Source organism: Meleagris gallopavo, chromosome Z, assembly GCF_905368555.1.
Source record: "Meleagris gallopavo chromosome Z, MGAL_WU_HG_1.1, whole genome shotgun sequence".
Lineage (NCBI taxonomy): Eukaryota > Metazoa > Chordata > Aves > Galliformes > Phasianidae > Meleagris > Meleagris gallopavo.
The window spans coordinates 75,783,934-76,068,836 of record NC_139435.1 but is presented as its reverse complement, the minus strand read 5'-3'; the positions used below and the strand labels follow the sequence as shown (position 1 = coordinate 76,068,836).

Here is a 284,903-nt window from a genome sequence, read left to right as displayed (position 1 = left end):
AGGAAGATCTCCCTTACCATCGCGACCAGAGTGGAGAAGATGCTCTCCCAGGTCACAGCCAAACACCCTTTCCTTCTCCGTCTCCCGCTCCTTTGGTTTCTTTGGGCGGGCCTTCACCAAGGAACGAAGGAAGGTGACGAGCTTGCCGCGTTTCTTTGGCACTGCGCAACAAAAAGAAGAAACCAGGTCATTCCAGTCATTCCAGGTTTGGCTCAGTTGGACAAGGCTGAGCACAACACATTCTACAGAGCACATCAAAACGGGAAGAACATTACCAACAAGTACCTACAGAAATGGATTTTCCCCCTCCCTGGAGGAGTCCAAGGCCAGGTTGGATAGGGCCCTGGTCCCCGTGGTATGCATGAAGGATCATCAGCACAGAGGATAACATGGGATGGATAAGGGAGCTATTAAACACGGAACACACCCCAAAAAAGACTCCACTCTGCTTCCCTGCACCATCAAATGTAACATCCGTACCTGGCTTTGGCACTGAGTTAATGAGAGACTCCGGCAGTTTTTCATTAATCAGCTCCACACACTCCCCAGGGAAAAATCCAACCTGTAACAAGAACAAAAAGAGAGGTGCAATACTGAATGCAGCATTTCTCAGGCCTGAACAGGGAAACCAAAACCACGTAACGTTTTCCTCGGAACGTTCTTGCCGGACGCTCCGTAAGGCTATCCAGCACAAAATGGCCTGCTTAAAAGTAATCATTATTCAACATTTGCAGCCTAAAGATCCAGAAAACTGTGTACGGAGCAGGGAGAGGACAAGTATGCTACGTACCCCTAAATCCCAAGCGTACCTGGACAGAAAGACTTCATCTAGAAGTTATATATGATGATAGATTGATGCAGCTATCTCTGAGTTAGCACAGCCTATGAAATTTCTGCTTGCTGACTGAGATGCAGCTGTGATCCCCGGCTCTAAGCTACCCAGCGTTCTGCAGCCAGCAGCAGCAACAAGCACGCGGAGGGTCTGTTACCCTACCTCGGCTGACAGGCAGTGACTTCCTAAAAGACACTAGCTTCGTGTTCCGCATGCATGCAAACACGATTCTCTGAGACACTGGAACACGTGTCTTAGCAGCTGTATTTCCAAAGGTGCGGTTCAGTGGCCGCAACCTGATGCATGTTGTGAAGGCTCTTGCTTCTAAGTTAATGGAGGAGGCAGTTCCCTACAAAGACCAACTTTCAGCGCTGGCCCAAGCCCACAGCAAAAGGGAAAGTCCTCTGACACCGACACAGGGAAACGGTTCCCGTGCAGAAGCCGTCCTGCGCAGGCAGAGCAGCTCTAAGCTGAGATTCCTGCCTTTACTGAAGTTGCGCTCTCAAGTCTGAAGCTTGTGCCTACCTGAAAGCCATGCTTGCCTCTCCACCAGGGGCTCAGCTCCTTTGCTGGCATAGCAATAACGCACACGATGTCTCCCACCTGCAAGAGATTGCAACGTCAATCCCAGCTTCAGCATGGCTGGGAGGAAAGCACAGCTCAAATGACTGCATTCTTCTGCATTGCCAAATACTGTCGAGCTGGAGAGCAATTGCACCAGTGCAGCTCTTAAGGCATTTGCCGTTGTACAACTGAATTTGGAGGTAGAAGAGTCACTGTGTTACACAGCAGCAGGCTCTCTGCCAAAGGGGATGGAAGAGCTCCAATTATCTACAGACATAAGTCAGCAGAACAGATCCTGAACAGATCTACACACTCCATACACTGGTCTGCTGTAGCGCAAAGACCAGGCTACCACACTGGGCAGTATCTGTTTGATCAGAAGATTCAAATGCCAAATAAAGCCATATTTTAGAGCTGGCTGAACTCCTCCCTGCATCCAACCCAGTGCAAGTCTGATCTGGAACTGAATCTTCTGGGCTTCACCTCACCAAACATTCTGAAGGTGTCTGAGAATATCCCTGATGTGTTCACACCTGATGCTCTTCTCACATGACAACAAGGAACGCCTTGAACTGCTTACCTCAAAGGAGAGTTCATCCGGTGCCTGGGCAACGTATCTCTTAATAACGTGAGCAGCAGCAATAGCTGGAGTATTAAGAGATGTCTCCTTATGGACCAGCAGAGGCTTCCCCTTGGTCTCAGTCTGAAACAGAGAGCACAGGCCACGGTGAGGAGCTGAGGACAAACGAGGAGGATGTCAGGCTGAGGAGCACATCAGCAGAGAAAGCTGCAGGAAATGCACTCGGTCCTGATCATGGGCACATAAAAAGGAGCGGCAAGTCTAAGAACAGCTGTTTCTCTGCCTGGGGTGCAGCAGGCGCTCGCCAGGCAATGCCAAGACGCATCTCTCTCTACCCAGACTAATCAGCAATGGCACTGACTTGGCAGACAGGTGGCCTTGCCCATTTTGCCCCATCCTTTCCTGCGCTCTTTGTCCAGGAAGGTCGATTGTTTAAGATGCCAAGAGACCGTTCAGAGGGAAACCAAAGCTACGGCTGCTGTTCACAAGGTGCAAACAGTGCCACTGCAAGCACAAAGCAAGCTCTCTTGAGCAGTTCAACCAACAGTGAGGCCAAACACTGGGGAACAGACAACGTTTGTTGTTTCTGCAGCTATTTCAAGGGAAAAATCAGCAGAGGACAAACACCACAACCGAGACGGCTCCGGCAGTTTTATAAACTTGCCACACTTGCACTATTGTCTTGCCAAAGAGGAACAAAATAATCTGCTCACTTCCTGTAACCTATTGCCTGGAGACCTCAGCCGTGGACTGGACACAGGAGCTGGTCCACTGACCCAATCCTTGGCTCACTAGCAGTGCCACCTTCCTTTAACTTGGTGAAGACGAGAACACCACTTTGTCTTTGGGTGACAAAATCCAGGCAGATGGGGAAACAATGCTCCTGCATGTTTGTGACGCCAGATCGGATTCTGTCGCTACTATGACTTTCACGGCCACCTCGATGCCCGTACCAAGAAAAGAAAGCTTTTAGGGCAGCTTTTCAGTGACACCAATAGAGTCGCAAGGATTCTCTCTCTCTTGAAAAGCAGGAGAGCTCATCTGCAGCTCACTCTGCTGGCTCAAGTCAGGGAACAAAGACCAATCAGAGCTTCATACTCTACCTCCATCCGTGCCGGGTCAGGCCCACGGCTGATCTCACTGCACGCGATGCCCATCACAGCAGGCACAACCAGCTGGAACTGAAAAGAAACACACTTATATTTTCTCTGTTCACACACCACAGCACTGAGGGACTTCTTCAGAACTACCCTTGGCTACCCTCTGGCATAGGCAGGTGTTCTAGAAGCAACCAGTTTGTTCAGTCAGTTCAAATGTGACAGCCTATTAGGCAGCATTTTACCAAGTGCTGTCCCTCTGCTAGCAGATGGGGACTCTGGCACAAAGCAGCATTGCTGGAGGTGGATCTGCTCCCCAGCCCCGGCTGCCAGCAGCCTCACCACCAGCACCCACTGCAGCCCTGCACGTGGATTTCCTCTGCTTGCGTCTCTGCTGTGCTCCCTACTGCTGTCGGGCACACTCACAGCCGAAGCACGCTTGCTTGTGGCCCTGGATCACGTTGTGCAGCTCTGCACAAGCTGGGGCTAGGACTCTTTGCCTAAGGGATTGGTTTCCCTAAGGCTGGCTGGTCACAGCACCACAGACAGCATCCTTCTGAGGGCTGAGCTGGAGGACAAGTGCAAAAAACCCACTCGGGACCGGTGTCCCATCAAAGCTGGATGAGGCTGTGTTACTAAACACGGTGCGACAATGGCTGCTAAAGCATGTGGGGGACAAAGCGTGGCACGTACCTGGCAAGAGATCAGAACGAGGTAGACAAGTTCCTTGAACCCGCAGCCGTTCCTTGTCACTTTGCTCTGATCTTCCACAAGCAAAAGCTGCACCAGGCCAGCAGGCAGAGGAGAGAGAAAGAGCCGGTCAGTGAGTTTGCACAATTTAGCAAAGACGAGGGAAAAGCCATGGGACAAATGCCACCTTTATGGATTGTTTTAGAATGCATGGACTGGGTAAAAATTACGTGTGATGGTCAAGAGTAATCAGTATCACAGAATCAGCTCCGCCAGCCAGCAGTTCTCAACACCTCACTGCCCACCCGTCTCTCCCACGCTGTCTCAAGCTTACCTACAAGATGCTGCGCAAGAGGATGTGAAAACAAAGGTACTCAGACGATGCACAAGTGCAACAAGCGAGCTACTCAGGCAGAGCTCAAGCGCTCCAATGAAGGGACGCAGCACGCACTGCTCCTCCCCTCATTCGAGCTGCTTATGACATCATAAGGGCCACCAGGCTGCTCCACCATGACGGACAGGGTGGGGAGGCAAGACCAACTCACAAGACCAGAAGATTCCATCGCGGCACCCCAACATTCTAGAACCAGTGGGCGCTTGGAATTCTACCTCAGCCGAATCCTGGAGAAGCTGACACGGGGTTGTCGTGACCAAAGTGCTTGCTCTTGTTGAGCCTCGTACAACTGGCCTCGGCCATCCCTCTGGAGGGCCTTCCTCCCCTCAGGCAGCTGGACATTTCCTCTCAACAGCACACCTTGCAGTGCAGGGCCTATGTAAAATCCACACTAGAGTCCTTTTTTTTAATTCAAGGGCAGGGTACAGCACATATCTATTTCACCTGTAAGGAAATACAGGAGGAGATGGGAAAAAAACAGAAATACTACCAGGCTGCTTTCTAAATTTCTTACCCCGAGTTCCCTTGCCTCATCCCCTACACCAATTCCTGGATGATGCCCACAGGCTGAGAGTTGGATCTGAAATCCACAGGACTCCTTTCACAGGACTCTGTCAAAAAGGATGTCACACTTGTTCCAGACACTCAAACTGACCGAGCAGTGGGATTACAGTCGCTTGGAACAGACAGAAGTACCCAAACCCCAAGCACGCACATGTGTGGGAATACAAAAGAAACTGCTCAGAGCGGCAGCTGTGGAGCAAGATAAGCAGCATGAGAACCAAGGGCAGCTCATGAAGAAATAAGAACGTCTCACGGCTCTGATGGGATAAGCATCTGCATGAACGGTTGAAGAGTGTTTTGTAGAATGCTCTGCTGGCACGTCAAGCTGGATGTGGAAGTTGGAGGGGTAGATAGGAATGCTAGAAAAAGAAAACTTGTGAAGGTCTGTAAGTGATGTGAGAACTTGTAATAAACAACTGGGATCGTTCACGTCTGAGTGCGTGCATCAGATGCTGCACACATCCTCTCCTGTGTTACGAGAGCCCACAGCTCACCTTCACACCTCCATGGATTTCTGGGTTTTACATGGATGCAGCCTTGCTACAGCTCTGTGGCTGTCACACAATGCCTGCAGGACCTCTTTCTCCACAAAGCCCATCTGCAGGCATTGGTTCATGAGGTTCACCACCTGCCCTCCTGAGCAACAACAATGCTGTGTGAGTTTCCTGGTAGCACTGAACATGAACAGATCTTCCCCTGAGCAACAGGTAGTGAGACAACAGCAGAAGACAACCAACCACAGAACTGGACCCCCAGAGATCATTCAGTAATCAAATGCTTATAATTACTGATTGAAATTATTCCATTCATTATCCCTATTTATTGTCCCAGAAGACATCTTTGCATATGAAATGTAAATAAAAACAAGAAATAAAAGAAATCTATTCCTGTTTTCTTCACCTGAAAACTTTTGGATTCCTCTTGATTCCTCTTTAGGCCTTAAGAGTTAAAAGGCTCCTAAATAAATTAAAATAAAACAGAAATTATATGAAGGATGAGTACGTTTCTCAGCATTATCTTTACAAAATAGTTTCATCTTGCCGAAGAAGCTCCTTTTGGCTTTGCAAGGGCAATGAAATCCATTGTATTTTTCATTGTTCTTTTAACCAGACAAGAATCCCAAATCAAGTACGTCAGCTTTCCAGCAGTCCAGAGCATCAACAGACAGAAGTCCGTTGTGACTGGACAGAGTTGATTGTCAGCTATTTGCAAGGGGATTATCCAAATTATGGATTCGGTGGGCTGTACTTTCTCTTTGCTCCCAAGCATTTTGTGTTTTCAGAGTCCTTAGCAAGGGACACATTTTCTGTTTAATGCAGCAGTGCCATGTGCGTTGGATGATTTCCTTACTCCTGAAGGCCAACTCAACACAAGTGAGACTATCCTCTGAACTGCTGATACGTGATCAAGGCCTGTCGATAGCCAGTATAGTTTTGTCTGAGCTAATATTTGTGCTTATTTACTGAAAGTTTTAGCATTAAGAGAAAAGAAGGAAATCAGGGAAAAAATATAAATCTGAATAGCCAAAAGAATCTACTCTTCTGGGCTGTTTTATTTCTCTTTCTCGTGTATACGTAACAGTTTACTGTCTTCCAGACTCTTTCTAGCTCTGATGCAAGGGGCCAACAGAGCTTCTGGGTCTTCTGTCTTTTTCAGTTTTATTTGCTGCATTGCTGCTCACTCTTATCCTTCTTAGCTCTTCATTACTTTGAAAAAGTAATGGAAGTCAATGGGGACACACAAACACCTCCCAGAGCTCCTGCTGTGATTTCCAGTGACCCTTATGAGTAGACGTTATCTCCATGTAAGGTCATGGCTGCAAACAGGTTGACATTAGCCTTTGGGATTATGCAAATGAAAATTTGCTTTGTTTCAAATATATAACCTGCATGCTACAAAATCATAAGGAAGGCTTAAGGGATAGATTTTAAACCATAGGGTAGATGTAAAGAAAAAAATACGTAGAAAACATTCTATTTAACAAATATGTTTTGTTTTTTGGATTTTTTATATATAACTTTGTTAAGCAGAGACTTTGAAAGATTTGAGAATCCTTATTAACATGAAGTACTTCTAATAACTTTGACTCGTTCAGTGAGAGGATGCCATTTCTGGACGCATTAATTATAAAACCAAAGCCAACTGTCTTTGCTGCATACCAAGGCAGATTGATATCCCATGCTGCCTGAAAAAGAATCAACACTGATCTGGCCTTCTGTTCTGTGCAGACGAGGAAGTGCTTGAAGAGATGCTTCAAATGGCCTCAAATGCTTCAAATTTGTAACTAGTTTTCCAGTGCTGCAAGCTGCCTTGGTTTGGACTGTGGCTTGGAAAACAGCATTGGAGAGGAACTCAGCCAACTCAGTGGGCACACAGCAGGTTCAACTTCAAACACAGTTCCAATCTGTAGAGCCCATTCCCACCCTGGATTGAAATCACACTTTTGCAACAGACTTTTTGTATATATGACTGAGATACGATCTACGTATGATCTACGATATGATCTACGTAGATCCAGCCCTATTCTTGTCTTTAACTTCAAGGCAGCCCATCAAAATGACAAATCCCTTTTGTGACCTGCTCAAAGAATCACTGGCCTCATAGTTGGTGGTGTTTCACTGGCCATGCAAGCGGTGTATCTGAGGCCTGTGCTCAATGTGCAAAGCGCTGCACTGCACATTTTGCTAGTAATCTTTGCCTCAGCAGGATTATCAGCAGAGCTTACTGGTATGTACTTGAATTTTGAGCTTCTATACTGCCTGGAGTATCTATTTTGTTAACCAAATCACTCCAGATGAGCTCAGACTCAGGACTAGCCAGCCAGGCTCGCTGTGCAAGCCAATCTGCACTGACAAGACTTGTGAGATTTGCAAATACAAATGAAAACAAACAAACTTTTTTTTTTTTAAATCACATGATTTCATGTTGTGAGCCAAGACTTTGAGCATATTTGATAGATATGATGAAGGTTTTAATACTGAGATCCTTTACAATTTTGAATTTTTCTTATGCTAAGAGATCAGAAGCTGCAGGAAAATGTTTGTGCCAAATGACAAAGGAAAGAATACTTCTTGTAAAATGTCTGTGAGAAAGCAGTTTGTTGTCAGCTAGAATCAGAAGTTATTTCAGCCCTCAAAGGGCTAATCTGGAGAAAGGCTATGCCAAGGTATTACAAATATCTTCTGATGTGTCTGAAGAATTTTTGGCTTGCAGAGTAGGGATAATTCTGCAGAGCTGGTGGATTGCTTGATTTATCTGAAATAGAAGAAAGATCAATAAATGACAAAAAAAAAAAAAAAGCAGATGCATTGACAGCTACATTATCTACTATATGATTCCTTTCAGCTATATATATATATATTTAAAATAAGAAAGTGTAGAGCTGCCAGTTCCCTTTTCCATTCTTTCTAGCTCCAGGTTAAATAAGAAATGCTATTCCTGTCAACTGGAAGATGTATCCTGGGAAGAATGGTTTTCAAACTATTTGTGTTTCTTTAAGACACTTAGTTACGAAAAAAAAAGAAAGAAAAAAAAAAAAACCAACAACTTCTACATTCTGAAAATGAAAACAAAACCCTCCTGACTTTCTCACTTAAAAGTAAAATGCATTAAATGCGAATTTTTAAGGAACACACAAAACACTGTCACAGAAAAGGAGGGAGTTGCTCTTTTACCTATCAAACCTTCCACATCTTTGAGTGTCTGCCAACAACTGGAATGTATGAAGGCACCTTCAATAAGTGGAGGGCAATGATGGCAGCATACTTACATGAATTCTTGATGAAATAGGTACAGTCCTGACAAAAACCTTCCAGCAGTATGTACTGATCTGAAATTCTTTGGCAACTCTTTGCAAAAGGCACTTCATACTTAGTATTTTTATTTCATTGCTTGCTTGCCGGTGTCACCTGTGGTAAGATAGCTGGATAAACCTAGATTCCAATTCCTCAGATGTGCTGCTGGCTAATTTCTCACTGATCATTAGAAACAGAAAGTTAATTCTGCTGGGAATTTAGCCATCTTCAGCATCTCCTTCTTCTCCTGATCTCTGTTCTACTTCCGTTTGACACAGATACACATTCCAACTCTAATACTTTGACTCACATGAAAAGGAGAGCAAAAAGAAGGGCAAAATGATTAAAACTGAGACACAAGTTACCCAGCTGTTACGTTGAAAAGGTCGAGTTTCCACCTTAGTGGCTCACCTGCTGCTGTTGTCACAACTGCATTGTCCACTTGAACTGCGGAGTTGGATGGGACCTTGTGAACAGCACTCTGTTGGCAGACTTGTGAGTGTTTTCTCATATCTAGTTATCTCTGGTCAGTAGAAGAACAGAATTAATACATGTATGCACATATAATAAATATATTAATTATATAATGATATAAATTAAATACATTATATATAATTATCTATTTTAAATACATGAAATAGACATGAATATATACAAAAAATTAAAAATCCATAAATATTTCTGTGTATATTTAAATATAGGAATGTGTTCTACTAGAGGCGTTGATAAGCAGGCATTTAAGTGCACCTTGCTTTGGCTGTTTGAGCAGGTCTGCATCAGAATCCTGACTGTAAGTGACATCTGTGAGTGTCTTGAGAAGGATAGCTCAAATTTATGTCATCCACGAGCATGGAGAAGCTGATTTCCTCTTGATTCATTCTTGATTTTTCAGTGCATAGTAGTCAGATGGAAGACAAAATTGAGTCCAAATGTCCTGATTTGAGAGCACAGCTGTTCTGGGTACTAGAAAACGGAGAGAAAATGGAGAAATAGACACTCCCAGAACTCTTCTGTGAGCACTTGTCTCGAGAAGGATGTATTATAACAAGCCCAAAACTAAAGGAAGAAGATACAGGCTTTCTAGCTGTGTCTTCATCCTTGGCATAACTAATTCTGTCTTTAGGCATGTTTTTGAAACACTGACACATTTTACAACAGATAAGTAGATAAGTGACCAAAATGTTGAGTGTACAAGAAAAAAATTCATTAAAAAAAGAAAAAAGAAGAAGAAGAATAAAAATGTTTCAAAAGGTTAAAGATGTGGATTGAAGAAGTCTCAGCAAAAAAATATTTCTGAGGAATTTTGAAATTTATTTATATATTTCTTTTACCTATCAAGAAAGCATGATCTCACTTCTCTAGCAAAATTGATGTGTCCTTATCTTACTAGAAAAAGGGCCTCTTACCACGGCACAAAGCTGCTAGAACTTCCCAGGATACATGTACAAGATTTTCTCCACTTTTCCACTCTTTCCACTTTAGCACTTCGGAGTTAATGCCTTGGGGGTTTGGCAGAACTCATGGCTTACCCTAATGTAGGATACTGGCTTCTATGTTGTCAAGATATCTCATGGTAATTCTGGTCACCCAGATCTTAGCTAGTTGAGGATGAAAAAAAGAGGCTTAATTTGCCATTGACAGTCCCACAAATTTCTTCTCTCCAATCTGAAATGTCTGGGACATTATTGAGAAAAACACTGCAATGTTTTGTTCAGTAGTTGGCAAAGACAATGCTCCTTGCATTCCTTGCATGGTGCTTTTTCCATGAATTTTTCATTGCTGTACACATGTGCATGCAGATACTTAGACAGACAGACAGACAGACACACACACACAGTGCTCCAAAAGTAATGCCTGCTATTGATTTTGATGGAAACTGCAGCTCTGCTGCCATCTGCTGGCCTGCCAACAAAATGCAATGGAATATTTGTAGGAAGGTTCAGCCTCTGCTGCCATATTACCAGCAGTCACCTCTGATAGCATGGGCCTACATCATAAAACAGGAGGAGTTACTTTTGGAGCAACCCTCCTAGATTATATATATGTGTAGCTGAGTAGCAGCAGCTCTCAAAACCAATATTTTGATGGTCATTTTGTTGTGCAAACACACAAAGACAGTCAACTTTCATTAACACTTGACTTAAGCAGTGTGTGTTCAGTGCAAAGTGCATTTAAGAGACAAAGTGCATTTTGTGACACAGTCTGCAGATCTCTATTTAGGACTGGATCTGTAGAACTATTCCTAGAGCTGCTTTTATAGAAAGCTCTGGGGATGGAACAACAGGACTTGATAACTTAATCACATAAGAAAAGATTAGCAAGGTAGTGAGAATGACACAACTGTAGAAACTAATAATGATATTAGAACATGGACAAAAATGTTATGCTAGGGAAAAAAAATGAATTCATTACCATACTGTGGAGTATTTACCAGAGGTGACTTATTGAAGTGTCACCTTTTGAGAGATGGTAAACTTCCAGGGTGGAATACAGTGAATAATCTATTGTGTGAAAGTTCCCTACGAAACGCGACCTGCGACCTCAGCTGTCAGTAAACAACAGGGAGCTTGGTGTGCTGACTCTGAGTAAAAAACAGCATAGAGGGTGGAATGGAGAGGGGGCTCTGTGGCCAGGGTCTGTGATAATGCCAGAGGGCTGTGGCTTGGTGATGTTATGGCACTGATCATCTGCCTTGCTGTTGCCCTGGGCCAGCTGTTTTCCACCTTGCTGTCGAGAACATGCTCTCTGACTAACTTTACAAAGCCAAGTATGTTTGACTAGAGTGCTGGGATTCTACCTAGCAGTAAGAAAATAGTTACAAATGGCCTCAGGGAGGAGGAACGGCAGGGAGGACATTGCTGTTAACTTCTGGGACCAGTCAGCAGGCTGACCCTCTCCTTCCCCCCAGCGGCTTTCCTGGGAAACTCAGAACTCTCTGTAGAGCTGTTGCATGACTTGATGCAGTTGTGTCAGCCCTATTATTCATGTTCTTGGTTAGCCTCACGGGCTTTGCAGACAGTGCATTTTTTACCAGCCATCCCAAATGTTCTGTATTCCTGTTGCTTTAGTTTTGTAACCATTGATTAACGGAGCTGTGAGAGCTCTCAGTGGCTGCAGCCAAATTCCTTAAGGGCAGTTGTGAAAGCTCAATCAAACACAGCTAGATGAATACAGGGCATTACTTGTGAATCCGTTATCACAGCATTTCATATATTGAATGTGACTGGGCTGATAACCTCGAACTGGGCATCGTTCAGAGTCTGCACTCAGCTGCTTGCAGTCCCTCTGGTATCCAAGGACAAGCCTGAATGCAAAGGGATTTATTTCCTGACAAACTTCTCCATCCTTTTCATGTGATAAATATATACTGCTTGATTCCATTTTAGCTACTAAAAATACCTGTAACAAAATCACCTGCACTTTCAACTTTTACACCTCCAACTTAAATTTTTGAAATGCGTGCTTAACAACGTGCAGTGAGATAGTGAAGATTTCTCAGGTAGCTTTAAATAACTGAACTTTTTTTTGTGAGGGACAAGCATTGCCAAAATCCCTAGTTGTTTTTTTTTTTTTTTTTTTTTTCTGTATAAACAGTGACTTTACATTTAGTTTTCTCGATAATGTGACAGGAGAAAAGAGTTAGTCAACAGCAGTTTTCAGTTACTATTACTCATTTACTTGTTGACATTAAAACCTATCATTAATTAAAAGGAACAAAACCATTCAATCAACAATTTATCATTTCCCCAAAGATTATGCATTAGATACATGTCAAAAATACACATACAAAAAAAGAAATCCCAATAAACGGAGTAGAATACGATACATTTTCTCTTATGTAGCTCTACTTATTTCTCCCTATAGATAGAATAGAGAGAGCATAGGCATAGTAATGCAGTCATGTTATAACATGCATTTTTCAGCCTTATTGACAATTTTGACATCAGTTATTCTTGAATACATGTGAGTTCAAGTGACAGGAAATGTCACGAGCTTGCTTTAAAGCTTCCTGGAAATTAAGTATTGACTGTCGCACTCCAGATCTCCTCTTCAGCTTCTGCAGGCAATTGTACTTTTGTAAGAAAATTCATCTTAAGGAGGAATATTTTGTAGGTTTCAGGTAGGCAAAGAGAAATCATTACTAAAGATTCTCAAAGTTCTAGATTGCATCTAACAATAAATTACTGTACTCAATGCAGTCTATTAAAAATTATAGCAATGGAGAAAGATTGTTTCTTCACTGAATTGAAAGGTGCTTGTTTTATAGTGATCAGTAATCATGATTACTTTGTATTCAGGAAAAGAAAATAACTGTACAGATACATATAGGAAAAATGCATGAGATAAAGCAGGAATTAGTTTTAAAAGAACTGATACAATTACTTAAAATTCTGAGCAGGATTTTTCAGTCAAGGAAAATATATTTTTCTGACAAGGAAAATGGAAATCCAAATTAGAAGTAGATGTTAAGGATGACACAGTAACACACCATGCAAGACGTCTCCATACATTTTCCAGAAGGCACTGGCATAAATTGGAATGTAATGCATGCTTTTCTCACAGGCAATAGAAAGGATTTGTCTCGTTTCCTCAGTTATGGCTGCCTGAAAGATTACAACTGGCTGACAGTGTTAGCACACCATCTTGTGGCTAACTGTGTAACTGGGAGTGCTCTGTTATGCCTCGCACAGTGCCCAGCTGCGACTGCGTCCTGTTCAGACAGTGCTTAGAGCCTCTTTATTTCATCACCATCAGGACTCCAGGCACACTTGTGAGGAACAAAATAAAATAGAATTTGTATGCATACAAAGAATTAAACTGATATTTAAGTCTAAATTACTGCTAATTACTTCGCTGAGGATACACTTGCAATATTAGGAAGAAACAAAACCGTGAGGTATTTAACCAGAGTGATCAAACTAGGCATGGTAATTAATTAATTAATTAATCTACTTTAACTGTGATCTCACTGTTAGCACTGGGCTCATCTTGGGTGCAGATCATTCATGGAAAGGTGACACTTAGTAAGAAAGCAAAGATGTTAACTAGCCTTCCTTGTTAATTAGATATTAAATCCAAGTGTTTCCCATGAACTGTAGTGTTTACAAAATGGTATTCCTACAAATTTCAGTGTCATTTCAGATCACTGAATATGGCTGATTCATTCATTCATTCATTCATTCATTCATTCATTCGTTCGTTCGTTCGTTCATTCATTCATTCATTCATTCATTCATTCATGTATTTATGTAGGTGTAGGTGTCTTTTCATTATTTTTCTACACCTGTGATTAGTGATCTCTCCCTTTTTTTTTTTTTTTTTAATTTATTTTACAGCGTAAGGAGCAGCAAATGATTTCCCTTGATTTGATTTCCTAGCCAAGATAATGCAGGCATATTAGTGTACATCAAACTGGAGCTCTCTAGCTTTTTCAGTTATGTGTATTGTGGCTTTCTGGTCCTATTTTACTCTGCAGTAACCTACAAAGAATTTGGACAGGTGTTTCCAAATCCCTGTGCTGTGATTACCTTCCATGAGCAATGACACAGCTACCATGTTGAAAATAATTCTTCTCAGAAACAGTGTAGAAGATAGCTTAGCTCACATGATGCATATTGAAATTTGTGTATGGCAAAACCTTCTGAGCTCAGGATTCTTCTGTACACCCCTCTAATATCCTTCTATTGCCCCTACTCTAGAGAGCTGCCTCCTTCTCTTGGGACTGTTTTCTGGTTGATACACCTGTAGAAGCCTTTCTTGTTCTTCTATGCATCCCTCTACAGAGAATGCTCTTAATTTTCTTTAACATTTAAGTAACATTTTTTTTTCTGATATTTGCCAGGGCTGTTAGTAGTACTATCAGACTTGCAGACTGCTACTTACTCCAGCATGAAAGTAGCTTTACACAAAGAAAAATCATTCATTTTCCTATCTACATTAATTATGCTGAATCCCAAGGGACAATGATTCCCCCTGACAGTATGGCACCTTTCTTTTTTCCAGCTGTGAGTTATTACTATTTCATAATAAGAAGCAGTAAATCTGGAAACACTGGATTAGTGGATTAGACAGAGTTTGGTCCTTCTGAGCCATCCCTAATTTAATGTTAAAATGAGTATTCTTCTTCAATTACTTAAGTGAAGTTAATGGCATCATTAAACATTCTTAGAAAACTCAGGGAAATCCTTTTGTCTCACCATATGCACTTACCTTACAAAAATGGCAGGAAAGGTAGCCGCATTCTTTCAAACATTTTCATACAAATGAATGTTTATTTGTTCTACAAATTTCTGCTGCACACTGTATCAATGAAATATCTGTTTTCAGCCTTACCGACACACATAAAAATACATTCAAGATCTTCTTGGATCCCTTTGCACTCCCCAAGATTCCTGACCAAACCAGAGGGTAACTCCAGCAGAAGTCACCTAGAATTCTGTCACCTTCTAATTGTGTGCCATTACTTGACCAGAAAACGCCTCACTTGCCCCAAAAGCAGTGCCCTGTGTGTTTTTATGCACCCTGTGACCAGAAGTCAGGTTATTGAGAGGTTTATTATGGGAGAAATATAGATTCACTTGCATTAGAGGGAAGAACTGTTACTCCTTCTAGCCCTGTTCTAGATCTCACCAAAGAACAAAACAGCATTATTTATTATTTATCATCAATAAAAATAAAGATGATTACGCTCCTTTGTAAGCTGACTGGAGCTGACATCAATACAACACAGTAATGAAACACAGTACTGCCAATATTACATGCATATGTTTACTGTTTTCCAGCTCTCAAAATATTTGAAAATATAAGCTGAATATGCACCAGGTGAAGATATGCCACAAAGACACTAGGACTCGTTCTCATTTTAAACGTGTATCAAGAATAAGTGCAACATGAATGGAATTAAAGAGGCACAAGAGAGGAAGTCAGCACACAGGCACGTACAAATTACTGTATGCAAATCAATTAATGTAATCTTTCATACAGTTCATAGGTGCACCAATTCACCAGGGGAGCACGAACTTGACTGTGTTTGGCTGACGTGGCAGTGGGTGAGAATAGAATGCAGCTGTCAGCTGTACAGATGCTGGGCTCTCATTGCTTCTTCAGCACCATGAGGACTGTAGCTCAGTCTTGAATCAGTCATGAGTTACCCAAAAGGGGCAACTGATACCAAGCTCACATCAGAAAATGTCATGTAAAATATCACATAAAACGCATTAATCTTCACAGCCTTTGATATGGAGAGCTGTAAATTTTAAAACTGAACAAGAATTATGTAAATGCTATATAATTAACTGTATATGTCTGCATTCTTGCTGAACTGTCCCCACAAGACAGATCTGAAGAACATTTTGAATTTCAGATTGATGATGAGCATATTTTTTAAGCCCTCTTTTAAGCACTTCCTACGGCATTAAAAACAATAAACTTTCTAAGCACCGTTGTGTGTTGTGTCCTGGTCCCTATCCTTTATTGTGAAAGCTGTATGCACTGTACAGGGTCAGCAATTCAGTTCTACATTGAGTTCTTTCTTGTGGACATTGTTTTTAACCCCGTAAATTTGTTCATACAGTTGCTTCCAAAAAGAAACATGGAAGAATCGATGATGTACAGTATGATAATGCCTCCCCTTCACCAATATTAGCAATAATACAGACTTTGAAGAAGACTGGCTTGTCAGATGATTTATTTTTCCATAGTTTGAACCAAAAGCTGTGTATTTCTTACCAAACAGTGCTGAAGATGATGACCACATTAACAGCTCCCAAGATGTTTCACAGAATGGCAGAGTTAGAAGGAATCTCCTGAGGTCAACTTGTCCAAAGTCTCTGCTCAGGCAGAGCCTCCTACCTGCAGCAAGACACCCAGCATCGTGTTCATATGCCTTTTGGATGCCACCAAGGATGGAGCACCCAGAACCCCTCAGAGCAACCTGTGAATGTGCGCAGTCACTCTCGGTGAGAAAGTGTTTCTCGGTCTTCAGTCAGAACCTCCTGTGTTTTAATGTTGCCCATTGCTTCCAGCCCTCTTGCTGCACTGATAGGAGCCTGCGTCCATCTTCTGTGTGCTGTCCCTTGGGGTCTTTGCACACGCAGGTGGCTGAGCTGGCCCTAAGCCTTCCCTAAGCTGAACAGACCCAGCCTTTCTTTCTCTCAGGGAGTCCATAACTAGAGATATTAGTACCTCAGGTGCAGCCTCAGCAGTGCTGCTGTCATCAGTAGGCTGTTGCAGGTACAATGTAATCTCTGTCCCCTCCTCGAGTCCTTTGATTTCTTTCAAAACTAATTGCACTGCACCTCACCCCAACAGAGCAGGAGCAAAGTGCACTGAAAATATAAGTAATAAGAGATTACTCTGAAAGAATTTCTCCGCTGTTAATTGTTTTGGCAGTTGCTCTACATACAGTTAGGAATAAGAGTTAGTGCTATCATCTTGTTTATCTCTGAGTAAGAAGGCATTTGTTATCAGTGTACACGGGTATGACTTCAGTGACTTCAGTGACACGGGTATGACTTCATAAACTTGCTGATGTAGATCTTGGAAGTGTGCTAGATTGTTTTCTTGAGGACACAAAACAGGAGAGGGAATTAAATCAGCAGTATCACACTGACCTACTGAAGACTACTAGTGTTGGACAGTTTTCGTTGTCATCCTGTCTCATGTAGATTACTCAAAGAAACAACTGAGAATTAAAATATGACAGGATACGATTGGTGGGGTCCTGCTCCAGTAGGGAGAATGAGAAAATAAAGCTGAAGCTTTCTTCTGTATCTTAGTACCTAGGATAACAAGAAACAACACACTGAACTCCTTGAAAATATGTTTAATTTTATCCATTAGAAATATCCCCATAGGTCCACCTTTCCACAAAGGCTTGGATTTTAAAGGAACAGAGTTCACATTTTCTTTTGAATTAAGAAACAGCTAGATGATTAATTTCAGTATTAGATTCAGAATCTGGTCAGGTGAATAAGAAAGGAAGTCAATATCAGATAATCAGGAAGGAATAAAAATTAAATGTATGCTGTTAGTTAGTTTTTGGACCACTAAATATAACGCAGAGCTGAACTTAGCAGTCAAAGTAAATGGACCAAATACATAAAACCAGCATATGATCTTCAATAGTTCCAGAGATTCTGTCAGCATTTTAATGACTTGCACCATGTTCTAAGGTAAGTCAAGCCAACCACAGTTTTCAGTCGCCATTCAAAACTAATAAAAAGTTGTTTTCCTTAATGGGCAAAAGTGACAAGTTTCCTGATACGCAGAATCATTCAGCATGGTCAACAAGCCTTTCAAAAGGCTTATTCAAAAGAACAAAACAAATCCAAGAAGCCAGCGTTCACTTTATGGTTCGCTCTTCTAACTTCATTATTACTGATTACTTTTGTCGTGCTCACCAGAAGCAGGTCTGTGCCTGCGAGGCTGTGCTCAGTACTTTTGATTAAGATGCCATTTTACGAATCATGTAGTTCAGAATGCCTCCATTGTGGAAGTAAGTGAGTTCCACGTCCGTGTCAAACCTCATGATGGCACGAAAGGTCTTCCCGGTATCCAGCTGTTGAGGTCAAAGAGAGTCGTTCAAGCAGTATAACTTACCACATGATAGTAAAATACAGGCCATTATCATAGTTTTCTAATCTTAATAGCTCAAATGAACAGCAAGTAGACACCAGTGCTCTTTTTTTTAAGATGAGGGGCCACACCAGACCACAGCCAACATCTTCAGAGTAAGTTGGCTTGGAACAAGCCATAATAAGCAGAATATGGACACTCTTTGCACTGCACTTACTGTCTCTAACAGATTTAAGGTCAACAAAGGCTAGTGGCATGTAAGCTGACCACTCAATCAAGTGGTTTTAATAACTGTTAATGTTCTTCTGTGTAGTCATTCTCCTGGCTTAGGTACAACAGCAACACTAATTGCATTAGCATTCAGTGGAGCTCTGTATGGGAAGAAGAAAAGCAGAAAGACAGGAGCAGAAAGTGAATCAAACTACGTCAGTTTTGCTGAAAGCTGTTTTCATCAGTGACTTTGCAATGAACTGATGAATTCACTGGGACCTACGCTCTCCCAATTTCAGGACATTAATTGGGCATACGAAGACAACATTTGCAGGCTACTCCACAACACAGGACTGCTTTGTGCTGAATTGAGCTGTTTGGGAATGCTGCTTTTATCTCCCGTCACTGCTTTCAGAATTACTGCTTCCTTGGAATAACAGAATGTCAGGGATTGGAAGGGACATTAAAAGATCATCTAGTCCAATCCCCTGCCCTCAATTCTTTTGCCTTCCTGAAAAAAGAGATTACTGGAAAAGACATTGTTTGAAGAGACAGTTAATTCAAGTGAAACTGTGGCAGCCCTCAGGCATTTCATACCTTGATCTCGATATTCATCTGTGGTTTTAGATTTTCAGGAATTGTAATCGTGTAACGTTCTCTTCCAGTGAGTCCTAAAGTCCTTGCATCCTCCCCAGGTAAATACTGCAGAGGAATCACTCCCATCCCTACAAGGTTGCTCCGATGAATCCTCTCATAGCTTTCAGCAAGCACAGCCTTGACGCCCTGAGAAGTACACAATGGGTGTGCTTATCCAGATGGCTCAGATAGACCTTCTGCTCTCACAGGAATAAAACTGGTATGTTTGAGGTGCCCACCTCTCATTCACCGACTACTGCTAGTCAGCAGGTACTGCTACTCAGTGGATTGTCCACAATAACTTGATTATATGTCAACTTTCAAACATCTTAAGAAGAAAGACTGCCAAAAAAGTACACGCACTTTTCTGGGAATTCTGTGTAATTTTCCTGTGTGTTTTTGTAGACTTCTTTGTGTTACATGTAGAGTACCAGTAGTTATTTTTGTAATTTTTGCTATGTCAGTGTTCTCCTACCCTACATGTTCCAGGGTGCAGTGTTATTGATCTTTACATGTCTACGTGCAAATACAGTTTACACAAAATTCACTACTGCTACAGTAATTTTAAAAACTTAGGCAAATGTAATCCTAAACACTAACCCTCTCACCTCATTGTTTAAAAATGCATACAACTGTTCCATTCAAAAACTGCATACCAAGAAAACTTGAATCACCTTGAAAAGGCTGCTGAATAATGTAGGACAGGATAAAGAACAAGACAGATGTTCCACTGTACCTGGATTTACATCATGATCCAATAACAATACTGATAGGAATTCCTGAAACCTGCATGGTAAAGCAATGCTAAATTTCAAATTCACTAATTACTTCACTTATTACACTTCATATCTTCTCTGATAAGCAAGCTGAAGAAAGCAGCCTGAAGCAGACCCAAGGTTTATTGGGCTGTATGATGCAAGACTAAAGAAAATGTCCTTTCTTGTGTATGGAAAGCTAGCTGAAGTTCAGTCATGTTTTCCTGATGGGCTCTATATTTGAATATATTTGCAAATGTACTGTGGCTCTTGGATTCAGCCTGTACTTCAGAATAGCTTCTGGTATCCAGAATGAGAATAAGCTACCTAGGATAATGCTGTAAGCTACTCTTCCTGAAAAAACGAATGAACTTCTAAGTATCATCCGCCTCCTACTTTACTTGAGTTACTTACCAAGAGGAACGGCCCTTTGGCTGCCCAGTCTCTTGAGCTTCCTGCACCATATTCCTTCCCAGCCAGCACGATCAAAGGATGGCCAGCCTGCTTGTATCTTTCTGCAGCATCGAACACATCCAACTGCAATGAAAATACCAAACAATTTATACACCATTTTGGGTGGAAATACACTTCTGTGGAAATAAGAAAATCATGTTTCCACATTAAGAGCTGAAGCCCACACTTTATGCCAAGCTCCACGTTAAGTTACACGGCACTTTGTGATTCCTAGCCTGAACACATTTCTACCACAGCCCACGCTTTCCATTCTCACCACAATGGTTCTGCTCTCCATTGGTAAGCCTGAGAGCACCACCTTATGCAGCTATGTGTGACCTGCTGCTCTGAGTCAATGAATCTTCAGTCCCCTCTTTAGCTTTACTTAAAAGGTGCTGAAATAAATGATGTAAGCTGTAAGAAGGAAAGCTAGTGCAAATCCAACCTAATGCCAAGGAGCCTCATTTTAAAGCAGCGTGTATACTTACTGTTTCTCCTGAAGGGAAATGGACAGTCTGAGGTCCCTGCTTATCAATAAATTTGTTCACCAGACGAATGTTTGCAAATGTTCCTCTGGCCATGACAGCATCATTCCCTCTGCGAGAACCATAGGAATTGAACTCTCGAGGAGTCAAGCTATTAATGAAAAACAGGGCTGTTGGTTTAAATACAGTCATGAGCTAGTGTCCCTGAAGCAGCTATGGATCGCTCCTATCATGGCAGTAGCGCCCAGTTCTCTGGTGTTTCTACAGTTATTTAAAGAAGAACAGGAAAAAAGAAAAAGAAAAAAAAATAGAAGAAAATAGAAGTCTGCCTACTTAGCCTGGACCTAGAAAGCAGCTGTCCTGGTATTTTCACCCCGTGCCTTACAAAACATATCTGACAGTAATGCAGAGATACCGCTATGCTGGGTCAGAATAAACAATACAATCCTTCCTTACAAATCATGAAACAGCTTTTCTCAGCTTCACTTAGTAGCTGGCTACTGAAATTTGTCACGGTCATTTATATTACCACAGCACCTAGAACCAAGGTAGAGACACCACTGTGATAAATACCAACAGGGCAAAGAGAGAATCTTTGCTGGAAGTGAGAACAGGGTGAAAAATTACGTTTGAAAATATGGATGTGGGAATGAAAGGAGACTCCACCCCAATCAGTAATGGAAAAAAAAATCACAAGAATATGACACAGAATTGAACTGTTTACATTGGACTATATTCAGAAGGGAGCTATTTAGATTTCAAAGTGGGCCAAAGAAGCCAAAACAGTTAATCGTCAGTAGACCACACAGTTTTAATCAGTTTTCTCTCCAAATTTATTAAATCTAGTGAAAATACTTAATTTCTAAACTGTCAGTACTGTTCCTCAAAACTCCACAGAATTTGTAAGCAAAGCTAAACCAGTGAATAAACAACTTACCATATTACATGTGAAGAGTGAATAGGGAGACTCAGCAAGGCCTGGTTTTGTCTTGAATTGAACCCACAGCACTGAACTGACAGGCTGTCCATAGCAAAGGAGCAGTTTACAACAGCCTGTAGGCTGAAGGCAATAGCTGTGCCAGTCATTGCAGCTGCACTGAAACCTAAACTTCTGTAGTTCATGACATCCTAGCTATATGAAATTGCTGTACATGCTGTAAATGAATACAGAACCAGTTTATGGCCCCACAGACTGTGACTGTTCTGCTTCGATAGGGAAAAAAAGAACCTCATTCCTTTATTTATGAACTGACTTAGTAAAAAAAACTAGCCTGAACCATCATCTTCCATACAAACATCTTCAGTTCTCAAGTTGAGTACATCTGCATACCCTACACAAGCTTTTAGAACCAGTGTCAAATGCTGAAACAACACAGGAATGCTTTCCTTTCTTCTTTTACATATTCTCCAAGCATCATCCAAGGTACACAAGCGTCTATGAACAGACAGCTGATAGTGTGTCCATAACATGGCATAGTAACAGTGGCTTGTTTCCTCTTCCCAATCTGCAACAGGAACAAGAATGTACTGCTTACCCTCTGCTGGTCAAATAACGGGCTGCAGGACTATTCCTTGCTATATTCCCAGCTGGAGATATGTGGTCCGTTGTCACAGAATCTCCAAAGTTCAACAGGACATAAGCATCTTCTATAGTTTTGGGCGTCTGCAGAGCCAAAGTCTAAACCACCACAAGTACAAAGAACATGATTTTAAAATGATACACAATTCCCTTTCTCAAAAAGACAAAATATGTAGAAGAAATCTGCAAAATAGAGCCTCTCTTTTCATATAAGTTAGGATAAAGAAAAAAATGGTATGAAAGATAGTCATTCTTAAACCAAGTATGATGTCCTGGCTGCCTGTCAGCAAATTCATGTATGTATAAAATAGATGAGGCAAAAAAGCTAGCTGAGGACTTCAACAGCAAATGCATGAACACAGAGGAAAATCCATGATTCCTGGACATCTGCTTGCACTGAAATTTGCACTTTCCTTTAAACAGTACTGAAACTGCATCTGAGTGCTGAATTAATTAGTGCAAAATGCAGGCAAGAAGATATATGGGCTCCTCTCCTTTCCTTTCTTTTGTTTTGTTACTACTTAAAACTATCCCAGCTTAACAAGAAAGGGGAATTTTCAAAAATCTTGATGCAATAAAGAATCCTTGCAATTTTTAGATTTGCTTGTGCCTGTGTATTGAAATGAATACAACGAGTGTGATGATAACATCTCAGAAATGAAGTCTCAGCAGGCTATCATGGATGCTTCCAGGCCCCTTGATGTGCCCCTGCTATAGACTACTCATGGTTGCTATAGTGTCTGGCCTGATTCAAAGGGGAAGTGCACACTTACTAGACCATCAAAGAAAGGCGGAGACTTGATGTATGTTGACTTTGGATTCCAAGTATATAGCTTGTCTGAGGGAGCATCTAAGGCATTCCAAGATTCATTTACAGTCTGAAAAACACATAAACATTCCATCTCTAAGTTTTCAGAAGCAACAGATTTGATTTCTGCAAAAGCCTTGTATTTTTTCAGGCTTTTGGGAAGTTCTTGTGCCACTATGTTCTTTTTTGCTTTGTTTTTTGATGACTTTACCTATTAGAAGAAAGAGTAAGGAAATGCAAGCACACTCCCTTCACTGCAGAAGAAGAGCTACTCACCCAGTTTTCTAGCATTTATCTATGTTATGGAGGCAGGTAACATTTTGTAACTCCCAAGGAAACTATTCTACCATGTAAACCCCAATAACATTTTGTTTCAGTACCTGAGGAAGACTTACAGGAATACCTTACCAAGCACAAGTTCTTCTCTGCCATTAATGCTATCAAGTAATGCAGATGAATTTTATGTTCTGAAGAAAAATATCTGTGAGGCTGGAACATCTCACTTTCTAATATCAGCCTAAAATAACCGTCCATAATCTGCAATATTCAGAGCACGACCAGCCATAAGAACTAATTACATTGCTAGGAGTCATTTGAAATAATAAATAAAACATTGTCACAACCAGAGCAACAGCAACAGAAGGAAAAGGTTCTTTTCTCTGTTAAAACTTATTCACTTAACATCTTCAGAATAGCACAGCACATGAATAAAACCACTTCCCAAAGGATTAACTTACCTCTATTTTTTGGTAGACCTCCTTGAACATCCCAGGAATAACAAACTGACGCTCAACAGCCTGTATCTCATTTCTTGTTGGCCAGATGTCTTTCAGGAAAATCTTTTTCCCTGAAGCATTTATTCCTGTATAAATTGATAACGTTATACCTGCTGTATACATGTTCCATTAAGAAAAATGAATAAAAGGTATCTTGTGCCCTCCAGTTGTGCATTCCTTCTAACCCAAAAAAAACTCGCAAGAAATACCCTTTTTCAACTACAAGAATCTGACAGATGACAGCCTCATGAACTTGATGCCTGTACATATGATTACTTTTGTGATCTCTATTGGTCTTTCAGAATATTTGTACAATAATTTAGGTTAGAAGGGATCTATTAAGTTTGTTAAGTTGAATTAGCTACTCAAAGAAAGTCTATTAGATGAGGCTGCTCATGAAAAACCACCACCCACATATAATCAAAATGTCTCCCATGGAATTAGAACATAGGGTAAACATGGCTTTCCCCTTCCTCCAACACACAGACTCCATTTTTGCTCTGTTGCTTGACAACTGCATGCTTAGTATCCCAGACGTACTCACACATTTGAAGTATCTCCTTGGGACAAACGTTTCTTAAGAGCTCAATTCCAACTAGTCCCATCTACAAGGTATGAGAAGAAGCATCCCACAGTGTCTTACCCAAAGGCTCCTTCTCAAAATCAATCCGGACCGTTCCTGCAATTGCGTAGGCTATCACCAGTGGTGGAGAAGCCAGATAGTTAGCACGGGTGTTGGGATGCACACGCCCTTCAAAGTTCCTGTTGCCAGACAAAACACCCACTGCTACGAGGTCTCCCTGCAAGAGTTTGAGACAAAGAAGCTGGTGCAGGTTTGCAGAGCTGCATCATGCTGCAACGTCAGTAAGATGATGGACAAAGAACTGTCTCCTTCCAAATGATCCCCAAGTACCTCCCACAGAAAATGAACTGCATTTACTTCGTACACACCTGACAAGGTTAAGCTCAATACTGCACAGAGAATAACTTACCTACATAAAATGCACATGGAAATCTGACTGATGCATACCTGTAAGATGGCTTCAACAACGGAGTCTGGCAGGGGTCCACTATTGCCAATACAAGTCATACAGCCATAACCCACTACATCAAACCTAGACAGAGCATGAAAATAATCAAGGAATTAAAAAACTATTTTGGAGCTAGGTATTTAACTCCTTAGCAATTGGTAAGGCTTACTTTCAGAAGATGTACTGTTTTAACAAATCCACTACTGCTGAAAACAGCATTTTCAAGAATGATCACTTTTTATTACTGCAGTGACACTCCACGTATACAGAGCAAAGAGCTGGGAAACTTCTGCTATCTAGCAAGATGAACAACAATATATTGCCATTTATGCTATTTTAAAACAATTATTCTTGAAAAAGAATCCATTTTCCTGCATAGGAACATGAATCTTCAAGAAGGCAGCAAGCCCTTTCCCCATGGAACTAAGTCAGCCAGGACAACAGCAATGCATTAATTCATGCAGGAGCATGTTGTAGGGCATCTGCCATATCTTTTAATCTGTGCAGATCATGAGTTATTCCATTGCAATACTTGGCAATGCCTACAGTTAAGCACTGGATAACAGTGAGAAAAGCTCACTTACCCTAGTTGAGAAAGGTAACTCATGACTCCACTCTCTCTCAGATAGTAAGTGACAACACCACTTCCTGGGGACAGGCTAGTTTTAATGTAAGGCTTCACTGTCAAACCAGCTTCAACAGCTTTCTTGGCAAGCAATCCTGAAAAAGGCAAAGGATACTTGCGGTTTTTCCTGGAAGTGGAATAGTTTGGTGGATCAACAGGTTAACAGCAGTGTCATTAAATAACTGGAAAGCAGAAAAGGACTACAGCACTAATTACAGAGTAACCAGCTAGAGTACAAATGCATTGTTGAACTGTAAACTCAGTCTGCAATTTGTGTTTCATTAGAAAGTAACGGAAAATTACATTCAACAAAATGCACACAGGGGTGGCATGCAGACATTTAGAACTCCTACGGTTAAACAAACAATAGCCATAAGACAAACACCTCACCAAAAATGCAGTCAAGAATTGTTACCTTCCCACCTCTGGCAGTTTTGTGCTGAGATAACAACCAACCTATTGGTGCACTCATACAAACTGCTTCTGAGTGCAGCAACTGGTCCTCATCACAATTCATCATTAGAGTGCTATTTTAGCAGTCCTTATTTGCAATGTGCATAGAGATGATCTAGTGAAACAGATACGTTGCCAGAAACATATTGATTCTGACCTTCTGCTGTTTAAATGAGTAGTTCATATGTGCCAGGAATGCCCAACGGGTAATTTTTACCTTTTTTTAATTTTAAATGGTAAGTTTTTTCCAAAACACACCTACTTGGATGAGAAAGTATATGTGAGCTCTGCTTCGATCCAGCAGGAGCTCCAGCAGAAAGATAATCATCACTCTAGTTTGCTGTTTGCCAGCTGTTCGGCATTCTATTAGACATGCCCTGGAGAACTCCTCTTAGAGCATTTTGTGAGAAGGCCCAGACCGTTAGATTTGGAGGCCTAACAGTAGATCATATATCAAAAAAGTAGCCCCATTCTTGAAATGGCTGAGGCCACCTCGCTGTCAGAGACAGCTGTTGTAAACTGGAGTTCCTGGATACTCGGTAACCACGAACAGATGATCATACTAAGATCTGAGAGGCCGACAGCCCCTCTGAAAGCGCTGGCTTCTGCTTTCCTACAAGTATCAGCTCTGAAAGGAACTCAAAATCAAACTCTAAACCAGGCAAGGAAATGACAGAACTTCAGTTACTCTGAGAAATCTTAATCCAACTCTTTTACAAACTCAGATTCGGCTGTCAAGTCTACTACAGCACATGCACACTGTCCACACAAACATATAGCCCTCCCACACCACTTAGAGCACAGAATATACTTTTGTAGATTGAAAGAACTATCCACATTTTGGGTTTCTTTTAGCACTGTATGTTTTATTTAATTTCAAACGCCACTTTGAAAAAGAAATTATCGTCTCTCCTGTGGATGTCTCTGATGGTTCTCAACAAGGTTGTGTATAAACAGTTACCAGAGAATGAGAGAATTATTCTTTCCCTGCTTGACAAGGCCAAAGAGTAAGGCAGCAGAGGTTACAGCTGCTACTGAATCTGAGTGAACGTGCTGAGATCCTTGGCACTGCATTTTTCAGGCTGCCGTGTGTATTACACTGTAGTGAATGCACTCACAGTACTAACCTGATGGCATCTGCAGAGACTTCTGTGCATCAAACTCTTTGAGCTAGTAAGCTAATTAGGCCGAAAGACCAGAATCTCCATGCCACAGCAAAGAGAAGTAAGATGCACACCATTAGCCTGGAAGCCAAAGGTTTGCGGAAACTATACTACATTGGTGGAACAACTGAAGGATACACCCAGCTAGAATTAAAGGAAAAAAACTGAGTAAAGATAGTCTGCCTGAAGGAAAACCACTTCTTGGTCCTCAGAAGAAAGAAACACAGCTCAACATCTGTGATCATTACCAGGATGGACCTGATCCAGTTGTCCCGTTAAGGGCAAGTGAACTGCGAAACATTAATCTCGTTCCTCTCAAAGGTGCAGGAAACAGAGACGGCTTGTGATGCTGCTGGAGCATTGAAGATAGAAGAAAACAAATCACAAATTTTTACAGATGAAGAGGAAAACAAACGTTTACCTCATGTTTCTTCTGAGGAGAGCTCTGGCAAATGAAGTATCTTCTCAGCCATCAGCTTTCCACAGAATCTCTGGCTACTGGTTGAAAGTGAGCAATTTAAGACCATTGGATAGCCTTACTTATTTACTGTGCTGCAATCTTTGAATAAATGTTTAAGGTAGAAGTACTAGGTAGGAAAGGACCTTTGAGAGTTTTTCAGACTGAAACCAAGAAAAACTTGATTCATTGATTTAATCTGCACAGATTCAATAAAATAAAATGTGACTGCAAAAGGTCCTCCTCACTTCCTGAATTTCCGGCAGAGGAAGAAGCACTTGCTGCTCATAGGAGGTACATCAGTTGTTCCTAAATGAACCAACGCCCGCAGTATTCTGGTGAGAAGGATGGTGGGTCCAATAACGTAAGTCTTGGCAACACAGGAGATGAGGACAACAGAAAATATTCTGGTCTTTATTTCTTTCTGTCTGTTTTCAGGTATTTTAAGGTAGCGAGAGTTGCTGAGTATTTGAAATATGGATAAAATATATTTGAGTTGTATCAAATACATCAAAGATAGAAAAATCAGGATATGATTAGTCTGTTTATTTACGTATATTTGCAACATATCTTGTTTTAGTCAGCCTAAGGTGTAGCATTAAACTGACCAACAGACATTCTACTACCAACACGTGTCTTTAGAAATTTGCTTTAGTTCCTGCATCTTGCTGTCTTTCAACCTCAAAATGATAGCAACTCTTCTCGTTTGCATTTTTTAGTTACTCTTCTACTATAACCCATGCTTCAACAGAGATTATCCACAACCACTTGAACACTGCAAGCCAAGAGTTGCCCAGAAGAGAGATGCCCTGGCTGAGTCTACCTTGCAGAGAGACCTGAACACAAACCATCTGAGGAGCAGCCCAGGTACCCACCCCACATGGGGAGCAGCAGCAGAGCAAAAGAGGAGCCTGCTGGTGGCAGAAAAGGAAGGAGGCACAGAGACTGTGGTACACATTGGTCTCCTATCACTCAAGTGCTCCAAGAAAGCCACCACCTGAGCCCCAAACAGCACTGCTCCAACCCTGCCAGACCTTGCTACAGCAGCAGGGAGGGAAAAGTAAAGCCTTTGGCCCCCTTCCTGCTGACCTTGGGTACTATTTCTGCTCCTCCACCACACAGTGCTCTATCTTCCATGGCACACAGTTTTACAACTGGCCCACCACCTCTAGAGCTTCTCCAGCTCCCACAAGCACCAGAGCTGCAGGTTTCTTGGGCCACACTGTCTTTCCTTAATCAATTCTTTTGCAGTATGGGCAGCTGCCATTCTTGTGCCACCTGCCTGGCAGCCCTGGGCAACCCAGCACCTGCAGCTCCAACAGGGCAGATACAGGTAATGAGCCTGTGCATCAGTGAAGACAGTGGGGATAGCCACACTATTACAAGTTCCTAAGTTACTAATTCATAGTTCTGGAAATAAAGTGTGTGAGTAATAAACCTTCTCAGTGGTCATAGCCTTGTTTATTTATTTATTTATTTAATGGTTCTGGAAACGAAATGGCTTCAGCTGCAGTGTCCTTTTAGTTGTGCTTTCATTAATTTATTTGATGGTGAAATCTCAGGTAGAACTTGTGTTTCGCCTCTCAAGAGGAAGTAGAGGCAATGGTTCTAACATCAACTGAATGGCTTTCTGTAAGAGTCAAGTTCTAGATTCTTAGCAGTAGAGGTATATAAATAAATAACAACAACCAAATACAAATACTAACTATTAATTTCAACAGATAGCTTCCCTTATGAACTCCTTTAAGCAGTACTTCCTGATACAGCTATCAAACATGAGTTGTACTATGGCATGGCTGATCCCAATCAATGGGAATCTTTCCCATACATTCAATCATTTCAATACCTCTTTTCAATACATCTGAAAATCACCTTAGAGATACAGTACACTGCTGAAACACGAGCTGTATCTTACTGGCAGACAAATGTATAAGGCAGCTTGTTTGGTACAACTATCTTAGCTCAAATTTTATCTATTCATATTCATATCAATTGTATTATATTACAGTATTTAAATGTTGATAAGCAAGAGAGCGGGAGACAAAAGTCCACCTGGACCATTTCTTGGATACAGTTCAAATGAAAATGACAAGGCTCTGGGGGACAGAAATTCCAGAGAACACATTCTTCCTCATTTATTTGTCCTTACCTACCCTCAGACAATTGTTCAGACAGCTAAGCATACGCTTCATACTCTGCTGATAGATAAGAGCACCTGCAGATTTAAACCAACAGACCGTTCTTCACTGACCCTTTCCCTGTAGTGCTGACTTTCAGTAGTCCTTTCTCAGCTCCTATCACAGATCTACAAAGCTGTTTTTGTGCATCTAATCAAGTGTCAGAGGTACTGGTTAATTCAGCTCCAGTTTGACCTGGAGAGAATATAGCGCAGGAAAAATACACTTACATCAACCCACATTTCCAGTTACTACGTCCAGAATTTCTTCTGCTACTCCTTAAGGACTACTCTCAATTCTAGTATGCCAAATGACGAGAACAGAGTTATTGTTGTCACTATCTTCACAACACACAGCCAGAGCCATAGAAAGACTACTGCACACAAAACTGAGCAGACAACATACTTACCTGCTCCCAACATGACTGAGGGGTTACTGGTATTAGTACAGCTTGTAATGGCAGCAATCACTACCGAACCATGAGATAGCTCGAAGTCACAGCCCTCAAAGTTAAATTTGACTATGCTGTTGTGTCGATCTGGGGCAATCTGGAATCCCTTGAATCCTTGCTGTAAGAGGAAAAAGAAATAATCAAAAAGGATGCCTCTAATGTAAATATTTTGACTGGAAATCAGCTGCAAACTTCATGAATGAGAAGTGTCTGCAGTCACACCAGTGCTTGCACTGGTGCTGGAGGTTTGCATCTTTGGTCGAAGTGGTGGACAAAAATAATTTCCATGGCTCTATATCCCTTCTCTTTACTGGTAAAACAGCCTTCAAAGCAAAAGTATTTGGGTTTTCTTCCTGCATGAATGTATCCCCTCTTAGTTTGCTGAGACTTCTGACCTACTTGCTCTGGATTCCTGATCACATTGGAAAGCAAAGATTCCCCAGGATATCTTGCTATACGGCCTAGTTCTGAGATTTTAGCCATAATACGAAAGGCTTTTAAGCAGTGAACATCTAAAAAAACAAACATATGTTACAAGATGATTTGAGAGGCAAAAGTCTGACAGTTGGTAAAGAGCAAGAAGACACTGTTTGCAGCATAAAGCAGTAAGTTTAGAGATTTAGAAGGATAAAGTCCTTTAGTGCAATTAGAAACATGTAACAAATCACTGCAGTTAAAACTTCTTGATTTAAATCACTGAAGTTCTGCACTGCTGTCTAGCAGGTAGAGTATAAGGTTATCAGGGAGGGATATCATATCAAGTAAAGATTCAAACTGATTTTGTAAGTGTACAAGTTTGGGCATAACATTCTGAACTAAAATCTTGCTTTTCTTTCAATGACAGCTTTTCATTGGATGACGCAGAGAGAAGTATTTAATTCTCTAAATATCTTTTATTCTGTCACCAACATCAATGTGAAGAGTCACAGAGACAGAAGTGGCCTTGAATTGATGAATCTAGCTTGAGTAGAGAATGCAAAACTACCGTGCAGAGCTCAAGGCTTAACACACTTTGAAAGCCCTGATGTGGAGCTGGCCAGTCATTACACAGGTCAGTGCAACAGCTACTTTCTCCAAACTACAACAATACCCAACATAGCTTTTTTTAAGAGATCCCAATCACACACCGAACCTGCGTTAGGCCTAAGACTGATCTAAAATCAGAAGGAACTCTACTTCAGTAGGATAGCAACAGTTTCAGGCGAAAGAACATTCAAAAGGAACACCGACATCATTTTCTATACTGCATTCAAACACCAATCAAGCACTTTCATTCACTTTTCAACAGGAAAGCAAGGAACAAACTAGTCAATCCCAGAATGTAATTCCTAAACTATTTTAGAAGCACACAGTAGTTTGTAGACACATATGTTCCCAGTCACCTTTGCTCCCAGACAAGTCTCAAAATCCTTCTTCATATCTGACACAGCAACTTTGTCCTGGGGTCTCTTTGGTCCGCTGCAGCAAGGCACAACAGTATGAAGATCCAACTCAACAACCTATTCAGTAAGAACAGAAGAGAGGGATTCAGCACTTATGACAAGCTGAAGCCAGTTAAGTCACACACGAGCTTTGCTTCACTGCTGAATGAATGCTAAGTCTGCACATTTTTATGTTTGTAAAAATCATCAGAGACATATGAGAAGGGAAAGATCAGAAAAGAAGGAACAGTTCTACACTGAGAAGACCCTGCTAGCTCCCAGGTGTAGCTCCCAGAAGTAGCCCAATCATTGAAAGCTCAATGTGCAATAGAATCATCTGAACAATGTAGATGGTGTTGAGAATTACATCCTTTCACATACTAGTAACAGGATCCTTTTCAGAAAACAATGCTGTGGAGAAATTCTGATACTGGCATAAACCAGAACAGACTATTTATGTCCACCCTAGGGAGAATATTCAGAGCCTATTAGGAAAACAAGAAATTATCGTAGTTTCTTATTCCCCACCCACGTTTCAATTTTGCTTTTATAGTGTTTCTATTTTTTTTATTTTTATTTTTTAAATAAGCATGTAAAACTGAACATAAGTTACAAAATTGGAACTAATCTTGAGTTGCCTAGATACAGACCATGATCTTGATTTTGTTGCACAGAAAACAGCTTGTTTGGTATGCAGTTAGCAAACAAAGCTTCGAAGTCTCCTTACACGCAGTAAAATAAGTTGCTGAACATGCAAGAGAAAAACATGAGACAAGGCCTAGAGTGAACACATCTGCATTATCTTCAAGAGCTATGTTCATTTCTGGACCAGCGTTCTCAAAAATACGTGGAACCAGTCGTGCTATCTGCAGCAGCTAGAGTTCAGCTGATAGTTAGTCTATACTAATGACCAAATTTTCACATCTGGAGACTCAGCTAGATGGCTCAATTCAGAACTCAGTGGAATAAGACAGCTGTACAGATAAAGTCAAAGGAACAGGAGGAGTACCCTGATTAGTTTTAGTTTCTTTAAAAAAGAGACAACGGTCATATTAAAATAGAGCAGGGCATAAAAAAAAGGAACCAAAAGACAGTAATTTCTAACCTGTGTGAAGTCTGGATCCTGAGAGGAGTTCTTGAAATCTCTCAGCATTCCCACAGCCTCAAGGTACTTTCTGGTGCACAGAACTTTCTCTTTATCACGGCCTATGGCGAAAGATACAGTAAAAAGATACAGATACAGTAAAAAAAACAAAACACAAGTGGACCTGAGGAACTACTGCTTGACAGAAAGTAAAACAGGCTATTTCACACTGTTCACACTGCACCGTGTGGAAAAGGACTCTTTCAACACATGTACTAGGAACTCACTAGAAAGAGATTAATTGAGCAGACAGTGGCTTTTGCAGAACAAAAGCAGCTTAGGTTCCTGCTTCTGTAATCTGGACAGCCCATGTTCAAGGAGGGCTAAGCAGACAGTTACAAGGCAACCTAAAATTTTGCTCTTCCTAAATATAGCTACTAACACTAGAAGCAAGAAGCAAGCTGAATAAGCAAATACATGATAAAAATCTATGATAAAAGCTTCAAGCTTACAAGGCTTCACCATATACACGTTGGGCTTCTACGCCTTTAATTCATGTCTCTTCTTGTAACTAACCTGTTTGCACCAGGTATCCAATGCTGATATCATCCACTGGGAAATAGGCAGCTGTTGCTCCATACTCTGGACACATATTGGCAATGGTGGCTCGGTCAGCAATTGACAGCTGGGCTACACCAGGACCAAAAAACTCCACAAATTTACCCACGACTCCAACTTGGCGAAGGTGCTATTATAAAAATACAGTGAGTACATTATTGGTAGGTATCAAGAGACTTGTGTAAAAATTCTATATACATTTTAAAGCAGGAAACTATATATAGTAAACTACACTAGAAAAAAAAGGACAGAGAGCTGCAAATTCCCAAGAAGATAAAACAGGCACGTGGTGTTCCTTCTGAGCATACTCTTCCTCTCACTTAAATTAGTGTCTATCTTCGAATAACTGCATTTATCCTAACTTCACTCTCTAAGGAGAAAACAACGTGCACTCTTTTGCCAGTGAACTCTTGCAGAGGAACAAGAACAGCACAATATGTGGATGAACTCAAAAAAAATTAACTCTCCACAGCTGGAGGTTCTCTCCAGAGCCAGCAACCCATGATGAACATATCTACCAGACTGCTGAGCTTCAACTCAACATTACTGCTGACTCAGTTAATACTCTCAATTCAGTCACAAGCCACAGAGTGAATAAACATATTATGAGCACGTGAGCAAAATGCCCGTAAATCAAAGACCTCGGACTGCAGAACTTACTGTTTTCAGCTTCTACATTGCCTCATTCTAAGTGTGGCCTTCAAAAGAGAGCCATTCTGTTTATTTTGAGATGATAAAGAATTGAGAACTTTGTACAAATACTGCTGTTCCAAAATGGGCCTACACGTGAGGAATTAAACAGGCCTTTAGGTACCAGCACTCTGCTCTATTTTATCTACACTTTAGGAAACAGATTTTCATAGCAAATTTGGGTAGTTGATTCCAATCCACAGAGCAATAAGTCTGAAGGATCAAACAACTACATGGAAGTATACACAGGGATCCTAAGTATACAGCACAGTGGCTATTAGAGCGCAGGCAAGTTTTTCAGCAATAATGACCAAAAAAAAAGGCATGTTCATTACCTTGGTAATGGTGAGCACTATGTCAGTGGATGTTACCAGGGGCTGAGGGTTTCCTAGCAGCTTATAGCCAACCACTTCTGGAAGCACCATGCTAATCGGCTGGCCTAACATCACTGCTTCTGCTTCAATGCCACCAACACCTGGAAGCAACAGAACTAAACCATCAGACTATCCAAAAGACACAGAAGAGTCAAATAAACCTATGAGATAAGTATTTTATGTTGATTTAAATTGAGAGAAGGCACACAGTAAAACAGGGCTGAGACCTCTGTGAACAGACATTTATCTTCAGTTTTTGCAAGGCTGGTTTTTTTTGCAAGGTTAAGCTTTATTTCGTATTTCTAGCCTCGATTCTCAGTCATCAGTTGGGATATTAAATAAATTTAAGTAATTCAGAAGAGACTTGGATTCCACAGTGAGCATGCAGAAGTCTCATTTAAAGATTTAAACATGCCATGAATAAACAAAGAACAAAATCCCTGACAGGGAACAGAACATTGGTGTGCTGTTTGTGAAAGGTATTGTAACTACTGGTTATCAATCAAAAGCAGAAAAGTTGTTTTACAGTTGTTTCAAAGGTATGGGTTTTTCCCTGCCCATGGAATTGGGTAGGAACTAGCTTACCCTTAAGATCCATTCCTAACCCAAACTATTCTATGATTCCGTAATTTTGAAGCATACAGGCTGTTCTTCCACCAGACTATTCACCATGAGCTACTGCACATACCCCAGCCAAGTACTCCCAAGCCATCTACCATGGTGGTGTGCGAGTCAGTGCCCACCACGCTGTCGGGATAGTAGTAGCCATCCTGATCCATCACCACTCTTGCTAAGTATTCCAGGTTCACTTGGTGGATGATCCCAGAGCCTGGTGGAATAATCCTCATGTTTTTAAAAGCCTGAGAGCCCCACTGAAACAAAAAGTAAGAGTCAACACATGTGAGCACTGGAAGAATTTATGTCTGTTCCATCTTCGGTCATGCAAATAAGATTAACTACTTCAGTACCTTTAAGAACTCAAACCTCTCTTTGTTCCTTTCAAATTCCAAATCCTGATTCTTTTGCAAGCTGTCTGATCTGCAAGTGAAAATAATGATCTGTCACAATCAAAAGGATCCACATGATGTTTATGTGTGGTCAAATATGCCCAAATGGTGAAAGAAAAGTTATTAGCTAATTTTAATGCTAATCAATCTCAGCTTTTAATACCATCACAGCAGCAAAACAAAGGTAATCAATATTGCTTGTATTATTTAAGAAGTTTAGCTTAAATCTGCGCACTGGTCTGCATATCATACCGATGTTTGGCTTGAAACTTGTATTTGGGAAAAGATAGACTACTCATCAGAGCAATGTGAAGTTTTCAAAGCCTTGATAAATACAGGGAAATCAGAAAAGCAGAAAAGGAAACTGGAACACAACTACCTTGCAGTTTAAGTTAAGCAGTAGCTATCCCCGTGCTTTAAGACAGAAGGGGTTAACAAACTTTCCACTTATACTAGCTCCCTAACCTAGGGCTGAAGAATTTGAAAGAACTAAAGCCAGGACTGTCCAATATTCTCTCCACACCTACAAGGTCCTAGTAGAATCAGAACAAGGCTGGGACAAAAAGTAACTATTAGCAAAATTTCTAAGTAAAGTCCTGAATAGGATTGACAAAATGAAAGTTATTAAAATAGATAAGAAAAGTGATCAAAAGAGTAGGAAAGTGGGGGGAAAAAAAAAACTGTCCTACTTTCCAAAGGTCTCCATAAAACTGATGCAGATGTCATTTACAAGTTTTAAAACGTTAGGCTTCTAGTTTACTTAACTGCTGCTAAAGCACCCACTAACTCACTGAGAAGTCTTATTTTTAATTTTGTGACTGTTTCTAAATTCCTTAGTGTTAAGATTCACAACAACACCTCTACAAAAATTTAAAGGCAGCATATTTTTGACAGGATTGTATGTCAAAATTTTTTGGCCTTTTTTCTCCCATCAGTTATGAAACTGAGGCAATGAGCTTGTGCCTCTATAAGCCTTTAGCCAAAAAAATTACAAAAAAAAAAAAAAAAGGAAGGAATAGTTATATTTAAAACTTTCTGTCAACATTCTGCTCTGAAATAAGTTCTATGTTACATCTCTGCTCAGAAGTTCATTATTTTTATTTAGCAGAGCCCTTGAAATATTGGCATTGCTAAAATGTTCTCTGTTATCTTTAATTTCTACTTTTTATTCTTTTTCTTTTCTGTAATTTAAGAGGCCTGCTACAAAACTCTCTCTTACAGAGGCCAATAAATACAGAGTATTTTTGCAGGCAAGGTAACTGCAGACCAACAAACTTCAGAAGTTTGGTACACAGAAGGAAACCACAAAGAAACACGCAATGGCAAGATCTGTTTCAAAGAGTATTTTGGTAGACTCATGTTTACATATTAGGGTAAAAGGAACTCTCTGTAAAAGTCTTAGATTTAATTGTGAGTCTAGTGAGCATTTGTCTGCCTGTAGCACATTCAGGATTGGCTTCCTTTTAGCAGTCATATTAATCAATATCTTGTGCTCTGCCCTGTGGAGGCAGAGAACCAGCAAAGAGCTGGTCAGAGCAGCTCAGGTCTACTCTTACACAAATAAGGAAGAAAGGAGACAATCTTGCCTATCCTTTCCAGGAAGCCCCAAAGGTCAAAAAGTGCAAGTGGAAAAAAGCTATTTCTGAACAACTAATAATAATGCAGTATTATTATGGAAAACTGCGATCACCACAGGTCTGGACTGAGCCTGTTTCTACTGACATTCAGTCCAGGCTTGTGTGGCTGAGAAAGGCATTACAGAAAGAATGAAATTTCTATTTTGTTCACAGCAACTGATGCAACGCTTTAACTTATCATTTCTCAGGTTCGACAATGTTATAGTTCAAATGCTTAGAATATCACCGATTACATTACCGGCTTACTAACATTAAGAAGTAAGAGATGTTTTGAGATCCTTACCGCCTGTTAAAATCAACCTGGATGGAGTGATCTATCACTAGATCAGCAGGACAGATAGGATTGATTTTTTCAGGGTCCCCACCAAGTTTCTTCACAGCATCACGCATTGCAGCAAAGTCAACAACAGCAGGTACCCCACTATAATGGAAGATAATTAGGCAGTGTGAAAGGAGAAAAAAAAGGCAAAACAAATTCAGCCAAAGTCCTGAGACTCAGAACAGACACCTGAAGCCACACAGGAAGCAAATTATGGTCTCACCCTAAGTCTTGGGATCATTACTCTACTTCAGAGACAGTACTCTTAAGCAAATGAACTCAGAACTACAGGAGAGACTGAACTGTATCTACATTCAGAGTGCTGTAACAATGAAAAACCAAAAACAAAATTCATCAAAGTTCATCAAGGAGATTAACATGCTTGACTGGGACGCTAGAAAAAATAGTTCAATTCAGCGTTCCTTTGGGACCTTGAATTTGTTTCTCTTTTGCTCTGTTCTGCTCTCCTTTCCAGTATGCTTTGAAGAAAAACAAAAGCAAAACAAAAAGGTTTGGGGCAGGCAGAGCAAAAAAACAACAGTGTCTGTCTTTCCATTCTCTGCTATGTTTATCAGCTGATTTCAAGGGTAAAGACCCTCTCTTCCAAGGTTTGTAAAATGCAGGATACTCTTCTTCCTGATTTGAAAAGTGCCTTCCACACCTCTGCTAGTTTTACTGGTAGAGCAGGGTATTCAAGACTTGCTAAAGAACAAAGGACATGACTACAGAACACCTCTATTTTCAGAAGTGGATTTCATTCGGGAAACCCTCTTGCTTATCAACGAATCCCACTGTGCTACTTGCTGAGACAAAAACGCTGTCTGTGATGTGTCTGTAATGATTTAATACCGTTCAGTATCTCACAAAGAACAAGCTTCTGCAAGCCCCTAGTAGCAAGGATTTGTTCTGAACTCCTGATTATAAGAATGCTGTTAAAATTTTAAAATATAGCAGAAGCACTGCAGGAAGAATCATGGTTGAGGCGTCAGGAACATCTGGGGGTCCTCTGGTCCAACCACCCTTCTCAAGCAGGGCCATCTACAGCAGATTGCCCATGCTTATGCATATCTCCAACGACAGAACCTCTGCAATGTCTCCTGGCAATCTGTGCCAATGCTTCTCCTCCCTCAAAAGGGTAAGAAAGCACCTCCTCACATTCAGAGGGTACCTCCTGTTTCTCAGTTTGAACGCATTGCTTTTTGTCTGTCACTGGCACCACTGGAAGGAGCCTCACTTCATTCTCTTTCCACCCTCCATCCAAGGACTTACACAAACTGGTAAGAACTGCCACTCCCCACCCCCTGCCCCGAGCCTTCTTTTCTCCAAGCAAAAGGGGCTCCATATTATCTAGCATTCAACGCTACTAGCTGTTGATGTTCGGTAGCTTGAAGCAGGTTGCTGGGTTTTTTCCTCCAGAATATGCATACACCATGGAAAGAAGCCGATGCTGCATTACGGATGGATCTGAGGGAGGGCAGGGGTGGAAGAAGGTGAGAGGAAGATTCATTTACCAATTTACAAACCCCATGCAACTGAAAAGAAACAGAGATAATACTCATCTATATACTCAGAGGAACTCAGCATAACTGCAGAACAGTGAAATCTAGTAAATTCAATAATCCTAATCCATGACCTATGAATGTAATTGTTATGTGGCTTCTATAAGGCTACCATTTTCTAAAAGCTCCCACTCAGGAACATGTTTTTGAATACAGCTGTTCTGCAGACTTAAAGCAAAATTTTTATAACTCAGCTAGAGAGAAAGGAGTGAGAAAAGCTGTAGCAAAAGGAACAAAGCTTGCTTGTAAACTGGTTGCCTCCATAATCTTTAAGGTTTGCAACAGCCAACAGACAAAAATGAGTATCTAGGAAAACGTTTGTTTTTTTTTTTTTAATTGAAGCTCTGTTAGTTTTCCAAACATCTTCAAAAGTTGAGCTGTATTGGGCCCCCATCCAGAGGCCATCCTTTGGGGAAATCCAAACCAGGATGTACAACAGGCAAGACACATTACAGTCCTGAAGAATAAAATAAAGTGACAGCTTAACAGCACGGGGCTTACCACAGAAGAACTGAAATCTCTGCTTCTGTACAAAGGTACAGGACAAAGGTTCAAAGTAATGTGGACTTTCATGTCAAAAGCCCTATTAAAAACAGTTAGAAGTTACTGTTTCACCTGAAAATGTACTTTCTACACCTATCAGTGACTCACTAACATATGGGTATTACCACCACTGCAATAAAAGGGCCCAGTGTCAGAGTCCATCAGGTAGGAATCTCAACTGACATTTTTGGGGAAAAGTAGATATTCATTTTTTCAAAAGTCTTTAAAAATATACGCTTGGAATAATAGTGATTTAGAACAGAAAGCAATGATGGGACTAATAAATGAGGACTGAGAAGTGTAAAATACTAAAAGCAAGAGCCTCTCCAAAAATAAATTGAAAAAGAAAACAAGGAAGAAAAAAAGAAACCAGCAAAATCTCTTATTTCAAATTTCTCCATTTGATGCAAACATATCCATCTTACTTTCTCTCCTTTTTTGGGGAACGTCATGAAGATATTTATTTCTGCATCTCGGAGGTACTGCGCTTTTATTACAAGCATTTGCCTCCCCAAGAGCTGTCTGCATAATAATATCCAGGAAAGCTGAACATAGTCCCTCCTAGCATTTCATTGCTATTATTTCTTTCAGCTCATCCCCTCCATCCCAAGCTGAGTACTCCTGCAGTTTCAAAAACTCTCTTGCTAGCTGTGAAGAGCATCAGACTCACGTGAAATCTTGCAGAATAACTCGTGCAGGCTTAAATGGCACTTCAACATTCTTGTGTTGCATCACTTTCCAGTTGAGAATATTCTCAACATCTTGCTTCTTCACTAGGAACTCATCACAGTTTCGGATCGCTGCTTCCAAAAGGACTCGAATAGAAAATGGAAGGCGTGCTGCATGGGCGAGAGGTAATAAATAAGAGGTTTTTAAACGCAACGGAAAAATTCAATTTTCTACCTAGAATAATTGAAAACATAGTTTAGATGATCTAACCATTTTCTTCTTCTCAAGAGATGGAGAATGAAAGTAAACTGCAGTATTTGTGCATCTGCTAAACTTTTACTTCAAGAGAGAAACATGTAGACCACTCCAAAAGTAATGCCTCCTAATTATTTCCACAGAAACAGATACAAAGAGCAAAATAGCACTGTTGCAGGAGAAAGTTGTCTTCTCTCTGGCCTGACTGTAGAAACTTGAGCCTTCAGCTTATTCAGCATCACGACATGGACAGAGTTGATGGTATGTCCAGGCTCCAGGAAATCAGAAGGATCACACCCTTTCCTATTCCAAAAGCCAGCACACATCACTTTATCTGCCAAGGGCTGCATCTTGAACTTTTTCTTCCAGGGGCCATTCACACGCCACCCCTCTATGGATTGCCATTTTGACTATGGCTTATGAAGGTGACAAGACATCTTGTCACCAGTAATATTATCCAGGAAAGAGTTACTTTCATCTTCGGACTGGTTAAATAGGTCCTGACAGATTTACTTACAGTATTCTTTCCATTCCTGTCTGAGTAATCCTGGGACTTGCCTGCCACAAACTCTGTGATATTCCAACACTGCCACCATTATCTCCAATGCATCGGAGCAGACATTCAGCTCTGTACACAGTTCCCTGGTTGCAATCCACCGACTCACATGGATGACCTGATCGAGATGCTCTTCATTTCATAGTGTGACAGCTGTGCAAGACCATTCAGAACATAGCTTGTCTTTCACATCACTGCTGCAACAGCTGAAATACATCACTCACCACCTCGCATTTTGTGTCCATAACCATTCAAAAAGCATCAGTGAATGTCAGTGGATGCAGTGTTTTCCACAGGGAGGAATTCAATGACACACCTCTGCTTCATCTGCACTTCCATGCCAGACACCATTCTGTCAGAATACCCCTCTGCTGCCATTTGTTGCATGACAACAAAATGTAAGGGAAAATTGGTGGGAAGATTCAACCTCTACTGCCGTGTCACCAGCATCTGCCCCTGATATCATGAGTCAGTAACGTAGGAAGCATTATTTTTGGCTTAATCCTTGTACATGTGAGATGTTACCAAAGATTAGAATAGCCTTGACAGCCCTACCATAAGTAATAGGAAGAAAAAATAAAAGCTTATCTGCAATAATGGATGTTTGAGATCCTCTCTTTAGATATTTCAATTTAAAAAAGAAACTGAGAAGTCTGTTGTAACGTTCTATCCAGGGTCCCAGAGACACAGAAGTCATCTAATCACTCAGAATCACTTGCACTTGTGGTTTTTTTGTTGGTTGGTAATTCATCACCACCACCACAGTCAGTTGGTATGTTACTCCATCTCTCTGCTGGACTGTGAGAATTTCACCCTTTTTTTTTTTTTCTTTACAGAACACGGAACTTATTCCTCTTGGGATTTTGAAATAAGACAACTGCTAATAACAAACATGCATTTGCCTGTCTCTTAAGACTCATCTTTGCTTTCCAGAGACCAGGTCCACAGTTAATTCATTCCTCATTTTACACAGCATCTGAGCTTGCAATGGATATGCATTTAACATTCAAACAAAATATTCCTTCTCTTCTAAGCTTGTTTCCTGAATTCTTCCTAATCACTTGTTTTCTCTTTGAAGGAAGAAGAGCACTCCACACAGGCAGCTATAAGCTATAGGTACTGGCTTTCTAGGTCAGTGGCATGGGTTGTAAGGTTTTTAACAATGACACACAGAAGTTGGCTAAGAATATAAGTGTCAGTGAGAAAAAGCATCTTCAGAAAAAAGTCACACCTCTATTCATTGTTCCTTTTATATTTGAACAACTTTTCTGGATGATTTAGCTGTATCAGAGTCGGGTCATTTGTAGCCTTTCACAGTTGTGGAGTAAAAACTTAGATCTGGCTAGCCCTCCTTGTTTATTTTGGAAAAACAATTGCAACATGCAGTTTGCATGCACAACATGATGAAAAAAATAACACTATCAACCTGTTGGTACTTCTGTGATTCTGAGTTTCCAGAAATAAACTCTGCTTTTCTGTTTTCAAGAAATATCTTCTGAATTCATAATTCTCTCCGTGACTGTACAGTCACAGATTCATTATCACCCAGTGCTGCAGTGTCTCTGGTACAGTTCATCAAAGCTAATCAAATGCTTTCTCTGTGTTGTCAACGTACCATATCTCACGTCTTCCAATTTGCTCAGATTAAAGAACTTCTTCAGAGGCTGTGCAGCATCTAGTGGCTCCACAATCTGTACAAAAGGGTTGCTCATGGTTATTAAAGACACCTCGTGTCCCTAAAATACAAAAGAAAAAGAATTAGCATTGTCTTCACAATATCTGCCCCGTGTGCAAAAGACACACTCCGTAACCCCACAAAATGTCTCTTCCATATATGTGCAAAGCCTGTGCAAAAAGGCACAGCACAGCCTGTATTAGTAGTGCCCTTTCCTTACAATCCGCTTGTAATATGTCCTCAGAGATAAAAGGTGTGCAGGAAGATAAGAGCATTGTAAAAATTTAAGAGGCATCACATGACTTACAAAACAAGTTCAATGTCTGCACTGACACTGCTTGCACTGCTGTCTTCTTCAAGCTACTTCTGGACAACCTTTTGAGCCCCTGTGATGCAATAACTACAACAATGCAATCTTGTTCCTGAAGTGGCAGTAGTTGAAAGCTAAACAGAAAGTCATTTGCATTCAAAATTAAAAATTAGCATAATTCAACCAAACAGAAACATGACGATTTTATTTAAGCTAGAAAGAGTTACACAGTAAGATTACCAACCCTATCTGAATATTCGAGAAACAAGGAGTCCTCTTGCCATCAGCAAGATTTCAGTCCCCACAAAAAGAAAATTAAGGCTGACTTTACTGTAAACATCTTGAGATGGTTTTTGTGGCTATCCTAGCAGTTCAGTGGGCAGAATATTCCACCAGGATATAGGACTTTTAACACTCACTTACACAAGTCAAAGTGTCCATGAATATTTCCAACATCAAGGCACAAAATTGCCTGAATTCACACTGGAAACATCTTTCTACCTTCAAAAAAGTTTAGCTGCATGTGATCTGCCTGCCTACAGTTTCTAGGACACTAACACCTGAATTCTATCCAAGGCTCTTTTGGGAACACTTTAGGCTGACATATGCCTGGGAACAAGCCAATAATTTGAGAAAAAAAATACTGTTTCCCTCCTTTGCCAGGCAACATGATTATCTCTTTCTTTAAAAAAAAAAAAAAAAAAGAGAGAGATCAAACTCAGTTGCTGTTTCCAGGCATCACTGTTCCTGTCTTCTTTCAAGTAACATTATCTCCCTGTGTCTCAGTTTTTCAAAGAAGCAACAACAAAAAAAACAGAATGAAATGCACCACTTTGACAAGCCTCCAGGGCTGGTGCAAATGGCTGCACAAAGACCAGAACTTGTCAGTAGTGATGTGTTGCCTTAATGATTTGTGTTAATGTCAGGCCAAAGGCTGAATTAGTTTTTTTCACCCATCGGATCTCACTGACTCTTCAGGAAATACAAATACAGGGAGAATTATGGAATCATTTGAGTTGAAAGGGACCTTTAAAGGTCATCTAGTCCAACTCCTCTGCGGTGAGCATGGGCACCTACAGCTCCATCAGAGCCTGATCCAGCCTGACCCTGAGTGCTTCCAGGGATGGAGCAGCCATTAGGTCTCTGGGCAGCCTGTTCCAGTGCTTCACCACTCTTATCATAACAAACTTTTTCCTTATATCCAATGTAAATCTCCCCTCCTTTAGTTTGAAATCATTTCCCCTTGCCCTGTCACAGCAGACCGTGCTAAAGAGTCTGTCCCCTTCCTTTGTAGCCTCTCCATAGATACTGAGTGCCCACTCCATTTCCCCCCACATCCCTGCCTTCTCCAGGCTCTCAACCTGTCCTTGCAAGAGGTGTTCCATCTCTTGTGTAGGATTCTTAAAGCACTCCAGCACAAATCACATCTCACAAATTTTCAAGTTAACAACAGTTAAGGGTGAGATACATGGAGAGGAGAAATGGAAGATGGAAAAGAAAATGCCCAGTATTCTGCCACATAAAACAAGGGAAACTTCTAAAGAATGCTTACTCACAGACAATTTACTTTGATTTCTTTGTAATTTTTTTTTTTTTTTTTTGTCCTTGTATAAGGCCAAAGACCGTTTACTTTTTGCACTGGAGCCTGTATTGCCCTAAAATTCCAGCTGCTACTGAGGTGTCACCTCTCACATTCGCAACTGCAAGTCATTTTCTGAGATCCCTTTTCCCAGCTTTGCAGATACCAGTCCCTCACACATCTCACCAAATTTTGGTTGTCCTCTTCTTTGGTAAGCATGACTCACACAGGCATTCCCCTTCTAAAGCAACCTCAATGCTTCTTGTACTGAGCACTATTGAAATGAACTTCTTCCTTGCTCTGACTGCAAGCTACGATCCTAATGAGTTTTATTTTCTGCCTTCCAAGATGAGAATTTTATTTTATAGAATACTCACTTCTGGTGGAAAAGCCTAACAGATAAAAGCAAGTGAGATCATCACTTCAATATGACCATACGACTCCACCGTACTCAGCTGACATACTTTTATCTAAGTACAAATTGAACCAGGAACATTTCTCATTTAAGCCAATGTCTTGGCAACCCACAGAGGCAATTCAGTCACACATTATTGACTTTTACCATTTCTTTACCATCATCAGTTAGCTAAACAAAGGTGCCAAACTGTGAGGTCGCCAAGGCTCACATGCACGTTCTCTTATCTTGCCTGGTCAAAGTGACACAAACAAACCTCACAATCTTGTAAGCTCTACAGAGCCCCAAGCAAGAATTAAAGTACAGAGAATAAATACCAAATTCATAACAACATTCCTGCAAATTTCACAGCACAAATCCACAAACAGTCTATTGTTATTTCCAAATAAACTATAAACAAAATGGCCAAAGCACTGCATCGAGTTGCTGACCTGCCTAAAAGTCAGGAGGAAGCAATACTCCACAGGTTAAATCCACTAAAAAAGAAATACAGTCACAGAATGAATCCTAGAATGGCTTGACTTGGAAGGGACATTAAAGATCACGTACTTCCAACACCCTCCTGTGGGCAGGGCTGCAGGAACAGGGCACCACAGCTTCTCTGGGCAACTGCGCCAGGGCCTCACCAGTCCCTGAGCAAAGAGTTTCCTCCTAACATCTGATCTAAACCTCCTTTTTTAGTTTCCGGTTCCCTCTTGTCCTATCACTATCAGACCCTGTAAAAGAGTCAGTCTCTTTCCTGCCTACAAGCTCCCTTTAACACTGGAAGGCCACAGCAAGGTCTCCCCAAGCCTTTTCCAGGAAGAAAAAGCCCAGCTCCCTCAACCTTTCTTCACAGGTTATGTCATAAGCAACTTGCTGATGTTGTACTCGATCGCATTAACTGGGTCTCTGATGAAGGTACTGAAAACCATTGGGACCAAGACAGAACGCTGTGGAACACCGCTCATCACCAACATCCACCTGGACGTAGAGCCATTGACCACAGTCCTCTGCCTGCAACTATCCAGCCAATTCCTGCTCCATTGAACAGCTCACCCATGAAGTCCACATCTCTCCAATTTAGGGATAAGAATGTGGTGTGGGCCCATACTGAAGGCTTTGCGCAAGTAGCTGACATCCTTTGTCCACTCATTCCATCACAGAAGGCCACCAGACCGTCTGCAGTAATCACTGCAGTGGATACAGATTAACTTGAGATTGCAACACAGAGTATTTATTCATTTCTTGCCTGCACCCAAATGTAAATATGCAGTGAGGTTAGCCAGCGTCTGCTTGTCAAACACTGGCTCAGTATGCAGGGGTCACAATGCACGGTCACAGCAACAGCTGAACATACAGACTGAAGAAAGCGCTGGATCTGCTGCCTGATGGCCTCCAAACTGTTTGCACAGAGGTCACGTCTGAAATGGCGTTCTGCATGCACTCCCCCAGCAAGGCAGAAGTGCAAATGAAGAGCTTTCTCATGGTTACAGCCACAAGTCACCCACACAAGCCACACTCCTCCCGGCTCTGGAGGACAGCATTAATTGCTGCCTACACTCAGGTCTCTGATTAGCAAGACTCCCATTCCCCCACCCATTCCCCACCTCTGTACAATTCTGGACACTCTCTTGTGATTTCAGTGGTTTCACACGACTGATCTATCTGAGAAAATGGATCAGAAGGGAAGCAAAATAAGTTTCCTTCAGACTGCTTTGCAGAGCAAAAGAAAACTATTTTAAATTCAGTTTAGGATCTTTAAGGCAACATAAATGTATAGTGGATCAGAAAGCTAAGAAAACAGATGATTTTACAGAACCAGATTTCAGAGCACAAGCATGTTAAGATGGGGGGCAGATTTTCCATAAAAGTTATAGCAAAAATAATTTCAGGCAAACACAGAGAAAAAGAGAAAACTAGCAAGAGAAACTTTTGGTTAGAGAAAAAAGACAAAGGTTAACAGAAAGTATCATAATAGAGAAGACCACCACAAACCCAACGAATTGCATAAAAACTGCTAGGTCTTCAAAAAGCTTCCGTCTCACAAAATCCATGCCTTTGTGACTGCATACTTGAAGTTGGATCTGGAATAAGGATGTTTAGCTTTTAAGCATTACCTATACAAATCTGCCTTTTTGCAGTATGGTAAATTTCACTTTCTTCAATCATAACCTACTAAAGTAGCAACGTTCCTTCCTTTTTACAGTCCCTTTCAAATATCAGCAGCCAGGATACAAATCCTCCTTACTTTAGCCCTTTCAAAGGTTGTATGATTTGTATAAAGTGAACAAGATGAACTACAATTTTACTTCACTGCTTCCTGTGCCAACTAACAGAGATTGGCAAACACTGGTCTTGTTTATATTAATGCCGAACATCTTTAAATCTAAACTCCTTCATTATTAACAGTTACCCATTCAGAGTGCTATGCCAATGCAGTTGCTCAGCACTGTGTCACTCACCTTCACATCCCACTGGGGTATGTTTTGAATTTTCACACAGACTGCACATCAGCTCCTCACAAGAAGTGTTTTCAGGCTCTCTCGTATCCCAGCTCCAGAACACTCTCCCCCACAGAAGTAAAAGTGCAGAAAGATTCTAAGCACAGGCATGGAAACCATGAATACCAAGAGGGGGAGATTTATTTGGACTAGGCCATAACTTTCCAAATATAAAACAAGGAAGCTGTTTTTCATGCACATAACACTTGCCCTTCCAAGCAGAGAATGAACTCTTAGCTAAAACAGCTGTTCCTTAAACTACCACTCGAAATTATACAGGAGGGTTCATATCTCTCCAGCAACGAAACTTTGTAGCATTCACACTAGCAAAATACGCGTACATCATCCTCACTCTATCTGTATTGAGTCCATCAATAAACTCATATTCACCATGATAGATCAGACATGTCCTTGCAACAACAGACTAGCAGGAGAATGGGTTGTGACGTACATGCAGATCTCTGTGGTAGACCACACCACTGGATGACCATCTCAGCAGTACGCTGTCCTGCTTTCAGCAGGACTAGAGTTACTTTTCTTCACAGTGGTTGGTATGATGCTGTGCTTTGGATTTAGGAGAAAAACAACACTGATACCGTATTGGTGTTTTAGTTGTTGCTGAGTGGTGCTTGTGCTGAATGAAAGCCTTTTCTGCTTCTCATCTGCCTTGCCAGTGAGGAGCTGAACTGCATAAGGAGCTGGGAGGGCAACAGAATCAGTCCAGCTGATCCAAATGGGTCAAAGGCATGTTCCACACCATATGAATTCATGATGAACCATAAAAAACTGTGAGCAATTGGCTGAACAGGCAGCCATTTTGCAGGACTGAGCAGGCATTTGTCAGTAGGTGGTGAGAACCTGCATTGTGCACCACTTCTTCTATTGTATACAGCTATTATTACTATTACTTTCCCCTCCTTTTCTGTCTCATCAAATTGCCTTTATCTCAACCAAAGAGTTACTGCCCCCTCGATTTTCTCTCCCGTCCCAGTGCAAGAAAGAGAGAGAACAGCTTGCTGGTGCTCAGCTGCCTGCTGGAGTAAAGCCACAACAAACCACTGGCTCTTTTATTTCATCTTTGGTATCTCAGTTATTGCACAATGTGGCCAATAACTTTGGCCAACAGGCCAATGTGATTGGCAAACAACTCTCCATCAAATTCAAAAAGCCACGGATGTCAGGTGAAGTTCTCAGTGACTGGAAAAAGGAAAAAGTCCCTTGAAGTTTTGAGAGAGAAAGGAAAGCCGGGGAAATACAGGCTGGTAAGCCTCACCACTCTGCTTGAGAAAATCGTGGAAGCTACAATAAGACAATACAGGGATAATCTGGGACAACCAGCATGGCTTCACCAAGGTCAGATTGTGTCTCATCTACCTGGAGGCCTCCAATGATGGAGCGACAGCATCAGTGGACAAAGGAAGAGCAACTGATGTCACCTATCTAGACTTGTGCAAAGCCTTCAATACGATCCCACACCAAATTCTTATCTCTAAATTAGAAATGTATGGATTTGGATAGTTATTTAATGGGTAAAGGATTGGTTGGATACTTGCTGCCAGAGGGTTGTGGTGGATGGCTCTATGTCCAGGTAGATACAGGTGATGAGTGGTATCCCACTTGGGAATTTTCAACATCTTAGTCAATGGTATAGACAGAGGGATCAAGTGTACTCTCAGCAAGTTTTCTGATGACATCAAGATGAGTGCTGCATTTGACACAACAGATGGAAAGCATGCCATTCAAAGGGACCTAGACAAGGAAAGTGGATCCACAGGATCTTACTGAGATCCAACAAGGCAAAGTGCAAGGTGTTGCACTTGGGTCTGGGCAATCCCAAGTATGTGTACAGATCAGAAGAACTCACAGAGAGTAACCCTGGAAAAATGACCTGGGGGTTCTGATGAACGAAATCTATGGTTGGACTGCATGAGCTTGTAGGTCTTTTCCAACCTTGCTGTTTCTGTGATCCTGTGAAAAGCCTTAGAAGAGCCAACAGTTCACATTTGTAGCCCAAAAGGCCCACTGTATCATGGGCTGCATCAAAACAAGAGTGTCCAGTAGAGCAAGGGAGGTGACTGTCTGTGCTCTGCCCTTGTGAGGCCTTACCTGCAGTAATGCATACAAACCTAGGACCCGCAGCACAAGAAAGACATTGATCTCTTGGAATAGGTCCAGAGGAGGGCCACAATCATAACAGGAGGGCTAGAGCACCTGTCATCTAAGAAAGGTTGAGGGAGCTGGGTTTGTTCTGCCTGGAGAAGGCTCTAACAAGACCTTGTTGTGGCCTTCAGTACATCTTATAACCTGGAGGGAGAACAAGTTTTTACATGGTCTGACAATGACAGGACAAGGTAGAACAGTTTTAAACAGAAGGAGGGGAGATTTTGATTAGATATTAGGAGGAAATTCTTCATCCAGAGGGTGGTGAGATTCTGGGACAGGTTGATCACAGAAGCTGTGGATGCCCCAAACCTGTAGGTGTTCAAAGCCAGGCTGGATGGGACACTGGGAAGGCTGATCTGGTGGCTGGCAACTCTGCTGAGAGGAGGGCATTGGAACTACATGATCTAAGCTTCTTTCAGAGCTATGCTGTTCCAGGATTCTAAGATTTTAAACATCAACTCATAAAATTAAACACCTAATGGTTTGACTGACTAAAGTAGACATCAATTAGTAAAAGTTATTTTCCCTTGGCGCTAGTAAATTGACTGTTACCAGTGGGAGGAATGAGTTAGCATAGAATCACCAATTAGGCAATTTAAAGTGGGCACCTTACAGGACACTAGACGGGTTAAACCCACCAAATGCAATGGTGGAAGACTTAGACCTGCAAGGATTATGGGAATCCATGAAGAAACTTGCAACTGAAAACTGGGGAAAGGAGAGGTTAACTGGCAGGACCGCTCTTGGGAAAAGGCAAAAGACATATGGATCACTCACAGCTGCAGCAGCACATACCACCTATGCTGAACCTGATCACATCTGTCCCATGTGTACCAACAGCTGTGATAACTGTTCCTTCTCCAGCCAGTACAAGTTGTTTACCTTAGTTTTGCCTACTCAGCTGGTTGACATTTTGTGTGCGTATGTGGATGAAAAAATCTGAGAGGAGCTGCTACAGAGCAGCAGATTACGGAGTTGTAAATCCATCAAGACAATATTGAGCATGCCACTTCTGACATCAGTAAGAATTATGTATCGCTGAAGAGCACTTCTCAAACCTACGTTTACTGCTCTCCTCCCTAATAGAAAGTAAGTGTCTGCAATTTACACAGCTCTACTTACATTTTCATATTCTGCTCACCAATGGCCCTAATTGAAGGCATCGACAACTCAACTTTCAGTTTACCTAAGTTACAGATTTCTTACCCATGAATCAAGATCTGGAAAGTGGAAGAGCACGGAAAGCATTCTTGCCCGTGTTAGAACTGGATGATCTTCAAGGTCCCTTAATCCCACAACACCTCGTGGTTCTGTGATCAGGTCAAGTAGGCAAGAAACTTCAGTCATGTTGGAATTGCAACACGTTCTGTATGTACCTATCCTGCTTCAAAGAACATTTTAAGCACGTTGGCAGAAGTCTCCATGCTTGATATGGAAGGACAGCCTCTTCAGTATGAGTCAGGGATCCGCAGTAGTAACACTTCGGTAAGTAAATCCATTCACAATTCAAGTCAGTTTGGGTGTGAAGGGGGGGGGGGACACGACACAGATAGTTCTGTGATAGAAAAGAATCAGTTGAAAAATCCAAGTTGCTTAAGAAAAATGTTTTTGTTATCCTGGCATCTATTAAAAAAAAAAAAAATAGAACACCAAAAAAAAAAAGAACCCAGCATTTGGATAAAGTTCAACACCACCACTAGAACAAGCAGAGTCTTGTTTTGTACTGTATCTAGCTATAATTACATTTGTATGCACACAGAACAGATGAGTACAACTACAGCTGCAATAAATACACAGGTTTCTTGTTCTGATTAAAAAAGCTCTTACTGTTTAATACTTGCTCTACCTGTGACAGATAAGGCCACTGTATAAGAACCATGCAGTGCTGCCCTGCTGTAAACTACCAGCAGTGAGACTTGAGTACTCTTAGAGCCCTCAGAAAGAATATGTTTCTTCATTGCACAGTGAAGTCCATAGCTACACAGATCCTTAAAGATAAGTCCACTAACTTTTTGACAGCTGAGAAACTCTTCTGCTGGTATAAACCATGCCGTTATTGTGCCTTGGAAGAAAATACAGCAATCTGTAATGGAGTTTATTTAAAACACTTTGCACAACATTTCAGGGAGCCCATTTCAACTTAAAGGCTCTAAAGGAACTTTGTCCTGGAACACAAGTGAGACCCTGAACTGCTGACTTAATTGCTTCCTCTTGATATCTAAACCTTTGACTGCAACACGAAAGCGCATACATTTTCAAAGCCACAATGTGCAACACTTCAAGCACAGTGGGAAGTGTGTATTCCTATAAAAGATATACTTCACTGGCTATCATAAACATTCTGAGGATTTCACTTTGTTAGCAGTGCAGTAGTACACGCACAGGATCTGAAGATTTAGTTCAGAGACTGTGTTTGTGAAATCAAGCCTCCGTCTTTTTACAGAAACTCCAGCTCCAAGCAGGCTGGAAGTTTAGATATGTCCAGTTTCAAGATATTAAACTCCCTCAAGTCATCCTTCTGGAAAGCAACTTCTTCCTCCCTCACTTTAGAAAGCACACTTTTTGCTCGAGGGATCATTGAAACATTTCTCATGCACACATCTCACCAGCTTTTGATGATCCAGGCAACCAGGCAAGTACACATTATCTAGTATCTTCAGATGGCCTCCAGAACACAATCTAACCATGAAGTTAACAAAATCCAGATCCTAATTAAGCAGGCAAGAGTGTTAAGGGAATGCTGTGTCAGCAGACTCTCCGGTGAGTGCCCCAGTTAAAACTAGACTTCTTTTTTTTTTTTTCCTGTAGAAAAACAAGCACCATTACACTTAAGAATAAAGGAAATCTTATTTGAGGTCACAGTACGCTGAAAATTGAATCTTTCAATATTTTCTTTTCCCCTTAAAGGGCAACTTTAACCTTTTTCCTACTTCTGTACAAACTTGCTGCTCACTTCCCCTATCTTGGCAGTCCTAGACTATTCATTAATATAAATGCAGCATGGACTAGTTTTAACAAAGAATTAGCTTTCAGTGTTAGTACAAAATATATATATATCCAGGGGCACATGCAGAAGCATGTTCCTAACAATAAGTTAACATGGAAGCACTGCAAGAGAGTGGAAATACAGAGCTCAGTAAGCACCTGGAAAAGTTTAGCCTGAAATTCAGTTTCAGAATGGGGGATTAAAAAAGGCATTTTGTTATGGGGGATTAAAAAAACATTTTGTTACTGTTTTTGTTTTGTTTCAAAAGCCTCATGTGAAGGTTGGAAGGATGAGCATGAGGAAGGAAAACAAATTGGGGGTACTGTCAATTAGCCCTCTCCTCATTACAGAACCATCACTTGAGTTCTGTCAACTTCTGCCTCTGCACCCATTGGAGTCTTTCTGTGTGAACTTCCACTGTTTCAGAACAATCACAAAAGGGTAGGTGGAAGGATGAAGAACTGATGAAAGAATTATTAATGTTGTGAAACAAATCTGGCACCATCAGGTCCTAATTTTTCAGATCATGGCAAATTGCACTCTGGAAATACAGCAAGAGATTTCTCTTTAATACATCTCCAGCTTAGAATCTCAGCAACTATTTGACTGTTCATGCAGACAAATCCAACTTTCAAATCCCTTGGTTTCAGTATGCAAGCAGCAGAACAACTGAGTATCTGATAAAATTTCATCAATTCCAGCCAGCCATTACAAGAGCTTGCTAGCCACAATCCCAGAGGAACCAAATGAAGTTTCAACAACACATTTCTAATCAGCTTTCTCAGAACAGATTTCCACAGAAAAAAAACAGAAGAAAAAAAAAAAAAAAACCCACTAGAGAGTATTTTGCAAGTTTCTGGAGTCCCTGCCCTAAAATTATTCTGTGTCCCTGATGCCTATGACAACATCCCAAATATCTAGAGGAAATGTTCCTAGCTACAGCAGTAGCTACTCCACAGGCAACACTGAAGGCAATAACCATGAAAAATCCTTATCTTCTATCCATACAAACAGGGGAAACTGGAGAGAAAGACCATCTTTACCTTCTCACTGTTTCTATGAGGGAAAGAGACCACCCTTCCATTCTAAGCCTTTCAGGAATTTGACACAGATCATAATTGCAGGTAGGGAGAAAATTTCCAGCTGTTACACAGTAAAAGCCCACAGTGAGAATAGATGTTAAAGAACACTAGCAAAATAAATTTCCCACTATATTTACTACTAATATCAATAATATATCTCCTATGGTTTTCTGCAATTATTGCATCAGCTCTTCCATAATTACCAGAGACGCTTTATTTGAAATATCAGAGTGGGGGAGCATCATTCACTGGCTGACACTCAATTCAAAGGAACCAGAGAGGAGGCAGGGGTCCAATTAAAACGTTGTATGACTAGAAATGAAGTTCAAAAGACCTGAAGTCTTTGGTTCAGCATTCATCTGCAGCACATTCTCTGTAAGAAAGTGTTCGAACTCCTCCACATACTGAAACGCTCTATAATAGGAATCCTCTCTGTCTTACAAAGCCCGGGATTGGTAAAATACTGACAATTTTTCAAGTAACTCCTCACAGACATCAAAAACCCAGAGGGCATAAGAGTCAGCCGCGCTTCCTACTATGTGTGCATTAAATTCTCCCTCTGCCCTTTGAAGAGCCAACAATCCTCAGAAGTTTATTAGGACATTCTGACCAAGCACAATTGCTTTTAAGCCAAGCATTACAAAATAAACATCCCAGTGTTAATATTTGTCCCTAGGGTGGTCTTCCTCTACTACTGGTAACGAGCCGGTCTGCACAATGGCAGCAGCACCGCGGACAGACGGAACCCAAAAGCCGGAGCGGATCCGCCCGCAGGCAGCGAATGCAGCCTGAGCGCAGCCTTCCTCCTGCCCCCTCTCCTCCCAGCTAGCCCGCTAGCAGACGAGGCCGAACCCGCCTGGCTCGCAGCCTCCGCCGCCGTTAAGCGGCCGTGCCGCAGCGGCGAGCCGCCCTCAGCGCGGCCTGGGCCGCAGGATGGCCGCCCCGCGCCCGCTGGCCGCCAGGGCGGATCCGCGCCGCCACCGCCCGCAGCTGAGCCCGGCGCCGCACGGAGGAAGTGCGGGCGGCTCGCGGCGCCCCCCCCGGGCGAAGCGGGAGGGCGACGGGCGGGCACGGCGGCCCCACCGAGCGCCACACTCACCGGGGAGCTCGGAGGAACGCAGCGCCGCAGCTTCCCCGCCGCTGCCGACGGCCTCGGGAGGGATGGGGCGGGGGCAGGCCGGCTCCGCCCGCACCCTCAAAGGCTTCCCGCCTACCCCCCGCCCTCGCCGTGGCGGCCGGTGGATGAGGCGGGTGTGGATTTCCGCTGCCCCTCGACGCTGTGCTCTCGGGATCGCTGTCTACAGAAAACGCAGCCCTCGCGATGTGGGGAACGGTTCGCTGTCCCGGCTGTCGGTACTGACAGCGTCTGGCAAGCTGACCACCATGGTGATGGCAGGCCTGAAGGAGGTGCAGGAGTGCAGCGTCCTTCAGCTGAACGATGTGGGGCCCTTCTAAGTGTGCGGCATGCCTGTGATACAAGGGGGTGCATTTGGAGCTTGAATAAGACGTATTAAAATGCATCTAATTATAACAGAAGTGTTAGATAAAGAGGAAAGAGGGAAATAAAGGTCTGTAGGGGTTGCACTGTCGTGTCCTTCTAGCAGTGAGGGTGGCTGACCTAGATTCACAAATCCACTTGGTGTGGGTTAAGGTGAAATAACACTCTGGGTCCATAGATACACACAGAATCACAGAACTGCTTGAGTCCAAAGAGCCCTTAAAGCCCACCCAGTTCCAACCCCGTGCCGTCGGTAGGGCTGTCCCCCAGCAGCTCGGGGGACATCCGCTCTGGCCAGGAGTAGCTCCAGGGATGGGGCAACACAGCTGATATGGGCAGCTGCGCAAGGGCCTCACCGCCCTGAGCTTTATCATGATTTCCAAATAATATCTTGTCTAAATCTCCATTTTGTACATGCCCCTCCTTACTGGTCTCGGTTTCTGGATTTCTGGAACCTCCTCTCACTTCGGTTCCAGAATTGGTTGAGTGACACCAGCCCCCGCTGGGTGTTTCTCAGGCATCGTTCTGAATCCTTGTCTTGCTTCAGTTCCTGGAGTAGCTGAGACGCTAACTAAATCCAAGGAAGACCAGGCTATTCCCCGTGGTTTAACTGTATCTTGGAGCACTGTCCACGCTCACTGTTCAGTCACATGGGACTTGTGCCTTACATGGATAAAAAGAGCTTAGATGGACTCATCCCTTACATGTGTGAAAAGAGCTTGGATGTCTTACCTGTCTCTGGAGAGCATCTTGGAGAGTAGTGACAAGGAGACTTGCTGCCTAAACACCAGGAGAAACAGATGGCCAGCAGTGTTTTGTTGTTGTTGTTATTGTTGTTTTGTTTTATTTTTCCCTGAAAAAAGTTTGTGAAGTGAAGAAAAAGAGGACTACTTGCTGACATTGCAGGAGAGGAGCAGATCTAAGGTGCATGACGTGACGCAAGGAGTAAAAACAGAAGCACTGTTCTCTGCTGGGAAGGGCTGCTGGCACCTTGTGCAAGGCTAGAGATGGCTCTTCTGATTGTTTATGGGGTAGTTTCCTGCGTCCTGACCTGCACTGGCAGATCCTCCTGCCTACAGACTGTCAGGTTGGAACATGTAGGCCAGGGAAAATAAATATTAAGATCTCAGGGTCTAGCAAAGAAGATACGCTGATTCTTGTTTTTAACTAAATACTACAGTCCTCGCTTTGGCACACTTGATATTGATTTCAGTGGTGCACTTCTGTTTCTTAGGGTCTCTCTGTTCTTAAAATTGCTGTTGTACTGATGTCCCATCATCTACAAAATATAGTATTTTGAGTTATCTCTCAAAATCTTTTGCAGGCTGACTTGCTTTGTGTTTGGCATAAATATCTCATGGAATAATGTACATGCTCCCTCTTTTTTATAATGGAAAGACTTTTGAGAACATTTGATTGGCTTGGACATTTGGAGATGGACATTTATTCATAATCTTCTTTTCCAACCTTTTGCTGGAGAGATAGAATAAACTGAGTTTTTCAGAATGAAGACATAGTTGTAATTTGACAGTAGAAGGAGAAAGCCAATGTTTTTCTCAGGACACTACAAAATAGTGATGATTTTGGTAGTAGGAGAAGCTGGAGAACTTTTGAAACCTCATAGTGCCTTCCTTAGGATTTTAGATGATGCATTAATTGTTAGCATTCTTGATTTTTGTACATATTTAATTATATTAATGATATAATTTCCTTTTGTTGTGATAAACTCTGGAAATAACCCTTTGGCCACATCCTTTCAGAGAAAAGGACTGTGTTTTTTGTTGTTGTTTCCAAAAAAACAGAGTTATAAGACCTATGCTCGACACCAAGTTTTGAATGATTGATGAAATTCTTCATACCTAGAATGCCAGAGCAATTGCTGCAAAATCTAATTGGCCTAAGATCTCTTGGGTGGGGAAGAAAGCATAGTAAAATAGCGTAGTAAAATAGTAAAATAGGTCAGTAACAAAAATGAGTAATCTGTCAGCTCTAACTTCCCTCAGTCAAAATCTCCAAGGTTTGTAATGTTCCATGTGCAGGAGGCCCCAAGACGTGCTGTGGGAGGGAAGCCTTCTTAGTGCAGGCAGAGGCAGCACCTCTGCAACATTGCTGGTTGTGTGCAAGGACACAGAGACTGTGATGGGATTGAAAGATAGGCTGTTCCTTCAAGGGTTTATAGTAATGCTCTCTGAAGGTTATTGTAGGTTGGCTTTTGCAGTAGAGAGTGTTTGGACTGTTATTCCTCTTAGCAGAGTTGAGTTGGTGGTAATGTGGTTCAGACAGTTTAATGACTGTGGTTTTGTCTCTCTCCAAAGATTGCTAGGAAGTGAGTAGGTTAACTCCATTGTTTGTATGGAAGATATTCACTGGAATAGATTCTTGGTTTTATGAGCAGATTGCAAGGACCTCCAACAGTTTTCTTGGGTGGTTGTGCATTGTACTGAATCTGGGTTGAAGTTAAAAAAAAGTAAAAAAAAAAAAAAAAAAGCAACTTGACTTCCTTCAGTTGTTGCACCCAAGCTGGACACAAATAGGAGTGTCATGCTTTTCGTACTGCAATCCTGGGAGTCCCAGTGCTCGTGACTTCCTGTTTTTCAGAGTTTTTCATGAAATAATTTCCCAACAGATGAGGAACTGTGTGTCAGTACTTTGTCCTTTAATAATTTGTCACTACTGGGCAAATCAATTTACAAGAGGCTGTTCTAACTTCAAATTGCTTCTAGAAGAGCGTTCTCTGAAGGTATTCACCAAGTGATGTGCTAGGAGCTCAGGGAGTGTATCATATCTGTTCCATTTCAAGCTGATTTGGTGGATTGGTGGACAAAAACAGATGAGTTAGCGGTGTGCATTTCAGCCTAGGAAGCCAGTACACTGTGCTGCATGGAAGGATGAGGGGTTGGTTGGGCAAGGTGGGAAATTCTTCCGCTATACTCCATCCTCATGAGACCCAACACGTAGTCTAGTGCTGTGTTCAGCTCTGGGGCCTACATCATAAGACAGTCACGGACCTATTAGGGCAGGTCCAGAGGAGGAACACAAGGATGATCAGAGGGCTGAAACACCACTCCTGTAAGTATAGGCTGAAAGAGCTGTGACTGTGCAGCCTAGTGAAGAGAAGGCTCTGGATAGACATCATGGATGCCTTCTAGTATGGGCCTAGAGGAAAGATGGGGACACATTATCAGGGAATGTAGTGAAAGGACTATGTATAATGATTTTAAATTAAAAGAGGATAGATTTAGATTAGGACATTAGGAAGATGAGGTTGGATGGGGCTTTGAGCAAGCTGGTCTAGTCAGAGGTGGAACTATAGGATCCATAGGGTCGCTTTCAACCCAAATCACTGTATGGTCCTATGACTTCACTGTCACACCTGTAAACTTATCTCATTTGTTCTTATCCTGTCAAGAAGTTACAAATAAGTGGGGTTCTCACGGGGGAGCTTTCAGCTCATTACAGCTTGAAAGCCTTTGCATAAAGCATTTAGCGGATTTCTGTGTTGTGCTGATTCCACCCACAGCCTCAGCTGATCACTCAGGTTGCATCAATCCTCTGACTGCTGCCACCTGTTTCAAACTAGGCTAAGACTGGGATAAGGGAGACAGTAATTTAGAGCTTGTCAGCCTGGAGGATCCAGGAACTGTTGACCTTTCAGTGTAGTCATCTGAAAAAAGTGTCCATCAGTAGCGCTATAAAGGTGCATCCTCCAGCTTGTCTCAGCTTTCTGAAATGGACCAAATTGGTTTGTTCCAGAGTGCTGTGTTTCTCCCAGGCAGCATCTAAAGGTTTATCATATTACATACTACGTTCTGTGAGTTCTGAGTTGATATTGATATGAGTTAATATTTTCAAATATATCCAGCTCTCATTAGTACCCCAGGAAACCACGTGTGAGGCAGAGCTTGAGAGCTGCTGAGGTGGAAGTTTGCAGGTTATGGAGAATAGGATTTTTATAGCTGCTTGTGAAGGAAATCGCGCTCATATTTATGTAATACATCATTTTAAGCTGTCTGAATTGTTGCTGTGCAATGCTAGTACAACTCTGAAAAGTGAGAACCTAGAGTCTCTCAGAAATCCTGTTAGAAATACCAAAGGGAGTTCTGGGAATTTAAATAAGTGATGGCCTGCCAGCTGCTTCTCAGTCTTCAGTCAGATGACTGTGCATCCTCTAAAGGAAACTGTGTAGCCAGCATATTTTAATAAATGCATTATAATTTGTTTCTGATCATAGCAGTGATTTTCTTAAGTGCTTTACTTTAAATGATTCTCCATTTAACTGGTCAACGCTTATTGAACATCACTTTAGCTTCAGAACCAAAACAAAGATTTAACTTATGCCATCTGTCGGTTAAATGGTGTTTAGCAGGGGCTTTGTATCTCACTGACAGCTGGGGGGCAATAACACAGAGTTCAGATTGTGATTTTACTTCCCAGCTCAAGTTCATAGGTGGAATGTCAAAGAACTCCCTCAGCACTCTTGTGGAATACAAGCATTTGTTCCATCCTGACACTGGAACTGAAGAAAAAGGAGGTGAGAAAGGGACAACGTGACTGCCAGCATTATGCTGTTAAAACCAGACTCTGTGTATTACTTTTGCAGAATTCCTTCAGAAACGGATAACCTCTGATGAGATTGTAGTCACTGTACCGAGCATCAGAAAAAAAAAATCTGTGTACGTTATGTAAGCACAAGTCCTGTCTCTGTTAAGAGCAACGATACAATTTGCAGTAAATGCAGAACTATTTGCTGTCTTTCTCTGCATAGCTGGATTTTTACCTGGACTAGATTCTTGAGCACGCTCACTCTAAAACAAACCCTCCTCAAATATAAATTTATTATTTATATGTTAGTGTTCATGCAGTGTACACAGTTAGGCTGGATCTGTGCTGGTATTAGTTTGTATTGCAGTTGCACTGAAGTAACCTTGCTGAGGGACCCTGGCAAGAGATGTTATTTATCTTATAAAATGAAAGGGGATGAAGGAAGACTAGAATTAAAGTAATGCAGAATGTTGGTAAAGAATCTTTGGAGCACAGACCCCTGTGCCATACATTAAGTGTCCAATCTCAGCTGTTTTCAATTCACATATACAACATGTAAATGTTGATATTCTTGATTATTTGCAGTTAGCTCAGTATGAGTTTAATCTCTGACATCATGTATTCTGGTGAAGTTCAGCACTTTGGGCAGATCTTGTGAGGATGGGCTTTACTTCAGATGCTTAACTTCAGGATGTGTAAGCAGTGAGAATGATGCACGCCACATTAATCTTACCTCCATCCCATCAAAATATTAGATGCAGATTTTTTCAGAGATACTTTTTTTGAAACTTGCACATCGTTTCTAAAATGCCTTGCATTTGTGTAAAAACAACAATGTAGTCTTTTAAAACAGTGGGGAAATTATTCTGCCCAATGTCTGGGAAATAACTGAGTTTACCAGTAAGTGAGTAGAACTCTACTTATGAAAAGAGAAGACTCCCTGAGACTCCAGAGGAAGTGTAAAGCCTACCTATTCTGGATTAATGAATTTGTAATAGCTTCTCTGTATCCAAAACGGATTTTCCCAGGAAGGGCTCCAGTAATCCTGAGTTCTGGACAGAGGTGAGAGCCTCACCCCAAATCTGAGAATAACTTCTGCTTTGCAGAGAAACATTACTACAGAGTATAATACTGTTGGATTACTGCCGCATTGCTCTGATCAACTGGGATGGAAGCTCTGGTAGAAATTATGGAAAATTAGTTTGATACAGAGTGTGAAGCTTTTCTGTAGAGCACAAGGATGATTTCAGAATCATCTGCAATTGAATTAAGGTAATTGTGAAGTCAGTTGCTTTAAGATTGTATAAAAACTAAGCATTTTGAAATGGTCTTCCAAATGTAGAGTGTGAGAGCAATTCACGAGAAAATGCTTTGAGAATAAAAATATGTTAGAAAAGAAAGGAACCTAGGTCAAAAAGAAAATGTGCTGAAATTCATGGTGGTCACTGGTAGAAAAATGGGCCAGAAGCCATTCGTAAATAAATCACAGGGTTCTCAAAGAAAGAAGGATAAACTTCCCCATAGATTCCGCAAGCGTTAATATACTAGGAATAAATGCTGTAAAATGTTCAGAGAAATTAATTCCACAATCACTGAACTAGTTTTTCCCTGACTGGGAACTTGCAGCCTATGGTTGAGCCTGGTCAGATCCGCACTGCTGCAAATGTGCAGCTTCAAGTGGAGCTGTTGTCATTTCGGCCCGCTGAGGCACGCTGTCACTTTTCCCTTTTGCAGACTGTTCAAATGACACTTTTCTCCTGCGGTGAGACACTCACTTTGTAGACTTATGTGCAAAATTTGGGAAGTGAAGAGCACTTGAGGAACAAATGAGGAGGAAAAGAACTGTCTTTCCCAGTGTCTTGGCACACCAGCACCCCTGAAACAACTCAAGACTTTGGTGAGTGGACAGGACAGTGCTCTCCTTTGTGTATCCATGGTTGCTAATTTCTGAGGGGGAAGGAAAAAAAAACCATCTGCACATGTCTTGTAACCTTAGCAAAGGCTCTGCGTTAACATTTTTTCTTTGGGCTCACTGTGGATAATATTAAATGGAGCATTTACAGTCTTATTCTAATAACAAGTAAGGGCTACTGCATTATTAATGAAAGATACGAAGACAGCAGCAGAAAACGAATATTTCATTTTCCTTAAGAGTCACTAATCTGTGGGCGTATTTAGTCCACCAGCTGTCATTAATTTCAGTGCTCATACAGCACTTGTTTACAAAGTATAATTTTTACTATCAGACCAATTACTCAGTAGTAGCAGAAGGTACTAGAGGTTTTCTTCCAGAACAGGCAGAAGTAAAGCCAGGAAGTGCTAGGATCTTGCTATTATCTTCTGCAGAAGGAAGAGGAGGAGGAAAAGGGAGCATCCGGAAATAAATCTCACAAATCTCTCTGAAGTATGGAGGGTGATAGAAAAACAGATTTTCATCCTCTTTCTTAGTGCAACACGTAGGTGCCACCAGAGTGAATAATCCTCTGCTAATGCTCTGTGAACCTCCATTATTGTTTGCTTGTTCAGTGAACAGATTGCCTCATTTTCCACAGCTGTGGTCATGCAGAAAACAAACAACTCAATGGGACTTACTGTGAAATGTTAACTTGAATGCTACCAAGCACTGAAGGCTTCATTTCAAACAGGGAAATCCCATTCACTTCGATTTTTCGGGTGCAATATCTTCATTGACAAAACCATTGAAAATCTATTGTATTCTGATCACATTTCCTGCGCACAAGCAGCTTTAATTCCTTGGTGCTGTCAATATTTATCAATATAAGGCTGACCTTCTTTTAAATGCCCACTTCCTGAACGCAGTTCATACTGGAGAGTTTGTAAATGTGTTATTTGGAGAACGACTCAACCAGGCTATCCCAGACTAGAGTCCCATCTGGCTGATACTGCTCCACCCTAAAAATTACACTGGCAATATTTAGCTTGGTGCCTTTGCAAAAAAACTCTTTCAAGCTGCAGACCCTTAGTTCTGGATTAAGCATTCAGATGGAAGTTCACAAAGGAGTATTTGCTACGCCTTAATATAACACCCTCATTTCAGATTCTTTCTCCTATGGGTACACTCACAAACCAGCCACCCAAAAATCTCACTCTGAAGTCTGCCTTCTCAACCTAAACATAATGCTAACACAATGAAAGAGAAATATTGAAGGCTGTTTTTGTTTTTTGGTTTGTTTTTTTTTTTTTTTCATCTGAAACTAATTTAGAAATTGCCTAATTTCAGCAACAACTCAATGTGTATTTGATCTTTAAAGCACTTAGGATCATAGAATCACAGAATATCCCAAGTTGAAAGAGACTCACAGAGATCATTGAATCCAACCCCTGGATTCACACAGGACCACCCAGAATCCAAGCCCAGTATCTGTCTGACAGAATTGCCCAAATGCTTCTTAATTCAAGCGGCCTGGGGCTGTGCCCACTACACTGGGAGCCTGTTGATGCCTCTCTGGTGAGAGCTCTCCTATCCTAAATTAGTCAGTGAAATAATGTTCTTGCTAATGGTCAGTGTATGCATCTTACTCTAAGTCAAGTCTGGACTGCACTGTGCAGAACTCATTTTAGTGAGATTCATTGAGGAACCCAGAAGATATGCAAAAAGGACAAAAAAAAGGGGAGGGGGAGGGGAGGAAGAGAGCTTTGGTCTGCTAAAAAAATATCCTGTTTCAGTTATTGAGTGTGTAAATCTTTGGCTGAGAACTTTTAAGTTAAAGTAAGAAGTTATTTTACCAGCCAGCACAATGCACGCTCATGTTGGTCTGTCTAGAGTGTGTTTCAATTTAAGAAAGAAAGACCATTATCAGCTATGCAGATTCCTCACGATTCATCTCAGAAGAATCATGTTCCAAACAAAACATCTTTATTTTCCAATTCCAGTTGGATTCTCAAGTCTTACCAAGCAGAAATAGTAAGCTGCTATTCACGTGGGTATTTCTGCATACTTGGCAGCTCAAAATGCACGGTTAGCTATTCCATTCATAAGAATTACTTATGTTCCCTAGGTCCATAGACAAAACATGTTTAAATAAATTCAGTTAGCAATCCCTCACAGCAAATATATTAAATGCTAGGTTGTTTAGTTATCTTGTTTGGTTGGTTGTTGCTGTTGTTGTTTTTCCCTCGCTTAACTCTGTCAGGAAGTTACTTGTATCAGCAAGTATTCCAAACTTATTTCCAGAGCAGGAAATAAGATCTTAAATGTTAAAAAGTAGTCAATCTGTAGCACAAGTGCCTTGCTTGTCTCATCATCACATTGGCTAGAAGACTGGGAATAAAACTTTAATCTCCTGACTTTTCTATGCTGTTGCATGCTTTTTTCTGTGATATATCTTATCATTTAGGAATAGCCATTTTGTAAGAAGAACCAGAGATGTTTCTGAAAAAGCAAGAAACGTAAATGATAAAATATGGCATGAGTTCTGCAGTTCTGTCTGCTTGTGATGTGTGCCCCTTCATTTTTGGTAGATTCTTTAATCAGGCTGTATATAATGACTTTTTTTTTTTTTTTTAATTAAGCTGAATTATGTAGTCTCGGTAGGTTTTTCCCCACAGAAGGTGGGTGTGCATCAGCTGAAGCAAATAGCACTTCCTTCTGACTTAAGTCACTATATCTAAATGTGGAGTGCTGTATATGCGGTATATACTGAAAAATAATTCTGTGGCATACAAGAGGACAGACAAAATGTTTATTTTAACATATACCTGAAAAGCTGCAATCTCTTAATTTGCCTTTGTAATGAATACAATAAAAAAATGGATACCAACAGTCTTACCAGCATAAACTGAAACTGTTCCCAAAGTTACCACATCCGTGCTTTTGCTTCTCCTGCTCGTGGACAGTTATTTTATTTCTAGTGAGGTTAGTGTAATTGCCTTAAAAGCTTTCTTGTCTGGAAGAAAGCTACTACAAGCTACTACAAAGCAAAAAGAGAACTAATTAGATACTAGCTCTGTACTGGTAATCCTTTCAGTGTAGATCTGAGAGCTGCGTTTCCATTTTGCTCGCCACTGCAATCAGTAGAATGTATGAAGGAATATTTTCCTGATCTCTCCAGTTGTGAGGTTTGTTTGTTTTTTTTTTTGCTATTGGTGCCTGTGAAGTGTGTGGGGATAGAAAATGTCTGTCCTCAGTATTAAACTTGCTATCTCGTTTAAATGACCAGGATTTGCTTTTGTTTCAGACACCAACAACTGAAAGTATGGAGAGGTGAAGAAGCTACAAATCTGAAACTTCTCCTGCCTGGAAATCACATAACCATTTGAGCTGGAAAGCACCGTGAAAAGTCACCCAGTTCACTTCCCCTGCAATGAACAGGGACACGCGCAGCTCCATCAGGTGCTCTGAGCCTTGTCCAGCCTGACTCTGAATGCCTCCAGGAATGAGGCTTCCACCACCTTTCTGGGCAGCCTGTGCCAGTGTCTAGCCACCCTTATAAAAAGCTCCAGTCTTAATTTCTCTTCTAGTTTGAAATAATTTCCCCTTGTCCTGTCACAACAGACTCTGCTAAAGAATCTGCCTTCTTTCTTATATTCCACCCTCAGATACTGAAAGGCTGCTCTCAGGTCTCTGCAGAGACAGAACTTCCTATGTTTCAGTTTGTGCCTACTGACTCTTGTCCTATCACTGGACAATTCAGGGAAGAGTTTGTCTGTTTTCTTTGCACCCTCCCCCTTAGCAGCTCATATGTAAGTGATTATTACTGAATTATTCCTCAGATTCCAAATGTTGCCGTGCTCATTAATGTAAAGCCAAGCAAATCGGACCAAACCTAAAACCCCATAGCTCTTCCTTCCTCTTGGCTTGCCGGAGGAGAACAGATTCAAAGCTCTGTATTTAAAACTCTTTGTCTGACGAAGCTGCAGATTATTCTAAACATTACTGCTCCACCTGCACAGATACTTCATGTTATGCATTTCAGTGGCTAGGAAAGAAATTCAGAAAACAAAACTCTCAAAACTCTGCAATACAACAGATCCAGCTAAGCTCATGTGGCAGACCACCCAACAACCAACAATCCTTTTGGTGACCATTGATGGTTATGTGCACCCTTCTTTTCCCACCCCTAGCCCTCATGAACAAGTGGCATCTCTTCTTCATGGAGCCCCAGAGGAGAGGGAAGGTTCAGGTTGGGTATTTGGAAAAGAAGGTGGTCTGGCACTTGGAATAGGCTCCCCAGGGAAGTGGTTTTGGCACCCAGTCTGTCCAAGCTAGAGAATGCTCTCAGAGTTTGGACAATGCTCTCAGCCATAGTGTTTCAATATTGGTGGTCCTGTGCAGGGCCAGGAGTTGGACTCGATGACACTTGTGCGTCCCTTCCAACTCAGGCTGTTCTGTGACTCTATGATTAAGCTTAGAAGGACTTTTGCTCGCAAGTCCTCTGTGAGACAGCTGCACCAGTGGACATCACACCTCACCAATATGTAAATAAAACTTCATGGAGAAATAGCAATTTGATAAGCACACCCGACATTTGGGATGCTTACAGTCTCTACCTCTGTTCTGTGAGTGGAGGAAGGTGTTTGGATTTCTCCCAGTGAACAATGAAATGGGAAAGCCAAGAGAATTCATGTTTTTTCAAGAAGTTCTCTCTACCTCTTTTAGGTTGCTGCACTTGGTCCTGCTTCTTCATCGAAAGTTATAATCACAAGGACTGGCAATCTTGATTCTCTTTGATGTCAAATGCATTTATGCGATCTTCCCTGTGCCTGGCTCTACCCTGGTTATTTAGTGTCAGTTCTTTGAAGCTTGCTTACAGTTTTGCTTCATAAAACATGAACTTGTTTCATAAAAGTGTTGGGTAACTGGATTTCATTATTCTGCCTGTCAAGAAAGCACAGACACAATTTACTCTATTATTTAAAGAATAAAAATATGATTTCATGTTGACAGAACATCAGATTTATCTAATCCTACTCTTAAAATGGGAGTAACGTACCAGAACCTGCAATTCTGAGTTGTATTCAAAGGCCTTCTTCCTGTTGAAATGCTTCCTCTCACTAGATGTGAAGAGTTGAATGAGGTTACAGGAGTTCAGGAGGTCTAGCTGCAAAGCTGGAACGAGTTACAGAATACACCTCTACCAAGCCAAGAGTCTTAGAAAAATGAAGGATTTTTTTCTTGACCACACCTAGAGTTTTATCACTGGAGCTTTTTGGCATTATAGAATGCTAAGTGCTGCAAAATGCTTTCCTGAGTATTAAAGAAAGTGCAAGATATTTGCAGAAGAATTACATTTTGATCTTTTTTGCTAATCCTGTCAAAACATGGAAAATTGACACTTTTAGAACGTTGCTTCTTTTCATTTGTGTGTGGCACTTCTTTAATTTAAAAAAAAAAAAAAAGTACAACAGCTGCTGCTCCAAAAGTAATACCTCCTGTTTTGTTGGCCCATGACATCCGAAGGTGATGTTGGAGATGAGGCAGCAGAGACTGAACTTTCCCACCAACATCCCATTTCATGCTGTTGTTCTGTGAAGATGGCAGCAAAGGGGCAGTCGAACAGACTGTTGTCTGGCATGGAAGTGTGGACGGAGCAAAGTTGTGTCACTGCATTCCTTCATGCAGAAAAAATGGCACCCACTGACATTCATCAATGCTTGCTGAACATTTACGGAGCCCAAACAGTAAATGTGAGCACAGTGAGGGCTGGGTGGTGTGTTTCAGCAGTGGTGACAGCAGTGTGAAATACAAGCCGTGCTCCAGACAGCCATGTACAGCTGTCATACCACAAAACGAAGAGTGTCCTGATCAGTTCCTCCACATGATTCAGCTGATGCAGAAAAACAGTTTTCTGTAAAGCTGAGAATTTGCTCTATCAAATAGTATTATTGTGCTCTTTGTACCTGTTGTTGTTTCCATGGAAATAAATATAAATATGAAATGCACTGCTGCGTGAAACTGGTGATAATTCTGTTCTAGCAGAACTGCAGAAGATGAGCAGTACCACAACTGAAATTACAAGTGTGACCTTGACTGATAGCATCCGTTTTCCATGCTTTGCTATGATCCAGCGACCTCAGACAAACTGTTTCTGGCTGGGTTTTTGCTTTGACGCTTCTTTGACACTGCCTTCATTCTTTTAGCTGCATAGATCCCCACAGTCGTCCGAGCATGGACACTCGTGCTAGCTGCATACAGCACCATCTTCTCTGACCCTGGAAAACTGTGGTTTCTTCCTCTGAAAGAGTTTGGATACCAAACAGTTTTTATTTATTTATTTATCTATTTATTTATTTAATGAAGATCAGTATATGCCTTGCTTATAAAAGACACCCTGATAGAAAAAAAAAAAAAAAAAAGCTGTAATTGCTTCCATCTACTTCATTATTCTCTTTTTGGATGAGGACCCTAAGTGCAAATATAAAGGTGATAGAAATTTTGCAGTTAAACATTGCAGTTCAGAGGATCAAGCTCTGAGTCAGGAGCTGATAACAGATCCCTCTAGAGGGCTATCATGTTCATCAGTGTGACAGCTCTGGTAATAATTCCTTACCTTACTCTTCTCAGCTGTTGAGGACTGTGTCCTCGTTGTACATGTGAAAAGGAAAGAATGGCTGCCCTTCAAATGCTGCCAGGATCCATGGCTGCTGGCAGCAAAGGTGGAAACAGACGTGGCTGAGGACAATTAAATGCTTTAGGTTGTTTTGACTGGTTAGGCTGCCTTCTCAGGAAACAGAATGGAAGTTAAAACACGACAAATGTAAGCCATAAATACCTACGTGTTACAGCATTTAAATATGTGTCTGAGGAGTTTGACATGAAAAACTATCCAAAATCTTATTTGGTCATTTAAATATTTAGATAAAAACTAGCATTCTACAGGTGGCTTCTAGCACAGAAACTGAAAATCCTGCAATGGTAACATATTTGAATTGCTGTTCCCTAAATGGATTTCCACATTTCTATAAAAAGATGTGTTAATTACCTCCCCAAGCTTTTGAGTTGGGGCCAAGTTCTGATGCAGCTCAGTGTTATTTCCCTGATCACAGGAAAGAGTTGTTCACAGGAGCTTCAGCTTCCCAACTCCTGAGTCTCTGTCCTTTGATCAGTACAAAAGACTGTTAAAGTGCAAAATCCATGGGAAAGAGAAATGCAGGACAGGCTAGCGGAATGGGAGAGGCGGGATGCTCTGTAGACAAGGTCTTGAAAAAAAAAAAAGAAGAGGTGTCTGTATGTAGGTGGGTGTAAAATGACATGGGTTGAGCAAATAGGGAAAGGGTTTCCGCTCCTGAATGAGGAACAAAGTCCCAAAGAACAAACCTGGCAAACAGCACATCTAAATTCCATCTAAAAAATACTACTGCTACTTCTAATCTAAATGCAACTTTTTTTTCTTTTTTTCTTTTTCTTTTTTAATGAATGTTGGAATTGCTGTCAAAGATTAACTTTCTGATACAGTCATACTCAGCTTGTTTGAAAGCACAGAAATACAGTAAGAAGGGGTCAAGGCATGCAGATGTCAGGCTGCACAGACTCTGTTAGTCTTGGTTCCCCTTCTCCATGTTCAACTGGAATTTAATCATATCTGTGGTTTCTCTGAATTCAAGTGGCCTGTGTGAATGTCTGGTATACACAGAGTTAAAACCTGAGGAACTACATTAGCTGATAGCAAATGACAACATAGCCATACCCCTAAGAGATGGTGCTTGCATGTGTACTGAGCTCCATTCAGATTTCAAATGGCTGAGTGTAACATTCTGAAAAACAGGATCCCAGGATCATCGGAGCTCTCTCCTACTCTAATTCGTGACCTTGCAAATGAGGTCAAACCAGTTTGCCCATGTCTTGAAAAGTTCCAAAAACAGGGCATAAGCTCTGCAGATAACCCGCTCCTCTGATGGAATGTCTTCGCAGAGGGAAGGTTTGTTCTTATATCCAGACTGAGAGCCTTTTGTTTGAAATTAGCCCTATTTTCTCTTGTCCTCCCAGCACACATCACTGTAAAGAGCCTTGCTAAATCTCCTCAGAAGCCTCACTATCGATAGGGAACTTCCACGAGGACCCTTTGAAGGATGAGCAGTTCCTGTTCCTTCACCTTTCCTGCCAGGATAAGTGCTCCAGCCCCAAGCATCCTGGTAGTTCTCCACCGAACTTACTCCAGTTTATCAATGCTCTTCCCCTTCTCCATGCTGCACAGCCCCATCTCTCAGCCTGTCCTCGTAGGGGAGCTGTTCCACCCTGTGGATCGTTTCTGTGGCCTTCCTCTGGACACGCTCCAGCAGCCCCACGTCTCTCCTGTTCTGAGGACTCCCCATGCAATGCTCCAGGTGAGCTCTCACCAGCACAGAGTGGATGGGCAGGTTCTCCCTCGCCCTGCTGGCCACACTTCTTTTGATGCAGCCCAAGGTATGGTTGGCTTTCTGGGCTGCGAGGCACATGTCCAGCTGCCCCCCGTAACGCCAGGACTTTTTTTGGGAGGGCCAAGCTCCATCCTTACATCACCTGGCTGATATCGGTAGCAGGGATTGTTGCAACAACACCTTGCTCCTGGATATTTTGAACCTCATGACCTTCTCCGGAGCCCGCTCGAACCTGCTGTTTAACAGCAATATAAAAGGAAACGTTTCAGAGGCAGGGAAGAAGAGCAACGCGTGGATAAAACCCGCTGCTCGGCTTATCCAAAGTTTCCCGGCAGGTCCCGTCGCAGGCGCTGCCTGGCGGCCGGCAGGGGGCAGCACAGCTCCGCTCCGCGAGGCCCAGCGCGGCGACGCCTCCGCCCGCCACCCTCCGCCTCCCGCCCCCCCGCTGCCGCCGCCGCCGCCGCTCCGGGCGGAAGCGAGCCGAGCGGCGGCTGTTGCCGCGGCCGCTGCCGTGCGTCCAGGAGCGGGCATGGCGGACGGGGCTCGCTCGCTTCTTAGCGGCAGCCCGGCCTCTAGCCCAGTGATGAGCGGGCGGGGCCGCGTCTCGTCTTCGTCGTCGTCCTCCTCGTCGTCCGCCATCCCGCCGGGTCACAGCTTCCGCAGGGTGACCCTCACCAAGCCCACCTTCTGCCACTACTGCACCGATTTCATCTGGGGGCTGGCCGGTTACCAATGCGAGGGTAAGTGCGGGCGGGGCGGCCCTTCGGGAGGTCGGTTGGACGCGGAGGGGCATCGGCTGCGAGCCGCCGGCGGTGCCACGCGTGCCGGCACGGGGCGAGCGGGGCTCCGCGCCGCCGCTCCGCGTCCATCGCCACCCACCCGTTGTCCTTGCCCCCGTGTGTGTGTCCGTCTGTGCCTTAAAAATCCCCCGAATTCTTCTCGCTCTGGCTGCGATTTGGGGTGTTTTCATAGTTGGGAAAGCGCACCCAGCCGCTGGAAGCAGCCCCGGCTCCGCGCAGGGCCGCCCGCAATCAAACCCTGCTTCCCAATGCTCTCCGATGCTTCCCTTCCCTCTCGCGGGGCTCTGAGCGCTGCCCGGGCGGCCAAGCCAGCACCTGACCTCGCTCTGCTGTTCTGCCGGCCGTGCGATCAGCCCTCCCTTCTTTCCTTTTGCTGTTTTCAGACTTCTGCATCTGCTTCTGCGCTTCTCTGATAACGATAACAACAAAATGACAAACCTCGCAGCATCCCGATGTGCCGCTTGCTAACGCTGGCTGCGTTGTACAGCCGCGCGCCCGCCTTGGTGGCAGCTCGGGAGTTGTGAGCCGGTTACTGATGCGTTTTCCTGGGTGATATTAAAGAGAACTTGTTTACAGTGTTTACCTCCTTGCCACATTTGCACGACTGGTGGAATTTGATCACAGTTCTTTGGAAAGTAATAAAAGGGTGACCTCTAGGAGTGCCACGTTGGTTAAAAAAATAACCCACCCTGCTTTTACGGAAGGAATTGCTTTCAGCAGCTTGAAAAACATGGTGGGTTACAGCTATCTGCTCTTTCTTATCTGCAGAGGAACAAAGCTTACAGGTGTAATTGCAGCTGAGCTGATCTCTGCTTTATTTGGACTCCTTTTTGGAACTGTGTGAATGGCCGTTCTGCAGGTAAACTGGCTGCAGCTTGTCTTCCAAATCCTACATCTCCAAGTGCTCAGCCTGATAGGCTTCTGCATGATGCCCGTTGTATGGAATAACCCCCTTCTCTCACAGCTCATCACTGCAGCAGCTTTTCCCTGCTGAGCGTCCTGGCCTTGGGCACACTCCCATCACTCAACTACAACCAGAACATCGGTGTGCTCTTGACACTGTCTCAGCTGAAACCAAGACAGTGAATTACCTGGTCTGGGGAGTTTTTTAGTAAGCCTGCCCATTCCTGAGCACTGACTGGCATGTGCTCACATGGGTTATGTGGCTATTTAGCAACGTGCAGGAAAGCATAATGAATTCTTAACGTGTACACAGCCGTGCAGGCCACAATGAGTGGTTCTCTCGGGTTTTTTTATTGCACTGCCTGAACAATACGTAAGAGAGATGCTCTGATACTTTTCATATGTTACAGAATCAGTAAGGTTAGAGAAGACCTCTAAGATCATGAAGTCCAAGAGTCAGCTCATCAGAATCACAGATCGTAGAATAGCCTGGGTTGAAAAGGACCACAATGATCATCTGGTTTCAACCCCCCTGCCATGGGCAGGGTCGCCAACCAGCAGACCAGGCTGCCCAGAGCAACATCTCAGTTTAAAACCATTCCCCTTTGTCCGTCACTATCCACCCTTGTAAACAACCATTCTCCCTCCTGTTTATACGCTCCCTTCAGATATTGGAAGGACTAGCATCATGCCCACCCACAGATTGGTAAGAGTCACTAAAGTTGGAGAAGACCTCTAATACCATCAAGTCCAACCACCAAACCATCACCACCGCCCACTAAACCACTTCTGTTGCTGCTCTGGAGCATCCTGCACCTAATGCCTCTGATGTAGAGGAAAGCTCATTTCTGCAGTGAGGAGCCTATTGGGCTATTGCAGAGCTATACATGTGAAAGGAAGCAATCCTGCAGAGAACTGCAGCTCTTTTGCTAGAACAATGCAAGTATTTCTTTAAATGTGTTTTAGGTTGAAGATTCTCACATGGACCATGTCCATTTGGCTCTGAAAATGTCCCTGTATTATGTGCACAGACTTATTGTAATCTCAGTCAACTGGACTTTCTTTTTTTATTTTTTTCTTCAGATTTGTTTTCCATAAGTCCTTTCTAAACGACTCTTTATCTTTGTTGCCACTTTACTCTCTGTAGCTGTCACTTCCTTTGATAAATGTGTGTATGTGAAAGAATAAGTGATGTAACGTGATAAGTGGATTGTAATGTGAACAATGACTCTCTTATATTCCTCTCTCTTATATTGCTTTTGCTTTCCAGAGCCTGGTTATTTCACTTTTGAGTAGGTTTTAAATTTCCTCGGGCTCAGCAAGGAAGAAGCAGTGTGACTGGGTTTCTACGCGTGTGTGTGTGCACCCTGTAAGTTCTATGCATACATAGTTTGAGTGCATAGAATCATAGAATCATAGAATTGCTCAGGTTGGAGAAGACCTTAAAGATCATGGAGTCCAACCACAGCCCAACCATCCTACCCTAACTCTAACAGCCCTCTGCTAAATCATGTCCTGAGCACCACATCCAAACGGTTTTTAAACACATCCAAACGGTCGGTGACTCAACCACCTCCCTGTGCAGCCCATTGCAGTGCTCAACAACCCCTTCTGTAAAGAAGTGTCTCCTGATACCCAACCTAAACTTACCCTGGTGCAACTTGAGGCCATTTCCCCTCGTCCTGTCAGCTGTCAGCAATGAGAAGAGACCAGCCCTGCTCTGCTGTAAGCACCTTTCAGGTACTGGCAGAGAGCAGTAGGATCTCCCCTCAGCCTTCTCTTCCCCAGCTTGAACATCCCCAGTTCCTTCAGTCTCTCCTTGCAGGCCATATTCTCCAAGCCCTTCCCCAGCCTTGTTGTCCTTCTCCGGCCCCGCTGCAGCACCTCTGTGTCCTTTCTGTACTGAGGTGCCCAAAACTGAACGCAGCACTCGAGGTGAGGCCTCACTAGTGCCGAGTACAGGGGTAGGATGACTTCCCTGGTCCTGCTCGCCACTCCATTCCTGATACCAGCCAGGATGCCATTGGCCTTCTTGGCCACCTGGGCACAGTGCTGGCTCATATTCAGCCCATCAGAACACCAAGGTCCCTCTCCATCAGGCAGCTTTGCAGCCACTCCTCCCCAAGCCTGTAGGGTTGCCTGGGGTTGTTGTGAGCAAAATGCAGGACCTGACACTTGGCCCTATTGAAATCAAACAGTTTGCCTTGGCCATCGATCCAATCTGTCCAAGTTCCTCTGTAGTGCCTTTCTCCCCTCGGACAGATCAATTTTCCCTCCCATACTGGTGTCATCTGCAAACTTACTTGCACCCAATCCCCTCATCAAGATCGTTAATAAAGATGTTAAATAGAGGCAGCCCCAGCACTGAGCCCTGAGGAACACCGCTGGTGACCAGGAGCCAACTGGATTTAACTCCATTGGTCACAACTCTTTTGGCCCAGCATCCAGCCAGCAGAGCGTACGCCCATCCAAACCGTGGGCAGCCAGCTTCTCCATGAGGATGTTGTGGGGAACAGTGTCAAAAGGCTTTACTGAAGCCCAGGTAGACCACATCGACAGCCTTACCTTCATCCACTAAGCGGGTCTCCTTGTCATAGAACAAAATCAGGTTTGTCAAACAAGATCTACCATTCATAAACCCATGCTGATCCCCTGCTTGACCTTTAATTGTCCATGATGGCTCCTGAGATTATCCGTTCCATAACCTCCCCGGGCACCGAGGTAAAACTGAGAGGTGTGTGGTTACCAGGATCATCTTTCCGGCCCTTTTTGAAGATTGACGTCACATTTGCCAGTCTCCAATCCCCTGGGACATCCCCAGTTAGCCAGGACTGCTGAAGAATGATTGAGAGTGGCTTGGCAACCACATCCACCAACTCCCTCAGCACCCTAGAGTGCAATCCATCCGGCCCCATGGACTTGTGAGCATCCAGCTCTTGGAGCAGGTCCAAAACCATCTCATCATGGATTGTGCATGGCCTATTCTGTTCTTCATCCCTATCTACCAGTGCAGGGGGCTGTGTTCCCAGGGAGTAACAAGTCTTACTATTAAAGACTGAGAGAAAGAAGGCATTAAGCACCTCAGCCTTGTCCTGATCTTTGGTCACCAAGTTGCCCTCAGCATCCAGCAAGGGATGGAGATTCTCCCTAGCCTTCCTCTTACTGTTGATGTATTTACAGAAATATTTACTGTTTTCCTTTACTTTAGTGGCCAAGTTCAGTTTTAGCTGGGCTTTGGCTTTTCTAATTTTCTCCCTGCACAGCTTCACTGCATGCCTGTAATCATCATAAGTAGCTTGCCCACCCTTCCAGAGACCGTAAACTTTCCTTTTGTTCTTGAGTTCCAGCCAAATGTCTCTGTTCAGCCAGTCCAGCCTCCTGTCCGTTGCTCATCTTCTGTGATTTGAGGATGTTCAGCTCCTGCACCTTTAAAATACCCTCCTTAAAGTATTCCCAGCCTTCCTGGGCTCCCACACCCTCCAAAACTACTTCACAAGGGACCCTCTCAGCCATGATCCTAAAGAGGTTAAAGTCTGTCCTCCAGAAGTCCAAGCTGGCAGTTCTGCTGACTCCCCTCCATGGTTCAGCAAGGATCAAGAAATCCAGGATCTCATGACCGCTGTGCTGCAGACGGGCTCCAACCTTCACATCCCCCACAAGACCTTGTCTGTTAACACACAGCAGGTCCAGGATTGTGCCTACCCCTCACTGACTCCCTCACCAGCTGTGTCAGGAATTTATCTCCCACACACTCTAGGAACCTCCAGGACTGTTCCCAATCTGCTGTATTATAATTCCAGCAGATGTCTGGGAAGTTGCAGTCCCACGCAAGAACAAGGTTTATCATAAATAAAGTTTGGAACAAAGAGCTGAGTTCTTGCAAGCAGTGCCTAGTGGAACAAATGTCACACATTTGAAAAGAGTGGCTGAGTTATTTTGAGGAAGAACTCAGTTTGGAGCTTTGGAATGGTTTTCGGCCACCTGTAAATAACTTCACAATGGTTTTTCTTCCACTATAGAAGAGTTTTTAAAAAATGTGTGTAGGTAGAATTGTGAATATGCACATTTTGGACACTACAAATACTTCCAGTGCTAGGAATCTCTCTAATGTGCAGTCACTTTGTTTTAGTTTGCCTAAAGGTAACGTGTAAGGGGTTTGAGTTGGTTGGCAAGTGAAATGTGAGAATAACTTCAAAATGGATAAATAATTTTATGCTCATTAGAGCATTTAAGGGAAATTACTGTCAGGGTCTATTGTGTATGTTTTGTGCCTATTTCTACTGGGAAAATGTCACTTTTCTGGATGTAAAGGCATTAAGTCAGGTATTATTTCGGGAAGAGGCATCTTTGATTTCTGTTTGTTTGGGGCTTCTTTTGTGCTTTGTATTCTAAGCAGAACGTCCATGCTTTCTCCAAGGAGCAGTAATCCTCGTTTCTCCTAAGCTGTTCCTGATGTTGGGTGATAACACTTCAGCTTCTGCAGAATAAAATGTGAGTGGTGAATTGAGATTTATGTCATAAAAACTCACTTAAAAACAATAAAGGACTCTTGCAGGCAAAGCTGCTATCCTTTGGATATGCATGTCCCAGCTGCGGCCAAACCAGGCTGTGTCTTACTGCTGCTGAGGAAGGTGGGAGTTCAGACTGCAACTTCTCATCCAGCTGGAGATGCACACTCTGGATGTCTTTCGAATGCAGTCTCCTGAACTCAAGGACTGCTGCAACTAATTGCAGTCAGAGATGCTTGGGTGTGTAAGCACTCTGATCCTGGTTCAACCTGAGGCTGGGAGTTCCATCTGCAGGGAATTTCCCTCCTTGGGTATATGGAAATAGTAGCGGGGCAGAGAGTGGTCCCCTTGAGCTCTCGTCCCTTCTGGTTAGTTCTGTTGTCCTACTGGGAAGCTGGAACATCCTCGGCCCTGCCGGTTTCGTTCAGCTCCGTTCTGAGGAAGTGAATGAAAGATGAGATTTCCCAGAAAGTCTTAATGCTTGCCGTTCAAGAGAAAAACAAATTATTCTGTCTTCTGATGAGCTTGGCTTGCTTTTGGAGCTTCTTAAAATAAAAGCTGCAAGGAGGTAAAATCAGTCTGAATTTTCAGGACTTGCTTTCTTATTCTGTGGTGTATTCCTTTGTCAGTGGCGAGGCCTTTCAGAGCAACAGCAGATGAGCTTGGTGTTGAGTTTGTTGCTGAGATGTGGCTGAGTGGATGTGTCTCTGCTGTGTTTAAAACTTCACTTGAGTCGTGTTAGGCTGAATCCATCCGAGGAACAAACACAAACCACGTCCAAACAAAGACTTAGCTCTGCTCTTGTCAAGCTAGGACAGGTGTTGGGGAACAGGGTTTGCGACAGTGACCAGCATACTGAAAAGTGCAACTTATTTACTGTCTGGATTTGAGGAATAAGCTGTTTTGTACTCAGTAGAATTTATGCTTTTCCTCCACGTCCCCTGACTGTGATTCAGGGAAAAATCTCAAAGTCCCCATCTGGTGCAAAGGGATCTCTCTGGGGATGTGCAGTTTGTGTACTTGGAAGCCGTGTGTTGCGTTGAGTCCCACGTCTGAGTCCAAAAACTAAATTAGGTAGGAAATAATTGGCTGCAGAAGGTGTCAAAGCCAGTAATGCAATACTAGGGTTTGCACGGCACTTTTATATCTCATCTCTGTTAGTGCCTTGGTCTGGCTTGGTGATAAGGCAGCCAAGGGTGCTCAGCAATCCATCACGTTGTGGAGCAGCTGAGGGCTGCAGCTTGCTTTCCGCAGGCTTCCTTTCCAGACCTCTTTCATGTTTTGGTGCTCCTTGATCATCTTCTAGGCTTACACCCTCTGGTTCCTTTCCACTTGCAAGAAAATTTTTCAGCCTTCCTCTGTTGAGTTCCCAAGTTCTGAGTGAAGGCTCTGAAAAGCCCTTCGTTCTTGCAGTTACGTAGGAGATGAATGCTTGGCTAGTTTTTGTTGTGCTCTTTTTTTTTTTTTAATTCCTGATGAACAAACACACCAAACTCTGAGGTTTTCTCTGTAAAGCCTTTCCCAAGCACTGCATCTGAGTGCTTTAACAGCATTTAAAAAAAAAAAACAAAACAAACAAACAAAAAAACCCACTGGGATAGGCTGAAGCAGAAGCAGGGTCAGTGCTTCCTGACTACAAAAGCATCCTCTGCTCCTGCTCTCTGTGATGCTTATCAGCTGTGTACTGCATCCAAGGTCAGGTCTGGATTCTTTGCATTCTGCTAACAGCCTCCCTCTCTCTGGAGATGTGCATTCTCTGTTCTGGGATGTAGGAGTTTGTACTAAAGTGCAGCACTTCTCCCGCAGTGACGCACGTCTCTCTGTGCTCCTGTGGGTTTAGTCATCCAGTCGTTCTTTTAGCAGTGATTTTACCTTTATTACAACGTTTCCCTAAAATAAGCTGTGGTAGCATTAAGCACGGTGTCCCAGGGTTTCCTTTGTGAGATAACCTCATGAAGCAGCCATTTGCATTGGCAGTTGCCTTACTGCAAGGCACTTGCTGTCAGCAGTAGGCTCTTAGTACCTGAGCACAGATGCTGCTGTAAAGACCTCCGTCCCATAGAGGAAGACATGCAACTGCTTTAGTTTTCATTCTCCTCTCAGAAGCTTGCAATCAATATTTCTGATGTAGCTTTTTTTCCCCCCAGCACTTTTCTTGCTTATTCTGAATTCCAGGCCAAGGACAAGGGATTCACCTGCATTATTTTCAGTGGGCAGGCTTGTGTCATGTCTGTTCCCTCCTCTTTGATTATACAGGCTTTATAACTCATCCACAATGTTGTTTTTATGCTCACCATCCCACCAGAAACCTTTCTTTAATTTGGAATTCTTTGCTCAGATGCCAGCTTTTTTCCTGGCTTAGCTCTGGCTCGGGTTGAACCCGAGGACCTTTCTTTTTCCTTACGTTACTTGTCTCCCAGTGCTGTTTCTGATACTGCATTTTATTCCTTCACTTTGTTATCCCTCTGGACCACTTGTTGCCCAGCGGCTCCCATCCTGCACTGTCTCAAAGTCCCTGCCTGCTTATGGAAATCCCTTTGGAGAAACTGCATCTGCAACTCCTGTTGAAGCCAGACACATAAGTTACCAGAACGTATTGACTTCGACTTCGCTGCAGTGAATAAGCAGGACGTACGTCTAGCATATAGATTTTTCTGAATGATAAAATACTGTCTTTTGATCACCTCTCCTTTATTTTTTCCTCCAGACTTTTTGCTTAATGGCACCTTCCAGTTGCTGTAAAGAAGCACACCCAGGCAAAGAGCAGAACCTAATCTTTGCATATCACAACATGATAAGGAACTCGCTGGAAGCCCGCTTCTCTTTTTTAAATATGCCCAGAGTATTTTTCCCTTAAAACTGTATTTCTGCCCACTTGTGGAAGTCCCACTGAGTTACTCATTGCAGTAGTCAGCCTCTAATTTCATTTCCTGTTTTAAGTAATTTTATTGTCTTGAATCCCAGAGAATGTGGGTGCATGTTTGCATGTGTGCACTCATACATGTATGTTCACATATGTACATTCAGCTGTATATACGTGTTTATATGAATATACATTTAGAAGAACTTGTGTTTATGTTTTTGTATATGTTTTTATTCCTTTTTCCATGTTTGAGTCTGAGTGATCTGCTTGGAGGCAGGGTTAGGATTCTAAACACTGTGTGCTGGTGTGGTTTGCCTGCTTGGCTTCTTTTTGAATGCCACTTGTATGATATACAGGTCATGCCTCTTACTATATAAAAATAATATCATTTGAGATTTTAAAGCCAATGAAAATGAGGAAAAAGGCATGACTGCAGCAGACCATAATTTAATCCCTGGAGGTTTTACATACAGAAGAATGCTGAAGCCATTCTGAATACTTTGCTAAGCAGCTTTGCTTGGGAGAAGCTGGATGATTTGAGCTTCTGGAGTTACACTAGGAGCAGTGTGTTGTTCTGTGGGATGGTGCTAGATTACAGTGATAAGGAGATAGGACTTCCAGTTTAAGTGCAGCAACTGATAGCAAAATAATCTCTTTTCCTCACTGCGTTTTTACCTTGGCAGAATGTTTCATGCTTTAATGCCATGTTTTTTTCATGATGTAATTCAGGAAATGAGTGTTCCCTTTTTACAGTGCATTCTCTGTAGTGCCTGGAGATAAGAACTGGTACATCATGGTAAATGCTGAGTGTAGTTGCACCCTACTAACCAGTTCCTTTAGGGTTTTTAAGGAGAATGCTGCCCTGTGCTGAAGTCATTGCATGGTTGGAAGCTTCAAAAGAAGGCAGAAGAATACAAGGAAATTGCTAAGATTCCTCTGAGTATGAAGAGGGCATAAGGGAAGATCTGAAGGATAGAGCCGAAAATACTACTCCTGTCTGCACCCGTAGAGGATCCTCCAGGTTAAAAAAAAAATGCCTTTTCTGCAGTGAAAGATCTTCTTTGGAGCTTCCTGAGGGTGCCAGAGTAAGTCTAAGTCATCACAAATACCAGTTTGCGGGGGAAACTGGTTAGGGCAGGAAGTCTTGCACGGTTACCTGCTACAAAAACAGCCTCCAGTGCGAAACAGAGGTGTGTGTTGAGCAGTGTGACCTAGGAAACACAGCCTTTTCAGGTTGGCCTCAAAACAGCATTAATATGGAGGATTGGAAAAGGGGATTTCAGTCACTGTGGATATTCACAAGTATTTAGGGAATTTGAAGTTTCGCAGTGCTCTTGCAAGTTAATGCAGAAGTTTTTGATGGCCACAGAGGACACAGCATGGACTGATGACATGGTGCTGTGCTGGGACAGTTGTGCTGGGCTTGCACGCACACGAGTTGGGTGCAGCATGTCTGCATTTGCTGCTGGAGAGCTGCCACGGTGCCAGTGATAGCCCTTTGAAAAAATGATTACAACAGTTTAATGAAAAATGGCTTCAACAGCCCCCCTAGATGAGCTTGGGATTACAGCATGAGGAACATGCCAGATGTGTGCCTGGTGTCTGGACGGTGCAAAAAGTAGATCCTGCTTCTGCACTGTTGACTGACATAGCTACAGTTTCTCTTTTTAGTGGTGATGAAAATGAATTAACCCGTGCCTCCTATTCCCAGTGGCAGCTGAGCCGCTCAGACCTCCCCAGCCTAATCCTTGGCCAGAGCAGGCTAGAAAGTAGGAGGTGGAGGACTGTGATGTTAAAAATGCTCTTCAAAAGAGTGAGGTGTACTCATGTCTGTGCTAGTTAGGACCTGCCTTATTCCAATCCTTTTGACTTCTCCTTGTTCCAGAATATTTCCTCTTCCGGTGAGTGCCTTCAGATTTCTTGAAAGTACTGCATCTTTCATCCAAGCACTGTTGTTCAGGAGGAGCAAGAAGATTATTTAAAAAGTAAATCCTCCTCCTCTTCCTTCCCCTGGGTCTTGAAAGATAACAGCAGTACTTATTCATTGCTTATTCACTTATACTTGTTCAGTAATTTTGCTGAAGTATGCCTTTTTTTTTTTTTTTTAATAAGCTTTGTGGGTAGCTGCAAAAATCTTTCAGTATATTTTGGTAATATGTGTGTAGAAATTAACCACTGATTATGTTACATAATAAATTAAGAGCTAATGCCAAAGCGTGCTCAAGAACATGTCCTGCAAGGTCTGATTCAGTGAGAAGTGAATACAACAAAGCAGAAACAACAACAAAAACAGAATAAACAGAATCTTGAGATTACTCGGCCTCTCTTCAACAATGATTTTAATTTCTGAGGGGTAGATTTCTGATTTTATTTTTTTTTTTGGGAACTGAGCTGTGGCGCTCTGAAAGGTATGATGTACTTCTGGGTGGTGTATATAACATTTGACACTGCAGCTTTCTGTTTTCCACTTAGATGCAATGTTCTATGGCTTCCATGAATTACATGTGAACTTACTCATGTGAAGGAGACTGTTCCTTAAATTCGAGGTAAGCGTAGTCCCAGGTCTCATCAGTGACTCAAGAAGAAATGAAATGCACACTCTTTCTTAGCAGGAATCTGTTTAAAATACCTGAGATTTGTAATAACGTTAGGGATGGCAATTCAAAAAAAATGGCATTAGGTTTGGGAGCTTTTCTATAAATTGTGCCTCGTGAATGTTTTATTTTCCCCCTCTGGTCTGGCCTTACACAAATAAATCTATTTTCCAGCCCTTATCAATAACCACATTAAAGAAAGTATTGAGTGTACTTACCCAGCTGGCACAGGAACCTGCTTCTTTGCATATATACATAAAAATTGTTTCTAACTCCATTTTTTTGCTTGTATCTCATAGTTCTGTACACGTCTGTCTGTGATGCATTTTGGAAATGGAGCCCTATAAGAATGAGAGATGGGGTTGCCATGGCAACTGCTTTTCTTCTTTCCCCTCTCTTCATTATAAATTGTTGAGATGTGCTAGGTAATACTGAAATTACCCACATTAGAAGAGTAGGAGCACTTATGTTGGGTTGCAAATAATAGTTTCACCTGCATGTAAGATGTAATTGTTGCTTTTGCTAATATTAAAAGTGTGCAATGGAGGTGGATGGCTGCTGTTGTAGTTAAGATTACCAGTGGTTTTTATCCTACTCCTTTCATGTTGTTTTGTGGGTTTTTTTTAATTGCATCTTCATGTTCTGTTCTTGCTTTCTAAGGCATGGTTAACTGCACCTCCTTTGGACCACAGCCCTCCTGCATTCTGGCTATATTGCTGAGTGGATGAGGCTTGTTTCACATAATTATTTTTCTTTTCTTGCTTCTTTCAAAGACTTCAGTGTGTTGTGGAAGGAAATCTGGCTTTTTTTCCACTGAGAAAAACTCATTCGGGATTGTTGTGCATGCGATGCACATGCACATCAGTGCCCCTGGTGATGTGCCTTGTGGCTGCAGGCTGCACTGAGGCCCTTCTGCATATTGCAGCGTTCAGAACATCTCCACATCTTGGTGTTTTGTGAGGGATTCCAGACATTTGTTTTTCAGTACCGCAGTTTACTTCCAAGATGACAGCGTGGCAAACACAGCCCCACCATGCCTTAAATCCAGTTACTTTCAGCTCTGTTTGCTTAACTCAAATTCTTCTTTTCAAAACCTGCTTGTGTGATTCTGTTATTTTTCCATTCCTAGCAGGGAGATATTTTGGCTTGAATTATGCATAAAATGCATTAACATAGCATTAACAGGAGCGTTTTTTTTCTATTTCATAGGAGACCTCAGTGTTGTCTACCTGAGTTTTCAGCAAGTAGTTACTGGAGTGTGACACTGACACTGTGGAGTGTGAAAGTGATGCAGGGAACCATGCACTCTATATGAGTGCTCGAAACTAACAATATTTACACTGGTTCCGTAAGTGTGATGAAAATTTGGTTAAAAGGATGCTTACAGTATATGTCAGATTGTTCCAGTGGAGTTTCCTTAAAACTGACGCTGGGGTACAACTGCCTTGTGTTTCTTATGGTGTTGTTTTCCTCTATTCTCAATGCTATAGCTCTTTGTTTTGACCAGTAACTGTGAGTCAGCTGGAGAAGGATATTAAACAATTGACAGAGTTTCTCTTTGTAAAGCATCACCCTAAAATCCGAGAAGCTGTTGCAGATAACTGCTGTAGAGTGCCAAGAGCCGTGCTCTCAGTGTTTGTGACTCTGCTGTGCACATCATGCAGACTGGCTGAGTCTTCCTCATCACTCTCCTGTTCTTAACCATTACGTGTTTCTCTCCTCCTGACTTTCCACTTCGGTTACAGGTACTGCAGAGCTGCCACTTCCCTTCTTAGTTCACTTTTGCCTGTAGTTCAGTTGATAGCACATGCAGTCTGCAGCAGAAGACAGAAGAGGCTCTAATTTCAGTCAAAGTCAGAGGAAAATGCTTGTGATGAAGTTCTTGTCTAAACTGGCAGGTACTATTTGATTTTCTTCTTGCCCCTATGACACTTTGCTGAAATATTGACTTGAGTGCCATTGGAAGATGTCTGCCTTGCAAAGGTGTGAGGAGCTACACCAATTCCCTGCTGGTGCGGGCCTTCTGGGGTTCCTGGCAGATAGTGATCTGTAGGACCAGGACATGCTCTCTCAGAATTAAGTTTGTTCTCCATTCCACCAGACTGGGCTCAAGACCTTTGCAGCTTTAAGCTGGGAAAGCTGAGTGGGAAAAGCCATGCTGTTTTTGGAAAAACAGCCAGGGTTCTCAGAGAAGGTACTGCCACTGCATTTGAATGATGAACAGCTTAGATTGAATTGATCTTGTTGGTGCGACCAAGGGGTGTGGTTTTCAATCATCTTATTGCTATAACTAGTGAGATGAATACTGTTTCGTTGCAGGTGTCATCTGCCTGTCTGTCAGGTGCCAAAATAAATTGACCCTTTCTAGGTGCATAAAGGCTGCAGTCTGGAAGAGGTGCAAAAAGCCAGGGCTCAGTGGCACAGGCTGACATCAGTTGATTTGGGCAGGCTTCATCCTTCAGCCTGTATGGAAGAGCTCCTGGTATGGTCGATTGTTTGTCCTCAGATAGGCAGATTTCTGTGATTCACAGCTGCTTTTTGAGTGTGACTTTGGGAGACTGTGATTCTTCTTTGTTAGTCTAAGAGTCACAGTTACCCCAGTGGCCTTGCCATGTGCCGGAGCACGGAGTAAAATCGCATCCCTCCAGGCTCCCTGTGCAATTCCACGTTGTGAACAGGGTGCCTCTTCCTCTGGAGCACCTCTAGGGAAGCTGTCAGGAGGTAAGTTGCCAAGTTCTCTCCCAGTGCTATAGTCCTCTTGGAAATTTCTGGTTTCCCAGCGATGAGGCAGGATCTCATCCCGGGACACAGTGGACCTGTCTTTGGCCTGATGCTCAAGAGGCGAAGGCATTGGTGCATCCTGCCTGTGAGTTAAACACTAGCCGTCATCTGTCTGTCTGTAAAATCTCATAATGCCAGGGACTTCCTGTGCTGGAACCACGTGCCTTTGAAGTTGACCACCATAATTTCAGAGGTGGGTTGTCTGACCCAGCTTTCCGTTGAGAGGAAGAGAGTAAAGTTTGTGCAGAACTCACCTTTCTTGTTTCCTTGAAGCCAGCACTCAACCAGGCTGTGTGGTTACTGTACAAGTCTTAATGGTGTGAAATGAGAAAGGACTTCAGTGTGCTAGCTGAAGAGGAAAGACCTTTCTTGATACGAGTGCAGCTGGTGCGCTGCCTGGGATTTCTGCTGATTGTGTTTATGACTTGTGAAAGTCTCTTGACCAGACAGAAATGCCACTTTTGCCACCAGTGTAGCTTGCTGTGCTGGTGTTATTTGCTGTCCAGAGCATGCAGTCCTGATGGAGCAGAGCACACAGTACCATGTCTCTGTTACCTCTGCAGCTGTAGGTGCTCTGGCTCTGCCTGCACAGTGGGATGTCGGAGGCCTGCTTTGGTTGAAGTCAGGAAATGGAGAGCGGTGAGGATGAAGGATGCTTAACTGACAGGTGGAGGACTTTCAGTTCATCTATCAGTTCAGGCTTACTGTACCAAGCAAGATGGAGAAACAGAGTAGGGTTTGTTGTTAGATCCTGGAGTGTTTGCAGCTGACTGATGAGAGCCAAAGGTCCCTGATGTAGCACAGGGGCTTTGTGAGGCTGCCACAATGCAAGCAAGCCTGCTGTAACCAAATCAGTGTTGTTGTGATTGACAATTCAAGTATATCATTGAATTCATTTAACTGCTTTGTTATGCAATGGCTTGTCTTGTTTTCACTTGACTTGTTGCTGCTTTATTTCCTAGCAGCAGATCCGACATACAGATGAATAGGAATTCAAAAGCGCTGCCTTGAAATTGCAGACTTAGATGTTGCAAAAACATTTCTTTTGTATCTGTGCCTATTTATAGAGCTTGCTGTCATGTAGACAGTTTTGGAAACGTAAAATACCACAAGATTCCCACTGCGCAGGCAGAAAATGCATTTGATCAGATAGGCCATACACTTGTAGCTCTGTTTAAAGCAGAGTCAGGCATGACTGATTAGTTGGTAAGATAATCTTGGAAAGGACGTGGCTTGTGTGAGTGATGTGTAAGATGCTCATTACAAGCCGAGAAAACCCGAAGAGGTGTCTTGTTTTCTTGTAGGTTTTCAGAGGAACAGAATCCTGATGTGGTCTAACGGAGCTGTAAAACAAGCAAGGTCCCATAGCTCCTCGTGCTGTGGGAGAAGGGGATGCTTTTAAAGCCCGACTTCTTAAAGCTTTCAGAGATTTTTCTATTCCTGCCTTGCCATTATCTGAAGTGTCTGGGCTGGCCATAGCCTCTAGTTAGACAGCTTCTCTGGTGGCATTAACAAGCATTGCACACCAGCCTTCTGAACTTATCCTAGGTTGTGTTTTGCCTAAGAGCGCACCAGTACTGCATACAGGTCTTTGCATGTTCCTGCTGAATTGAGAAATAAGCTGGCAAGGCCAGTGGTTGCATCCAGCATTCCTTTCAGTGAATAGTCACAGTATTCAGATTGGCCTGTGGTCACAGTCCTAAACAAAAACGCTCAATGTGTCTGTGTGGGCAAGCTGTTACAATGAAAAAGGAGCTCATAGTTGTATAACAAATACAAAATTTAATTCTGCTAACTTCCTCTGGAAAGAGAATGATGCTTTCTAGTTCAGCCTCTCGTCCAGGAGCGTGTGCTCTTGTTTGTACAGGCTGTCTGATACCAATGTGTTTTTAAAGAATTTAAAATAAGATATATATACATTATTATTTTTTAATGACTTTAAAAAAAAAAAAAAATGTGTTTTTCTCCAGTCTAGGACTACTTGGCTTCTGGGCATTTCTCCAGAACTACTGTCTTCTTATTATCAGTGGATCTCTGGATCCTGCTGAGCAAAACAGCCAGTTTGCAGGACCCAGGACCACTGAAGGGGTGAGTGGAAAAGCCCCTAGGTGACCTGTGGTTTTGGCCTGTGTCATGCCAGGAACAAAATCTGGAAGAGCCAAAAGGGAGGAGGAAACAACCAACCTGATTCTGACCAAAATAAAACTTTGTTTTGATTGAGTTAGAGTGGCTTGGCCTCAGTTGTCTTGGTCCTCATATGTCCTTGAGGTCTCACCAATTCATTGTTCGGGAGACTTGGAGTTTGCTTGTGTTGTGTTTGAGTTGGCTTGCATAACAGCTTTGTAGCTCTAGTTTGCTCCATGGCTTTGCTAAATTTCTTGTTTGTCTTGTTCTGCCCATCCATAGGCAGCTGCCCTTCTTTCTTCCATCCTTTGAGTACACTGCAGCAGCTACACCTTCTGCACAGCACATTGTGTGCATGTGTACTTTTATTACGCTGACTTGAGCCAGCTGGCTTCCATCTTCAGCTGCTCCGGACCTGCCTTTCTTCCTAACTGCTCCTCAACAGCCTCTTTATGAACTACTGCTACTGTGCTGAGACCTGCAGCCCTGCAGAGCTGGATTGGAATCTATACAGTCCTTACAAACACAAATAAAATGGTAGTTTTGGAAAAACCTTTCTAGGTCCTGAATTGAAGTAGTTTGTTTTCTTTTATTCTAGCAGTGGTTGTTAAGTGCTCTTAAAAACAGTTTTTAAACTTGCTGAGCAGTCTTTTCTTCTGAAAGGAGAGGGGTAAGAATAACCATCTGAAAGACCAGGTAAGATTTCACACTGTGTATTTCCTGCTGTGCATTCTGTCAGAATGTGCCCACGGTAAGCCCCTTGGAACTGTTGAAATAACCACCATCTAGCCTCACTGACATCCCCGGCTGTACAAAAGCCAGGTCAGGAGAATAAGTGGTTCTTCAGGGCTCCAGTGTGTAGAAGAAGTGCTGCACATGTGTTGTAATAGGGAGACTGAAGCACCGGGCTCCTAACAGCAGCGTTTTGGAGGATGTGGAGTGAGCTGTGCACACAGGCTGTGTACAGTCTCTCCTAGGTGCACTTTTGTAGCAGGTTTTGCTGGCACTTGTCAGGAATGGAACATGGGCTGAGCCCCCGAGGTCACTTCCTGCCTCATTTTTCTGTGAAAAATTAATGTGTTACCTCCATTTCATTACTGTTAGCTTCAGAGCATACTGAGGTTCGTGCCAGAAATCGTACATACTTTGACAGAAGTGATTCTGACAATGTCATCAGGTAGTACAGAAGCAACACTCAGTCTCAGCCTAATCTGTGATTGAAGTCACTGAGACAGACCTGTTACAACTCTTCTTTCTACATGAATTGGCATCAGTCTGCAGCTCTGAGAACTTGAACCCTAATGCTTCTATCATTGATTGGGTTCGGGGACGTCTTCATCTCTTCCCTCCTGGGTGGACATCATCTCAGCAGTAAATAATGCGAGAACTCTCAACTGCCACAGCGATTTGTTTTGATAAATGCCAGGGTTTTTCTGTTCATTGTTGAGTAGCATCCTCAGGCTGGAGTTGGAGAATGTTTTACAATTCTGAAGAACTCTTAATAATTGCCTGCAGTTAGAGAATAGTTGCAGTATTGGCTTGAGGTAGCATAGGCCACTTCAAGTACTCCCTCTTGTTTTGGATTATTGGTGCCTTATTTAAGTTGCTGATGTCCAGAACAAGGGTTTGTAAGAATGATGTCTATTTAAAGGAAATATTTATATTGTTGGATGCCTCTTCAGTTTGTCCACCAGTGCAGGCTGCCATCAAGGTCCAGTGGCCTTGTGGTGTCTTTTTTCAGACAACAGCAAGTGCTTCTGAAGGTAGCTGCTGGGATCTGTTCGGGTGGGGAAAGAAAACTTAGAGTACAGATGAGTTTTGTCTGGTATGTAGTGTGCAACGATGACCTTAAGGAAGGAAGAGGAAGAATCTTGGGTTATGGTGTAGTATGATAAAGGTGGAAGGTGTACAACCTACATCTATTGCAGGTGTATATTTCTAAATGTGCTTAGTTTTTAAGACGAGTGCATCAGAATTCAAGTCTAAACCATGAGTGCAACGCATTCCAGTTCTGAGTAGAAAGAGTAAACTTGCACTTGAGTTAATGGCTGAGGACTTCCTCCATTTTCCCCCACCTACTGTTTCATCTTTTGCAGGAGGACGTGTGTTTAGGTAGGTATCGCCTGTAACACTTGCTGTTGGACAAAAGCTGTCCACAATTTAAACTACTAGAAGCATCTTTTTTTTGTTTTGTTTTGTCCTGCACATTTTCCATACATTCCGGAAAATGTAGGTGATGATTCTCAGTCCACCCAAAGGCTGTGGTACCTCACAGAGGTGGAACTGCAGGACCAGGCAAAGAGTGCTGTAATGCCAGAGTCAGTCTGAACATCTGGCCAGAAGATAGATGTAACCAGGGTAATACAGATGGGAAGGACCACTCTAGGGCCGAAAGCTGGCACTGGGAATGTGTGAAATGCTGAAATAAAGCAACATGAACTACAGGCCTGCTTTTGGGTGGTGAAGGCAAACAGTGAACTTGATCAGAGTGGGTTCCTGACACTAAGCAGTGCTGCTCAAGTTGCCCACCAACACCAGTAAAAGGACAGTAGTGAGCTGAGTTTAAAATGCTGAGTGTTGCAGGAGACCTTTTGAGTGAGTTAATTTTAATGTGAATATTATTCCCAGCCGCTGATAACTGTGGAGTACACGAAGGGGGAAGAACGTTCTTACAAGTGGGTGAGCCTTGAGCAAACCCGACAATACAGACCAGACAATAAATGAAGTTAAAGTTGTAGAAACAAGCCTGGCGAAACGAGCTCATTGTGTGGCTGTCCAAAAAAAGCCTAAGTGAAAGCAAGAAGTTATGAGGGAGAGCCAGCTCCGTGCCACTGCAGAAGCTCAGTTCACGTGCACTGTCTGTCTGCAGCAGCTGGGTGCTGGCAGGTTGCTAACAACTTCGTGCAACACCAGATTTTTAAGAAGGAAGGGCTTAGCTTCCCGCACCCTGAGCACACATGCGTTATGGAGCAGGCTTTATTTCACACAAAAATTATCTGTGTAATTCTTTTTTTGTAGGGGAATGCAGAGTTTTCGTTTGTGCTACACTCTTACAGATGTCAGGCAATACAATCCTGTAAACCCTCTGAAACGGATTTCTTCCAAGGCCTAAATTTAACAGGATGCCCCAGAGAATTATCTCTTTTCATTTAGTTTTATTTATATTCACAGTAATGAGTTGAGTAGTTTGGGCTTTAATGCTTTGCACTTAAATTTTTCTGGAAATGAAAAACTTGTGTGCTGATAGCTAGGAAAAACAATCCTGAGTTTCTAGTCCATTTGTGGCTAAGCTATTGTTTGTTTTAAGGACAAGAATAAGCCACAGAGTCAACCGGGTCATCCAGTATTCATCTGTAAGCATTGCTGAAAGTTTGGAAGAAGCTTTGGTGTAGAGCTGTGATTGCTCAGGTAAGCACAATGCAAGCTAGTGAGCTACGGCACTTGTGCAGAATGAAAGGAGTGCTTTCCCAAGTCAGCCAGCCAGCACTGAGGAGTTGTGTTGCCCTACACGATGGGAAACGAACCCTCCCCACGCTGCCCCTGTGACAGACAGCTGGCCAAAGCATCGTGGTATTTTTCAGGAATTATTGGCATTGCTGTGGGTCCCTTGTGTGTTCAGGGCAGTGTTGAGAGAGCTCCCTGCAGCAGGAAGGTGCTGCTGCCTTCAGATGCACGATGTCTCTCTGCTGGTACTCAGCCTGACCTGCCACATGCAGCAGGAAAGGTGATGGCTCCTAGGGGACCATGTGCTGCAAAACACATGGCTCAAACCAGGCAGGAGCACACGGCAAGAGGAAGCTGCTGAAAAAGAAGAGACCATTACCAATTACTGCTGCTTCTGACGTGAATTTGGAACATAAGTGGGCAGGAGCAGACTGCCCAGATGGGTCTAAACTGCAGTCTAGGAACTGTTAGGGTAAGCCCTGCTTCAAGAGGGTGTGCTTGGTAGGGGAACTGAAATTTACTTTGGTTGTGCTTTTATTAAGTGTGTGCCTGCTGAAATGAGAGGAATGCTCTTGGGAACAAACACACGTGTGAGTAGGTCCAGGGAGCCTGCTGTTAGACTTACAACACTTCCAGGAGAGGAGCCAATCCGTTTGGGTCTTTGTACTGACTTTCCTTGATCCTCTTTGGGGAGCAATTTGGAATCTCTACTTTTAGAGCTATAAGTGGTAAACATTTTCATATTTAGCAAATGCAAAATCAGATACTTATAAATAAAACTGTTACAGTTAAGAAGTGAAAGACTATTAACTTCATAATTTATACATTTTATTTTGAAAAGATCAGAGGACTTTGAGTTATGTTAAACATCTCCTCAAAGAAGAAACAAAAGTACCTGTTCGCAAGTGGGAGAAGATAGGTTGTTGAATTTGGCGTTCCATATGATTCTCACCTGGCCCTCACTTGATATGGCACACTGATACATTGCTGGAGTCTGTACAGGACAAAATAGACCTCTTTCCTCATCCCATTTTTGAAACCTGCTCTGAATTCTGACTGGAGGACAGGGAGGGGCAAAAAGGCTGTGTGACGAAGTGCAGCATGTCAAAGGTTTGCTGTTCTAGCTGGAGTTAAACCGCAGTGCTCAGCTCCTGTCTCCTGCCATCCAAGGCAGGGGAGAAGTGTTTTGTTTCCTTGCAAGTGTTTGCTGGAAAGCTGCAGGTCCCAGCTCGTTGCCATATGCTGCCCTTTTCTATGGTGCCCACTGGCCACCTGGCTTCTTGCTGTGGGTTGCAAACATGTAATATCTCATGTGGTTGAAATCGCCAATTTCTGGGCAGAAGAAAGTAAAGCAACAAGGACAAGCTGTCAAATGTGATGGCTGCTGTAGGCCTGAATGTAGTTAGGTGGTCAGAGCTCAAATACGCAAAGGAATGGAACAGACTACTTCTTCCTTTCCTTTTAAATGGTCTGTTTGTTTTTCCCTCAAAGTTTTGTGTCTTCTAGCTGATTTCCCTTACTAGCCTTTCATTTTTTAACTTCCCTAAGATCACCCCTTGGTCACCTCTTTGCTGATTCTTTCTGCTCCTTATCTGTACCATTGAGTCAGCAGTACCATCCACCGTAAAGACAGATGTGATGCTTCATAGCAGGTTTTATCTCCTCTCTTTCCACTCCCTTTTCATTGCTGTATAGATCACAGTCCTCAGCCACCAATAGTGAACGTCTGAGTGCAGCAGTGACTTGCAGTGCCCTTTTTTTTCCTGACTTGCAGACTTGTGAAAAGCAAATATCAGCCTACTGAGCACATTGGAACGTGAAAGGGGTCGTTTGGGTTTTTGTGCCATCAAAAGTAAAGGTTATTTGCATGGGCTGGCAGTAAGCCACATAAATAAGTGAACCTGCATTAAGATTACTGTCTTGGCACATGAGAAAAAGTGAAATCGGAAGGAAATGAGCTGCAGAAGGGAGAGGAGAAGGAAGTGGTCTGCTTTTGATGGCAAGAGCACATGCTGTAAGGAACAGCAATGTAAGTACAGCACATGGGGCTGCAGAAGGGTTGGATTTTCTGCTGTTACTCATGAAGCCTGAAGTGGTGTGGCACGCTTCTGAAAAGCAGGGACGTGAGAAAGCTTCCTGTGGATGCTGGCCTTTGCTGCTCAGAAGTGATCTTCTTTCAGAAGCAATGGGAAGGTACTTCCCCCTGAGCTGTGTGTATTTCTACTTGGACTGGAAGAGCTGGTCTGAAAGGTGGAGGACTCTAAAGCCATCTCTGCTTGACAAGACATTTAGTAAAGCTCCGGTGAAATTCGAGACCTGCTGCTGCAGAAGTAGTAATAGTAGTGGTAGTAGTAATAACTAATAAGAAGAAACTCTTGACTTTCAAAGCTATACAAAAAACTGGTGGCTTTTGTCTCTTTCATCTACTGCAGTCTGTGTGTGGCCAGAGCTGTGTTTCCTTCCATTTATTCCTGACACATGCACTTCTAGTGGAGTTTGCTTTCAAGCATGTCCATCTACTTTGGCTACTTCAAAGAGCTATTCTGGACTGTCAGCTGCTTAAAATCTCTCCTGAAAATTAAGAGGTCATTTTGGTGGTTATGGAGAGGAGAGGGTGGCAGAGAAGGGGCTGCTGCTGGCCTGTAGTGAATTTGTATGAGCTCTCTTGCTCATCACCAGCTCTCTATCACCAGCATCTTGGTAACAAAACTGGTTGAAATTCACGTGCTGCAAGAAATACGACAGTTGTGTAAGTACTCATAGCTGGTGGAGAGCAAATGTGATTGAGATGATACGTCCCCAGTTGTGTTTCACCAAATGTGAGCTTTTGTTTGATTTCCTGTTTGTTTGTGTTTCAGCACAAATATCCCTTCCTCTTGAGAGACTTACCCGCTGTTCTCCTTTGGTTTCCACAGTTTGCAACTTCATGTCCCACGAGAAGTGCCTCAAGAATGTCAACATACCTTGTTCGTGTATTGCTCCCAGCCTTGTAAGGGTGAGTAACCACACACTGTTATGTCTCTTTTTTGTCATAATGGCACAGATTTATCACTAAGTAATCTGTGTAGTACGGCTGTGGCTGGCTGATGTTGTAATGCTTAAATCAATTGTGTTAGTCATCACTGAAGCTTTTACTGCTGCTCAGAGGCAAACCCTGACATTTCCTTAAAAACTTCCCTGCTGCAGGCGGCTGTAGACAGTCTGTCTTTGAAGAGCAATTATTTGCATTCTTTAGCTATTACTAGACATTTTAAATTCTGTCATTACCTGGAAATCTCACAGTAATGGAGGGGGGGTGACTGGTGGATATCATTGCTCTCAGGAAACCATAGTGTATCAGACTTAAAGAACTCTGTATAACTCACTTTTTTTTTTTTTTTTTGAACAGTAGTTATATCTTACTGGGAAAATGCTGTTTCCCTGCCTAGTGAAGGGGCTACGTTTGGCTTCTGTTGATTATTGATGTTAAGAATTTGCTTGCTTACTGTGCCTAGAGAATAAAGTCCTTGCATTAAAAGCACACAATTTTAAAACAGCACATAACTAGAGTTGCAGGAAGTTAGCCAGTCATTTTTATTTAATGTGCTTTGTCCTAGATGTTAATGCAGTTCAGCCTTTGCTACACACTTCATCTTCCCCACACACTTTCATCTTGGGAAATGTAATTTAGATTGGCAAAAAAAAAGGAGTCTGATACACAGAACATTGCCAGTGGAATAATGAGAAATATTTAGAATCCACGGTAAAGGGATGTGCAGATAGTGAGAAACGCTGTGACTAAGAATGAGCATCTATTGCTGTTTCAGAATGCTGGCAGTCGTTATAGCATGGGAAAAGGAATGATGACTCAGACTGTGCAGGGATCTTTGGAGGAGTGGTACATAGCCAGCTGAGAAGCATTCATTTTTTTTCATAGGCATTTAAACACTTGTGATGTTTCTTTTATGAATTTACTGCAAATTTTAGATGTTGTTCAAAATAATATTTGCTACTTTGCTTTCGCATGGTGAAAATCCTACATTTAAACACTGCATCAGTCGAGGACATCAGCGTATGATTTTTTTCCTTGCCAATCCCCACTTTCTACCTGTCCTAACACATGGATTGTATTTAGTTGTGTGTTCTTTACAGGTAAAATCCAGGTGTTCTTGCTGCAGGAGTAGGACATCTGAGTGCTGTTGTCTGTCCTCGGAGCTGCTGGCAGTTTATCACTGCTGTATTTAGCTGTGAAAAGTCTTGTGCTGAAATCTGCCTTGAGCTGTAGTGATTGTGCCTCAGAAGCACCAGACGTCCAGACAGGATGGCACAGACTTGTCCTCCTCGCGATGCTCATCCAGGCTGCACTGGTCCTGGTCTGTTGTGTGGGTGAAGCCTCCCCGTGGGAGGTGCTGTTACACATGTGGGCTCAGCCGAAGTGAATATTAGCTCTCCACTTGCTTCAAAAACATAACAAAGCAAAAAACAAACGATGATGTTTATCAAATGTCTGGGGAGTTTGTTTTCTCCTATCAGATAACTTGAATCTGTCTTTTTATGGAAACATCTGATGGAGAAGGAAGCATGGATGGGATTTTTTTCCCTGATGCTTTCCTCTAGCAGGTTATTATTCTGTGTACCCCAAGATGAGGATATATTTTTTTTAGTCTCAGATTTCATCTAGAGAAAGGGGCGATTGTTGAAGCTCATCGTGCTGTGTGTCATTCCTTAATGCCAAACTGTGAGAGAATAGTTTTTCAGCAGACAGGCTATGGAAACTTGTAATTCCTGAGGCTGGGGCTTCCTTCCTGGGTCGGGTGAGTGCCCCCAGGGACAGAAACACGTCAGGTCTGCATGCAGCCTCAGATCATTCTTGGTGAGTTCACTCACTTAGCTGCCCTAAGGCTGCTTTTTTTCTGTGCTGTTGTTGATCTTTCTCACCTGCACATGCTGTTCCAGATTGGATCCAGATCATGATGTTTTGAAATGGAATGTCACGGATCACAGGCTTCTGAACCCACTTGTGTTCTTATGATTTCTGGTTTGTTTCACTGGTGAGATCTCTGCAAATGCTCCAGGTTCAGACTCTTCTCCTTATGTCCTCACAGGTATTTGCCTACTCTGAGGCATTTGTTAGAAAAGAAAAATCTGAACAAAGGACAAAATGACAATGAAAACAAAAGCTGAGTGGGTGTGAAATGTCAAGTTTCCTTTGTTAGGTTGGAATGAGTTACAAATTTGTTGCCTCTTAAATCTACCACATAAATGTGCGGGGGTGTTCTTTATATAACTATACTTTTAAATGGAAATGATAGTATAACAAAAGTAGTTCTAGTGAAATGAGGCATTTGTGATGGTTGTTTTTCCTGCAGTCCTTGCTGGGTTGATGCATTGCTGTAGTCCTTTCCAAGCACTTCCACTTCAGGAAGGGCAGGTAGACTTCAGGAAACTGCCTTCAGTGCTTTTCTTCTTACAGCCAGGTTGCCTGGAGTGGAAACATTCTGATTTAGGTCATCAGCTTCTTGTGAAGATTGTAATGCTGAAAATGAGATGTGGCTTGTGGTTCAGAGCTCGGGTGGCAGCTGCATCCTCAAGTTGTGGTACTGAACAAGAAGGTTTTGGAGCTCACAGAGGTCCGTGCTGGAAGAGCAGGCTTGCCGACCTGAGCTTCCCTCTGGGTGCTGTGTCCTGCAATTGGCTGCGTGGGTCAGTTCCTTTGTTTCTCATAATCTGCTAGAAAAGTTGAAAATAGCAGAGAATAAAGATTATTCTGGTTAGGGGAATGAGACCCAACAGTGGTAAGCCGTTCTGAATCGGGCGCTTCGTGCTCAGTAGTCCTACAACAGCAGCATCCGTTCCTTCTGCAGCTCAGGGGCTTTTATTCTGGGATGCAGCCTCTCCTTCTCTGATTTCTTTGTCTCCTTTCTGGAGTGGAGTTTTTGCCCCACTCATCTTGTTATACGTAAGTGCTTTTGGAAGAAGGGGGGGAGGAGTTAGATCTGCAACATGAAATTAAAGGCAAAAAAAATGAATGCTTAATATTTTTCTTACATTTTATGAAAAATAGTTGCATGGGGGAATTTTGTTTCTCTCTTTATTCTTCCCCTTTTGTTTTGCTGTAGTGGAAAGGCTTTGTTAGATATGTCTGTGCTTTTTCACCTGTGTGATCTGTTGTAGGAGAGCTGCTTTATTTAGCAGTTGGATGGAACTCAATGGTCTCTGCTCCTGTTCTGCAGTTCTGGGTTCTGTGTCTACTGTAGCAGTGGGTGGACTCCAGACTGATCAGATTTTGCCTGGGAGCTTCTTGGACAGCCCCGGCTACCTTCTGCAAGCAGGTCTGACCCCCAGCTCTTCAACACTTGGCCCTTAGCTGCACTGTGATTCAAATGCAGTTGCCTGGAGCATGCCAGCCACACGCCACAATTTAGCAAACAAGGGGTAAAATGGTTTATTGGTAATCCTTGCCTTAAGCTTTCCGCTTTTTCTTCTCCAAAGTGATAGCCAGCCACTGGGGTAAAAGAGGAGGGCTGGCACTGTAGTTCATGAACTCCAGGTTGCTCGCTGCAGTGTGCTGTGCTCCTGGTTCAACACTTCCAGAATAGCCCCATGGCTGTACCAGTGACCCTTCAGCTTCAGGAGGGGTGTGGAGTGTCACTGAGTTTGTTTCTGCTCATTCCCAGTGTTGATCTTGATAAAAGCTAGCTTCCACTGTAGCAATAAAAGCAAGGAGTGATGGTACTTGGCACGTCAGCTTCTCTTTCCAGTATAAGAAAAGCTAGTGCAAGCAACTCTTAATTACAGTGCAAAGGTCTTACACAGGTCTTCCTTCCGTAGAAGTACAACGGAAGTACAATAGAAGTACGACAGAAATACAGCAAATTCCTGATTTGAAATGGTATTTAGTTTGCTGCACAGTTCCCATCCTTTAGAGTCCTTGAGAGCTACTTTACATATGAGTAGCTAAGGTCTAATGTTCTATCATGGACATAGCATGTCCTGTAGCATGAAGAAATGGTTTCTGGATGTACTGAGGTTACATGTGGGTATGTCCCTTATTCCCTTGCATTAGCACCAATTATTGTTTTGGTGTTTAAGTTACTTTTCTCTCCTGATCTACAGTAAGTTATTGTTTCAGTTGGTATTCTTACTCAGTTTCAAAACTTCCACATGGAATTTGCACTTGAAGGAGCTTTGTAGCAGCAGCTGATGCATTAGAGTACAAAGGAGGAACCTCATTTTGAACACAAAGAGTAATTTACGTTCTTTGTATCTAAAAGGAAGAAGCAGAAATATAGTGCAAAATACTGAGTGTTTATGTTGCAGAAATAAAGAGATTTCACTGTTAAAGCAGAGACTTCAAGCGAGTGAAATAGCTGTCCATGGCTCCTGAGCAATAAGTAATTAGCTGGAAAGATTCTAACGCTGGGGAAAGCTGAATCACAAAGTTAGCTTCTCTCAGAGAGCGTGGTCTTTGTGTGGGTGTTGCAGGAGAGGACATGGGTTGCAGTCAGATCTGATACCGCTGTGGAGCAAAGGTGTGGGTACCATAATGAGCCCTGAGAGCTTTGGATGAGGAAACGTCAGCGTATGTTGTTGTGCTTGTTTCAGGAACACCTACACGTTTGGATTGTTACTGAGTTTTTTTGGCACTCTACAACAGTCCTATATTTTGACTCTAGAACAGTCCTTTGTAACTAGCCTTGGGAGCAAATTATGAAGTGATTTGCTTCCTAGCTAACTTTGCCTATCTTAAAAATGAGCTGAAAACTGATGACTTCAAGTTAGATTCTCTTTGCCCAGCCTTTGGAGGCACTCATGAAAGTGTCTGTGTCTTTGACTCTATCCATGAGCCGTACATTGTAGGTGGTAGCTGGGCTGCTCTCTATGCAGTGATTGCATTTCAGCGGAAGAAGGTGTTAAGCTGGTAACTTGGTGTTGCCCCATGCATTTCAAGATGAGGAGCAATTAAAAAAAAATTATTTCTCGTGCTTTTATTCTAAAGTTTGTAGTAGGTTGTTGCTGGAGATGCATTTGTTGCTGTTCTCTATGTATGATGCAGTTGTGTGGTTTTGTGCTCTGCTCTTGCACAAATTGCACTGAAGGGATAGGAGTCAGTAACCTTTAGATTTCTGTAGAATCAAATTTCATTGCTGGCTGATACAAACTGCTATAGAAATGCATAGCAGTAACGCTCTGGATTTCTTACCAGGTGGCAGCAAATAACATCAGGCCTAGGAACATCCTGTGCATCAGTACAAGGTCATCCTGGAGATTATGCTGGAGTGTTAGTATTAGATTTTCTCTTGATGGATTTCTGATCAATAGTGTGAAGGCACCTAGATGTCACTTAGTGGTATTGCGAGTCGAAATTTTCTGTATCTATCTGAGGGAGTTGATTTTAGTGGTTTGCATAAAGTAATTGAAGGAGCTGAATTGAAAAAGAAGTTTCGACTCTCATCAATTATTCACTCCCTTTCTGTGAGCCTCTGCCTTTGTCTGTAGTTTGCTGCACTTGTACAGGTGAATGTAAATTAGTGAATAACAGATAACATTTCGTGTGCTGACATGGAGCCTCGCTGGCTTTCCCTGTCTTAAGAGTTTGGTATTGTTTAGGTGTGGGATGCTTGGAACTTCTTTGACAATAAAAGTAATGCAGTGAGCTGCTAGGGAAAGCAGCGTGTGATCAATCAGCTGGCTCGTTGTGTTGCATTGGCTACTTTCCATGGGTTTTTTTTCATCATCCCTCTTCTTCTCCTGCAGGCTCTGCAGTAGTTTTTGTATGTAGAATTTCTAGAGCAAGTTAGAAGGAGCAGTCATAATAATAAAAAAAAAAGCTTGTTTGTCTTGTTTCTGAAAGCAAGAAGTTGAAGGAAACAATTCTTTTTGTCTTTTTTCCACCCCACGTTCCGATCAGTGTTTCTTTTCTTTCTGGCACTGACTCGAGTCTTTAGAAGGTCATCACCAGGGCTGAAATAGAATTTAGACTGCAGAATTTAGACTTGTCTTCTTCCCTGTAGCCTTCTAGGTAAGTGCCCAGGCCCTGGAGAAGTTTGTCCCTTGTCAAAGTACAGTTTTGCAGTCTTTTCCAAAATAAACGCTGCTTTGCACAAAACTGTTTTCTTCTTCTTTAGATAACTTTTCTTGCTTATTAAACACTGTGGCAGGAATGAAAATTCTGCCTTTCTGTGCCAACTGTAAGATAAAATAGCCGGACTCAAGACTGGGAATGTGAAGATTTGGATTTCAGACATGGTTGTTGAAAGGATTGCAAGTCCATGCCATGTGTCCAAAGCACATTATTGGGCTAACAAAGATCTCTCTTGATTTACCTCTTGATTAAACTTCCAGCAGTCTTCTTTCATGTTACATCTGGCAAAGTTTTATCTTGCTTATTTCACTGTTTGTGCTCAAAGTACAGGGTTGTTTAGCATAACTGTGCCTATGCTTTCAGGGGTGGAAGTACAGGAGGGAACCAGACTTTCGTAAGTGGACGGGACATTTAGGTCTCCAAACTCTGTTTCAGGATGTGGCAGATTTATTGCTAGTTTGTTCACAGGAAAACTCCATAAGGAGAATACTCAAATCCTTCTCAAAACTTTGTTTGCTTGTGCATCATGTAGGAAAAGGTGTCTGTGGCTATGTGTACCTTAAGTCACTATTTCTTACACTTTTTCTGGGAATGACAGATTTTGATTCATGCTTAAAGAAGCCACTTGTTAGCCCTCACAAGTCTTTTTTTTTCTTTTTCTGATGCAAGAGCCAGAAGATAGATCAGGTACGTTTGTCAGGAAGGGCTTGAGAGTTGCAAAATACAAGTTTAAAAATGTGAAAATTTGAATTCCGACATCTTAGAGATGCAGTTATGCTTCTCTCTTATAATGCACATGTCAGTTTTGACAAAGGTATGCATCTTGTAGGAACAGTGGTCCCTAGAACAAGCATAAAGCTCAGGTGTATTCCCTCATAGAATCATAGAGTGCTTTGTGGCCACATTCACCTTTTAGAAACTGTCTCGAATGTGTCTTTGGAATATTTTGTCTGAGGAGATGTGTATGTAAGCAGCTGTAATTGTTTCACAGTTACAATTCACAATTATCAAACTTTGATTCAGTTTGGATTGGAAGGGACCTTAAAGGTCATCTAGTTCCAATCCCAGCGTCACGAGCAGGGATGCTGTGTTAGTATTCATTTTTCTTCTTTTTTTTCATTATCCTTTTCTGCCTCCACCTGCTACTGTAACTTTCAGTCTTTGGTGTGGACTGTGCAGTACTGAGCTTTTGTAAACTGTCTTGAATGCGTCTTCAGGGTATTTTGTCTGAGAGCATCTGTGTGCAGCTATTACTGTTTAATGGTCTTTGATTCAATTAAGAATCCTTAAGAGGTCAGCTGAGGTTTCAGGTAAGTTGTTTGAGCACAAAGGAAGCCTTAGCATTCATGGCACTGTGAATCATCAGGACTGGCACCTAAAGCTATTTTCATTTATTTATATATTTAAATGTAGATTTATATAGATACAGATGTATGCATATAACATTGGTTCCCTCTCAGGTTTACTTAAGTACACATTACATATACTGCCCTGTTCTGCAGGACAGAACAGCTTCTGTCGGCCATGAATACTGTGGATGATGTTCCAGGTGTTCTTCTTTGACAGATTCCAGTTGCACACTGCTTCGGGCCGCCAGGACATTACAAAAGAAAGTTCTGCACGGTGTGCAGGAAGTCGCTGGAGTCACCTGCCTTTCGATGCGAAGGTAATTCAAAATGCTCGGTTTGTGTGGCCATCCAGTAATACGTGTGTCATCCAGTGATGTATGCTCTGCGTGCCCTGCTTGTCTGTATGCATACGCACGTGTATCTGCACACACGTGTGAACATACATACGTGTGTGTATCATAATGCCCTCACTGCGTTTTTGAGATTCTGTTGTCCATTCATTGGCAGTGGAAATGTGCACGTAAAATGCAAGGCACCACAAATCCGTAGTGTTGATGATGTGTTGTAAGTCCATGTGAGAGACATGCAAAGAATGAGAAATTATTATGGCTAAGTAAAGACTTCCTCTGTTGAAATAATTTCTTTTTCCAGTGGAAACCTTTGTTGCATGGAACTTCAGGTTTCTGTGTTTCTGAAACCTTCCTTTTTCTACAGAAGAATGGAATATAACTGTGTGTTACTTGTCTTGGATGTCTTTTGCATTCAAAGGGAGTGAAGTGCCTTTTGTGGAAAGTAACCTCATTATTTATCAAAGTAGTACTACTCTTTGCATTCTGCCATAAATTCTCTTAAAAAAATAATGTAAGAGATCATCTAAGCACTATGATTTCAGAATCCATTGATTGGAAACATATGTTGGCATGGGTACTGCTCTGATTTTGATGGGATGCAACTCCTTAATTCTCCCTTGACACTCTTGTCACAGACTTCTGTTGATCTTTATTGGGTTGATGTTGTGAGGTTCAGTGGAATGTAGTGTTTTAAATGAATACTAGCTATAAACTGTTCTTTTTTCTGGCTTTGTTTTGTTGTTTGTTTTATTTTTTAAAAGTTTAAAAGCCTCCTGAGATAGATTTGGGATGCTTTCAGGATGAGTCCTGTGCTGCAGATAATGTCTTACTTGATGCGGTCACTTAGGTGTACATGTAGGGAAAATTTTTCTCCTTGATCAAAGAATTTAGACTTTAAATTATGCAGTGGTTTGGTTTTTTTGTTTGTTTGTTTTTGGGGTTTTTCTGTGCTTCTGCTTTTATCTGGTGAGCTGCATAACAAATCCAAAGTTTGTTCTACTGACAATTGGAGTCTGTCACTCAAAATAGATAGCATGTGAGCTGGCTGCTTAGTGGGATGGTCAGCGAGCTACAGATAGCACAGAGTCTTTTCCTGTGACCTATTTTTATTAGCTTTCTAAACTGGAGTGAGACGTGAAATAAACCAAGAATTTGGAAAGGAAACTTTCTCTAGCTGAGTCTTCTTAACTCTTGGAAATAGCTTTAGCTTAGTGATCTGTCATAGTTCAAGCTTTATACATTCTGCCTTCATCAACCCTCACCTTCTTACAATCTTAATTATATTGTATTACTTTTGTACCTGTTGCAAGTGAATATGTTTTTCGTGTTCACATGTTTCCAAGAAGCATGTGAAATCACATTACAGTTAGGTAATACAAATGTGTAGGCATTTTTTCCTATTTCATGGAGGATTGTGAATTATGTTCCATGAATTGAACAGGTTGCTTTTGTTGTGCATGGTGTGACTTTGCTGTTCCGTGTTCTGAATACTAATTGCTCTACAACTTTTATTTCTTTGGCTTTTCAAAAATGTAACTCAGTTGAGATTAATAACATGTACGAGAAAGAAATAATCCTTTCTTTCCTCTCCAAAAGATATTCTAGAATTTGTTTTAGAAATCAGCTTTCAAGTACAAATGTAGATGTTAGACTTGCTTCCTTTTTTGCTGATTTGTGGTGACTGTGCTTAATAGTACAAGTCTGCTGTTGGTTATGATGTTCTCTTCTGATGCTAAGTTTGAAGAATTATTCTTGGAAAACTTGATGTACACCAACTAAAGCAGAAAGTGCTGCTAACATGAAATTACTTTTTCAAAGCAAATGGCTGACATAGCTGGATGCACTTCTAAAACAATTGGCATAGGTTGCTTTAGGCTCTCTGTGTCTTGCAATGTCTTCTTTTGGTTTTGTGTTTTTTTTTAAAGGAAAGTTAGCAGGCAAACACTGTTTGTGTGATAGGGCATCTGTTTTCAGAAACTAGCATCTATGTATCTTAACTCTTGATAAGATTATATACCATTTTATTTTTTTTTTGCCTATGAAGTATATGAATCAATCTCTACTGACAATTATTAATTGCTTTAGATAGCAGTTCTTGCTGTAGAATTCACTAAAAACTCTTCAACCTGGACTCAGGATGCTGGATGCTCCATTTCCTTTTCTTTCCGAGAAGGAATGGAAATAAAAGAGGAAAAAGGAGACCAACACAAACATTTGTTAATATTGGTTGCTTTGTAATAGTTCCTTTTCAAGCATCATTCAGGTACAGTAAATTGTGAACTTTTACTTAATGAGTGAGTTTTGTTTATTTTTTTGAGGAGCGTGGGTAGTTTTTTAAAGGTTGTCCTATCAAGCTTATATTTCTGAAGTCCATTCGCAGCACGTCATGATAAAGCTGAACGGGAAACCTTCCGCTATGACTTGAAGAACTGAGTAGGTTGTGGAAGTGCTGCTAGAGACAGTACTGGTAGGCATGCAGATTTGAATGGGTCTTTACACATGAGCAGCCTTATCTTTCCCATCAGTGGGATTGCTGCCTTAAGGTTTGACTCCGTGGCACTCCTGCCCTTCACATGCACACATTTTCTTTCTAACTGTGAGAGGAGGTTGGTGTCAGTAGCATCAGGGGAGAAAACAATTTTAAAACCTTCTGTATTCTTACCCATGAGAGCAGAGGGCAGTGTGTGTTTGTGTTAGCAGAGCTAATGATACAGAAAAAGTTTTCATCAGTTCCTTGAAGCCGTAACCTGATCTGCAGAAGCCTTTGCCATTAGCGAAGCTGTGACTCAAAGCACCTAGTTTTCCTAGTGGCTGAGTTTATTCAGCAGTAAAATATGCCTGTTCGGTCTGTGAGCACGGTTTCAGGGGAAGCACGAGCTGAGGAGGAACTGTGTCACAGCTCAGGTGAGATGGCTGAGCTCGGGAGAGTCCCCAGGAGGAGAGCTGCCTGAAGGCTGGTTGTAGAGATGGCAGGCTGCGCTGTGCTGCGCTGCGCTGCGGTGTGGTGGCAGACGATGGCTTTCTTCAGGGCTGGAGTAACGCAGTGTTGGTGTGACCACCTTTTCTAGAGCTTGAAGAGCTCTTTCAGAATGAGGTATTACGCTTCAGGAAATGGAATACTGTTTTCAGGATGCTTTCTGGTAGCAGAGGTAACGTTCACAGTTCTGCCTTTCAGCCCTCAGGTTGCACTCTTCGGACCATTGCAACATGCTTGGATCAATCACCTGTTTTACAGGGGAAAAAATTATACTTGGAGAATCTCGGCTCTTACTTCTTTCTTTTGTTTACTTGACCAAGAGGTTGGATGCCTTCCCAGAGCACTTGTCTAGACAAGTCTTTAAGAAGCAGCTAGAAATACATCTTTTTCATACATCCGTGTCTCTTCCGTAAAGAACTGTTCTAACCTTTGCAACAGATAGAATAGGTATTCTTTGCAATAGAAGCTAGACATTGAAGTCTTTTAGCTGGTTTTTTTTGTGTTTTTGTTTTTGTTTTTTAGCTATTTTAACTATTTTTTTCCTATGCACTCTTTTCTTTCACATCTGATATACCAAGCTAGATTTTAAGAAATAAAGAAACATATCCAACAGACTCAGGCTTGACTAAAAGTTCTGGCTGAAGTATCTCAGGTATTTTGGAAGGCAATGTGAAGCCTACTTAGGAGAAAGCTCTGAGAAAAAGTAACGTTTTCTTTTTCCTGACAGCAAAACTGTGATTTGCAGTGTGCTGCCATAGCTTAGACAGATTTCCAGGATGAATATACCTGTTTGTTCTGGTTGAGTTTAGAACTCAGTGCTCAGTGTGTCATCCAGTAATGAAGAGGATTTATTTCCTGAGCAAATGAGGCATTCAGGGCGCTGTGCTGTGCCCCTCACCTGCTGGGGATCCATTGGGTTTGGAAGGGGTTTGGAGCATGCTTTCAGGAAGATAATTCAATATCAGGAAGATATTAGGTTCAATACTTGATGTTCAGATGCAGAACTTTCCGTTCCTGCTTCTAACATTTGAGTTTTTTGGATTTGATTAAATCAGAGTAGACTTCAGGAGTGATAAAACTACAGCAGGCAGCTCTTCCCGTGGAAAGGTGATACAAAGCTGTAATAAGGCAAACAATTGCAACAAATTCAGCTTGCTGTGTGGAAAAAAAAAGGCAAGTAGTAATTGTAAGCAAAGTTAGCTCAGCCTTTCCTCATATTTGCTGCATTAATGTAACACAAAGGTAATGGAGCCACACTCAGGGTAGTGCTGGTAAGCTTTTATTGCCTGTCTTTGCTGAACAGAAAAGAGCATGAAGGGATGAAAATGTGCTGCAGAAAGGTACTGGAGAAGGAGGAAGGAAGAGAGGAGCTGCAGGAGAGACTCTGGCTCTGATTTTGTTGTTTTCATCTTTTCAGTCTGTGAGCTGCATGTCCACACAGATTGCATCCTGTTTGCTTGCAGTGACTGCCGGCAGTGTCACCAGGATGGGCACCAGGACCACGTAAGTGTCAGTTTGTCTGCTGCAGAAAGTGCTCACACATTTTCACTGCAAAAATGAGGGTTAGAGGCGTGGGAGACAAGAGTCCTGAACGTTTGTTTTTTGTTTTTTTGGGGGGGGTATTTTTTGGGGGGTATTTATTTTTTTTTAATTTGCACAGGCTGACAGTTAACAAAGATGTTTTGCAGCCTATCTCCAGGCAAAGACTTGTGGCTGTGGAATGTGTTCCAGATAGTGAGGTGAACTTGAGGTTTACAGAACTCTTGCTGAAAAGTCAGTGTACACAGTGTCCTAATTAAAAGCTGAAACAAGTATGTGGGATCTTTCTAAATACTTGCATTGTAGAAGCCGGTTTGAAATTATGTTTTTCCTGTAGAGTAAGCTGTTCCCTGGTGAACATTACAACATTTCTGTCTTCCTGCAGTCTGTCAGAGATGAGACTTCCTGACTTCCCACTGTCCAATATATGTGCAGCACTACTCTTCCAGGACTTATTTTTCAGTCTTGAAGAATGTTCAGTCTTGGTGGACCGCAAAGACAAAGCAGTGTGTAATAAATGTTTGGGGAGTTTGATAAGTTCTTTCTATGAAATACAAGATTGCTGAGGGTCTTACTTTTAGTGAAAAAATAACACTCCAGGCCTGCTTTCTTACTGGCTTTTGAATTACTCATTTAAAATTAGGCTGAAGGTGTTTCTGTAGCTGTTGTCAGATGTAATGCTAAGTTGTGATGTTTTCTGCCAGGACACTTACCATCACCACTGGAGGGAGGGAAACCTTCCTTCAGGAGCTCGTTGTGAAGTTTGCAAAAAAACCTGTGGCTCTTCTGAGGTGCTGTCTGGCATGAGATGTGAATGGTGTGGCATCCTGGTACGTTGTTGGCTGTATTTGTGGGAACCAGATATATTTTTATGTATAGAAAATGTGTGCATACACTAAATACTTACGTGTGTGTGTGTCTATATCAGTTGGTGCCATGCCTGCCCGTAGCAGGGGAATTTAAGCTAGATCATCCTTAATGTTCTTTCCAACCTATTTATGAAATAGGAAAAAAATGTTTTGTTTTTTTTGTTTCCCTTTAGCCACCAAAATGAGCAGTTTGCAAAATCAAAGTTAAACTTCGTATATGAACAATGGAATTAAAATTGAATGGAGACTAACTTATGCTTAAAGATTTCAGCTTATAAGCACGCAGTTAATTCTGGTGCACAAAATCTGAAGCTCTTTTAATTCACACGTGTTGCAAAAAGAGTTACATTCCAATATGCATATTCCTCTGCCAATACCGAATAGCCCTAACCTGGAATTTCATTTTTATTAGCAAATGCCAGCTTCTGTCTTTTTTTTTTTTTCCTTCCACATCACTGACGCTTAATTCCTGTGCAGTGTGACTGTGGCCTTCAGTAGCCTTCACAAATGCCAAGCTGCTGTGCAGATCAGAATTAGTCCCTCAACTGAATGCTACCTTTTGTTGAAAGACGGTTGCAGTGTAAATTAGCACCACATGCAGGTGGGAACCGAGATGTGCATCTGGTGAACTAAATCGGTTTGTCACATAATGCAAGACGAGGCAATCATCTAAAATGAAAGTCTGATGCTGTGCAATATTTCAGATATTGTTTGAATCAGTTATCCATCTATTTTAAAAGTAGTGTGTTTTGTGTTTGGAATCTGGCTCATGATTTTTGAGGTGGCAGGAGCTGTCTGCAAACAGCCTCACCAACGTGATGTGCAGCATGGCCACAGTTACAGGACGTGCATGCAGTAGTGGAGCACCCAGGACAATTAAAAAGACAGAAGCAAGCCAGATGTGTCTTGCAGTAGAACCCCAAGCATATCTTAGCCCAGAATTTTGCAAGCTAGTACTTGTCAGCAGGTTGCCTATATGCTTACACTAAAATCAAGTTACTGCTATTTAAAAGTTCTTCAGCGTAAGCCGCCTGCCTTTCTCACGTACCCAGGAAGTGTCCGTGTGGAACAGAAGATTGTGGCCTGAAAGCAAAATTTTAATTTCTCCAGATACCTGTCTGAAAATTACTACGTTGTAACAGAGCTGATTTGTCATACTTGCAGTTTCTTACTTGTTGAAACTTTCCACCGTTCCTTTGTTTAACAACCTGGTGGCACAGATTAAATCCTAGTGTGAAAAAATGACTGATGTCAAGAAAGTGATTTACAAAAGGTCTGTAAACATCCTCGCCAAGTTTTTGTCACTGCAGAACATATTTTGTTACGTATACGTTTGCTGTCTTGGTGTTTCAGAAGATGTCTGACTGATGCTCCTGTTTTTAGGCTCATGCTGCTTGCTATGTAGTTGTCACCCCAGAGTGCACCTTTGGAAGACTGAGGAGCATGATTCTTCCTCCGAGCTGCGTGCAGTTATTTTCTCGCAACTTCAGCAAACTGCACTGCTTTCGAATATCAGAAAACCTGCCAACAGAATCAGGTAAAAGCTTCTGAAGCTGTATGCAGCTGATCGATGTGTGCGTTTGACCTCGTGCTTTACTCCTGCGGAGCCTATGATTGCTGATTTTTGCTGATCCTGTGGCAGGGCTAGAACTTTTTTTGCTGATGTGATGGGCAGGGTAGGGGTTGTAAATGCATGGTGTGCAAACTGCTGCAACTTCTGTTAGCTGCCACAGGGCAGTGGGAACGCTGCTCTTTCAGCAGTGAGCATACAGAAAGTAAAAATCTAAACTCCAAAGATTTTCTTAGCAGATTATTGTTGCGATAAACACGTGCTGATACACTTGATTTTTATTTAGCCCGTGATGTGTAAGAACATTGTTATTTGCCTCTCTTCAAGTGCTTGCCCTCCTGTGCTGAAAGTCGTGCGTTTAGCAGGGTAATGTTCTGCTGCCATCTAGAGTGTATGTTTGTTTAACAGCTCTTTAGGATCAAGGGAATACTTCTGAACCACTGAAGTATTTTTTGATTGATATTCTGATTCTGTTTCTGAATACAGTATACAAGGTAGGTAAAATACAAGTCTTGAAAGTCGGATGTTTGCAGCTGCTCTTTTCTCAGCCTGACAGCTGTTCTTGAGCTTTCTGCTTTGAACTCCGTTCTAGGATTGCATTTAGTGTGCTTGTTGGCAGTTATGTGCTGTAGAAACCACGTGCTGGTGTATTCAGAAGGTACCGCAGCAGGAGGTTGATGACCCTAAGCCCACATAGTGAACATGCACTGAAATGACCTGTGGAAGTCTGCAGGACCAGGGGGAGTCTTATGTGGCTTGTTTGTTGCTGGGCCTGATTTTTCTCAGTGAATTATTTTTCTTTTTAATGAATTTGCCTCCTCACCAGGGGAGGTACGGTACGTACTTGGAAGTGATGCAGTCTTTAATTCTTCCAACTTAATACCAGAAATAAATAATCCAGATGAGCTCATTTATACTAGGAAAGTCCTTACGGATCTTGATTTGTGTGTTGTTTGGTATTTGACAAGTCTCCCAAAAGCTTTAGTGAAGGAACATTTATGTTATTATTAACAAAAGTTAATCAAGAGCCTTTTAAACAGCCTGTTTTGGTATGATGTCTGTGATATTAAACAAGTTTATCTTTTAAACAGTTTGTCGGACTTAAGCTCTTTTTTTTAATTTGTAAATCACTTCTCAATGAAACTTGAACACGGACCAGCACGACGGGGAGCATCCAAGCTGTGCTTTCTAGTTTCTCCTTCATTATTTTAAATGATGAAAGAGAAAGATCTTCACTTCAGTGTATAGGGTACTTGTTAACCGTACAAATTTTATTACACACATTCAAGGTTATTGTAGTAATAATGTTGTTTGCATTCCTTTAATTAAAATGTACATCTAGTACTTTGAGTCAGAAGAATGCTGCGTAGATCAGCCGTTAGCCATTGGGTCAGGGACAGACTTGAGGGGAAGGAGAGGTGCCCTGGTGCTCTTGTGCAGTGATGCTGTGCAGATGGACTGGTCAATTGTCAGTATGCCCTCAGAGCCCTTGTCATCCTGAGCCTAATGCTGAATCAAGTGACATGAGGTCGCTGGTCTTTGTTAGCCTGCATGCATCCATGCTGGATCCTCCGCATTACTTTTCACACACACAGCAACTCATAGGAGATGATGGGCTTTATGAAGGAGGAGGAAAGAGCGTGATACCATGATGGTAACACACCGTGGGGTGAGAGGGGAAGGGCCATGCAATCTAATGTTGAATTCCATTTGAGACTGAAGTTTCATGCCTGCCATTCCATGCCTGCCCCACAAGTCTCCTGCCTTACTGTATTTCAGAAGTGCTCAGAGAACTTCATTACAGCAGTTTCACGTTGCTGTCTGTGTAGATTTCCCTGCTATCCAGACTGAGGAGAAAATCATAAGAGGAAGATACCAGCTCTTTTCCACCTAAACTGAGAAAAATAAGAGAATAGGAAGTGGTCAGGAATTATTTCATTTATTTTCTCATTTACTTTTTTTTGAGTTTGATTTTGCTTGAAGGGAAATTGTAGAAAGCATTCCAGTTTGAAACTTTGTCCGTATGTCACTTAAAGCAAGGAAAGTATTTCAGTACTCCTATATTAAAAAGTACGTAAAAAAACCAACTCAAACGCATGACTGCTGGCTGTTCTTGCCCTCTGTTGAAGCGTTAACCAAACATTCTGTAGGTTGATTGGGCTCCAGGGCTCCTGCTGAGTACTGTTTTTCACGTGTTGTAATTCTGCTTCTTGGAAGGATTTCCTCTGTTAGGATTCTGATCTCCCTCACGCTCTTATTGGTCTGAAGTTCTATCTTAATGCTTTTGTGTTTTTGTTTTTCATGTTTTGGTGTTTGTTTGTTTTTTCCCCTTATTTTGTTCCTCAATTTCCTGCTTTCTGCCTCTGTGCCTATTTTCTACAAAGTTATTGCCTGGCTTGTAGCCCAGTCAAGACAGGCTGAGAATTTTGAGAGGTGGGAGTATGAAAAGCATGATACCATCAGTACTTGGGTTGGCTTTTGTTCCTACGGTTCCTGATCCTACAGAACTTCAATTCCTGCACTGATTTGTCAAGATCTGAAACTTACTTATGGAATTGCTGCATGCAATTTGGTAATAGGCAGATGTCACAGTCTGAAGAAGGGGTGAAACACTCTAATTGCGGTATTAGAGCTAACAGTGGAAAGACTTCACATATGCTTTCACTGTAGCTACACAACAGTGCAGTGGGTCGTGTTTTATTAGCACTTTGCATAGTATGGATTGTTATTCTAAAACAGCCAGAAGGAAGTGAGCTTCTTTCTTCTGACTGGATTCTTTTGTGTTAATCTTCTATGGAAACCTTAAGCAGCATCTACTTTTCTTTACCTAGTTCAGATATGAAAGAGTCCTCCCTTAAAATCTTTCTTTTTTCACAGATGAAGGTGATGATGTTGATGGGTCAACACAGGGGCCAGCAAAAGATGTCCAAATTTCAACAGATTCAAGTAAGTAGAGTTACAGCAAGTGGTAAATTTTCACCTATTGTGGTCTTTAATTCATTTAATGTTAATTTATTTTACTTTATTGAAAAATACTAAATAGTGATTCTTCTAGCGCCAGGTATCAGCTCGAGGTCCAGCACACATCCAGGGCTCTTACCATCTCATCTCTGCTTTCCGCTGGCAGATTACCAGAAGTGACAATCTGTTCATTACCCTATCAAAACAGCCACAAAATTTAGTTTCCCTAAACTTCCTTTCTGCTCTTCTGTACTTCAGCACTAAGTTACTTTTGAAAAGAAATAAATCCCAGCTAGCCATCTCGCTCAACACGATAACCAGCTAAGGAAAGAATGGTGTTAAAAATCCAGACAAAGGAAAATAATTTAATAATTTAAAGGCTGGACATCGTATCTTTCAAACCTTCTTCCTTTAAGGTAGCTGGATCTGAATCTTACTGAAGATACCGGGTGAATTTATAGCTTTGATCAGGCATGGTGAATTAGAAATGAATGTATTTCCCTGCAGCAGGATTGAGCCAGGCTGGCACTTCTCAGTGCATTTTGTAAATGCATTAATTCTGATATTTTCTGGGCTTAGTATTAGTCAAAACTTTACTTTTCAGATGCTGAAGCCAGCCATGATTTAAGGGGCAGCCCAGTCCCTACATTGTTAGTAGTAAACAGAAAAGCATGATACTTGTTACCTGATGTAGCTGCCTGGGTTGCTGTAGAAACAGAAATTCAAAATCAACAGATAGGGTTTTATCCTCCTGTTTGTTTGTTTGTTTGTTTATTTGTTTGTTTAAAGCTCTTCCACAGGTAATGTGCTACATTTGGAAGTGTTGTTTGGATTTTAAAAGAAAGTTAACTTGGTTATGGAAGTGATCTCAAGTATGCTTTTATTTCAGTGTTTGAAGCTGCAGTCTCTTAATGACTAATAAGTAAAAGAGCATGGTTAGCCTTCAGCACTGCATTGGTTTAACCCTGATGTGCAGCTGAACTGGATGTAACCTTGATTATGTCTTTTGATTCAAGTATCCTCTGGGGGCTGGAGAAAGCAGCAACAGATGGTACATTTGCCTTGAAAATGTTAAGAATCATTCCTTATGTTTAAATATAGTAGTTCTCTTAAAGGAAACCACTTCTAAATGCATTTTCACAATAAAGACACCAATATAGATCCTAATCTCTTTGCTGTGATTTAGAAAGTAGAATCATTCCATACCTGTTGAGCTATCTCCTTAAAGAATTCGGGAGTAAAAAGATGAAGTGTTTGAAAGCTTTTGTTCAGTTATGTTAGAGGTCTCCAAATCTGATACCCCCCCAGAGTTCAGGCTGCTGCAGTTTCATGTTTCCAGGTTTCTCAGTGGACCCCCCAGACACACCCCCAATTTCTCTAGTAGGTAGCATGGACCCTCTGGTCCCTCCAGTCATCTGCAGGTGCCTTATCTCCTGAGACACTTGCACACGTACCTCCCAGGCTGCTTACTTTGCAGGCCAGTAGGTCCTGCTTGATGTTCAGAGGTGGTTGCAGACCCATTCTCATTCTGGTTTTGGGTACTGTGGATATGTGGGTGACAGTGACCTGCAGACCCACTCAGTTGCTGTTTTCAAAAACGTGTATGAATGCATGCATACAGAAGAACATAACATCAGCAGAAGTTAGAAAGAGCCTTTAATGAGAAGACAGGACAGTATGTGCTGATCCAGGTGCAGGCTATGAAAAGCACCCATCTACAGCTTCTTGCTGTGTGACCAGCACCTTTTATCTCCTTACCCCTCCAGTTTCCCATGCTTGTTCCTCTCCACATCACTTTGATCCCTCTTTTCTCTTCAAGGGCTCCATCTCCTAAGTGTTTCTTACACAATCCCATAGTGCTCTTCCATGCATCCGGCTGGAGATCTCCACACTCGCAGGCAGAGATCTCGATTGGTGAGGTGACCCGCATTGCTTCTCCTGCAGACTGACCTGGTGGATGCCACTGCAGACTGTGGGGCTGATGCCTTTGCATCAGGGTAGGGATTGCCTTCTCTCTTAACTTCTCTGACAAAATTGCTGGGTTTTGCCTGCCTGCCATTCATTGTGCATGTGGGGAGCCATAGCCAACCAGCTGAAATACCAAATAGGCATGGTGGGTGTCTGCTGGACCTTTTCTGCTTGTTCCTAGATAACACACAACAAAAACTGTGTAATGTGAATCTAGAGTGAGCCATTCGTTAGTTTCTGTGTGTCGACACAGTGTATTTTGCAGGCTTAGGAATGTTACCATGCTCTCTTCCAGGAGTGTCTGAACTGATTATGTTCTGCCAAATTGTAGCTTTTCTTAATTCCAGCTTTCCATGTTCTGCAGATACCTATTTTTCAAAAGCATTGAAAATAAGATTATATTGATAGTGTTGGCCTGCAAAGGCATGCTCTTTCCTTAGAAAAGAAAAGAGTGGGAAAAGGTGCAAAGTCTTTATATTAATACTAGAAGAAAATCTGAATTAGTGGCTTGCTATCTGCTTTGTTTCTTAGCTCGTGTAGTAGAATAATTGATAATATTTTAAGTCAATCATGAAACTTAGATACTGAAGCCAAAAGCATAAAAAGGTTTCAACCTCAGATGTGTCCTGTCAGGCTCAAGAAGCCTGAGGCAAGCTTTAAGCTCATTCACCTTATTTCATGGTAATACGAAGACATAGCGGGGGAAAATATAATAATAATAATAATAATAATAATAATAATTTTTAAAAAAAGAAAAGAAAAACAGCAGTGGCTTGTTGTATACATGCAACAAATTGAACCCAGAGGAGCCACCTCAGAAGCTCCTGAAATGAAAAATGAGTCGTTAGAGGCTCTTAGGTTTGTATCAACCAGGAATCTGGGAATGTGGAAGGACATCAGATTCTGCCCTGGTTGCTTGCCAATAATCAATAAAACACTGAGGACATTTGAATTCCATGTAGTAAGGTCTCAACAGCTTTTATTTACTTTAAAGCTTAGCCATTATAGGTACTGCATGATTGATGATGTTTCTCCATCTCCTCTACTTCTTTTCTCAAAAAAGCTAGTGTTTGATGGTACTTCAGAAGGTATTAACTTACAAGTTGAAATGCTGTCCATGATGTCATGGTGAAAACTTTTCTTCCTCAAGTTAGTTTTCTTAATCTGCATTTGAAGATTTTCTGAAATACTGGCTTGAATGCTGGAAAAGGTTGTATGTGTTGATTTCCCTTCCTTGGCTGAATTGCCTGTAACTGCTTGGAAAAGAAAAACAAGTCTTCTGAAAAATCATGTGGCTTTGTTTCACTTTTCCACTGCAGTGCTTATCTTTCTTTCCTCTTCTTCCCTCAGCCCTCTTTGTCTGCCTTTTCTGAGACTCAGAAAGACTTCTGTCTTTCTGAGACAAATACTTGTTGTAATTTCTTGTGCTAAGCTGTCCGTCACTAGCATCTCCCAGTTCCCCTCCCTCCCCAGTAACAACATTTGCTCCCCAGCTTTGCTGCCTGTTTGGTTTGGTTCTCTCTCAGTCGCCCTGTCCTCTCTTGCTCAATATGTTTTCCTCTTACCCTTGATGTCTCCTACTGACTGGTAAAAAACATTTACTGGTGTAGATACTTTTTATAGGGAGGTCAAGCATTTTTTTCTAAACATACTTACTGAAAATTTAAAGAGGTTTTCTGGCAAGCATCTTCAAGAGGGAATATTGTGGAATCTCCCTGTGTCATCATTACCAGAAAGGTGTGGAGAGAGTACTAGCTAATGTTACTACCTGTCTTAAGGGACTTGTGACAAGGCTTGTCCGAAGATCTTATTGCCACTTCTCCCTCTTTTTTTCTTTCTTTTCTTCTCTTTTTTTGTGTGTGTCAGTCAGTTGATAGTGTTCCAAAGTGGGATGTAACGTTCTGTTACTGGTTTTAGCCAAGACGTTGACTTAGTGCTTGTTAATGTCTTCTCCCAAACCTACTGGCAGAGCAGAGGAAGCCTTCACTGTAGTTCTTCATGCAGGAATACACTGTTTTCAACAGTGAGCAAGGGCAGCACATGTGGGCGTTCAGGGATTTTTCCTCTAAAGGTGCTTAGCAAAATGTTCAGCTGCCATAAAGAAGGCCACAGTGCTCTGCTAAAGCAGCTTCCAGTACCTGCCCCATGTTCTGCTGAAATCCAGTTTAAATGCATTGGGAGCCCTAAAGCAGTGGAAGAGGAAGACAAGTAAACCAGCAGAAGTGTTGATACATACAGCCTGTGATTGGAGGAGTTCTAAAAATCTTCTTGGAGGAGATGGGTAAGCAATTGGCTACAAACATGAAAGAGTGTCTGTCACACAGCTCTGCAATCCAGATTTGCTATGAAACTATCATTATCTGAGCTGATCGTGAAAACTGGCTCAGGGAAGCGGCAAACCTGTTAGTGGTTTTCTTGGAAAAGCATCCACAAAAAGAAAAGAAAGAATCAAAGAAAGACTCTTCTGTAGTGTCTTGCAAAGCCAAATAAAATGAAAAAGGAGGAAAAAGGAATTTAAAAAAAAACAACCAAACAAAAACAGGTCTCATACCGGTTTTACTGCTGCCTCAAAGGCAGTAATAATGGTGGTAATAATGAAACAGCCCAAAATTCACATGTATATGGGTGTTGTATGAGAGCAGAAGGCATGCAGACAGCGCATGTTTTGTTTGGAAGGATGGATCTTGATTAGCAGCATAGCTAGAATTTCTCTCTTTTCAGATGAAGTTCCACAATACATTTGACATAAGCCTGTATTTTTCTTGAACGGCAGAAACTCTGTCATCTTCCGCTCTCTGCCATGAGCCACACATCAGTCTTTTCAGAGGCTGTCCCCTCTGCGGGGACTTTTTTAAGTCAAGGGATACGAGTCATGAAATGCTATTTATCTTCTTTTCCCCACTAAAAATAGTACCTTAGCCTTATAAAACTAGTTTCATAATTTGGTAAGTTATGCCTGGAGTTGACTTTATAGTTGTCTTCCCCTTGAGGAGGATGATCACGAAGAGCAGTCTTTTCTTTCAACTGAGAGTTCTGGCTGAGTTGGAGATGATGCTCTGTTTTCCACAGTGAGCAAATGTGTGGTACACAGCTGCTTATTGAGGCTGGCCCGTAAGAATAATAGGTAATAATAAATAATATGTTTGTCAGAGAAAATACATTATATTGTTAGTTTAGTGCATTTGGAAAAACGTAAAAGTTCTAAACAGAAGTATTTTTCAGTGAAATATTAATGTTGTAAGTTAGGCAGCAACTCCTTGAAATTATAACATTTGAATGCGTCTGTTTATTATTAGCAATATTACCATTAGCAGTTATTTTTTCATGCTAAAAAGTGAGACATGCACCTCACTTACATAATTTGATCATTCTCTTAAACTTCACATTTGGAGCAGGAGAGTGAAAGAGAGTCATTTAACGATGAAAGTGGTTATAGTTGATCTTCTTGTCCAAGGTTAGTTTGATGTATACAGACTCACAGGAGGCACCCACGCACCCACTAACGTTCACGATGTGGATGTGCACTTGAATTAGTAGAGAAATGTTTTTCCAGGTGACTGTGGTCAAATAAGAAGCTGTTCAGCTTTTTGTTTGTCTCCAGAAGCCCATCTGCAAGAAAGCCAACTTTCTTCAGTTTGTAGTACAAGTGACCCCAGTGAGAAGGACGGTGAAAAAGAAGTTAGACGTGGCTTTTTTTCTCCTCATAAATAGAAGTTGTTTTATATGATAAGTAACTGTATTATAGGAAAGCAGGATCGAGCGTACTGCAAAGCTGAAGTGAGAGGAACATACTTGAGATCCAAATTCTTCCTTGCAAGTCAGTTTGAGTCAAGAGCCCTTTGCAATGTTTGTCTGATCTTACGAAGTGGAAAGCTCATAAAAAACCTTCAGATAAAATTACTGAGGATTCTGTCAGGACATATCTCACAAGGAGACTACAAAGGCAGATTGAATGAAAACAAGTACGAAAAATGGGATGTTTTCATTCTCAGATGGTTGTCTACCATCTGGACTGCTAAAGAAAACAGTAGAGATCTTGATAGTGTTATGGAAGGTTATGCGCAGAACATTGGTTGTGCTTCAGTAACATGTTTGTGTTTTCTCAGGTCGTGTTAACCCAAGATAAGGTCACCCAGGACACAGTGTCTTTTGGTTAAAATCTGTCCATGCTGCAGTAACCACGCAGATCACTGTGACAGACATCTGTTTCTAAAATAATTTCATTCTTCCTGACATTAATCCAGCAACTTTAAAATGAGTAGGTCGTTTTCTTACTATTAAAAATTTGTGAACATCTGTTACCATCTCAGTGCAGTGGCAATAGACTTTGTAAGGATGGTTCAGAAGCGAGAGTCGATAGTACTTAAATGTGCTCATGACTGAAAAATAAAGAATGATGTCCAGTGTCCAGTTGGGTTTTGAATATCCTCAAGAATAGAGACACACAGCCTCTCTGGGCAACGCGTTCCAGTCATTTACCAATCTCACAGTGCATTTCAACATAAGAAAAAATGTTTTCTGTATCTGTTGCCTCTTCTCTGCTGACATCTACACCCTTCTGTTGCAAACTTAAACACGTGGATAAGACCCCCTGAGCATTCGTTCTCCACTGTGGACACTCACAGCCTCTCCTCGTATGAGAGATGCTTTTGTTCCTCTGTCCCTCCATCACTGTTATGAGTCATCCCTGCTCTTGGTACAGTACATGTCCTTCTTGTCCTGAAGAGTGAAGTCCTCCAGATGAGGTTTTGACAAGGCTGAGCAAAGGCAGAGTGACCTGTGTCAGTCTGATAACCATCTTTGTCAGTGGGGTCTTGCTTTCAGGATGAGAATCTTGTTTAAAACATGCTGCTGTCAAACATAAAGTTGGAAGAACCTTTTGTTCTCAGTGTTTGCTTTTGATGGAAGTCACACAGTACACATGGAAACATCCTGCAACCTTTGTTTGATGTTCTGTGGGTCAGGATGTTCCAACATGTGCATTAAACAGTGTATGTGAATGCTATCATGGCATCGGTGAAGCATTCTGGCAAAGCAGTTATTTGCTGCAGTCTTTACTAAGAGGCCCTCCCCGGAGCACAGAGACACACAACAGTGGATTTCTGCCCAGGATTCTTGCTTGCTTCTTCCAGCCACCACCTAGGAATGAGCTGTTGTTATTTTGTTTTTTAACTTGCTCCTCCGGTTCCAGCTCTCCTTTTTAACCATTAAACAAGGGACAGTTTAATAGCGTAGTTCTTCACACCTGCATGCCAGTACTGATTCAGAACGTGAGGTTCTCAGTACTGTGAAACATTCCTGAGCTGAAGGTGAAAGACGAAGCTGGACTCCGTGTAAGGTACAGCTCCATCACAGCGTGCATTAACAGGCTGCACGATGAACCAGCTGTGTGGCTTTCTGTTAAGCTTCGAGCATTTCAGATCTGCACGTCATCAGCTCCTACCGACTGCGCTGCCTTGCGATGAGCGCCGTGCAGCTTCATTACGGGATCACGCTCTGTAGCACTGCTGCACACAGAGTGACTTCTGTCACCAATTCTGCTGTCAGGGTGTCAGGCTCGCTCGGTTTTGGAGCTGCTCGGGAGCTGCCTGCTCTCTTACAGCTTGACCACACTTTACTGCTGCTTCCAAAAGACTCGCTGAAATAAGACAGAAATGTGGTCCTGCGGTGGACTTTGGCAGAGCGGGTCCTACCTCAGCTCTGTGGAAAGATCAGTCTGAAATCCTCAATGCTTCACCCTTTCAGAGGTATCTGCCAACAGCCTGCACTCCGTGCTCTCAGCAGGGCCTCCATAAGGCTGCCGTGACACGCAGCACAGCCAAGTGCTGTGGTTCTCAGTTGCTTCAGCTTTCTTCTCCTTTTCGTGCTGTTCCTCTGCTTTCTCATCTCACCTGGAGCAGCTGTTTCAGTCTTCCTTCAGAGGGATGCTGTCTGACGTGGCAGTGAAGGTGATGGTTTGCTGTTGTTTTTCACATTGTCGAGCTGGTCAATAACAAAGGCAGTCAAGAATGGTAAGAATGAAAACCTGATGAGATAAGTGTTGTGGTTCATAACCAAAACCCCGATAAATTTTTTGTTACTTAAAATACTTCTGTTTTTTGTCCATAAGTGTACACCTGTTCTGAATGCACATTGACAGAACGAAGAAGTTCTGACTCGTAACTTGTGATGAAAAAGCAATCAACTGAGTTAAAAGCTGGTTTTGAATAGTTCCATTGTATGATTCCTGTGCAGGTAGCTTTGTGATTTGAGGGGTGCATTATTGAAATACTATAATTGTTTTCATTCAGGTAAACAAACGTTAAAGATATATGATGGGAGCGATGCAGTGAAACGCAACCAATTTCGACTGATTTCAGTTCCAAGGATTGCAAAAAATGAAGAAGTTGTGGTAAGATACCCAGTGAAGGTCAATACTGCAGTGCCACGAAGGAGCAAATAATTTCTGTATTGCAATATTCAAAGGCTATCGATTGTACAAACGTAACTTAGCAACAAAATCTCTCAGTGGTCTAGAATATTTTAATGTAATTTGATTTCTTCCTGTAATTGTTGTAAAACATCTGTAGATACTGTTGTCTAGATGTCTGTTGCATAATGAATCCTACAGCATACGCAGCAGAAAATCACTTGTTAAGCAGTCTTTCTCCTTCCTTTTATGACACCAAAGTCTGATTTTACTAATTGAGCTGAATGTATTCAGGATATATATACACTGTACAAGATAATCAGCTCCTTAGATCTCATTCCTCTTCTGTAGCTTGGAGGTCTTCATTAATAGTTTGAAGTTGATGCTGCATAGCCACCCACCATTGCACTTTCAACACCGACATCTGTTGCTTGATTGTGAAAGTAGTGAATTATTGATTGCATAATGACCACTGTCCAGCTGTTTCAGTGTTCTTTATTGGGTGGAAAGATGACTCTACTCAGCCATGTGTTCTTGATTTATAACTAAGCAGAGATCCCATGCTGTGCTGAGGGTAGCCCAGGGGGTGTATGGGGAGTTGCACCATTGGATGATAAGGACTCCCAAGTCATAAATCAATTGTCGTGGGAGTCTGTAGAATACTTTACCTCAGAATTGTTATCTTGATAGTGTGCTTAAAATCAGTGGGAGTTTTGAAAATCACTTTTAGCATTCTATATATCAATAGCCTCCACTGAAAATTTCACAGCAGGCTGAAAGCACTTTTATTTAGGATTGTTACTTTTAAGCACATTTTGTCAGGCTGATGCATATAATTCTAGATCAGATTACTGCCAGTTTTCCTAAAGGACTTACTGGGCTGTGTTCACTGCAGAGTAGGTGTGCAAAATCAAGTGTAACTTGCCATCTTACTTGTGGAGTAAATTTTGCCTGCACTGCACATCAGCTTATTGGTGCTGAATTTTGCTTTTAAGCGTGGAGTTTGAGTGACTGCCACTTGAGAAAAGTACTGTGCTCAGGTCAGTGCTTTCCACTGGTTCTTTCCCTCTGGTAACTCAGTTTTTCTTTTGATTTCTCCCACGAAAATTTGTTTTCAAAACTTTGTTGTTGTTTTTCCCTATTGTTCTGTGCTTAAAACACGTTGTAAAGGTTGATTCTGCAAACAGGGTGTTCATGAAAGTCAGTGACTATATGAGTATTACTGTGCCATTTCATGGACATGATAATTTATCTTTCTGTGCTGTAGGAAGCTGCTTTGAGAGCATACTATATAAATGACGACCAGCAGGAGTATGAGCTGCAGACCTTTTCGCAGCAGGCACTGCTGTCTGATGACATTATCAACAGGAATGATGCTGCAGAGGACAGCAACTTGGGCTCAGTATTCCGAGAGTCTGTTCCTGAAGCCTGGATTATTAGAGCCAAACCAAAGGATGAGGAGGTGATCAGAATTTATCCTGCCTGGCTGTGGTGAGTGTTTATTACTATGAAGTGCCTTCCTTAGCTACGTTTGTCCTCTGTAGTTGTACAGCAAGTTTCAGTCATCGAGATCTCATTTGTGTAACAGACAGTGTAGTGTTTTCTTTTGTACTGAAGGATTCTCTTGCTTACTTTTCTGAAAAAGAAGTATACGCATTATTCATTTCAGGGCATGAAGACCTGCTGATGGGTTCTTTTAGATGCACAGTTATGCTCAGTTCTGTTACTGTGCATTTCACCAAAGCAATGGAACTTTACCTTAAGTGCATCTGCAGACAAATGAGGACAGATACCCATTGTTTGACAGCTTGATGTTCATCTGTAAGAAGTGTTAATTACAAAGAATTTAGTACAACTTCTGATGTGAGAGTAGGAGGAAAAATTAAAGGCAAAATGTCTGTTCCATTTACCTCTGACACTGTACATTTTAAGCATTTTTAGCAGTGAAGACTAGCCGATGACCTATTCGTTTCTTAAAAGCAGTGAAATAAAATGTAAACATTTCCTCGTTTTAACACTGCAACTACATTGCCAAACTTCACCTGGGACCTTCATTTAGTTCTGTGTATAGGAACAGATCCGTTTGCAGTGCTACAATTTTAAAGACTGGTTAAAGTGTTTGCAAGTCTGATGTGGCCAATACTGAATTTGACTGAAAGAACATCTTCATTTAAAACAAATCTCTTCCTAACTCGTAGTAAATTTGCCATTTAGTTAAAGGGTGTGCAATTAGGTGAAATTATTGTCCTGAGAAGTGTAAGCATTGCTTTTTTCTTTCCAGGGAGGGAATGGCATACATTTCCCTTCGAGTAAATAAGGATACCACTACACAGACTGTGATCAAAGAAGTGCTCCCATTACTTGGAAGGCAGGTAAATACAAGATAATAAACATGTCTCTATGTCACCTGGGTGACTTCAGGTAGGCTGTACGCGTTTTCCTCACAGAAGGATTTTTATTGCTCCATTGGCTGTTAATGTTGATATTGTTAATGCTTTCTGGGCAATCCTCTGTGGATCTTTCAGTCTTTCAGTGGTGGACCTAGTTGCTCTGTACTGAAAGTTAACGTCAATCTTCCCCAGTCAAACAAATCTACTTGTAACACAAGTTTTGTTGTATGCAGTGCACTTTTTCTGACTGCATATGTCTTTAAATACTTAAGATAGAGTTCTGTATAAATACATTGCTTATCTTGCTGGGGAATTTCAGCAATCATTGCTAAGATAGTTGTGTTTGTCCCTGATTCTGCAAAGAATAAACTCAAGGCTGAATGGCACACATAAGGCTTACCATCTGCATTCCTTCCAGCCTCAGCGGAAAGTGGTTACATGCACCTTGTATCCCTTGAAGACACGTGTTTTCATAGAACATGATCTCTTTCCAGCCTTCCTGTTTTATGGTTGGTGCCGAGATAGTACAACCGTAATGAAACATGTTGGCAGAACTTGTAAGTGTGCCGGAGCACTGTCAGTCTGAATCAAACACACAGCTGTGGAGACACGAATCTGTAGTGTGAGCGTTTCATTCAGCAGCTTGTGAGCTCACCAGCCATCAGCACGTTTGCTGCAGGGAACAGCCATGCTCACAGAGGGCAACCGTCATCTTCTGTAGTTGCTTACAGGGCACTTTGAGGCGTGCACATGGCTGGCTGTTGGGAGCTGGTGGTATAGCGATAGACCTCTGTCTTTGTGTACATGCAGTGAAGCAGGTGGCAGTACTTACTTTGCATCACAGCATGGTTCTAGGATTTGTCTGTAATAGTTTTCTTCAGGTGTTGCAGACCCTCTAACAGAACTGGGAAAGTTTTGTCTGAAACCTCTTTTTACCTCGACAAAAGCATAAGTTGAACAAGATGGAATCAGAACCGTAGAATGGCGTGGGTTGGAAAGGACCACAATGATCACTGAGCTTCAACCCCCCTGCTGTGTGCAGGGTCACCAACCATCAGACCAGGCTGCCCAGAGCCACATCCAGCCTGGCCTTGAACGGATGTGATAACTGGGCTTGGAAAAGGTCTCCAGATTTCTGTATTTGGGAAGTTAGTTTGCAGCTGTGAGAGACTTAGCTCTCTGTAGCACTTGCAGTTTTCTCTGATACTATTAGTTTTTAAAGGATTTTCTCTGTTGTCTATATGAAAGTACATACAGGAAAACACTTTTTAATATCCAGAATTTGCATGCACTGAAGATCCTCTCCAAAGAGCTGTCATCAAATTTCTGGCAAATCAAGAGTAATAGACGAGACTTTTAATATCTTGATCCATGGCATGCAAGCTAAGTTCATTAATCCTCTGAGTCCCAAGTACTAAAACAAAGATTTGCTCAGTTCTGAGTGTCGTGTATTTCAGGGTCACAATAATCCAGCAAATGATTGAACTCCTGGCCTTTGTTCTCTAGCTGTGAGGCAATCAGGTGTTCCCTGCAGTGCTGGCAGTAAAGTTTGGAGGAGAGACATGTCACGTAAGAAGAGATTCTTTCCATCAGTGCTGATGGAGTGCTCCAAGAGATGATGACTGAGGAGCCTGCTTTTGCCAAGTCTGGTGCCTGACTGATCTTCTCAGAGAGCAGGTTCATTCCTTGTCCTGCACGCTTGCTCTGGGAAGACACTGTGGATATAACCTAGCAGGGCTGCTGGTCACTGAACAAGTAATGTTAGCAGTGCCTTGTGGGTTTCTTTAGATAGGGCTGTTAGAATGCCCACGTAGTTAAGAACGCAGCAGCTTGACGATGTGTGCGAGAGACTGCTGAATCAGAAGATTCTTTTAGGGATGGGTTGTAATTGAGACTGATTTTAAAATGTTTAATTTTCCATGCTTTGTGTGCGCTGTGGATAACATAATGTGTAAGTATCAACCAAAGCTGTATCATGTTTAGAAACTGTTGTTTGTATGCTCCATCTTTTGGCAGACGGGGTGCCTCCAGAATTTCAAACTGGTTGAAGTGCTTATGGGCAGTAAGCAAGGTAAGTGAAGGAGCACAGACCAAAGCCACATCTGTAAGTGATCTCGAAGCACTTACTTTAACACAGTCACAGTTAGTTAATTTTGTTAAATACCTGCCTTCATAAATGGAACTTCACCATCACGTTGGAATGCTTGTTTGGAAGTGATGTTGATTATTATCAGTCATGCTTGTCCTGTGGGCATACAGTTCCCTCCTGTTTCTTCATCATCACGCAGAGATTAATTACTGCTTTCTGATGGATGTTAATATTTTGAACTTTGTTTTGGGAAGCTAACTTTAACTGACATAAATGTCCTAACTGCAGTTATATAGGAAAGATTATGTGTAACGTTCATTTGGCTCCCTTCCTTCTCTTTTGTCTTGACACTTGCCCTCGTGTGAGACCAAATTCAAGTCCTGAGGTAGTTCAAGGGACATTTTTTTTTCGGGTTTTTTTGGTCAGTCCAAGGAGTATCTGTGTGCCTTATGAAATACCGAAATATGCAGTATAAGCATTGCTCAACAAGCCTGTGATCTTGCAGACATTATGCAGATTTGCATCTGTGCTACATTCCTTTATTTGTAAGGTGTCATGGAGAGAGAAATAAAGCCAATGAAGTAAATAAATAACAAAGCCATGACGTGCCAATGGAGAGTCCAGGAGCGTGCCCTCCCAGCCCAGAAAGCCAACCATGCCCTGGGCTGCATCAAAAGAAGAGTGGGAAGCAGGGCGAGGGAGGAGATCCTGACCCTCTGCTTTGCACTGGTGAGAGCTCACCTGGCGCACTGCGTGGGGAGAGAGATGAACCTGCTGGAGCACGTCCGGAGAAGGGCCACAGAAACGACCCGTGTCCTCTGTGAGGGCAGACTGGGAGCTGGGGCTGCGCAGCATGGGGAAATAACGGCTGCGAGGTGACCTGAGAGCAGCCTGTCTGTAGCTAAAGGGGAGCTGCAGGAAAGAAGGGAACAGACTCTTTAGAAGGGTCGTGGTGGCAGGACAGGGGGAAATGGTTTCCAACTAAAGGAGATTTGTCTTGGGTATAAGGAGAAGCTTTTTCCAGCGAGGGTGGTGAAGCACTGGCACAGGTTGCCCAGAGATGTAGTGAATGCCCATAACTGGAGGCATTCGAAGTCAGGCTGGATGGGGCTCTGAGCGCCTGACTGAGCTGTGGATGTACACTGCAGCACTGCAGGGGAGTTGGACTGGGGGACCTTTAAAAGTCTTGTTCAACTCTAAGGATTTTGTGATTGTAAGTGGTGTAAATATATTCTGTCTATTCAGTAAATATCACTGTGATTCAAGTACCGAACTACAGCTTCACTTTCTGTTTGGCATTTTCAGTTAATTGTTCTATAAAGTTATTGTAGCCTTGTGAATCTTGGTTAGTTTCCGGTGCTCTGTTTTAAATCATCATATCATCATCAGCTTATCTTAGAATCACCTGTGATACAGCTTTGCTTCAGTTGGAAGTTGTTGAAATTGTCCCAGAGTTTCAATAGAGTATGGAAGTTGGTTGTTCTCAGGAATTGTTAGCTAGTTGTCAGGGAATGTAGTTTTAAGGTCTTCCGGTGTCTAACAGTTGGCTTCTTAGCAGAGGATCACTTGTCTTTTGAGTGTCTTCAGAGACAAAGGCGTCTAAGAGCTGTGAACAAATTCAGACTGTGCCAAGTACCCCCGTGGTTCATCTTTGGACAAGGAGTGGTTCAGGTCTGCGTTACCCTTTGTGTTAGATGTACGCCGCGTTCTGATTTGTCCCTAAAATTTTGGTGGTGCTTTTGTGTGTTTAAATTGAGCCTGATATTAACATACACTGCTTGCAGACATTGATTGATGTTCTTTCTGTCTCTAGTTCAGCGCATGGTGTTGGACAATCAGGAGCTGATTCTAAACAGACTCGAAGACATAAGAAAGGTATATCTGAAAGAGAAGTAAGATCTCTCTTTTATAGCAGTTGGGGTGTCCCCTTTCTTACAGAAGAAAAATAAGTGCTGAGTTACTGTCCCAGATGGCTCATCTGTAGAGAAGCCAAGCACTTGGACTACAGTTTGTTGCTATTTATGATCCATCTGTAGAGGATGTAGTCACTAAGAGCAGAAGAATCTGGAATTTTGTTACCTTCTCACAAAATTTCATGTCATTTGTATACATATTTTTTTGCTTTTGCAGATTTCAATACGTCAGATGAATCAAACAAGGTTTTACATAGTGGAAAATAGTAAATCCAGTGTACAAGTAAATATGTTTGTTGGTGGGCTTCCACCTCAGCTTTCCCCTGAAGAGTACATGAATATTCTCAAGAATGAATTAGCTATCAAAAGTAAGTAAACAGGTGTGATCTGAGATCTGCTCACCTTTCTATACAAAGCTTTTTTATAAAGTAGTGTCTGTTGCTCCTTATGTTCTTCTTTGTATCTTGTGATCTGTTACGAAAAGTCTGTCTGCCAGCTACCCTGATGGGAGCTTTTGTACTTACATTAGCATGCTGATGGCTGCACAAAAGATTTGACAGCTCATCATTCAATGGATGATTGCTACATTACTTGAGTTATATGTGACCGTACCAGTTTTTTAGTGAAAATACCACTTTTTGGAAGTTAACCAAATATACCTTACACTTTGCAAATTACAGCAGCGCAGTTTAATTCTTCATGTGTAAATGTTCCTTGCCTGTATTAACGACTGATTTTTTTGCATAAGCTGTCCTCCATATTCTCCATGCCCTTTGTTCCTGGTCACAGAGAAATGTGAGCTCTGTGTGTGTACATACAGCACTCAGTGAAAAGAATTTGTTTTCCCTTTCCAAAGCAGTGCAATTAATTTTACTCTGTCAACCACGTATCAGGAAGGTATCAAGCTTCTTGTTTCAGGAGAAGAAGCATTTTTACCAATCTTTTTATGTAACTTCAAGAGGAATTAAACTAAGTGCCTGGGATAATACATACCAATCTTTTATGAAAATCAGTTTAGCTTTTCTAAGTTGTAAAGTAAACTTAGCAGAGGGAAAGTGTTAGCTGGAGATTCCCTACGTATTTGTATAACTTTTAATATTTATTTATATTGTATTTGTGTAACTTTTTAAAATATTTTAAATATTTACTCTAAATGTACCCGAGGTTTTATGTGTTTATATTTTTGCCCTTTGCAGCAAATGTAGTATCTGTGAGTCATGTTTATCAAGCACAAGGTAAGCATTAAGATTTTAAGTATTGCAAACAAAGTCTGTTTTCAAAACTGCAGTCTTACAGTAGAGGTTTCAAGCTCAGAGTACTTTACTCATACTTCATAAGCAAAAAGCCCCGCAGATAAAATCTAACACATTATATTTATGAAAAGCAGGGGATAAATGTTGCCTTATGAATAGAAGGTTGGCTGCATGCCACCTGCACCAGAAAGCGGTAGTAATCTGTCATAAAAATGAGGTTGGAAGTCACACTGGAGCTGAGCAGTGCTCCTAAAGCACTTCTGAGTGCTTTCTCCTCATTCTGTCTTTGAAACGCTAAAATTGCTGCTGCTCTTTAGCTTGGTGGGTCAGTTTGACACAGATCACAGTTCAGCGTAATACTGAAATCTGAAGAGAATCAGCAGTTCTTCCTTAAAGCAGGCTTCTCTGAGCTGCTGCTTTGCTTTTGCTTTACGAACGTTACCTGACTGAGAAGTGGCAGGGCTGCTGAGAGCTGCTGAGGCGCTGCCTCTGTGCAGCATTACTGCAGCAGTCAGGTGTGGGTCAGCATCTGGTGCAGCTCACAAAGAAAAGCGTGCAGTTTCTTTTCTGAACTTTCAGGTCTTGCTGTCCATGTGCTCCGGGAGGCGTACCTTCCGAATACCTGTTCACTGGATCTGTCTGTAGGGTGGTTTTGAAGGCTGACTTCTGCTTCCTTTGCTGTCTCCACATAGTTAGTAAATACTGGCTTCTCATTAGGAAGAGCATCTGTGTCTTCTCTTTGTATCTGTGAATATAGTTTTCTTTCTAGTAGAGCCCATCTCACTGCTCCATTTAACCAAGTCTACCTGCCTGCATGCGTTTTTTTCTGATGTTACTGCCAGTGTGTATTCTATTGCTCTAAACACAGTGAGTTTTTTTCACTTTCTGAATGTTTTTTTTTTTTTCTGATGCTTTCTAACTTTCATTTTTGGTTGTCATAGCAGCCAATTTTGTTGCTATCTTACATTTCATATGCAGTCCATTATGTCTTTGATTTTGTCCTGCCATGTCTTTAAAGTCTCACTGAGTATCTTACTTTGAACTAACGTGCCAGTATTTTATTTTCATTTGCTTTTCTTTGTCCAGTGGAAGACCTAACTTCCTAAAGCTTTAAAATGATTCTCAGATTAGATCTTTGCTTCTGATAATTCCTGTTGAGATCTTGTCGGTGAATGGTACTGCCATATTTTTCTAAATGGATAGCAAATGAAATCTGATGGTTTTGTCACTTCTACAGCTTGAAAGCAGGCTGCTAAGTAGTGACATGTATGGAAACAGGTGGTACTCCTAAACCACAGAGGAAGTCTTCAAATGTGTATCAGTTCTGTGTTGAAATTCTTTATGTCCTCAAACTGCTGCTTGTTAAAAATCTGGCATGTGTTTGGAGATAGGAAGGAAAGCTTCAGAAACAAAACAGAAAGCACATCTCAGTGATAACTAACAACCAGAAGTGTTATAGAGTAACTTGTACTGAAAAATATCCTAAGTAAACGTCTGCTGTAATTCAACACTGTTGATTTTCTAATAATAAGAAATACAAAAAGCCCAAACATGTCTTTACAGGAGCTGTTGTACTCGAAATTTCATGTTTTTCTGAAGCTGAAAGAATATACATGCTAGTTAAGGATACAACTGTCAATGACAAGCCTCTGAACGCTGTGGTGATTCCAGAAGTTATGGTAAGAGATGTGTCAGAACTTACAACTTGTGTCCAAACTAAAAATGCTGCCTTCACACTTTCTTTTTGTGGAAGTGAGTAAAAGTGTGTGCTTTTCAAGGGAGGACCGGTGGGATGTGGGATAATACTGGAGAGTTTGTACTTCATGCATCTGATACATTTCTGTTACTTAAGTCACTTGTCCTGCTGTTGAATTGTGAAGAACTGTGAGCATAAGTACAGAACTGCAAAGGGAAGAAAAACAGAATTTTCATTTTTCTTGTATTTATTTCAAACATCAAAAAGGTGGGCATAGTTTTAGCTTAATTCCGTAGCAGTTTAAAAAAAAAACCCTCTTTCTAAAAGAAAATTTGCACCTCGTGCAGAGGTTAGAGTTTGTGCAGGAGCCCTTCCATAGATTCACATTTGATTTCCGTATGTTTTTGTGTTTACAGCCCACTTTACTATGAGTCACGTGGTTTCCTAATAGGCTTTGTATTAATGAAGCAGATTCAGGATAGAGAGAGGGAAATGGTTCACTGAGCAAAGTCATTTTGAACCCAGGTAACGTAGGTTCTGTCCAGAAGTCAGTGTAGCCCTGATTGCTTTCTGCTGAGCATCTTGCAGTTACTGTCTTTCTGGAGTTGTACTATGGCAAAAGAACTGAAAGTCTTATTTTGACTTCTTTAAAACTTCACGAAAGGATGAAAACTTCACAGCAGTGGGGGCTGACATAGCTTCAGGTGGGAGGATCTCAAGTGCAATAGCAAGGCTGGTAGCTGCATACTTGCAGGCCTACTATATTAAGACTCCTGTGCTTGTCTGGTGGCTAATTTTTTTATTTAAGTAAATGCTAGTGGCAGTGCTTACATTTAGCTGGCAATATTACATACTACACCTCTTCCAAAAGAAGAGAAACCCTTGTGATTATATGGGTGTTAGGTTTTGTGAGATAGTTAGAAACAAATCTTACTTCTAAGTAGGTTTCAACTCTTCTTGTTACCAGGAGCAGAACAGAAAGAGTGAAGCACAGAGACGAGCCTAGATGCGGTGTATAGTGTGTGAAGTTGAATTTATCTACTCTGTTGATCGCGTGTCTGGATTTCTGACATTGGATATGTCGAAGTGAAAACATGGATAGTGCTATCATTTATTTGATACAAGTTATTTCTAAGAAAACCTGTTTGAGGGGACTGCGTGGATGAATTTCTAATATGAAAGAAGAAGAGAAGGGCTGTACGTGTACCTGTACATTTCCTTTCTATTTGAGCATGTACTGTTTACGTATAGCTCACTCCTAAAGTAATGCCTGCTATGTATTTTCATGGATGCTACAACTAGATACAAGGAGCACATCATTTCATAGAGAAAATTCTCAGACACGAAACACTGTTTTTCATCATAGTCACCATTATTTGCTGTTCATTTTTGCCAGTGATGAACCAGAGCCTGAATGCTGTGCTCATAAAAATCTGCACCAATGGAGCTGACCCTCCCTTCATCAATTCCATAGCTGCTGTGACAGTGTTCTTGCTAGGAAGATGTTGCCCATGCAAACCATATTTGCATCAGCCCAAACAGATGGAAGTCAGAAGTTGCCAAATCCAGACTATGCAGTGGGTGTAGCAGGACAGTCCCACCATGATTGGCAATGTACCTCATACTGCTATGGGGCCTGGTATTAGTGGGTTGCAAGAGAAAAATTGTATTTTTCTGCAGCTTGACTCTGGAAGTTCAGCCCTTCATCTCAGTTAGATCACCCCTTTGCTATCCCAGACACATCGCACATCACTTTACCTGCTGAGGGCTCCATCTAAAACTTTCTCTTTGATGGGGAATTCATGTGTCACCACTCCATGGACTGCTGTTTTGACTCTGGCTCTTGGAGGTGACACCAGTTATTGTCACTGATAAAGAAGTGATCTAGGAAAATGTCACCTTCAACTTGCATTCATTCAGTAGGTTGTGACAAACTTGCATATGATGTTCTTCCGTTCCTCTGTGAGCACTGTGGGACTCACTTGCCAAAAACTCTGAGATATTACTCATGCTGCCACACTGTTGCTCAGTTTTTTGCACAGTTCCATGGTCGTAACCCACCAATTTGCTTGGATGAGCTAATTGAAATGCTTTTCATTTCATGGAATGAGTTGTACATGGCTGTCCAGAATATGGCTTGTCTTCCAGATCACTGTTCCCTGCTGCTGTTATCTGTCACGATAACAAAATTTAGAGGGAATATGTAGCCTCTGCTGCCATACCACTAACATCTGCCTCTGTTGTGGGCTAAAGTAATAAAATAGGAAGCATTACTTTTGGAGCAGCACTCTTGTTTTGTGTTCTCGCTAAAAATGAGCCAAGAGTAAAGATGATTAACATTTCAAGTGCCATCCATCTGTGCTTAGGCCACACAGCTGTTGCTGTTTGCTAATTAGCTGGGGTAAAGCAAAGAGTGATTGTCGATTCTGCTCTTTTAGCAGTTGAGCTGGATGAGCTGCTGAGGTCCTTTCCAGGCCTGGTTTGTATTGTATGTATATGCAATCATTTGAATGCAGCAACAGGAAATACTTCTACGAGAATTGAGTAATAGGATATATGCTCTGTCGTTCATCTTGTGAATGAAGTACCAGGAAACTGGGGATGAAGTTCTGATTTGTAGTCTTAGAAGGAGAATTGGTAGTAAATGAAAGGCCACGGTGTTTTGGTTACTGAGTGACTTTTCCAAACTACAACTTCAGACAAATGAGCTATGCTCTGCTCTTCTTGAAATTCAGTAAAAACACAAAAGTAAAGGAGCATTTGAGCATCTGCGCTGTGCTTTGCTGTTCTGCGATATCCCCAGTACAAGCTGTACTCACACTGGTTTTGGTGCACCTACTAACGAGCCAGCCCAGGTCTTCCATGGTATTGTCACATCTGCCAGCAGCTGTTAATCACCCTGTTGGCCACAGCCCTGCAAGGACTTCCCACCTTCTGGTTTCCTCCACGATAAGAAGCAGCTGCTGGAGGTGCTGCAGCGCGGCACAGCTGCTGTCCTGGTGGCACTGACACCTTGCTTACAGCTGTGGGTTCAGGGCCTCCTTTCTGGAGCGGTCTGGCGTTAGGGAATGGAAGCAGGAGTCCTTGCATGTGGGAGGTGCTGCAGGCAGCCTTCTTGCGAAAGTTTGGTTTTTGCATTGCTGAGTGACCTCCATAGCTCCTGGGAGCAGCCTGGGAGGTAGGCCTTGGGCTGGCAGGCCTGGGGTACAGAACGCCTTGTTCCCTGCTGTGGTGTGATATGTGCACAGTGTGTGCAGCAGAGCATGAGTAGTAAATATCTTGCTGGAGCCTGAAGCTGCGTTGTGCAGATGCTGACAAGTCAAGCAGAGTGCAGTAACTTGCAGCGTGCCCCACTCACACGCCGCCTGCTAGCGGCCTCTGAGAAACACGGCTTAGCAGTCAGTCACACATCCCCAGCTCGGAGCATCCCGCACTGCTGCGCGGGGAGCAGAGCGCAGCTCTCCTTGGGGCCTGTGCCTTTCAGCCACCGCTGCGGCGGCTCTGCTCTTCTGTGCAAGCCTGGAATTTGTTCTGGGACTCCTAACCTACGGAAAAGCTATTTTCTTACAAGTTGGTCCTTCAGAGGGATTTAGCAGCTCCCCTTAGCCATTCAACCGCAAGCAGTGGTGAGAAGCGAGTTAAACGTAAGGGTAACATTGAGAGGGCTTCTGCCCTTGCTAGGATACGTTGTTCAGTCTGCATCCCACTTTCAGTCCTGAATGGTTGTAAGTGGGGGTTTACACTGTAAGATATTTGAAGGGGGTTGTGTTTGTGCGGTAGGACTCTTCAGTTTCTGCTGCGTGCAGATACCTTGTTTGCTCCAGGCACTCTTTGCTGCTGCTTGTGACTTTTAGCGGTCGGCATAGATGTTGCCCTTTTTTAATTTTTTCTTGTACAGTATTGACACTTGAAAAATACGAAATTTAGATGGCAGTTTTGTGGAAACTGTAAATACATATTTGCAACGTTATGTGGGCTTGAGTAAGATCTCACACGACTTTCCAGAACGCAGCTGTGCTTTTGGACGTGTTGGGATTTACCACGTCTCAGCACAGTCCCCCAGGTTCTCTGTGAATGGTTGTAGTTGCTTGCTTTTAGACCAGGTGTGTGGATTTTGTCTGTAGAAGCAAGTAGTACAAGACACGTGCTTACGGTGTCTCTTCTAAATGTCCACAACCAGGATTTTTAAAAATTACTTTCCTGAGAAAGAGAAGGTAATCAAGTGCTCTTGTCCATCTTCTAGCAAGGTGTTGGATGTTTTGGGCTGGTTTCTGTTCTCTGATTCTTTCACTGTAAAAGTCTTTGTTTACTTTGCAGCTGAGTATTATTTCATTTCTTCCTTCTTCCTCCCACCCATCGATTTGTTGCACACCACAGGTGTCTGGGTCCTGGACCACACCAGACGTTCCACATAGCCTGTTCAGAAAGCTAAAAAGACTGGAGGTGAAATTTTCAAATTTAGGAAGTAAAAAAGGTTTGAAGAGAGAAAAACAACTTTTCCGTTCAGCAGCACTCTGCCTTTCCCTGCTGGCAGAATTCTCAGACGAGCCTTCATAGTGGGACGCGGCTGATAGAGCCACAGAAAGGCCTTGACTGAAAAGCCGACCTTTGTTTACTGTTTGTATAATACCTGTGGTGGCTTGAGGGGAGGAAATCCACCCCTCTCCTTGGATGTGAGGATCCTTGAGCTGCTGACCTTGCAGTGCAAGAAGTGCTCCCTTTTTGCAGCAGCGGCACACAGTGTTTTGTTTAGATTTCCTGTACTGGCTGCAAGTGTCCTTTCCGTATACTTAGCAGACATCAGCGTATTACAGTTTTTGTTCACTGGGCTTCGGTGAGTGCCTTTCCTTTTCCAGTGAGCCTGAGCACGCAGGTGAGGCCCATTTGGACTCATTCTTCACAGTATGGATGAGGGTGGTTGTCTCACCACTCTTGTTCCACCAGCAGCTCAGAAATGTTCTGGGCTCTCCTGACTCTCTGCCCCCACAGAACAGTCATGTCTGAGACCAAGAATGTCTCTTTTTGGCCAAAAGTAAAGCAAGAGGAAGGAGGGGGCAAGAGAAGAAAGGTGTTTCACCTCTGTCAGCCTTCTCAGTTGCTTGGTATTACACTTCTCTTTTCTCTTTGTGCCTAGCAGTCGCAGCTGATGGCAGAGGATACTTCTCGTGCAAGCAGGGATGCAGAGGAGACAGATTTTTATGCAGCTGCAATATCTTAATGCATCTGGCAGAGGGTTAGTGCCTGGCTCCTCCACAGAATTTGAGGAAATTTCTTAAGTCAATATTCAAACCCCAAAATACTGTTTGCTTTCCAGCGTCTGAGCTGGCTCACGCGCAGCAGTAACATGGCTATTTCAGCAGTGGATGCCAGTTTCCTTCCCCACTTTTACTTGGTAAAGCGGTCTCATTTCTGCAGCTTGAGGGTCAGCTCACAGTCCTGGTAGTTAGCATGCACAGCAGCTCCGACACTATCTGTGTGCTCTCTCCTCCCTCTGTGCTGTTCAGATCTCCTCACGTGTCTGCAAGCTGCTTCTTCACTGCCCCCTGAATCATTCATGTCTAAATTGACTTCTCTTTACCATTGTTTTTTCTGGGGTCCGTCCTGTCAGCTGTGTGACAAATTAGTGTTCCCTGAATGCTGTCCAGTTTGTAAATACAAATTACCACGACTTAAGGACTGTGGCAGACATTTCCGTTTCAGAGCACACTTGCTGAAACGCCTGATGGACTTCTAATGTATACCCACCTCTCAGTTTGGTTTACTTGTTCACTGTGACAGGTTGCATAAAAGATGCCTTCATGCTTCCTGGTCTTTCTAGAGTCATTTATAAATCATGGACGATGGGATGTTTGAAGACCAGTCCTGAGGGGATATTTCTCCCCATCATCCCCATGCAGTGGATTGGCTGTCTCATTAAATCCCCACCTGCTGCTTGCAGGCACTGAGCTCAGCATGGCTCCTGGAAAGGCATCAGAATGCTCACAGCACTTCTGTACCTGCAGAGCCCTTCAGCAGACATCCACAGTGGTGTAAAGATGGCACCACAGAATGCTATGGACATCCTGAGATCACCTAGTTCAACCCCACTGCTGAAGCAGGTTTCCTACAGTAGGTTGCACAGGAAAGCATTCAGGTGGGTTTTTGGGTATCTTTAGAGAAGACGACTGCACAGTCTCTTTAGGCATCCGGTTCCAGTGCTCTGTTATCTTCACAGTAAAGAAGTTTTCATTTTTCCCTCGTGTTCCAGTGGAACTACTTGTGTTCTGCTTTGTGCCTTAGCCCGTCAATAAGCACCGCTAGAAATGACCCTATCCTTCACACTGTTCTTTCTCACGCACTTTTTACTGAAGGTATGGAAGAAAGGCTGTTGGTGATACCTTCATGTTAACGTTAGGCCAGACTGACAGTTTGAGCGTAGCTGGAGTGGATTAAGGAAACGTTCTTCCAGAAAGACAAAATCAGTAGCTAGCTTTGATAATTGTCTAGGTGTTGAGTCCTTTTTTTTTTTCGTATTGAATTTGGATTTTTTTTTTTTACTAAGCATCAAGGAATTATTAGGAAATACTTTTGAGATGCAGTAGTAATCTTCCTTCCTGGTCGCAGTTTTGGCTAATCCTTTCTTTTCTTCATTCAGGCTTCCAAGATCCCACAGAACTGCTGGCCGCTTCTTGTATTTGTGAATCCAAAAAGCGGTGGTCTGAAAGGTCGGGATCTGCTGTACTGCTTTAGAAAGCTGCTGAATCCACATCAGGTCTTTGAGCTTACCAATGGTGGTCCTTTGCCTGGGTATGTTGTAATATTTTTTCTAGTTATTGATGTGACTTTGTTTTGTGATGTTTTTTCTTAAGGCAAATCAGATTCTGTTCTTACAAGGATATTAATTGTGTCCGTTCTTCGCCTGGACGACAAAGTAGAGAATCAGACTGGTTCTTACTGGTATTTAAACAGACTTTCCTTTTCTGTATAGAGAACAGATTAGTTCCTGATGTATGTACTTTCATCAAGTCTAACAAATCCCAGTCCTAGGAAAGTCACATGTCCTTTACAATTAATGCAAATACACTTATCACTGAAAACAATAATATTTTATAAATAGAAAGAAAAATGTCATGTTGCCTTACAAAAATGCTCATTTTTGCTTTTATTTCCTCTAACATGCCGTGGAAACAAACAGGGAAGTATAATAAAATTTTCTATTTTGACTCCTGAAAGTTGGCCACAGTTGCAGAATTAACGGGCCTGCCCAATCACAGCTGCAGCGTTTCCCAGTCTGAGGTACAGAATGTAATGTGATTGCAGGGAGGCAGTAACTGATTACTAGATTTAATCAGCACCATTTTGTTAACACTTCATAAAACTGACAGCAATGATTGCAGCCTACTTGGAGTAGCCTCGTTATGCAGTGCAGTTTTTAACAAAGAACTCTTATGACTCAACCTTCAAAACAAAGGTGTTCAAGAGAGAAATGTGGCTTATGCAGGAAGCAAGTTAAACAAGTTGCACAAACTTTTTGGGCTGAGTTTTGTAGGTTTGTTGTGTTTCTAGTGTAGTTGAGACTGCAGCTGTGGTAGTTAGTTCATTTTGCTTTACCCACGAAGTATTTCTGTAGATGTACAGCAGAATGCTTCTACTTGCTTACTGCTTGCTGTGAGATGTAAGTAGAAATTATTTTGCAGACCTGTTGTGTAGGATGAAAGGCCAAAAAGAGTGAGAACAAACAAAATAGTACTACGAACAAAAAGTCCTATCAACATTCCACACTTGGCAGCTTAGGAATGACTAAGTAAAAAAAAATTCAAAACCTCTACAAAGATTTAAGATGTTCAGATGGAAACTATGAACAATTTGACCTATTTGGTGAGGAAAAAAGGATTAACAGTTGCTCTCCAGCTGCGAAAAGTCATAGGAGAGTGTGGTTTTCACTCTTTTTTAAGAATTCAGCTATAATGGGTTACGTTAAATAACGTAGGTGGAGACTGCCTTTTTGTGCTGCATTGTAATGCTTCTTTTCCCCTTCGCTTTGTTTCTGAATGGAGGTTTCATACGTTCTCCAAAGTCCCCTCTTTCCGAGTGCTGGTGTGCGGAGGTGATGGCACTGTGGGTTGGGTTCTTGGTGCACTGGAGGAGATCAGGCACAAGCTGGTGTGCTCAGAGCCTTCTGTTGCCATCCTGCCCCTGGGAACAGGTGAGAACTGGGACAAGCGCTAGGTTGGGGACTGCTCAGTACATGCTGAAGACCTTGTCTTCATTCTCCGTGGCTTTTCTGTGTTGTGTTTGGAAGCACTAATTGCTGGGAAGAGGGACTGTCATAGGCGTAAGCTCTAAATAATGAACATAGGAACATGGACTTGGAGGCAGACAGCAGAAATATCTTCCCAGGTAGCTCAGGGTTGTATTAGCTATTACTTTCTTGCAATATTCAGGTTTGAGTTCAGCAGATACTGACCCACATTCTTTAAAAGCTTGTTTTCTAGTTCACTGTGGATCTGATCTCTCATACCCAGTCTGAAGGTGTGCCTGCCACAAGGTTAAACGCATGTAGTCTTCAGTAAATATTCCCTTCATTTTGTCTCTGAAGAAGTTACCCAACTGGGATGTGGTTCAGGGAGAGGCATTCAGTGGCCCAGCATGTCGCTGCTGACTGGTCTGCGTGCAGCTTCTGCATTGGTCCAGCAGCTGGAAATCCAGCTGGATCTCTGCCTGAGGCTTTGTGCCTGCTCATCCTCCAGAAGGTTTGTCTTCATTTATCCGCCTGACAAACCGCTGCTGAGGATGCCAGGACTCGGTAGCCTGCTGTAGATAGCATGCCGGGGATCTGCTTGTCAGTTGGTGATGCTTCCTGAGTGAGAAGGAGCTGTTTTTTTGCTCTGGCTGTGTCTGAGTGGATAGCACTTGGAGAGGCCAAAATATTCTCCCCTTGACAACCACTGCTGCACTGTGGGCTCGTGGACTCAGCTGTGTGCTGTCTTGATAACGGTTTCTTCCACTGCATTTTTCAAATGAAGCAGTATATCTGTGTGACACAAAGCACACAGGCAGCCGTAATGCTGGGGTGTGTTTTGTGGTTGACTAACTTTTCAGTCCGGTTGTGCTGCTTTCGTGACTTACTTGGAGCACTTTACAGTTATTTGAGGTATAGAGCAGAGCTGAAGGAGTTGTTGGTGCTTTCAGCTAACTGACAAAACGCTGTCGTATTTTGGGGCTTTTTGTTGTTGCCCAGGTAATGACTTAGGACGAGTTTTGCGCTGGGGAGCTGGCTACAGTGGGGAGGACCCCTACTCCATTTTGATTTCTGTGGATGAAGCAGACGACGTTCTGATGGACCGCTGGACTATTCTTTTGGATGCTGAAGAGCCTGCTGAAGGTGCAGAGAATGGCGTGGCAGAACCTGAGCCCCCCAAGGTGAGACAAGGTTTGGCTCGGGTTTGACTCTGAGAAAAGCTTGTTCCCTTGAGAGTCACAGGGAATGCAGTTATTAGCGTGGTTAATCTCCTATTGCTCACTTACCTGTGCTTGGGCCTTGCTAAGCTGTTTCTTAGTGAAGACAGTGCTGCGTCTTGATCCAGCTCTTCAGTTCTGGTGGGATGGTTGGTCACAGAACACCTTTCTTTATTGCTTGGCAAAAAGTATCTGATAGCACATTAACGTAAAGATATACATGTCAGTGGCGTGCCTTTTTGCTTTGCATTTGCATTTGAGAAATGTATTTCTCACGTAAGGAAAGCCAAGCACTTCCCATAAGACTAGTGAAACTGGAGTGTTGAGCAAAAAGCTGCGTATTATACTAGTTTGGTCTTTCTTGTTACAGCTCAAAACACAACTGTAAGTTACAGAAATACAGAGGAGGTAAATCCTCCTGTCATCGTACTGCCTTTGTGTGTCTGTGTATGCTGCATCTGTTTTATATTCTTGGAGGAAAAGGCCCTGAACCTTGGTTTGCATTTCTTGTTTCTGCTTAGGAAAATAAAGGTGTTGATTGTTAATGGTGACTTCAGAGCTTTTGTGGATACTGGTTCTCTTTATTTCCTGACAGAATCAAGAAATTGGGTAGAAGAAGGGGGAGCAAAAAGAAGAAAGAAAACTGTAATAATGGTAGTCCTTGTCTAACATTTTTGTCCAGTTGCTGGAAAATCATAGGCGTTGTGTCGGTCGGAGAACTTAAGCTGCCGGCGTTCTGGGTACTTTATTCGGTGGAGAAAGGGTTGGATCTGCCCTGAGTGTTCCTGATCTGCTTCCTAAAGACTAAAGGTGTGAGAATCAAGGGCTGGCACAGAACAGCTGTGGAGTGAGCTGACATACAAAGGAAGGATCAATAGGAAAAATAGAGATCTGCAGAACCTTGAGGTTGTTACATAGGGAGCTGTTTAAAATGCAGCTGAAGGTGCATAGGTGAAGTCAAGTTCTGAACTCATGTGGCATAAGGTTGCTGCCAAAAATAATAGTGGTGTCAGTGTTTAGTAATTTATATGTAGTTGCTGCGTAGAACTTCTTCACTTTGAGAAGCTGGGTTGGCTTTATTTCTGCATTTATTTTTATGCCTGCCTTATTATACTCATTTCTTGAAATTAAGATTAAGTGTTGAAATTCATAATAATTTGGAAATAATGACAGTACATATAAACAACTGCTTTATTTTTAGTGCTGTTTTCTGGAAAATGTTCCTAAATTTGTCAAGATGCAAATAACTTGGAAGAATCATCAACAGATCTTCCTTTTGTTGAGAAGTTTTGGAACCTCTGCATTTAGGAACGTAAGCCTTGAGGAAATAAGACAAATAATTCTTCCTTTTTTATTTTATTTTATTTTATTTTTACAGATTGTACAGATGAACAATTACTGTGGTCTTGGCATTGATGCAGAGTTGAGCTTGGACTTTCATCATGCTAGAGAAGAAGAACCAGGGAAATTTAATAGCAGGTAATCCTGGGGAAAACAAAAAAGAGGAAGGGGAAGTTATGTAGTATCCCAGAACTTCCAATTTATGCTGTGGCTGATAATCTTGCTACAAGTATTCACAAATAATGTTCCTTGAAGCAAAACTGGAACAGGCAGGAGTTAAAATAGCCATGAACTCTTAGGCATACAATTTGTTTGGCTTTTTGTTTTTCTTTTTTTTTCTTTTTTTCCTTTGTGTTCCAAGAGAGAACATAAGATAAGTTTTTTGGAAGCCCTATTATTATTATTCACTGTAATTACTTGCCAATAACTTCAATGTCAAATTCAGTAAAATTTCAGGTTAGTGGAAATATCCCATTGAAAGCCTTTAGCAGGAGAGAAGGCAGTGCTGCTGCCCGCTGTATGTTTCCCACCCTCATGGAGTGCTGTGTTAGTATCTGCATGCTGGTCATTACAATTTTTAAAATATCTCTGAGTCACAAATGAAGCAGAGCAATAAGGTTTTGTACTTGGGTCAAAGCAATCCCAGCTCTGTATGCAGACTGGGAGAAGAAGTCCTTGGGAGTTGCCCTGATGAGAAGAGCTTAGGAATGAAAACTAACCATGAGCCAGCAGTGTGCTCTTGCAGCTCAGAAGGCAAATGGTGTCCTGGGCTCCATCAGCAGAGGGGTGGCCAGCAGGGACAGGGAGGTGATCGTCCTCCTCTGCTCTGCTCTTGTGAGGCCCCATCTGCAGCACTGCGTCCAGGTATGGGGCCTCCAGTACAAGAAAGACAGGGAGCTGTTGGAGAGGGTCCAGAGGAGCCACAAAGATGAGCAGAGGGCTGCAGCACCTCTACTATAAAGACAGGCTGAGGGAGCTGGGCTTGTTCAGCATGGAGAAAAGAAGGTTTCAGAGGAACCTCATTGCAGCCTTCCAGTATTTAAGGGGAGATTATAAACAGGAGGAAAATCAAATTTTTACATAGGTAGATTTTGATGGGACAAGATAGTTTTAAAACCAAAGGAGTTTTAAACTAAAAGAGGGGGCACTTAGATGTCAGGGGGAAGGTTTTTGCTGATAGGGTGGTGAGGTGCTGGGGTAGGTTGCCCTGAGAGGTTGTGGATGCCCCATTCCTGGAGGTGTTCAAGGCCAAGTTGGATGGGGCCCTGGGCAACCTGATCCAGCACTTGATCTAAGGGTTGGCTAGTGAAACTTGGAACTTGGTGATACTTGGGGTTCCTTCCAGCCCAAGCCATTCTTGGATAAAAAGCATGCAGAGCAATCAGTAACAGCATTTCTTTTTGTTCCTTTGATTACTGAACCTGATGAGAGAAAAAAATCACATTTGTGTAATTAATCAGTAACCCTTCATAGACATTGTTCTTGCCTGCTCTTTATTCCCCTATGTTCGCAATATCTTCTCAGTTGCCAGAACAGTATTACAGCTGCTTAGTGTTCCAGTCTCATCTATTTAGAATCTTCTCTGATCTCACTTTTCTTGCATGTTTTATCAATGCAGATGTTGCTCATATATCTCCTAAAATGCTGAGTAAGATACTGGTGTTCTCCTTACTGACAGAATATTTAAGAGTTATGCTTTGATCTTTATTTCCCTGTGTGCTTTTAATCTGTCTCATCTTTAGCAGCACATGGTGTGCAGCATCTGCAGTGCAGTGGGCAGTGACTTGATGTCACTCTTGCAGACCTTCAACATGCCTATTTGGACATGGTGCAAGAATATCTTGGAGAGCATGTGGGAAAAACAGCGCTTTGGTGGTTGGGTTTTTTTTTTTTTTTGCAAATCTGAAAGACTGTATGGTTCTGTAATTCAGGGTCTGAGAAAGAAGTTATGAATTACCAATTGATGCTGAAGTATTGTTTTGCAGGGACAAGCAGCTTGTGCAGACTAATGCTGCTGGCACAATTGCTGCTTTTCAGCCTCTGTAATGATGGCTGTTAAAACTTTGCTTTCCCCTTTCTCAGGATATGCAAATGCACACACTCTTGCCAGCCAGATGAGCTCGCACTTCTTTTTTTCAATGAATTAACTGAAAAGCATGGTGATCAAACACCAGGTGCAGCAGTGGCTGTCACACAAGCAGTGCTGCATGCAAGATGGGACATGTTGGGTGGTGCAGTCGGAGTCTGCATGGAAGAAAACGTGCTTGTGTGCTCTCTCTGATTTGATATCATAGGTTGGTCAGTGTTCTGAGAGCTCTGAGCTCCCTGGCATCATGCTGTGCAGTGCCTTTGCAGGCTGAAGATTCCATTCCTGGGTCCGGTAGCTCACAGTGCAGTGGTGATCAGTTGCAAACACAGCGAGGTGTTTTGGCAGTGGTGATTTCTGTGTGTTGAGTGTCAGTTTTTATGAGAGTGTTCCCACGGTGTAAAGCTGAGGATCAGGGCATCTGCCTTCATTCCTAGTATTCATATTTGAATGTTGGCTGTTTCTGTAGCGCAATGCTTGCAGAAAAACAAACCAAAGGGCCACTCCGGGGCTGAATAGTCCAAGTCTCCACACTAATCAGAGTAGTGGGATGTTACCTCAGTATCTGTACTCCAGAACGTTCCAAATAATTCTGGGGTGACATAATGGTGCAAGTGTTGCAGCCGAGCTTACGCAGAGACTCACGGCTCCATGGGGATAACTCTGCACAGAAGGCCCTGCCCTCCCCCCTCACCCCAGTGTCATTCACAGCAGGGCTGCAGTGTGAGCCTTACGTCGCAGTACAGACCTTGAAGCCAGTGAGCATAAATAAAGTGCTTCAAAGATGACTGGTCTTTCCTACCTTGCCAATTAAATGTGGTGAAACTACTATCTGCACACTATATTCGGGTTTACTTTATGAGATGATGCTTCTTTCTGCCAAGTGGGCAAGTTAGTTTGTTGTTCAGCAGAGCTAGCAACAGACTGATTACCTTGGTTTGCACTCTTTCCACCAAATCATGCCCTATGTGAGGATGCTCAAAAAAGAGCAGTGTCTCTGTCTAGTTGGGTGTGCAAGGTTCACCCTCCCAAGCCTGGCTAACTTTTAATCATAAAGTCTGCCCCCTTCAAAGCCACAGGGTAGATTTTGGCATGGTAACGTTACAGAAGTCTAATTTTCTCTTTTTTTTTTTCTTTTTTTTTTTTCTTTTTCTTTTTTTTTTGTCTCTGTGTCCTGATGCAGTTCCTAGCTGAAACGGAATGCATACAGAAGAATTTAGTGATAGGCTTTGGTCTTTGGCAGTTTTTGCTCTTTGCTGTTGCCATGGGATGCTGTACCCAACGTGTCCTGTGGACTCTGAGGTCTATAGCACTTTCTTTGCAGTCACGTAATTGAGAACTGTGTCTGCAGTTACAGCTCTCTGTCGTATTCTTTTAGTTTCTACAGGCTTCTCTCTTGATGTAACTGAAGTTCTTATCTCTTGGGGGTACATAAAGTACTTTGTTTCTTACCTGTATTTTTCAGTTGTAATTAATACATAGAAATTAGACAAAGCCTGTTTTAGCATAGACACATCTCGTAGCCTTGTCTGGAGTGGAGGCTTATGCCAAATGCTCTTACATCAGTAAGAAAGCTAAGCCTCAGTAGTTTTTAAGACTGTTAACGTGTACGGTGAATCATTCCCAGGATAATAATTTGAAAGAACTAAACAGTCTCTGTCGGGAGAGTGGACTTTAAGCCACGTGCTAAACTGGCTGTCGTCACCACACGAACATAACTCAGACACAATGTTAGGGATGTTCTGTGGGTTGGATTCCAGTGACAGCTCAGTGCTCACAGGGTCAAATAATGGAAACTCATGCTTTTTATTTCAAGACTCTTTAAGGTTGCTGTGTATCTCAATGTTTCCATTATAGAAGAAAAGACCAATGTTTGTTTACATAACTCTTAAAATATTTTGACATCTCTAGGGATGCCGTAAAATCTTCCTCATCTTTTTTTACTCCAAAATTAGATACCATAGAGCTCTGTCACTGATTAACACTACAAAGCATATTTTCAGTTTCCACAGCTGAGCCTGGCTTAACTGAATGAGCAATATGTAAAGTCCAAACTCAGAAGTGTTTGTGCCTTAACTTTGTGCTTTGATTATTTTGTCAGCGCATGATGAAACAGTTTAAAGTGTTCCATGAGACTCCTAGGTCCTAATCAGCATTACAGTTTTTCAGCCCAAAAGTTCTCTTGTCAAAGAGGCATTGCCTCTCTGCATCTCTGTATCTCCACAGGCCTTCACAGCACAGTTCCTCTCTTAGTTAAAAGATGTATTAAGTAGCACTTTGTGGCTTAGCTTTCTTTCTGTAGTAAAACTAAAAGAATTCATAGAGGTTTTTAATTGAAGAACTCTTTAAACATACCTGCTGAGAACAGTGCTGGTGTGTGTTGACATGATGCTTGTCTGCTCCTAGGTTTCACAACAAAGGAGTTTATGTGAAAGTTGGGCTGCAGAAGATAAGCCATACCAGAAACCTTCATAAGGACATAAAGCTTCAGGTTGACCAGCGAGAGGTGGAGCTACCAAATATAGAAGGACTCATTTTTATTAACATACCCAGGTAAAAATGAGAGAAAGTAATCTTTGTGGGGACGTACCTGCCTGTACATGTGGCAGCGGTGCCTTCTGTTTGAGCATCCCCACAGTGTGGGCTGGCAGGTCATTGTTAAAGGGTAGTTGTGGTTACTGCCAAGCTCTGGGCTTGCAGTGATGCACGAGGAGTCTCAACACCATTCTAACAGTGTTTTTTTCTGACCCTTTAAAAGTCACAATCATGCTCCAATAAAAGGTGTTACTGCCTTGTTTTCCCAGTGCAAACCCCAGTACATCTGCTACTTCTCCTGTGTCCTAAGAGTAATTAGTAAATGTATCATCACTGGAGACAGATGTGTATGGAGTTGGTGGTGCTGTTTTCTGGATAGCTGTGGAAAGCGCGCATCTCTGGAAATGCTGGCATTGTTGCAGAGGCTGCACAGACACCAGCAGGAAACCAAAGGGAAAGCTGTAGGAAATGTGACTTCCTTAAATTTGCTGGTGATAAGAGTGATTTTTTTTTAATTTGTGTAATAACAGCAATGCATTAGTGCAGCCATACGGTTTTTTTCAAATATGCTCTAGCCTTAAACCTCTCTGTATATGATTTCAGTCTGCTTTGAAGGTGTTTCATCTTTTCATTCGTATGCCAGGAGTTGGATATGGTGATCCCTGTGGGTCCCATCCAGTGTGGGATATTCTGTGGTTCACTTGTATTTATGTACACACACAGAAATGTGCACACTCAAGCGTATGTTGCATGCGAGAGCTGTGGAGAAGATCAGGGTTAGCACTGGGCAATCGGTGCACCTAAAGAGCAAGCAAATTACATGAATGAAGAAGGTCAATACTGCACAAAATGCAAAACTTTCTTTCTCTCCTCAGCGATCTCGGCAGAATGCTTCCGAACTCTAGAAAAGCATTTCTTGCTCTTAGTGCAGGAAAGCTCAAAGTCTCCCTCCCTGTGGAGATGAGCAGAGTGCTGAGCTTTTGAATCCTGACAGAGCAGAGGTCCCAGGTGGGGTGGTCACTGTGTGTGTTCTCTGTGCAGCTGGGGGTCTGGAGCTGATCTCTGGGGCACTGACAGTGATGACCGCTTTGAGAAACCACGCATTGATGATGGCCTGCTGGAAGTTGTTGGTGTCACTGGTGTTGTTCACATGGTAGGTTGTCACTCTGCTGCAAGTAGAGGAAACATGTTTCAGTGAGCCTCTCTGGTAAACACTTTTCTCAGACTGATTTATTTTCATAATAAACTGCATCTTAGAAGTGAACAGTCCTAGGAGGTATGCATCAATGCTAGAATTACACCATCATTTGTTCAGGTTCTTGTTATGTAGTACAGAAATGGTTATAGACCATAAGCAGAATTCATGGCAGCATCAGCTGTCTGCAAACAGATGTTCAGGAGTTAGCTGTAATTGCTGTGCTCATTCCTGGGCTGCAGGGCTGCCTGGTAGCCTGTGTGTTAGCCTGCTTGGAAGACCCATATCTAGATGTAAGACAACAGCAGACAGAATGGAAAGTGAAGAAACTCATGGCTGCATGAGAAGCATGAGAATTATGAAGAACTTGTGAAAAGAGCATGGTTCAGAGGTTACATGTATAAGTAGCTGTGGAACACAAATACACACATACATAGATGTTATGGAATGCATTACTTTTGTGTTAAAGTTTTGGCCTTCATGTTTGGTATCTGTACATACTCACCAGGACAAATTGTAGAAGCAAAGTTCTGTGGTTAACACTGATCCAGTAGTTGAAGACGAATATGAAGTTGAGTATGGCAAAACTCCTTCTCTGTGTTTTATGATAATGTACTTCCAGATTTTGGAATTCCGCATGCACCACAGTCCGTGCTTTGTTAGGTGTTTTAAATTCATTTACTACTTTATGGAGGAGGGAAGTAAAACCAAACAGGATTTTTCTGAGTGTGTGCTCCTTTGCCAACAGGAAAGTTCAAAGGACTCCACTGTGTAATCTGGCCTCTGGCAGCACGCATACACTGAGTTCTTGTCCATAAAGTAACTTAAATAATTAATTTTGCATCCTTAAAGGCATCCTGTGCCTACTATGCTTGAGCAGTTCTTGTACTTGAAACTTAAAATATCAGTGAGAATAAAATTGTATCCGCCCAGTTCAAGTGGAAGTAATACTTGTGCTTCTTGTTTATTGGGGTGATTGATAATCTTGGCTTTTACTTCTTAACAGGGTCAAGTCCAAAGTGGTTTTCGTTCAGGCATCCGCATAGCCCAGGGCTCATATTTTCGTGTAACGCTCCTAAAGCCAATTCCAGTTCAAGTTGATGGAGAGCCCTGGATTCAAGCCCCAGGACAGATTATTATTTCTGCTGCAGGACCAAAGGTAATGGCTGAAACTTTGTCTCAAAAAACTGACTTTGTTCCTTCAGTTACATTATTCTGTTACGTTGCTCATCAGTTGTGTTCTGGTACTTAACTTCAGAAGAGCTAGTCAACACTGTGTAGTAATTGTTGGGTAAGCAAACAGTCATTTCTACAGAGAATTGTTTGATGGCCTTCTCCGTGGCTCAGATGAGGATTGCGTTCAGGAAGGTAGAAACTGAGCCCCAGCCAAATGGCTCCATTTTTTTCCCTTATTGAGATCTGCAGGTGGTGTTAGTTGCCCTGAAGCTGATGGTAGTTATGAGGGCCATGTTAGGACTCAGTGAGTGAGAGTGAAAGAGTCTGCTGGCTGTGCTGGTGGAGGGAAGATCTGTCCAAAAGCAACAAAGGAGAAAACTGAATAGTGGAGGGGGAGAGTCTTGAGAGAAAGAGGCTTTTGAGTTCATTAGTGTCTGCTTATTCCTAATATCTCAGTGTATATATACAGAAGAAAAGGAGTATCAACTACCTAAGCATTAACTTTTATTTTCGTATTGAAGTTGTGAAATAAACATTTTGTCTGTAACCTTAAGGAAACCTTTTTAATTCGCAGAAGAGACCACATAGCCTAGGAGAGGAGAACTACCAAAAAAATGGCACTTGTAGGCAAAAATGGGTTAGAAAGAGGATCATACCTCAGATGTTTGGGAATATGTTAAGTCTGAGGGCTGGGGATGGGGAGGGAGAGAGTGCAAACTTAAATTGGCCTTCCAGTGAGAAATATTTCTGTCCCTAAGGTTGGTGACTGTCAGTGTTACCTGTATATATGTGTAGTTATATGCTTGTACATTGATAGATATGCACATACACACTTCTGTACACACTATATACATATACTTACATGGGCCTATTTTTTTATGTAAAAAGCAGTTAATCCTAGCACTTTGTAAGGGTAGGTGTTTCACTCAGCTATGTATTTTAATTTTTTTTTGCAGTTCAACACTTTACTCATGTATTAGTTGTCTTAGACCTGCTAGTAGGTTACTCCAGATACTTGCCCACTCCTTCATTTTCTTTAAAAACTTTGTATTTTAGGTTCGTATGTTGAAAAAATCCAAGCAGAAAAAAAAAAAACTGGAAGCCTGAGAGAGATGAGAGTGGACAGCATGTCAGTATGCGAAGGAGGACGCTAAACGGAGACCTGGGCTCAGAACCAGTGCAGCACAACTAAAGACAGTTTGGTAGAACCGAGTGCAGACAGCTGGTGAAGAAGCGTTGTTTACGAGTGTGCCTTCATTACATTTTGATAGTACTGGGTTCTACTTAGTCTTTCAGAGATAGTGCCTCGTTGTTACAAGTAACTGTTATGTACCACTTGCCTCATTTGAGATGTTTTCTTTGGGTTGCTCTTCCATAAACCGTTGCCCAGTTTTTTTATGTATGTGGACACCAAGGCCAAACAAAGATTGTGAGGTGCCAAGATTTCTGCTTCTGCTTTCACAGACTCTTTCCGTCCTCTCTGCTTTTTCTTTGAGAAAATTGTTCCTTAGAAAAACTTGGTGCATCCTTCCATAAATGAAACTGTTAAGTTAATACCTACAGTAACCTTTGTACAAAAGGCAAAGACATGAGCTGCTGAGAACTCCTTGGATCAGTCCGAATAACACAGCTGAAACAACACTACCTTAGAAGAGAGAAAATACAGAACACAGGAGAGATGATTTCTCTAAAAGCTGTTGTGCTAGGAAGTACTAGAACAGTTGAGTCCAGCTATTTCAGACAGTTTATTTCAGCAGCAGGTGGACAGAATGGATGAAGGGCAAACAGCTTTTAAGTACATTATCAGTTAAAGTTAGTAACAAAGCCTGTTTAAAAGGCATTTGAATTTCAGCAGCTACCACTCCAAAGTAGAAAAGGAACAAGAATACCTGGGTCACTCCTGTAGTGCACTATTGCAGTGACTATTTTCTATCACTGAGAGCATTATCTTTAACAGCAGGCTTTTCTTGCTGTCTTTTCTTGTATTATCCCATGTTCATTGATTTGTTGGGCTGTTATTTAATAGCAAGCTCCGAGACTTGTAACTAATTAGTGTAAAGCAAGTACCATATAGTGTTCTTTGAAGTGAATATGGAGTAGTTTCACTCAGGAGTTTTAGGAGGTACTGAAGCCTGTAAAGTGCATGTAACATTCTGTAGGGTTCAGGAGAGTGGGTCATGAAAACTCACCCAGTCAGCTTTTTCAAGTACTTCGTGGGTGTTGTTAGCAGCTGTGGGCCCAGCGACTCAGTGACTTTACCTTCCCCCTGGGATGAATGTGTGTGCTCTTCTGAGTTCAGCCCTTTCTCATCTCTGTGAGATTGACATCAACTCTCTTTGCCTACCTGCCTGCTGCTGCTGCAGGGATCCAGCAGCTCTTTCATAGCTTCCTGCTAGAGGCTGGAACTAGAGCAAATGCTTAGTCCTGTACTGCACTACACGTATCTGCTGTCCACGTCCACAGTCATGTTGGTCTGCAGCAACTGAACGTTTCCTTTCACGCATTGTGCACTGTGCAGGAGGAGAGAGTGTGGATCCTCATCTCCTGATCACTAGACGTGGGATTGTCTCTGCTTCAGAACCTGGACAGGAAGGATCCACTGGAGCTCCTGTGGCATCCTGGTGCCAGCATTCCAAGCAGCAGGAACATGTTGTACTTCAGGCTGTGCTTTCAAGCTTATAAGTTAGAAATCTTAAACACATTGCTGCTAGTAGTTGTCCAGAAAGCCACAGAAACTGCTTTTTGTCCTTGGGGTAGCTGAAAGACTGTATAGTCATTCTAATTGCTGACTCAAACATGGAGAGAAAAGCTTCACTTTTTGTTACAGAAAACACAGATGAGCTTTTAAGCTTGTTGGTACTGACTGTCTTCTACAGCCCAAATAAATAAACCTGTCTGGCTGTTTTTCTAGACGCACATCATCCCGCAGCATGTAACTGACAGCGTTTTGTGTTCTTGGCTTGTTGTTAGGGGCCTGGCTGTCTCTGCCTGTTGCTTAGAATCTGTTACCTGAAATAACATGGAACTCCTGGGCCAGAGTATTTTAATCAGAGGGCCCCATGCTGTGACATATCGTTCTGTGGGGATTTTCCATCTCTGTAACGAGGCTGATTCAGGGCTGCATTGTGGTAGCAAGGTGACACAAATACAACCTTGTTCTTGCAGCTGTCCAGGTGGATCCTGCTGATGCATACAAAGACTTTCAGTTTTCTTCTTTCCTTCTCTTCTCTCTTTACCATAAACTGATTCCCACATGTTGTTTGAATAGATTAAGTAGATGAGCGCCACGCCGGAATGAAAATGTATCTTAAGGAAAACACACTTGGCATTTATTGTCTCTCTGCATCATAAAATGATTCTTAGTAGTTTTGAAGGCAGAATAGATTCCTGAGCAGTTGCGAAAGAAAAACTCTTGTAAAATTTTTAAGAGAAGAAACTCTGTTGTGCATCTCTGTTAAGCTGTAGCAGCTTCAGGAACTGTAAAGGCCAGCATATCAAAGGGATCATACATTTGTTTTTCTTAATTTTCTTTTCCTTATTTTTTTTCCCCCCCACATTTTTATCATGCTGGGTATCTCAAAAGGCCTAATATTTTCATAGCCTGTAAAGCTTCCTTGAAGAGAGGTGCTAACTCTTTACACTTAGTATGAAACATCTTGACTTAGCCTTTACATTGAACATAAAGAGGCAGTACAATTAGTATCACAGTGGGCAGATGAATGGTTTTGAGAACTGTGTGGAAAGAGGAGTGCTGTATGAGTGCTTCCTGAGTACCTAGCTTTAGGCAGGGCAGTAAGGAAAGCGGCTCATGCTGCCCAGACAGGTTTTGATCAGTCAGAAACCACAGCTATAGACAGGGAAGTGGCACAGGCTGCGCTGTTCAGGCATACTCCTTCATCCTCTTTGTATCCCCTGTCTTCTCACCCACAGCTGTGTGCAGCACACACAGTACTGATCCCTCACTTGGTATCCTACCAAGCATGGAGAGAGAGAGAGAGGTCCTTGAAGCCATGGTGCATTTCAAGTGTCTGTGCAGCAGACAAGTAGGTGGTCAGCTGGTTAACATCTGCTTTTAAATACATTGCCTCTGTCCTGAATTAGGAGAACAAAATTTGAAAGGTTATCCCTGAGATGTAGATACTGCATCAGAAAATTTGATATTATTTTCTCCCATGAATTTTAGACTTGGTTTTTGAAGTTTAAATTGCTGGTGCTTTCATTGTAATCAAAAACACTTTGTTTATGTGTGTGTATGTTTACATATACGTGTACACATACACACACATTCTTAATACAGTCTTTATTAATGTCCCGTAGTAGTGTGGTTTTGCAGCTTTGACTGTGTTGCAGCACTGTGATAGCATTCACTTGTGCACCTTTCTCTCACCATTGTGGTCAGGAGGCAGGGCAGCTTTCCTGTTGCACCCTCTTGGGCTGCCAGCACGTAAAGGACATGTACTTCCTAATATGATATGACAACAATAGAGCCAAAGCACAGCTGTGTTCAGAGTACAGTGTCTGCATGTGCTCCATCTGAGCGCCTCGTGTTTTTTCTACATTTCAATCGTTTTAGTGTGTTTAACATCAATGGAAATGGCTACTGTAGTGTTTTAAAAGCCAAAAGCTGTAGTATGGTCAATATAAATAAGAAACAAAACTAAAAGAACTGCTGCAAGCCGTTGCTCATTAATCTGCATAGTTACCCTCTTCAGAGTACTGCACAGATTGCCTCTTTCAAAGTGCAAGTAGTGCTCTTGTTTTGAGTATCAGCTCTGTGGTGTCACTGAAGGTGTGTGTGTTACCTTGCAGCACAGCCTGTTGGCATGTTACTGTCTGTGTACCAAATGAAACCTCATTTTGTGGGAGGATAACATAAAATGAACTGTGGTGACACCGAAAATGGACGTCTGTTGGAGACAGAACCGATGTAGCTGCATGGGTGTTGTACGGTGTGTGGGCAGATACGCCATATGTTGCATGGCCACCAGCCCACAGCCCTGCACTGATAGCAAAAGAGCAGTCAGGAGTCCTTCAGTCTGCACCCCGTACCTTTCCTGTACCACCATGGCACTAAGTGTGCATCTTCCCTTCCTGGTAAGCTGCTGTCCTGCCCTTTGGACTCGACCTTTATGCTGAAACTGGTGACGGAAGCATGAGTGCCGGGTGTTGTATGTGTGCAGAGGGTGTGGGAATGGGCTCACGCTGTTCTTCCATTTCTGTGTTAGCTTCTGCTCCAACCATTTCACAGCTGTGCAGCAAAGGTTCAGCAGCAGTTGAGATTCGCGGGGCAGCACCGCCTCGTTTTCAGCCAATGACCTTGTGTTCTTCAGTGCACGTATCATTTCATGTACCTTTTGCACTTAGCAGAAAAGGTTAGATAGTCTTAGAGTTAGATAGGCAAGTTAGATGGGCTTAGGGTGTAGCAAAATGGCAATGTTTGTACTCTTTACTAAATATGGGGATGATTCTGCAGATCTAAAGATGCACTTTCAGGTAATGGTGAATGCAAGTTGGTAGAATGCAACTCTTTAAAACTTCAGGAGCTTCTCTGGCCACAGTGCTCCTTGGTTCCTATCTCTGATTCTGTTCTCAAGAGCTCTGCGTTGGAATGAGAGATGGCACCTTCCCCACATCACAGTATGTATTCACAACTGACTGGAAAATTCACGTATATTTTTAAACAATTACAAATTGGCTGCTAGTCTAAGGTTTAGGGTTGTTAGTCTGACTTTATAATGCTTTTGAAAGTGATGTTAAGGTTTATTTATAATGTCAGCATTTTCTGACTTGACACTTCCTTGGCTTGTAAGAGAGGTCCAGCTCAGAGCCCTTGTTCCTTTGCTGCTAGCTGTTTTGTTGAACAGCGTAGACATTTTGTGTATAGAATGCAGTAAAATACATGCAATTTACTGATTTTAACCTGCAGCCAGTCCAGCAGCTTCAGTGTTTACAGGACAGTGACTACTGATTGTAAACCCACACGCATCAGTTGATGCCATGCACCCTTTTTGCATCTTGGAAGCACTGTTTCTGCTTCCTGTGACAGTTAACAGAAATAGTTGCCTTTTGGTTTAGACTCTTTGTTGTGTCCCTTTAAAGAGATTTACATGTGGTTACAACTTTCCTGATGTGGATTCATAAGACAGACTTTGTACTGTTACAAGTGTTTTATTGAACTTGTTTTCCAAAAGATTGACTTTATTTTTTGTGAAGATAATTTATGGCAGTATTTATAAGCAATTCAGTGTTGTCAAAGAAGTTGGTCCAAAGCCCTGAAGTAAATGTATTAAAGATGTATCACAGAGCAAAGTATTTTTAGTAGGACAGTGGTGTTGGCGTAGCTACCCTTCTCAGCTCTCCTAGCAACACTCTCATTTAACATGTCACCCTGGCTCAAGTGTGTTGCTTAGGAGCAGACTTGATTTCAGAAGATCTGGCTTCATTTACATTGTGCATATCCCCTTCTGGCAGCAATTTCAAATGTAAACACCAGCTGTAGCAGCCTGAACTTTTCCCCAGTACAAATCACTCAGTTAAAGAGCTTGCCCTGGTGCCTGACAGCAGGGGTACAAAGGTCTGGTGACCGTCTGGCCCTTACAGCTGTCTGTCCCTATCCAAAGGATGTGCCACACATTGGTCTCTTTGCTTTCCAAAGGAAATAAGGCTCAAACCAGATCCTTCCCTGTGTCGAATACTTGCAGCTTGCCGAGCCATGGCATCTCTTCCTTTGTGCTGCTGATTTTGCCTAAGTGGGTAGCAAGAGGTGCTTGAAGAATTAGTATTTATTGTGTTACTTTTAGGTGCTTATGATGCCTTCACTGCTATTTTGAAAGAGAATTGTGGGGATCTGTATCATAGCAATAGCTGTATAACTTTAGCTTTCTGAACATGCCAAAAAGAAGTAATCCTTGAAGTAGTTGAATTAGCAATGTTGTAGATAGTAGCAATCAATACCTTGAAGAAGCTGCAAGTTCTAATTAATAGGAGCATCTCTGCTTTGAGTGTAAGCGTCACAGAGTTTGTCGTTCACTAGAGATTTCAGTGTCCCTCTTATGACACGTTAACTCTTCTCAGACTCTAGCTTGGTTATTGCTTAAATAACTGCATTTCACCTCTTGTCATTTAAATCGGCCAACTTCAAGCGGATTTCTAACAAATGCCATTTTAATATCAAGATGCCTTTATGTGTCTAATAACATCTCTTGTGAGTGTTCGAATACCTTGGCAACGAATCAGGTTGGCCCAACAAGATGAGGTAAGCTGACCACTAAACAGATTAGCTGTTGTCTAGTGCTTACTCTTTGTGCACTTAATAGTTCTGGAAAAAAAATAAGGTCTAAGTATTAGCTTTCAAGTGCTCAAAAGCTGTTTTCACGTTGTGTGCCTCAAACTAGTAATGCATTACCATACCTTTACTTGTGCACTGGTCTCAGAAACAGTGTAACTTGTTTCTCAGTGTCTGCCTTGCAAATCACTATGCTGTGCTAACTTGTCAGAAAATGACATACCTAATGTATTGATTGGTTTAAAAGAAAGTTATTTATAGAAGTTGGGCTTTCCTCGTATATTTAAACATCTCTTTGTCTCTTTGAGCTATATTCATAGAGTAATTCTGTATATATTTTGCAATATGTCTGTGTTTGATTGTACATTTTGCACTGATTTGAAATTGTGTATTCTACATGTTATTTACAAGTTCCAGAGATCTATAACTAGAATTTGTCTGTGAAAAATACAACCTCTGTTCTGCCCTGGTCATTTGTGGAGTAGTGGTGCTTCTTTAAAAACAGCAAAGTACACTTACTCATCAAGAAACATACTTTCTTTCAGGTGGGCTCTTCTGCAATGTTCCGACATGCTGCAGGAGGCTGGTCACACACAGTGTGAGGGTGGCTGCGTTGTAGCAGAGTTGTTCATTTCTTGCTGTTGGTTGCTACCATTAACAGCTACACACAGCTGTGGTGTGCGGCACTCAGCAGCGGTCAGGCGCTTCTGGAGCCATTATTTCTGTGGGTCACACTTACTCCAACTGCTGAGAGCTGAGATAGCACAGTCACTGTTGTGCTGTATTGAGAGTTACTTCAGTGATGGTCCCAGCTGTCCTTGGGAAGAGGGTAAGCAAACAAAGTACCAGCCTGCACATGGGAAAAAAAATAACCTTAAATTGTTGTGATTTAGCCAAGCTGCATGCCAACTAGCTTGCTTTAGCAGTGGAAGGAAAATGTCCCTTTCTCTGCTACTAGAAAAGTAGCATTTTCCATTTATTCAGGTTTGAACAGTGTTGTGGCACACTAAAGCATACTGCTTTTCAGATTATATGCACTGTAACTTTTGCACATATGTTTACAGATGCAGCCTGACATATATTTGGGAGGTGGTGTGGATCTGCCTGAGGGCAGGGAGGCCCTTCAGAGGGATCCAGATAAGCTGGGCTGAGGTGAATGGGATGAGGTTCAACAAGGCCAAGAGCCGGGTCCTGCACTTTGGCCACAACAACCCCAAGCAGCGTTACAGGCTGAGTGGCTGGATGACTGTGAAGAGGAAAGGGAGCTGGGGGTGCTGGTTGATGCTCGGCTGAACATGAGCCAGCAGTGTGCCCAGGTGGCCAAGAGGGCCAACGGCATCCTGGCCTGCATGAGAAATAATGTGGTCAGCAGGAGCAGGGAGGTCCTCATCCCCTTGTACTCAGCACCGGTGAGGCCGCACCTCGAGTACTGTGCTCAGTTTTGGGCCCCTCACTACAAAAAAGACATTGAGGCCCTGGAGCATGTCCAGAGAAGGGCAACAAAGCTGGTGAGGGGTCTGGAGCACAAGTCTTATGAGGAGCGGCTGAGGGAGCTGGCATTGTTCAGTGTGGAGAAGAGGAGGCTCAGGGGAGACCTCACTGCACTCTGCAACTGCCTGAAGGGAGGTTGGGGTGAAGAGGGGTTTGGCCCCTTCTCCCAGGCAACAAACAGGGCCCGAGGAAATGGCCGCAAGTTGTACCAGAGGAGGTTTAGGTTAGACATGAGGAAGAACTTTTTCTCTCAGATGGTGGTCAGCACTGGAATGGCTGCCCAGGGAGGTGGTGGAGTCGCCGTCCCTGGCAGTGCTCAAGAGGAGTCTGGGTGAGGAGCTGTGAGATCTGCTTTAGTGCTTGTGGTAGCAGTGGTGATGGGAGGATGGTTGGACTGGATGATCTTGCAGGTCCTTTCCAACCTTGTGATTCTATGATTCTATGATATTTCAAATATGCAATAATGGGAGCCAGACAGGCTGCCCAGTGGGTACAACACATGTACCTTGAAGGACTAAGGGCACTTCTGTGGGTGCTCTGTGCAGGGAAGTCCTGCCAAATGCTGTGGTACAGCTTTGCTAGACAACAGCAGACTGAGCTAGGTGAACTTCACTCTTCAGGAGACACAAGAAAAATCAGCCTTTTACATATGTTTCTTTACATCCACAGCTTAAACAATAGTACTTTGAGTGGCAAAGGGCATGAGGAAATGCAGGAAAGAAGTATGAGTGGAGGGGCTTCCTGATGGGACTCCAGGCAGCCCCAAAATTCACTGTCAGAGTCAGGAAGCAAGTGAGTATTTGGATATCCAGAGGACTGCATCCCTTGTTTAAGAGCATGACGCACACCTGAAGTGCCCTGTGGCAAAAAAATAAAGCGTTACCAGGTCATAAGTAGAAGACTAATGTATACACTTAACACAGGAGCTTACAGAATGCCACAATTTTCTGTCGATATGCACCCTTGCCCTTCACTGGACAGGGAGAGCATGAAGGATCTGGTTTGCAGGCAAAGTGCCTGACTTCCAGCAGTCTCTCTGTTTCTAACTTGCATGGGGTTGTGCTTTCACTCTGTTAGTGCAAGAGCCCCATCAAGGCAAACTGGTGTCTGAGAATGAGAAACATGGTTTGACCGTGATCAACCCTGTGTTTTGTCTTCCAAGTGGATTTAGTCACCTATTAGACACAGGAGGTTTGAAACACAGCTAAGCTCTTCCTCTCCTCTTTCAGGCTTCCCTGGGTTGTGAGTAGAATGCAGATTTTTTTCTTTAAATTTGTGATGCTGGTGTGTTAGCATCTCTGGTCATAGGCTGTCTACAACCTGCCCAAAGCCCCAGTTACACCTGCCTGCTAAAGTGGATTTCTGTTCATTATCAGTATGTGTCAGCTGTCTACGAAGTTTTATGCTGAGTGTTGGCACACAACTAAGGAGTGTCACTGCACAAACCTAAATTCTGGTGATTCTGTTTGTGTATAAGCAAATCCACTTGCTGCTAGGAACAGCTTTACCATTTTGGTAACTGCAGTCGCTGTTACATTGGAGACTGCTGCCCTCTTGCTTTCCAACTGAAGATAGCAAAACGCTCTGGTGAATTAGAAAAAGCTTTCAGGAGACCCTGCAGGGCCCAACAGGTGAAACACTGTAAGAGCAACAGAACATTATAGTTAAACAAAAATGCCTGTGCTGTAGCTATTTGCTCTGTGCATGCATAACTGGTTCTGTTTTTTCCTAAAGACATCCTCATTCCAAACCATAAAAGGGAAAAATGGGCAGTTGGGGTGTTAAGTGTGCAAGTTTGTGGAGCCATTCTCCTGGGTGACTCCGCAGCTTTGCTTAGTGGACACTCACACTTGATGTCCTCCCACCAGGACTTGTCACTGAATCTGAACACCCAGAACCAGTGCTGAGCATAGAGCTGCAGCCACCCATACGCAGCACAGAGAGCACTGGCTGGCAGCTTCTGAGCTCACAGAGGAGAACCCAAATGTTGGTATAGTGCTTAAGTGGAGAGAGAGTGAAGCTTTTTCACACCACAGTGTCCCAAAGGACCCATTGCTGCTGAAATGTGTGTCACTGGCAGGACTTTGAAAGTCTCACAAGGCAGCTCCCAGAGCAGTGTGCAGCACCACAGGCTGAGGTGCTGCCCCAGGGATGTCTTGCCTGTCCCCAGCAGCTGTACCAGGTTCCTAGGAGCAAGGAGGAATGCAGGGAGCTCCACCAGCACCAATATGAGTAGGAGCTATGGTGCAGATTGGCCAAATTCAATTCCCCTGCTTCTGCTTGGACTACAGCCTCAACTCCTCATGCACTGCCTCTATACTTGCACCTCCTCACCCAGACCTTCTCAGCTCCCCCTGAGTCCTTCACTCTCCTGCCATGTTCTTTTCTCCTCCCCAGTTCATGCTGATGGCCCTGCACCTCACAGGGCATTGCAGCAGTGTGGCTGAGGCTGAGTGCAGCCACTGTGAGTGGCAACACACACACACACCCTGCACTGTCAGCCCGGAGAAGAGGAAAACACCCCGCAAAGAGAAATGATGGCCCAGCAGCTCCATAAGCCACCTGGATTAGAGATGCTCACACACAAAGGCTGAAAAGCAGCACAGAGTGCTAACCCAGCAAAACGGCACCTCCAGCCTCATCCCAGCTTGGCCCAACACATCCGGGCAGCTGCTGGCTTCATGTGCACCACAAAAAGCACAGAAATGCTAACGCTGCAAGGGCTGAGGTAGGCAGAGGGCAAAGAGGAGCCTGCTGCAGAGAAACAAGGATCACCCATTCCAGAAGGTCACTACATGCAATGCTGCCAGCTGCAACCAGAGATCTCCTCAGAGTACCCTTCCACTACCTGCAGCAACAATTCCACGGGTGCAGCACTCACAGCAGCCAAACCAGCACCAGGTATGGAGGGATGCTCAGCTCCCTGCTCCTGCTGGCTGCACTACTTGTGGTAAAAGCCATGATGCCATTGGCCTTCTCGGCTGCCTGGGCACACTGCTGGCTCATATTCAGCCTGCTCTTCACTAAAAACTCCAGATCTTTTTCATCTCTGCAGCTCGCCAGCCACTCTGCTCCAAGTCTGTAGTGCTGCACAAGGTTGTTGCAGCCAAAGTGCAGGACCCAGTGCTTAGTATTGTTGAACCTCATCCCATTGGCCTTAGCCTAGCAATCAGCCTGTCCAGATCCCTCATGAATTCCTATATATGCCAGAATTCCCTCCTGCTATTGCTGGGATGTGATCTGTTTCACAAATTGAGAGCTCAACTAGCACTTTCTGTTAAGTCTATTTGGTTGCACATACCTGAGGACACAGTCTGGGAAGTTCAACTGTATTTGCAGACTGAAAAGGAACAGTAAGGGACCAGAATTCCAGAGGAAATTTTAGATGCTGTAATACTGCTAGTGTGGACTTCCAGAAAAATCTAGGAGAGCCAAGAATGCTACCACAGTAAAAGTCAAGCTAAAACCAGTAAGAAAAAAACAATATCCTTTGAAATTAGAAGCCGGAATGGGCTTAGAACCATTGCTGAATACTTTTATGCAGTAAGCACTGCTATGAAAATGTCAGAGTATCATACTCACATTTTGCTGTCAAAGAATCCTTGCACTCAGGACTTTGTACAAGACTTGAAAGAAATTAATAAAATCCCATATACCTTGTTGTCAGCAATACCTGAAGACGGCAAGTATTTTATAAAAGACACCTTCTTTTGCATTCCTTTGGATGGAGAAAGTCATAAGGTAGTCGCTCTCACATGGGTGAGTTCTGCCCCCCGAAGGGAAGTGCAGCCATGCTGGGCCGTGTTCTTTGGTAACTTACTTGCCAAAAACCTGGGAGACTGGCAAAGTAAGAATCCTTTCATCACTCTTGTGACGTTCTAAGGACATCCTACTTGGCAAAAACTGAATTTGTTAGGACCAGCTGGGTACTAGTATCTCAGAGAAAGAAAAAAAAGAAAGCTACAAGCAGTACAAAGCACTGTATTTTGGCAGGGATTTGACATGTGTCAAAGAGAATTAGGAGAAGAAAGGAAACAAGCTATTTGCTGAACAGCTTCTCGCCTGTCTAAGCAAAGCCACAAATGTTTTCAGGGGTGGCTGGATGGCGCAGATGCTGGGCACCAAATTGTAGTCTGCTTGCCATGCTGTTAGATGCTGCTGTCAAGAGGCCTGGGAGAACACTGGGATGGACACCAGAACGTCGGAAAGGATTTGATTCCATTAAAACTGAATTAATGAGAGCTGCTCTGAACCTACCAGGTAACTCTACAAAATAGGGCTGAAGCACAAGCACAGCTGCTCTGAAACCAGAAATACGGCTCTAACTAGAGCCTCAGAGCTATCCATAGGTAAAAGGGTAAATATCCACAGATTTTGAACGTGCTGTTGGAGCGCTCCACACACAGAGCTATGCAGAAAGGACGTGGACTACGGTCTTGCCAAGGTACTCCTTTTAAACAGGGGACAGAAGTTCTCAAACTGTTGTAAACTGTTCTGGAGCCAAAGAAGAGCTGCGCTTCCGAGTAGCAAAGTCCACCGGACAGGCAAGGGAGTAAAAGCTTAAGCGAAGCCCCGAGCCCACCAGCGCCCCGCCTCCGTCACAACCCCAAGATGGCCGCCCCGCCCCGCCCGCCGCGTGCCGCCCACCCCACGGCTGGGCGGGAGGAGCGCCGCGCATGCGCCTCAGGCGAAGTTTGCGCCTCGTCCCGGCGGAGGGGCAGGGAGGCGCGGAGCGCGGCGGAGGTGAAAAGCCGGTGGAGCCCCACGGGGCTCCGGCCCTCCCGGGCTGGACGGAGAAGCTGTGGCCGGCAGCGGGGAGCTTAGCGGCGAAAACAATTCTGCGAGTATCTACGGGTGCGTGCCTTCGGGTAGCGTTCGGCCCCGGTGCGTCGGTTGTGGGTGGGCGCGGCGCTTCCCCGTGCGCCGTCGGAAGTTTGTGCGACGGCCGGGAGCCGCGCGTCCCGGCTGCGCTGACGCCCGCCCGGCGCGGCTCACCGCCGTGGCTGCTCCTCGCCGTGCGTGCGCTGCTGTCTGCGGTTCGGCTCCGCCGTGTGACTGCAGCCGTCCTGCCCCCGCGCCGCTCCTTGTTGGACTTTCCTCTTTCAGTCAGCCCGCCATCCCGAGTCTCTGGGTGTTCTCCCTTCTAACCTTTGCCCAAGGTGTAACTTTTCCTTTAGCGCGGTAGGTTCCGTGCAAGAAGGAAGGCTCGCCGGAGGTGGAATCGGGATTGTTTAAATGGATCGGAATTGTTTAAAATTGTTTTAATTGTAAAGCAGGAGCCCCCCGTGCTGTGGCTGCCTCCGGGAGGTGTGCTGCAGTCCTCCCAGGCTGCGCGTGGCCGTGCCCTGGGGCGCCGGGAGGGTTCCGTGTCACTGCTGCGTGTGATTGCAGCCCAAGGCTGGGGGAGATCTGCCGTCAGAGCCGAAACCGACAAGCTGGAACTTCTCTGTCCCTTTCTGCTGACCTATTGTTTGTGTACAGTACGTTTCGCTTCACTGTGTAAGTGTTTGTACCTTTTTAAGTACACAAACGCGCAGTGCTGTGTGCCTGTGTGGACGTACAGGTGTGTAAATACAAGCGCAGTGGCCAGCTGAGGTCAGTAAGATGCTGGATGTGCATTAAGTAAAGAGGCTCAAGGAGCCAAGGAAGTGTCGGACTACGTGCTCCTCCTTTCTTGCTGAGCAGCTGGGCTGGGCCATCACGTGCTTGGGGTGCACCACGGCAGGCTGCTGTTAGTGCATCTGTGCAGACTGAAAAATACTAAAGATGGACATTTCTTTTCGGCTTGGTGTGGTGCCCAGGGTGATTTCTCCCCCAAAAAAGGAGAACAGGCCTCCCCCAAAATGCATCTTCACTCTTTTGTCATAGGATAGAATCAAAATTGCCAATTTTGGAAGAGATTCAATATCATTCAGTCCAACCATCTGCTTACTACCAATATTTTCCCACTAAACCATGTTCCTAGTACTGTCTCTGTTCATTTCTTGAATGCTTCTGGAGATGGTGACTCCCCCACTTCTCTGTGCAGCCTGTTTCAGTGCCTCACCACTCCTTCTGAGGTGATGTTTTTCCTCATATCCAACCTGAACCTCCCCTGGTGCAACTTAAGGCCATCTCCTGTTGCTAGTTCCATGGGAGGAGAGGCCAACCCCCACCTCACCACAAACTCCTTTCAGGCAGTTGTAGAGAGATAAGGTCTCCCTTGAGCCTCCTCTTCTCCAGACTGAACAATCCCAGTTCTCTCAACCGGTCCCTATGGGACTTGTGCTCTGTCCCCTCACCAGCTTTGTTGCCCTTCTCTGTACACAGTCCAGGGCCTCTGTCTTTCCTGTAGTGAGAGCCAAAATTGCTTAGATACATGCAGTACTGTCCTTAAGGTATGGAATGGGATTTGATTTGCTGGGTTGCTTCCTCTTGGATACAACTTTATGAAGCAGCTGAGGACTTGTTGCCTGGAGCAGGGGAAGTGAAGTTAGTTCTCCTCTTCGCTGTCCGTGCACACCAGACTTGAAGACGTGTGCTACCTTCAGGTTTGTACCTAGCACCTTTCTTCCTCTGCGCTGCTGGGCTGGGTGGGCGAGCAGCAATGCCTGGGACTTGTGACAGCAAGCCTTGGTGTGGCGAGACACCTGCCCTTGCCACAGCTGCCATGTTATGGGAAGTAGCTGCCATTTTGCTCGGTTTGGCCATGCTGCAGTGTGACCACCGTGGTGCTCATACTGGCCTGAGGTCAGGACTGGGCCCAAGAGGTGTTAAATCCTTGCTCATCGAGGGGGGAGGCTGAGTAACAAAAGCTGCTGGTGTTAGTCTGTGAATGTAAAATTACTTTTTTTTTTCTTTTGTGGTATAGGCCTTATAGGTGAAGATGCAGGAGCCTGACCTGGTTGCGAAAGCACTGCGATCTGTTCTTCATTCCAGTAAACATGGCATACCACTATCAGAGCTTCAGGGTGAATACAGATCATTAACTGGTGAATGGATTCCCTTCAGAAACCTAGGGCATGCTACACTGGAAGCCTACGTGGCAAGCATCCCTGGAGTGGTCAGGATCGAGAGAAATAAAACAGGAGAGGTAAGAATCTGTGATAATCAAGAAAATTATATCTGGAAATGGCTTTTATGTTTATAAAGCGTGGAAGTTCATAATTGTACCTCTGCCCTTGTCATGGGTTATTTGAGAAAAATACTGTAATGTGTGTGGTGCACTAATGCTATCGGAGGTGGAAGCTGTGACACAGAGCAGATGTCTCTTACTTTCCTGTTCCTGTTTGCAGCTCAGAAATTAGTGTTTACAAAACATGGAGGATTATGGAGATTTCCTCCTTACAGAGGAGTTCTGACTGGAAAGGCACTTCGACAGGAGAGCTGTGATTCCCATCTCAAACTTTCTTCCTTTGGGCTATATTAGTGGATTGTCCTGAGACCTCACAGAATGTTAAGTCTTGTGCATGTGTCTTGAATGTATTTTCAGGCTGGGATTCTGGAGCCTGCTTTTCTCCTACAGCAAAATTGTTGTAGGTCTGTTGTGTACAAACCTGACATCAGTTTCTGAAGGCTTAGCACTCTTTTTGTTGTTGCAGTGCCAAGGTGAGGTAATGCACCTCAGCTTAACAAGTTTACAGGGGGACGAGCACTCAGTGCAGATGTCATGGTTTCACTTGTCATTGTTTTTTGTTGTGGAGGAGGTGGATCCCAGCTCAGCAGAATAGTTCACTGTAATGGAAGAGCCTTCCCTTATTCCTTGGCCTTGCTGCTATAGCCTGTGTCTCCTGTTGGGTTGCTGGATTGGAAGCAGTTTGCTGAAACCACAGATCTTACCTGGCAGTGTGGAGCTCCTGGTTGCTAGTTTGCTCCTCTCCCCAGGTAAACAGATGTTTTGCAGAAACTGTGGCTGTCATATTAGATCTGAAGAGGTGGTGATTATTGCTTTCCTGACTTACCTGGGTTGAGGTGACATCTGGTAGCTCAGAAGTAGGTCTTGATGGTTACATGTGAAGTGTGGTGGGAAGTGCCATGGAATTCTTTCTATTTTGTACTGATTCCTGGAAATATGGCGTGTTGTTTTTTTTTTTAAAGCAAAGGGTTCTTTTGCTGCCTTTTTGCAACTGTCAGAGTTCACTCTTTTACAGCAAGTAACTAAGTGTGAGATTCTCTTTTGTTTGCTCCAAGGCTGTACTGACTACAGCTACATCAGTAAACATGAATTCATGTGCCTCTGGGATTGTGATGCTGCAACTTAATGCCTCCTTGTGGTGACTTCGGCAGATAGCCATCTGTTTCTAACTTGGGCCTTGCAGGGTATAATCTGTTATCCTCCCTTTCCCTTGAGAGTCTTGCTTATCCTCTAATGCAATATGTGCTGAAAGCCTTGTGGACGCTTGAGTAGTGCTGGAGGCGTACACTTCCTGACGCAGCTCTAAGGAAAGATTGAAATGCAGCTATAGGAGGTAGAAAGAGGGAGAGCTACTAAACAGGGCTGGAGGTAGTTCAGGAGGAATCGCTTTCCTTTTGTTCATGCTGACTATGCTTTGCGTGATTGAAGCAGCTAAAGGGAAGCAAAGACCTGTGGCAGAGGAGACTCATGAAGACAGAGCTCATGTTGCTGTTGTGTGACCCTCTTGTGACAGCTATCCAGAATGTGACACTGAGCAGAGGGTGATGTGTGCAGTTGTGCCCTATCTGATTTTGAGCATTTCTTACAAAGAGTGAGTGGAGGCAGAAGTAGAGGCATTCTTTGCCCTTGGGTCATGCTGAGTACATTATATGCCTTTTAAAATAAAGAATGGCAGAGAGAGGATGAGGACAACCAGCAGTCACATGAGGGAATGAAGGATGAGGCTGCAAGAGAAGTGTGAGGTGACTCAAATGGTAGGCACACTAATCTGTGGACCAGGGCTGAACGTGTTCATTGTGAGTAAATCCACGTGAAGTAGAAAATTCGTGCTGTACAGAATTTGAGACAAGAGCTCTTGTACCCTCTTTCAGAAATAAGCACAGCTGAGCACCTTTCTTAAGGGCCTCTACACTCCTGCAGACAGGGTGAGGCACAATGTGAGTTCTGTGCACAATAGCAAGCCTGTGATCTCATCGGGTCACAGAGACCTGCTGTGGTAGCTTATGCAACTGGCTGCTGCTGCGGGTGGGCACAGGCTGTTAAGAAGGACAGGCTGGGATGGAAGGAAGGGGTGCTAGCATAAGCCTCTCCTGTTTGAAAGCAGTGGGGGCGAACAGAGCTTGCTGTGGGACAGATAATGAGCTAGCAAGAGCTCCTTCACTGGGAGCTGTGCACAGACTGGCGTATGGGTTCTGTTGTAACCTTAGTGATCAGGAAGATGTAGTAGATGAAGCAGATGATGCCTTCCTCAGACATCTGCAAGACATCTGCCACTTTTGTAGGCACTGATTCTTATGGAGGACTAGAACTACTGGGTAAGAACACCTTCCTGACACAAACATTGAGCTTATGAGGGGCAGTGCTCAGCTGGACCCAGTTCTTACAAGCAAGGATGAAGTGCTTAGGGATGTAAAGCCTGTGGACAGCCTTGCCGACGGTGACCACAGGATGGTGCTATTCAGGATTGTGAAAGGAGGGGAATGAGGTAAAAGGCAGCATCGTGATGAAGAACCTGAAAAGAGCAGACTTTTCCTTGTACAAGAGTCTGTCTGGAAGAGTCCCATAGGATACAATACTGTAGAGAAGAGCGTTTCAGGAGAAGCAGCTCATTTTCATGTACCACCTCCTTTGACTTAAGAGTTTTCCATTCCAGTAGGGAGGAAAAATAAGCAAAGGTTGTAGGAGACTCACATGAATGAACAGGATGCTGCTCACTAAACTTAAAAAGGAAGTATACATGAAGTAAGAACATGGAGAAGTGAATACCCAAGCATGTGGGCATGGGGATAGGCATGACTGCATTTCCTAATAACTACTTCAACAAGGTAAAAGCTGAGGAAGAATGCCATCACTTTCAAAACAACTCCCAAAGCACTGCCACGTCAGACAGCATCCCTCTGAAGGAAGACTGAAACAGCTGGTCCAGGTGAGATGAGAAAGCAGAGGAACAGCACGAAAAGGAGAAGAAAGCTGAAGCAACTGAGAACCACAGCACTTGGCTGTGCTGCGTGTCACGGCAGCCTTATGGAGGCCCTGCTGAGAGCACGGAGTGCAGGCTGTCGGCAGATACCTCTGAAAGGGTGAAGCATTGAGGATTTCAGACTGATCTTTCCACAGAGCTGAGGTAGGACCCGCTCTGCCAAAGTCCACCGCAGGACCACATTTCTGTCTTATTTCAGCGAGTCTTTTGGAAGCAGCAGTAAAGTGTGGTCAAGCTGTAAGAGAGCAGGCAGCTCCCGAGCAGCTCCAAAACCGAGCGAGCCTGACACCCTGACAGCAGAATTGGTGACAGAAGTCACTCTGTGTGCAGCAGTGCTACAGAGCGTGATCCCGTAATGAAGCTGCACGGCGCTCATCGCAAGGCAGCGCAGTCGGTAGGAGCTGATGACGTGCAGATCTGAAATGCTCGAAGCTTAACAGAAAGCCACACAGCTGGTTCATCGTGCAGCCTGTTAATGCACGCTGTGATGGAGCTGTACCTTACACGGAGTCCGGCTTCGTCTTTCACCTTCAGCTCAGGAATGTTTCACAGTACTGAGAACCTCACGTTCTGAATCAGTACTGGCATGCAGGTGTGAAGAACTACGCTATTAAACTGTCCCTTGTTTAATGGTTAAAAAGGAGAGCTGGAACCGGAGGAGCAAGTTAAAAAACAAAATAACAACAGCTCATTCCTAGGTGGTGGCTGGAAGAAGCAAGCAAGAATCCTGGGCAGAAATCCACTGTTGTGTGTCTCTGTGCTCCGGGGAGGGCCTCTTAGTAAAGACTGCAGCAAATAACTGCTTTGCCAGAATGCTTCACTGATGCCCTGCTTGCCACCTGAAGCTCAGATACACCATATTTAATTCAGCCATTGGACCAACAAGAGTCCACCCTGGCAAACAGCATGAAACAAATGCTGCAGGAGACATGCATGAGTGAACAGGAAGGTCTGGATCTTAATTCTGATGCTAACAGAATCTTAGAAGAGTCAGGAACAGAACTGTGTGAGCTGGAAGGAGTATAGAGATACTGTCCATGCAGGGGTGTGGTTAGAAAAGCTGCAGCCCATGTTGAGTTGAATCTGGTAAGGGACGTGAGGGACCAGAGGAAATGTTTCTACAGGTGTGTCAGGAAAATGATGACTAGAGAAAATTTGAGCCTGCAGAGGATTTGGAATTGGCACCTAATCTTAATGGACATGGAAGAGACCTTCTCTGCTTTGTTATTCACTGGTAAGACTGGCCATCAGCCGCCCCAAGGCTCCTGAGATTGAGAAGGTCTGTAGCAAGGAAGCCTTAGACTCAGCAAAGAGGAGCTAGATTAAGGAACACCTTAAAGGCTGGCCGTGTGCTCGGGTGTGGGCCTGATGCAGTGCACTGCCAAGTGCTGAGAGCTGGCTGTCGTTGCAAAGCCATTCTGGATTCCTCACTTCTCAACTGCATCTTATTTGCGTTACTGCTTTTTGGCAGTAGGTACATTTGTGAGCAACTGTTGTCAAGGACAAAGTACAGGAGGAGTAAAATTTTGACAAAGATCTTAGAGACCTCACTGAGAATTGCAGCCACTGCCACCAAACCAACCTGGTGCATTAGTGTCACAAAAACAAGCTCAAGTATCCCACTACTTCTGTTTTTTATTGCTCCTTTTTGATTGTTTTAATAAAATATTAAAGTATTGTTACTTATATACATGAACAACATAATATATTGTGAGGGATGGTCCAAAAGTAATGCCTGCTATTTTCTTATATCCAGCCACAGTGTCAGAGGCAAGTGTTGTTGGGACAGCAGTAGAGGTTGAACTTTTCTGTCAGTATTGCATTCCATGTTGTTGCTGTTCTGTTCCATGTGCAGCAGATGGCAGCAGAGGATCAGTCTGACTCAGTGGTGTCTGGGGTGCAGAGCATATAGAGCAAAGGTGTGTCACTGAACTCCTCCATGCGGAAAAAATGGCACCCACTGACGTTCATCGAAGCTTGCTGAATGTTTATGGACACCAAACAGTGGATGTCAGCACAGCGAGGTGCTGCATTTTAGCAGTGGTGACATTGGGTCGCCTCCACTGGTGCAGATTTTTACAAGCGCAGCACACAAACTCTTGTTCATTGTTGGCAAAAGTGCGTAGGTGATGGTGTTGCTTAAGTTGAAAAACAGTGTTTTGTGGCTGAGATTTTGCACTCTCAAACAGTGTTATTGTGCTCTTTGTGGGGGTTGTAGTTTTCATAGAAATAAATAGGAAGCATTACTTTTGGAGCAACCTTTGTGTATGACAACAGACCAAGACAATTCCTGTTCACCCAGTGCAGCCCAGGCAAGCCAAAAGGTTGGAAGCTCATGGAGTAAGCTAATCCTGGAAACCTCTTCCAGACAGGTGAAAGACAAGGGAAGTGGTGGCAGTCACTATAGATCTAAGAAGGAAAATCTTATCTGGCTAACTCATAGCCTTCCATGATGAGATAACTGGTCGAGTGAATAAAGGGACAGTAGTGGATGTTGCCTTTCTCTGTTTTAATAAGGCTTTTGATACTGCCTTCCATAATAGATGCAGGAAACTCAAAGTGGGGGCAAGTCAGCAGAAATGTGCCCTGTAGGTTGCTACTGTGGCAGTGCTGTTTAGCACAAATGACCACAGCGATGGGATAGAGTCCACCTTTAGGAAGTCTGCAAATTGCTGGAGTTGACTGATGACTGTTTGCAGAGTGGGTGGCTGTGTTCCTCTCCAGATGGACCTCAGCTAGCTGTATAAATGACATAATGTGACAAGCTCTGCAAGCAGGGGAAGTGTTATGCACCACTAGAGTCTTGTGACCAGCCAGGAGGCAGCTTGTCAGATAAGATCCAAGTTCAGCGTGAGCAGCAGTGTGCTACTGCAGCCCAGGAGTTTGATGTACTGGGTTGCATTAGGAAGTCTGTTGTCAGTTGGTTAATGGAGGTCTGTTCCTCTGTACTCAGCCCAGGTGAGACCGCATGCAGAGTCCTGTGTCTACCAAACCAACAGAGATGTGGACATTCCACATCAGATTCGGTGAGTAGATTTGAAGGTGGTAAAGGGACTGTGTTGGCAGGCTAGGATAGCTGGATTTGTTCGCTCTGGAAAAGAGAAAGCATGGGAGAGTCTAATCCATGTGTATTAATAGCTGCTCTGGGGAGAGTGGAAAAACATCTGAGCCCATCTGTATCTCCAGTACTCATTGGTACTCAGTGAACAGGCAAGATGTGCAAAGTGAAATATGGATGATTTAATTTGAACATAAGAAATGTCTTTTTTTTTTTTTTTTTTTTGCCATAATGGTGGTCAAACCTTGGAACAAGTTATCCAGAGCGGTTGAAAAGTCTCCATCCTTGGAGATATTCACTCACAACTGGACAGTCTCTTGGGCAAGTAGGTACGGTTAATGCCATTCTGAGCAGGGATAGTGAATGAGGTGGTCTATAGAGATCTTTGCCAACTTCAGCCTCACTGTGCTTCCTTGCATTTCATTACTGCACTGGTTAGGCTGTGTATTGAGATGCTGCCAGGCCGAGCTCTGACACCCTCAGTGCGTTTCTTGTATGGATGATGACTGCACAACAGTTGTGCAGTGTGACTTCTAAGCAGCAGGCTATCTGGGGATCTAGTAGGGTAACAGCGCTGTGTGAGAGGGTCCCTTTTTCAGCCTCTTTCACCATGCTTTTTTGGATTGCTCCAAAGTTGGCATCCTCAGCGTGTTGGAAGAATACTCATCAGTCATGAGTTTGTTTTTGGCACTTGGATGACTCCAAGGTTTGGGCTGGCATTTTGTCCGTGAGGCCAAGCTCATGTGAGATGTGTGGCTTGGCGGCTTGCTGAAGCGGTGTTTGTTTGCTTTTAAAGAACTACTTCTGTCTGTGTTACAAAGATGGATCAAGGAGAGGCCAAGGCAAGAGGTCATAGTGGAGGCAAATAATGTTGTCTATATGCTTGCCCAAGGGCAAGCCACTGTTGAGTGCCAACACAGTGCTTGCAGGCAGTCTGTGCCAGTGGGAAGGCTGTGCTATTCCCGTGCTATTCCTAGGCAGGAAAATGGCAGCCTAGCAGTGTGGGGCCACAGTAGTGCCTGAGCACATGTGGGCAGGAGTCAGTCAGGCGTAAGAGCAAGTGGGAAGGTTCTGGCCAAGGAGGAGAGGCAGAACTTGGGGTGAGGAGAGGCTGAGGGGCTGGAAGTCCCTTGAGCGATGGTTTGCAGGGCTGGCCCTGCCTATCTGTTTGCTCTGGATATTGAGTGGCTGCTGGAAGCTCCTGCAGAGTCAGCATGTGCTGCCTGGAAGATGTGAGGAGATCCTTGGGAAGTGCAGGGTATTGTTGTAAAGTGGGATCTTGGACTTGTAGGATGCAAGAGAGACGCTGGGCTACTGCCAGGTGGGCTCCAAGCTAAAGCAAAAGGGGATGAAGAGCCTTGGGTGGATTTGGCTGTTTGCTCTACTGTTTTCTGAGGTGCATTATGGAAGGAGGAGATCTTCAAAGGCCTTTGTCTGTTTCTGAAACTTCTGTTGAATTGCTTGTTGGCCTCTGTGAGCTGCTGATTACAGGAAGTGGAAATTGCTGTCAGTCTTTTTATGACTGTGGGTAAGCTTGGATCTCAGTGACTGTTTCTACTCCTGTCTCTTTTCTGCCCCAAACAGGTGACTTGCCATGCTGTTGCTTGCCCTGAGACCATGCAAATTGCTCAACTTGTAGCCCGACAGAGCAGTTTGAAGAAGAAAACAGGAAAGCAAGTGAACTGCCGGATGAGGCTGAAGAATACATCCCCAGTCACACCAGTAGGTAAGCTCCAGGCAGCTGCAAAAGGCCTGCTTTTACTAAAGACTTGTGTGTATTTAAAAGCAAAAGTCTTTGCCTTAAGGTGTTCCACTGAAGGCAGTGAGATGTGTGTTTTCACTGGAAGGTTCCGAGTAATGGGATGTGATGCTGACAACAGAGTATCAGTGCTTGCAAGGCACTGTCTGTGAGAGAGGCTTTCTTTTGCACACTCTTGAAGCAAAAATGCTCTAGAAAGACTTTGCCTTTGTTTCCATTTGGCTGTGCTTTTGTGGGAGAAATGTCTAAGATACGCGTGAGTAGAGTGGTAGTGAGCCTGCTTGATTGTAAGGGATAAGCTAGCCCTTGGTGGGGTGGCAGAGGTGAGCTGCACCCTCGAGGTGAGAAGCAGCCCGGGCAACATCAGCTGCAAATGTCTCTGCAGTTCCTGTTGTGAGTGCCCTGGTACCCCAAAGTAGCTGCTGCCCAGGTTTGCCTGCTGATGAGCTGAAGAAATCCAGCTCTAGTGTTCAGCTTTGGACAGCTGATCCAAAGTTGTTGAGTTCAGGAACTCTGGTTCTGCTTGCCCTGCAGTGCAACCTGTTTGTATGTCTTAGCTGTTGCCTGTAAGGAGAGCTTGCATGGGGCAGAGGAGAGCATTACTGATGGCCACGTCTGGAAACTCTTTAGGAAAGCCGGAAGGAACTTTGCGGCAACCCAGGTCACTGAGCACACTGGAAGAAGGCAGCAAGAAGCCCATCCCTCGTGTGCCAAGAGGCAGAGGTGCACTATGCATCACAACAAATCCTACCATGGAGAGTGCCTGGTCTGCCCCAGCTGCAGCCACTGGGAGTGGGTTGCCCAGAGAGATCCCCATGCAAAGACATGTCACGCTTGTCAACAGGTCAGTGCATGCAGTGGGAGATGGGGGGAAACGAGATGGTGCTTGGATGCTTCTTTGTCCAAGGATTTTCTGGGCTGTGGGAATGTGGGAATCAGAGAGGGTTTGTGTGCAGGGGATGCTAATGCTGAGTGCTGATGATTGTTTCTCTGCCCTCTGCCTACCTCAGCCCTTGCAGCGTTAGCATTTCTGTGCTTTTTGTGGTGCACATGAAGCCAGCAGCTGCCCGGATGTGTTGGGCCAAGCTGGGATGAGGTTGGAGGTGCCGTTTTGCTGGGTTAGCACTCTGTGCTGCTTTTCAGCCTTTGTGTGTGAGCATCTCTAATCCAGGTGGCTTATGGAGCTGCTGGGCCATCATTTCTCTTTGTGGGGTGTTTACCTCTACTCCGGGCTGACAGTGCAGGGTGTGTGTGTGTGTTGCCACTCACAGTGGCTGCACTCAGCCTCAGCCACACTGCTGCAATGCCCTGTGGTGCACGGGGCTGTCAGCATCAGCCAAGCACTGGCCAAGTGCAGCTGCGATGGACGGCTTGAATGCCCAAGTTTGTGAATAGTGTAGCACAGAGCAGTGCCCTCACATCATCCTTATTCCTTGGGAGAGGGATGCAGGCCTGTTGTTGTGAGGCAAGTGACATGACAGGAGCACCCCACCTGTCTCTCCTCAGAGCAGTGCTGTGGTGTTTTGCTGGGAGATTTTTGTGACCGTGGTTTCAGGGATTTGCTGCTGCTTGGTCACAGGTGAAAGGGAACTGACTGTTTCTCCTTCCCACTGTGTCATGTGGGAGAGATGCTAAAGGTAGCTGTGATTCCTGCTTCCTGCTACTATCCCAGGCCACCTTGCAAGTGCTGTGGTGGTGTATATGTATCAGCAATCAGTTATCAGTCTAAGTCCATGCCACTGGGCTGCTGTGGACCTGCAAGTCCACAGAATGAGAAGGACTTCGCTTGTAAATCATACTATAGGAGACACTGAAGTTGGAAAACAGTGACACAAATGAAAGCAGATGGAGGTGCTTGGTGTCCCCCTTGCCTCAATCAGCAGTCAGTGTTTGCTGGTGGCTGCCAACCAGCCCCACTCCTGGGATTGGTCTTTGGCCCTTGGACAGTGCGGAGTAGGACGGCGTGGGCCTTACCAAGGTAAGGGGCTTAGGCATGGAAAAGCATGCATTCCCTCCTCTCTGAAGAAATGTGCCTCCGAAGAAGCCTGCCTTTCAGCTATGCATGGGTGCTTGGCAGGGCAGCATGTCTAATCACATGTTTGTGTTGGGCTGCTGTCTTCTCTTATTGGTAGCGTGGCTGGGAGGCCTCTTGCTGGGAGCACTTTTCAACAACTAGAGTGCATGAGGTCTTGCAAACAGTTGAATTTTATGTATCTGCATGCTGGAAAGTAGCATGTTGGCCTTGTGACTGTCTAGCTCTGTGCCAGGCAGGCTTGGTTCTGACTGTCCTGCACTTCTTTGCACAAAGAACTGAATCCTTAGCTGCAGTACCCGATAGTTATCCCTGCGCTTGGGTCATCCATGTAGTGTAGCAGTGGTGTGATACTGGGCCTGGAACACAACGGATTTCTGTTGTGAGGCAGCAGTCTCACTTACCCACAGTCTCTATGGCTCGCGTGACTAGCTCATGGGACTGTTTTCTCAGGTATCTGTCCAATTTGGGGTTGTCATTGCTGGTATATAAACGTATGGAGAGGTGGTTGAAGGAGGGGGAGGGATTCTGGCTTTCTTTTGCGGCCTACGTGGCCAGACACAGACACCTTGGAAGGAGACACTGCTGCCAGTCTGTGTGAGGGTATGGGCTGTGGCACACAAGAGGATGTCCCCTATTTTTTGTTCTTATGTTGCAGACGAAATTGAAGACACTCTTCAATTGAAGACACTCTTCAGATAAGAAGAGTTGTGTATGAATGTCTGTCTGGGTTTGATGTGGGTGATCTTTACTTTAATATTTTTAAGTCTTATCCCACTTTTGTTTCACAAATGTGCTCTTCCTTGAGCTGCTGGTCTATCCTCTTCTGCTATGGAAAATGCTGCACTTGACAGTGGCTGTCCCGACTACTAATATTGTAGGATTTGTCACTTTAACCAAAAATAACACTTCTGTTCAGGGACATCATATACCTCGTGGAGGAGCAGGTTTGTCATTTCATGAGGACGGAAAGAAAGTGAAGGGTACCAGATTTTGTTAGATCTTGAAGAGGCAGTATTGGTGGTGGGTGGATGGTTTGGCTGGATGATCCTAGTGGTCTTTTCCAACCTCAATGATTATATGATTAGAAGGGTGTGAATGTGAGTCTTCCTTCTGCTTTGTGATTGTGCTGAGTAAAGTTCAGCTTGAAGACACGTGAGATTACTTATGAATTCCATGCTAGCATTGGCTTCCCCTTGCTATTGTTGCTAACTTCAGCATAGTACTTGATACCTGTACTGTCTACAAAGATCCCACGTGGGATCTTTCACGTGAAGTTCAGAAGGTCTCCTTTGATGTTTCTGTGTCCGGTGATTTCCTCCAGAGTTGTCTGTGGACTCCACAGGTGGCTGTTGTCCTCGTGTGCCCTCTGGAAAGGGACCATCTGCAGAGCCTTCTTAGTGCATGTGCAGCGGATGCTCTTGCCTGAAGCTTCCTGGAGTTTGCAGCAATTTGCCATGCTTCTGTGGAGAGCTGTTTTAGTACATCTTCTGCTACGATTGCTACTGTGCAGTTCTTCCTTGCATAAATGCCTTTGGAAGGTGCTTGCTTTTGGTCTTTGAACTCCTTTCTGAAACTCTTGCGCCTTTTTGCCTGCAACTTAAGTGACACAGTACGTGCTGTTGTGATCTCTCTGGTGTCAGGGCTTTGAGGAGGCATGCCAGTCAAGAAGATGGACTTGTTCATGTTCACCAGCAAGACTGAGACACTGGCCAAAAGAAAGACCAAGTCGTGAGGCTGAATATATCAACATTATGACTGAGCTTAATCTCTGCTTTTGGGCCTACGTGATCTGTCTTTGTGAATGTCTTCCTACTGAGTGTTCTGTTTCTCTCAGTGATCACGATAGTTAAGTCACACTAGAAACCACCTGTTGATTTGCCTTGCCGTTGCTAGCCAAGGTGTCTTCCTTGTCAGGACAACAGGAGTTTGCTCTTATGTAGAGAATCAGTTAGAAGTTTGTGGAATACATTCTATTTCATATGTATGAATTATAAGCAAATAAAGTGCTCTTGAGAGCCAAGACAGTAATTTAAAGAAATTTTCTTTTCAATTTTAGGTCTGAGAAGAGACCAACTGTCTCACCACGATTTCAAAAGGAGCTACACGTTCACCTGTCGAGAAGGTCTTCTGTTGATTCAAATGGTAAGTTTCCCCATTAAGAGATGTTTTCTTGTTCACATTGCTGGCATTAGAATGGGTGTATTCCTAAGAAAAGCCTGTCTTGCTACTTGTTTTGAAGGAAGATAGATTTGGGTGAAATACCAAGTTTCATGAGCAAACCCCTCACTTCTATTTCATGGTGCTGGGAAAATAGGCGTGCTTATTTGCCTGCCTTTTTGTTTCTGTCTTCTGGGAAAATCATTGTGTAGTAAATGTCAAAGGCAGTCACACAGTATGAGCAAGTAGCTCCATGCAGTGCCAGGGCATGGATATAATAGTGGAGGGCAAAATTCTGGCTTTTGGGAGTAAACAGCCGCATGAAGGCCAGCACACTACCCTAGCTGTTCAGAACATATCCCTCTGCCTGCCTGAATTTCAGCAGTTGTGTTGTGGATCAGCTTTTCAAATGATGATTGCTTTCTTTGAGACTTGCCTGGTTGATTTGTGAAGCTGCAGGTCTGGTAGCAAGTGCTCTCCTCCGCAAAAGAAGAGGTGCAGGGAATGAGGGAGCAAGAAGGCTGGTGATGTGAGCCTCCAGCTGGACGTAATGACTTCCCTTCTCCCATAGGTGGTGCACGAAGCCAGCCAAAATAGCTGGGCATTCACAGAATCACAGAATTGTAGGGGTTGGAAGGGATGTCCAGCGATCATCGAGTTAAGAGGGTGTGGATTCAGACTTTTACTTAAGACGTATCTTAGAATAAAAAGTGAATCTTTGGTCTATTTTGTATATCTCTCTCTTTGGGTGAATATTCTTAGGTATTTTGTTTTGTCTTTGTCTGTATACTTGAGAAAAGGAACCTGTGTCTGTCTTGGGAGATAGACTTGTTGCTGCTGCTGAGAGGCTGCACTGTTGCCAAAGATTTTGCATCCCCTTTCAGAATCCTTTCTTAAAAAAGGTTTAATACCTGCCTATGAAAAGAACTACAATAATTGAAAATTTTATTTCAGCTGTGTCTGATTGTGTGAGGCTTCTGTGTGTCTTTCCAATGGAAAGTGACTTGGAACAGTAATACAAGAAAGTTGTGTTTTAGAATTGGTGTTACACTGGCAATTCCCATGACTAATTTTTAAGTAGGTAGGTTAAAATTTGTCTCTACTGAGAAGATTGTTTATTTGAAGGCTCTATTTTTGTGTAACAGATAACTTGAGTACATCTGGTGTGGAGACGCATACTGTTGCCTCTGGCCGTTCTGTTCCTAACATCAGTGAGATTCAAAACCGCATTAAGGAGATTTTGAGCAAGTACAGAAATGGTGTTTGGATGTCGAAGATAGCACAGATTTATGAGGATACGTACAGGGAAGAACTTGGTACAGCAGTGCTCCGTCAGCTTGAGCACTGGCCTCATGTGTGCACAGTAAGTACTGAATATCTTTTTCTTTTCTTTTTTTTTTTTTTGGAGGATGCCAACACCGTTCAGATTTGAGTGCTTATTTGCCAAATGTTATTTTTAATATGTAGCAGTTTAAAAAACAAAACAAAACAACGTCTTAGAAACAACACTGAAAAAAATCACTACTAGGCACTGGTATCAGGCTGAGCCCCCACTTACAGCTTATCTCACCACCAGCTTAAGATTCTTCAGTCACTGTGCTTTTGTCTTTTCCTCTGCACTGATGATTCCCTTTATGGTAAAATGCTACTTTGCATCAAGGCTTTCTTTCTTGAAAAGCTTTACATTAACGTGTCAGTCCTACCAGTAAATGCTTCCAACTTCAACATCAAACCAAGACACCCAGAGGATATTAATCTTGTCTGCTTGAGGTGACTTTTCATTCTGTACTGCAGAGTATTTTATATGAAATGCTGAGTAAGGGCTCTTCTGATCCTGAATACTTGCTCTTCAGGAGTAGCAGTATTTACATGCTATTAGAGCACGGCTTCTAACACACAAAATTTGTCATGTCTTATTACAGACATCAGTAACTTACTGTAAACAGCAGTGATTTGTTTTGATGGTTGATAACAGTTCCTGTGTTACTTGTAGAGCAGACTGTTCTGAGTTGCTTAATTCATGCAGCAAATTTTAGTCTTATCTTTTCTAAGATAACATTCCAGACAAAATGTTACTATTCACACAGGATATTCTCTTTGTGTATGCTTTCCATTTGCTTGTTATCTGCTGAGTATATCTCTTCTTTTTTTTCTAGCAAACAGATACATTCTTTTTAATGTAAGTAAGCAGTCATTAAGTCTGTGGGAGTGCTCTAATATAGCAAGCTCAGTACAACAGCAGTCTTAACTCTGAAGTTGCCTTGGCACAGTCTTATTGTAAAAGACAGTTAATGAACCTGTGGAGTCTGCCTCAGTTGTCTTGACTTATGCAAATTATACTCGTGGCCCTGGCATGGAGAAGATTGAACTAGGGACTTCATAGAAGGCTACTGCAAATCTCTCAAAGCTGTGTTATTTGCAGTTTCAAACAAGTCGTCTGCGTAGAGCAACGTAGATTAGATCCTCTGAAAGGACACGGAATGGTATTATTAAAGATGATGCCATTACTAATTTCTGAATTACTTCTGCCTCTTTTGATACTTCACATTGCGAGCATCTGCCTGCTTCGGAACAGGAAAAATCCCTGGTGTATCTCTCAGAACCTTTTTAAAGAGACAACACACATACTCTTATTGAATGTGTACTGATCAGTAGTAGCTTACTTACAAACCATGAAGCATGAACTCTGTCATATGGTTTCATTGTCACCAAACTAAAGATTTGAGGTTTCTGCCCTGGACAGTATCATTTCTTAGTAATTCACATCTCTAAATTTTTCTCTACGAGAAAGTAATTTCATTTGTTTTTTCCTTTTAGAGAAATAATGATTTGTCTCTAGGTTCAGTCAGGAACAGTGGAAGAACTTTGCATCAAGTGAGCTGAAGTCTCTAGAAATCGCTGTACGTTAGAGGCTTTATAATAGCCTTGCTTTCAGTCTTCTCCTTTCAGTCAGGAGGACCAACAACAGAAGATTGAGGTTGACTGTGTTCTCTATTGGCATTTTACTTCCCCTTCTTAGGTCAGTTTGCTTGAGTATCTTGCTTGTAGTATCACATTTTGCACAACTGAACAGAAAAGTACAAAGTATTTGTTTAGTGTCTATCACTTACAGATAATAGCCGAGCTTTAATGAGCAATTAGGCTGCGGCAAAATATGCTGATCATCCTCAAACAGTCTTTGCTGATCAGGCAGACCTCCATCAGGAAGAGAAAGATCTGTTTCAACAATTCTGTTAGTTGAATCTTCAGTGTTGCTGAACTGTCTGCTCCCATGAGTGCAAAACCTTATCTCTGGTGCTGGTCGGGTTCCAAAGGCTGTCTTGTCAGAGATGCATGATTGTAAATAAATAGATAAAAGAAAGGGAAAGTGGACTCATGGGGACTCATGGACTTCATTGTTTTGAAGTAGTTTTCATTACAAGTTAAAAGTTTATCATGGCAAACAGGAAGTAGAATTGTAAAATTGCAGAATGATCTGGGTTGGAAGAGACCTTTAAGATCACCTTGTTCCAACGCCTCTGCTATAGGCAGAGGCACCTCCCACCAGACCAAGTTGCTCACAGCCCCATCCAGCCTGGCTTTGAACATCTCCAGTGTGGGAACATATGCATCTCCTCTGGGCAGCCTGTTCCAGTGTCTCACCACCCTTGCAGTAAAGAATTTCTTCCTAATATCTAGTCTAAATTGACCCTCTTCCAGCTCGAATCAATTTCTCCTTGTCCTGTCACCACCTGCCCTTATTAAAGTCCCTCCCCAGCTTTCCCCTTCAGGTACTGGAAGGCTGCTATCCCTTCTCTTCTCCAGGCTCAAAAGGCCCAGTTCCCTCAGTCGTCCTCATAGTGGAGGTGCTCCAGCCCTCTGATCATCTTTGTGGTCCTCCTCTGGACCTGCTCCAACAGCTCCATGTCCTTCTCTTGTGTTGGGGACCCCAGACATGGACAACTCCAGGTGGGACCTCACAAGAGCAAAGTAGAAGGGCAAAATCACCTTCCTGGAAAGCTAGTCACATCTCTCTTGATGGAACTCAGGATGTGGTTGTCCTTCTGGTCAGCAGGCGCACATTTCCGGCTCGTGTTGAATCTCTCATCAACTGACATACCCAAATCCTTATCAGGGCTGCTTTCAAGCCATTCTCTGCCCACCTTGTATCTGTGCTTGAGATTGCCTCAACCCAGATGCAGGACCTTGTGCCTGTGCTTGCTGAACTGCATGTGGCCTGGGCCCACGTCTTAAGCCTGTCCAGGTCTTTCTGGATGGCATCCCTTCCCTCTGGCATGTCACTGCATCACTCAGCTTGGTGTTGGCTGCAAACTTGCTGAAGGTGCATTTGATCCCACTGTCCATGTCACCTACAAAGATGTTAAATAGCATCAATCCCACCACTGGTTCCTGACAAAAGCTACTCATCACCAGTCTCCACCTAGGCATTGAGCCATTGACTGCAACTCTCTTGAGTGTAGCTGTCCAGCCAATTCCTTATCTAGCAAGTGCTCCATCCATCAAGTCCATTTTTCTCCAATTTGATGACCAGTACATCATGTGGGACAGTGTCAAATGCTTTGCACAAGTCCGGGTAGATGATGTTGGTTGCTCTTCCTTTATCCACTGATGCTGTAACTCCATCAAGTAGATGGCATATTTTGCCAGGTAGGATACTTCATTGGTTTTTGGCTTTTTTTTTGTTTTGTTTTTGTTTTTTTGGAACTATTCTTACTCCTTCAACACTTTGTAAAGGTTGTGACTGTTCACAGAAAGCAAAACTAAAGACTCAGGAAGATGACAGGATAAGCTGGTGAACAGTGCCAGAAACCAGAATAGAACTGCTTTTTTTTCCTAAATCTGTTTCTGGTCAGCATCCTCCCTCTTTGTTAACCTGATCTCACTGCATCTGGCAGATGGTTTTTTTTCTTTATGGTTCAGAATGAATTGTGTCGTGTCAGAGAAGATGAGTATTGCCATAGTAGCCAGCTGTATTCTTTGAGCAGCTTCGCTTGTGTAAGGTTTTCAGTCTTGAAGTATTTTTCACAGCACAGTTCGGTTGTGATGCAAAAATCATTCTAAACAGAATGATGGACTTGAGTTAGTAAAAAAAAAAAAAACCACATCTGATTACATGTAGTACATAGTGTGTGCTTAAGAACTGGAAAGTGCTTTGCAGATGGAGGAGAGGATCTGTTGGTAATGGCTGGTAGTATGTATGTGTGTCTGAAAGCTGGCACAGTTTACACTGACCCTGTGAACTGTCTCCTGAAGATGTGCTCTCACGTTATGATAGTTAACTTTCTCTTGCTCTGCTTATTGAAGAAACCTGCTCTGGGTGACCCTTAGTTGAGCAGGGGCTGGACTAGGTGACCTCCAGATGTCCCAGCCTCGGCTATTCTAGAACTGTGATGAGTTATTTTATCTAAACACTGTGGTGGTTCTGATCAGCATATTTTAGAGCTGTCTTTGAAGACCTGTGTTATAACAAGAATAATGGAACCAGATTTTCCTGTTTGCCACAAAATTGTTTTTTAACTGGCCTCTGCTGTGCATTTCGTTTCCCTGTCTTGCGGAAAAGTAACAGAATATGGCTGCATGTGCCAGCTGTGAGTGGAGTCTTGGGAAAAAAAGTCACTGAAAGATTCATTTCAAGGTGTTTTCTCCATTTCCTTGGTGGAAAGTATCTTCATGCTCTAAGGAGGCTGCTAGTGTGCCTGATTTTTCATCCTCAGTGTGCACAGTAATTAAGCAAGACTCAAGTCACTCTGATTCTTCTGGTGTGTGTGTGTGTGTGTGTGTGTGTGTATGTATATATATATATATATATATATATATGGTGGTTTAGCTGCACGCTTTACAAAGCCTTTGTCCTAGCAACACACAGGTTTTTCTTCATCTCTCTGTATGTGTATATGAAAAAGAACAGGTTTCATTTTTCTTTTCTGTTCTGCTTGTTTTACTCAGTTGCAGTGTCAGTATTTCATTTGGGGACTTCTAAATTTTGTTATATTATTTTGGACTCCAGATTTTCATTTTTGAAAGCTCCCTTGGGCCAAGTACAAACGCATTCTTATTCTTTGTAGCATGATTCAAACTCTGTTGCTCTTGATAATGTTCTGGCATCTGTTGATGGTCTCTTGTAATCGCTCTAATTGAGAAGGGGGACCTTATAAGTGTATCTATAAACTCTTCTGGATATAACATTGAGATATTGGTGGTAAAGGGGCTGATTGGAATTTGCTCTCATTAATCTTTTTGCTTGTTATTATGGATATCAAGCACTGCAGCAGCTTTTAGATATGAGTGGAGGAATCTTTTCCTTCTTGAATATCAGCTTCTGTGCAAGAGATCGTTGACTAATGCTGTCCACCTAAACTAAATTGCACTGAATTAAGGTGAAACATCTTATTGAAATAGGGATATTTTCCTGCCCGTAAATATTGTCTCAGTCAGCATCTGTGCTGCCTTCTAAACGTATCTAGGGAACCTCAGAGCTATTGTTGGAGTTAAGAGACTTAAAGGATCTTCTCTTTTTGGTCTGCTGCCAATCTTTACCCTGTAAGGCTTAATGGTCTGTCAGGTATCATTTACCTCTGCGGAACACTAGCTAAGCAGAGCTAGCCAAGAGACACAATGCATAAAGCTTTGTGCTTCCAATTTCATTCAGGATGATCTGCAGTACATTGCAACGCAGCTCTCTTGTACAGGTGGTTGTTTTGGTGGGGGAGGGGCTGCAGGCAGGGCTGCCCTCTATAAGCAGAGCCCCGCACTGCCCTGTGTCAGGGCTGAGCGGCTCCAGAAGGGACCTGCTGCTGCCAGAGCTGGGGTGGGAGAAGTGCTGGGTGTGCTCCGGAGAGCGGGCTGAGGAAACTGCTGCGCAGTGGCAGCTGGGGGAGAGGTGACCGTGCTGGAGTGGTGCCTGGGGAGCTGCAGCCTCTGGGAAGCCTACGTGGGATCAGTGGGGAGGGATGGCATCCGCGTGGAGCAGGGGCGGAGGGTGAGCATGGAGGAGCGGGAGAGACAAAGCTCTGTGGGCAGGTCTCCCTGCGCTGAGTCTGTTTTTTCCTCAACGGCAGTTGGTGAGAAGTCTCCCCGTGCTTATCTTTACGCTTGATCCCTTTTCCATCGTGTTCTCCCCCACTTTCCCTTTGAAGAGGAAGAGTGAGAGTGGTGTGGAGCAGTGTAGCTGCCTGTCATCGTGAAAACACGCCTCAAAGAGCTGATGAGAAAAGCTTTTCCTCAAACTAAGGAAGGGAAAGCAAAGGGGAGAGAATGTAGAGCTAGGCTCTTCTTGGAGATGCACAGTGATAGGACAAGGAGCAGAAATGCTGCAGCTCAGAACGTTCGCAAGAGTGTGGAAAAACTCTTCTCAGAAATGTAAGCCTGATGAAGTTCTGTGCTCCCCACCCTCCAAGACCTCCTCAGCTAAAATGCAGGAGGCTTTGGGTGAGCGGAGCCACCGGCCCCGCTTTGAGCGAGCAGTTGTGCTGTGTGGCCACCAGAGGCCCCTTTCGGTCTAAAGTTCCATTCTTGGTTGCTGCCGGTCTCCTGCCTTTTGCAAGCCGTACTTTGCGCTGTGCCGCTGTTACTTCTCAGCGGTGACGTTGCTCATCTGTAGCTGTGCTCTGTTCTGGAGTAACTCTTCCTGGAGGAAAAAACTTGACTTGTGCACGCATAAAATGCTATGCTTGTTGAGGGATTTTGTAATTGCTAAGGGAGTTTAAAGTGATTCGAAAATACTAATCCACTGCCTGCGGTCCTTTCTAGCCTCATTTCATTTGGTTGTTCTTTTGTTTTCTTTTTTAAAAAAAGGATTTTCAGAATCTCCCCTTAATACAAGATTCCACGTAGAACTTGCTGTATTGCATCTTCAGGCCTTAATCTCTCTTGATTCATATGGGGATGAGTGTCTTTACCATAGCTAGATCAAAGGTTAGACCTAAGATTTAATTTTAAATAGTCTGTACTTATAATCTGAACTTTCTTCTCCTTTGATGTTCATTGGTTGGATAACTAGAACTTTCCAGATTGTGGTATTCTATTCATTTTATTTTTTTCCTCACTGTAAAGCCAACAGTTTTAATAACAATAAAAAAAAGTAGTAGCAGGTAAGCATCTCCTGGAGTTCAGCCTCTAATTTAAACTGGGAATAGCAATTTAACTTGTAGCAGCGTGCCGTAGGCACTGGGGCCTTTGATTGTCCTATTCGCATTTTGAGGTACACCTTTGGATGCTGGGACTATCTCTCTCTCTCCCTCTCTCTCAGAAGATGCCACTTTGGCTTAAAATGCAGTGATGTAAAATTTTTTACATCTATAATTTTTTAAATTTAAAAAAAAAAAAAAATCAGTTTTAAATCCAGAGCAGAGGACAGGCTCCTCAGTATTACTATGTTCTAGAATAAACAAATTAAGTTTAAGATCTCTTGCAGGGCTGATGATCTCATGAAGTTTAGCATGGAGCCAAAAGAAAAGGAAATGTTTAGTTACAGTAAAGTTGCTTTTAGTTAAAGTATTTAGAGAAGAGAAATATTTTGTCAGCTTTCCAAAGCATAAAGGGTTATATGGAGAAAATGAATTCAAATGCAGAATGAGATGTGAAGAATCAACCAGCACAGACTGCTATGAGGAAAGTTCTGTTTGTCTGTGGTGAAAAATTCTTCAGCATGTGAAGAGTTGATGGTCTCTATGGAGATCTTCTGAATTTCATTGAACAAGGACAGGAGCAATTTGATTTGCTTTTGGTGTCACCCCAGCTTTAAGTAGACTTCCAAAATTCTCTTGTGCAATTTTCTTGCATTATTAGAAAATGCAGTGTGTAGGTTCTTCCTGACGTGAGTCGGTTTCACTTCTTTTGTCCTTTCTGTTGTGTCTCTGTACATATTTTGTTATCACTTTTATCATGGTAGATAGCAGAGGTGCTGTGGAACTTGATGCAAGTTCCACAGGTTTGTTGAAGTACTTGGTATAATTCTTGTACGTTCTTACCTTATAGCAGATGCATACTTTTCAGTATATGGATATCTGTGGGACACTACCTGTTACCTCCATCCAATTAAGAGTAATCTCGCATGTCTCCTTGGCTTAGTGAGCCTTCTTGGAAAGGTTCAGGCCTGAAAGTTTGTGGATTCAGCATGGATTCTGAAGCTGAGGATTCATAGATGTGTTTATTTGCCTTCTCATGTCGTCTTCTTGCTGAGATTCTTGCAGGAAGTATTACCACCCTGGTTTTCACTGATAAAGAAGGGTGGAGATGTGCTGCCTTGAGTGCACAAGGCTTCTAAAACATTTGCAGTGTCATGGTTAATTTTTTTTTATGAGTAAAATCTTCTGCCACTTTTGGATATAATTTCTTCTTGTGTAGAGAAGACGACCTGTGTCTTAAGATCTGTGTAACAGCTTGGTTTTGCACTAGTCTGGATGATGCAGTGCACAGAAAGTACGTGAAGTGCTCTTGTACAGTCTTATGGTTTAACACATCAGGCAGCTGAGCGCAGCACAGCCATTTGCTCACCCCTTGCTGTATGGAGCTGAAGGGACAGAACTGGGGGGGAGGAGAGGAAGGAAGAATACTAAGAACACTATTCTTGGGTTTAGATTAGCAGCATGGTTCCCCTTATTTGTCACATTTTCCGATGTATTGGAACTAAATTCTTGTTTCTCTTGATAGAGAGAGAAGTACGCAGTTCTTGTTGTGCAAGCTAGAGCTTCTAAATCACTCTGTTGTGCTCACAGTTGTGTGCTTCCAAGGCAAAACAGCAGAGTGATTTTTGCAAGGCTTATGAAGTTCTGTTGGCGTTGATACCACAATAAAGGCAGATATTAGGCCTGAAGAGTAGCAGATAATCTAGCTGTTTAACTTGTTTATTGTAGGAGTACTTTTGTTTCAGGACAAACATGAAAACACTGATAGCTTTTATCGTCTCATTTTTACACAAATATTCCTTATAAGCCACAGTTGGGTTGTCTTGGTTGAAGCTCTGTAGCTACTGTGAGTTTGTTTCTGCAGTTTTCAAATGGTGTTTTCAAGGTTGTGGCTTAGACTATGTGAGATACTCATTACTGAAACAGAGTGGAGATGTAAAACATCTGGATCTGGAGGGAGGTTGAGGGCATGCTTTAAAGTGCCTTTATCAGATCTAACATGAAACTTATTACGATCCAGAGACTTTCTCCTTAATTTCATAACTCATTTAAAGAAAATGCTTTTCCCTGAACGCAATAGAAGATTGCTTTTACAGTGCTACAGGACAGTATCTGAAATCTACAATAAAATCTTCTTTCCCTTAGTGAGCTGAGATGGAAACTTTGTATGCTTATCTGTGTGGGAGAGATCAGGAAGGGAGGTTAATGTGCAGAACACTTAAATTTGTGGAGTGTGCCGTCGTCATCTGCTCCTTCTTGGGAAAAAAAGAAATCTATGCTTCACAGTCAGGACTTTTTTCCACCTAATTAGATTTCATGTTTCCTCTCTACTATAGCAGTGTATACTTGATATTCCCCCCAAACTGGAGAAGGAAGCATTGCAAGAAATTATTTTGCTGTACTGATTGCCCCAAGCTTAGCTCCTTGCTCACTTCAGAGTCTATATAAAATGCATGTCGTATAAATGTAATTGTCACATGCTCTAGACTTAAAGGTGCAGCTCATTATTGACTCTCCTTTTTGTTTTTCAAGGTGGAGAAAGTATGCACAGGGGATCAGACATACGGAATTCTTTATCCTACTAAGAGAATACCGCCAGCAGTGAAAAGCAATACAGAGCAAGACAAGGCATCTCAGAATGTCACATCTTCAAAAGCAGACCCACTGTTAAAAACAAGCACGGAGGCTGAGCCTGCTTCATGTAGTAGTGACTTCAAGCAAGATGTTGTTAATATCTTGGTGAAATATCCCAGTGGTCTCTGGGCTGATGCACTTCCCAAATTGTACCAAGACACCTACCAACGAAAATTTCCAGAAGGCATTCTGAATAATCTGCAGTTGCTCTCAGATGTATGTGTGGTGGACTTTGTATCTAATGCCCCTCAGAAGGCCATCCTCTATGTGAAAACCCAAAGTTGCACTGATGAGAATCTGAATGTTGCTGAGAAAGTCCAGATCCCTGATGGTGTGAAGGCCGCAGCTGAACAACAGCATGAGGAGTCCAAGGAGCAGTATCCAGAAAGTGTGTCATCTGTTCCTCCTTTGATTATACCGTCAGAAGGACCTGTATCCATCTTGGTGATAGAAGCAAACAACACTAATGAGCTTATCATTAGGCAAGTATTTCTTTTTTTTAGTCCATATAGTGCACAGGTCTGCAGGACTTTGTTATTTATGCATGCTAACAATTAAATCTAAACTTTTTTGTGTGTTGTGTTTAAATGGGCTTTTTTTGAATTCTGGTAAACTGATGGATGTTGTCTTGATGGATTAGCTTGACTGAGAGTCAAGCAGGTAGGACTTGCTATTGGAGGACTTTTTTGAAATAATCTTACTGTAATATGTGGTAGCATTCAGATATTACTCTAACACCTATCAAAGCATTTTTTTACACTTATAACTAACTTGCTTCTAACTAGTTATGAGTTGGGTTTGTTCAGATTATACTGCAGTTTTCTCTTCTGGGGATGGAGCAGCTTCCATCAAACTATTCTGGTTTCTCATTTGGTGGTTACTAGTATAGCCTCCGAGCACGGTGTAAGAAGTGGATGGTAGTTTCTGTGTCAGTATTTAAGGAAATGCTATGATAAGCTTTCCTTACTTCGTTATCAGGATAAAAAACTTTTTTTTTTAATTTTCCTACAACTTAAAAGATTAATTTTTTTTCTGGGGGTTTATTAATTCTGAAACTTATTTCAAATTCAACTTCGTATTAAACAGGTTTATTTGTCACTTCAGAACTTGAATTGCGTAGCTGTCAAGTAATGTAGTACATTGGTAGCTCTGTCTTTTGCCATTAGTTTCTACAGTTTTGGCTTTCACTAGGTGGATCCTAGCAGGACCTTTAGGCATAGCTGAGCTAAGTAGGAGCACTTGTGATTTACTTACAGATCCTCTCGTTAATCATGTACCATCCTTTTCCTCATTGCTGGCTGTAAATAGCACACTAGCCTTAAGGCTGAATTCATCTGTCTTCTCTAGCTGTCATTAATTTACTGGCATACTCAGCACTGAACTTTCTTCATGTCAGTGTAGCTCTCCGAGGAATAGTCATAAAGGCTGATGATTCTGTGAAAATCCCCATACTTGAGACTTAGGATAGAAGTTCTTGTTTGAGAATGTTGCCTTCTTTGTTTCAGCTGCTAGCCTAGTTCCTGTATTGCGCTTTCTCTCTGCTTTTTGTGCGTAGATGAGTGTTCTCCAGATTATTTTTCTGGTTCTGGGGGTCTTCCCCACGGCCTTTTTCAAAGGTTCTGCTTCAGAACACTAAGTCTTGCAGCCTTCCTGTTGTCTCCATTTTCTTTGTCGCAGGTGAGGGAAAGTAACTCAGTTCAGGGTAGGAGATAGGAGTTCTGTCTATCTCAGGAATGAGAAGCGTGATAAATCTCTGGTTGCAGCTGCACCCCGGCTCTGGACAACTGCCTCAATCCCTTCGTTAATGAGCATGGCTGTAGGGGATAAAATGGAATGCTCTGCATCCCATGGGCTGAGCTGTGACACTGAAGAGCTGATGCTGCTTGTGTTAAACATCCTCTGAAGCAACGGTTCCCAGATTTTGTACCGGAGCTTTTGTACAGTATTAAATATTAAAATTTCTTGACTTGCCAGCTTTATGTGGGTGGTGGCTGCTGGCGATCAGCGTCGTCTTGTCCTCATGCAGGATGGAGTGCTGGGAGAGCTGCACACTCTGTGGGCCAGGTCATTTAACTTCAGGACACAGTTCGACTTTAAGAGAAAAGATCTTTTGCTGTGGCAAGAAAAAATCAATACGTTTCTCTCATGGTTTTGAATGGAAAATGTCATAATTAGCTTCACTGTGGAAACATGTACCCCCAGTTCCTTTCACAGTGAAGGACCACCTTTCCTTGGCGTGCTACTCGTCCCAGCCAGACTAAGAGCGATGCTGAATGCAGACTTGTCTGGCCACCTGTATGTAACACTTTTCTGGGAGGTTTTTCCAATATTCTTTTCTAAAAATCATGAAAAATATTTTTTTCAGTTGGCTTTAACAGCCGAAATCCTTGTCAGTGGGATGCTTAGCTGCTACTGGAAAGTAGCAGGGCAGGAGGTTCTGTACGGTATTAAACTTTCTGCTGTAATGCTTCTCCTGTCAGCTAAATATCCTGCTGAAGCCAATGTCAAGAAGTAGACTTTTGAGTATTGTATACCTGCTTATGTTGCCTGTCAAATACAGAAATAAGTTTTCCTTCTGTCTGCTGCATTCTGATCTGTTTCTGGTGTGTTCGGAACATTATTAAGGAGGATTCATGTGGCAGTCTGTGTGAACTGGAGATCAGCAGCCTGATCTTGGAATTGTTCTGATGGCCGAGAGTAAACAGCATGGGGCTGGCAGGGCTCTGTAAAGCTATTTTAGATGCCTTGTGCTTTCACAGACTATAGTGAAAACATGCTTAAGGTAATATTTGCTAGTGTCAGAGTAACTCAGGTGCTCCTACAATTCTTTTGTACTTCATCCTGGATAATCTGCTCTTAAGGTCAAATTCTTCTACGTGATTGTAATCGGTAAGATTTCTTTCTGAAGGTGTGTGTTCGATTCTTTGTTACTGGAGAGCATTTACCACTGAACAATAGTACTCTGTTTTGTCAGCTGGTATTTTCGTACTGCCGTGTTTGGGTACAGATGTGCTTAGAATATGTTTGGATGTATATCCATGATTTATTAATCTATTATTTTAGGGGATCTTAGGTTTTTATTCAGCTTTTTGACATTTCATCCTAACCCTTGTTTGTTGTTTTTTGTTGTTTGGTGCTTTTATACTGAAATGATTGTAGATATGTGGGCAAAGATTATTCTGGCGCTCAGGAACAAATGGAAGATAAAATGAAAGCGTACTATAGTAAGAATTCCACTGCATCACAGATTAATTGTCCAAGCGTTGGGCAACTTGTTGCTGTACACACTGAAGAAGCCTGGCTCCGTGCTGAGATAATTTCTGTGGAGGACAAAAGATTAAAGGCAAGCGATTCTTGTTTTGACATTTGTAGTAGGACATGAAACAGATGTGTTTCTCCCATGTGCAGCCAGTTTTCAAGCATTCTGTGTTACTTACATTCTTTCCTTTCCCAACCTGTAGTACTTCTCTTTTTGATTAAATGAAAAACTAGGGACATTTAGTTTCTTTTAAGCTGTATGATTGTCAAAATTAAATGGTCATCTGCAAGTTAAAATTACCGCCTTTGTTCATGCAGTTTGTGGTAATGTGCTGAGTCCTTCCAGCATGGAGAGATTCTGTCGGAGATGATGGTTTTACAGAAACTTTGAGAAGCTTTTCTGGAAAACACTGAATGTCTAAATAAGGAAGTGAACACGAAATTCGTGGTCTTATATAGCAGTAATACAGTGAAAATTGATGTGCCTGTTCAGTGGATGCACAGAGAACACAGTGGCTTAATATGTTTTCCATAAACTCAATAATATATATTTAAAAGCATAATAATCTTATTTATCTCTTTCTCCACTGTCAGGTGTACTATGTTGACCATGGCTTCAGTGAGATTATTGAAAGCAATAGGACATACAGACTCCACAAACAGTTCTGCTCACTTCCATTTCAAGTTGCAAAGTGTAAACTGGCAGGTAAGAGAAAACCAATGTTGATTCTACAGACTTATGAATTGAAATGCCTGGGAGTTTTGATGCTACTGTGTAGTTACTCTGAATACTAGAATCCATCCAAAATAGCTATAAAGCAGTCTATAAGTAGCTATAAATAAGCTAAGCCTAAGCAGATACAGGTAGGCACAGAAAGAAAAAGAAACCTTTCTATCAGGAGATCCCAGTGTCTCTCTAATGAAGCTTAGTTGTTCCTGCACTTATCTTGGATGTATTACCTTCAGGGTCTGCAAGCCTAAAGAAAACACCCACGTATGTTGTATGAAATAGTGTATAAGCTTAACTCCTCCTACCACAAATGCAAATTAATATGATCTGTGATCTCATTCACTTGTTTTAAAGTGATCCTTCTCCACTCAGCACTGGCAAACTTCCTTGAGCCTGCTGGAAATTACTTAACTTCCTAAGACTAGTGGGCATTTCTAACTTTCTAAGAACACTTTATTTTGTTTTCAATATATGAAATTGACAGGAATGACCTTTAGTCTATGTTTTTTTACTTGGATGCATTTCTTTATTTTGTCTACACATTTGCCTTGATTCTTTGATTCTCTCTGTAGAGGATCTTCTTTTCTCCCTTGAAGACAGCTTTCTGCCCTAAGAAGGGAGACATTCTGTAGAATGCAAGTAAAAGTCCAGTACAAGATTCCATCTGCCTTCTGATTCTTAGAAGGATTCCTCTTTCAAACAGTCCTCGTTATTATATTTCCCTTCAATAAAATGATTCAAAAAAATTGTGGTCTGCCTTACAGGACTGGAGGTATTTTGTGATGATCCTCTCCTACTAAAGGCTGTAGAATTGCAGACATACTGCAAAATATTTGCTGTGGAAATACTGGAGAGGAGTGAAATTCCTCTCTTTGTTCTGTATGACACTTCTGGAGAAGATGATATCAACATCAACGCAACTTGTCTGAAGGCTTTGTATGACAAGTCTTTTGAACTGAACCTACAGGTACTATCTGCCTGCTTCCTATTTAATTCATTAAATCCATTGACCACAAAGATTTTTAATAGACAAAAAAAACAGTACTCACAAATCCAATAACTTTGTGTGTGTGTTTTTTTGTTTTTTTTACTTGTTAAAATCTTAGGTAGATACACTATATACGAATGTCAGAGTAACCAGTATTCTCTCAGATGGAAACCTGTATTGTCAGCTGCCATCTGAAGGCTTGTCTAAGCTTTCTGAAGTCTTGCAGAAAATAGAAGACTATTTACTTCACAAGGTAGGTATGCATTGAGGAGAGATGTCACGTCATGTGGCCTTTTTCCAGTGTATCAGTCCTTTTTTTCTATAAAAGTTCAGGTTTCTGAGGCATTGTTGCCTGTTTAAAAAAGCTGGGATGCAGATGTGAGAGTGTCTGTTGATGCTCTCTTTGAAATTCTCTCTCTCTCTGGCTTTGGTAACTACTACTAAATTCCTTTGAATAGTTAGAGCAGTAACAAAAGTGACTCATAATGAGAAGCTTCCTATAGAAACTGCCTTGGTTTGATTAGGAGAAAAAAAAAATCTGTGGAGGATCTGCCATACTTTTTTTCCTCAAGTTTTACGTACATTATGGTGTTCACGTGTATAAACAGCTCACAGCATACTTTGAAGTGACAGAAGAAGGATTGTTCAAAATAGAACCAAGGTGTGTGCTTTTCAGCTTGACTTCAGAATTTGTTGGCTTTGATCTCATGTCTGCGTGTCTGTACCCTTAGCTTTTAAATGTGAATCCTTTCAAACAGAGCTGATGTATAGGAGGTGTCTTCAAAGTAATGAAGTTGCTTTAAAGCAGACATAGGATAGAAAAATCTGATATCCTACCTGCCCTTTACAGACATGCAGGAAACCTTACTAGACGTGAGGGTTTATGCAAAAGTGAAGAAATCTGAAGGGAATCTAATTTTTTAGCTGAAATCATAAAATGCAGATCCTTGAAAAGTCAGGCACTGCTGGAACCACTTCTTGTAAATCTACCTTTTAGGTATGTTCCCGTTGTGGGGCACGCTCCGTTTTGGAAATACTTCACTATGTTTCAGTTATCAAGAGTCAGTTTAAAGCAAACTGCACCATGCAGGAAGCAGTATAAGGTGTACACTGAAAGTTTTAGCAACACAAAGGCAGGCAACTAGTCAGATTTTCTAAACAAAGTATACAGAGTCTTTCATTGCTGTAAAAGACAGAAGCAATTTTGACTCTACAACTTATCTTGAGAACTTAATGACACTAAGATGTGTGTGATTCTCCAATGGGAGTCTCTTCTTGCTTTTTATAATGTGGCACTTGACTTGTTGTGTTACTTAGGATCATCACAATGAATACCAGCCCCATGAGGCTTTATTTGAGTAAATAGTAAATCTGTTTTGTTAAACATCTTGGCATGTTATATGTATGAAGTTAGGAACTTCCCCAGTTAGTTCCACAACAGTACAGCTTTTCAAAACATTGATATAATGGTTGCTGGTTTTTATATTCTTTGCTTCCAAATGCTTTTTTGCTGGCAATTCATAGAATCATTGTGGTTGGAAAAGACCAAGATCACCAAGTCCAACCATCAACCATCCCCACCACGCCTGCTAAGCCACGTCCATGAGTGCTGCTTCTCCACATTGCCTGAACATCTCCAGGGATAGTAGTTCTACCACTTCCCTGGGCTATATACATCTCAGAATTAAAGCTTTACTGACTGAGGAAGCTGAAAACAACATGACAGGAGATACTTCTGAGACTAGAAAAAAGCTTTATATTTGAGATTAATTGGTTGCTTTCCATAACTGTTTGTTCTGTGAGTGGCTTTTGAAGTGGCTAGTTAAGTGTCACTAATGGTTCTATGCATTTTAACCTTTGGTTTTGAATTTGCAGGAGACATCTGAGTTTAATGTGTCACAACCTTTCTGTGGCAAAATCTGCTTGTTTCATTGCAAAGGAAAATGGACGCGTGTAGAGGTAAGAGGTATTCAGAGAAAGGCAAAAGTTTTCCCACACAGAAAAGACTCTTCTTGCTGCTCCCCTAAATCTATATTCTTACTTCCCTTGAATCTTCTCACAGTATTTCATCTTCCTGTCTTATTTCAGATAACAATAATTCAAAGTAGACGGGCGCTTGGTGTTCGCTTCATGGATACTGGAACAGTTGCATATGTAAAAGTATCAGACCTTAGAGAAATCCCATCGCAGTTCCTGAGAGACGTAATCAAAATCCCTCCCCAGGTATAAAGATGTGTTAAAGCTAACCTACCCTAGATTTCTTGACGGTGTCCTAGCGCTGCTTCTTACAGGCTTATGTAAGGAATTTCTTTGTTACTGGTGTTCAGCACTGGAGTGTATTTCATTGTGCATCTTCTCCCCAAAATAAGTCGTGGTGTAGTCCTGTGTACTGGCAGGATGCTCTGTTAACTTGTGTGAGTTATGATACTGGCTCTGCATGTTTCTGTTTGTCACACCTGAGGTCTGCTCGCAAAGTAATGCATCCTGTTCTATTACCTTGGCCCATTTCTCAGAGGTGAATGTCGGTGGTACAGCAGTTGAGGCTGAACCTTCTCACTGATATCCCATCCATGTTGTTGCCACGTGGCAGATGGCCCCAAAGAGGCAGCCTGGCAGAATGCTGTCTGGTGTGGAAGTGTGGGCGGTGCAGAGTGAAACTGAATTCCTCATGCGGGGAAAAAAAGTGGCACCCGTTGACATTCATCAACACCTGGTGAACGTTTATGGAGACCAAACACTGAACGTGAGCACAGTGAAGCAGTGGTGGTGTCTTTCAGCAGAAGCAGAAGAGGTTACTGTGTGTAACCTCTGCAGGTTGTTACGAGTGCAGCGTGAGGGCTCTTGTTTGTCACTGGTGGTGACCATGTTGAAAAACAGTGTTTTGTAGCTGAGAGTTTAGTCTGTAAAATGGTGATACTGTGCTCTTTGTGTCTGTTGCAGTTTCCATAGAAATAAATAGGAGGCGTTACTTCTGGAGCAACCTACGTATTACTGAATCTATGAGTATTAAGTCACATTCTGTAAATAGAAATTTATGAGCTAGTTTCCATGTTGTTGTATACTTAATTCTTTCCTTAGGCTATAAAATGCTGCTTAGCAGATCTGCCTCCTGACACTGGCATGTGGACTCCTGAGGCTGTGCTGTGGCTGAGAGACAATGTAATGGATTATCCTGAATTCAGCATGCAGGTAAATAGTCAAAATGCCTGCGTGGCCTGAAATCCACAGAGGGAATAACTCTGAAACTTAAGTGTTCATCAGAATTTATCTCTGTTGTGATGTCTAATAGTTTCTGGCCAGCTCTTGGTTACGTTTGCTGTATGAAGACTTGTTCCTGTCACATTTAGAATAAGTATAGCTGGCTCGTTAGAAGACTTTTTCCTCTCAAGAATGTAGCAGCTGATGGCCTTTTTAATTTTCCTGTGCCAGTCCACTTGTATGCAGTTAGGGATCTTATCAACTGATAAGAAACACAGTTTTTGTTTCATCATAAGAAAAGATGTATGCGTTCTGTCAATCTTAAATTCTTTCTATGCCTCTTACAAGAGGATAACATTTTCTTATTGGCCCTGGAAAGCACCTTTGGTTTGTCTGTTTGTTTTTGTAATCCAGTGTGATTTTGTTAGTATTGTATTTATGGGCTTGTGTTATACTTGAGATGATATTTTTCCATTTTTCCGTTTTCCCATTGGCAGTTAGCTGAGAACATCCTTCTGAATGAAATACTTTCCCTATCTAGAAACTAAACAGAGCTAATTTCCTCCTAAAAATCTGAGTCCATATATTGTCATAACTGTTTGAGAACATGTTTTGTTTGCTTCCCTGTACATTTTGGCTTCCTTTAACACGAGCTCATGCAATTAAAACATAACTCACATAGTCTGGGACTGGTGAGTGTTGCAGCTGGCTTCTCTAAATATTCTCTTCAAAGATAGTTTGAGTATGGTAATATTTTTTGCTTGTTTCAATAGTGGAAAAGTGGTGTGTGCTTAAATTTTGGGAAGCTTTTATTCCTGTCTCCCATTTGCTGGCTGTAAGTAGCAGTAACTGGCTTGGGTTAGTAGAGGAAGGCTAGAAAAATTGTCAGAAGAATCTGTAAACAAAAGTTACAGGCTCTCTCAAGTTCCAATTTCAGTGCTTATTATCAGTGATGCTAGCTGCTGTCAGTAATGTCTGTTGCTAAGTAGGACAATATTTTTATGCTAGTGCTTGAAAATTATACGCAATCCAAACATGGAAGCTTTTTTTGTCTTCATTTCATCCCATGCTTAATTTACTAGGTTTCATCTAACAGAAGGACAGGAAGGGATTTCTGAAGGATTTGAGTGTTAATAGCATTACTTAATTGTTTAGACTCTATGGGCAATGGCTAATGTTTTCCAGAAAACTACAATTGTGCACATTCATGTCAAGCAACACTGAGATTGAACCTCTCAGGCAGAACAAAACTCAAGTTTTGTGTCTGCTTTACATTAGCAGCTGTGAGTGGCTGGATATCCATAAATCTTACTAACACATTAGAGAGAACCCTGAAAATACTTCTGTGCATGTAGAAAGCAATGAACCATTTTTTTTCTGTATAAAGATGTTGTCTTCAGGTGTGAATTTAGTAGCTGTTAATTGGAAACTAAACTGTACTTTCTTTTTAAAGGTGGTCAAGCAGGATGGTTCGAAGGGAATTGCACACGTTTACTTGTTTGCTCCGGAGGATTTCCCAAACATGGATCGTAGCATCAATCGTCGGATTATAAACGCAGACTTGTGGAAGCATCAGAAAGATGTTTTCCTGAGCGTCACACCCACAGGGGCCAGCTCCACCAAAGCAACAGGTGATGCAGCTCTACAGTTAAATCAGGGAAGGCTAGAGAAGAGTGATTCTCTGGAGCCTGCAGCGGAGCCCAGAGATGCAGAGCCTGCCACTGATATGCCACCACCCCTACCCTTGTCAGAGGTGGGAGGGTTCATGGATGTCTACGTGTCAGTAGCCTGCCATCCAGGTCACTTCATTGTCCAGCCTTGGAAAGAGATACACAATCTGGAGGTCCTCATGGAGGAAATGATCCTGTACTACAGCATGGCAGAAGAGAGACCAGTGAACATTGGAACAAACAAGTTATATGCAGCTAAAATTGAAAATCGGTAAGTACGTACATAAATTAAAAGCAAAATCTTTGAAGGGAGGCTGTTGTCTGTACCTTTACTTAAATGTTGGTAAGTCAACATGCCTAGCTGTTTTGGAGTTAGTGGCAGGATTACATATTTCTCTTTTAACTCTTGGCCTCACTGCAGTTCCCTTGGGAAATGCCTTATGTCCTGCGTTGTTAATGAGGTGGCAGATGTCTGATGGTAGCTGAGAGATTAGGGCAGCAAATGAGATTGCAGTCACTTCGTGTTTCCAGACAGTGTTTGGAAGGACTTGTATTCAGATAATATCAGATCTGGGAAGCTTGAGATGTGTTGATTAACATCTTGTGGTTACCTGTTACTTTTTTGGCACCTTGACAGCATGTTATACTGTTTATTCTCTTCCTCTTTTTTAGGTGGTACAGAGTGATAATAAAAGGAATTCTTAGAAAAGGCTTTTTGTCAGTGTATGTGCTGGACTACGGTAAACATGAGGTTATCAGCATAGATAAAGTACAGCCACTCCTGGAGAAATTCAGGAAGCTTCCTTTCCAGGCTATAAAAGCTCAGCTTGCAGGTATGTGTTAAGCATCGACTTTTTTTTTTTAAGGGGGCTGAGGGATGGAAGTGTGGTTATGTCTTACATCAGTGGGGATACCAGGTATGTAGAACAGCGAAAGGGATAAAGCTGAATGCTAGTAGCATTGTTTTTCGTTAAAGTAAGCCTCTGCTTTTCTTCTTTAAGTGATAGTGGTTCAATTTTACTACTCATTTAATTCAGTGCTCTTAATTAGCATGCATAAAATCAAACATTGTTTAAACTTTCGCAGCAGCTACTTTTCAGTGTCATAAATGTTTGTCATTTAATATTTATGGTGGCTCTTAGGCAGAGTACGCAGGGAAATAAGACCCCCAAACCACTTGATCTCTTAAACATCATAGATCATGAAGCGTGAAAATTATGATGTATCTGTTGAGGGAAAACTCGTGTTCAGGTTATTCTGGTCTACATAAAGTTAGGGAATAGATGCAGAATTTCTGGATAAGATTTCTTTTGTGTCTTGCCCATATCTACTGTTTTCCAGTGCATATCTGGAAGCTGAAGTTGCCTAAAATAAATTGATGTTCGCAAACAAACTCCATCAAACTTACAATAATGTAATTGATAAAATTGGGCATAGAGAGAGTACAAATAAAAAAAATTAAAACTTGGTCACTCTCTTCCTTATTTCTCCAGTTTTTTTACTTCATTTTTGCATTGCTTTCAGACATGTGTCTCTTTTTACTTGATGATTTCCATGTTTGCTCACCACAATTTAAACAAAGCTTGGATTACAGAATATGCTTGCTCAAGGTCATAGAATCACAGCATGTTTTGGATTGGAAGGGAACTTCAAGATCGCCTAGTTCCAGCCCCCTGCTATAGGCAGGGACACCTCCCACTACACCAGGTTGCTCCAAGAACCTGATGGTTGCTCACAGGGTTGCAAACTGACAGGGCAGCACAAAGTTAGTGCTCTGCTGCTTGCCTTCTGTGGGTCTGCACTCCGTCAGTGTGACCTTCAGGCTTGCTTTGAAGTAGCCAAGAGGTTGGATCTGTTCCCACTGGGCTGGGGTTGTAGGAGGTCAGTGTGAAAATGAAGCTAACTTCTAGCTCTGTCTTTGTGCTGAGGTTGTACAGGGTCCTGCCAAGAGAACCTCCAGGTCATTGGATGATCTTGCCTCACAGCATCCCAGGCAGCTAGCTGAGCTGCCCTGTTCTTCTTTTTCCTTCATTTTTTTTTCTATAACTTGTAAGGAGTTCATGTGCTTGCAATGTTCTGTCCTGTTAGCTGCTGATACAGTAAAAGCAGCGTGTCGTCACCTGCTGTTTTGTTTCTCATACCCATAACTTGCTGCTTGGGAATTCACGCAGTGTTTGGAGCCCGTTGTGTTCAGGTGCTGTGCACCAGCAGTGACATGGGGAGGCTAAATTCCTGCTCTGCAGGAGTCACTTCTTGGTGTATCGCAAATATATGCAAAAACCTGCTTGGATTACAGCCTTGTTCCCTTAAGCAGAGCAGCCTTTGTGAGATGCAGATTCCCCCCTTTGAAAAAAAACAGCAGGAGTTGTGAGGCATTTAGGTTGCGTTTCCCTTCAGTTCTGCCTGCAGGACTAGTTTGGGATTTGAAGGTTTGATAGAAGATGCTGCTGCTTTAAGATGGAGAAAATCTAAATGAAGGCTGTTGCTTCAGCAGAGTCAGGCAGAATACCAATTAGTGCTTTCTTTTGTTAGGATCTTTAGTTTCCTTTTTGTCTAGGTAACAGGACGTGATCATCTTTGGCAGCTGCTGTTCTTGGAAATACTCAGTGAGTTAGTGCGTTTGCTTTCACTTCTGTAAAGCTGTCCACAGCTTTAGGCTCTGAGGAGAAAAAATGCTACAGTCTCTGTAATAATTGTGTGGGAGATGAGTAAGCTCGTGCTTGTTTTTTAGATTTAAGCTGCCTTCACGACTTGAATATCAACTTTCTCAAGCCTTTAACCCCTCGCCATCTCCTCATAAACTTCATCGTCGTGTTGGTATAGCCTACAAATGAGGTTCTGTTCTGCTTTGTTTGTTCTAGGAGTGAAAAGCCAGCAGTGGTCGGAAGAGGCATCAATAATATTTCGGAATCGCGTAGAGAAGAAACCCTTGGTAGCACAGATACAGGCAATTAATGAGAGCACTAATTCCTGGGATCGAAGAATAGTCACTTACTTAGTGGACACGTCTCTTCCAGACACCGACATATGGATTCATGACTTTGTGTCTCAGAGTCTTGCGGAGCTCTCAGAAGCAGAATAGTTGCCACTTCTGAAACGTAGCTGCTCGGTTTCTGTAGCAATAAAACAAGTAACAGGTTTCAAAGAGAAATTTAACTGTTCTTACATTGCCTTGAAGAGAATAAGGGGATAAAACTTCAAAAACATGTGTTTGTGAAAAAGATTTGCTTAACAAGTTTGCTTTCTGTTGACTTCAGTTGACTTTATGAAGTTTTGCACTTTGTTTGCTACTGCAATACTAGAATGTTTGTGTGGAAATACTAAATAAAAAGTTATTTATCAATAAAACAGTGCTGAACTGATCTTGAGATTTTTTCCTTAATTTTGGTGGGCTTGTCATCTCATAGCTATTAAAAACATAATTCTTGCCATTACTGGGTACTCACTCGTGTTTTTTTTTTTAGTAGGATTTTTATCATTTGGGAAACAAGGAAGCAACCCTCTGTATTTCTGAATCCTGTGACTAAGACAGGCTTTATTGGTGAGATTTCCCCCTTCCTTAACTTATCAAGTGATGAATAGTTGAAAATGCCAGTCTAGGGGCAAGGAAGTTTCACGTTATGGACCGCCCAACTGGAGAACTTGTTTGTTAGGAGTTGTACCAGTTTTCTGAATCTACTCCCTTTCCTCCAATTCAAGGCATTCCTTCCCCTTCTTTTTTGACCCTTCACTTTTAATGGGAAATGATTCTGAGAAGTTTTGAGCAGCTGCTGCTCCCAGGAAACTGGAGCAAGTAGTGTCCTGCCAGCACACGGATCAGTGCTTACTAATCCTCTAACACAGCATTATTTTTTAAATTGTCTACTTTTAAACTTGAATGGCCTTGGAAGTAGTTGGGTGTGGTACAGACATTACTGCGTTTCATAGCCTGTTGCCTAGATGCTGCCAGCATGCTGCCTGCAAGGGTAAGGGAGAATGGACAGAAGGGGAACTGTAGCTCAGAAATGTGCAGTGCTACATTTGTAGAAAAGGAAAGAGCCTGGGAGATGTTCAGGAGAATGAAGATGCTTTTTGAGCTTCTTTTCTTATCCCCACTCACAGTTGTGGCTGGTGGCTACTCTGGAATCTAAACAGCCTTCAGAAACGAGGACCATACTCATTTAGCCTCGTTGCTTTTGCACGGATGAATTCTGTGGCTCTGCCTGCCAGGTTAGACCACAATTATCTTAGCACCCAAAAACAGGGCTTGAGGGGTTCTGATAACAATAGGTCTGACTAGAGCACGACAGGGAGAACAAAATGCCTTAATTTCTTGTGTTTGTTCAATAGTTGCTGTTCACAGTATTGATCTCAAAGTTGTTCTGTGTCACTCCACTTTTTGCTCCCTGTTGCACTGCCTCTCACCTCTGGGGCTGGGTAAGGGATGCTGCTCCTTGCCTTGGCACCACGTACCACTTAACAGTTGTGATAAGAGCATGGCCAGGAGCCTAATCTGTCATTTGCACTCAATCTTGCTGCGTCCTTGTGCTTTGGGAACCTGCTCTTGGAGACTTTAATTATTACACTTCTTACTTTTTCTCCTATGGGAACCAATCTGTGGTGGGGATGAGGAATGGCACCTTCCCCTTTCCTTCTGGCCAAGCACAGTAACTCCAGGGCACTTTGAACTCTCTAGGGATGCTCCAACCAGCACATTCCTATTGCGTTCTCCAAAACGTGAGATTTTAAGTGTTAAGGGTATTTTAGGATATCAGCCAGAGACGTGCCCTGAGGCAGGATGGTGGTTGTGGGCGGACAGGTGGGTGGGAGGATAGGAGCAACTGTGGCAGCTGTTACTTAGGATGATTTTGGGACTGCACCCATGAGCAAAAAGCCTCTGTAAGGGTAATTTGCAGAATCCTGAAGGCAAGAGCAGTCGGGTCTTGGAGCCTGGCTTGAATAGAGGGTCTTGGAGTCAGCCTGCATAAGAGAAGGCTGAGGAAGGAACACTTGTAAAAGGTTTTGGGGATGAAAAATCTTTCATAGGTAGAGAAAATAGGGCACAGAAAGGCTTAAACTGCAGAGAGGTGAATTTAGGTGAGATGGTAGAGAATCCCAGTGGAGCCTAGAAATTCATTGGAATTCAAGTTTCATTGCAGGTTCTAAAAATGGGTAGGACGTATCTGCGGAAGCGGGGGCTGTCCTCTCCGAACTGGAGGTGGGTGTGAAAAATCCTCCTCCCCTTCAGCCTTACCGCGCTGAATGCTGCTCTGCGCTCCGGCACTCCGCGCTGCCCTCATGGACCGTCCGCTATGGCGCAGAGCCGGAGCCCGGCGGGGCAGGAGGAGCTCCCAGCACCGCAGCTGGGTGACGGCCGGGCCGGGACGTGGGAGATGAGCGGGGAGGAGCGGGAGTCGGAGGCGGCTCCGCAGGCGGTGCCGCGGTACGTGCGCTCCGGAGGGCTCGGAGGGTCCGTTCCTTTCGCAGCCCGACCCGCGGGCTCTGCTGCCCCGCGGAGCAGCGCGGTCTCCATCCCTCGAGGGGCCGGGAACGGCGTTGCCGTGCATGGATAAATCGGGAACCCCCGGAGACGGACACCCTGCGGGGACCGGCGCTGCTCCGCGTCTCCCTGGGGCGCCGGCGGTGTGCGGGCTGAGCCCGCAATGCGGGCGGTGAGACGCGGCGTGCGGCGATGCTCCGCACGGAGAGCCGCCCGGGCGGTCGGAGCGGGGCAGAAGCCGCGCTCCATCCCGCGTGCAGCTGCGGCCGTCGGGGTTGGCGGGAGCGCGGGTCGGAGCTGAGCTGCAGCTCGCGGGATGCCGAGTTTCCCGAGGAAAGCTTGGAGTCACAGCGTGGGAGCTGAGCGGATGGTGCTGTTTGTGACCCAGGTGTGAGCCGGTGCTTTTCGTGGGCACTGGAACCCGAGCAATTAAGGAGCAGGCAGCGGGTGCGTGACAGCCTGACCCTAGGGAGTCTGTGTTTACATGCGCTGTGTTTTCATGCACACAGAGGCTGCGGTGGGACTTTGGCAGAGTTTGACCCCACCACGTGTTGCCTGGTCACCGCGTTGTGTTGCATTAACAGTGTGCTGATAATGAAGGCTGCATAATGAGAGCCGACGCTGAGCTGTGTGGCTTGCAGGCAGTGGGCATGCTGGGGAGAGAAGGGCTGGGAGGCACAGGTGTGCTTTGGCAGGTCCAAAATGATGCCTTTCAGATGCCGCTTTTCAAATATCTTGCCGAGAAGAGCTGGAGTTTTCACGTTGTGCCTTATGTTAACAGCTGCAGACCATAAAGGTTTTGTCAGTCCAGAGGAAACGCAGATCTTTATGGAGAAGCCTGAGTTTCTGCCATCAGCAGGATGAAGATGGACACTGCTCACTGAGCAGAGGCATCCACGACACTGCGTGCTCTGCTTTGTTGAGAACTGGGATGATTGGACCTGATGATCTTGAAGGTTTTTTTCTGAACCTAAACAGTTCTGTGACGCCTGGCTACACTGCAAGCTGCACGCATGCTTCTCGACATAAGAAAGCTGCAAAGCAAGATAGGATGACAGCCTCCTGGAGGCTGGGTTACACACTGATGCAGAAGCAAGTGGCTTAGCCAAGGTGACCTTCAACCATGACTGAGCTCGTGGTGGCTTAACAGCGTATTGCTGGGGAGGGCGGCTAAACCAGCTTGCACTGAACCAGAATCTGAGTTCAGATGTGAATCACAGCAGCAAGAACTTTGCTTCAGCTGGGTAGATGAAGTGAATGTAGAAGACAGTTGTTTTATTCTTGTCAAAGAGGGGATCATCTTGCAGTCCAGTTCCATCCTGGCTTTTGGAGGAGAAACCTGGGCAGTCCTGTGAATTCTTCTAAGACCAAATTATGGAAATGTTAGATGGAAAGGCAACTCTGGAACTTGCTTATCTATCATCCTCCTCTGAGCAGACCCAACACTCAGTCAGGCTGCCCAGGGCCCTCTCCAGCTGAGCTCTGCAAACCCGAGTGGTAGTCCCACCAGCTCTCTGGTCCCTGCCTAAGTTCTGCATCACTTTGTGGCAAGGAATTTTTCACAGATCCCCACTTAGAATTCCTCTTGTTCATCCCTGTTCCTCCTGTGCTTCTCCCAGGCACCTCCCAGAGAAGCCTGGTTCTGTCTTTCCTGCAGGTTCTTTCCTTTTGGGCAGCCATGACTGCATGAGAGTCCTCTGCTGCTTTCTGTCCTGATTTCAGCTGAGGCAGTACTGATTTCCTTCATAGTGTCTGATGTGATGCTGTGTTTTAGCTCTGGGAGAAAAGCAGCGTTGGCAACACACCAGTGTTTTAGCTGCTGCTGAGCAGTGCTGCACAGAGCCAAGGGTGTTTCAGCTTCTGGTGCTGTCCTGACAGTGAGGGGCTGGAGGGCACAAGGAGGTGGGCGGTGGGGGGGAGGGGAGGAGGGCAGAGCTGGGGGACCAACCACATCCAGGATGAAGAGGTCTGGGTCTCTCACCTTCTCCTCATACAGTCTGCTTTTCTCCATGCTCATCCTGACGGCCGTGCTCTGTAGCCCTTCAGCTCACCAAGACCTCTGTTATGCTGCAGGCATCACACTGGTCACAGAATACAGATGCAGCTCTGCTGGTGCCCACTGGACAGGAATAACCTCTGTGGGCCTCCTGGCTCTGCAGCAGTACAGACAGCCAGTGCGGGCATGGTCCCCTGCAGGACCAGCAGACACTCTGCTCGGGTCTGCCCAAGAAGGGATGCTGGCTCCAGGTGTGCTGCTTGTACACTGCATTGCATCCCCATGACAGCACACCTGCACTTGTGTCCCTCGTGAGCAGCAGTTAGCAGCTGTCCATGGGTTGCACAACCAGAGAAGACCTGCTTTTTGGGTGGCTGCAGTCCTTCACGAGAGCAGTGGCAGAGGTGTTGGTTGACTCTGGTTTGTGTTTCTTATGCTGTAATGATAACTCCCCAGTGTGGGCCAGGGAGAGCCGCCCCGGGTGGGAGATGAGCTGCCTGCTGGCACGGCCACGAGCGAGGCATCATTCTCCAGCCCCAGGTGCTGAGTGTCAGGAATGTGGGGACTGCAGCCGTGCCAGGGGAGGCTGAGCATCCGAGCAGATGACGGCTCTAAATTTAAGGGCTTGCCGTCAAGCCTTGTACGTGTTAATGTGCCCTTTTGTGGCCAAGCTAAAGATAATTCTCCTATCTGGAACAACAGCTGCCCTACGAGTTGTGTAGAGAAACCGCCCTGCTAAGGAAAACTTGCTTTAAATAAGTTCAGTATCTTCTGCAGCTCTGAGTCAGAAAGTGGCCAGGGGGCTCCAGAGGAGCGCTGCCACTGCCCACAGGGTGGGTGTTGGGGTGCAGCTGTGCAGTGTTCCCACAGAGGGGGCTCAGACTGTGAGTCCACAGGACGAGGTGCGTCCAGCACCGTGGAAATGGGCGGGGGGCCCTGAGCAATCTGTGCTCTGGAGATAGCCACGCTTAGAGCATAAATCTTGTGCAACTCTGCGATAGCCAGCACTCCCCCGCCAGCAGGGCTGCCGGGTCATGTTTCATGCAGGCAGTGCTATGCCCTGTGTTTGCATTTCAGGTCCTGCTTCAGCGCAGGAGTGAGATTTGCCAGACTGCTCTAAGATGTCTTACAGAAAGGAGCTAGAGAAATACCGGGACCTGGATGAGGACAAGATCCTCGGAACCCTGACGGAGGAGGAGCTCAGGAAGTTGGAGAATGAACTGGAAGAGCTGGACCCTGATGTAAGTTGCTTTTAAATGAGACCTGTTCAGTGGTAAATCCCAGGTAGCTGTGGGCAGATGAGCTGTGCTAGTGACCTGTTCTGCGACCGAGTCCTTTGCAGAGCCTGCATTTGGTGCAAGGATGAAGGAGGCTGGCCCTAGAGAAGCAGAAGCAGCTGTGCCACTGCCAGCACTGGCTGTGTATGGGGCTTTGTTCTGTGCTGTTCCCAGCATGCACACTTCAGTGTGACAGCACTGTACCGATTTCTGGCTCAGCAATTAATCACCAGACTGTTAGAAAACTTGCCTGTTGTTGCACGGTTGTTGCTTTGCACCACTTTTTGCATGGCTGTTTGGGCTTCTCGCACCATCCTGACACCCTTGTATTTTGGGAAGATCTGCCTTGATGCATGGGAAACCTGCAGAAACTACAGTCACCTTGGAGGGGGCATTTGGGTTTAATGGGCTGGGTTTTGTTTGTAGAGCAGACTCCAGGTGGTTGATATGTCCCTGCACACAGGCAGAAAAGCAAACCCCGAAGTTCTGCAGGATGGGCCATTTGCTTTATCTCTTCCTGACTTTGGCAAGAGCTGCATGATTACACACACTGGACATCATAATGCCAAGTAGCTGAAGCCTTGTGGATGCAGAGCTGTCCTGTGCCCATGGCAGGGGACGTGCACAGCCAGCTGGCGGGCTGCTGGCTTATGGCAGCACCAAGTGATGAGGCTGGACACTGCCAAGTGAGAAATTGCTGCTGTGATGTGCAGTCAGTGTTACTGGGGGAAGCGAAGGGTAGCGCTGATTGCATCATCAGTATTTTTAATTGCAAATGTCAACGCAGAAGAATAATTAAGGGGTGTCAGGCTGTCTTTTAGGATTATGCATGTGTGCTAGTAGGCTCACCTGGCAAGCACAAAGCTTGAGAAACTGTGCCTGATCAGCACCAGGCTTGGATGTATCTAATTGTTTCTTATTAGTTCTTTGCAGGGTTTTCACTGCAATAGGTTTAAATTAAAGTCAGTTATGTAGGTGGGCAAAGAAAAATGAGCATCTTGTTGAAAATCACCTTGGGTGTCTTAAAAATAAGAGGTGACTTCTCTCCGGCAAAGCTTTAAAGAACATGCTTAGTGCCAAATCTGGGAACAGTCTTACTTATTGCATTAAGGCTGTTCTATATTTAAATATAAGCAGGTGCTTACGTGCCTTATGTGTCAGGCACAAAGCAACTTCCCATGGTGGCCCATGCAGCTGAATAATGAGAAGGCAGCCTGGAAAGAGGGCTGAGGCTCTCGGGGCTTTATTCTGCAGCAGAACTGCATGCATAGCCTTTCTGGTGTGACCTTCAGTGCCAGGCCTTGCCTGTAGTTGTGTGAAGGGTCACAAGTGGCTAAAGAGAGCGCTGCAGCTCTATTCCTCTGTGTGAGAGACGTGGGGGGTTTGCCTGAGCTGATCCTCATGGGACACGAGGACATGATCCTCAGGGGCATGCACAGCCTCCACCTCCATGTTGGGGCTGGCACATGAGCAGGCACAGAGAAGAGACGCTGAGCTTAGAAGGCAGCAGGCAGTAAGTGTGTGGGAAGAGGGCAGGAGGAGTGGCTGAGAGCCCCTGGAGAAAAGGTGGTAGTTGCTGTTGTAGAGAAGCATCCACTTGTCAGCATGGAGATCTTGCAGTAGAGCTGAAGTCTTCGATAGGATGGAAGTCAGCAGGGCAGGATGGAGAGAGCCTGTAGTGCGAGGAGAAGCAAAGTGTGCAATGGTGCAGAAATGTGGCACGAGGAGGGAGGAGGAGAAGGGCAGGAGTATGATGGACCTGGCCTGCAGGGATAATCCGTGTTCCTCCCTTCTGTGCACAGAATGCGTTGCTGCCGGCAGGGCTCCGACAGAGGGATCAGACGCAAAAGCCACCAACCGGCCCGTTCAAAAGGGAAGAACTCATGGCCCACCTAGAGCAGCAGGCAAAAGACATTAAGGACAGAGAGGACTTGGTGCCTTTCACTGGTGAAAAGAGAGGTATGGTCATCCACTGCACTGTGGTGAAGGCAGGGTGGGTGGGAAGCCTGCAGAGCAAGCACAGCAGGACTATCTCCTCCTCCTGCAGGCGCTGCTCTTGCCTTCAGCACTGCTGCTTGTGTTCCTTGAGTTCCCCTTGCACCTTGAGTTCCTCTTGGTGCAGAGGAGCAGCACAGCTCTGCTCAGATGTGATGATCCTGATGATTTCCTTTTGGTCTTCATCATGTCATAGCAGTCCCAGCCTCGTTTTCTGGTCTCCCACAACTTGCATGCCTCTGCTTCCCACACCATCCCTGCAGCAGCATCATCTCCTCGGCTCAGGGTGCTGCTCTGCCTCATCTCTTTCCTCTCCTCCATCCATCATCTGATTACCCAAATGACTTCCCTGCTCCCGCTGGCATTGTGAATGTGACCTGACACGGGATGTGGTCTGGTCTGTCCTCATCTCTGCGCTCTGGCCGCTTCACAGCAGCCATCTTTTGCTGCACACAGTCCTGCCCCCAGCAGAAGAGTTGTTGGTACGCTGTTCTCTGCTGGAACCAGAACACAACTGTGTGAACATGGGCAGCCTGGTCCGGTGGTTGGCAACCCTGCAGACAGCAGGAGGGTTGAAACTAGATGATCCTTGAGGTCCTTTTCAACCCAGGCCATTCTATGATTCTATGAACATGTGGTGAGCCTCCCCTGAAGCTGCCCACTAATCACTACCCCCACTAGTCATGCTGCAGAGCACAGAGCTGCTTCACTGCCAGACACAGCACCGGCGTGGTACAGCATGGCCAGAGGGCAAGCTTCCTGAAACTGAACCCTGGTGGTTACAGTGAAAGGAGCTGGCAGAGCTGAGCTTGCCCGGTGTTTACTATTTCTTGACCTGATAGCACATGCAGTCTGTGAGCTGCCAGGCTGCTCCCGGCCCTTGCTGCCACCCTGGGGTGCATGGGCACACGGCCTGCAGCTTTGCCCTGTGTGAGGACAGCGGTGCAGGGGAGGAGATGAGCCATTTCCCTGCTTATTGCTACCCCCATCTCGCCACAGGAGAGCCCTCCGTGCAGCTGCTCCTTCCCTGGGGCTAAATTTAGCTCCTCTGTGCCTGCACACCCCTGCAAGCAGGATCTTTGTTTCTCCCCTCCGGTCTCTGGCTCTGGTTTCAGAGAGAAGATGAAAATAGCTCGGCCGGCATGCCGGGCCTTGCACTTGCTATCTGTGCAGCAATGCTGGGCTCTGACGGGAGGGCCGCTAAGGCCCTGCCCCACTGCTCGTGCCCTCCCAGAGCCCTCTGAGCACAGGAAGGGCCCCTGCCCGGCACATGCGCACTGCCAGGGCAAAGCCCAAGGGCTGCGAAGGGAGAGTGCTCTCTTTTTTCCTTGGGGCAGCAGAAGGGTGGTTTGATGGGTGACACCGCCTTCGAAGAAGGGAAGTTTCCAGGTCAGGCTGTGCTTTCTGAGTGCTGTGCGTCACAGTCGTGGTCCTGTACAAAGTGCCACTCAGCTGTGGCAGATACAGCTGTTAAAAGCACCCAGCTCCAGCAGGGAGGTGCACGCAGGTGGGTTCCGGCACGTCGAGGTAGGACTGTGCCATCTGCACCCTGATGGGAAGCTCTCTTACTCCTCCTCCTCAGCAGGACGAGGGGGAGGAGGGAAATGTGATGGAAAAAGGCTCAAGGACTGAGATAAGAGCAGGGAGATCACTCACCAATTACGGCCATGGGTCAACAGACGCAGCGCGCAGAGATCAATGTGATTTATTGCCTACTGCTGAGAGACAAGAGCAGCGAGATCCTAAAGCAAACTAAAATCACCACCCACCACCCGTCCCAGTTTCCCTCTTCCCCCAAGCAGCACGAGGGCTTCAGTCAGTGCCTAATGCTTCCTCTCTGCTGCTCCTCCATATCACTCTCTCCTCGGTCTGGCTGTCCCCATTGCCTTTTACACCACGCAGTTCCTATCCCACAAAAGCACGCTGGCAGGAGCAGCAAAACACAGCCCTGCAGCTGTGGGACAGGTGCTGCAGCTATGCTGAGTGTGACCTCACTTTGCATTTATAGGAAAAGCTTGGATCCCCAAGCAGAAGCCAATGGATCCTGTTCTGGAAAGTGTGACCCTGGAGCCGGAGCTGGAGGAAGCCCTTGCTAATGCCTCTGATGCGGAGCTCTGTGACATTGCTGGTAAAACAGTTACATGTGAATTGGGGGTTGAGTTATTTAGCTGCTATTTTATCTTTTTTTATGGGAGCTCAGCTATTGAGCTCGTTGCTGATTGTGTAAATGTCACCAGTTTTGACAGGATTTAGTTCTTTATTAAAAAGGAAACATACATTTAGAGTTACTTTCAGTCCCACGTCCCGATGTGATTCATGAGGAGCACAGACCAACGCTGAGCAGGGAGAAGCAGAGCTTATCTGTGACCTGTTGGTTTCTCCTTTCTCTCCACCAAGGCTCACAAAATTCTGCATGCTTTCTTCTCGAGCACGGCTTCCTTGAAGCCAGACCCAGCAGTATCCTCCTTGCTGTGAGGCAGATGGGATAACCCCACCAACGAGACATCTTCCAACAACAGCGTGCTCTGGTTCAGAAAAGCATTTCTGCACTGGGGATTTCAATATGCATGCCCTGACTGAGCCCTGCTTCTCTTTGTTTTGCTTTTCCACGGTGCTCCTAACGTCCCAGAAAGCCCTGCTGTCTTTCTGAGTGCCAGATCTCCAAGGCAGTTATTTTCAAAGAGAAATACTGCCTGTGGCACCTAGTTCTGCACTTCTGGGGAGAAGATGCTTGAAGTGGCAGCAGGACTGGTATGATACAAGCTGTGCTGAAGGCTCAGTATTGGCAGTGCTGCTTTTCCAAGTTTGCTAAGACTGTGAAAAAGCTCCTGCCTATCTTGCAGGGCTCATTGTCAGCCAGGATGCATTGGCTCCTGTCCTTGGCAAGCCCAGTGGGATAGTCCTTTTGGGTGGCTCCTGACAAGCCTTGGATGAGATCCTGTGCCTTTGGTGTTTGGAGAAGGCAGAAGTGGGAGGACGTCTTTTGGTTTGAGTGCCTTCGAGCAAGACACAGTAAATGCCACACGACAGTTCCATGTCACCTGCTGGTTTAAACTCCAGCCCTGAATGCCTGTGCATGGCTGTGATAGCCAACCCTTTCCCTGCCTGCAGCCTCGATACTCAAGGTGCTGGTGGGTAGAGGGGCTCTGTTTTCAGACCAACAATGTGTGCAAGTGCTTAGCCTGCAAATAAATGGCTTTTCCTAGCAGTCGGGCGCCCTGGAAAATTTGAGCGCCTGGCAGAGAAAACAAACACTGCAAGTTGCCATCCTCAGCTGAACTGCCATCTGTGAGTCAAACTGCACTGCCATGAACAAGAGAGCATTTGAGCCCTGTTATGTGTCTGTGACAGCTGGGGGCTCGGTCCCACCTCCATACGTTGTTCTGTGCCAGCATAGAGAAATGCAGTGTGCTGCTGACTCTGTTTTGGGCTGCACAGGCATGTCAGCCTTCTGGCTCTGGAGCCTGCAACAGATTTTGTTCTCCTTTTATTTTATCTCTAGCCATCCTTGGCATGCACACCTTGATGAGTAACCAGCAGTACTACGAGGCACTGGGTAGCAGCACCATCGTGAACAAAGAAGGACTTAACAGTAAGTGATCCAGCATGCCTTGCAGGCTGCAGCATTTGCCTGCCAGCTTGGATGCAGAGGTGAAGTGGGAATTATTTTTAGGCTGAGGGTTAGGTTTTTATTTTCAGTGGACTCCTGCCACCCCTGCCAGCTCATGTGTGAGCAAAGGCCTTCTCTTTGGATGGAGCACGGTTGCTACAGCTGTCCGGCCTTGAGCTGGTGACGTTTCCTTTGCAGTCTGCCATCTCCTGGAGTTTGCCAGAGAAGTGGTTCTTCTGTGTTCTTCTGTGATAGTGGTTGGCCCCAGCCAGGGGAGACACATAAGTGGAAGTGCTTCCTCCCAGAGACTGTTCAGCAGCTCCCCTGGGGAGGTCAGCTGGAAGACTAGTCCATGTTGAGCAGAAAAGGTATCTCCTGGGAAGGCATTCCAGCCAGAATAGTTTCTTCATGTCATAAGTAAAGCACATCACTTGCAAGAGGAGGCAAAACACTGACAGAACACCTTGCAGTGCTCTGGCTGTCCCTTCTTTGCCATCTCCTTGTGCATCTTAACATGGGTCTGCTCTCAAATGGGTGTTTGAAGAGTGTGTAGGATCAAGTATCCTAGAATGGCTTTGGTTGGAAAGGACCTTAAAGCCCATGCAGTTGCCACCCCCCTGCCATGCACAGGGCTGTCCTCCACCAGCTGAGACTGGCAAGCATCTGATTGCTGGTGCAGCCTCTGCTGCATCTTTGCTCTGTTCCCACCAGCACTCCTCAGCCCTGGCCTCATCCAGGAGGGTGCACAGCCCACATGGGTGGCATGTCTGCTGTCACCTGGCCCTGGTCCCCAGGAGCACAAGGCAGCAGACGCCAACCATCCCAAACTGGTTGTCTCCAGTGCCAGGCAGCATCCCTGGATGCACATGAATGTCTGCAAGGCTAGTAAGTGCTTGTGCAGTCTTTCATCTCATGTCTGCTGCTCAGGTCATACTTCTCTCTTCCAGTGCTGCTCTTCAGAGAAAAAAAATGCACCTAAAGAGGACATGCCAATCACTCTGGATGCTTATATTTTCCCTTTCTTGCTTTTCACTTGCAGGTGTGATAAAGCCCACAAAGTACAAACCAGTTCCTGATGAGGAGCCAAACTCCACGGACGTGGAAGAAACTCTGAAACGAATACAGAACAACGACCCTGATCTTGAGGAGGTCAACCTTAACAATATTATGGTATGTGCACCTGCCTGCTCTCCTCTCTAACAGCACCGTACATTTGGTATGCAGAGGCCAAAGACTAAGCCTGCTTTGCTGCATGGGGCAATACCATAATCCTGCACTTGGCCAGATGAGAAACCCCAGTGCTTCCCACCTTATGGGCAGGGGAAATTGCTGCCCGCTGTGGGATAATGATGCTGAGCTGGTGCCTGGAGGAGCTGAGCTGCACTGGGGGCAGGTGCAGAAAGCTGCCTCCAGCCTGTCTGGTTTCAAGTGTCCTGGGTTCTTTTAATGGTTTAGTCAGCTGCATTTGGTAAACGTAAGGTAGAGACAATTTTCTGTAAGGCGAAGTGGTGAGAAGAAAATGGCTTTGTAATCTTGATGCTTGCCATGAAAATAAGAACTGTGTAACACAGTCCATCTCCCACCTGTCCCTTCTTTGGGACTCCACGTCTTGCAGAAAGCAGGCCAGGGCACAGCACCACTCCTTGTGTGGCTCCTGGGCACATACATATACAGGTAGAATGTATATGTACATAATATATGTACATTCTACCTGCTTCCTGACTTGACTACCCCCAGCCCATGGGGTTTGCTGAAATCGTGATGTATTCAAGTGGCAGGAATGTGCATGTCAAGAGCATTTGTGTGTGCAGTATGCACCTTTCTGTAAGGAAAAGGGTTTTACTTTTGCATATTCAGTTCAGGCTAGTAACCATGAATGTCTGGGAGGGCACCAGCCTTGGGTTCTGGTAGGAAGACAAATGATATTGGTGTTAGGTATATGGTTCTGGGACAGTTTATAAAACTGGGTGGTGATGGTAAAGCTGCTGACTGCAAATGGCTTTGACTATGGATGACACCAAATAGTGGGATCCAATGGTGTGACACTACAGCTCAAAATTTTAAACCAGTGAAAAGGGTGCCTAAAATACTCATAAAGCAAAAACTACTGATTGTGGATGAATTGAGAATAAGCAGCATGGATTTCCTTTCTGTTCTGGGACCTACCATGGCAAATGTTAGTCTGAATAATGTTTTATGGCAACATTTATATTGGTTTGTAGCAGTCAGAAATGACTGTAGTTTGCACTAGAGGGAAAATCAGTTCAGATCTTTCTGGATCAGGCCCCCACAGTTGGAAAGTTTCTGGAATGTAGTCTGGATGTTGCTCAGTGTGTCATTCATCTAGAAAGCACAGGAGCAGTGCTGTGTGGGCTTATGCATCCTAGCTATGTACGTCTCCATGAGTCTCAGTTCACATGTATCTAAGTTGCTGGAGGGTTAAATTAAACAGCAAAGAAACTTCAAACAAAGGCAGGGTGGGGAACAGGATAGAGACATTACCGCACTCCTTATAGTTATAGCAGTTATAGCAAGAGAGCTTACAAGAGCACTGCCTAAATTGCTTCAGGGTGCCTAGTGAGTTGATCATAGTAAGAATTTTGGAATATAGTTTAAATGTACTGCATATGTTTCATGACCTCACACAGGTCCTCTGCATTCCTTTTCACAGAATATTCCCATTCCAACTTTAAAAGCCTGTGCTGAAGCACTGAAGACTAACACTTACGTAAAGAAGTTCAGCATAGTTGGGACGAGGAGCAACGATCCCGTTGCTTTTGTAAGTATGGCGCTGTGCTGTGTAGGCTACTCGTGGTAGAGCTGCAGCAGGGCTTGTTCTTGGACAAGGTGTTTTCAGAGTGAGGTGGGCAAGACTTGCAGCCGGTGGCAGTATGGCTGTAGTGTCACGGGGAGGAAAGCTTGGGCAGGTTGAAGGTTTTCCAAAGCCACCGTGCTGACTTTGGAAGAGGGATGGACAAGAAGCAGGGCTATCACAGGCGGGGGCTGTCCTTTCTTGGGATGGGTCTGAACATTTCTGCATACAAGGCATTGCTGTGGCCTCCAGCACGCTCAGGTTCAAGAATTCCCTCAGAATTAGAGGGAATTCCCTTCATCTTTCACAGAACTCTCCCTTGTGGTGGCAGTGACACCACAGAGCATACCGGCTCTTCCAGGTATCCTCCCGGGAAGAGGGGAGCCAACCCTAGCTGCTCCAGAGCACTCTGACCCTCCCTGTGTCGTGCCAGCTCTTCCCAACTGCTTCTGCCTGCAGGCACTGGCAGAAATGCTGAAGGTGAATAACACGCTGAAGAGCCTGAATGTGGAGTCAAACTTTATCTCTGGGTCTGGCATCCTGGCTCTTGTTGAAGCACTCCAGAGTAACACATCCCTCATAGAGCTCCGAATCGACAACCAGGTAAAGCAGAAGCAGAAGCTCTGGTCAAGTGACAGCATCCTGCTAGCAGGAAGTCGAGTCGCTGCTCAGAGGGGAGGGTGACTGCCTTCTGCTGCTGCCACTTTGTTTTGGGGAGGTTTTAGCTCCTCATTTGTGCTGCTACTACCTTCAGCAGCTTTAACAAAGCAGGTTTCTGCATTCCCAGTGCTGGTCTGGAAGTGCAGTTACACACCTGCCCGACCTCATGCTGGGCTCTGAGCATTTAGTTTAGCTGGAAGCCCAATTAATAATGATCAGTAAAACAAATATTTGCTGCAGTGCAGGAAAAGAGCAGGTACAGATCAAGAGGGCTGTGGAGTGCGCTGTGGTATTGATGTCTTGGCAGATTTGTCTTCTGAAGAAACGTAGGGGATGGAAATAAAGCTGCTGAGCCTAAAGAGGAGCTCTGGGTTGGGTGACTGTGAGATCAAAACTATGGAATCCCTAACTACCTCTTAGCTGCAGGTCTGTTCAACAAATAGTCTTTGGGCAGAACCTGAAGGTGTCTGCTGGAAGAGTTGGTTGTACCAGACCAGGCCAGCTCCGAGTCAGAAATGCCAAACGGACCAAGAGCAGATATAACTGCTCATCTTGAGCCTGAGCAATGTGACAGTGACTGGGAGTCTCCAGGCAGAGGGGACAAAAATGTGTGCAAGTTTCTCACAGAACGGCCAGGGTTGGAAGGGACCTCAAGGATGACGAATCTCCAACCCCGCTGCCACATGTATAGGACCACCAACCTCCACATTCCATAGCAGCCCAGGCTGCCCAGGGCCCCATCAATCTGGCCTTGAACACCTCTACGGATGGGGCATCCACAAAGTTTCCTGTGACAATAAAATATATGAACTCTATTAGAAGGAGTAGCAATAGTAAGGGAGAAGCAGAACTATCTGCTCCATCCCCTGGCCAGCTGGTGGCAGCTGAAGGCTGTGGTGAAGAGGAACTCGCAGCACTGTGCAGCAGGAATGGAAGCACGTCTGTCCTCACTTGCTTTTCTTTTCTCTGTTTTCAAAAGAGCCAGCCTTTGGGCAACAATGTAGAAATGGAAATTGCGAACATGCTGGAAAAAAACACCACGCTGCTGAAGTTTGGGTACCATTTCGCTCAGCAAGGTCCCCGGCTCCGCGCATCCAATGCCATGATGAATAACAATGACCTAGGTGAGTGGGCTGGCTGCAAGCCCTGCAGCTACTGTGGGCAATCCCTTGTGGGAGGAGGACAGCCACCCACTTGAAGGCTCCGCTGGGTGTACTTGAGCCAGATTGCACCTCCCCAGGGGCCTGACGATTCCTTGATCCTGAAGGAGGAACAGCCTCCACCTGCCAGTTCCCAAATGCCACAGGACCCGTCATGCTTGCTATTGGCGTGGCAATGGAATGTGCCCTTAACGTGGAGATGCTGTGCAGCCTGAAATCATGGATAAGAGTGCTTCTGGACGTGACAGTGGATCTTGTTGGGAAGGAGTGAGAGCTGTAAATGTGCCTTGGTAATGATGTCCGTGATACAGCAGTGCTTGTGATTGCTGCCAACTGCTTGTCTTCCTCCAGTTTCATTTTCACTCTAATTAGATGAAAAATATTAATAGAGTTGCATTTGGAACACAGTGGGTTTTGGCACATTCTCCTCCGTAAAGCAAACTGAAGTATTCCTAGGGAGAGGTGGCTTTCAGTTCTGTTAATACAATCAATGAAGTGATCAGAACTGCTTGTGAAGCAAAACAGGGAAAGTCTGAAAAGTGCTGTTTAAGCGAATGCATGTGACAGGAGGTTGCCACTGCCTGGCTACTGGCTGCCATAGAGCACTGGGTACCTGTGCAGCAGATAAAGGTTGGAACTGCCAGCCCAGGCAGGTAGATGAGGTGATTAAAGACATAACCACCAAACCCTTCTGAGCAGTGATAGATATGACAGGGTGGGACAAGCAGAAGTTTGCAGACCAGTTGTTTGGCTTGTATTCTGGGAGAAACCCTTCCTTGGAAGTTTGCGCAGTGCCCAGGGACAAAGCCAGTGCCTGCCCTGCTCCAGTGCTAGGGAGATTCCTGCTGGGAGGTGGGGCCACCTGAGGACAGACCTGATGTAAATACAGCAGTGGTGAAGGAATGGTGAAAACCTAGAACCCTGCATTTTTATCTGCATGTGATTTACTGTAAATGGGGTCTTCTGAACCTTTGTGAGTCAACTTCAGCTTGGAAAGCTCAACAAATGCTAAGTGGTTGTCAGAGATGATAAATGCAGTGTGTTTTGTTGGCTTTCGTTTTGTTTTAAATAACGAAGCAATCTTGCTTCAGGCAGTACCACGCTCTTAGGAAACATGGCCAAGCATGGACCCATGTCAATTCCTCCCTGACCACACAGAATACTTATTACAGCTCATTGTGTATTTATTCTGCCTTCTGCTGGATTTCTGTTCACTAGAGAGCTGCTCCAGAAAAGGCTCGCCATTTCCTGTCTTCAAGAGCAAGGCTTTTAAAGAGCATGAATGCACAATATTCAGCTGGAAGATCTGGATCTAATATTTTAATTGTTCCTGCTTTGAAGGGAAGGAATGTGCAGTTTTGCCTTCCATGTAGCAGCTGTACATTTTGCCTCTGACCATTAAGATCTGCATTTGTGTCTGACTTGGTTCTTGTTTGCAGCCCACATTCATCGGTGTGATGGTCTCTGGCAATAGCTTCTCACTCCTACACTTGGATGATGTATAAGTATAGAAAAACTTTTATTTTCCTCCCGGTCAGCAGAAGCTGTCTCTGCTCCACGCCAGTGCTCTTGCCTACCATCACCTGATGCTACTGGTGCTCACTGTTGGTTCTCTATTTTCTCTTCTCTAAGATGCCCTATCTGACCCAGCTGTGAAGGTGTTCCATGCTCATGAGCTAACTTCTGCATCCTCTCTATACTATTTTATTTGGTTTGTTTTTCCCTCACATACATTTCTTGAAAAGTCGGGGATGGAGCTGTCAGAGTAAAACAACTTTAAACTCTGATATGAAGCTGCTTTGACTAACTTAATCGTGATCAAAAGCCTGAAAATTCAAGTTGTTAGTTAAAAAAAAAAAAAAATCATGTGTATATGTACGTATATTTAATTTGATGGGGAGAAACTAGAAGAAAAAGGAACTGTGACATCTGTCTCCTGTTGTCTTCACATCAGCCGTTATCACATGCCTTCCGTAAGAGTCAGATTACAAAGTCGGCTGCATGAGCTATAATTGAAGAATAAGGGAAGAAAGGCTGAAAGCAGCTTCTGACTGTAAGAATGTGACAGCAACCTCAGCCTGCTTTCCTTATCCTCAGCCCCTGTAAGGAGGGCCATACCTGCTGCTCAAAGCAGGAATTTGGAAGCTCCCGCTGTAATTTATCTTTCCTGGCAGAAAGCGTCCTTCTTACAGTGACAAAGCCACTCACACCTTCCCACTGCCATGGCTGACTCCTCTTCCTCTTCTTTTTCAGTGAGGAAGAGAAGACTTGCGGAGCTGAACGGGCCTATTTTTCCCAAGTGCAGGACTGGAGTGTAGCTCCCAGGCAGAGGTCGTTCCCAGCGGGTCTGTGCTACTGTGACAACCTAAGGCAAAGAAGTGCCTTGAGAGAGTTATTTGTGGTGCCTCGGTTCTGTTTCATGCACTAACAGTTTAAAGTAACTAGTGGCTGTAGTTGAAGATTTTTATCCAGTAGCACTGTTGTTTTCTGTAGAGCTGGAAGCTATCCAAGCCAGTAACCTGCCAGTGTTGTGCAGCCTCAGCTGAGCGTACATCCCGGTGTAAAAGTAACCTGGTTACTGCAGTGACCTGGGACCTCATTTTTCTATAAACTTTCTGCACAGTGTCTCATAGAGGTAGCATGTGGTATGCATGACGAGAGATACAACTCTTCCACACAAATTACAGAAGTATTAGAAAAATACTTTATTTTTTTTCCCAAAATGATTTCAAGTCAGCATAGAGGAGCAACTAGTTTAACCAGAACTTCTACTATTCAGAAACATGGCTAAATTAGATAGCTGCAAAGTGTACTTTTTTTTAAACCCACATTTGCTGAGTCAGTTAGTTAGATGTGCTGCTTTTCAAACGAATCCCTGTGTTTCTTAGAAACTATTGATCCTCCCCATAGCCATGCAGTAAAGGTTGAACTTAAGGCCACCAATTGTGAAATAAAGAGTCTCAAAAACCGAGCACTGGAGAATGGTGTAGCATCATTCTACCCTATGTGTGTCTGAATAAAAACATCACTTTTAGGGACCTGATGCAAATCCTGAGTTTGGCCTGAAGTAGCCAAACTAATCAGTAAATGAGAGTCCTCTCTTCTAATCCCCACAGTTTCATGACTTTAAAAGTGCACGTCCAGATTCGCACTGGCAACAAGTCAAATCCCCTTTCTTTGCTGCTTTATCAAGATGACCCTGTCCATTAAATTTTGTTATGCTGCAGATTGTTTTGCTTAATGCCACCCCTAACATATGCAGAGGCATAAATGCAAGGCTAAGCACTGTGTCCTTAGAAAGCTGCCAACAAACATCAACATCCTGACTCTAAACCGAGGCTGCACACAGCCTGAAAACTTTTTGTGGTTCCTAGAGGAGTAATTCCCCCTGGGGATATGTACCTCCCAGACACGCAGTGCAGTGGACCCAGAACAATCCCATCCAACATCCCTGCGAGGATCCCGACTGATAGGAAGATCGCCAGGCAAGAGCACTGCTGTACAAAAGCCTTATTCTTGGTCTGACAACAACATATCCTAGCAAGAGTTCTCGCCTACAATAATCTATCTGCACAGATCTGTTAAAGTACTCCTGCAGCCTCCTACACATACTCCAGCAAAAGCCCCACAGATTTCTACAGAGCTTGTGCACAAATACCGTGCACTTCGGCTGTGGCCAACAGAGCAGAGAAACACTGTACTTCCATCAGTGTGGGAAAATTTATCGTTCTTCAAAGCTTAATAAATGTGCCAGCAATGCCAAATAAAATGCGTTCCTATAGCTTCTTCCTTCCTCCCCCCAGGCCTGCAAGTTCCATGTCATAAAATGAAAATAATACGTAAGAAAATGTCTTGAAGATATTAAACAATAAAAAAGAAACTGGCAGAAAACATCTTTCTACCATATGTGCTGCAAAAACTTCAACTAATTCATCAAAGCAGAGTCACAGTTTCAGCTGAGCCATCCTCTCGGATCGTGGAATCATGGCATGGCTTGGGGTGGAAGGGACCTCAAGGATCACCAAGCTCCAGCCCCCCCCGACACATGCAGAGCCACCTACCTCCATACCTAACACTAGACCATGCTGCCCCATCCAACCTGGCCTTGAAGACCTCCAGGGATGAGCCCCAGCAGGATGAGCACAAAATGGAGTGGGTGCTCCTTGGAAGATGAGTTCCAGAACAGGCCTAAGCTGCATGACAGAATCACATCCTTCATGAAATCAGCAGTGAAAGAAAAGGAACCTCTAATTCAGCATCTATTGACACTCAACGTAGCATAAGTGGAATTCCACTTGCCCAGGCACTTGTTGTTGAACGTTGCATGAACTTATCAGAAAAAGTAGTTAAGGATCTTTTTGAGAAAATGATTGAAGACCTGAATCTAAATGAAGACTGTAAAGCTCCTTTAAGAGACAAGGATTTGTCCACAAAACGTGAGATGGCTGACGAGTGCATTTCTGCACCTGCCAAATCTGGTGTACTCAAAAACAGTGAACATGAATGTACCCTGTCCTCAACAAGAGTACATTCATGAACTGCAATCTGGAATCGCCAAGGAAAAACTTCTTAACTGTCCTGAGTCTCTGAGAGCGTCTTTAACCAGCTACCCAGTTAGCTAAGCTAACGGTTTTGGACATGAAGGCCTTGGACTTCTGTAGGATGCCTTGAAAGGCTTCTGGACAAGAAACAGCAAGAAAATATCAATTAGGAGAATCAACATAGACTTATCCAGTGCCTCAAAGCATTTATGAACAACAAATATGGATTGCAAAGGATTCTAGGAGATGAAAGAAGTCTCTTACTGTTATCGAGAGCAATTGATCCAAAGCAACCACATCACAACAGCAACAGCGAAAATACTTTTTGCTATGTAGTCAGATATACATGGAATAGGCTCATCAGCCCCAGTCACTTTTCAGAACCGCATAAACACACCTTACCCTGGGAAATCCTGATGGTACCAGTGACCCAGACATGCAAGGAGATGCAGGGAGCACTGTCATGGACGTGACAGCAGCACTTCGTCTTCAGCAACAAAAGCCTTTTAAGAAACATCTTTTTCTGCTTTGGAGAAATTAGCATCCACATTACCCATGTAGTCCAAACACAGTTAGGCTGATGGGACCAGCCCTGGTAACTCAGCTGGTCTTTCCCACGGAACTGCTTTGCTAAACACACGTCAGAGAACGTAAGTGAGCCAACCACTGCAAAGCAGAGATGTGGCTGTGCTGAGAAGCACCAGGCTTTGCGATGAAAGGCATCAAGTTGTGCAGCAGTGGAGTTACAAAACAGTGACATTTAGGATCAAGTGGATCACTGTTCCATCTCTCCAGCAGCTCTCCAGCAAAAAGGGAAGAAAGCCACTGGGTGACTGCAGCCAATCCTGCCTCACTGACCTACCCTGAAACTGACACGTCTTCTCTAAGGCATTACCACCAGCACACAGCAATTCATGTTTTGCACAGCAAGTCCATACCTGCGTTAATCTCAGAAAAGCAATGCAGAAAACAGGATAAAAAGGCTGCTCATGGGACTAAGCATGCATCTTACCCCTCCCCTCACCTCTGTGTAGCAGAGGGAACCTGTGCACATTTCAAACCCTTCTCCACTATTGCCCTAATGCAGCAAGGAGCAGAACAGGCCCTGTGACTTTGAGGTAGGCAGGACCTCCAGCTGCCAGCTCTCTGGAAAGTTGTACCTGGTAGCCAGGTCTGCTACGTGGCAGACAGTTAACTGGGTTTCAGCACTTACTGTTACAAAATTAAGCACCAACAAGACACAAACAACGTGTAATTGTGCAGTACTTTAAAAACTATGACAGAAGTACCAGAAGTTATTTATCATTATACCATTTTCAGACGATTACATACAAAATGTAGTCTTCCTTGCTTCACTTTGTATTGAGAAGTGGTACAGAAACAACCTTCCAAAAGGATTACACTGTTCCAAATTTCCTGATAGACTATAAATTATAAAATGTCCTTTTTAAGTTAATACCTGTCAAAAAGCAATAGTATTGTATGCAAGTTGAGCACTTCCACCAGCACTCTAGATCAGTCCTGCAAGTAAAAAGCTTGCATATTTTTCCACTAATATTCCAATCTGTACCAGAAGTATACTGGCCAGCAAAGCTTTGGGGGTAAGATACCAGGGGACCAAGGGTCTTGCTTCAGCTTCTGCTGAAGATTTTTGCTGGCACTAACAGCTGTAGCCAAGGTGACAAGAAAAAAGCCTTTTTTATGAAAAAAGATGCCAACCACTGAGTGAATGGGTGGGAGAATCTGAACAACAGCTTTGTTTATTATTTAATAGGCCTCTTGGATGAGACCTTCAATTATTTTCTTTGACAAGATAGATGATCTTGCTCTGTCCAGTCCAATAAGCAAGATCAAATTCATAGTTCAGTTTTATTAACATTTCTGGCACTTATGCATGGTGGATACAGCAGAAGGGAGATTGCAGTAAAAGAGGCATCAGCAGACTAGATTCCAGAGCTCCTACTTTATGACGACCTGGACACTTTGATCCAGGGTTGTACTTCTGCCAGGTGAAGAGGCTAGAAGGAAATTTTCAAGATTTACATGCACTGTTGGGCACTTGTCTTGATGAGCTAGCTGAAGTACCTGTTGGATCCTGTGGTGCTGATGCCTGTGTGCTGAATCCACCCTGTGTGCCCTTCACTGACACTCACCTCAGAGAGAGTATTAAAAGTCATGTATTAAAATAGAAGTTTTTCTTAGGGCTGTTCCAGCATCAAAGTGCAGTGGCTTCACCTGCACAAGTACCATTATCTGTTATTAAGCCACTTCTCAGAAACACACTAGACAGAATTCTACAAGCCTTGCAGAGGTTATTTCTACACATAGACCTTGCATAAAAGGACCAAAAGCAAGAAAGTATAGATCAGGCATGTCCAACCTATGACATGGGAGAGCTAGTAATCAGCCCCTCAGATTTGTCTCAGAGGAATCTGAGAAGAATCTGAAGTCCCAATGCTCACAGCATGGGAAATAAGTAGGATGGAAGCCATGGTGCAATTAGAAAACCGTGGCTTAATAGCTATCACAGAAACGTGGTGAGATAAATAACCCAAGTGGAACACTAGAACTGAGGGCTATAAGCTTTTTGGAAGAGATAAGCAGGAAGGAGGGGTGAAGGAGTTGCCCTGTATGTTAAGAAATGGATAGATGGCAAAGAGCTGCCTCTGAAAAACAACCATGGACAAGTTGAGAGCTTGTGGGGTTAAAATTTAAGACCAGAACAATAAAGGGCATCCGATGGTTGGTGTCTTCTACAGGTTCCCGATCAAGGGAAGCCTCTTGATGAGGCCTTCTCACATCATCTACAAGAAGCATCGTGTTCACAGTATTTCATCCAGTTGGGGGATCTCAACTTCCACCTGGATGTCTGCTGGGAAAACAAGGCAGCAGATTGTAAGCAATCCAGAAGACTGCTAGAGTGCACTCGGCGTAACTTCCTGGTCCAGATATTAGACAGACCAGAAGCGGGTGAAGTAGTTCTGGACCTGGTCCTCACTGATGCAGAAGAGCTCATTAAAGAGGCTAAACCTGGAGGCAGAGTGGGCCATAGGGATCACAGAACAGCCTGGCTTGGAAGGGACCTCAAAGATGATCTAATTCCAATCCAGTGCAGGAAACCAACTGTTTCCTTGGCTGCATCAAGAGAGAGGTGGCCAGTAGAGCAAGGGAAGTTACTGTTCCCTTCTGCCCTCATGAGGCCCCATCTGGAGTAATGCATCCAGGCCCGTGGTCACCAGCACAAGACAAGGAAAGGTCGAAGGGACTTCAACCCAAAAGCTGTCCTGTTTCCATGATACCAAAACTCAACCTGTATTTGCAAAGCACAAATGCTCCCGACATCTTGAGTTGTTTAACGTGGGTAACAAATCTTATTGCTTTTTCAGAGATTTACACACACACATCACCACCACTTCACTGCCATAACTGGTATTATGACAGTCTCTGTCCTCCCCTCTCTTTGTGTCTCAGTAGCAACATGCTTCAAGCTGTCATTTCCTTCTAGTGCAAGCAGAGCCGAGTCCTGGATATTTCACATACTCACAAGCAGAGGGATAAAACAGCTGACAAAAGCATCAAAATGAGAATCACTTCTGCTGGCATACCACACATCATAAGCAGGTGCAGCTGGGCAGACAGTACTTCTGTGCAATGCATGTCCTCTGCCTTTGCTGCAGTTGTGACAGGGATCCTTACTCTGCCTTCAAGGTTTTTATGCTGGATTAAATCTGTGACTTCATGTAACTACCCTTTGCTTCTCACTACGGTAAAGCAAGAGGTAGGTGCAGACGGGTATGTACGTGGAAAATACCTTCAACTCTAATCTGGTGATTTAGCCAGATACTCATAAATCTGCAGACTTCATAATCCCTGCACGGTCTATTACAGCAAATACATAATTAATGGAGAAGTCAGAAAGATCCACCACCGTGGAAGAAGAACAGTGGATTTTTTTTTTCGTCCCTTCAGTTTCTTTAAGTTGTGAGCAGCTGTGTCCCATCACACAATCTCTGCTGCAAAATCCCCATGGTAGAGGCCTGGCTACAGGACTAGGCAGGGAGAGGAATCCAGTAGCACTAGTAATAGATTGTACACTCCAGTATATATGTTCAAGTAATGCACTTTTTTCAGGATATTAAAGTGGGTTATAAACAAGACTTTCCAAGCTAAAAGACTTTTGTGATTTCTTAGTAATCCAGTTGAGTAACAGATAGAGATTTGGTTTTAGAAGCCCTTCAAATTAGCATGAGCGTCAGATCAGCTAATGAAACAGCTTAATCTTCTCCTGTGCCCCGTGCTCCTTGGGAGATATGTTCAATGGGTACCCTTGGCCGTCTCTCTGTGCATTCACATTCCTCCTTTAGTGCCTGTCCTGGAGCTCCTGAGGTCACCTGAAGCTCTTTCTCTTGACAAACAGGACAGCAAGCTGTAAGACCTTTCTTGCGACAACTCAGACACGTCAGGACAAGCTGCCGGCAGTGCTGGCTGGAACAAAGTTTATACTGGTCCCAAAGCGTCCCACAGTATCTGCAGGCTGGAAGGAAGCAAAAAGAAACATTGACACCCACACTGCTCCATCTGACCCTCATGCAGAAAGTTTTCTGTGGCCTCGGGAAGCTGAAATCTCATTTAAGTGGCTATCTATTATTTTCCCATCTTAGTTTTATTTTCTAAAAACATACTTCATTTTTAAAATTCTGATTTTAATGTAGGAAAAGTCCCCCTACGACAAGGGAAAAGCTATTGCTTCCTCTAGTTCAGATCAGACATGATCAGACGTATGACTGTAGTACTGCTTCCTAAAGGAAAGCTAAAGCCAGGTTTGCTCTGCTACTTGGCAAACGACTACCTGGCAATTGAGAAGACAGCAACAGGTATTTCATTTGCAATAGCTGAAGAGTGACCACAGCCAGAAGACTAGGTGAAATTCTTACTAACTTCAAGTAGAAATCACTGAAATACTGCAGGCTATAGAAAGCCTCATCCAAGCATGGAAATAACTAAGTGCTAGCAGTTTCCCAGCACCCGTCAGTCTATGTTTATGCTGATGTTCTCTGAGATCGCTGGAATAGAGACCAGCTGAACTGAGACCAGCAGAACTCTAATGCTTCCATCATTTGGCCAACTGTAGTTTGATTATGTAGGAAGCAAGCAGGTGACACTTTTGTTTGACATCTCCACAGTTCTACTTAACAGCAGCTCTGCATGATGCTTCATTTTACTGCCCAGATTAAGAAACTGTTTAGAATCATAAAAATCATAGAGTAAAACCATAGTGTTGATTATCATAATGAAAAGTGACCGTACTGACAGATCAAAGAGAATGAACATGAAACATACAGACTTGTCTAGAACATGGGGAGCTGGACATCTCAGTGGAATCCACTGCAATAACTTCTCAGCCTTCTATACTTCTGTTACCCAGTCTTACCTGAGATGACATCTTCATTGGAACAAATGGCATAACGATCATCAAATACAAACAACTTCCCCCTGTAGAAGCCATCTGGAAATTCCTCCAAGTACTTATGAATTCCACCTTTTAGCTGGTAGACCTCTTTGCACACTGCCTGTTCAAAGCACAATAGCAGAAACGCTGAAGGGGACAGTAGCAGTGGGCCTGTGCCAGAGTTCCAAAAGCAAATTTGAAGACATTAGGGGCTCACTGAAAATAAGCAGTTTCTCAGTGACCCTCAGATAGCACCACGAATGTGCAAACACCTAGTCAGTGCCACAGGGCAGCTCTCACAATGCTGGCCTGTTGACATAATTCAAAACGTTCGGTTCGTAGTATACTCAAAAAAAAAAAAAAAAAAGAAGGCTGGAAACTATCTTGGCTGAGGGAGCTTTGCTGCCTCACGTGTCAAACACTTGAACCTCTGTAAACACTGCTCATTTTGGTTTTATGTGGTGAGCTGTTAACAGAAACAGAACTTGTCAACATTCACAGTTGCGCAGCAGAGAAAGAATCATGGTTTACATGTCTGGACAACATGTCTGGACAACATGCCTGTGTTACATTCTCTTGCTCTATACCGGAGTGGGGCCCAGGACAACAGTGGGATGGAAGGCACAAATAGAATAGTGCAGTTCCAACTCCACTGCACTGGAAAAATCACTGCCAAGCTGACTTGCACCACTGTGAAACACTCAAGCACAAGCGTAACCTAGATAGAGCCTGCAGAAACACTAAAGAATGCTCTCAAACTCTCCTAAAAGATCACTAAAATGGTCAAGGTGCTTCTAAGTATGTTCCTTTTTTCAAGAAATGGGTTACTATTTTCACTCCTGCAACTGTAGCACATTGTGCTGAGATGCAATATAACACCTGTGTCCTGGACAGGCACAGTGAAGAAGATGTGATACAAACATTTCTCCACACTAAGCAGCTTATACTTGTAAGCATTTATCAGTAAAATAAACGACAGGGACCCTTGAAGCAGTCTCAACTCTCAACACTACCACACTCAGAATAGCATCTCACCTTGCTCCGCAGGTAAGCAGAGCCTCTTTCACAACGAATGCCTCCTGTGCAGTACATCAGGACACGCTTGTTTTTAAACAGCTTCAGGTTTTCATCAACATAGCTGGGAAAATAGCTGAACTTCCTGATATCTGGAGCCAGACAGCCCTGGAAGTGTCCCTGAAACAACATCAGATAGGTATGTGAATATAAACTCTCTTACATGGTAAGGTCTACGTCTCAGATTAGAGGAAGTAACTAATTTTGGGACCAGATTAACCAGTCACTGCTCACACCCAACTCTACACCTGCTTCAGGATGCTCCTCAACTGCGTTTATGCATCAAAATAGCTGTTAAAATCTTTAACAAAATTTTGTATATATTTCTTCTCATTCAAGCATAAACGAGGAATCTAATCAGAACACAACTGCCAGAGAGAGGATGAATTACTTCTCTAACAGTGCAGAAGAGCTGGTAAATGGAATACAATAGGTGGGACAACCCCATTTTTTACATACGGGGCAAAGCAAAAATGCTGGAAAATATCCCTACAAATTACACTAATTTTAGTTCAAACTGTCCAATATTCTGTACTCATGTTCTACGAACCACTTTGTCTTTTCCACACTCCAAGATGTTTAAGCACCCTGCCAGGTAGGCTCCATTCTAGGAGTTCCACTGCCTGCATCTAACCATCGCCGCTAAGCTGAGATTGTTACATATTCCAGTTAGTGTGACCAGTCCTCCCCAGTAAAGTTACACCCCCAGATGTGGACTGCTTCCCTGCAGCATCTGTAACACACTGCAAGAAGCAAGCAAACACTTACTATTTTACTTTCATAGAAGTTCCTACAATCCAGCAAGATGGTATCACTTTGTCCTTGACTGGACTGAGACAGATAATGTTCTACTTCTCTGTGAAATTCCTGAGGGGTTAAATGGATTCCTTCAGGGTAAAGAGGAAGAAAAAAAAAAAAGCAGTTTTGAGAATCAGAACCACAATATAATATTGTATATGATCTCACTGACTCAGATTGTCCTCAGATTTCCAACTAAAAGCTAAAATAGAAATTTTTCTGTGACAATTTAAAAAGTTATCATCTCAACTCATCCAGACAAGCCTATCCATGTTCAGTTTCCAATTGCAATACTTTCCAAAGAAACTAGTTATTTCTGTTCCACGTGACAGAAAAAGCAGACAGATTCCTGTCTGTACGGTCTTTGTTACATCCCCCTAGCAACTCTAAGAACTGTAAAGAAATAAGAAAATATGTTTCCTTTCACTTGGCTCATCTTCCATTGCATTTAGATGTGCTGAAGTTTACAGAGAAGCAACATTTTACCTAAAATTCACCTGTGTTGATCAAAATGGAAAACTACTGTAAGTGTAACCTGGATTTGCAGTTCCTCTGCTTTCAGGTTGCTCAGAACTCAGAACTCTCAACTTACTGGAAAACAAAAAACCTCATTCACTAAAATCCCTTTTATAAAAAAATAACCCTACAAGCAAATCATCAAGGTGATGGGAACCATCTTCACAAAATATTGTTAAATAGAAGTTAAAAAAAAAATTAAAAAAGAAAGAAAAAGAAAAATACAAACATGGTGGTAGAACGTGAAAAGCCTCTTACCCATCCTGTAAACTGTCTAGAAGTGGGAAAAAAAAGTGGGAACAAACAAACAAAGAAAACCCTGCCAAAAATGCAGAAGAACACTGGGAAGAGGGGAAGTCACAGAAAGATGGTGCAGAAATTTGCCACCAACAAAAAATACTGGTGGAAAAACAAGTCCAAACTTGCTCTGCTACTTGGTATTTGTAGTACTGCTGCACACTGTTATGTGCACAGCAACACAATTTAGGATTGATCAGAGGAGCTTTATGAAATGAGAGATAGTTTGGACAGCAGCTACCCCCTCTCTTCCCCTATTCCCTGTGATGTGAGTACAGAAACTCAAACAGTGTACGATTTCAGAAAGAAAGAAAAAAAAAGTACGGGGTGAAGAAGAACAATCACTCCAGTGCTGATAAAGCCAGGTATCCATGCCTGGGAGGGATGCATTCCAAACAAATAATTGTTAATAAGGACTCCCAAGAAAGGCTCACTCAGGAGCTTGTTAGCTGCCACAATTGCAAGTAATCAAGAGGTGAATAAGACAGAGATGGCTCTTGACATAGCCCATAGGAGTGAAATATCCAGTGTTATTTAAGCTCAGAAATGGAGAAATGCAGCAATCACGGGCTGTTAGCTTTTGGTTCAAGGGAATGCTCTTTTTCTTGAGTAACTTCTTAGCTAGACCTCTTAATCTTAAACGTAAATAATTTTACCAACACATTACCATCTACATAAGGGTCCTGAGAGTAGACGCCCAGCCAGTTACTTCTTACCAGTCTTAATCCATACTAAACATTTATAGGAAGCAGAAAACAAACGTTTGTGTCAGGAGCTGTCATGGATCTGATTCAGAAGCTGTTTCTGCTGTGCTGTGACAGACAGGATGTGGCTGTTAATTTCAACACAAAGAAGGGCAGATCAACACTACTGAATGAGGAATGATATATATACTCAAGAGTGAGCTCCTGCAGGATTCTAGCACTTCCTAGAAAAAAAAGTTAAAGGCAGGTCTTTGCGCCCACAGCAAGAGAACCCACTGGATCCAAAGGGCTACGGGCTAATGACAATCAAAGCACTGGAGCTCTTCATACCTATCAATTCTAAGCAGTCACAAGCACCTACAAAATATTCTGAATAACTGTACTCAGGAATTGAGCATCCTCCCTATGTTCGACACTAATCTCACTCTACACTGACTTTAGCAGGTGTTCAGTGATACTCCCTGACGAAAGAAAGTTCTTACCTACCCAAAAATAAGGTAACTGGTTGATGTTCTTTGAACTGTTAGAGTTTGCTACAAAAAAAACCACAACAGTTAATTCTAGGCTCTTTGAAGCAGCCAAACACTTAGGAAACCAAAACCTGGGCCAGCAAATTCCCTATACCATAAATTTTGACTACTGGTAGGAGTAAGAGATCAATTTCTGTATTTTTTTCCCTGTATCCTGGCCACTATGCAAAAGGAAGTGTTGCTTTGTGCAGATAATACTTTATTCTCATTTACCTCTCTTGGGTGAGATTCTCTTATTTTTCACAAAATCGACTTACCAGTTTCTTTATAAGAGACTTCTTTAGGATCAATGCCCAGTGGTACAATTTCTTTGAATACTCCAACTCGAAGATCCGGGAAACAGTGAGCTCCTCCTGCACTACTCTAGGAAATAGAACACAGGAATAATCCAATAAAGTTTCCAGATGTGAAGATAAAAAATATCCACTTATTTTAATTTGTACATCGCACTAGAACTTGAAAATGTCTCAGTGGCTGAGAGAAAGAACGTGTCAAGATCTGGAGGGCTAGGGATCAGTTCCATCACCAGCAGTCAAGTCCCAGTGACCACCCAGTGTGTCAGGCCCCATCTGGCAGGAGTCAGCAAGCAGTGATAAGGCTGAGAAAACTGTTCTTTCTTAATTAGAAACAGCACTGCTAACATCTATGGTGATAAGGTCAAGGCCCCTCCCAGCTTCCTGACCCTGACAGACATGGTAAATAAGTAATCTCTTATTGTGATAGACCATTTTGAGGCATCTGGGCCTGCAGATCTCTTCTGATCCTCTGACCTCCACAGCAACCATGGGCATGCCTCCTGTCACACATGCAAAGGGAACTGCAGTGGTTCAGTACCGAAAAAGACGTGTGGAAGATAAGCCAAGTGCAAGCCTTTAAAAATACAGATGGTTCCTCCTGCCACACTCAACCTTTGGAGGTCGTGACAAAGCCTTTCTGGTAGGCAACCCTCTACAGAGGACAGGATCTAAATGTAGGAACAAGCCTCAAATATGGTTTAGAAACACATAAACACACTAATGAAAGTGCAGTGTAGCACTTTGCCAGTTCTCACAGAAATCAGTTTGCAGCAAGTACAGTGGCCACTGGGTATTTTCATAGCCACAGGCCCAACACTCACTCATTTGTTCCCATCTCTTAGCACAGGAACTTGAAATACTCACTCGAGTATTTGACATGCAGAGGAACCAGGACCCAGAAAAGACCACCATGGGCTAATGCATGAGTGCTGGTGCCCGGAGAGGTCACGCAGGACTGCAAATATTTCCAATTTAAAGTTCCATCTGTATTTTGTTTTCACAACTGCACAGTAACAGGTCAGGTTTGCCTCTGTGTTTCATACAAACTCAATACACAAAGTGCTAAGACTGAATCAGCACTGCAGTTCTATGTGGGATTTGAGAGTCACGAGTTTCACTAACACTTTTCAATAGTTATTTAAGAGGAATAAAATGGTACTCCCTGCAAGTAAAATTGTGTGGAAAAAAAAAACAGTAGTAAAAACAAAAGCAGCTTTTCTTCCCCTCAGTAAAACTACATGCAGTGAAGGGTTAGCAAAAGCCCACCAGGAAGCCATATGGTCCACATAGCTGCCACCATCATCTGAAGACAGTAATCAGCATATATGTTCAGGCTTAAGTAGAGTTATGCACTAAGTGCAGTAAGGAGGAAAAACTTGATTCTGTCCATATATATATACGTGTGTGTGTGTGTGTGTGTTTCCTACAAAACATCCAATTCACAGAATTGACACTGCACCTGTAAGGACAGCAAAGCCTGCACAACACCTAAACCAGCAGGCAAGGACCATGAGAATTCTTGGCATGGATTGTGATGCCAGGTTTTGAGTCAAGTGACAGTAAATGCTTGCAGAAGAACAGCAAATTAGAAGCATATTCCCTCTTTCACCTCTGTGCAGCCCACAAGACTTCGCAACTGATGCCATCACTGCTTACAGTAACTGCTACTGCTGTTTGCACCAGCAGATTTCTAAACAAAGTTTAGGAACATCTATCTTAGGTCAGCACAGAGAGAGCAGAACTGCTCCTGAGCCATTGAAGTACTGAGAGAAAAGAGTCTTGTGGACCAGGTGTCCTCGCACACAAGTTGTATAGAAGCTCGCTCATTCCTCTTGCTTGATGTCTGTACTTACTTTGTAAACTCTCACCAAATACAGCTTATGTTACAAAGGTTGATCAGCAACTTGAACTTATGAACTTTGCACATACTGTGCAGGCACAATAGGCTAATTAATACTGAATTCTCCACCCTAAGCACCATTAAGTTGGAGATAATTACACTTGTGATGCATGACACAAAGGGGGAGGGGTTATGTATCAGGGGAAACACATATTTGGCAGACAGGGAAGTCTATAACCTCCAAGTACTTCAGCCAAAGAGGAAAGGAAGAGGGACCAATACAGTCAGGAGATAGGAATATAAAGGAAGCTGTTGACACTTTGAGACCCTAAGGGGAAATACCCCTAGTAGACTCTCCCTTTATTTGAATAAAGAAAGCCAAAGACTCTCCTCTGTCTATTTTTGGGGGGGAATAAAGATAACTGAGCAAGCCTGTTTGAGCAGAATTTTTCCCATCAACTATACTATTAAGACCCAGTGTGCTCATTTCTTAAATATGTCCTGCATTAACAATGCCTATGCAGACGTATAATCAATGGGTATACAGATGGCATATAGTCAATAGAAATACAGATGGTGTGTGTGCGTGTATATGTATGTATATGTATGTATATATACATACATATATATCCAGGAGCTTGGCTAATATAATTTATATTGGAGAAATGAGAGAATGTGAGATGAACTCCTGATGGAGCAGATCTCCAGAGAGATCCTTTCCCACTGGCAGTCAGCTCTTACATGGCTCTAGGAGAGGTGCAGCCAGGCTCCACCCCTTCCTGCAGCACAGGTGAGTTGCCTTCACCTGTGCTCCCGTGGCTGACTCATTGCTCGCCTCAGGTGATCAATCAAAGGTTCAGGCCGTGATTCAGCAGCCCCATACAGCAGTGTCACGGAGTTAACGAGATCAATCTACACCCGTGACAGGGGGTGGTAGGCCCCTGCCCTCCCCTCCCCAGCCCACAAAATGGGAAGGAAGGGAGGAAAACAAAAACAGCAGCAACAATCTATGGAGGAAAACTTATTTTACTAACTATGATGTCAGAATGCAAGATAACACAATAAAATACAATCTGATTGAAATTGAGACTAATAAATCAAATAAGATAGGAGACAGAGAGCTCCCGAGACCGATTCAAACCTGAAAAGCTTGGAACGGCCAGGAAAGCACCTCCAGCACCCACTGCCAGGCACTGAGAGACCGCCCCACCCGGAAGGGCCAGATCCCATGGCTTCTGTAATGTATAGGGATAGGTGCCTGGAATTGGAGCATTAACACTTGAACTCCCAGTGCACTACATGATATTTTGATGCGGAATACTGAGAACCAAAAACAAAAAACATAAAACCATGACATTCCACCTTATTTTACATCACTACATCATGCTTAATTTACATACGTATATATGAATAAGCGAAAGATGATTAAAATGCATTACACACACGTCTATATACATATACATAGAATTACTGACTGCACTCCCTCAACATCAAGTTTCCCTGTGGTACACATTGAACATCCCCGTTCTTTTGCATCACCCACCAAGTGGACACAGGTCCCTGGGCAAAAACAGTTCCACAGAGAGGGTTGCCCTTTCCAGAAGCTGGAAGAACCCAAACTGCCTTTCCCAACATGTTCTTTACATGTACAACAGGGACTTTATCTCCGTCTACGGTATGTAGGGAGCCGGATTGGGTAGGACCATCACGACTGATAGATCCTCTGGTATTGACTAACCAGGTGGCTTCTGCCAAATGCTTCTCCCAGTGCTTAAATGTACCGCCTCCCATTGCTTTCAGCATAGTTTTTAACAACCCATTGTATCGTTCAATTTTACCAGAGGCTAGTGCATGGCAGGGAATATGGTAAATCCACTCAATGCCATGATCTTTGGCCCAAGTATTTACAAGAGAATTTTTAAAATGAGTCCCATTATCTGACTCAATTCTTTCTGGGGTGCCATGTCGCCATAGGACTTGTTTCTCAAGACCTAATATGGTATTTCGGGCGGTAACGTGGGGTACTGCATAGGTTTCAAGCCACCCAGCGGCTGCCTCCACCATAGTAAGCACATAACATTTACCACTGCGAGATCGTGGCAAGGTGATATAATCAACCTGCCATGCCTCCCCATATTTATACTTTTGCCATCGCCCTTCCCCCCAGTGTGGTTTCATCCTTTTGGCTTGTTTGATTATGGCACATGTTTCACAGTCATGAATAACCTGTGCAATAGCGTCCATAGTTAAGTCCACCCCTCGGTCTCTAGCCCATTTATATGTTGCATCTCTCCCTTGGTGACCCGAGGTCTCATGGGCCCATCGAGCTAGAAATAATTCACCCTTGTTCTGCCAATCCAGGTCTATTTGAGCCACCTCAATCTTGGCAGCACGGTCTACCTGATGGTTATTTTGCTGCTCTTCAGTAGCCCGACTCTTGGGCACGTGAGCATCTACATGGCGCACCTTTGCAACCATATTCTTTATTCGGGCAGCAATATCTTTCCACAGCTCAGCAGCCCAAATAGGTTTACCCTTTCTTTGCCAGTTGTTTTGCTCCCACTGCTGTAACCACCCCCATAGATCATTTGCCACCATCCATGAGTCAGTGTAAAGATAAAGCATTGGCCACCTCTCCCGTTCAGCAACATCCAAGGCCAGTTGGACAGCCTTTACCTCTGCAAATTGGCTCGATTCTCCTTTTCCTTCAGTGGTCTCTGCAACTTGTCGTGTGGGGCTCCACACAGCGGCTTTCCATCTGCGATGCTTTCCCACAATACGACACGATCCATCTGTAAACAGGGCATATTTCTTTTCATTTTCTGGTAGTTCATTGTATGGTGGGGCCTCTTTTGCACGTGCTACTTCTTCTCCTGGTGATGTTCCAAACTTTTTACCTTCAGGCCACTCCATGATCACCTCTAGGATTCCTGGACGGCTGAGATTCCCCATCCGTGCCCGTTCCGTTGTGTAATCAGCACAATCCACTTGCTCCAAGTGGCATCAGTAGCATGATGGGTGGAGGGAACCTTTTCCTTAAACATCCAGTTCAGCACTGGCAGTCGAGGTGTCAGAAGGAGCTGCGTTTCAGTACCGATTACTTCAGAAGCAGCCCGAACCCCCTCATACGCGGCTCAGATCTCCTTCTCAGTTGGAGTGTAGCCCTCTTCTGACCCCCTGTAGGCTCGACTCCAGAATCCCAGGGGTCGGCCTCGGGTCTCTCCTGAGGCTCTTTGCCACAAACTCCAAGTGGGACCTTTCTCTCCAGCAGCAGTGTAGAGGATGTTCTTTATACCCTGTCCCGTTCGTACTGGCCCTAGGGCCACGGCACGGGCTATTTCCTGTTTAATCTGTTCAAAAGCCTGCTGCTGCTCCGGGCCCCATGTAAACTCATTCTTCATTCGCGTCACATGATAAAGGGGACTTACAATGAGGCTGTAGTTTGGAACATGCATTCTCCAAAAGCCCACTGCGCCCAGAAAAGATTGTGTCTCTCTCTTGCTAGTGGGTGGAGACATGGCAGGGATTTTGTCAATCACATCTGTTGGGATGTGACGACGGCCATCTTGCCACTTTATACCTAGGAACTGAATCTCCTGAGCAGGTCCTTTCACTTTGCTCCGCTTAATAGCAAAACCAGCACACAGAAGAATTTGGATTATTCGCTCTCCTTTCATGAAGACGACTTCTGCTATATCACCCCACACAACGATATCATCAATGTACTGCAGGTGCTCAGGAGCACTGCCTCGTTCCAATACAGTTTGGATCAACCCATGGCAAATGGTTGGGCTGTGTTTCCACCCCTGGGGCAAACGGTTCCAAGTATACTGAACGCCCCTCCATGTGAAAGCAAACTGTGGCCTACATTCTTCGGCCAAAGGAATGGAAAAGAAGGTGTTAGCAATGTCAGTGGTGGCATACCATTTGGCTGCCTTTGACTCTAGTTCATATTGGAGCTCTAACATGTCTGGCACAGCAGCACTCAGTGGGGGTGTGACTTCATTCAGGCCATGGTAGTCCACCGTCAGTCTCCATTCTCCACTGGCTTTACGTACTGGCCATATGGGGCTGTTAAAGGGTGAGTGAGTTCTGCTGATCACTCCCTGACCCTCTAGTTGATGAATCAACTTATGAATGGGGAGCAGGCAATCCCTGTTGGTGCGGTACTGCCATCTGTGCACCGTTTTTGTGGCAATCGGTACCTGTTGCTCTTTTACTTGCAGCAACCCCACAGCAGACGGATCTTCTGATAGGTCAGGCAAAACAGACAGCTGCTTAATGTTGTCTGTGTCCACAGCAGCTATTCCAAAGGCCCACTGATACCCCTTAGGATCCTTGAAATGCCCCCTTCTGAGGTAATCGATACCTAGTATACATGGAGCCCCTGGGCCAGTTACAATAGGATGTTTTTGCCAATCCTTACCAGTGAGGCTTATCTCGGCCTCTAACACAGTCAATTCTTGAGAGCCTCCAGTCACCTCGGAAATATGGATTGATTCTGTCCCTTCATGACTCGAGGGCATCAGAGTGCACTGTGCACCAGTATCCACCAGTGCCTTATATTTCAGTGGTTCTGACGTGCCAGGCCATCGAATCCACACAGTCCAATATACTCAATTATCCCTTTCCCCCCCCTGGCTGAGGGCAGGGCCCCTCTATTCATTACCTGTGATAACTGGAGCAACTGCACTGGTGGTTGATCTGCTTTGTAATTCTCTCACCCGTGCTCATAGTACAGGAGTAGCTTGGTCGTGCCATTTTCTCATGTCTTCTCCATGGTCACGTAGGTAACGCCACAAAGCAATTCGCGATGTATTGTTCCTCACTGGAGCCAGAAAGCGGTTGCCTTTAGCAGCTGAGATTTTTGATGGTGCCCGTGAGCAGGGAGGTTCATCATCGTTAATTAGTTGGATTCGCATTAGTTTGATCAGCTCCTTCATTAGACTCTTTTGATTATCCTGATCTTCACCGGGCGTTTCTGATACTGGCACAGGTTTGTCACGATCAATCAATAGAGACATTTGCTCCTGCATTTCATTCAGTTGGTCCGTTATTTGTGAGATGCCGGCAATGGAAACGTGAGTTGGGGGTAGCTGTTGTTCGTAGTTTTGGAGCGTCAGATTCAATTCAAAAACTAAGGATATTCTCTCTTGTTCCCAGTATCTGTCATTAGCTGACAGTAGTGTACCGGCATATCTGTCTGGTGCTGTTGCTATGAGTCTCTGCCATATCTCAGGCGTCGTCCTCACTCTCTCAGGATCGTGGTCTTGTCGTGGGTGGTTAGGAACAAAGTTAGGGTCAAACAGCATTTCCACCACAGCCATTTCCCTCAAATACTGGATACCCTTTTCAACTGTATCCCATCTTTTCATCACAGGCTTCAAGCCATCTTTGAAGCGATACCTTTCTTTCACGGCTATTAGCACTCGTTCCCAAAGGGAGGCAGACTCATCCAAACATCGACCAATTCCTCGGTCAATAGCTGGGTCTCTGGCAATGGCTCCTAGTTGGCGAGCTTCATTACCATCTAGAAACAAACTATTGGCCCCGTGGTCCCAACAACGAAACAACCAGGAAACAATAGTTTCATTCGGGCCCCGTGTGAACTCCTTTCTTGAGCCTTGGATTTCAGTCATCTTCAGAGGCCGACGAGTAGTAATAAGGATGTCCTCATCATCAGTGTCTTCTGCATGTCTCTTAGTTTTTCCTTTTGCTTTTCGCGATGGTGGTGGTTCTGAGGAGAGCCCCTCGCCTGGATCTTCCTCCACCTCCTCCTCCGCTTCTTCTCTTTTCCGTTCTAGACGCGTGGACACTCGTTTCCATTTCTTGCCTTCCACAGGAGCAACTGATATTGTTACTGGTGTCTCTTGTAACTGGTCAGATTTGACTTGGAGATTCTCCATTTTGGCTTGAACCTCAGCTTGGAAACTCTCTCTCTCTCCAGAATAGTATTATATAGGGCGCAGTAAGCACAAGCCAAACCCCAAATAAGTTGTACCTCCTTAGAGTTATATAAGTCCCTGACTCAAATACTGACTTAGTTTCTCAGGATCCCACAGGTGTTCAAGAGTAAAGTCCCATGACACTGCGGGTCCCCTTGCTTTTAAGATCTTTCCTAAACCTCTCTATATTCCCTGCCAGTCAGCATTCTCTGGTTCTGGAGGAGACTCCTTCCCTTTGTAAAGGAATATAATCCAGGAAAGCAATAGCACGCACCCCAACATGAGTATTAAGTCGAGATTCGAAAACCGTCTGACAAACTGATAAGGAAGCCTGGAGACCAGTCTGAACATTGTGCTGTTCGTAAAATTAGCCATTCCATCTGGGATGTGAATGTCAAAATTCAGACCATACCACATTGCATACAGGTACCATGCAGGTGTCTCCGTCAATTCCCTTAGGTAGTTATATATGAACATAATTCCACAACAAGTAATTATGGCCTTGATAATTTGCCAATAGGTTGAGAATAACATGACAGCTTGTAAGCCTTTACTCAACACCCTCACGATGAAAAATGGGTTCATTGCTGGTGTCTATTAAAAAGGGGTTAATGAATTGAAACTGACAAGAGGAAGGAGGCAAAAAGAAAAAAAAAAAAGAAAAAGGCACTACCCAGACTGAGCAGTGCTCAAAGTTTACAAATATCCCAGAACACTGGCAGCACGCCTAGTCTTTCAAGGTCAAGTTTTCCAGCACAGAAACCTAAACTACTGATAATGCTCCCTAACGAAGCTCTGTAAGAGCAGAGAGAGAGATTCGTTCTAAAAGCTAAAAAGCAGCATTGCCCGCATCCTCCACCAAAAATCTGTCAGAGTTAACGAGACCAATTTACGCCCGTGACAGGGGGCGGTAGGCCCCTGCCCTCCCCTCCCCAGCCCACAAAATGGGAAGGAAGGGAGGAAAACAAAAACAGCAGCAACAATCTATGGAGGAAAACTTATTTTACTAACTATGATGTCGGAATGCAAGATAACACAATATAATACAATCTGATTGAAATTGAAACTAATAAATCAAATAAGATAGGAGACAGAGAGCTCCCGAGACCAATTCAAACCTGAAAAGCTTGGAACGGCCAGGAAAGCACCTCCAGCACCCACTGCCAGGCAGTGAGAGACCGCCCCACCCGGAAGGGCCAGATCCCATTACTTCTGTATAGGGATAGGTGCCTGGAATTGGAGCATTAACACTTTCCCAGTACACTACATGATATTTTGATGCGGAATACTGAGAACCAAAAACAAAAAACATAAAACCATGACAAGCAGAAAATAAGTTTTTCATACCTTGAAATCATCTCGAAACAAAATATCTTTGAACAGAGGCTGAGCAAGCATAACTTCAATGTAGAGATTGGTAGCTACTTTGCTTCCACCAACTGTTCCATTAATTCCTTCTGAAGCAACTCGTACCTAGAAGGCAAGAAAAGAACAGGCCTACAACTTAGTACCAGCAGAAACAGACTGTGGTGAAAATGAGCAAAATCTGATAGAGAGGTAAGTTTGAGCAATAAACAGAGAAATGATAACTGGTTAACTGGTAGGGTTCTCCCTGGCAACTCTACAGGCTTGAGGAGGAGTGGCTGCAAAGCTGCCTGATGGAGAGGGACCTTGGTGTTCTGATGGGCTGAATATGAGCCAGCACTGTGCCAGGTGGCCAAGAAGGCCAACGGCATCCTGGCTGGTGTCAGGAATGGAGTGGTGAGCAGGATCAGGGAAGTCATCCTGCCCCTGTACTCGGCACTAGTGAGGCCTCACCTCGAGTGCTGCATTCAGTTTTGGGCACCTCAGTACAGAAAGGACACAGAGGTGCTGCAGCGGGGCCGGAGAAGGACAACAAGGGTGGGGAAGGGCTTGGAGAATATGGCCTGCAAGGAGAGACTGAAGGAACTGGGGATGTTCAGGCTGGGGAAGAGAAGGCTGAGGGGAGATCCTACTGCTCTCTGCCAGTACCTGAAAGGTGCTTACAGCAGAGCAGGGCTGGTCTCTTCTCATTGCTGACAGCTGACAGGACGAGGGGAAATGGCCTCAAGTTGCACCAGGGTAAGTTTAGGTTGGGTATCAGGAGACACTTCTTTACAGAAGGGGTTGTTGAGCACTGCAATGGGCTGCACAGGGAGGTGGTTGAGTCACCGACCGTTTGGATGTGTCTAAAAACCGTTTGGATGTGGTGCTCAGGACATGATTTAGCAGAGGGCTGTTAGAGTTAGGGTAGGATGGTTGGGCTGTGGTTGGACTCCATGATCTTTAAGGTCTTCTCCAACCAGAGCAATTCTATGATTAACAAGCAAATACTGCAGTCAGCATTCAAATTCCTACTGAAATTCTGCTTCAGAAAGAGCAGTGGGATTGTGCTCAATGACTCAGATAGCTGAAAGAAAAATGTGAGAATGCATAATACAGCATGCAGTACTAAGTGTCAGCTTGAGTCATTTTACCTACACCACTGACACAAATGAAAACTTCTGAGGAGGAGTTAAAAAAAAAAAAAAAAAAAAAGACTGAAGACAAGAGAAAAAAGCATTCAAAAAGGCAACTGCTGAACCAATTTGGAAAGGGGAACGAGAAAGGGGCACCTTCCTCCTCCCCTGTCCAACCATCAGACAAGAAAATGAGCCAAAGAAAAGAAGTTAGTGCATCAGGACACTTCACTCCTAGACTCTGCAGATGTAGAATAAGGAAGATGCCTTCTTTTCATTCCTTCTGAGTAAGGAAGGTTGGGTCTGTAGAATGCAGAGCACTGAGTCCATTCTGTTTTAAACCAGCTCTGAGAAAAACGCTAGATGGGATGCAAATCTGATAGCTCAGTTAGAATACCCTGAGAAATTCTTGTTCCCAGAAATAGAAAAAAATAGAAAGCACAAAAAGAAGAAAAATAGGATATTTGGTAAGAAGATTAAAAAAAAAAAAAAAAAACGCTTTGATGTTACAGTCCATCCTGCACTACAGCATACAGACACTGTTCACACAAAAATTTCTATGTAGCTAAGACACAAGGAACTGACATGAACATTCACAATTTAAAAAAAAAAAAACATACCAGGAAGTGAAGGACTAAAAATAAGAAAAGAAACAAATAACACAGGAGACATTAGAGAGGAAAAAAAAAGAAAAAAAAAAAATTTAAAGAAGAGTAAATGGGACAGATATTCACTGCAGATATCCAAACCAATTAGACAGAGATATCTGCCAGCAGCAGTAATGCGCTTGAACCTAATACGGTTTATCTTAGGGTGCAGAGGCTGGTCTCCTACTATTGGCATAGAAAGAAAAGCTATTCAGGAAGACAAGTCAAATATCAAAGTAGTGTCCTGTTCTGAGTCACCCTCTCGAAAAAAGTTTTCCTCCTTTGGGAACACCAGCTTTTGAGCCCAGAATTTGCCTCTGCCCCTAAATTTCAATAGCCAGCTAGATGAACCAAGTGGTCTGTTGGCGTGCTCTCCATGAAATTAAATTGAAGCCGAGAAAACTGACAAAGTAACTTGACATTCCAGAGAGTTATGTCAAGCGGGTATTCCCTTTATTACAGCACTGAGTGCGTGGGGGATCACTCCACCAACATGTACACTGGGAGAGGCAGAGACTCTATATTTAAGGGTATAGTGTATACATATTCATTACATTTCAAGGACATGAGCAGAAATCCCCCCCCACTCAGCTCTTGTGAGGCCCCATCTGGAATGCCGCATCCAGTCCTGGCGCCTCCACCACAAGAAAGATGTGGAACTCTTGGAGCGGGTCCTGAGGAGGGCCACTAAGATGATCAGAGGGCTAAAGCACCTCTGTATGAAGAGCTGGGCTTGTCTAGCTTGGAGAAGAGAAGGCTGCAGGGAGACCTCATTGTGGCCTTCCAGTACTTGAAGGGAGCGTATGGACAGGAGGGGGAATCGCTGTGTGAGAGTGATAGGACAAGGGGGAATGGGAAGGTTTAGGTTGGATATTAGGAGGAAGTTTTTCAGCCAGAGGGTGGTGAGGCACTGTAACAGGTTGCCCAAGGACGCTGTGGATGCCCCATCCCTGCAGGCATTCAAGGCCAGGTTGGATGTGGCTCTGGGCAACCTGGGCTGCTGGTTGGTGACCTGCATACAGCTGCGCCTTTTCAATCCAGGCCATTCTATGATTCTATAAAATTCCAATAAGTAATTAACACCTCTGGTGGCCGTGAGATGAAGCCAAATAGTCATTCTTGCTGTACATTTCCAACATTTTAAGGGGGGGGTAGACCAAACAGGTTGTGAATGATGTTACATTGAGCTGAGGTATCTGCTTTGCCATCTTACCTTCAACAACAGGACATCTCTATTCTACTTTCTTATCTTCATTTGACCACAAGTTTCACGGCCTCCACATTTTGTACTTGAGCTTACATTTATGCAAGCTTCCTGTCCTTCAGCTTGTATCCGCTCACATTATGCGAAAGGCTGTTCTCACAACACGGAAAAGTTGTTCTCATGATTCAAAATAAACAAAGATAACATGCAAGAACAAGCACTGCTATGGTGTGGTGTGACCAAAGCTGCCAGTAGTTGTTCTCTTCTCATTCTTGACAATTCTGAATTACAACTTGGTGCCATGACCTTAACCACTACACTTGGCAGCAACACACCTAGCAGACCCCAATCTGCGTGTGCTGCACATCCAGCTTGGCCTTCAGGGTATGCTGTGCTGCACTTGTGTTCTAAATGATACTTTACAGAGTAGAGTCCCTTTCTCAAAAAAATTGTAACAGACTAGCACCTTGTGGTGTAAAACACTTGCTGTCTCACAAGCCACATCATTCTGGAGCAAACAAAGAGCATGCTTTTCTGTAAGGAACGTGACCGTTGTGTAAAACCTTACCTTGCCAGTGAGATGCAGATGCTGGCACAGAGCCTTCTGCCAAGCACAGAGTTTCTCTGGATCCTTCACCTCACAGTAGCAGTAATAAAGAAGTACTTCTCCCACCTTGCTGCCCAGAACATAGCAAAGATGAACAAATAGGAAAAGGATGTTAGAGTTGAAAGCACAAAAATACATTACTAACATTAACCCTTTAAAAAGCAGGTGATTTTCTCCTTTGTTGTTGTTGTTGTTAAAGCATAAAAAAGAGTAGCAAGACATAAGACTAGTGGAATACGTGAGCTTGCTTTTGTGAAACTGGCGTATCAAACTTGTTCAATGGCAGTGTCTGCAATTCTTGATGAGCTCTCAAAGTGCTCATCAGAGATTTATGATGAAATTTTACTCCTGTGCTTCCTCCTTGAAAACAGCTGCTCACAACTGTGCAAACTGCCAAAAAGTGATGGCGTATATAAAGTGTGACTGTGAAGAGAGAGATATTTCTCTGCGCTAAGAAGGAGCTCATAACTGTCTGACATGGTTAGATTTTTGAATTGAATGTCTCATTGCAACTCCATGCATTCTATTTGAAAACTTGCAGGTCATGTATTTATGTTGACTAACAACAGAGTCACAAATATACCAAAAAAACTGAACATATTTTCAGATTCCTGTAAAAAAATGGAAGGCAAGAGTGCATACTCATACACAGAGCAAACAGTGCTGTTCTGCTTCCTACTGCTGCTCTCCTTCACAAACCCCAGATTTCAAATAGCACAGAACAGTTTCAGCAAGGCATACCACTCTGACAGCCTGCTTCTCCAGAGCTTCCGTCGAAAAAGGAAATATCATTTCAGCATCAGGAATCATGGGATTCAAGAGAGTTCAAATAAACCAACCGTCTCCTGGAAAGTCTACAACTCCTGATTCAAGGAAGCAAGAAAGGAAAGAAGGAATGGGCTGCTGATGGAGGTGGTGGAGTCACTGACCCTGGAGGTGTTCGAGAAACATTTAAATTCTGTGCTGAGGGAAATGGATTAGTGAGTACTATTGGTGATAGGTAGATGGTGGGACTGGATGATCTTGAAGGTCTTTTCCAACCTTGGTGTTTCTGTAATTCTATGAAGGCACCTAGGAGCCTCGAGGGCTGCCAGCAAACTGCGGGCTGAGCATCACAGAATCATAGAGTGGCCGAGGTTGGAAGGGACCTCAAGGATCATGAATCTCCAATTCCCTGCCACATGCAGGGCCACCAACCTCCACATTTCATACTAGACCAGGCTGCCCAGGGCCCCATCCAATCTGGCCTTGAACACCTCCAGGGACGGTGCACAACCTCTCTGGGCAGCTGTTCCAGCACCTCACCACTCTCATAGGAAAGAACTTCCCCCTAACATCCAACCTAAATCTTCCCTCCCTCAACTTCAAACCATTCCCCTTGTCCTGCTGTTATCTCCCCTTTCCAAGACCTGACTCCCCTTCTGTCTGTAGGCTCCCTTTAGGTACTGAAGGTTGCAGGGAGGTCACCCCGCAGCCTTCTTTTCTCCAGGTTGAACAAGCCCAGCTCCCTCAGCCTGTCTTCGTAGGGAAGGTGCTTCAGTCCTCTGATCGTTTTGTGGCCTCCTCCAGAGAGCCATCACTCCTAAAGAAAGGTGGTACCGGCAGGTGCCCGGCCTTACCTGGTCAGCTCCTCACGGCGGAGGCCGCTGGTGTCGGGCAGCGCCTCGCAGAGCTCTCCGCAGTCCCGTCCTGCCACCCGCTCAGCAGACACCGCCCCGACGACGGGCCCGGGCCCGGGCCCGGTCGCCTGCCGTTCGACGTCCCCTCCATGCTGCGTACCGACGTGCCGGTGGATGCCACGGCGTTCGCGGAACGTCTGCCGGCAGCACCTCCACCATACGGCCGCTCCGCCGCTCGGACAGGCGGCCGGCACCTCTTTCGCCTTGACGAACAAGGAGAACGCCTGCAAGACAGCCGGCCGTTACCGCGGGCGATGGTGGCGCGTCGCCCCGTGCCCGCCCCCTACGTACCTTCCTGCGGGCGGAAGCGCGTTGCTTCCTAGCGGCGGCCGCCTGAGGCCCAGCACCGCCCCGAGGAACGGCCCCCGGCCCGGGCTGCGCCTCACCCGGCGCCATCTCCCGCCGCTGGCCCCACCCCGGAAGTGCTGCCCGACAGAAAGCGGAACCGGAAGTGGAGGCCAAGCCGCTGGAAGTGGGCGGGGAAGGAGCGCGGTTGTCTTAGTCCCGCGCGGCGCGGCGCGGCGCGGCCCAGTTCTCGCTTCTCGCCACTCGCTTCTCGCTCGGCGCCATGTCGCGGCGGCGGCACAGCGACGATAGCGATGACAGCGATGGTGAGCGCTGGCCGATCCCGCGCTTCTTCCTGCCTAGCTCTGAGAGGGCACGGGCTGCCGTGGGCGGCCGGGCGGGACGGGACGGGTGGGCGGCAGATGAGCGGCGGGCGGTAACGGTGTGCTCGGTGTGTCGGAACAGGGCAGCCTCACAAACGGCGGAGGACGTCGGAGCCGTCGGAGATCGAGGAGAGGCTCGAGTCGCTCATCTGCAGAGTAGGGGAGAAGGTAGGAGCGGCGGCCGCGTGGTGGCGGGCCGGAAGACGCCCGGCTCGGGGCTGATGCTGGAACAGCTTTCGGCCGCAGTGCTGCGTTCTGTGGGCGCTGCGGGATTCCCGGGAGCGGCCGCTGCGTTGTGCGCCGTCTGCGCTTCCCGAACGGCTGGGAGGGTCCCAGGCTGGGGATTCGCCGCGTCCGAAGCTCCGCTGTGAGGAGGGGGGATCGGGTGACGGGGATCGTCTGCCCTAACGGGAGCTGCGGAGAGAGCTGGGCTCAGCACGGGCTGACGTGGATGATGCTGCACTCTGGTTTCTCTGTCAGGTTTCATGTTGTCTGGTTGAGGTTGAAATATTATCTTTTTTTTTCTTTTCTTTTTTTTCTTCTTTTTTTTTTTGCCTTCTGTAGAGTAATTCATCCCTGGAGAGCAACTTGGAGGGCCTAGCTGGTGTATTGGAAGCTGATCTACCAAATTACAAAAGCAAGATACTAAGAATTTTGTGTACTGTGTACGTATGCAGAAGAATGGGGGGGACTGAGGGGTGCTCGCTTTCTTTGTGTTGAGTGTGTGAGTTGAAGAGTTTAAGAGAACCTGAGCATCTGTGGTGGCTTTTAGTCCTTGGCTGCTATTACCATATCAAGTTGGCTTCCCTACAAGAAGAAATAGGAAGGATGAACTCACTGAGTTCTGTGGGTAATTTAAGAAAGGTATTTCCTTGCAGTACACTAACATGAAATGTATACAGGGCTTCAAGCAAAAGAGAATCTGTACTGCTCCCCAGCAGCAACAAAAGCAGAATGCTGGGTAGCACCCTGCTTCCCAAAGAAACGAAGGCACTGAAGCTGTAGGCTGCCAGCATTATTGCCCATGATGCCTTCCTGTGGTCTGCTTCTCTGCTCTGGCCACGTGGTGCTCCTGATTAATGAGCCCATCCTTGGGAACACAGGGGGGCTGCTGGCAGTGCTCTACTCCCTAGTGAGCAACAGGAGCAGAGGATCCCTGTGTGAGGATGGGCTTGTGGAGGGGGCTGCCTCAGTGCATGAGAGCAGTGTGAAGGAAGCAGAGGGGAAAATTTTCCAGCAGCTTGTGTTATAGCATTGCATGTGTTTTAAATATGTTTGCTAGGAATATTTGTTGATACAATAATGTCATTTTTTCCTATAGCAGTAAGATGTATTGCAAAAAATGGAGTTAGTCTACAGATGTACAAAAGAGGTTGTTGTTTTTTTTTTTGCAGTAGGACCCAGCATTTTCTTTTTTTTCCCCTATCATCTCCCTAAATCAATTGTTTTGACTTGACAAGCTTAGGATCAAACTTAACAGTGTAAAATGTGTAGATCTTGTGTAGTCTTAATGTTTACGTCTAAATTATGAATTTAAAAGATTATTTTAAGTCTTTGAATAAATTCTATCACATTGCTTGGCCAGACCTCCAGAACACTTCACAATTGGAAATAAATAAAAAGCAAATAACTTAAATGTAGTTGCAAGAGATATCTGCATTCCTAAAAAAAAAAAAAAAAAAATCTGTAAGGTATTAAGCATGGGACACAACTACATCATGCTAACACTTTTTGTTACTTCCACATGAAACAAGTTTAACTTACTGTAAGCAAGTTCTGAGCTGCTATGCTGTTGCCAGTTGGCTTATGATGAACAAGTGCTAACACCGTGTTTCTCTTTCTGTGTCAGTGCACGTCTGTTACCAGAAAAGCTTACTGTTTACACAACACTAGTTGGGTTGCTGAATGCCAGAAACTACAACTTTGGTGGGGAATTTGTAGAAGCCATGATTCGTCAGCTTAAAGAATGTCTGAAAGTCAATATGTACAATGAAGCTGTCCATTTAGTAAGTGTCTCTTTGTGTTAGATGTTTTTCTCACCTTTTTTCTCTCCTCCCTTTCACCTTTCTTAATTCCATGAGAGCTTGGCCTTTCTACATGTATTAGTCTTTACATTTCATCAATGTGTGGTGGTGTGTAGATGTACTGAGAGAAAACATATGTTACACAAGGAATACTTCCTTCCCAGGGGGAGAAAAATCATGTCACAGTTGCAAATTGTGTTCCAAATGTGTATTTCCTCAGTTGCAAATTAACTTGCAGCCAAGGGAGGTCATTCTATCCTTGCCAACCTTTTCTGCAGCAAAATATAAAAAGTGGTTGAAACTCATGCTTTATTTTTTTATTTTGTATACGTTGCTCCTTTGGCTCCCATGGATGAAAAAAAAAAAGACTCAGTCTTAAAAGCAGTGTTTCATGACTGCTACCAGGCCTGTGTTATCTGTCTCCTGAAAAGGGGTAGTCATCAAGCAGACAGTTGTTAGTGTTTTCTCTGAAACCGCTTGCTCAGCTCTCACTGAGAGCTCTGACTTTGGAGATCTCATAAGTGAGAAGTCCAGTTGCAAGCTACCCTGCTTCTTTTAAAGCCCATTATGTGAAAATTAAATTTCTAGTATATCAGTGCACCTTGTCAAGAGACTGCTGTTTGGCAGTGGGACCTCTTTGGTAATAAAATTCTCGTTACACCGTTGAAGGCACTGTCCTTTGTCTTCAACTTCACCTTCTCTGGTTGTGCTCACTCACAAACAACTTGTGAGACAATGACAGTTAGGAGGGTGGCAGTGGAAGTCCATTCTCAGCTCTGTCAGAGACACATCCGAGGCTGTTCTTTGCAATTAATATTAGGAAAGTGCTCTTTGAGCACTGCTCTGTGCTTAGCTCAAATTTTCTTTCCCAAGGCTTCTTCCCAGTGGTAGGCCTTCATGAAAAAATGCCCTTTTTTGGTGTATTTTGCTGTGTTGGTTTTTTTTTTTTTTAGACTTCTGTGTGTGTGAGAGGGTACGTCCTTAAGAAAAAATAAGCCTTAAAAAAAAAAAAACACAAAAGTGAGATTGTCATTGTTAGAATTTAATTGTTTCTTGAGATTGCTGCGATAACTGAGTTACATCAAAGAGGGTACAAAGCATTCAAAAGATTGATGAGGGAGGAGAGAACAGTTCCCAGTATAACGCGTACCACTGCGGTACTCCAGTTATTTTCTACTTAAGTTGTCATTTATGTCAGTCTGGATTCCTTGTTAGTATGCCTCCAAATCAGTGATGTATTCCTGCCAGGATGAATGTTTTCATTGCAAAGGCTGATTCCTAGTCACTGTCACCTTTCTGAGACCTGACCATGCAGTCAGCTTTTGCATAGGCTCTTTCTCTGTAGCTGTCTGTATTTATGAACAGTTAACTATAGAAATTTATGTTGTCTAAAAGACTCTAAATGGTGTATAGAGTCAACCCTGCCATTTTTGGTTCACTTCTGGACTCATGAAGGAACTGATCAATCTTCATCATTTAAGAAGGCTTTTATTTTTTTTACACTTCTGTAATTTTAGTGATCTTTTTTCCACTTAGGGGAGAGAAAATGTGGTTGTTGTCATTCTGTGTGTTCTGTAACATGTTTGCATGCTTTTCAATGCATATTGGTGTTTCCTACCCTGTCATCATTAGGAGTTGTAATGTTACAATTATTAAGGACTGACCTTATGGACATTATAATGGACAAACTGTTCAACTGTGCTTATGCTGCTTGTTCCTTGTGGTTGCCTGGTGTACCTGTGTACAGTATTTCTGCCTTCCTAGTACTGAATGATTACCCATACCTTTTGGTTGTAGTTATTCAAGTAATGTTTATCGTGGACAGTCAGATAAAATATGCTCATTGAAAACACTTTTTTGGACTCTTTTAGGTTCGTTTTCTGTCTGATCTTGTGAATTGTCACGTCATAGCTGCACCTTCGATGGTAGCTATGTTTGAGAACTTTGTGAGCGTGACACAGGAGGAAGATGTACCACAAGTAAGCCAAAAATCTGCAAGCTCCCCCATGGCTGTTTTCACAGGCACCATTACTTTACCATTGCTTTTATAATTCTGCTTGGTGCAGGAAGGTTTTGGAGACAGCAACCTAGATGGACTGGTATCTGCAAGTTCCTTGATATGAGTGAAAGTGGCCCCTGGCATTTAGAAAATACTTGTGTAGTAAGAAAGTGTGGGCCTCCATAGTGAGGTATCTGCACTAAATTAATCTTACTTTGCCTTGGCAACTGCATAGTGTCTGACTTGTTCTGCCAGGTTTGTTTACACTCAAAATATGAAGATAATCTGCAGAAAGACTGTGAAAGTGATTATTTAAGTCTGATTGTCATAGTTCAAGTTAAAAATTGCACATTTCAACCAGTAATATATGTTTTTCTGTTCGTGACTTGCCTATCCAGTCTTTAGTTGCTGATCTTTGTGTCACCACAAAACAGTAGTTTAAATTAAAGTGCAATGTATATGTAATATTTTCTGGAGCTTAGTTGTATGCTTCAGTCTCAGAATATTTCTTTCCTGTAGGTACGATGTGACTGGTACATATTTGCATTTCTGTCATCTTTGCCTTGGGTTGGAAAGGAATTGTACGAGAAAAAGGATGCTGAGATGGATCGTCTCTTATCTCAGACAGAAAGCTATCTGAAGTAAGTTGTAAAGTATTATTTTAGATACTTGTTCGGGATAACGATAACTTTGATTAGTGTTCACTTAAAAAAATACCAGGTCCTAGATCTGAGTCATTTTGTTGTTGGGAGAAAAGGGGGAAAGGGAAGAACACTGACAAAATGGACAGATAAGTGATCTACCTTTATAATTCTAAGAGTTTAGTTGCATTGTCTAGTGCTAGGGTATGGTGACAGTCTTGTCCAGCTTGTGCTGGTACAGCTGTAGCAGTAACTGCTGCAAATACCAAAAGGTGACCTTACTACTGTGCAGTGAGACTAGATTTTGTCTAGGTGATTCAAGTTAACGTTGCTCTCAGGATATGATAACAGATTATAATTACAATTCTTTTTTTTTTTTTTTCTTTTGCATACTAGACTTCAACAACTGAAGAGATTAAGTAGTAGGGTACTTGTTTTATTTTTTTTTTCCCCTTATTGTGATTGTACGAAAAATGCTGTTAAGGGTTAGGTTTTCTTTTCTGTGTAAACAGACGCCGCCAGAAGATACATGTACCAATGTTACAAGTTTGGACTGCTGATAAGCCACATCCACAGGAAGAAGTGAGTGGTTTCTGAACATTATTCTTTGAGAAAGTTTGAAAAACTGTTGTGATAGAAGCACAGTTCTAACAGTTAGAAAATTAAGAGGTACCTCTGGAAGTGTTTGTGCTGTGAATTGTCTCCTGTTTGTCATTATTTCAAACAAGTTCTAGGTAAGAAGTTCTCGTCTAAGTCTTAGACCTAAGTTGTAGCAGGTTATGGGCTGAGTAGAAGAGCATTTTCTAGTTTGCCAACAAGCCCATGAGTAGATGTTATTAAGTGAAGAATGGTTGTAAGCTGCGGCGATGTTTTTGGAACTGGAAGTACAGGGCTTCATGCTACTTCTGTGAAAAGCAGAGTGTAATTCCTTACCCCATAATGTCTTCTCTTTGCTGGGAAGGAACCTTTGAAGTGACTTTGCTTTCTCAGCACTAGGAAATGCCGAATAAATGTACAGAAACTGAACTCAGCAGCTTCTATGTCATCTTTCATGATTAAAGTAAAAATACTACAGGGGGAAGGTGGCATCTGTGTAGAGCTGGTGTAGAGTTTACCTTCTCTGGTTGTTTTTGGTTTGTTTTTTTTCTTCCTCCTACCTCAAGTTTGAGGACAAACTTGGTGGAAAGCGTGATAAAAAAATTAAGTTTCTCTTCAGGAAACTTTTTGAACAGTAATCTTTTGTACATTTTTCACTGTTCTGGTGAAATCAGATACCCGTTTTTAAACTTCCAGTTTTAACAACTGTCTTGTTAATGCCAATCTGAAGAAATAGGATTTATGATTATGATTGATTCATCATGACTATTCTCCCTGCTTGATATCTATTTTCTCACTTTTTTTTAGTAAATAAGAGATTAGCAAAATTTCTTATTTTTAGCCCTTGTGTTCTCCAGAGTACCTTATGTTACTTTTCATATCAGGCACTTGATGTTAATGTACTTTTCCATTTCATAGTGTGATGCAAATGACTTCTCTGTGGAGGTATTTCACCTCCAAACGTGCAATCAGTAAGGCCAAGACAGACTGCTAGAGTGTGTGGCCACTTGAGTTCTTGAACCTGTTTTTAGCGGGGGCATAGAAAGCAGTGAAACAAAGTGGACCTGTAGCTAGTAGTACAAGTAGATGTTTGTGCCGTTTCTGAGAGAGTGCCGGGCAATTGATTTGAAGATCATAGCAAAGATATTTAATTGTTGGCACTATTGCATTTGTCTTGAATGTGCGGCAGCTGGTACTTTTCAGTGTGGTGGTTCTCCAGAATGTCTCTTCACTTCTAGTATAGATACTTGTGAGCACTGACTGAAATGACTGTAGTCTTACTGACGTGTTCAAAGGATGGCTGTCATGCATGCATTTCTGGTCTGCCTTTTGCTGCTTAAGAACAGCAGATACATTTTGTTAGCAGAATGTTCGGTGAAATTGGAGCAGCTCTGATGTTTAGTTTTTGAATTATTTCTTGGTTTAATAAATACTAGATCCCATAAGTAGTAATTTAAGCAATTGGGTTTTTTTGTTTTTTTTCCTGAATTTAAGACATACATTTTTGATTGCACCGTAAGCTGCAAATTATAAGATTTAGCACATCTGATGTTTTGCACTGTTTTTCCCTTCAGTATTTAGACTGCCTCTGGTCTCAGATTCAGAAGTTGAAAAAAGACCGTTGGCAAGAACGACACATTCTGAGGCCCTACCTGGCTTTTGATAGCATTCTTTGTGAAGCACTGCAACATAATCTGCCGCCATTCACTCCTCCACCTCACACTGAAGACTCAGTATATCCTATGCCAAGGGTTATTTTTAGGATGTTTGACTACACTGATGACCCTGAGGTATGTAACCCCTGCAAGGGAGAGTGAGCTGATTTTGCTCACTCTCCCTTGGTAGTGTCATGGTACAATCCAGGTCAAAATGTGATATCCTTTCTCCCAGTATAGTTAGTGGTTTGAAGACTGGCAGTAATTATACTTTGGTGCATCTGCAGAAATGAACTGGATGACTAAGTTACTGTGCAGAGGAAGTCTATGAGGAGCAGAATTTAGGGAGTGATTTTTTTCTGATTCTTGGGTTCAGAATGACAGTGCTGAATAAATTCTCTTATATCTCTAGTAACAGCATCCACAGAGGCAGCGTTTCTTTCTCAAAAGATTTTGATCTTTTTTCTGACTTTTACTGCAGTGTTTAAAAAGTACAGTTTACTTCTCTGTTAAAACGAGATGATGCGTATTGTGGGGTAAAATAAATGTGATTCTTTGGAGTAGGTGGAAGGTCCACCTTGCCCCCACAGACTACCTCCAGCACTGTTCTGCAGCAGATACATAGATAAAGTTGTGTAGGAATGGGAAAGAATGTGTATTGCTTTCCTTAGTGCCTTTGTAAATCCCTTTGCCTTAAATCTACTACCTTCATTTATTGGCCAGTGATTTTTGCAGTCAATGAGATCATGACTTTATTCTGTCCACTCTATTCTGGCCTTTTTTCTCATATCCTCACTCACTCAAGAATGTTTCCAAGCAGCATGTTAGTAGAGTGCCTCATTGCTGTGCAGATCAAAGAAAGAACCGGTTGTAACGTGAACTTGTGATTATTTTCTCTAGTTTTGTTCCCCTCTATAATGAATCCTTCTATTCATTTTGTCTTGAATACAGGTCTTGAGTGTGCGTTTTTGGTAGGATACAAGGCAGTTGAGAATTCACCATGTTTGTTAGTTCTATAACTGGCTAAGTGTAGTAGCACTGCAGTAATCTTTCATGAGTCATCATCTTTTTTTTTTTTTTTTTTTTTTTTTTTCTTTAACTAGGGCCCTGTCATGCCTGGCAGCCATTCTGTTGAACGATTTGTAATAGAAGAGAACCTTCACTGCATCATCAAATCCCACTGGAAAGAGAGAAAGACTTGGTAGGAAGAGCTTTGCATTATGGAGCCCAGGCACTTTTTATATAAGAACATGGCGTCAGTAGCATCAGGGATATATACAGAATGCAGAATACTGAATCCTAAACAGGAGCTTGAGATTAAACATTTCCTAGAGCATTTGATGAACTTGATTCACTACAGTTACCTGTATTGAAACTGTTACCTGGAATACTGTGGGGCTGCACTATTCTGATAGTGAAGAGTCAGTGTGATCCCAGGGTTGAAGTGGCTGTGATCCCTTGGGAAAGGAATTTGTTTATAATAAAGAATATGCTGCAAAAATTGATGCGGATGCACCTAGCTCTTCATGTTCCCATTAAGCTCTGTGGAAAGTGTGGTCATATGATGCTTCCTAGAATTTTAGAGAAGCTGATTTGTTGAGGTGCGGTGAACCTTTAGTTAGTTCATCTGTAGCTGGCATTCAAGAAAATGCTTTTGCTGCCTGCTCCTTGTTGCAGTCTTATTTTTGGGGTTACCCGAGAGAGGTAACTGAGCTAGCTCTGAGCAGTCATTAAGTGCCAACAGATTTCTTTTGTTTGAATTCAGAAGTGCCAGGAACCAGTCAAGCCATATTTCTTCCTTTCTGCTTGGGCACACTCTGTGTGTAGTTGATAAGCAGGGTTGTTTGCCATGGGTAATTAACTGTCTGCGTCATGCTTCTGTGTGAAAGCCACCAAAGTTGGTACAGCGTGTAAAAATGGTCAGAACCAATATTTAATAGTATTTGGTGAAGTTATTTGCTTGCAACTTTTCGATTCTCTTGAATCAGGGTTGTTGCAGGCGCTGGAATAATCTGTTATTCCTCTGACAAAGTAAAAGAGGAAAATTTAAAGTTTTAAATTTAACTTGAGGTAAAAATGAAATCAAGAAAGTATCAGTTGTTTGTTGTGAAATAATGATAGACAATAATGAACTAGTTAAAAGAGAAACTGAAGATTAAGAGTTTCTTATATAATCAGTTAGCTTTACTGTGCTTCCAAGTCACTGTGAATGTTGGTTTAGCTTTGGGCTTTTTTCCTCTTCATATACACATGCCAGAATTGCAGATGTCTCTGAAACTACTTTACTTAATAGTATAAAATTCAAATAAAGAGGAAGAGAAAATACATCCTTACAGCTCTTAAGTTTGGGCTATGCTAGTGTGCTCTTGTGCTGATTATTTTGTGTTATGTGTAGCAAGGGGCAGTCTTTGGAAGGGATTTTGATGGATGTGTGCTGATTTTTTTGTGTGTGACTTCCTGCTGAGAATTAAACATTCCCTATGACTTTGTGAGTTAATCTTTACGTTATGTTTGCTGCGTTACACTGTGAACTAAATGTGTCTATGCTTTTGCAGTGCTGCCCAACTGTTGAGCTATCCAGGAAATAACAAGATACCCTTGAACTATCACATAGTAGAGGTATGCATTTTATAAGTCATCTTTTTTGTGGCTCTTTTTTTGCTAATAAGAAGTCCCAATTATCTTGATGATAAGTTCAGTTAAATTAGTATGATTTGGGAGTCAACCAGAGCCTTGTTGAATGCAAGCAGTGCCTTTATGTGGCAAGTTAAGTTATATGCAATGCAATTGTTAATTTTATTATTTTTGTTGGTACTTTTAACTTGGTGGGGAGGGGAAGTGTTGTTGGGTTTTGTTTGTTTTTTAAATTGACTGTGTTGTCCTGGTCCTGAAAGGAGCTTGAAATGAAATAGTGGTTTGTTTCCTCCAGGGCACCTTTCAGTGTAGACAGTGTATCAGAAAAACAGTACAGATTTTTGTCTTGCTCTCCTACTTCAGGAGTCTGTTTCCAGGATGCAGGGCTGTTTAAAACCTTGTTCATGTCATCTAAAGGCTTTATGAAGAACAAACTATAAGTAGAAATTTTGTTGTTGATTATAATGATGAATATATCTTACAAAGAAGATTGATTTTTATAAGGGTGGGATTGAGAATTCCTGCTGGTACCAAAATGACAAATATTCTAAGTGCTGTTAAGTTGTGTTACTTGTGGTCATGTTGTTCTTTTTGTAATTTTGATTTCATGAGAGAAAGCTTCATGCTGGCAGCAGTTTTCTGCCTTAACATCAAGGTATCTTCAGTGGCCCTCTGTATCTTCCAGAACTGTGTATGGCTGGATGCTTTATGCTCACTTACTTTACTATCAGCAGTTGCAGTTCCCAAATACATAAGTTAAACGTCCTGGAAAGTCACTGATTTGAAAACTTGAATGGTATGAGAATAAGAAAGGTCTGCATGGGTGAAATGTCTGCACAGGAATGCAAGATTGATGTATGAACTGTATGAATGTAACTGTCAGAATTCTCTCTTTTCTGCAATTTCCAGTTCTTTTAGAATTGTTATTTTATTGCCTATGACTTTAAATTTGTAATGAAATTCCAGAGGTTTTAAGGCTTAGCATGCATTTTATAGACTTCTCTACAGTCTGCTTGCTTCTATTCCTTTATAAGTTCTCTCTCAACAGTCAGGTTAGTATTATGTTGCTTTCAACAACAGTTCAGCAGAATTTTCTCTTGACTTCTGTAGTACCGCACAGAACAGTAGAAGTAATGTCTAACAAATACAGGCAAGTGTTACCTAAGATTCAGAAAGTAGCAGAGAGACAGAAGCAAATGTATACTGCTCAGTACCTTCCCAAAAAGCGCTTATTTTTGAGATCCATGATGCTCCATGTTGTAGTCTGTCATGTTAAGCATGGAATGCTCTGTGCACAAAACTCTGAAATGTGTCACCTTTGTCTCAGTAGTTTCTTATTCATGCTTATGTGGGTAATAATGGTGGCTGTGAGCAGAGCCACAACACCACTAGGCTGTTGAACTAGTAGGACCTGTTGCACTTGTAAAGCTTTTGGTATACAACTTGGGCTTGACAAATTTTATACATTCAGGTTGTCAGTGTCTTGATGTTTCTTGTCACTCAGTTGTTTCCACGGTACTACATGAAATGCTTTGCATGAATAATTGGTAATGAGCATGTGATGAATATCAGAACTACCATCTTAAGCAGTATCTCAAATAGATAATGACTGATCACGCAATTGTTGCTATTTCCTGTCTTGACAGCAGAAGCAATTCTGTACCTAAGGTGTTCCCCAGTGCTTTTTTACCATATGTGTCTTAACAGTATAACTGAATCATAGAATGGCTTGGGTTGGAAGGGAGCTTAAAGCAAACCAAGTTTCAACCTCCCTGCTGTGGAAGGATTGCCCCCCACCAGTTCAGGCTGCCCACGGCCCCATTCACGCTGGCCTTGAGCAGCTCCAGGGATGGGGCAACCACAGCTTCTCTGGGCAGCTCTGCCAGGGCCTCACTGCCTTCTGAGAGAAATAATTGCCTCCTTGTGTTGGAACAAAATTTCCCATTTTAGTTTGAAACTGTTCCTCTTGTTCTGTCGCTATCAGACCATGCAGAAGGTCTGTTTCCCTCCTGTTAATAAGCTTGCTTTAAGTACTGGAAGGCTGCACTGAGGCCTCCTTGGAGCCTTCTCTTTCCTAGGCTGACCAAGTGCACATCCCTAGCCTTTCTTCACAGGAGAGTTGGTCTACCCTCTGATCATCTTGAGTATAGAGGGACAATGCCTTCCCTCACCCTGCTGGACGCCCACCCCTGTTCTGATGCAGCCCAGGATACAGTTGGCCTTCTATTCTGCAAGCACATGCTGCCTTATGTCCAGCTTTTTGTCCACCCAAACTCTCACGTCCTTCTCTGCAAGGCTGCTCTTGATAAGTTCTTCTCCCAGTCTGTATTCATATCTGGAATTGCCCTGACCTGGATGCAACACCTTGCTCTTGGCCTTGTTAGGTTCACATGCACACACTTCTCAGCACTGTAAGGTCTCTTTGGATGGCATCCCTTCCTTCTGCTGCATCACCTGTACCACACAGCATGGTTCCATCTGCAAATTTGCTGAGAGTGCACCCAATCCCACTTTCTAGGGCACCGATCAAGATGCTGGAAAACACTAGTACTAGGATGGACCCGTGGGGCACACCAGTCACCAGCCTCTACCTGGACGTAGACCTGCTGAACACAACCCTCTGGCTGCAAGCATCCAGTCAATTCTTTAACCACCCTTAAAATCTGTCTCTCTAATTTAGAGATAAGGATGTGGTGTGTTGTTGCACCAGAGGGGGTTTAGGCTGCATATTAAGAAAAATCCTTCCTCAGAAAGGATGGTGAAGCATTGGAACAAGCTACCCAGAAGGTGGTTGAGAATTCTCTATTCTTGGAGAAGTCAAAAGAGTGACCAGTGAAAGTACTTACTTGAACTTCCAGGAGGTGGACTTTGATCTGTTCAGGGCGCTCGTTGCGCGGGTCCCTTGGGAGTCGCTTCTCAAGGGTAAAGGGGTCCAGGAAGCCTGGACGCCCCTCAAGACGGAAACCTTAAGGCACAAGAACAGGCTGTCGCTGTGTGCCGTAAGGTGAGCCGTAGGGGAAGACGGCCGGTGTGGGTGAGCCGGGGACTATTGTTGAGATACAGGGAGAAAAAGAGCCTATGTCCTCTGGAAGAAGGGGCAGGCTACTTGGGGGGATTACAAGGGAGTAGCTAAGGTATGCAGGGAGGAAGTCAGGAAGGCAAAAGCCCGACTTGAACTCAGAACTTTTTCTCTCAGTGGTCAGGCACTGGAATGGCTGCCCAGGGAGGTGGTGGAGTCACCGTCCCTGGCAGTGTTCAGGAGGCATCTGGATGAGGAGCTGCGAGAGATATGGTTGGTGGGTCACCATCCTTGGAGGTTTTTGAGAAATGTGTAGAATGCAGCATTGAAGGGTGTCATTTAGTAGGCATGGTGGTGATTGATTGACAGTTGGAATTGAGCATTTCAGAAGTCTTTTCCAACCTTCGTTATTCTGTGAACATGTCAAAGGCCTTGCAGAAGTCTAGATAGATGACATCACTTGCCTTTTGTTTGTCCACTGATGCTATCACTCCATCATAGAAGGTTGCCAGATTGGTCAGGCACGGTCAGCCCTTGGTGAATCTGTGTTTGCTGTCTCAGATCATTTCCTTGTTCTTTCAAGCATTTTAATTTAGCTTCCAGGAGGATCTGTTCTTTGATCTTACCAGGCACAAAGGTGTGGCTTAATGGCCTGTAGTTTTGCAAGTCTTCTCTTCTGCCTTTCTTTCATAAAAATGATGTTTCCTTATGATGTTTCCTTCTCTTCAGTCACCAGAGACTTTGCCTGACAGCCATGACTTCTCAAATCTGATGAGAGTGGCAGGGCAACACATCAGCCAGTTCCTTTAGGACTATGGGATGGATGTTGTTCAGCCCCATAGACTTGTACACATTTCAGTCTCAATAATTCTTCAAACAGATGAAATATCACTCTCCTCAATGTCAGGGCCCATCTTCCTTAAAATCACAACCTTAACTAGGACATGGCTGCTACAGCCCACACTGTCTCCAGACTTAACCTGTTTCATGATTTCAGCTGCATCACTGAGCACCAGGTCCAGTAATGCTTCACTCCCTGTTGGTCCATCTAGTATCTGGACAAGGAAGTTGTCCTCAGTGCACTGCAGGAGTCTCCTGGATTGCTTAAAGCCCACCATGTTGCTTTCCCAGCAGACATCCAGGTGGTTGAAATCCCCCATCAGGATGAGATCCTGTGATCAGGATGCTTTGCAGACAAAGCAAGAAGACCTCGTCAATTGGCTCCTTGGTCAGGGTGCCTGACCTCCAGTCCCTTATTGGAATGGTCCCTAGAAGCACTCAACCTCGTCGTGGCTGTTCTTTAGAGGCAGCTCTTCATAGTCTGTCCATTTCTTAACATACAGTGCAACTCCTTCCCCTCTCCTTCCTTGCCTGTCTTCTAAAAACTTTGCAGCCCTCAGCTGAAGTGTTTCTACTTATGTGACTTGTCTGACTACATTTCTGTGCTAGCAGTTAAGTCAGCTTTCTAATTGCACCATGGTGTCATCTCCTTCTGTTCATTTCCCATGCTGCATGCACTGATGCAGAGGCATTTCAGGCAGGCTAATGGCCATGTTACCTTCTTGTAAGAGCACTGAGACAAATCTGAGGTTTTCCTTTGCTGCTTCCTAAAATGACAGTGTTTCCTGGCTCTTCTCTGTCAGAAGTACAAACCTTTCCCCCATCAGATTTAAAGTTCTGCTACCCAGCCTATTTAAATTGTTGCTCCATCCTAACAGTTGCATCCCATCCAGTGTCAGCTTGCCCAATCTCTTGGAGGTGTGTCCAAAACCATAGAACCAGTAATGCTGAGCATGATACCATTCATGCAGCCAGTCACTGAAGGGGTCCTCTCACTCTATCCTGCCCAAATCCCAGTCTTCAGCCAGGAAGAACAAGGAGAACAGTACTTGTGTTCCTGATGTCCTGCATATTCCTGATAATCCTATATCCCAAGGGAGGATCTCGTAATTTTTTGTCATTTCCTTGTGGCTTCCTCATGTAACCTGTCCTGAAAGAGCAGGAGTGGATAGCAGTCCTCCATCTTTATCAGACCCAGAAGCTTTTTCCATGGAGAAGTTCTTCAGCTCCTTTTAGTCTTGTTATGATTCCAAGTCCATCCTCAAACTGTAGTATTTCCTTGTCAGTGTGTTTTCACGTGATGTTTGTGAAACCTATAAATGGACAATGATTTCTGAAACTAGTAAGAGCATTATCTACTGCTTACTCATTTAAGCTTTAATTCTCCTGTGTTTATTCAGAAGTTTAAAGTCGTCAGTGAGGAAAATTACCAACTGTAATGAATCAAAGGTTCATGATTTTGAACTAGATTGAAATCTAGTTGAGAATGGCATGCAGACTAACCAGAAATTCAAATACGAGTGTTGCACAGTGGTGACTTCTTCATAGCCCTTAAAGATTGACACGCTCCTATGAGCAAACTTGAAAATAAAATACGAATGCTGGCTGCAGGGTTGTATTTAGTTTTCTTAAAGGGATCCTCAGCCAAGGGGATACAGGGCATATATTTCTGTCAGGTGGAGTGGTGGTTATTGTTTTCTGTTGCAGGTTGTGGCTATATTCGTTTATTATTTTGTATAAGAGAAAAGAGAATAGTATGGAAAAGTACAGTCTAATTTTCATGTAAATCATCTTTCACATTATATGCTTAAGCTTCGCTTAGTGTGTTTAATGTTTACTATTTAATAGAATCAGATTATTTCAGCTTTGTTTTGCCAACATCATTTGGTAACACTGCGCTAGGGCATAATACAGCTGAACACACTTTCTTAGATGTATCATGTTTAATGCTGGGACTGTGTTGTGTTAGTACAGAACGGTGAGGGTGATTTTAGAATGTTTTAATATGATACAGAGTTACCACTGTCTTTGTAAGCTTTACCTTTTTCTCCTAGAACTTGAGCTTGACAGAATAACGTTAGCCTATTTGGGTATGTGCTTGTTTAAGACTGATGTTGCTGTTCTGAAGCTGACTGTACTCCGATTCTATGCCTTCCTTTCCTACAGGTAATTTTTGCAGAGTTGTTTCAGCTTCCTTCTCCGCCACACATCGAGGTCATGTACACAACACTGCTGATTGAACTGTGCAAACTTCAGCCCGGTTCTTTACCACAAGTTGTATCCTTTCTTTGCTTCTGGAGAGCATTTTTAAAATGGAGCCTTTACATCACTTGTTCTGTAGGTGAAGAAATAGCAATAAATATTATCAGTAATCTATTTTACAGCTGCCACGTGAAGCTTTGCTTGTAATACTTGCATGAGAGAAAAGCTCAGCCCATGTAGCATGGGTCTAGTCTGGCCAACTGAGCAAGACTCCTCAGATTTATGAACACTGATCTGGTACTTCCTTTCACCTTCCAAAGAATTTCTGTTAAAGTATCCTGTTAGGACTGGATAAAGTGTGGCTCCTTTGCATATTGAAGGCTGAGAAGGAAAGGAAGGGAGAAACTTAGTCTATGCTTTTAGGAACTGTGTGAGTATTGCAGATGATTTTAAATGAACCTGACCGAGTTCCCATTCAAAGGCTCTCACTGGAGGCATTCAGAATGTCGATAATAGACTGTCAGCTCAAATAAGAGTAGTTACATGCTGAGAAAGGCAACATGACCCCTAGCTCATTCTGTCTGTTAAATTGTTCCTATTCTACTGCAGTCTCGGATCACGTTAGTTCATCGTTTCACAACAAGCTACAGATTCTTGAGAACAGATGCCTATCCATTCACAAATTTTTATTATATATCATGATATCATTACAGAATCATAAAATCACAGGGGTTGGAAGGGAGGGAGCTCTGGAGATCATCTAGTCCAGCCTCACTCTAAAGCATGTTTCCTACCGTAGTTTGCAAAGGAAAGCATCCAGGCAGGTTTTGAATGTCTCCAAAGAAGGAGAATCCGCAGTCTCTGTGGTCAACTTGTTCCAGCGCTCACAGTAAAGTTGTTTTTCCTCGTATAGAACTACTTGTGTTCCAGTTTGTGCCATTGCCTGTTGTCATATCAGTGGGTACTGCTGAAAAGAGTCTGGCCCCATCTACTCAACACCCACCCTTTAGGTAGTTACAAGCACTGATAAGATCCCCTCAGACTTCACTCGTCCAAGCTGAACAGTCCCATGTCTCTCAGCCTTTCCTCATATGGGCAGTGCTCTTGTGACCCCTGTCATCTTTGTGGCCCTCCGCAGCACACTCTCTAGAAGATCTCTCTCTTCTTTGAACTGGAGAGCCCAGAACTGGATGCGGTATTTTGATGCGACCTCACCAGGGCAGGAAAGGATCACCTCCCTGAGTGTGATAACCACAGTCCTTATAATGCACCCCAGGGTACCACTGGCCTTCTTGGCCACGAGGGTATATTGTTTGAAAATCACATAATGCCAGTGATTAGAGCTTGAAATGTTCCTAGAATTGTGGGGATCTCTGTGCAGAAGGCTTTTAATGTTAATAGGGATGCTGTGAAAACAACAATGCCTTTGTTGGGCAGAGCCAGTGTAGACATAGTTTCCTGAGTTTTCAGTGATGATCAAAGGTTGTTTGTGGACGAGTATCAAGAGCAGTTTGTTAAGGTACAAGGAAGGTTACAGAAGTTCTTGGTTGTAGTCTGTGTCTGCGCAGTTCCCTTGCATGAAGAGAATTCTAACTTTCTCTAGGAACCAGCAGTCTCACTGCAGTGGAAGAAAAACAGCGTTAGAAGAGAAAACAGCTTTTGGCTTCTTGTCTTCCTTTTCTTCCTCAATGGATTTAGTGTGATTTACCTGCTTCTGGAATTGTCCAAGGGAGTATCAGTTCTTGCCATTCTGTTCCAAAACTGAATGGAATTGCATTTGATTTATCTAGTGCTTTTCTGTTAACCTTAACAAGAAACTTCAGCTTGCACAAGCCACAGAAATGCTCTACATGCGTTTGGATACGATGAATACAACCTGTGTAGACAGGTAAATGTGTTTTTGAGGGGTGGAAGATATTCTTCATTTTTCCTATGCATTGGGCATTAAGGAATCTATGGAAAGAATAATCCAAAATTATTTTTATAAATTCACGGTGCTGTTCGAAACAATTTCAGAGGGCTCTTGATTTTGATTAATCTAAATAGAAGTTTGGGGGCTTGTGCCTTTTCTTCCTAAAACACTCCACTGGAGTGCTGGTGAGAACTTACACACATCCCAGCCTGGTGTAAGTTGCGCAGTATTCTTCTGTCTTATACTGTGCGTGCTCCTTAGTGGTCTGGGAAATGAAGTTGTGGTACGTGTGCTGTCCAGAGGTGGAGGAGAGTGGTGGTTTGAGTGCAGGAGAGCTATTAATTACCCATTGAAAGTGTAAAGCTGTGTATTCACAGTAAGTTTGTTTTAATTGTTAGCTTAGTATGTCATCTGTATGGAACAGTAGAACATGACAGGCTCTCTGTTTGTCCAAAATATTTAGTTTCTGATTTTCTGAACTTCGTCTTTTGATGTAATGCTGTACTGCCTTTGACATATAGAATATATTTACAAGAAAATCTCAAAGGAAAGTTTTTCTGCGCTTTAAATATTTAATAGAGCTTTTTTTTTTTCTTCTTATGATAAAGATTCATTAACTGGTTTTCCCACCACTTGAGTAACTTCCAGTTCCGTTGGAGCTGGGAAGATTGGTAAGTTTCTCTCATTTTAATATGAAACTCGTAATGCAGAAACCATAAACTTTCAAACTTTGCCAGAAAGTGTCACAGTATACTGGCTGTGCTAATTGCTTTCCTCTAACTTTTTAGAGATTTTTTTTTTTTAATCTGCTCATCACCATTTTGAGGTAGATTTTCCTGATAATCCTTTCAGTCTCTGTGTTGTCTCTGACTAATTTTGTGATAAATACCAAGCCAGTCCGAGCGTTCCCTAAAGAGAAGTAGAAACACAATTTCTTTGTTTTGTCTCGTATTCTTGGTCAGTTGTTGAATGGCTCCCTGACTTTAATGATTTGCCCTTGTGCTCTGTGTGTCTGTATCCTGTACTCATTCTGTGATGTTATGCTCTGTCCTACCCTAAACCTTCAATTTTCATCTTCATCTGTGAGATCTTTGAATCAATTTCCCTCCTTCAAAATCTCAGTACCTGACTTTCCAGCAGAGCTGGCCCCACTGTCCATTCTTATGCTAAATCTCGAACTTGCATTCCTGGCAGGAGCTCAGTGGTCTCCAACAATGCCTAACCCCAGGCTTCCATGGGATTTGTATTCCAGGCACTGTGCTGGCTGCCTGCTGCCTTTCTCATATACTGTATACTGTTGCTCCCTCTCCCACTAAAGCTGGAGTTACATCCTTAATACAGTCCTAACTTCTGTAGACTGCTACGTATATACTCTATATACTCTCCATGGCTGATCTGCCCAGCTGTCAGGGAGAGATGTTCAATAAGATATTGTGGCATTACTTAAGTTTCATGCATTATCCTCACAGAGCTGTGTGTTTCTGTTTAGTGTAAGTAGAATGTTGCCTGACCCTCTGGAGGTCTTTGTAGAACCAGTTTTTTCTTTGCGTGGATGCTCCTTGATGGGAATGCTTATGTGCTTTTTCTCACAAGCTGCTGTTTTTCACAAATCTGTAACTACTTGAGATACTTCATAATCTGAAATGCATTTGAAATCAGCCAGAAACTCAAATTCCTATGAGGAAGAAATAAACTATAAAATCACACAATGTTTTTTTCCTAGGGAGAAGGAAGGCAGAATAACCATGAGCACAAGTTAATTTAATCTAATTTGTGGAAAGGAGAGCTACTTAAATACAGCACATAAAGATGACTTTTCAAGATTGCTGTTAGTAAGGATATAGTGATGAGCTATCTCACTGTCTTAAAAATGTGTATGCTGTAAAAGAGTGTCAGGCAGTCCAGCTGTGCTTAGACCATGATTGTTTTATATGTATCAGACCAAGCCAGAAAGAGACTAAACGACAAATTCTTTCCCTAAAAACCATCGCCTCTGTTCTTTGATAGGTCAGATTGTCTTACTCAGGACCTTGAAAAGCCCAAACCCAAGTTTGTGAGAGAGGTTTTGGAAAAATGCATGCGGTAAGTAAAATCTGTAGGTAGCTATACTCTAAGTAGAATGATCTTTGTGTCTGGATGCTTCCACACTCCTTCTAATTTCTGTCTTACATGTCTGTTCTTGAAATTCCGTTTTGAGTAAGAGACAAGTCTATTTGTATGATTTTACTCTGATTTACTTGTTGTAGAGCACTACTTCTAGCAGATGGGGAGAAACAGGTGAAGCACACAACTTCTGTTCTAATTATGCTCTAATTATGCTTACAGCTGTTTACAAAGGGACATTCTTCACCATGGGCATGGAGAGAAGTAGGGATCAGCCAGCAGTCCTGAGAAATATTTAGATTTCAAAGAAACAGGCAGAATTAGTCATTAGTTACTCTAAAAACTAAGAGTGGAGTTTTAGTTCTTGTGAGTCTCTTTGATGTCAGTAGTTCTTTTTAAAAAGAATATGCTGAAGTAATCCAAAAGTAGTGTCTCTACTTTTATTATGCTGCCCGCAATGTCAGAGGCAGATGGTGGTATGGCAGTAGGGGTTGGCCTTCCTGTCAGTGCTGCACTCCATGCTGTGGCCGTGCAACAGATGGCAGTAGAGGGGCAGTCTGACAAAATGGCGTCTGATAAGGAAGTGCGTATGGAGCAAAGCGTGGGATTGAATTCCTTTGCGGGGAAAAAGTGGCACCCATTATTGCTGACGCTTGCTGAATGTTCGTGGACGCCAGCCAGCGGATATAAGCGCAGAGGGCTGGGTGGTGCATTTCAGCAGTGGTGACAGCAGTAGAGATCACCTCCACTGGTGTTGGTTTTAACAAGCATGGCAATCCTCACAACAAGCTCTCGTCCATTGCCAGTGTAAATGCAGAGCTAATGAGGTGACTGTGCTGAAAAATTGTTTTTTGTAGCTGAGAATTTGCTCTATCAAATGGCATTATTGTGCTTTTTGTATCTGTTTCTCTAGGAAAATACTAGGAGGCGTTACTTTCAGAGCAACCTACCTATTATTAAAAAAAAAAACCTCAAACAAAAATCCCACAGAACCCAACAAGAATACACTATCAGAATTCTTGAGATAGAGGGATAGGAGACATAGTAGAATGTTCAAAAAGCCTGTGTTGTTCAGAATCTTAGATCAGTCTGTTTTGGAATGAATTCAGTACAGGCAAGTGTGATAGTAACATGCTGCGAAACTAAGTCAAGTTTTCTGTCTTTCCATTTTACCAAATTAAGTCCTTGTAGGATTGACGGAAGCTGGGAAGCAAAATCAAGAGCTACGTAGACGTGAAGGCATTTAATATTTTCTTTTTTTCTCCTTTGACTGGGGACTTAGTAGCTGACTCGACTCTTACTATTTTTCTGGATAGCTTCATAAGCTTTCGCATGAGGCGTCCTACCAGGCTGCCTCTAAATCTTTTCAAAAGCTGAATGGTTGAGGATGAAGTCCCAGTATCAAGGTATGCAAGTAGCAAGCATCCATTAATAAGTTACTTAGATCTTGCTCATGAGCACTTAATCAGTGCAATTGTATTTTCTTAACATACGTGAAACTTAAATATCAGGAAGCCATTGTAAAGGAATGACTTCAGAATTAACCCGTTTCAATTCTACTGCTCTTAAACTTATTTGCAGACTCTCCTACCATCAGCGAATAATCGATATTGTTCCTGCAAGCTTTTCTGTCCTCAGTCCTGCAAATCCAGTGTGTATCTACAAGTATGGAGATGAAAACAATAGTAAGTATTAAAGTTCATGAAGAGTCAAGTCAAAGTGCCTCAGAGCAAGGGAGCATGCTAGTATTTTGAATATAATAGAACAGTAGAACATTCCACTAATAATGGAGCATACAGAGGCAGCAGAAAACGTGAAATCTGAGGGGGGGGAGGGGAAGTAACTTCATGTAACCAGTAATAAAAGGAGTAATGAACAATCCTGAATGTGAAGGCTTCTTCATCCAAGATGAAGTAAGGGAAAAAAAGAAAGTTAGTATTGTATTTTATGACATTGAGGGAAGCTATGTAGAGCTTCAAGATAGAGCTTGGCCTCAGCTCTAACGATTCTACCAACAGTTATGAGTTTGACATGAAGACAAGGAAACCTACTGAGCAGCTTTAATAGAATAATGGACCGTGATGTTGAAACAACTAGTTATGTGCATCTTGCTTCTTTGATAGGCAAACTAATATCAAAAGAGATTCAGTTCCTTTCTAAATTTTTTTTTATCTCTTTGCTGTTGTTTAGGGTCTCTTCCTGGATATACTGTGGCACTCTGTTTAACAATTGCAATTAAAAACAAGGCTGGTAATGATGAAATCTTCAGCATTTTAAAAGATGTGCCTAATCCAAACCAGGATGATGACGATGGTAAGGTATCTTCTGCTAGGTTTTGTGAGGCTCAAGTTGCTGTATACACTTCAGAGCTATATGTGTGTTGGTTAACCAAATTTTGTGTTCTTCCTTCAAATAGTTGATTTGAATATATTAGTAAGCAGAAATAATGCACAGTTATTAGAGTTTGTTGTAAACACATTATCTGCAGAAGCAAGCCTGTTTCTTAACAGAGGTAACACAATGCTTGAGATTGGTTTTCTTCAGATTATTGACAGAGGTAGTGTGTTGGAATTTAGCATCTCCCTTGCCTTTACCAGCAGAGTACAATTCATGCTGCTTGTTCTACCCTGGTAAAATCAGTGCTTTTCCCCAAGAGCTCCCCTTCTCTCAGAGCAGTCCCACAGCAGATAAGAACAGCCTGAATGCTGGCTAATCTTCCATAGAAGATTCTCCTAAGATAGGAACACACAATGGTACTCTGCGTGACTTCTTTTTGGATCTGTAGACGCAGACAGTATTGATTCCTAAAGCCTGCATATTTTAGGGGATGAGGAGTGCAGGAATGAGAATTTCACTTTTAAGCAAATGAAAGAAGTGATCTGCACAGTGAGTTCCAGTGTTTCCGCAGTATGAGACAGTGCTCCCCTATGCAAGCAGAGGGCAATAGTAACCTGTTTTCTGCATGCCACGTGTTTCCCAGTTTGCTTTAAGCTTCACACAGCAATAACTGTTCTCCAACCTGCTTGTCTTCAGGTGCACAGGAGGAGATTTAGCACCATTCTCCTCTACTACCCATATTTGTTATGCACACTCGTTGGACTTTTCTCCCATATCAGAAAAGGCCATCCTCTGCATCCTAATCATTTTTAGCTTTCCCTGTCCACATCTACTCTCCTTTCTTCATGGTCTACCACGCCTTCATCTTGTTGCATGCTTCTGCAGCTTCCTTGGCTGTCCTCTGCTGCTGTCTGAGTGCTGTTATTTTATAGCAGCTGTGTCTCTGGTAGCTTCTTCACTGACCTGGAAATCTTTCTGTGTGTTTACCCCAAGACAAAATGGGGGTGTGATTATTTGCAACATGGCTAGTGCTTAGTAAAACAAAGACTAAATTGTTTGCTAGCACCCTTCTCTGTCTTGCGTGGCTTTATTGCCAAAACTTTGCCTGAAATGAGTTAAAACCATACAGTTACCTTTAATGTAAGCATTATATATAAAACTTTAAATAATTTGCAGATGAAGGATTTACTTTCAATCCTTTGAAAATAGAAGTCTTCGTTCAGACTCTGCTCCATCTTGCTGCAAAGTCTTTCAGCCACTCCTTCAGCGCCCTGGCAAAGTAAGTGTAACGTGCACTATTTGAGGGTTGGCAGAGCTGTTTAGTTCTGTAAATGAAACGATTGGAAAAAAAAGATCTGCGAGCTTCAGCAATGTTTTAGGTACTTCTCAGTGTATTGGGACTCTGAGAGCTAGTGACACTCATACCGAAGGAACAGAAGTGTTGTAAATGTTAAGTGAAACATGAATAGAGTTAACTGAAAATTACATGTTGAGTTTAATACTTTGTACTTCGGAGATACTAAGCATCTATGATCTAGGAAGGCAGTAGTCAGATGCACTTTAATGAATTACTTTTCTGTTCTTCTTTAAAAGTAAGCGGTTGATACAAAAACCTGTACCTGGAAGCATTTTAGGGACATGTTTACAATAAACTGCAGGTAGTAACCTGCAGTTAGTAGTATAAGAGGCAGGCTGAGGTGAGTACACATCCATGGTGTTTTCACTGCTGCGCACCAGCATTGGCAGCCATTAGGTCATTCTTTGTAGTTACAAAATGCTGAGTTGTGAATGCTGTGTAGTGTTCAGCATAACTTGGTAAAACAGAGGCTTTAGCAGCATTTCCTTCAAAAGGGCAGATTGGGTGTCTGAAGTTAATGGAAACATATCAAGAAGGTCTAAGGCTCTAAAAGCAGCACATTCTGCCCCAGCTGAGCACAGGAAGCATTTCTGTGTGCCTCGTACTTCTGGGAATATGAGAAATACAGTCCACCTTCCAGGAGGAGATTCACTGAGATTTAAGCTGCTTTTAGGAGTATATCTTTTTTTTATCTCAAATGGTTGTATTTTCCTGTTAGCAGTTGTTCAGGAATTGCTGTATAAAGTCCCAAAACTTCCTTTTTTGGGCAATCTGAACCACTTACCTCATATCAGATACCCTTTTGACCTGAGCCCTGCTCCTTCACTGACTAATTTACATCTGTTAAAAGGTTTCATGAAGTCTTCAAAACGCTTGCTGAAAGTGATGAGGGAAAACTCCATGTTTTGAGAGTTGTGTACGAGGTCTGGAAGAACCATCCACAGGTGAGGCACTGCAGTGTCAAGCACCACTTGAGTTTAAACTCTCAGAGGTCACATTAAATAAAGCATTATAGTTTGCTTTATATTCTTCAAAACCTTCTTGACATTCGTCTTATATAAAGGAAAGTTCAAATTCTATTTAAACAGTGTTTAAAGTGAAGGCTGGAGATTATATGGCCATTTATTTCTCAGAGTTACTTGTAGGAGAGCAAAGGCTGTGTCATTCTGATTCGTGTTCATGCTGTGCTGTTTGTCATACAAGAGAACTTGTTTCTGTTCAAAACTGGAAAATGGTGTTGATGCATAGAATTGAAATAAAATGTAGATCTTTTAACAAAAGCAAGCCAAATTCTTGGACATGGGGAAACCTGGTTTTTCCACTTGCTAGCAAAAGCTTTGCAGTTATTCCATAGAGATCAAGCTGAAGTCGCTGTTGCTGCAGTCAGTAACTGTTAGAATGGAGCAGTCAGACTGCGGAGGCATGATTGCATTCATTCTTCAATTAGAGGAAATAGCACCCTGGAAGGCCTATGGAAAACACCTCAGCTGTTTAAACAGTTCCATTTCTTCACAGCAGTTGTTTTCTCCCTCAGCTGTCGTTCTCCTAAACATAGAAATAAAAATGAGGAGCTCACAGTGAATTTGCCTGCATTAATTATGTGTTCCTTACTGATGTGCTTGAGTTACACGGTACTGTAATGGAAAGGGGCCCATACCTCACAGCTACACTGTACAGACATTAAGAAATGGTGAACGGGGGATAATCCTTGCATCTGCTGCTAAACCTATGGACTGTTTTCCATGGTTCCTACAGAAAACTTAGTGCCAAAAAGACAAGTGGCACCTTGTATAGATATCTTTCAAATACAGTTCTAAAATCTCTCTCTCTCTCTCTCTCTCTCTCTCTCAAAAAGCTGTTTTTTTAATATATTAAATTTCTTGCCCAAAATACTGACCTTGAAAATACGATGATTACAGTCTTGACCTACTTTTACTTTAATTGGATCAGAAGAAATTACATTACTGCAGTCTAATGTCCATATCCTTTTCCTCTACGTTCCTTTGTACTGCAGTATGACCAAGCTGAGATGGAGGCTTCAAAGTTAGGTTAGATTTTTATGAATAAATAAAAATTGCATGTAAAAAATAAATGCTGGTGTTCTGAAGGCCTTGATCGTGGAACCTAAATTTCCTCTCCTCTATGTACTGTAGTTGAGACTTTTGCTTCTGCTCAGGTGCTTTCTTGTCTGTGTGTCCACAGCATCTCTGGCACACAGGGCACTTGTAGACCCAGTTTCTTTGCAGTTCACCCTACTCCGTCGTGAATGGGAACGCCTTTTGGTCTGCCTTAAGCTATCAGTATTTTGAAGGCTGTGCTGCAGATGGTGATTTTTGGTAGTCGCTAGACAAGTTTAGTGTGGTTGTAGTGGTGACTTCGTAAAGAGAAGTTTTAACACCAAGGTGAGATGTTTTCCCCAAAATCCTAAGCTTGTTCCTTGGAAGATCAGGGGAAGTAATCAGGTTCTTCTTGGCAGTACAGGAAGACACACACAGCATAGGATGCTATCCTGGGATGTGAACTTGAGTCCTGAGTCTTCTGTATGATTCATTTGGTTATTTTAATTTCCCTTCCTTAAAAGGAGCTTTGTTACACTTCCTTACGTGCTGAAGGGTGGCTGTGAGGATCAGTGCTTTGTAGGCTGTGGTTCTTACATGTCGTGACATTCAAGCACATGAGTAACCAAGATAAGCCTTTTTTTCTGAACAGCTTGTAACTGCTTTAGTCTGCAGCTCTTCTCCGCAGTTGCCTTTTGGACTACTTGCAAAGCCCCTGGAATCACGGCACTGCCTGCAGCAAGCACTTCGACTACTGGCTGTGTCCTACAATGCAGTAGAACCTGCAGGAAAGTGGTTACTGCCACATCTGAAAACTACTGCATTTCCAGGAGAGTGTAGGCCAGCAGCTGCTCTTTCTGTATGGCGATGTGAGAGTTACGTATGCTCTGGTTTGAGTATCTTGATGTCATGTACGTGGAGTTGTGTCCGTGCTGCTTCACTTTCAGCTTTGATGCTTAGAATTATTGCTTTTAAGAGGAGGTTATGCTAATGAAGAATCTATTACTTTCACAAGGAATAGAAGGAACTGTTGACCAAAATAAGAATGCTTACTTTATGTAGTTGATACTGATCCTTAAAGTAGCTTTAGGCTAGACAAACCAGATGTCATTTCTAGACAGCAGTGGTTTTCTAAAGACTTTGAAATCACCCAGTAATACTGCCGTTGAGTTCATCAAACTGTTTCTGGTTTTATGCAAGGCTGGAGTACTACTTAGATTGCCCAAGACCTTTTCTTATTTTGATAGAAATGCCTGTTTTGTCTTTCACAAAATATAGATGATCGCTGTGCTTGTGGACAAGATGATTCGGACACAAATTGTTGACTGTGCTGCAGTAGCAAACTGGATCTTCTCCTCAGAGCTTGCACATGATTTTACTAGGTAACATGTGAACTTATCTTTGAATTAATATTTCAAGTGACCAACTTACAGCTTAATCTCTGCAAGGAAAGGGTACGCTTGCCCTTCAGTCTTTTCTACAGAATATGTACTTTATTATTTTTCTTTCCGAGTCAGGATTGTGTTTATATGACAAGAATCTTCCTAGAATGTCATCTTGCAGTTAGTCTCTGAACATGTCAAAGTGGAAGGACACTGGAAAATACTCCCAGAAAAAGGCCTTACCCTGTGTTGTGTATTTAGGTTTTATATCTGGGAGATCTTGCATTCCACAATCCGTAAGATGAATAAGCATGTTCTGAAGATTCACAAAGAACTGGAGGATACAAAGGCAAGATTGGCCAGACAGCACAAAAGAGTGAGTAGTTTGTTTGTCATTCTTAATTATTTTTAAGTGAAGTAAGGCAAACCTGCACGCAGTCAAAATGATGCGTAGCTGCTTTTGGGGCAGGACAGAGTAAATATGCCTACCAGGATGCATGTATCTGTACAAACGTGGTCATTCATAGTAGGAAGACAGCAAGACTGGATACGTATTCTCAATCCACGTTTCTGAAGGTAGCCGTAACCTAAGAATTTAGTAAAATCTGTAAGGGAATTAATATGTCTGTGCTCTGTCCAAGTTTCCTTGCAGAAGTTTCTTTTCCAGTATTAGCATGTCTTCCATTTGCATTCTCATCTGGATTCCATTACCTAATTGGGAGTAAGAACAGGTAAAAACTACGTATTTACAGTAAGTTCTGTTAAAGAGAACTCTTGTGGCTTCCATGCAGAAGTGCACGGAAACAGCTGTTTGCTATCGAGAAGTTGGCTGTTACTGTTCTTCTGATGGAGGCTGCTGGATTCTGACACTGGCACCTGTCGTCTCCTCTTCCAGGTTATTTTTCTGAGCACTTCTGCGTGACCTAAATTACTGTCTGCAACAAACCGATGACCAAGCCCTCTGTTGTGTTCTGTTGTCTGAGGTGGGATAGTAAAATGGGGTGAGAGTTTGTCTGTCTGCCAGCTGCTGGCACAGTACTGTTGGCTGAGTGTAACGCTAGTTAGTGACAGAGGAAGTCAGTTTGAGAGCTGCAGAGAGCAAGTTTGCTAGTCAAGACTTGGTCTTTGAATGTAATTGCTTGCTCAAAGTCTGTAACTTGTTGCAAAAACGGATTGTTTTTTAAGAAACCCACACAAGTTATTCATGCCTTCAGAAACATCTGTGGGGAGTCCACTAACACCTTGCAGTCTGCCTCTGTCAGTTTGTCCCAGCCCCTTTGTCTTGTTCCCTTCACTCCAAGCAACAGCTGTTACAGCTGTCTGCATCCTCGATCTACTTGATCAGCAGTTAATAAATGCCAGTAATTATTGAAGGCCTGGCCGCAGTCATTGATCTTCCTGTGAGGCAAAGAGCTTCTCTGGCACGCCGAAACAAATACGTCAGTGTTTTTGTGTCTGTTCTCATCTCTTGCTGCAGCCCTTTATTACAGAATACTTCAAATGAGTATTTTGCCAGGAAGAAGCATTTGTATGCAACAGTGAGTGGTCCTGCAGGCTTGTGCTCTGCTGCATCATCGTTCCTTTTAGAGGAAGTAAACCATCAGATTTTGATGTTCCCAGCATGAAGTGGATTGCCTTACTATGGAGGGAGTCCAAAGCTTCTCTTAGGTTGCACTCAGCATTTTAAGTTCAGGAAACCTTTGTAGATAGGGGGCAAAGGGGGGAAGTGAGGTCCTATAAGAAGAAGACTCTGAAATTCCCATTGCTCTGGTCTTTCCATTTTTTGATGCTGGCTTGGAGCTATCGCTATCTCCTGTTAACCAGTTTCATTTGCTACTTAATGCATAAGGCAAGACAAGTCCCTGTGTTTGTCACAAATTGTGACATATTTGAAGTTTTTAGCTGCTAATTTGTGGGTATTTCTACATGGAAACAATCAGGGAAGTAACATCTATATTTGAATGTACTGTAATCTATGAGACTGTATCCTGTATCCTATTTTATCTTGTGTTAAGACCTTGCTATCTGAGATTGGAGGTTTGGCACCACGTTCTTGTGGTTATTTTATCTACTTGTTTTGTAAGGGGAGTTACTGCTTTACTTTGGAGGAGTGAGTTGTTTTGGTTTGTAGGCAGTGAGAAAACTACATCTTTTGGCTTTCATCCTAGTAAATATTTAAGTTTCCTCTGGCTACTCTGATATCTCTTTTTCAGGCTGTTCCCATACTGGCTTTTTTCTTCCAAATGGATTTTCTGACTGTACTGAAAGTAAATGTCCTTCAAAATACAAAACTTGACGAGCTAAAAAGCAGTCTCAGTCTCTTTGCGGCTTTATGCCGGGTGGAACCAGAGGGCAGTGAAAGTGTCCACGTGTTGCTAGTTAGGCTTGTGTTGTCCCTTGCAGCGAGACAGTGATGATGATGACCGGAGCAGTGATCGGGAGGACGGACCTCTGGAGGAGCAGATAGAGCGCTTGCAGGAGAAGGTTGAGTCTGCACAGAGCGAGCAGAAGAATCTCTTCCTTGTTATATTTCAGGTAATGCTGGACAAGCTCTCCTCTCTTCCCGGCTTTAAAGGTTATTGAATTTACAAGATTTCATGTTGCTTGTATTTCGGGCATCTTGTAGGGATGAGGATATAGGAAAGAGCTGAGGGGCTTGCTGCGGGTTAGATTTGATCCTGAGTTGATCCTTCACCCCACAGCAGACTGCAGCTGAGCAGGACTGGGACCTATTTAGTTTCAAGCATACAGGAACGGAGTTCTTTGGCTCTGTGGATTTCTGAATGAAAAAGCAGCTTGATTTTTTTTTTTTTCCCCCCTGGTGTCTGTGAATTGAAATAGTTATTTTCATGTTGTTATTTAAAGTTTCTGTTCTCTAGATGCACTTAGCTGAGGTTATGAACTGCCGTCATTTGATGACATTGAGTAAATGTATTTTTTTCTTTCCTCTTGAAGCGCTTCATTATGTTGTTAACTGAGCACTTAGTGCGCTGTGAAACCGGTGGAATTGATGTGTTTACTCCTTGGTACAAGAGCTGCATAGAAAGGCTGCAGCAGATCTTCCTGCAGGTAAGTACTCTCTCTGCTCGGCTCGGGAGATGTGGGCAGGTGCAGGAGTGCTGGTGGCTGCTGAGCGCAGCAGTTGTAGTCTCTGTTAAATCAGGTAACTGGGTGACAGTTACAGCAATAGAAAATTGTAGCTGTGTGAGCAGAAGGTGCATGGAAAAGTGGGTGATGCAAGAAGTGGTGCTGTAATCCTCCCGTGGGCTGAAGCTTTATCCGGTCACAGATATGCCTTCAGATTAAAGCAAATGCTTGGGTCCGTTACAGTATTTCTGCAGTAGTCTCTGAATATGATACCCCGCACCCAGTTCAGAGTCTAGGGCTGAAGAGCCCCCAGGAGTGCAGTGCTTCCTGGCACCATATAGCAGCGTGTGCATTTCCTTTGCCACCAACCCTGCGTCGTGCTTTTCTAGTCAGTGGTGTGTGTGCCGTGGAAATGAGATATGCATGGCAACTTTGATGACAGCTTTTCACCAACATAGATATCTTTTTATCCGCCAGCATCACCAGATAATCCAGCAATACATGGTGACCTTCGAGAACCTCCTGTTTACAGCTGAGCTGGACCATCACATACTGGCTGTCTTCCAGCAGTTCTGTGCTCTGCAGGCCTGAGGAGTATTCCTATTCCTGGTGAAATCTTGTTTTCAGGACTGTAACGATTTTTTTTTTTTTAACTTGACATGGGGATGAAAAAAACTTTTTGACTAAAACTGGCTTTCATATGCTCCTACATAAAACAATTCAGTTCTGTAACCAACAGCAGTCTGTAAGATCCTAAGCCTTACTAGGTACAACTCATAGGGGATTGACATGAAGTAGTGTGAATTCTTTTAATCTGTTTTTATTTGGGTTTGACTCTTGATTTCATGATAGTATTTTTCTTTCTCCCTTGCTTATATAAAAATGAAAACTGGGGAAAAATCAATATAGGATTTGTTACCTCTGCCTGCCCCTTAAATCAGAGAAATTGCAGAAATGTGAAGCAGTTTGTAGTGTTTTCTAAGTGTGAAAGGGAATGCACTTTCTAAGTGGGCAGTGTGACAAAGTCTCTAGTATGGCATAGGAAAAGTGTCTTAATTTGGGGCATGTGAAACAAGCTTTTAAAGTAGTATAGAGCATATGGATTGAGTATGTTTTTAAAATGTATTGTCTGGTGTCTTATTCCAGTAGCTATAAGCAATCAGTAGAGGAATTTGATGGATAAATTCTGAAAAATGCAATCCTTTTTACAGTCTGGTCAAAATTACAACCTCTTCTTGGCAGTTGCTTACACTGGTAAATAGAAGCAGCGAGCAACACTTGGAGTGGGACAGATTTTCTGCTTTGGTTCTGCAACCCTTGTTGTGTTTCAGGGCTGCCGTGCCACTGAACTAGACCTGCAGTGCTGCCAGAAATGCTTCTGTTACCTACGGTGGATAAACCAGGTGCCACTGCTTGTCTGGCTTAGCAACAACTGCTTTGTGGTGGCTGTATCTGTTACGGCAGCACGCAGCTCCTGTGTCACCTGAAAGCATTTTCATGCTTACTGAAGAGGTATCTCGCCAGGAGACTCAGACTGGGGAAACACGTAACCTGAAAATAGAGTAGCCTTAGTTTTGAGTTATGCAAATAACATTACTTATATAAATGCCAAATCTGAGTGGTCTGTGTTATGATAAGCAGTGATGAATGGCAAAGACACTGCCTTAGGTGCTCAGGTCTGTACTGTACAGTATACTTCCAAGCTGTTTATGTTCTCTTTACTTTGTGGGTGAATGTTTAGGGAATTTCATATCCAGTGCTACACAGTTCAAGCTTGAAAGTGATGCATTTTAAGTAATTTTGTTCCTGTACAAATTATTTTTTTCAGTGTTATGCTCCGTAACGCATCCCAACATTAATAAATTGACCTCCTAATAAAGTGAGGAGAGCGAAAAGGACATTTTTTTGAGTGTTGACGTAAGCTTGTACGTGGCTCGTTGCAGTTGGATATGTCCTCATAGACTTCAGTTCGTTACTTCTGCTTTCACTGCTTACCCCCTCTGGTTTGACTGATCCCTCTTTTCCTTTAGGGTATACTGTTAAGTGTTATAAATTTGCTTTATGCAAAGAGTTTTGTCAGTCATGCACAGTTCTGCTTCAAATCTTTCTGTTAATGTTCTTGAGCAATTAAATAGCGTTTTTTTAAAGAAACATTTTAGCATTGTAGAAGTTTTAATTGGGGTTTGGCTTTTTTCTTCCACTGTCTCAGATCAGTAAGGAGTTTTGGTATGAACTAATGATGGGGATCTAAAGGACTGTAAATGTGATTTCTGTAGAAGTGACAACGTGGTTACAACGTGCAAACCTGTAACTTGCTCTGAGCCTTGACAAACAGTGGTGCTGGGGATCCAGTTGCAAATACTTGCACGTGGACAGTGTAATCCTATGACTTAAAACCAAATTTGCACTTTCACTATGAACGGAGTTCCCATGATGGGTTTTGACATCTCAATATTCTGTTGGAAACCTTCCCCTCTTTCTAAGTCCAGTAGCATACATCTGTCTTGACTTGGGAAACTGGCTGGTCTGTAGGAAGAATGAAATGCTTGTACAGTGATACCAGCAGCTAGCTAGCTTGAGAAAGCTGGAACCGCTGAAGCATGGGGTGGTGAATAGTGTAAAGGTGCTGTAGAAATGTGGTGTGGTTGGAAAAATATGCACAATTATTAAAGTCAACAATAAATGAAGGTGAAGCAGGTTGCTGCTGTGTTTGTCCTACCTTTGCGGGGAGCTGCTGAAGCAGAGCAGAGTTACACTGGTGTGAGATGCAGAGGGTTATGGAGCGCTTTTACTTCCCCTGCTCCACTGCTGGTACACTCACACACACCTGTGTGCTACGGGCTGTCTTACAAACTCACCCTGTGTGCACAGCCAAGTGATGCACGTGTGCGTGCTGCCTGGTGCCAGGAGCGTGCCGACACAGATTTTCCCTCTCCTTTGCCCCCACCTCTTTTCTGGGGCGTGCTGTGATGGGGCAGGATGGGCCCCTGGCGTTTGCTGCGGGCTGACTATCACAGCCTGCAGGGAGGCGGGTTGTTCAGCAGCCATTGCACAGCACCGTCCTGCCCCAAGCTGCAGGGGAGGCCTGGGACCCACAGCATGTGCAGCCTGATGGGCCTTGCCATGTGGAGAAGCCTAGAGCCTTCCTCCAGAAGCCCTGCCAGAACCTGCCACCTGCCTTCTAGGTAACTATCCAACTCCACACACGTTTCCTTTCCCCGCAGAGGACCCTTCTGCCCCTGGTGGTCTGCAGACCATGGGAGAGCTGCTGAGAAGTGAAGGTCTGTCAGCAGAACCACCAGCCTTCCTCCCTCCCCGTTCAGTGCTGCACAGCCACGGGGGTCCTGGCTCCCCTTATGCCTCACTGGATTTCACGGTGGATAAATACGCAACAGCTGGTAGAACGTTTCCTCACGGTGGCCATTTCCACATGCGTTCCCTGGTCTCTGTGTAAGAGCAGTGAAGATCTGAAAAACTGAGGAATTTGAACTTGGACCAAAGTCCACCTCTCATGCAAACAAATAACGCTCGGCTCAGTTCAGGCAGATCTATCCTGGAATGCTTCTCCCCACTTGCCCTTCAATAGGTTTTTACCAGAAACCACTCTCACACACCAGAATTGTAATTGAAGATACACTTTTACTTGAAGAGTCACCTTTTTGGTCCAAAACTTGAAAAGAAATCAGTAAAGGATACTTAAGCCTCCTTAGTACAGAACATGGCAGCAACTTGACTGAACGTTACAGCACAGTGCTTTCCTTTAACAATCCTCCTCGAACAGGAAACTCCTCTCCATCGAGTTGGAGGTCTCCACCTCCAGGGAGAACCAGCCTCGTGGTACGCTCTCCAACCACTTGAGCAGTGCTTAGGAACTGACTGCCTGAGACATATGGGAGCTGACATCAGCTAAGAGCTGGAGCAAATACAGAGACTTCCTTCAGCTCCAACTGAAGCAAGAGTAGAGGGAAATTTACCTTCTTTAAATTTCATCGGCATGTAAAATGAGTGTAAAATGCCAACTTCTCATCCCACAAGGCAGCCATTTCCAGCCTGCTAAAAATGTGTATGCTCTACCCTAAGTTCTAGCTGAGAAGTCTAACCTTCTGTACAGAACTGACAGTTATTATTCATGGAGCTCGATAACAGCTTGTTCCCAACTGCCATTTCTTTAATAAAGAATACGATTAGAAATGACGATAATGAATTTCAACAAACAAATTAACATTACATCTTTTCGTAAGTTAACTCATGGCCACATATAGTACACGTCTTCTTGTATGTTTCTTCATCAACGTTTTCTTCTGGTCCGTATTCATGTTCATGGATACTAGCTGTCTTCTTCCACAAACTACTCCTCACTGCACGGCGAAGCTCTGATGAGAAACGTTAAGATTTTTTGAGGGCTCTGAAGTGTTAGTTAACAAAACTCAAGCCACCCACCTTTCCAAGGCCTACACTTTGGCAGTCTGCTAGCTGACAGTCTTCCATGAATGTGAGGGCAGATCTGGTATTGCAAGAACAAGTTCTGATCTGCCTTGCAGCCAACGCAACCTCACCTCGTTTACATGATTTTAAAGGATGGGAGCTACCGTGAGAATCTCTCTCAGGAGTTTTCTGTCTGGAGGGAGCACATGTTGCCCACTGCCTTTTTAGGCGCTGCCCTTCAATGACATCTAGAAAGGTTAGATGGAGCGTTCCATAAAGCCACCTGTTTTTTTACAGGACTGAGAAGAGCCTTCCATTCTGCTCACAGGCATAAAGCTCTAAGCTTTGTGCCCTGCAGTGTGAGTTGGGTGTGCAGCTGTGGCAGCAAAGTTGCGACGGAACCGGGCGCAGACCTGCGTGCTGAAAGTGGGTAGCAAGAACATTAAGCAGCAAAGGGTGGTAACGTTTTCAACCAAGTCAGTCAGGGTGCAACCGCTGTCAAGTCGAGGCCTGTCCTTGCCCTGCACTCCACTGTCTTGGCTGCAGCCTGCTGCAATTCCCATGCTTGCTCAATCCCATGTTCTGCCTCCTCTGGGCTCAGTGAATGAGAACCCGAAGCTGAGCAGGCATGCTATGGGCAGTGCAGACTCTGGCTAAGAAAAGAATGTGCAGCCTTAAGAACAGCTAGCATGTCAGAGCTGAAAGCGTTGGTCAGAATTACTCCAGCTGAAAACTCTTCTAAATGTTAACTTGGAATAGTAAGGAAGACAACCACTAAAAAACATGAGCTGGGAATATCTAAGGCACACTGTGCATGATACCAAAGAATTTAAAAAGCTCTGTAACGCACTGTTGTAATTCATCTCTGGTCAGCTGTGAGAGCAGACCAGACTGCTCCCAGCACAATGCCATGGGCCATGACAGACCTCCATTTTGTCATACAGAAAACTGACCATTTGGGGCAGATGGAGGAACGAACTGGCAGAGAACTGCTTTAGGTACCGCATTATCCAGGTTTACCCACTTACCTTTCACTTTTTTATCAAACTTCTTCTGTTTCATCTTCTCTCTGCTGTCACGGCGCTGTTCCTTTGCTTCTTGCAAGGATTCTTCATTCCCCCACACTTCCAGAGCACGCTTGATTACCTACAGGACGGACACAGATGTGTTTCTTTTTGCCCTGAAATGACAGGAGCATCTAACTCGTGAGTGCAATTTACACACACCGCCAGCCTCACCATGAGTCCTGCCTCTGCCTTGGAAATACCGACTCCCAAATCTGAACATTCCTTCCACGGTGAAAGGGGGGCAAGCTCACCCCAATTTAAGCCCAGCTGCAATTCCATGCGTATTCAAGCGGAGCTGCAGCATCGTTAGCAAAGCAGCAAACGAGAAGCGACCGCCCTGCCCGACGGAGCTCCTGCTCCTGCCATGGGCCATGCAGGACCACACTGCGCTCTGCTTGTGCAACACAGGCAGGCAGATCTGTGTCCTGGATGCCTTGACAATGCTCTCACACGTGCATGTCTGCGTGTGTTTGGACCGCACCTCTCTACTTCAACCACAGAGAGAATTTACACAGCTGGACTGAACATTCCCACCCTTAGCAAATGATTCAGAAACTCGACCTGAAGTTACAGATTTGGGTTATTGGCAAAGTCAGACAGAGGTAAAAAGAGTTGGAAATGTCCCAGGTTTCTCTATACCTGCAGTTTTAAGTAAAGTTTCATGTCACCCCACCGGGGATTATGAGGGTTTTTCTTCACAATGAATCTAAGCACCGGTTCTCTCTTATCTAAGTCACAGTCTTTCAGGAGATACTCTTCTTTTGCTTCTGTCCTTGTGATGAGCTTATGTTTATCTTCAGCATCTCTGCAAGATGTAAAGTAATAATGAGAAAGCTGCCCAGGAAAACCAAGCACTATTTAGTCTCCCAAGTTCCCATCAAGACTGCATGCATTCCTGAAATTCCAGCAGAGCAACAGCCCCCATCCATCCCCCGTTTTTATGCATGCAGCTCCAAGGATCCAGCTGAACTGCAGGACAGGTTTCCCGGGATCGAGTCCCATTTCAGCCAAAGACTGAGCGTCTTTTGTCTGAAACCTGAAGAGTTTTCCTCTCTGACTTTTCTTTTCTTACAAGGAACGTAACACCCACTCCACGAAATCGCCAATTATTTCAAGCACTTCTCCCAAGCCGGGAGCGATTCAGGGGACAAAAGCACGAGCCCAACACATGGCCGGGAGATAAGGAGCGTGAGCCGGGCCGACCAGCAGTCACAGAGCCGGATCGCAAAGGTGAGGAAGGCAGACACCTTCCCACTGCCAGACAGAGAGCAGCAAGAAAACCAAAACCTGGAAATATTAGCACGTACAACTTGCAGACGAAAAGCTGTCTGCCCACGGCGGCGTTCGTCAAATAAAGGGAAAATAAATAAAATAAATAAAATTTACGCTGTCCCGTGCCCTGAGTTCAGCTGGGATCCCTCGGTGCGGCCAGCAGCTCCGCCGGGCAGGAAGCCGGCAGCAACGCGGAGCCGCGTGCGCGCCCGCAGCGCCGGCACCGTGCACGGCTCGGGGCTCACGGCCCGAGAGCGGCGGAGCGGAAGGCGCGGGAGCCCTCCGCCCATCGCAGCTCCCGGACGGAACTGCCCACCGACCGCTTCCACGGCTGCACGTGGCTACCTGCCCGCGGAACTCCCGCAGCCATCTTTTATTCTCCACCCATTCAATGCTGTGTGGTGGCGGTTGGCTGCATCTCTCTACCCCAGCCATCTCCGCGGCGCTTCCAGCATTTTCTCCGCGCTAAGGGGACGCGATGGGGCGCACCGATCGCGTCCCCTACTGAGCTATCCCCACCCCCAGCGTCCCCGGGCTCCGCTCCTCGCCTGCCCCGCTCTGCCCTCCCTCCCCCTCCCCGGGCAACGCTCCTTCCCTTCCCCTCCCCATCCCCCTCCCCGCACCCCACCTTCACGCCGCCATGCGGCACGCGCCCCTCCCCCCGCACAGCCGGCGTTACTCAGCGCGCAGCCCGGCTCCCCGCACCCCGCAGTGCCGCACCCGTGGGGCAGCACCGCCACCTCCCCGCTTTCGCAACGCGGGACACAAAGGTCGGCGCTACACCTCCTGTCTGCTGAGTTTTTACGGTTAACTCCGTGCCTCGAATGGAAGGCTATGTAAAGAAATGAAGGCTTGCCCACTTTCTGCAATACCTGCAATTATCACACGTGGCCCAATCAAAGTGCTGCACTAGGTACGAATCCATGAATTCTTTGCCACAGTCTCCACAGATGAGATAGTCAAATTCTAGCACGGGCGCTAATAGAAAGAAAAATCTCGTTTTTTTTTCTTTTCCTGCAAAGAACTACCGCGTTAAACACAACGCAAGCGAGTGATACTGCAAGCAGCTTTACTAAGATTTAATTGTATTTCACACGAGTCGCTACAGACCGATTCCAGTTCTCTATAATAAACGCTTTTCCAGGAAGATACAATACAAATGCAAAGCCACCGCCATGCGCCCACACCCCGCCCCGGCGCCTTTCTACACTTGCTGGAAGTTTCCCTGCACCAAGCGTCAGGTTTCAGCATTCAACAGCACGCGCGTCGGTTTCCGTTTAACAATGGCTAAGAAATGAAACAGGACCCCCAGCCCCCCCGTTCCGTCGCAGCGCCTCACGCCCGCTCCCACTGCTCCCTCCCCACGGCCGCACATCGCGACCACGCGACACGGGGCTGCGAGGAGGGCCCGGGGAAGGGGACGGATGGGAGGAAGGCGGCGAGGGGCGGCGGGGGAGCCGAGCCGGCACTGCAACGGCCTCGGCTCGGCCGCCCGGCGCCCACCCGACACGCCTGTATCTCCCGAGGGCTCGGCGGACGCCCGGGGCGGCGGGCACAGCTCCGTGTTCGGCCGGCAGCAGCGGGGGTGGATGGCCAGAGAGCTGCTAGGAGTGGAATGGGGATGGAGCTCCACTACAATCCTCTCCCCAAGCCCTCTCAGCACTGCTCCAAGCCCAGGCTCGTTCTGCGCCGGCCGGGTTCTCTCCTCGGCGGGTGCTCAGCGCCGTCCGCTCGTGCTCCGCGTGACACCGACGGGGAACTCCTGGCTACGGGGGAGGTTCGTTTAAAAAGGAAATAAAATCACCCTATCAAAAGAAAAGAAAAAAAAAAAAAAAGCCTTACACGGTTCTCATTCCTAGGCAGCGCTGCAACAGGGGAAGAATATTAATAAAACCTGAAAAAAGAAGGTTAATTCGCGGCGTGCGGCATCGGTCGTCTTTAAGAGCGGCCGCGCCGGGAGCGGATCGCGCCCAGCCGACATCCGACCCGGCTCAGCCCGTCCGCATGGCGTGCCCTTACATCACGTTTCGTAATGCATGGCAGCGCTGCCCGGCAGAAAGGCGCTTTATTAGGACAATGACATCATGAATTACACAGCACTAACCGCCCGCTGCAAAGGCATCCCGCGTCCCCACGCCTTTTCTTGGAAAGAAAAAAAAGAAAGAACGAAGAAAGAAAAAAGACGAAATAAAACTTAGAAAAAGGAAAGTTAAAAAGAAAGAAAACCCATCCCCGACAGCACGGGGCTGCGCCTTGCCCTACTGAATCCGGCTAACAAAGAGGGACACTGCACCACGGCGCTGCGGCTGATCCAGCAGAACAAAGCGAGACAAAGGCATTCCCAGAAAAGAAACTGCATCTATTTCGGGATCACGACGCCTCCATTTGCTGCCGGGGGAAGAATATCGCGACGCAATATGTTGGCATCCACCCGACTCCCCACGCGGGTGGCTCTGCCGGACACGCGGGGCGGATTCGCCGCCGCCATCGCAAACCCAAAATCTCGAAATAAAGACAGAAGCTGCTCTTACCGGCAGGGCAGCGCCGTGCCCCACTTTCCCCTTCCGCAGTGTCGGCGGGCGCGGTGCAGCGGTGTGCACGGCGCGGCGCGCCGGGAAGAATGGGGGGGAGGGAGTGAAGGGAGGGAACTAAAAAACCCGGGAAGGGGGAAAAAAAAAAAACCCGCGGAACCGCCCTACCCGCGTCCCCCCGCGCCGCCCTCCGCCCCCGCCCCGCGCCGTTACCGGGGGGATGCACGATCCTCTCGGCGGCGCCGCGCTGCTGCTCCTCCTCCTCCTCCTCCTCCTCCTCCAGGAAGAAGCCCCCTCCCGTGTCCACGACCTTGGGGGGGCCCCGCGCCCGCGCCCGCGCCCCGCCTGCGGAAGACAAACCGCGCGCCGTGCCGCCTCAGCGCCCGCCGCGGCCGACAGGGGGCACCCGAGCAGACCTTCATCTCACCCCTACCCCCCCCGTGGCGCGGGGAGGCGCGGAGCGCGCGAAGTCCCCCCTCCCCCACCCGTGGGGGGAGGGGGACCTCGCGCGCGCCCCCCCCCGGCCGCTCTCTTCCCCCCCCTCACTTCCCCCCCCCCCCCCCCCCCCTCCGCTTCCAACCGCCTTCCGCGCGCGCTGCTCACCCTCCCCCTCCAGCCGCCTCCGTCCGGCGCCCGACGGCTCCGCACCCCCCCCTCCCCCCAAACCCCGCAGCCCCGGGAGAAGGGCTCGGGGCACCGCCCGCCGCCATCCGACCTGCGGCGGGGTAAGGTCGGGCCGCCAGCCGCGCCTGCCGGAGCGCCAGCGCACGCCGCCGGTTCCTCTCCATCCGCGCCAGCGCTGCCGCCGAGATGGACGGCCGTTCGCCCTCCGCGCACGCCGCCGCGCTTTCATCCGGGCCAGGGGCCGCGCCCGCCATGGCGGCGGCGGAGCAGAGGAGCCGCGCCGGTTCCCCCCTGCTCCGGACCGCGGCTCGCCCTTCCCTCGCCGAGCCGCCGCCGCACTGCGCCTGCGCAGAGAAGGAGGCGGAGGAGGGAACGAAAGGGGCGAGGCCCGCGCGCACGCGCTCTGCCCTCGCCCCGCCTCCTCGCACAGCCGCCGCGCTCGGGGCGCCGGGAGAGGGGGGGCGGACGGGCCTCCCGGGGCGGGGGCTGCGGCCTGCGTGGCGCCGGGCGCGGGGCACCGCCCGGCCCGAGGGGCTCCGGCGAGCGGGGGAGGGGAACGCGCGGCCCGGCGATTTCCGCGAAGGCGTTCGAGCGCCTTGTGCGGCGGGCGCGGCGCCGGCGGAGCGATAGGGTTTAAAAAAAGAAAAAAGGGGGGAAAAAAAAAGAAAGAAAAAAAAAAGAGAAAAAAAGGCCACGAGGCGCAGCGCCGCCGGCGGTGACCTCTTTGTCCTCAGCCCGCCCGGCACCTCGCGCCTCCTGCCCCGAACGCAGCCGCCGCTTTGCCCCGTCCGTGTTTTAAAACAACGAAAAATAAAAAAGTAAGCAACCACCACCGTTTTCTTGTGCCCTCAATAAAACGCAGCACGTCCCTTTTCCCGAGAGGAGAACTAAGAAATAAAATTAAGACTCCCCCCACGAGTACCGCTCGCTCCCGCCCCGCGGCCCCGCACGCCCTGTGCCGCTCCGCCGTCCTTGAACGCAGCACGAGGACGGCCCCCCGCCCCGCACGGCCGCCATTACCTGCACGGCCCGGCCCGACACGTGCGTTGGGTTCCGTCCCCGCAGCCGGGACGCGGGACGCGGCCGCGGGATAGGCGCCGCCACCGCGGACATTTTGTATCGGAATCTTCCCCTGTAAGAGGAATCGCCGAGTCATCGCCGGCCGCCTGAGGAACGCTGTCTTTTCTGCGGGAAGCCGGAAAGTACCGCAATGGGCATGTCTCGGTGCCTCCCAGCCGGACTCGGTAGCTGAGCGCGTGTAAATCGCGGCGCTGCCCCGCGGGGAACGGCCCCGCGTCAGCGGGCGTCGGGGCTGCCCTGTTAGCAGGTATCTGCAGGTAATCGGTTCAGCTGACGGCCGGAAAGCGCCGCGCTGGCTCAGAGATTCGGAAATGGGAGTTCTTTGTTTGGAAAACAACCGCTGGTTTTGAGAACAATTGACCGCGTGTTTGAAAACAGTTCTGTCCGTGCGCGTTCCGTGTGGGATTCTTATCTGTTAGTGCCTCCCGCGTTCCATCTGAGAGCCGGGGAACGAACTTTGGAGCGCTGCTCTTTGTGTCGTCCCCAAGCTGGAGCTGCGTTTGGTACCATTGAAGGGTTTTGAGCATGGGAGGATATTGCTGTTATGCAACCAAATCGGCATTAGGATTAGAAGAATCTATAAACAAAAGCAAATTCAGAGGCGAGGCACTTAAACAAAATAGGCCGTGGTCCACACGAGCCATGCGGCTCAGCCGGGGCTTGAGCAAGGGAATGGAGCAACACTCCCTGGGTTTTCCTTTTTTTCAGGAAAAACGTCTCACGCTGACCAAGCAATCTGAGCAGAATATCTTTCCCAGCTGTCCTTCCTACCAGAACGTATATCAAATACGGTCCTCCTAGTTTTCGTGGTCGAAAGAAGGCAGTATGCACTATATTGCTTATGCTGGAATCGTTAAATATGCATGCCTTAATGGCTGCGCGTGAGTTAATAACCATCCAGTCATCGAATCCTTTAAGTTGGAAGAGACCTCTGAAGGGCATCTCGCTTAGTCCAGCTCCCCTGCACTGAACAGGGACACCCACAGCTCCATCAGTGCTCAGAGCCACATCCCCTGACCTTGGCTGTCTGCAGGGACGCAGCATCCACCACCTCTCTGGACAACCTGTGCGGGTGCCTCACTGCACTTACTGTAAAAACTCCTTCCTTACATCCAATGTAAATCTCCCCTCTTTCGGTTTGGAACCATTTCCCCCTGTCCTGTCGCAGCAGGCCCTGCTAAAGAGTCTGTCCCC

At 43.7% G+C, this 284,903-nt stretch overlaps 9 protein-coding genes and 1 long non-coding RNA gene across 19 annotated transcripts in view; 5 read left to right on the top strand and 5 right to left on the bottom strand.

Moving 5' to 3' along the window:
* The window catches only part of LOC146542407 (rho GTPase-activating protein 32-like), an 8,078-nt gene extending 4,240 nt beyond the window's left edge, over positions 1-3,838 (bottom strand). Inside the window, exons 1-6 of the mRNA XM_085213704.1 lie at positions 3,767-3,838; positions 3,080-3,157; positions 1,977-2,099; positions 1,358-1,435; positions 481-562; positions 18-161 (exon numbers count right to left, since the gene is read on the bottom strand). Of these exons, the coding sequence (XP_085069830.1) occupies positions 18-161; positions 481-562; positions 1,358-1,435; positions 1,977-2,099; positions 3,080-3,133 (481 nt within the window). The 5' untranslated portion in view covers positions 3,134-3,157; positions 3,767-3,838. The remainder of the gene's footprint in view (positions 1-17; positions 162-480; positions 563-1,357; positions 1,436-1,976; positions 2,100-3,079; positions 3,158-3,766) is intronic.
* Positions 3,839-17,324: 13,486 nt separating this feature from the next.
* ACO1 (aconitase 1) lies at positions 17,325-54,827 on the bottom strand. Its single transcript, XM_085213035.1, has 21 exons — positions 54,675-54,827; positions 42,498-42,618; positions 40,073-40,241; positions 37,265-37,402; positions 35,306-35,375; positions 35,026-35,209; positions 34,299-34,438; positions 33,232-33,403; positions 32,677-32,777; positions 31,533-31,649; positions 30,109-30,268; positions 25,409-25,544; positions 24,824-24,908; positions 24,437-24,593; positions 23,755-23,879; positions 22,983-23,087; positions 22,166-22,308; positions 20,634-20,781; positions 20,107-20,229; positions 18,899-19,084; positions 17,325-18,074 (listed from the first exon to the last, which is right to left on the bottom strand). The coding sequence occupies exons 2-21, from the start codon at positions 42,592-42,594 to the stop codon at positions 17,961-17,963; spliced, it is 2,670 nt and encodes an 889-aa protein (XP_085069161.1). The 5' UTR covers positions 42,595-42,618; positions 54,675-54,827; the 3' UTR covers positions 17,325-17,960.
* Positions 54,828-70,357: 15,530 nt separating this feature from the next.
* On the top strand, positions 70,358-153,875 carry DGKQ (diacylglycerol kinase theta). The gene is given in 24 exon segments (XM_085214161.1): positions 70,358-70,672; positions 92,865-92,944; positions 100,580-100,679; positions 105,107-105,192; positions 105,933-106,058; positions 107,481-107,634; positions 110,545-110,613; positions 118,887-118,987; positions 120,273-120,496; positions 121,287-121,377; positions 123,412-123,466; positions 125,298-125,359; positions 125,615-125,765; positions 126,594-126,632; positions 128,214-128,329; positions 134,981-135,132; positions 136,383-136,531; positions 137,567-137,748; positions 139,163-139,263; positions 143,618-143,764; positions 144,788-144,899; positions 145,948-146,100; positions 147,174-147,201; positions 147,204-153,875. Coding segments are annotated over 24 exon segments (2,757 nt in total). The 5' UTR covers positions 70,358-70,461; the 3' UTR covers positions 147,272-153,875.
* Positions 153,876-159,546: 5,671 nt separating this feature from the next.
* On the top strand, positions 159,547-197,962 carry TDRD7 (tudor domain containing 7). Of its 6 annotated transcripts, none has more exons than XM_085214158.1 (17): positions 159,547-159,747; positions 161,744-161,965; positions 169,630-169,771; positions 170,435-170,648; positions 173,896-173,981; positions 175,142-175,359; positions 184,655-185,238; positions 187,916-188,099; positions 188,609-188,720; positions 189,509-189,711; positions 189,851-189,985; positions 191,608-191,691; positions 191,821-191,955; positions 192,811-192,921; positions 194,384-194,871; positions 195,273-195,433; positions 197,462-197,962. In XM_085214158.1, the coding sequence occupies exons 2-17, from the start codon at positions 161,759-161,761 to the stop codon at positions 197,680-197,682; spliced, it is 3,285 nt and encodes a 1,094-aa protein (XP_085070284.1). In that variant the 5' UTR covers positions 159,547-159,747; positions 161,744-161,758; the 3' UTR covers positions 197,683-197,962. The 6 variants fall into 6 exon arrangements, with proteins under 6 accessions (XP_085070284.1, XP_010724491.2, XP_085070285.1 ...); XM_010726189.4 differs by lacking the exon at positions 159,547-159,747 and adding an exon at positions 159,763-161,423; XM_085214159.1 differs by lacking the exons at positions 159,547-159,747; positions 161,744-161,965 and adding an exon at positions 167,900-168,013.
* On the top strand, positions 172,580-173,867 carry LOC146542406 (uncharacterized). Its single transcript, XR_014880650.1, has 2 exons — positions 172,580-173,377; positions 173,480-173,867. It is a non-coding gene; the product is annotated as an uncharacterized LOC146542406 (long non-coding RNA).
* Positions 197,963-202,768: 4,806 nt separating the features above from the next.
* TMOD1 (tropomodulin 1) lies at positions 202,769-216,560 on the top strand. Of its 3 annotated transcripts, none has more exons than XM_010726190.4 (10): positions 202,769-202,908; positions 203,153-203,316; positions 205,155-205,311; positions 207,356-207,475; positions 208,850-208,939; positions 209,997-210,127; positions 211,629-211,736; positions 212,229-212,372; positions 213,409-213,553; positions 215,843-216,560. In XM_010726190.4, the coding sequence occupies exons 2-10, from the start codon at positions 203,197-203,199 to the stop codon at positions 215,905-215,907; spliced, it is 1,080 nt and encodes a 359-aa protein (XP_010724492.1). In that variant the 5' UTR covers positions 202,769-202,908; positions 203,153-203,196; the 3' UTR covers positions 215,908-216,560. The 3 variants fall into 3 exon arrangements, with proteins under 3 accessions (XP_010724492.1, XP_010724493.1, XP_019466257.1); XM_010726191.4 differs by having other exon boundaries at positions 202,847-202,977; XM_019610712.2 differs by lacking the exon at positions 202,769-202,908 and having other exon boundaries at positions 203,006-203,316.
* On the bottom strand, positions 216,271-242,647 carry TSTD2 (thiosulfate sulfurtransferase like domain containing 2). The gene is made up of 9 exons (XM_085214026.1): positions 242,488-242,647; positions 242,137-242,420; positions 240,479-240,587; positions 236,927-237,052; positions 227,756-227,861; positions 225,422-225,540; positions 224,615-224,773; positions 223,562-223,700; positions 216,271-222,664 (listed from the first exon to the last, which is right to left on the bottom strand). The coding sequence occupies exons 1-9, from the start codon at positions 242,590-242,592 to the stop codon at positions 222,405-222,407; spliced, it is 1,407 nt and encodes a 468-aa protein (XP_085070152.1). The 5' UTR covers positions 242,593-242,647; the 3' UTR covers positions 216,271-222,404.
* Positions 232,854-235,540, bottom strand: LOC146542405 (uncharacterized). The gene has a single exon (XM_085214027.1). The coding sequence runs from the start codon at positions 235,538-235,540 to the stop codon at positions 234,365-234,367; it is 1,176 nt and encodes a 391-aa protein (XP_085070153.1). The 3' UTR covers positions 232,854-234,364.
* On the top strand, positions 242,633-275,408 carry NCBP1 (nuclear cap binding protein subunit 1). The gene is made up of 23 exons (XM_085214025.1): positions 242,633-242,807; positions 242,947-243,032; positions 243,429-243,529; positions 244,714-244,870; positions 246,760-246,867; positions 247,407-247,528; positions 248,041-248,110; positions 249,700-249,915; positions 250,884-250,981; positions 252,336-252,399; positions 258,440-258,550; positions 260,299-260,363; positions 260,996-261,058; positions 262,395-262,469; positions 264,072-264,175; positions 264,681-264,803; positions 266,004-266,106; positions 267,035-267,128; positions 269,520-269,623; positions 269,885-269,999; positions 272,027-272,158; positions 272,579-272,692; positions 273,188-275,408. Exons 1-23 carry the CDS (start codon positions 242,765-242,767, stop codon positions 273,299-273,301), a joined length of 2,382 nt encoding a protein of 793 aa, XP_085070151.1. The 5' UTR covers positions 242,633-242,764; the 3' UTR covers positions 273,302-275,408.
* Positions 275,409-276,329: 921 nt separating this feature from the next.
* XPA (XPA, DNA damage recognition and repair factor) lies at positions 276,330-283,983 on the bottom strand. Of its 3 annotated transcripts, XM_085214029.1 has the most exons (8): positions 283,836-283,980; positions 283,650-283,761; positions 282,721-282,973; positions 282,219-282,350; positions 280,347-280,452; positions 278,842-279,007; positions 278,164-278,281; positions 276,330-277,083 (listed from the first exon to the last, which is right to left on the bottom strand). In XM_085214029.1, the coding sequence occupies exons 2-8, from the start codon at positions 283,740-283,742 to the stop codon at positions 276,935-276,937; spliced, it is 1,017 nt and encodes a 338-aa protein (XP_085070155.1). In that variant the 5' UTR covers positions 283,743-283,761; positions 283,836-283,980; the 3' UTR covers positions 276,330-276,934. The 3 variants fall into 3 exon arrangements, 2 of the variants coding, with proteins under 2 accessions (XP_085070155.1, XP_085070154.1); XM_085214028.1 differs by having other exon boundaries at positions 283,650-283,983; XR_014880630.1 differs by having other exon boundaries at positions 276,858-277,083; positions 278,164-278,315; positions 283,650-283,983.
* Between the last annotated feature and the right edge of the window lie 920 nt (positions 283,984-284,903).

Excerpts from the sequence above, each read along its gene's own strand:
- ACO1 (XM_085213035.1), bottom strand. The coding sequence starts at position 42,594 with ATGAGCAACCCTTTTGTACAGATTGTGGAGCCACTAGATGCTGCACAG. Across the intron at positions 25,545-30,108 it reads CTCAGTCATGTTGGGAGCAG|GATTGCTTGCCAAGAAAGCT; the intron begins GTAAGTATGTTG and ends TGCCTTTTTCAG. Across the intron at positions 23,088-23,754 it reads AGGTCTACCAAAAAATAGAG|ACTGTAAATGAATCTTGGAA; the intron begins GTAAGTTAATCC and ends TGTGTTTTTCAG.
- TDRD7 (XM_085214158.1), top strand. The coding sequence starts at position 161,759 with ATGCAGGAGCCTGACCTGGTTGCGAAAGCACTGCGATCTGTTCTTCAT. Across the intron at positions 161,966-169,629 it reads AGAGAAATAAAACAGGAGAG|GTGACTTGCCATGCTGTTGC; the intron begins GTAAGAATCTGT and ends TGCCCCAAACAG. Across the intron at positions 195,434-197,461 it reads TATAAAAGCTCAGCTTGCAG|GAGTGAAAAGCCAGCAGTGG; the intron begins GTATGTGTTAAG and ends TGTTTGTTCTAG.
- TMOD1 (XM_010726190.4), top strand. The coding sequence starts at position 203,197 with ATGTCTTACAGAAAGGAGCTAGAGAAATACCGGGACCTGGATGAGGAC. Across the intron at positions 205,312-207,355 it reads TTTCACTGGTGAAAAGAGAG|GAAAAGCTTGGATCCCCAAG; the intron begins GTATGGTCATCC and ends TTGCATTTATAG. Across the intron at positions 212,373-213,408 it reads AGCTCCGAATCGACAACCAG|AGCCAGCCTTTGGGCAACAA; the intron begins GTAAAGCAGAAG and ends TGTTTTCAAAAG.
- LOC146542405 (XM_085214027.1), bottom strand. The coding sequence starts at position 235,540 with ATGGAGAATCTCCAAGTCAAATCTGACCAGTTACAAGAGACACCAGTA.
- TSTD2 (XM_085214026.1), bottom strand. The coding sequence starts at position 242,592 with ATGGCGCCGGGTGAGGCGCAGCCCGGGCCGGGGGCCGTTCCTCGGGGC. Across the intron at positions 227,862-236,926 it reads TGTTTCGAGATGATTTCAAG|AGTAGTGCAGGAGGAGCTCA; the intron begins GTATGAAAAACT and ends TCTATTTCCTAG. Across the intron at positions 224,774-225,421 it reads ACTTCTATGAAAGTAAAATA|GGACACTTCCAGGGCTGTCT; the intron begins GTAAGTGTTTGC and ends ATGTTGTTTCAG.
- NCBP1 (XM_085214025.1), top strand. The coding sequence starts at position 242,765 with ATGTCGCGGCGGCGGCACAGCGACGATAGCGATGACAGCGATG. Across the intron at positions 246,868-247,406 it reads AGGAGGAAGATGTACCACAA|GTACGATGTGACTGGTACAT; the intron begins GTAAGCCAAAAA and ends TCTTTCCTGTAG. Across the intron at positions 249,916-250,883 it reads ACTACACTGATGACCCTGAG|GGCCCTGTCATGCCTGGCAG; the intron begins GTATGTAACCCC and ends TTCTTTAACTAG.
- XPA (XM_085214028.1), bottom strand. The coding sequence starts at position 283,742 with ATGTCCGCGGTGGCGGCGCCTATCCCGCGGCCGCGTCCCGCGTCCCGG. Across the intron at positions 282,974-283,649 it reads TGTCGGGCCGGGCCGTGCAG|GCGCAGTGCGGCGGCGGCTC; the intron begins GTAATGGCGGCC and ends TTCTCTGCGCAG. Across the intron at positions 278,282-278,841 it reads AACTTTACTTAAAACTGCAG|GTAATCAAGCGTGCTCTGGA; the intron begins GTATAGAGAAAC and ends TCCGTCCTGTAG.